Below are 277500 nucleotides of genomic sequence, written 5' to 3'. Positions count from 1 at the left end.
AACTTGAATACACGACTAGACGGTGTTCGTATTCTTGGCGTGACGGCAGCCACGTTGGTTCCTACACCCATCGTCTGGTTGGTGTTCACCTCGTGACATGAAACATTGCGCCATTTATATTCTTTTCTATTGTCTCGATGTGATTTCCGTTCCGTTAGTTCTTACACCCAGCGGCAAAACTTGATGTTCTTAACGTAAATAGCGTCGTTTGCAGTCTTCAATCGTGTGTGATGTGTTTTTTACTGCCCTTTTTATATTCTTTTCTATTGCCCTGATGAGATTTCCGTTCTGTTAGTTCTTACACCCAGCGGCAAAACTTGGTGTTCATAACGTAAATGGCGTCGTTTGTAGTCTTCCATCGTGTGTGATGTGATTTTTACAGCGCCATTTATAATATTTCGTATTGCCCTGATGTGATTTCCGTTCAATCGTGTGTGATGGTTTTTTTTGTTTTTTTTAGCAGACACCACAATGCGTGAATAGAACTGTTAGTGTGAACTGTGTGTGATGAACTCTTAAAAACGTGAGATCGATACATTCATTAATGGTATAAATATCCATTGTGTGGCATATGTGGGCGATGTGATTTCCTAAAGATATCTGACCCTCCACCACGGAATGAGCCGCATGTCACCTTTGCATGATTTTCATTTTTTTTTTACATTTTCCTAACGAGTTTTGTATGCTCTATCCAGTGGTGAAACCCGTTTTAGAAAAGAGCGAAAACTGTTTGAGTTATAAGCCTGTGACTAAGGTGACCCTCACACTGTTACCAGACACTCCCCGGACTTACATTAATCCTAGCGCAGAACCGCGATAGGTGACATGCGACTCATTTCGTTGTGGAGGGTCACATATATGGGAGACAGACAGACAAACAAAAAGACAAACAGACAGACATACAGACAGACCGAGCGTAACCTATATATACACCCCGTATAAATACGATAATGCGGGGTATAACAACAACAAAGGTGTTATGAGAGCTTAGCGTGTTGTACGTATTTCACAATGTATTTGCCGTTCGTACATAACATTAGCTGTTTCTTTGTCTCTGTTGTTGCAATGTGCAAATATCTGTCGAAAGCCTTCATGAACCTGAAGAGTGCAGTAAGTAGATGTTACACTAGGAGCCCGAGTGGGTATTTACATGACTGATTTAAGTTTGCGGATTATGAAAAATGCCAGCTTCAGCGATTGATTTATTCCACACTTTGTCCGATTTTTTTTCAACACAATAATGCAGGTCCCTATACGGCCGAGGCTGTATCTTCCGCAAATACTACCTTTATACCTGTTGAGGTCGTCTCACGATCACCTAGTTCTTTCTAACAAATTAACTTTAATAAATAACTTTATTGCAGTTTCCTACGGCCGAGGCTACATCTTCAGCAAGCGCTACGTTTATCACTGTCGAATTAATCGTCTCGCGGTCACATAGTTCTTTCTACCACTATGTTGCAGGTCCCTACGGACGAGGCTACATCACATACGTATTTCCACCACTATATTGCAGGTCCCTATACAACAGAGGCTACATCACATAGTTCTTCCCACCACTATATTGCAGGTCCCTATACAACAGAGGCTACATCTTCAGCAAACACTACGTTTATCACTCTTGAGATCGTCTCACGATCACATACAGTTCTTTCCACCACTATGTTGCAGGTCCCTACTGCCGAGGTTATATCTTCAGCAAACAACTGCCTACATGTATCACTGTCAAATAAATCGTCTCGCGATCACAAGGTTCTTTCCACCACTATATTGCAGGTCCCTACTGCCGAGGCTATATCTTCAGCAAACGATACGCTTATCACCGTTAAATTGATTGTCTCGCAATTACATACATGTACTTCTTTCCACCACTATATTGCAGGTTCCTACTGCCGAGGCTATATCTTCAGCAAACACTACGTTTATCACTCTTGAGATCGTCTCGCGATCACATAGTTCTTTCCACCACTATATGTGCAGGTCCCTACGGCCGAGGCTTCATCTTCATGAAACACTACGTTTATCACTGTCGAATTAATCGTCTCGCGGTCACATAGTTCTTTCTACCACTATGTTGCAGGTCCCTACGGACGAGGCTACATCACATACGTATTTCCACCACTATATTGCAGGTCCCTATACAACAGAGGCTACATCTTCAGCAAACACTACGTTTATCACTCTTGAGATCGTCTCACGATCACATACAGTTCTTTCCACCACTATGTTGCAGGTCCCTACTGCCGAGGCTATATCTTCAGCAAACACTAGCCTACATGTATCACTGTCGAATGAATCGTCTCGCGATCACAAGGTTCTTTCCACCACTATATGTGCAGGTCCCTACGGCCGAGGCTTCATCTTCATGAAACACTACGTTTATCACTGTCGAATGAATCGTCTCGCGATCACATAGTTCTTTCCACCACTATATTGCAGGTCCCTGTGCGGCCGAGGCTACATCACATAGTTCTTTCCACCACTATGTTGCAGGTCCTTACGGACGAGGCTACATCACATAGTTCTTTCCACCATTATATTGCAGGTCCCTATACGACAGAGGCTACATCACATAGTTCTTTCCACCACTATATTGCAGGTCTCTATACGGCCGAGGCTACATCTTCATGAAACACTACGTTTATCACTGTCGAATTAATCGTCTCGCGATCACATAGTTCTTTCCACCACTATGTTGCAGGTCCCTACTGCCGAGGTTATATCTTCAGCAAACACTAGCCTACATGTATCACTGTCGAATGAATCGTCTCGCGATGACATAGTTCTTTCCACCACTGCATTGCAGGTCCATACGGTATCTTCGGGAACAATACGCTTATCACTGTCGAATTAATCGTCTCGCGATCACCACTATATTGCAGGTCCCTACGGCCGAGGCTACATCTTCAGTAAGCGCTACGTGTACCGGTTCAGCACAAAAGGGGTGGATGACGGGTACCCGGTCCACGTCAGACAGGAGTTCCCGGGTGCGCCGGTCAACCCACTGGCGGTTGTGCACGTGCGCGAGGGGACCAAGACCTACTTTTTCAAAGGTTTGGATTGATGCGTGGGTCACCTTTATTTACACCGCAGTCATCGTTGTCCTGGAATTTTGGCGAAACTCGATTCTTGGCGATTCTGATGTCTGTGTGCTTTATCAATCAATCAATATGAGGCTTATATCGCATTCACATCGGCCAGCAGATCGCAGCCATTTCGGCGCATATCCTACTTTTCACGGCCTATTATTCCAAGTCACACGGGTATTTTTGGTGGACATTTTTATCTATGCCTATACAATTTTGCCAGGAAAGACCTTTTTGTCAATCGTGGGATCTTTAACGTGCACACCCCAATGTAGTGTACACTTTAGACTAGGGCCTATATGTAAATTATTCTTAATGAGAAACATTCTCTATCATACAACGGATAATACATAATTTAACATTTTTTAATTTTTCTATTCATACCAGGTACAAAATAATATAAATACTATGTCATAATAAAAAATAATCAGTTTTGGCCTTCTGCTGAAAAGCTGTCTAAAATAAGTTACGCCAAATTTCCAGGACGACTACGAAATGTATTCCTTAAAAGACACATTCGTTTTCTGTGTTGGCGATTCGGCTTAACATCTTATAGATCTGACCTGGCTTTTACATTGGAAAAGGCCATCCCTCTACTTGCTCACATACCAACATTCAGACGCCTCGCAGGCGAATTTTATTCAATCAAATAAATTCCAAGAACAGAACACTAAAACACTGCTGTATTTCGTGCAATTAGGTTAAGGCTACACTAATATGTGTGTATTTGGGGAGGCGGTGTGTGTGTGTGTGTGTGTGTGTGTGTGTGTGTGTGTGTGTGTGTGTGTGTGTATCTGTCTGTCTGTCTGTCTGTCTGTGTGTGTCTGTATGTCTGTGTGAGTGTATGTGCGCGCGCGCGTGTGTGTGTGGGTATGTGTGTGTGTCTGTGTATATATATATATGTGTGTGTGTGTGTGTGTCTGCCTGTCTGTCTGTTTGTGGCTGTGTGTGTTTGTGTGTGTGTGTGTGTGTGTGTGTGTGTGTGTGTGTGTGTGTGTGTGTGTGTGTGTGTGTGTGTGTGTTGCACGTCTAGAATATAAAAGCCGTAAAGAGCATTGGGGATGTTTTATATGACTCAATATTTCTTTGTTAAAACTACGCTAGCAACAGTGTCAAAATGACGATTATTATAGAAGGCGCAACAAACAAATTAACACTTTTATGCTTAGCTCCTAGCAAAAATGTAGATTTCATGAAAATTCCATCTTTTAGTGCATATATTTAGAAAAGGTAATGCACACATACGTACTTACCTTTAAGCATTTTATACACATAAGAATGCAAACAAATCAAAATAAATTGCCAAAGGCGTCAATACTCTAAAATAAGACAAAGACAAAACCTATGTCAGAATCGGGTTCCCCATTTATCTATTTGTGGTTTAAACGATGTTGTAGTTTTTGACCGGATCGTTTCGTTTTTCTTTTTTAAAAGTCCTTTAAAAGATCACGAATTTCTGCATTCTAAACTTGGATTTAATCGGGGTGTCTACAATTACGAGAACGCCACGTGATGCCCAACGTGATATATTATGACTTACAAGTAAAGCAAATGCTCAGCTGCAGACGGCTCAGCTTCACCACGAGTAATATGACTCAGAAACAAATTATATGCTGCTTTAGCTCCATTGACAGTGACAAAAATGACAATTTTTATTAAACGTTATTTGTATTTTTGACCAAAATAGGACATTTTACTTAGATCGAGACAGTCAATGTTCCTCGTTCGAGGTGAACAATGACTGTCGAGATCTGTGTTAAATGACATATTTTGGTCAAAAATACAAATAACATTCATGTATCGACCGATTTTTAGTTAGAATTTCCTTTATTTTTTTCGATTGGATGCACACAAACATGCACTGTTTTGTAGTCTCGGCTATGATATAAGGCATAGACAAACGGGAAACCAAAGTCTAGACCTAGTTGTGATAATGCGTTTTTGATATCTGACAGTGCTTGCACTCATTGCAGATATAACGGTTAATTTGTGGGGATGGGGATTCAACTGAATTCAAGCTGAATTTTAAACTGAAAAAGGAAGCAAAATCAGAATGATCAAGGTCAAAGGATTAACCAAATTCCTAAACTAGACTTCAGTTTTGCTACTGTTTTTACTGACTGCGCTGATATTTTTTACAGGTGACAGTTTCTGGCGTTTTACCAACTATACTCTGGACACCGGATACCCTAAACCTCTCTATCAATCATTTCCTGAGAAACCACGAGCAGCCATCAATCTTCTGGACAGAAAGGGTCACAGCAACGTGTACATTTTTGGGGTCAGAACAGATATATGTTTGTAGTGAAACATCATGGTTTAAGCCTGTAGATGATCATCTCGAGACACCACTTGGGCAAGTGTGGAAAACGGTTGTGAGGGATCATTGGAGTCTTTGATAAGACCTTAAAGCCCGAACAATACAATTGTTGTCATCTTTGCATCCTTTTGTATCCAATCTAGTTGTTGACGACTTTTGCACCATGTTTGTAACCTATCTAGCTGTTGACGACTTTTGCACCATGTTTGTAACCTATCTAGCTGTTGACGACTTTTGCACCATGTTTGTAACCTATCTAGCTGTTGACGACTTTTGCACCATGTTTGTAACCTATCTAGCTGTTGACGACTTTTGCACCATGTTTGTAACCTATCTAGCTGTTGACGACTTTTGCACCATGTTTGTAACCTATCTAGCTGTTGACGACTTTTGCACCATGTTTTTATCCAGTCTAGCTGTTGACGACTTTTGCACCATGTTTGTAACCTATCTAGCTGTTGACGACTTTTGCACCATGTTTTTATCCAGTCTAGCTGTTGACGACCTTTGCACCATTTTTGTATCCAATCTAGCCATTGTCGACCGTCTTTTGGGAAAGGTTATTGAACCTAAATTTCGGAACAATCACTGTACATTATACAGCAACACAAATTGTTCTTCTAGCGTGAAAGTCAGCCTCTGCCCTCTTCTTATGGAAACGTAAAATGTCCGGATAAAATACAGGGAATTTGAATAAGGGGGTTGTAGATAGAAGAATGGTGAAAGAACCTTTTTCAATGTCTACATATTTGAGTAAGTCTACATACCTGTTGTGAGAGTGGTTCTCAATGGACGATTTTCAGAAATATCTCCGTCGGGTTTGTTTGGTTTGTGGAAGAGTGACCTTTCTTGCCAAACGGCAGACAAACAATGAAGGGACCAATCACTATCAAATATTATTTTGTTTTTTAAGAGCACACGTATAAGCTTTGCTTGTTGTGCTTCATTTATTAATTTGTTTGTATGCGTCATTGTTATCAGTAATTTTCTTAATAAAATTGTTTAAACCAAGGGTGTGCAGGAAAAACGTGGAGTCACGCACGTGTTTCCGGCACGCCCTTCGCTAGTGATTGGTCCCTTCATTGTTTATCTGCCGTTTTGCAAGGACACGTCACTCTCCCACAACCCATATAAACCCGAAGGAATTATTTTCGGAATTCGTCTATTCTGACACTCTATATTATACAAGAGGAGAATTTTGTTCATCTTGGCAAAAAAAAGTGTCAGGAACGTATAAGGTATGGTCAGTTTCAAAAACATGATCCCGTTTATGGATGCTCCTGGGAGTGGTGGGGAAAAATGAAATAAAATGAATGTGCTTGACGTAAAGATTTCAAACGACGTTTCTGTAGTTCATTGTGCAGCGCGCGTCTTTCACTATATTGTTTTCGATGTTACATCTCTTTTTCCTGTACATTGATACAACCATTATTCTCTTTTCTTTTCCTTCGCTAATCCTTGTTTTTCGTTCTGTGTTTTGCTTTGTGTGCTTGGTTTTCCTTTTCTGATGATTTTTGTTGTTTTTAGTTTGTGTTGAAAGTGAAAGGCGAGAACCAATCAGATTTCTTTTTTGCCCATTTTATTGATCGTTTTTGTTTTCAAAAGCATCCATAGTTAGCTCCGTGAAAAGTATGGTCACAAACCAAAGAAAATAAACATTTTAAGATCTATCAGGTGCGACAACAAAAATGTTATCTGTTCAGTTTACAGTATTCCCATTTGATTCCTTGAATGTCTTTTTCACGTGGTTTATTTGCTTCCGTGCAGACCAAGTTCTTTTGGCAATGGAGCCACGTGAGTGAGGAGGTCTCCAGCACTTTCCTCTACATCAAGGATTTCTGGGGAGGACTGCCTTCAAAAGTGGACGCAGTTGTCCAGTGGTCAGACAACTACATCTACTTTTTCAGGCATAAAAAGTCAGTTTTCTTGTATTTGCCATCTATAGGTCAGTGACACTGCGTGGGTGGGGGGGATTGAAGGCGAAGAAAGGAGGAAACAGAGGCACACAAATAAAGATGCTAAGAGGCTAAGGGGGTAGATATTTTGTTTCACCATTCGAACTTTTCGGGATGCACATGCAGAGGGATGGGGTGTATTTTCTCTTGCGCTGAATCAGCCAGTTTGTTATCGTTTATATAAGGTATACGAATAAAGGATTTCTAAGAGACCTCATTTCGTGTCCTTTTCAGTTCTTAAACGCTCATAAAGCATGTCTCAGCTGAGTGAAGGGGGCAGAGGCAAAGTCAGCATGTTGGTTCAACTATCATAAGTCCTCTCTCGTCTACCATTTGTATTTGGTACGGTCTAACATTCGCGTGATCGATCAGGCTGAACTTAACGTCACGAATTATAAGGATGTGAAACAAACATGGGGCCACCAGTGTCGTGTATCAGGCTATTGGACGTGCACAGGGGGCTGACTTCCCACACGAACATGCACACAACTGGGTAGCGCAATTTGTGTTGTTGCTAGACTTCTGGAGGGAGGGTGTGAGCCTAATTTCCCAACAATGAGATAATGAAGTAATTAACATAAAATTGGGGGGGGGGGGGGGGAAACTCTCCGAAAATGCACGTATTCCTTTCTCTGTTTCAGGTATTACAAGATTTCCAGGGACAACAAAGACCTTCTTCTGGGCTATCCTAAGATCAAGGGTCCTGCCTGGCTTCGGGGTGACTGTGGCTACGAACCGAAATAAACAGCACAGAAGATGTCTGTGGGAATGTCACATGACAATTAAACCTGACGTTGTCAAAGATTCTATATAGATCCACGACAGAGACTTCCTCAATCACATCGAGCCCAAAACTGCTCTTTTTTTCTAGAATGCTGGTGATGTGAAGTAAAATTGTAAATAACAATGAAAATGTACGCACCAACAAAAGGTATAAAAAACAAGAAGAGCAAACGCTCGATCGAGTCACTTTCGCAGTTCTGAATATTATATGAGGCATCAGATGGACAGGAAGAAATTGCTATTCACAACACAATGAGTCACGTTCACATAAAATTTGAGCCCGGTCACTTTTATAGTTTCCGAGAAAAGCCCAACGTTAAGTTGTGTGTTGCCGAACAGAAAAGGCTAGTTATCTCCCTTGTTTTTCTGATAACGTTCGTAAAAGGCTACAGATGTAAATACTTTGATGTAAAGAATAATCCTACAAAGTTTCAATCACATCCGATGAACTTTGTCAAAGATATAAAATGTCTAATTTTTCCTTTGACGCTGACCTGTGACCTTGAAAAAGGTCAAAGGTCAACGAAACCATCGTTAAAGTGTAGAGGTCATTGGAGGTCACGACTAAACAAAATATGAGCCCGATCGCTTTGATAGTTTCCGAGAAAAGTCCAACGTTAAGGTGGTGTCTACGGACGGCCGGCCGGACGGCCGGCCGGACGGCCGGCCGGACAGACTAACACTGACCGATTACATAGAGTCACTTTTTCTCAAGTGACTCAAAAAAGCACACACAATAACACGGACCAGTTTTGACCTTTGTGCTCTTCATCAGCAACAAAAAAGAACGCAGCACAAACCACAGAATAAGAAAGCACAATAAGAAGAAGTGGTGTTTACTTCAGCACACGCTTGAACAAGCACTGAATGTGAGTCTGATTGCCTGTGACCCGCACAATGCAAAGGTCATTCAGAACTACATGTAGTATGCGAGATTAAAAGATGTTGGAATCTTTTACATTTAATGGTGAATTAAGCGTAATACTTGAGCTTGACACAGTGGTGCCGTAAAAATGGCCGTTTGTACGACGTGATCAGGCAGACGGAAGAGAGCAAATTCCATTCCGCACTTCAGTGATAAGTTCGTGTACCTAGAAACCTAACTGATCGCAATAATGAATAATTGATCACAGATGCCGTAAGTTGCCTGCTTCACGTCGTATAAACGGACATGCAAAAAATGACAACAAAAGGTGTGAAGAGTTTACGGGAGCTGCCTGCCCAATGAACGATGGCGACTTCCGGTTGTGAACAACAGAAAACAATAAATGCTGCGTTATTACGACCAGCTCGGTCTTAGTTTGGGTCTAAACTTTTTCTTTCGCATTTTATTCAAGCCTCACCGTCTATATAAAGGGGACTTGTTTCTCAAGATTAAAGATATATCACATCGACTGTAGCTTTTTTGCATTTACTAGTATTTGTTCTATGAACAAGAGGCGAAGCCTTCAAGGCTCCCGTAAGAAATCAACAAACAGTAACACAAACTCATCCGTCACACACACACACACACACACACACACACACACACACACACACACACACACACACACACACACTCACAGTTAAAACTAACGCATCATATCAACTCCATGTATAATTTTCAAAAGAAGGCAAACAGATAAAATGACTGTGTATTTGTTGTTGGTGCAGTTGTCCTTGAATGAGATCTTGTGCAATCCTCACACACACACACAGGCACTGTGTTCATTTGCAAATCTACCATCAGCTTATCTGTCTTTTGCACTGCAGACACTAAGCAATAGGTGCCTGCCATGTGGCCACTTTTTCCACTGCTGTCCTCAGTCCCATACTTTTCATCAAGACGTGTCACCATGCCGAGTGGATCTAAATTCGGAAGTCTTCATGTGGCTGAGGCATATCTGACATAGCGTCGACCTTGTAGGTTAACCTCCTTTCTGAAACAAATGGCAAAATGCGATTAGTTATGATGACTACAACCTGCACAAATATAAACAGTGTTTTGAAACAGAATAGTCAGGTTATACAAGCCACTTTACCTATGCAGCATGGTAACCCTACAATATGCGAAACATGTCAACTGACTGCAGCAGCCTGGTTCTTAAAATAATTCTGACGGTCAACACAACCAACACACTATTCACATTCCATTTTAAGGAGCAACGGAGGTACTCTCTGAGGGTCTTGTTTAAATGATAACGATCAACTTAGGAGGGAAAAAACAAGAGAGGAAAAAAGAAACCACATCAACCGCAGAAAAATACAGAATCACTGAGACACATGTACCATTATTTACAAACAAATGCCACAGCAAGCTTTCTTTGGACGACTGTCGTTGTCTCAAAACTTACATTCTACCTTCTGTCCGAAAGAATGTAATCTTACGTTGTACTGCCTTGAAAGAAAATGCCAACAAAGACAAGAAAGCTGTTGCAAGGTAAGCTTACCAAACGTTACATAGCGAATCATGATAGTGCGTAAACAGCCAACAGTACAATCAAAGAGAGAATCGAGTCTGGAATGAAACGCGATACAGATCCAGCATTCAAAAATTGTCTTTCAAGTTCAAGGACGTTGTTGCAAGGTAAGACTTACTAAATTGTACAGACAAAACCATGACAGTGCATGTTTTGAATCTGAGGAAAAAATCGTGATCATTTTGACTTTGAGAACAGATTCATTCCGTTTCCTTATATCTGCATGTTCAAGTAAATGATGGACAGTTTTTTTCGGGCAGAGTAAACTTAACTTGAGACTCTACTGCAAGTCTTGAAATTCACATAAATCGAACCACGAACAATTAAAGACATCAAAACATTACAGGCACTTTAGATCAACTCATTTCACTAGAGGTGACTGCCTAGCACTGTGTTTGACCACAGGCGGAAGGTATCGTCCACTGGACTACTACTATCACAGAAAGACTACAAGGTACGTCACTCACCTTCGAGTCTTCTGTGTGCTTGGTGTCGCTTCCTGGGGAAAATATTGTTCAAGACGGTTTGCTTCTTCCTACAGTCTGTGTAAGGTCAAATAGATACAGTTGAATCATTGTTTGAACTGTATGTACCTTTAATTTTCAGCTTCCGTCCGCTGCAGGTTGTTTTTAACCATCATTTGGACGAGGGGGGGGGGGGGGTAGGTGGGGACGGTGGTCACACTTTAGCCTCCAAGTATACATGGGGTTTAATTATCGGCATAAAAGTACGGTATAACATGTTGTGAAGAAATGGGTCAGGGGGTATCACATTCAAAAATGTTCATACGAAATCAATCAATACAATTATCCTTTGGCATCAATGAAAAAAGTGTCTATATAAACACCAATCCTTTGCAAATTTACCATAATAATTATTTACACTAGCATTATACTTTTGGATCAAAAACCTTTGTTTAACAATTTTCACAAAAACATATATAGTGTTGGGACTGTATTATTTAATTTGGCTCCAAATATACTTTGTTTGGCAAGGAGAATAAACAAATCAAAAACAGCATCCGTATGAAAGTTGTCTAAATACCCTAAAATGACAAGCTCTTTTGACAAATTCAAATTACTGCAATGTGTGAAATTTAGGCATAACCATTCTGTGAAATCAGACCAAAAAAGCTTAACTCTTGTGCACTCCCAAAACAAATGTTCTAAGGTTTCCTCTTCCTGTGTACAAAAGCTACATAGTGATGTGTCAGAAATGTTCATCAAAAATAACAGGCGTTGAGTGGGAAAAATTCTATGTAGTATTCTATAATATTTATTGGAACCACCTCAGGTATGTGTCTTGTGTAGTTCGCCTTATTGTCAAAAACACCTTTCTAACATTTAAATCAAAATTCAATAAATTAGACCATTTTTCCATGCACTGTAGATTGCCATCATTTTTCACAAGATGGGTATATATATATGTTTTACTCCACCTTTAGCTATTTGTTTCCATACAACATCATCACCAATATGAAAAACATTGTTTAAAACTGCATCCAACTTTAATCTTTTATGAAAATTCTTAACTGAGCGCATAACGCCCTCAAAAAAAACAAAATTCAGTTGTAAATTTGGATGTTTCAATCCATCGGCTCTCATCAAGTGACCGACTGTAATAATGCCGTTTTCCATCCAATTCCTGTTAGAAATAATAACCTTTTTATCTATGCAAATATGTACATTATAATACAGACGCTCTGAAGCAAAATCACTCAAGGAGATGGGGACACATTTGCATGCAAAATGCTTATAATGTTTGAAAACATCTCTCCAAAAAGGATTCTGAACTCTTTGCATCAATATGTTTCCAAACTCACCTCCTCTCTTGTGAATGTTATGTACAAGTGGACACAGAACTATGCATTAGATTATAAAATTGTATTCTGTGTAGACCCTTCCACCAGCATCTTAGACCACTCTTTGTACATTTTCTTTTAATAGATGATTGTCATTTGTTTTACCTCATGTCTGCCCTGCGTGTGATGGTGTGATCGTGACTGCTGTAGTGTGGGCGCGTGTGTGTTGGTGTGTATGTCAGTGTATGTGTGGGCGTGTGTGTGTGTGTGTGTCAGTGTGTGTGTGGATGTGTGTGTGTGCGTGATTTTACCAACACTACGCGAAATTCCTTGTGCTTTAAATGTTTTTTTAATGTCACTTGGCTCAATAAATACTGTATTCTGTATTCTGAAGTTTAGTTACTTTTCCTTCACTACAAAGGACTCGCTGTAACCATGATATCTTCAGAGCTGACAAAAAGCATTTCAAATCCACCATTTTAAGCCCCCCCCCCCCCCCTCTTCAAACGACTGATATGCTGTTGTTCTCTTTGTTGTATCTTTCTTACCATCCCATAGAAATGAAAAAAATAACCTTTTCAAATCAAACAAAAATTTATCATCAGGGTCTGGTAAACTCATAAACAGATGAGTTAACTTAGACAGCACCAAACTCTTAATAACTGGTTTTTTTCCAAAGGGGGTTAAATTTCTTCTGGACCAGGACCTGAACAAATCCTCAATTTCTACCAATTTATGTTCATAATTATTAAGGGGTATAATGTCATCTAAGTTGACTGAAAAAACAATGCCAAGAACTTTAAATATTACAGGGTTCCAACTGAGCATAAGTTCCGGCATAAATTTAATATTACAATTTTTATGTGAGCCTATCCAGACTGCCGTGGTTTTCTCATAATTCATTTTCAGACCGGATATAGAGGCAAATTGCTTCAAAACGTTCATACATGCACAAAAAGATTGTTTTGAACCATCCAGAAACAGGGCGGTATCATCTGCAAACTGGGATATTAATATTTCATCATCTGCCACCTTTATACCTTTTATCTCTGTACTCTGGCGGATCATAATGGACAGAAATTCGGCACATATTAGATATAAATAAGGTGACAATGGGTCTACTTGTCTGGTACCTCTTTGTACATCAAACCAATTGGAATATTTACCATTCACAGAAACACATGATCTAATATTATTATAAAAAGTGAAAATCCATCTTTTAATGTCATCACCGAAGTTGAATTTGCACAAACATTTATTATTGAAGGACCAAGAAACGCTGTCGAAAGCTTTTTCAAAGTCAATGCACATTAAGAGGCCACGTATGTTATGCTTATTCACATAAAATAAAGTATCATATAATAACCTTATGTTTTGGCCAATGTACCTTCCTTTAAGAAAGCCTGTCTGATCTTCATGGATCAAGTTTGGTAACACAGACTTTAACCGTTCAGCAATACAAGATGAAGTAATCTTATAAACTACATTCAACTATGTAATGGGTCGCCAGTTATTAAAGAAACGTGTATCGTTTTCATCCTTTGGTATACAGGTAATAACTCCCTGTCTCTGGGTGATAGACATCTCTCCCTTTTCAAAGCTACAATTTAGGGATCTCAAAAGAAAAGAACAGAGATCTTTAAAAAAGAACTTAAAAAACTCAGCTGTATACCCATCTGAACCAGGGCTTTTGTCGTTATTTAACCGTTTAATAACTGCCATCATTTCTTGCATGGTAATTTTCCCTTCCAAACAATCTCTTTCTTCATTGTGTGTGTGATTGATTGTGTGTGTGATTGTGTGTGTGTGTGATTGATTGTGTGTGTGTGTGTGTGATTGTGTGTGTGTGTGATTGATTGTGTGTGTGTGATTGATTGTGTGTGTGATTGTGTGTGTGTGTGTGTGTGATTGATTGTGTGTGTGAGTGTGTGTGATTGATTGTGTGTGTGATTGATTGTGTGAGTGTGTGTGTGATTGATTGTGTGAGTGATTGATTGTGTGTGTGATTGATTGATTGTGTGTGTGATTGATTGTGTGTGTGTGTGATTGATTGTTTGTGTGATTGATTGTGTGTGTGTGTGTGATTGATTGTGTGTGTGTGTGTGTGTGAATATTGTGTGTGTGTATGTGTGATTAATTGTCTGTGTGTGTGATTGATTGTGTGTGTGTGTGATTAATTGTGTGTGATTGATTGTGTGTGTGATTAATTGTGTGTGATTGATTGTGTGTGTGATTGATTGTGTGTGTATGTGTGATTAATTGTGTGTGTGTGATTGATTGTGTGTGTGATTGATTGTGTGTGTGATTGATTGTGTGTGTATGTGTGATTAATTGTGTGTGTGATTGATTGTGTGTGTGTGTGATTGTGTGTGTATGTGTGTGATTGATTGTGTGTGTGTGTGATTGATTGTGTGTGTATGTGTGTGATTGATTGTGTGTGTGTTTGTGTGATTGATTGTGTGTGTGTGATTGATTGTGTGTGTATGTGTGATTAATTGTGTGTGTGATTGATTGTGTGTGTGTGTGATTGATTGTTTGTGTGATTGATTGTGTGTGTGATTGATTGTGTGTGTGTGATTGATTGTGTGTGTGTGATTGATTGTGTGTGTGTGATTGATTGTGTGTGTGTGTGATTGATTGAGTGCGTGTATGAGTGTGTGTGTGAGTGTCCGTGTGCGTGTATGAGTGAGTGTCTGTGTGCGTGTATGAGTGTGTGTGTGAGTGTCTGTGTGCGTATATGAGTGTGTGTGTGTGTGATTGTGTGTGTGTGTGTGTGTGTGTGTGTGTGTGTGTGTGTGTGTGTGTGTGTGTAACGATTCCATGATAACTACTGGACAGATAATCATGAAATATAACATGTAAATTCTTCCAGGTTATATTCTTACCTGTTTATTTTTGTGAATTTTTACGGCTAAAATTCCCTTCCGTTTATTTATTTTTTAATTTTTTTAATTTTTATAAATGCCTTTGATGAAGTCATATCCGGCTATTTAAAGAACATAAGGCACTGCCTTGACACCCTCATTTTTCAATCACATTGCATTTCAGGTGGAAAGCTTAATATGAAAGAATACTACCGTTTATTAAAAGTTTAAAATTGTAATTACAGTTGAAATTATAATTGGCCGTAAAAAGTAACGTTTGGGTAATGATGCAGATACATATTTTGGCGCTATGTCTGAGGATGAGGAACAACACACACACAGACACACACACACATAGACACACACACACACACACACACACACACACACACACACACACATACACACATACATACACCACCACCCTCGTTTCGAGTCCTGGTCTATGTTAAAACATTTAGTCAAAACTTGACTAAATGTAAAAAGCACATTCTCCTTTCCTTACCTGTGTTGCATTTTTACTTGGGTTGAGGTGGCTGGTACGAAAGGCTAAACTGAGGTTGACAATAAATCATTCAATTAAAAAGAATGTCTGAAAGTAAAACCTAATAACGGCCCATAAAAGTGGCAATCCACCCAAAGTAATATACTTTAAGGTAAACGAGAACGTGACTATACCCAATAAGAAATGTATCACAAATTGACAAATGATCTACTGTAGATTGCAAGTGTCAATTGAGGTTGTTGGGTTTTTTAAATCGATTTTAAGGACAACCATAATGAGCTAACTAATTAACTAGTTTTTCAGTTTCCGAGCTAAAGTGCAATCTCATAGTCCAGACTTCACCAAAGACTGTTTGACCAAAATGTCAATCAACTTGCTTGAAAAATGAAAGCGTGACAGTGCCCCCTCAACTTTCACTAAAAGCCGGATATGACATCATCAAAGACGTTTATAAAAAAAAAACATTAAAAAAACCGTCTGGGGGTATCACTTTGTAGAATATTTATTTGCTGGGGATATGATTCTCTGGAACTATCACACGTAAAGTTTCATGAAGATCGGTCCAGTAGTTTACCGGAATCGTTCTTCAGACACACACACACACACACACACACACACACACACACACACACACACACCACCACCACCACCACCCCCACCACCACCACCACCACCACCACCACCACCATCATCACCACCACCCTCGTCTCGATGCCCCGTAAATTAAAAAGCATTTAGTCAAAACAAAGTTACAATATACAAATACAAATTTAAATCAATTCAAAGTACAAACAACAATATTTTTTCAGCACCCCCCCCCCCCCCCCCAAACAAACCACCAACAAAACACCACCAACACAAAAACACACCATTGATTCACAACTGTTTTCTCACCTCACTGGCAACCTGAGAGTAACCCGATGCCTCCAAAAATACATGCATCACGTCTTTTGGAAACCCAAAACGCACACACAAACGTTCAAATCCAGATAAAATAACTGCCGCAGACACGTACCCAGACAATCCTAAATAGCAAAAACCCCAATCTCAGGCATCGAGCGATACAAACTGCGTCAAGTCATGAAGACGACCACCAATCTTGAGTAGACTCAACACCTGAGGCCCGCAATGTGAGCAATTGAAGAGAACCGGAGACTCTGTTGACCACGGTTGCGCAACCCCCATACCCCCCCCCCCCCCCCCCCCCCGGTAGTCCGGCCCTGGATATAAATGAGTTGACAGGACGATGTGAGTTGTTGCTGTAACACCTTACTCGCACTGCTTGTGGCTCTGCACCAGATAGAGGGACTGGATCTCTGCCTTAGAATCCAGATATTATCCTCTTTGATTTATCAACTTTGCAAAATAATAAACTGTTACTTTCTGGGCTCTGAGTGCGGTTACTTCTGGCTGGTGCTGCCTTTATGATTGTGGTGCAAGTCTGGGCTAACTTGAGATCGTCAGGAGAATGAAGACCTCATGTTATCTTTCACATCTTTACTGGGTAAGTGTCTGCTTTTCTGGTTTGGAAAACAATAGGAACAAGTCGACGTCGTCATGGAATTTTGGCGTACCTCGTTTTAAACAGCCTTTCAGAAGAAGGACGAAACTGATTATTTTTATTATCAAATAGTGTTTATATTCGTTCGTTCCTGGTATGAATAGAAAGAGAAAAGAATGTTGAATCATGTATTGTCCATCGTATTTAATGGAATATTTCTCATGAAGAACGATTTACTTAGTCCAAAGCACAAAAACATCAAAATCGCCAAGAATCGAGTTACGCCAAAATTTCACAACTACATCGAAACGAGAAAGGATGAAATGTAACAAGCTTTGTTTTGAATATTTCTGGATGTTTCTCTTTATCCTTCTTTGTTTGTTGTTTTGTTATTTCTTTGTTTCTTTTTGTGTGTGAATATTCTGGTAACAATGAGAGTTTTTGACATTACGAGTTATTGTTCAAATACTGTGGAAACTGTATTACTTTAAAAAGAGGTTAAGAATAAGATAGGATTATTTCATAAATGATAATTGCGCTGTGCTTCATTCGTGAATTAGAAGTATTGTTTGATGTGAAATCGATAAAAGAACAGTCTTTACGAAACCGTTGAAGTAAACTCAGAGGCAAAAGAAACGCAAATGCTGCAGTGAAGATGAGTTACACATGAATTTTAATGTCGAATTAATTATGTCGGGTTAACAATAACAAGGAAACGAATTGACCGATACAAAAACCATACGGAAAAGTGTATTGGGATGAGAGCATGACGTGCCATGTTCCACTGAACACTGTTTGAAGACTGTTGAAAGTCAATAGCATGTTGCTCCTCCCTGGACGTTGATGACTGTGGCGCACCTCCGGTACATGGAGAGGACGAGGTGATTAATTTGCTGCTGAGGGACCTGAGCCCACAACTGGGTCACGGCAGCACGCAGTTCTGCTGCTGTGCGGGGTCTTCGGGCAAGGGCATTAATCCTTCTTTGCATGATGTCCCAAAAGTGTTCGATTGGGTTGAGATCCGGAGATCGAGCAGGATGAGGCAGAAGGTTCACGCTGTTGTGACGCAGGAAGTCCTGGGTAGCACGTGCAGTATGGGGACGGGCATTGTCTTGCTGGAACAGGCAGTTCCGGTGCCTCAGGACAAATGGAACCACATAGGGACGCAGGACTTGATTGATGTAGCGGTCTGCATTGACACCATTCCTACGACATTGGCCGACGTTCTGAAAGACGACAGGTCCCACTCGCTGGTTGACACCAATGGCGCCCCATTTCATGACGCTGGCACCTCCCCATCGATCATGCTGCAGGATGTTATTGTTAGCAAACCGCTGTCCAGTTCTTCGCCAGATCCGGACACTCCCATCGCCAGGTTCCAGGCAAAAGCGCTTCTCGTTCGAAAAAAGAACCCTCCGCCAGTCCCGATGGTGTCAGTGGGCATGCTGCTGGGTCCAGGCCAGACGATCCTGGCGATGCTGAGCTGTGTCAAGACAGGACGCCGAGGAGGACGCCGATTTACCAGGTTCTGCCCACCAAGGCGTCGGCGTACAGTTTTGGTAAATCGGCTATACACCCCGAATGTGTTACGGGCTGTGTTGGCGGCAGTTTCGAATGCATCTCGCTGGTGTTGATGGACAAGATGGCGATCTTGTCGGGCTGTTGTTACCCGGGGTCTGCCACGTCCTGGTAAGTCGCAGGTACTGTTAGTGACATGAATACGTTGCTGCAGGTGATAAACCGTGGTGACATTTACTCCAAATTTCCTAGCAACTTGCTGAACTGATTGTCCGGCATCAAGTCTCCCGATCGCCTGTTGGCGCTGATCTGGTGATAGTCTCGGCATCGCGCCTGTGTCGCAGAAATGAATGTTGTAACAGTTTTGTGAGTTCGGTACAGCTTGCCTGAACACTCTGAACACGAAAAGCTGCTTTTCCGCATTTTGCATGTGCTGAAAGTTGTCCCCATGATGGTTTGGGATCCCCGTGAACAAGACCTCGCGTGTGACCCAGATAACGGCAAACACGGTTCTGACTAGATGAGACCGCTAAAACAACACTTGCAGAACATGCTAGTATCATGATTTTCTTTTTATGTCAAGTCTATAAAGGTTTAATTAACGCATCCTTTATTTGCGTTTCTTTTGCCTCCGAGTTTATTACAAATGTGCAACCAGTTGTTGGAATATGTTCCCTTCAAGACGCTTGTCAGAACTTCCTAGGTTCTCATTGTTAAGTTTGCGATACAATCAATGACGTCTGTACCAGGAATGACTCAATGGCGGCATAGACAGCTGATACAATCAATGACGTCTGTACCAGGAATGACTCAATGGCGGCATAGAGAGCTGATACAATCAATGACGTCTGGGTTGTTTTTTTGCTTTTTTTTTTCTTTTTCTTTTTTTTTTCTTTTATTGTTACATGTTTGTCTAGCTACCATAATTTACCATTATTATTTTGACATTATTTCAAATTTGTTATATTAAAATCGTCCGCCAAATTTCATTTGCTTTTAAGAGTACGCTCATAAGCCTAGCTTGTTGTGCTCCATGTTCCTTATTTCATGTATGCGGTAATAGTACCAATGGAATTTATTGAATAAACTTGTTTAAACCAATGACGTCTGTACCAGGAATGACTCAATGGCGGCATAGAGAGCTGATACAATCAATGACGTCTGTACCAGGAATGACTCAATGGCGGCATAGAGAGCTGATACAATCAATGACGAAACTTCTTCTTCTGCGTTCGTGGGCTCAAACTCCCACGTACACTCGCGCTTTTTGTACGAGTGGATTTGTACGTGTATGACCGTTTTTACCCCGCCATTTAGGCAGCCATACGCCGCTTTCGGAGGAAGCATGCTGGGTGTGTTCGTGTTTCTATAACCCACCGAACTCTGACATGGATTACAGGATCTTTTCTGTGCGCACTTGGTCTTGTGCTTACGTGTACACACGAAGGGGGATAAGGCACTAACAGGTCTGCACATAAGTTGACATGGGAGATTGAAAAAATCTCCACCTTAACCCACCAGGCGCGGTTGGGATTCGAACCCACGACCTTCCGCTTTGGAGGTCGGCGTCTTACCACCAAGCCTTTGCGCCCGTCTCAGTGACGAAACAGAAAAATTCTCTGTTAAGACACAACTTTAGTTCTTTGACGTTTTCACAAAAAGCGCAGTAAAAAAAAAAAGGTACAATCGTAAGGCGAATAAGATTTCAAACCGGGTACAGGAAAAAAACATGTTTGTTTTGAATTTGTATTAATAAGAAATGAATAAAGACGTATCGCGCAGAACCAGACACCAGGGCGCAGGTGCGCGAAGCAAAAGTGGGTGGAACACAAACAGATGAGAACAAACCGCGGGATTTGATTCCTTAAAATCACAACTAATCTCAATTTCAACCAATCCGAAACCGCGACTGACTCTCACCCAGTCGGTAACTTCTTCGGCCCAGATGGAGAAAACAATACAAGATAGTACCAATCCTTTCATTCTTAACATAGTGATCGATTATAAACTCTGTCTGTAATTTGTTGCAGACACTCATCTACCTGATCCTCACGTTTCTGTCGACCACATCCGGTAGTCAGGTGGTCCATCATCGACCACTGTCCACCGAGTGTCCAGGCTCGTCTCGCCCTTCAACTGTCCTGCATCACAATGACCGCTTCTTCTTCGGAGACGACAGGGCCGGGCACTTTCCAGACATCAAACGAGGCGTTCCACTTCATTCTGATAGTGCCAAGCTGTTGAAGTCTTGGGGTGAGCTTTCAGACGAGAAAAGACATGGTGACATAGACAATGCCAAGCCTGCAAGGCGTAATAACGTAAACTATGCCCGTTCGGTCAGGCTGGGCGATTCTGATGAGGCTGAAAGCACAGGGATGGGTGTACAAATTGAACACCCTGATTCTGTATCGTTTGGAGACTCGGAGAAGGTTCTAGAATCTGTAGGTAGCCACCATCATCTTGGAAGCAGTGGACTTGGTCGGTTCGAAAACCCAGACGATCTCTCGGATGTGGGCACCCCGTACTCTGTTCTGAAACGCTATAGGAGAAGTCCTAGATTTTCTCTACTGAAACAGATCCGAAATAACATTGGAGGAAACAATGCTCGGAGTGGGAAGCTATCCCCATATGATAAGACAGCGCATCACTACAGTACTCGCCAAAAGAACTGGACTTCGGGGTTCTGGACAGGAAATTTGGCTTCAGCTGCCCATTATTTGACAAAACGCCAAGAAGGCACTGAACACCACCTGACACCTTCAAAACCCCAGCCTACAGGAAGGCATCATCTCCAGAAAATTGTAGAGCTTCTGAAAGAATTCCACGGAAAAGATGACATGTTTGCTGGGCACATCCTTGGCATGGTACCACTCAAGAATAACACAAACAGCAGCGCAGAGCTTTACAACGACCGGGCACTGAGACTCTTCTTGCATTGTCTCGGAAACACCCCAGCTGACCTGAGTCAACCACGTTCCACGAAAGCCTCTGGTCAAGTCGAGGCACATGACTTTCCAGAACACCAGCAAAAGCGAAATCTCGTGTCCCACTCTGCCACCCACATTTTTGACTTGGTACACAAAAGCGAGGAGCTACTTGACGAACTCAGCAAAGAATTCTCCTCTCTCGAGCAAGACGTTTTGAAGTCGTTGTTGTTCCTTGCCGACCTGGGCGATGAAGAGCAAGAGACAGCTCTGAAAGACGTGCTAAAACTAAACCGGGAGGTCTCTAAACGCTTGTCTTTCGTGCACCCAAACTGCTTGAACAGGAATCTGGAATTTCTTAAAAGCGCGAGCAACATCGACGCCGATCTCCTTCAGTCGATCAAGGAACTGACTGAAAGTGTCGTGGCTCCGCCAGAAGTTGGGGTACCTGGAATTGGACGACCAAAAGAAAAAGCTTCCAGTCCTGTAGAAGAAGAGGAGGTTTCCGGGAGATGGGCTGAGAAAAGGTCTGGTGTTAAGCTTGCAGATAAGGCTTCTGATAAGATGAAAGACACACCCCCGAGTCTCGCTCGTCAGTTTGGGACCACAAAAGAAAACAATCTTCAGACTCAGATCTCTCAGTCCTTCGCCGAACTTGATCAGTTCCTCAGCGAGAAATTTGGAACTCCTTCTCAGGCCGACGCCGTTATAGCATCACAATCTAAACCCTCATCAAAGGTTGCAGGTGCTGAGAACGCAGGCAATGCACGTCAGTCTTCCGAGTTGCCCTCTGTTGAAATGAACCCCGCGAAGCACGAGACGAGTACCCAAGTCTCCAGCACGCAGGTTATGCGCAAGAAGACTCACCCGCCTCGCTCTTTCTCCAGCCACGCTCCTTTGCCATGGACCTGTCCTAGCAACACTCGATGGCGCGATCTCGGACATCACGTGTTTCCCCGCTACGTGCAAGAAACCTTTTGCGCAGAAAACAACAATAGTTCACCCTCCGATAACAGCGACACAAACATGACCTGCTGGTACGGTTACTATCACTGCCGGCCGACCACCTCCGCTGTGCAAGTCCTCGTCCGCCATTCCGGAAGTTGTAACGACAGTCGAGTCCCGCAGAACATCCGCAGACACTACTTCCTGTCGATAATCAGCATTGATACAGGATGCGTGTGCCAGTGAAGTGAAACACGAAGAAAACCTAAATACAAAACTGTCGGGGTTATGCTTAAAAACAAACTTGGATTAACTGCACAGCGTTCACCCTTTATTTGCTTTGTGACATATTGCTGTTCTTCATTTTCGGTAAATAGTCTCGCTAGTGTTGCAATTGCTATGCGTATACGCCTATTCTTCCTGCCCTTTTAAATTGACATTCAAGAGCAAAGCCTCATGTGGTATACATCATAACAGACACCTGTGGCTGGTACCGACAAAGTAGTTGCGAGTTTTGTAGTTAGCACACACACACACACACACACACACACACACACGCACGCACGCACGTACGCACACACACACACACATACTCACTCACTCACACACACACACACTGGCACACACACACATATACACACATACACACATACACATACACATACACACACACACACACACACACACACACACACACACACATACACACACACACACACACACACACACACACTCTCTCTCTGGGAGAAAGAAACACTTGCTCCTCATTTTACTGAACCGTTACAGTGGTCACCCGCTATTTTATTTGTTACTTCCCTGATATATATTATTTCGCGCGCACACACACACACACACACACACACACACACACGCACGCACACAAGCACGCACGAAATCACGCACGCACGCACACACACACACTCACACACACTCACACACAAACACACTCACACACACACACACACACACACACACACACACGCACGCACGCACGCACAAAAGCACGCACGCACACAAATACACACACACACACGCACGCACACACGAAAGCACGCACGCACATGCATACACACACACACAAACACGAACGCACGCACGCACGCACATACATACACACAAACACGCACGCACGCACGAAAGCACGCACATACACACACGCACGCACGAAAGCACGCACGAAAGCACGCACGCACGCACGCACGCACGCACACACACACACACACACACACACACACACACACAAACGTAAGTGTTAATTCAGGTCTCACGAGTGGTACTTAAGGCTGGAGTATACACCCGAGGCCATATTTCAAAGTGGTTAGGCAGTTTTAAAGGTTTGTTTTTATGTTAGTTCAGTGTTTTGTTTATCAGGAAAAAACAAAATGAATAGAGCTTGTCGCGCAAAATTTTGAGATAACGACTGAAGTTTGAGCATAGGTCTTTGGTTTTTTCACGCAAACCCTACTGAAGAATTTGTGATATTGTATTGTGAACATGTTAACAAAAAACAATCGGATGATCACAAATTGAAGAAGAGAAATAGGGAAGCAAAATAGAACATCAAACATAGTGATTTTACTGGTGAATTTGGAAAAAAAACCCTTATGTATCCATTTTTGAAGCCCAATTTGAAGCATGGAACACAGTCAAACATAAATTAAAAGTGTTAAAGTGGTTACAGTGTTCAGAAATAGTGTTAAATAACAAGTTGAATTATCCCTCTTCACAAATTTTGAAAGAAATACACCTCTTGTCGCGCAAAATTTTGAACTGTGATGCTTTTACTACCCCCACCCCCAACTCATTTTTCAGAAAAGAGTGCATATTATCTTCTAAATAGACAAGCAAGGTAGTCAGATGATCAAAACTTAAGAACAGAAATAGGGAAACAAAATAGAACATGCAACATAGTGATTTAACTGGTGAATTCAGAAGAAAAAAAACTTTTTTACTCGTTTTATTAGCTGAATTCAAAGCTTGGAAGACAGAAATAAATAAATTAAAAGTGCAAAACTGGTTACAGTGTTCAGAAATAGTGTTAAATACCAAGTTGAGTTATCCCTCTTCATCACAGTTAAAAGAAACGCACCTCTTGTCGCGCAAAATCTTGAACTGTGATGCTTTTACTACCCCTACCCCCTACCCATTCTTCAGAAAAGAGTGCATATTATCTTCCAAATAGAAAGGCAAGGTAATCAGATGATCAAAAACTTCAGAACAGAAATAGGGAAGCAAAAAAGAACACCCAACAGAGTGATTTAACTGGTGAATTCAGAAAAAAAACCTTTTTTACTCATTTTATAAGCTGAATTTAAAGCTTGGAAGACAGAAAAAAAAAGGGGGGTTACAGTGTTTAGAAATAGTGTTAGATACCAAGTTGAGTTATCCCTCTTCATCACAGTTAAAAGAAACACACCTCTTGTCGCGCAAAATCTTGAACTGTGATGCTTTTACTTCCCCCACCCCCTACCCATTTTTCAGAAAAGAGTGCATATTATCTTCCAAATAGAAAAGCAAGGTAGTCAGATGATCAAAAATTTCAGAACAGAAATAGGGAAGCAAAATAGAACATCCAACATAGCAATTTAACTGTTAAATTCAGGAAAAACCCACTTTTTTACTCATTTTATTAGCTGAAATTAAAGCTTGGAAGACAGAAAAAATAAATTAAAAGTGCTAAAGTGGTTACAGTGGTTACAGTGTTCAGAAATAGTGTTAGATACCAAGTTGAGTTATCCCTCTTCATCACAGTTAAAAGAAACACACCTCTTGTCGCGCAAAATCTTGAACTTTGATGCTTTTACTACCCCCACCCGGGTACCCCCTACCCATTTTTCAGAAAAGAGTGCATATTATCTTCCAAATAGGAAAGCAAGGTAATCAGATGATCAAAAACTTAAGAAGATAAATAGGGAAGCAAAATAGAATATCCAACATAGTGATTTAACTGTTGAATTCAGAAAAAAAAACACTTTTTTTCTCATTATTTTTTGAAGCTGAATTAGAAGTTTGGAAGACAGAAAAAATAAATTAAAAGTGCTAAAGAGGTTACAGTGGTTACAGTGTTCAGAAATAGTGTTAGATACCAAGTTGAGTTTTCGCTCTTTATCACAGTTAAAAGAAACACATCTCTTGTCGCGCACAATCTTGAACTGTGATCCTTTACTACCCCCGCCTCCTACCAATTTGAACACAAAAGAGTGCATATTCTCTTCCAATTAGAAAAATAAGTAATTTTAAGCAACTGGACATTTTTAAAATACATCTTTTCTGTCAGTCCAAGGATTGCTTAGTCCATTAAAAAACAAGTCGCGTAAGGCGAAAATACAATATTTAGTCAAGTAGCTGTCGAACTCACAGAATGAAACTGAACGCAATGCCATTTTTCAGCAAGACCGTATACTCGTAGCATCGTCAGTCCACCGCTCATGGTAAAGGCAGTGAAAGTGACAAGAAGAGCGGGGTAGTAGTTGCGCTAAGAAGGATAGCACGCTTTTCTGTACCTCTCTTTGTTTTAACTTTCTGAGTGTGTTTTTAATCCAAACATATCATATCTATATGTTTTTGGAATCAGGAACCGACAAGGAATAAGATGAAAGTGTTTTTAAATTGATTTCGAAAAAATAATTTTGATAATAATTTTTATATATTTAATTTTCAGAGCTTGTTTTTAATCCGAATATAACATATTTATATGTTTTTGGAATCAGCAAATGATGGAGAATAAGATAAACGTAAATTTGGATCGTTTTATAAATTTTTATTTTTTTTTACAATTTTCAGATTTTTAATGACCAAAGTCATTAATTAATTTTTAACCCACCAAGCTGAAATGCAATACCGAAGTCCGGGCTTCGTCGAAGATTACTTGACCAAAATTTCAACCAATTTGGTTGAAAAATGAGGGCGTGACAGTGCCGCCTCAACTTTCACGAAAAGCCGGATATGACGTTATCAAAGACATTTATCAAAAAAATGAAAAAAACGTTCGGGGATTTCATACCCAGGAACTCTCATGTCAAATTTCATAAAGATCGGTCCAGTAGTTTAGTCTGAATCGCTCTACACACACACACACACACACACACACACACACACAGACACACAGACACACACACACACGCACATACACCACGACCCTCGTTTCGATTCCCCCTCGATGTTAAAATATTTAGTCAAAACTTGACTAAATATAAAAAACAGACTAGGATTTAGCGCACCCATTTTAAGAAAAAGTTAACATGATAATTGATATATATCAGACTTTTTTATGCAATTACTACTGAAGATTCCAGACCAGGTAAAACAATCCTTTTATATCCTTTGTCACATTTTTTTATTTTTTTTTATTTTTTATAAATCAGGTAAAACAATAGTGAACGACGAAGAAGAAGAAGAAGAAGAAGAAGGTAAAACAATCATTTTATATCCTTTGTCACATTTTTTTTTTTTTTATATATATAAATCTATCTATAGCGAGTCTTGTCTCTTTGTGTCCTTTAGTTATTTTCAAGAATTCTATCCTGGCAAAAAAAATTAAAAATCCCTACCTACCCACCCTATTTTGTTTACCCATGTTATTAGAAACAGACAATTTATTTTTATAGGCCTAAAGATCTTGAAACATTTGTTTTAATAGAGAAATAACAAGTACAGCCCTTAGCTGTGTCACTCGAATTTCTTTGTCAGGCTGAAACTTAGCTGTTGCGTTGAAGTCTGCTGTGTGTGTCTGGGTCCAAAACAACTTTCACATTCTCATCTACACACTCACGTTACTCACACAAGTATACAATTCTACCCACACAGGCGTTCGGGGATGGGGGTCTCGCACTCGGGCGAATCACACCACAAAATACAAAGTATAACGTACACAGATTTTTCTATTGAACCAAAAAGCAAATTAAATCATGAATAAATCAATCAAGCAAAACTTCCACACAATGACACCGTCACTCTCGGTTCACACTGCGCTCTGGGCGTGCACACTTGGCAGTACGTATACCGTTCCGACGCCGTTTGTCTTCCTGCAAGTCCAGCACAGGCACACGATTGTCCAAGAATCACAATAATCCTCGTGAATGTCACAGCAGGCATAGTAAGGTTACGTAGAAAAGTCCAAAAGGGTGCGTTAATGGTGGTAATCCGGCACACACCCGGCACATACACACACACACTGACACACACACACACACACGCACTGACACACGCACTGACAGACACACACACACACGGCACACACACACACACACACACCGGTTTGGTAAGTTACCTGATAAATAATGTAGCCTGTAGATTTAACGGGGAGACTGATCAGACAGGAAGAGCAATACTTTAACATTTCCGATGTTCAGCGATAAACTTGTTTTCTTCGAGAGTTCGATCTTCGTGCGATTCTGGCGCGTTGTCACCAAGAACGTTAAAAAAAACAGGATATCATCATGATGCCTCTCTACAAAAACCAGGTCTAGGAACTCTTCATCTAAAGTCAGTCAGTATTAACCTCCTCAACACAATCATCATCTTGTCCCATAGTGATTTCTGCCGCCAAAGAACATGTGGTTCTCAACTCAAAAGACCGATTTGTCGTCTTTCGGCATTGCGAAATTCAGATACGTGGATTGATCTGAGCAATAAAATGTAGATGCGATAATCTGCAAACATCTCTTCAACACAATCTGCATCTTGTCCCATCGTGATTTCTGTCGGCAAAGAACATGTGGTTCTCAATTCGTGAAATTCAGATCTGCCCCAAGTGCGTGCAATAAAATGTAGAAGCGATAATCTGAAAAAAAATCTTTTCGCGTGAACGCTGCCACGTTGTCATCAGTCCGATGTCTTTTATCCAGAGCAGGGATGAACACACTTTTTCATCAGCAGTTTGTTATGTTTATCCGCAGACTGCTTTCCATTACTTGTCGTCTGTTCAGTTTAGATTTTCTCGTAGGGTTCTTCAGCCAGGCAAGAGTGCTTGTTTACTGACACGTTCTCACGCACGACATGTCGTAAATTCAAGTTCTAACGATTGTTTTTTATTGCACTGATAGAGAATGTCGATAGTTGTAAACTTCTGCCATTTCCTAATGTTTATTTCATTATTTTGCATACGGATATGGCTAATAAGTGGATAATCTGTTACGACACGAAACGCGTTCTAAATCCGCGAAGGGAGGCTACTCCAGCGTACTTTCAGGTGTATCCTACAGCCTTAAGAGAAGGACCTGGACAATTACGACCGAGTGTACCATTCATTTTATATTCATCATGCTATGTATGCATCTGTTCATGTTGTATGACTGATCAATTTGTGAAACATCACCAAAAACTGGAGAGTGAGGTTTGTTGTAGACAAGAATTAACAAGTCGCGTAAGGCGAAATTACTACATTTAGTCAAGCTGTGGAACTCACAGAATGAAACTGAACGCACTGCATTTTTTCACAATGACCGTAGTCCGCCGCTAGTGCAAAAGGCAGTGAAAGTCACGAGCCTGTTCAGCGCGGTAGCGGTTGCGCTGTGCTGCATAGCACGCTTTACTGTACCTCTCTTCGTTTTAACTTTCTGAGCGTGTTTTTAATCCAAACATATCATATCTATATGTTTTTGGCATCAGGAACCGACAAGGAATAAGATGAAATTATTTTTAAAACGATTTCAGAAATTTATTTTTAATCATAAATATTATATTTTTAATTTTCAGAGCTTGTTTCTAATCCAAATATAACATATTTATATGTTTTTGGAATCAGAACATGATGGAGAATAAAATAAAAGTAATTTTTGATCGTTTTTTAAAAAAATAGTTTTAATTACAATTTTCAGATTTTTAATGACCAAAGACATTAATTAATTTTTAAGCCTCCATGCTGAAATGCAATACCGAAGTCCGGCCTTTGTCGAAGATTGCTTGGCCAAAATGTCAATCAATTTGATTGAAAAATGAAGGTGTGACAGTGCCGCCTCAACTTTTACAAAAAGCCGGATATGACGTCATCAAAGACATTTATCGAAAAAATGAAAACAATATCTGGGGATTTCATACCCAGGAACTCTCATGTAACATTTCAAAAAGATCGGTCAAAAAATAAAGTCAAAACTTGACTAAATATAAAAACAAATTGTTTTGTGAATAAATTTGCATCTTCTGCCATCTTATGCATCTTTGTGTGTCATTTTATGTTCTGGAACACGTCCGGCTCTTGAAAAAATGAAAAAAACGTCTGGGGATTTCATACCCAGGAACTCTCATGTCAAATTTCATAAAGATCGGTCCAGTAGTTTAGTCTGAATCGCTCTACACACACACACGCACAGACACACACACACACACACACACACACACACACACACACACACACACACACACACACACACACACACACACACACACACACACACATACACCACGACCCTCGTCTCGATTCCCCCTCTATGTTAAAACATTTAGTCAAAACTTGACTAAATGTAAAAACAAATTGTTTTGTGAATAAATTTGCATCTTCTGCCATCTTATGCATTTTTGTGTGTCATTTTATGTTCTGGAACACGTCCGGCTCTTGTTGAGAGCATTCACGGGGTAGGCTGCAAAGGTTTTCGGATTTAACACTTTCTACCCCACCAATGTTGACCAAGGTTTTTTTTAGCCGAGACCAGCTATGCTCCAGCAGGTCACTCAGAATTGTAGTAACTGTGTAGCATCTGTGTATCAACACGCTGGAATGCAAGCGTTAGATCGACGTTACAAGAAGCGACTGAAGTGACTGTGTGTACGGATATATCCGTACAAGGTCAGATAGAGCCATATGAGCCGTACCTGGGAGACAATTAAAATTGCCTTTAGTTTTTATTTTCTTCGATTTGTTGAAGGTGGTCCATATTATGGGACTCACACATACTTTGAGGTTTTGCTATTATTTTTTGTTTGCAGTAGAAACTCGGGGTATACACTGTTAAAATGTAACAAATACTGTCTTAGCTGTCATATATAGCCATTTTTGTGTTATGAAAGCTTTGGCTGTGAACAGAAACGAGTCCGTTTTAGGCGGCAAATTTAGAGTGAACGCTACCAAAAGTGAAAACAAGTCGCATAAGGCGAAATTACTACATTTAGTCAAGCTGTCGAACTCACGGAATGAAACTGAACGCACTGTATTTTTTCACCAAGACAGTACAGCTTCGTCAATCCCCACGTGAAAGAAATCGCTCACCTTCCACGTGCAAAACGTAGTGATATTGACACGCCAGATTAGCGCGGTAGCGTATTATGCTAAGCAAGAAAGCGCGCTTTTCTGTATTCTTGTTAACTTTCTGAGCTTGATTTGAATACAACCTATCATATCTATGTTTTTGGAATCAGGAAATGATAAAGAATAAGATGAAATCATTTTTGGATCGATTTCTTACATTTTAATTGTAAGACTAACAAATCTATTTTCGTTAATTGTGATCACATTTTAAGAGTAAACATGACATATATATATATTTTTAGATTTAGAATGTGATGAAGAATACGATGCAATCAATTTTAAATCTGTTTGCGAAAAATCGATTTTAATGACAACTTTAATGAGCAAACTCATTAATCAAATGCAATACCAAAGTCCGGGCTTTGTCGAAGATTACTTGACCAAAATTTCAACCAATTTGGTTGAAAAATGAGAGCGTGACAGTGCCGCCTCAATTTTCACGAAAAGCCGGATATGACGTCATCAAAGACATTTATCAAAAAAAATGAAAAAAACGTCTGGAGATACCATACTCAGGATCTCTCATGTCAAGTTTCATGAAGATCGGTCCAGTAGTTTTCTCTGAATCGCTCTACACACACACACAGACACACACACATACACCATGACCCTCGTCTCGATTCCCCCCTCTACGTTAAAACATTTAGTCAAAACTTGACTAAATGTAAAAAGCAAAAAAGCCTAACGGTTTTGAGGTTTGTGTTTCTGCAACTGTTTTGACATGTGCAACTTATCCAGAGAGGGTGAATAAAGCGAATGAAATTGTTTTGAGCGCTCTAGCGCCGTAAGTTTGTCAGAACAGGAGGTGGTCCATATTAGGAGCCGGTCCATATTAGGAGCCTTTCCCCTATATGTATGTCTGTGTATGTGTGTGCGTGTGTGTGTCTGTTTCAGTGTGTGTGTGTGTGTGTGTGTGTGTGTGTGTGTGTGTGTGTGTGTGTGTGTGTGTGTGTGCGTGTGAGTGCGTGCGTGTGTTGTCTGTGCGTGCAAACGGGCGTGTCTGTCGGTCTGTCTGTTTATCTGTCTGTCTGTCTGTCTGTCTGTCTTTTTATTTGTATGTCTGTCGGTTACTGTGTCTGTCTGATTGTTTGTGAGCGTATGCAGAAAGACGTGGAAACAGCACAACGTAAGAACACTTTCCGAGACTTTTCAGGCCTCATTATCAGCGAAGCGACACTGACGGTTACACAACTTAATCAAAACTGATCAGCATGAATGTTCAAAGTCCGACGTTATACTTAACCTATAAATTACGTAGCGCTTACTTTAAAAAAATGTTGTTTGTTTTTAAATGTCCAAACAATACACAAGTTAAAAGTCCCATACATTTAAAGTTTTGTTTAGACTGAAACGATTAAATTAAACAAACTTTTTTAATCCCTGTATCCAAAATATAGAATGCGTTGGCCTTTTTTCATTTCTGTCTGCAAACTGACCAACTTTAATGTTTACAAGATCAATCAAGACAGACCCCACATGCATGTTTAGAGGAAAGTTCATCTGATTGAATTATCACAAAGCACCATTAATTATCACACGATAGCCTCAGATCTGTCAACTAATCCGTTCCCCGTCTCCCAAGACCGGTGGCTTAGCTCTCTACGCTTGTAAGAAGTTTATCTACACCTTTTCACGAACATCGTTCGCTTTCAACAAAGTGCAAAGTAAGTGACTGAAAAATCACTGGAAGTGGATAAGAAATTAGCTGGGGGTCCGGGGCGTCTGTCAGATAAATTGCGTTGCGAATTTTGTTTTGGCAGCGAGGCGTGATGACAGACAAGTCTATCTGGACTATGTGACCGTACACGGGGTCAGCTTGCAGCAGGAATTTAAAGGTATAATTATTCCCTCTCGTGTAAAAGAACATGTTAATCAATACAGCTGTGAAGATCTGTGTGTCGACGGGCGCTGTGGCGGGGTGATAAGACGTCGGCCTCTTAATCGGAAGGTCGAGGGTTCGAATCCCGTCCGCGGCCGCCTGGTGGGTTAAGTGTGGAGTTTTTTCTGATCTCCCAGGTCAACTTATGTGCAGACCTGCTTTAGGCTTATCCCCCTTCGTGTGTACACGCAGGCACAAGACCAAGTACGCACGGAAAAGATCCTGTAATCCATGTCAGAGTTTGGTGGGTTATAGAAACACAAAAATACCCAGCATGCTTCCCCCGAAAGCGGTGTATTGCTGCCTAAAAGGCGGGGTAAAAACGGTCATACACGTAAACCCCCACTCGTGCAAAAAACACGAGTGTACGTGGGAGTTTCAGCCCATGAACGCAGAAGAAGAGGAAGAAGATCATTGTGTAAGTCACCATTGATGTAATATGGGGTAAAAGCATCCATACTTTTACGTTCTTCTCTTCGTACACAATTCTTTCTTTATTTGGTGTTTAACGTCGTTTTCAACCACGAAGGTTATATCGCGACGGGGAAAGGAGGGGAGATGGGATAGAGCCACTTGTTAATTGTTTCTTGTTCACAAAAGCACCAATAAAAAAATTGCTCCAGGGGCTTGCAACGTAGTACAATATATTCAATCAATCAATCAATCAATTGTACTTACAATATATTTATTACCTTACTGGGAGAATGCAAGTTTCCAGTACAAAGGACTTAACATTTCTTACATGCTGCTTGACTAAAATCTTTACAAACATTGACTATATTCTATACAAGAAACACTTAACAAGTCGCGTAAGGCGAAAATACAATATTTAGTCAAGTAGCTGTCGAACTCACAGAATGAAACTGAACGCAATGCCATTTTTCAGCAAGACCGTATACTCGTAGCATCGTCAGTCCACCGCTCATGGCAAAGGCAGTGAAATTGACAAGAAGAGCGGGGTAGTAGTTGCGCTAAGAAGGATAGCACGCTTTTCTGTACCTCTCTTTGTTTTAACTTTCTGAGCGTGTTTTTAATCCAAACATATCATATCTATATGTTTTTGGAATGAGGAACCGACAAGGAATAAGATGAAAGTGTTTTTAAATTGATTTGGACAATTTAATTTTGATAATAATTTTTATATATTTAATTTTCAGAGCTTGTTTTTAATCCAAATATAACATATTTATATGTTTTTGGAATCAGCAAATGATGGAGAATAAGATAAACGTAAATTTGGATCGTTTTATAATTTTTTATTTTTTTTTACAATTTTCAGATTTTTAATGACCAAAGTCATTAATTAATTTTTAAGCCACCAAGCTGAAATGCAATACCGAAGTCCGGGCTTCGTCGAAGATTACTTGACCAAAATTTCAACCAATTTGGTTGAAAAATGAGGGCGTGACAGTGCCGCCTCAACTTTCACGAAAAGCCGGATATGACGTCATCAAAGACATTTATCAAAAAAATGAAAAAAACGTTCGGGGATTTCATACCCAGGAACTCTCTTGTCAAATTTCATAAAGATCGGTCCAGTAGTTTAGTCTGAATCGCTCTACACACACACACACAGACACACACACAGACACACACACAGACACACGCACATACACCACGACCCTCGTTTCGATTCCCCCTCGATGTTAAAATATTTAGTCAAAACTTGACTAAATATAACAAGGGAAAAAGGAGAAACAGAATCCGTTAGTCGCCTCTTACGACATGCTGGGGAGTATCGGGTAAATTCTTCCCCCTAACCCGCGGGGGAAGTCAGACACAATTATTTAAATCTAAAAACAAAACCAGAGATATAAGTTACAATGAAAGCGTGCAGTTTACGAACAATAGGAACGAGCTTGTTTAACCAAAAACAACAACAGCAAACAAAACAAAAACCAATAAACCCTAAAAGAGACCAAATCATTGGCATTCCCCTAACAAACGAAAAATTCTTCTGTGAAGATTTTTTTTTTTAAATGTTAAGACCAAAGACACAACCTGCTTATGTGTGTTTCCATTTTGTTTTGCTTGGCTGAGCGGGTGTATCTTTATATTTCCTCTCTGTCACTTTCTTTCTCGCTTGCTTGCTTGCTTGCTTGCTTGCTTGCTTGCTTGCTTGCTTGCCTTGTTTGATTGGTGTTTTAGTTGTTGCTGACATATGCTTTCTTGCTTCATTGCTTGCTTTTTGCGTCTTCTTGTTTGTTAGTTAGTTAGGTAGTTAGTTAGGTAGGTAGGTAAGTAGGTAGTTAGGTAGTTAGGTAGGTAGGTAGGTAGGTAGGTAGTTAGTTGGTTAGTTAGTTAGTTAGTTAGTTAGTTAGTTAGTTAGTTAGTTAGTTAGTTAGTTAGTTAGTTAGTTAGTTAGTTAGTTAGTTAGTTTGTTTGTTTGTTTGTTGTCGGGGTTTGCTTGTTGTAGTTGTAGGAGAGATTTACATTACAATCAGCAAGTGTCGATTTCGGATTATAGGAGGCACATTTAAATGACATAGAATGAGACTAAGGTTGCCATCATATTGTTTCATCGGCGTCTTCTGCTGTATGTGAAAACGCAACTGTCATTTTATTTCTAATCTTACTTCTACATAGATTTGGTTCTGATACTATGAGCAAAGCACCAGAACCGTCTGACAAAAAAAATTCATTCGCACTTTTAATGTGTTGCAGCTTTTGTTACGTCTAGAAGCTCACATCCGCAACGACACAATAAACAAACAATAATTTCGTGATGTTTTACGGGGTTTCAAAGGTTTTTGTTCTGTCTTTCCTTTCTTGCTCTTCGTGTTTCTCCCTCCAGGATGAAATTAAGTAGTTCCTCTCAAATTACAAGGTAAAGTACAATCGGACAAAATAAAAACTGATGAGTACTAACTTTCTTCACACACAAAATGTAAGCAGCAGGTGTAACGAAGACACAAGATTGGAAAAGCAGAAGAGAAAACAACGAGCCGACGAAAGGAAACAGAGGAGAAACAAAAAACAAATTAGGGGTAGCCCAAAACTGGGCAACTATACAAAAAGATTGAAATTGGTGTTTGCGTTTGCAGACGTGGAGAAGACTCGATGTTTGAAACCATAAAAGGCAATCCAAACCTGAAACCATTACACAATAAAAAGAGGAACGGGCGTTGGTGTTTGAATGTAAACATGTCAGACAGATAGGAGACTCGATTTTTAAACCCGTACCATTTTTAAAACGCAAAAACTGTATCCCCACAGCTCGGATATCTCCACAAAATCAGCGCCCCCCATATAACGTGTTTTCATCACTGCATATCAAAAAGGCGGATGGCTCATGCCAAAGCATGTCTTAATCCTAAGGTATCAAAGGTTAGTCACGACGTTAACACATTTTCAAAATCACACTGCGATTTTGTTTTTACTCTCAATGAGTCACCTTTGAATTACTGAAGCCATGGATTTATATACTGCTGACTTTAAAAGATGCCTGAATAAAGTAAGGCTTTTTACTCAATCTACAAAGCTCTTGTTTTCTTTGCAATTTGAGATCAGTATATTTGCAAAGTTCCTGGCCCTTCAAATCAGGAAATTTACACATTTCCTGGAATGAGTGAAACAGTGATTTTACAAAAATGAACTGGCATATTCCGGAAATTTGTAAATTTCCTGGTTTTGCAAATTTACTGTAACATAGCCAACGAACATAGCGGATCCCTGTTGATAAAAAAAGGAATGCTTAAGCACTACACTGAATCTTCAAGAGGAGAATGGTGGGCTCGTTTTTTTGTGATAAGCTCAAATGCTCAGCTTTCAAATCATTCCTTGCCTGACTGTTTCATGATACATAGTTCACCATGTTACGGGTCAGAGTGGTGTAATGATCACCAAGTCATGTTTATCACTTATCATCTTCAACCATTGTGCTGCATTCCCCCATCGTATTAAACATGAATTCAATAAGACACAAACCAGAGTTTTGTGAGTGTGCAAAAACCAAGAACCTTTCAATCTCACTCTCCCAAACAAAATCACCTCACAAAATATTTTGACTGGCTCAAACCAGCTTATTTCCTAAGATCACAATTTCATGCGGCGAAATCCCTTAACCCACTAAGGATTTGGATCTGTCAGGCGAACACCCTTACCCCGCCCGGGTGATAAATGTTGATATACACACCCGTGTGATAAATGTTGATATAAGCCTACCCTCACCTGCTACCCCCACGCGTTGTTCTATCGGCTGTTGATGCGATCAAAATTCAGTTTGCCAACACAACGTTGTTCCGTCACGAGACATTAAGTCAACCTACTTTTGCGGTCAAACCTTTATCGTGGGGGGGGGGGGGGGGGGTCCTTTAAAGGGATATCTATTTCACAAGTCGTTTTTGTTGCCGCTTTTTTTATGTGAAGTATTAATAATACTTTTCTTAAGAAAAAATCTCGGTGGAAGTGTTTCGGCCAGCCCAAGACTTACTGGTCTCGCTTACATATACTTAACGGCACAAGATAGTACACAGGGCCGGACCCAGGGGGGGGGGGGGGGGGGGGTTCCAGGGGTTCCGGAACCCCACCCCTGGAAAAAGCATGTACCTTGCTTTGACTTTTACTAGTTTTAGCACCAAAACAATGCTGCTCTTAACCCTCAAAACAAGGCCCAGAATGCACCAGATTGCACAGATTTTAACCGTTTTTCAAACATTTTCCGGGGGAGCATGCCCCCGGACCCCCCTAGTTCGCGCGCCTGCTTTGCAGGCGCGCGCTTGTGGCTTCGTCACTTCGCTGATTTGCCCCCCCAAAAAAGGAGGAACCCCCCCCCCCCCTCCTTACAACTCATTTGGTCCGGCCCTGAGTACACACTGTTTAAATTTGTGTCACAGACGAAATATCAAACCCAATGAATGGTTTGCTTTGAATACAATTTACGGAAAACATTTCACTGCGTATTACACTTGAATTTTAGTAATTTGCGCACTTGAGCTGCGTAAAGGTTTGCACGTGCATTTTTGCGATTTTTGGGCACATCAAATTTCAAATTTACTTGTGAGAATGTACAACGATGAGAAAACAGAAAAATGGAGAGAAAACAATCCAATAAGACTGATATGGGTGACGTCACACAAGGTTGAATTAAGCAGTACACACATGTTGTTGAAGTTATTGTGATCATTCTTTCTTGAGCAACAAGTATAGAGGTAGCTCTATAAATCCATTTGATTTAATGATAATGTTTGGGGTTGCAAAAGAGTGCAAAATAATTGAAGCTGTTATTAGCAGATAAATAGTCAGACACAAGTCAAAACACCGTGCAATGTGGTATGGAATTTGGCTTGTTGGCTCACGAAGTGTAGCCTATGCGATCGTAACTTTGTCTGTCTGTGCGTTTGTGCGTGTGCGTGCGTGTGTGTGTGTGTGTGTGTGTTTGTGCGTGTGTATGTCTGTGGTAGAAACTTTAACATTTCCGAGTCTATGTGTGAGTGGTTATCCAAGACTATGGATAAAGCTCGCATAAGATTACGTCACGGTCAAAAGTGTTTGACGTCAATTAATGCATCATGACGGCATGCCTCCCTGTAGTCTTTCTCTCTCGCGTGGTGTGTGTGGTCTCGGTCATTGTTATTTTGAGCGGGCCGAGACTATTTGGCAGTCGTGTCCCTGTAAGTAGGCTACATGCAGACAGACAGATCTAGATCTAGTGTCTCTCTTTCTTGCACAGTGTCACCTAAGCTTACTGTGTGTGTGGGTGTGTATGTGTGACGGAGTGATTGAGTTTGTGTTACTGTTTGTCTATTTCTTACGTGAGCCTTGAAGGCTTCGCCTCTTGTTTTCTGTTGTATAAGTACTCGTAATCTAACCCACAATCCATACTATGAAACAGGAGTTTCCAGTGACCTTGGACTTGTCTATTGACTGGGCAACTTACCGACTCAGTGCTTCTTACTCTCCCCGTTCCTTCTTTTCAGTTTGCCAGACAGCAGTTGAAAGGTACAAGGTTAGGTCTTTGATAGGCTGAGCAAGAGTGAAAGGAAATTACCTCCACCACCACCCCCCAACCCCCTCTTCCACCCTCGGTCCACTCCTTTCTTAACAGCTTGGGTGTAACTGATAACAAGTTTCAGGACATATAAAAGCCACTGCAACCCTGTGTGGATTGGATGTATACATATTTCCACTTCAACAAACACTCAATTCAAACAAGATTTCTTCAGGTTTCTTCAAGTTTCCGCAGTCATCTCGTCAGACAGATTACTTTAAGAGACAGCAATTGTGATCATCAAGTGTGCTACATTTCACTTCGGCAGACTTTTGAATTTTAATTTCAAACTTTCGACGGCGACGACAATAACAAATTGCATGTTTGGACCCTTGCCTGATATTTCTTCGGTTCTTTGCAACGAGTGAAGACATTTCGCGTCCAGCCTTCAAACCGACGTCGTTTACAGCCTGCTGAAGTGACAATACAAATCTCTTTCTTCTTCAGGACAGATCGTCAGTACCTTGAACAACAACAACAACAACAACAACAAAAACAACAACAACAACATCAACGACAATGCTTGCGGCAGTTTTCTGTGTGCTTTCCCTGTTTTCCTGCGTTTCAGCTGCAGGTATGTATGTTCCGATTCTCTGCAACTTTCATCACATTCTCCTTCTCTTCCCTTTTTCCTTGCTTTCAGGGAAATTAACTTTGTCAGGTTTTGCGGCGATTGTCTACTTCTTGCTTTGATTTGGAAATGAAACACTTTTTGTTTATACCTACAATGATTTGTCACTACCTTTGTCATTATGCAGCCATTCCGCTGTGAATTTTTCATCAGTTGAAATGATGTTAATCTTTAGTTTTCTTAGAAGTGTGAATGCCCCTCTCGCGTAGTGTAAGTTAACGCTGGTGTGTGTGTGTGTTTTTTATCACTGGTTAGTAAAACTTGTTTCTAAATTATTCTAGTAGTTAAAAAGGAAGAAAGGGACGTCAGAATGGACGGAAGGAAGTTGCGTATGCTTTTCCAGAACGTTCTTTCTATAGGAATGACTTCTTTCTTTCTTTCAATCTTTTCTGTCTTTCTTTGGAAGGTGTGTGGAATTATCCGGAGGGACAAGGAGCGGCGTATGATGTTAGAACGCATTACATTGCCACATGTTGATAACTCATTGTTTTTTCTCTCTCTCTCTCTCTCTCTCTCTCTCTCTCTCTCTCTCTCTCTCTCTCTCTCTCTCTCTCTCTCTCACACACACACACACACACACACACACACACACACACAACCTTCTGTTTTTCATTAAATTATAAGAATCATATTTAATGTTATTTCTCTTTCTGCCTTTTTAGCTCTCCGTCCACTGAGAGACGGCTTCAGTCTTGAGAACATTGATGGCGAACGTCACTTTGGTTACGGTACCGTTCCTGGAAGTGTGGGAGGGGTGAGTATTACACACTGATTGTAAAGCAGTAGTGATCTTAAGTCGCGCGATGCTGTTTTCCTCCGTGGCTCTCCCTCTGACTATGTCTGTGAATGCGTGTGTGTGTGTGTGTGTGAATGCGTGTGTGTGTGTGTGTGTGTGTGTGTGTGTGTGTGAATGCGTGTGTGTGTGGGTGTGTGTGTGGTGTGTGTGTGTGTGAATGCGTGTGTGTGTGTGTGTGTGTTCGTGTGTGTGGGTGTTGTGTGTGTACGTGTGTGTGTGTGGTTATGTGTGTACGTGTGTGTGTAATTATGTGTATGTGTGTGTGTGTGTGTGTGTGTGTGTGTGTGTGTGTGTGTGTGTGTGTGTGTGTATGGTGTGTGTGTGTACGAGTGTGTGTGTGAATGTGCGTGCATGTGTGTGTGTGTGTACGAGTATGTGTGGCTGGGGTACGCGCGATTGTGTGCGTGTGCAGGGGGAGAGGGGAGATGCTTGATACGGGCGAGACCTTCAGTGTCTAACATTTTCGTTTGTTATTTTATGTTAAGTTCTTAATAAGGTGTTGTATTTTTGCGGGAAATGAGGATGCTAGTGGGGAGGAGGACGTGCGAAGTTTGACTCCCAAAAAAAAGGCTTGCGTGTGTTCCGACATAAAACACTAGGTACGTTCTCATGGATACTTGAACTAAACCTTCTTTTTCACACAGATGATCAGAGTCGAATTCTACGACGTGGACTTCGCATCCAATAACTGCTCGGACCTTCGGGTGGATATTTACAATAACGGGTACCTGAAGACTGACCAGGATCTTGTGGAGACCATCTGTGACCCTTTGGCACTGGCAGACTTCACGCGAGCAAGTTCCAGAGGTTTCTTCATCGCTATGCAGAGCTCCATAAACACGCAACGAGGACAGATCAAGGCCCGGTTTCTTTCAAACGGTCGTAAGTAGAGTTTGAGATTTTGTCTAAAGGTTGATGAAGCGATAATTATAAGGCAACAAAAAAAAATAGTCTGTTTACGGTAACCCGACCGACCCTATTTTTTTCGCGCAACCCTAGACTTTTTTTTTTGGCATTTGGGGAAAAAAAACATTTTTTTTTTTGGCAAAATAACGTACAAATATGATTTTGGGGGGAAAAAAAAAAATATCCCGACCTACCGACCCTATTTTTTTGGTCTATGTTACCGTAAACAAACTTTTTTTGTTGTTGGCCTAAGTGGTTTTTTTTAAAGGTGTAATCCTTCCCATGTTCGACTCAACATCTCAGGTCTGTCCAGGTGGGTTTATCATGGGATAGGACCATCGCTTCTCTTGGACACATATCAAAAATCAACATCTCAGGTCTGTCCAGGTGGGTTTTTCATGGGATAGGACCATCGCTTCTCTTGGACACATATCAAAAATGAACATCTCAGATCTGCCCAGGTGGGTTTTTAATGGGATAGGACCATCGCTTCTCTTGGACACATATCAAAAATCAACATCTCAGGTCTGTCCAGGTGGGTTTATCATGGGATAGGACCATCGCTTCTCTTAGACACATATCAATAATCAACATCTCAGATCTGCCCAGGTGGGTTTTTAATGGGATAGGACCATCGCTTCTCTTGGACACATATCAATAATCAACATCTCAGGTCTGTCCAGGTGGGTTTTTCATGGAATATGACCATCGCTTCTCTTGGACACATATCAATAATCAACATCTCAGGTCTGTCCAGGTGGGTTTTTAATGGGATAGAACCATCGCTTCTCTTGGACACATATCAATAATCAACATCTCAGGTCTGTCCAGGTGGGTTTTTCATGGGATAGGACCATCGCTTCTCTTAGACACATATCAAAAATCAACATCTCAGGTCTGTCCAGGTGGGTTTTTCATGGGATAGGACCATCGCTTCTCTTGGACACATATCAATAATCAACATCTCAGGTCTGTCAGGTGGGTTTTTCATGGGATAGGACCATCGCTTCTCTTGGACACATATCAAAAATCAACATCTCAGGTCTGTCCAGGTGGGTTTTTCATGGGATAGGACCATCGCTTCTCTTAGACACATATCAAAAATCAACATCTCAGGTCTGTCCAGGTGGGTTTTTCATGGAATATGACCATCGCTTCTCTTGGACACATATCAATAATCAACATCTCAGGTCTGTCCAGGTGGGTTTTTCATGGAATATGACCATCGCTTCTCTTGGACACATATCAATAATCAACATCTCAGGTCGGTCCAGGTGGGTTTTTCATGGGATAGGACCATCGCTTCTCTTAGACACATATCAAAAATCAACATCTCAGGTCTGTCCAGGTGGGTTTTTCATGGGATAGGACCATCGCTTCTCTTGGACACATATCAAAAATCAACATCTTAGGTCTGTCCAGGTGGGTTTTTCATGGGATAGGACCATCGCTTCTCTTGGACACATATCAAAAATCAACATCTTAGGTCGGTCCAGGTGAGTTTTTCATGGGATAGGACCATCGCTTCTCTTGGACACATACCAAAAATCAACATCTCAGGTCTGTCCAGGTGGGTTTTTCATGGGATAGGACCATCGCTTCTCTTGGACACATATCAAAAATCAACATCTCAGGTCTGTCCAGGTGGGTTTTTCATGGGATAGGACCATCGCTTCTCTTAGACACATATCAAAAATCAACATCTCAGATCTGCCCAGGTGGGTTTTTCATGGGATAGGACCATCGCTTCTCTTAGACACATATCAAAAATCAACATCTCAGATCTGCCCAGGTGGGTTTTTCATGGGATAGGACCATCGCTTCTCTTAGACACATATCAAAAATCAACATCTCAGGTCTGTCCAGGTGGGTTTTTCATGGGATAGGACCATCGCTTCTCTTGGACACATATCAAAAATCAACATCTCAGGTCTGTCCAGGTGGGTTTTTCATGGGATAGGACCATCGCTTCTCTTGGACACATATCAAAAATCAACATCTCAGGTCTGTCCAGGTGGGTTTTTAATGGGATAGGACTATCGCTTCTCTTGGACACATATCAAAAATCAACATCTCAGATCTGCCCAGGTGGGTTTTTCATGGGATAGGACCATCGCTTCTCTTGGACACATATCAAAAATCAACATCTCAGGTCTGTCCAGGTGGGTTTTTCATGGGATAGGACCATCGCTTCTCTTGGACACATATCAAAAATGAACATCTCAGGTCTGTCCAGGTGGGTTTTTAATGGGATAGGACCATCGCTTCTCTTGGACACATCAAAAATCAACATCTCAGGTCTGTCCAGGTGGGTTTTTAATGGGATAGGACCATCGCTTCTCTTGGACACATCAAAAATCAACATCTCAGGTCTGTCCATGTGGGTTTATCATGGGATAGGACCATCGTTTCTCTTGGACACATATCAAAAATCAACATCTCAGGTCTCTCCAGGTGGGTTTTTAATCGGATAGGACCATCGCTTCTCTTGGACACATATCAAAAATCAACATCTTAGGTCTGTCCAGGTGGGTTTTTCATGGGATAGGACCATCGCTTCTCTTGGACACATCAAAAATCAACATCTCAGGTCTGTCCAGGTGGGTTTTTCATGGAATATGACCATCGCTTCTCTTGGACACATATCAATAATCAACATCTCAGGTCTGTCCAGGTGGGTTTTTCATGGGATAGGACCATCGCTTCTCTTGGACACATATCAAAAATCAACATCTCAGGTCTGTCCAGGTGGGTTTTTCATGGGATAGGACCATCGCTTCTCTTGGACACATATCAAAAATCAACATCTCAGGTCTGTCCAGGTGGGTTTATCATGGGATAGGACCATCGCTTCTCTTGGACACATATCAAAAATGAACATCTCAGATCTGCCCAGGTGGGTTTTTAATGGGATAGGACCATCGCTTCTCTTGGACACATATCAAAAATCAACATCTCAGGTCTGTCCAGGTGGGTTTTTCATGGGATAGGACCATCGCTTCTCTTGGACACATATCAAAAATCAACATCTTAGGTCTGTCCAGGTGGGTTTTTCATGGAATAGGACCATCGCTTCTCTTGGACACATCAAAAATCAACATCTCAGATCTGCCCAGGTGGGTTTTTCATGGGATAGGACCATCGCTTCTCTTGGACACATCAAAAATCAACATCTCAGATCTGTCCAGGTGGGTTTTTCATGGGATAGGACCATCGCTTCTCTTGGACACATATCAAAAATCAACATCTCAGGTCTGTCCAGGTGGGTTTTTCATGGGATAGGACCATCGCTTCTCTTGGACACATATCACAAATCAACATCTCAGATCTGCCCAGGTGGGTTTTTCATGGGATAGGACCATCGCTTCTCTTGGACACATACCAAAAATCAACAGCCTAAGTGCCCTATGTGCACCGCAGTGGGCATTCTTTTTCATTAATTACGGGCGAAGTGGCGCATTGGTAAGACGTCGGCCTCCTAATCGGGATGTCGTGAGTTTGAATCCCGGTCGCTGCCGCCTGGTGGGTTAAGAGTGGAGATTTGTCCGATCTCGCAGGTCAACTTATGTGCAGACCTGCTAGTGACTTAACCCCCTTCGTGTGTACACGCAAAAACAAGACCAAGTGCGCACGGAAAAGATCCTGTAATCCATGTCGGAGTTCGGTGGGTTATGGAAACACGAAAATACCCAGCATGCCTACCCAACGAAAGCGGCGTGAAGCTGACTATGCTCTCACGTCACCAGAATTTCTGGAACGCTGAAGAAGAAGAATTAATTACTTGGTATAAGTCACTGGTGGCTTTTGCCGGAGAAATTAATTCATTAAAACATTGAAACCCGGTCAAAAGAAGCAGTCAGCGTGTTGATTTTTGGTTATGGTCTAAGTGAAGGGATGGTCTTAGCCCATGTAAAAGCCAGAACAGGTTTAAGATGGTGTTCATCACAGTTTAGTTACGATGGGAGCAATATTTCTGCTCGTGTGCGGTTGTTGTTGTTTTTTCTCCGAGAGAGTGTCGAGGAGAATAAAAGAAGGAAGAAAGATATAGTGTTGCATTCACAGCGATTAACACCAAGACCTCACCAATAGAAAAGAAATAGAAAAAAAAGACAAGCAAGAAAACACCGAGAATTAAGAAAACAAAAGCAAAAGAAAATAAGAGAACAACAAAATAACACGGCTGTTAAACTGTCTGTTTAGTTTTTCTTTAAACACAAAAAATGTGCCTTGTTTACTGAATTTACAAAGAGGACATTGATGAAAATAAATAAATTCGTACGCGACAGATTAGGTAACGATTTGGAATTGTCTCAAACATTTTTTTACAAGCAAAGTACAAGCAAAATATATACCTGTAAAGACGCTTTGAGCCAGTTTTGGGTTCTTTCTGTTTTGTTTGCTAATTTGAAGAAATCCATCCTTTTTACACCATTTTTTTCCCAAATGTAAATTAAAACCAGAAAGTATCTCCTACGTATGTTGCTAAGGACATTTGTTCATACAAGCGGGGGTGGGGGGGGGGGGGGAAGATATCACAAAACAGATTACAAATAGCCTTCTGTTGGATTCACTAATTCGGCGACCTACGAATTAAGTCAAAATCTAATAGGTCATGTACATTGAAACGTTTTCCTTGTTAGTCATTTTAAAACGCATACGCATTAGCGTTAGTTTCGAATTTCTTTTTATTCTCTTTTTACATTTGTTTTTGTTCGATTTTTGAAATAAGAGACAGCGATTCTTTCTATGTAAATAAAATAAAAAATAAAAAGTTCTTCTGACTGATTGATATCCAAGAACAAATACAAAACCCCTTTTTCATAAACAGGCAGACATCGTAATGTTGAAATTGCGTTAAACGTCAAAATATTTCTTTCACCTTATCATGCCTGTTTATTTAAATATTTCATAAACAGATTAATTCGTCTTTCTTTCTTTATTTGGTGTTTAACGTCGTTTTCAACCGTTCAAGGTTATATCGCGACGGAGGGAAGGGGGGAGATGGGATAGAGCCACTTGTCAATTGTTTCTTGTTCACAAAAGTTCACTAATCAAACATTTGCTCCAGGGGCTTGCAACGTAGTACAGTATATTACCTTACTGGGAGAATGCAAGTTTCCAGTACAAAGGACTTAACATTTCTTACATACTGCTTGACTAAAATCTTTACAAACATTGACTATATTCTATACAAGAAACACTTGACAAGGGTAAAAGGAGAAACAGAATCCGTTAGTCACCTCTTACGACATGCTGGGGAGCATCGGGTAAATTCTTTCTCGTCCCAACCAATATGGGACTCCCCCTAACCCGCGGGGGGTATTAATTCGTCTGTGGCGGCGCTCATGGTTGTATGTAGTGGTGAGGATCGAGGCTGTTGAGACTTTTCATGCATTTATACATTATATTTTGTCTGTTTTCTTTGCAGCTTTGAAGGTGACGCACGAGATTTTGCACAGATAAACAGAAGGGGGCAAAAGGTCAACGCTGTCCTCCATGTTTCTCGCACACTATTTTCAACTCTCGTCCACGCGCGACTTTGGGACGGGACTTGAGCAACGTGATCATTCGACTGAGATTCAATTTTAGAATCTGACAATAGTTACTTGTTGGGGAAAAGCTGTAGACAACTGACAACATGATTTCAAGAAGAAGAGTTGTTGTCATGAACTCGGCTAGAGAAGTAGGTGGGAGAAATTAATAATAAATATAATGTCTTTAATAATATATTTTGCCCGTTGGCAAATTAAATTTTGGACACTGAAGTGGATAACATTTTCATTTTTCTTTACGTTTGATTTCGGAGAATAATTACTGTGTGATTACTTCTTTCCTGCACAAAACAAGGTTATACCACTGCATTCAATTTCAATTGATTTGTAATCAGGGTTTTAAAATAATAGCCATTAAACGAAGGAAAAACGAAACCTGTTTGAGTTTGCCTTCTACGACTAGCCTACGCGTGTTGCATTGCTTGCTTACAAGATACAAAAATCAGAACTTGATAATCTGTGCCAAGAAAGCAAACATTTGTGCCAACACCGATTATGTGCTTACAGCACCGTTAAACTTGAAGAAACATCTTTGAAGCTTTTTTTATATACTTTTTTAATGTCTTGGTCTTTGCAATATGCATGTCAAAGTGTGAATTACTTGCGAGTTTGTTTTTTTTACCTGTACGTTTTATTGTTGCCAACAAAACAAATTGAAATCCTCGCTGGTTGTCATTGTACGCATCGTATGCTCAGTTCCTCCCTATTTGCCATTTCTTGTTCCTCTTTTTCTCACATACATTCTTTCTCTTCCCAATCCCCACACGCCTGTCTGTATTTATGACATTTCTATCTCCCTCTCTTCAACTTCTCTCGCTCTTTTCCTCTCGATTTCTCAGCGGGCGCGCGCAGGCATGTGTGTGTGTGTGTGTGTGTGTGTGTGTGTGTGTGTGTGCGTGCGTGCGTGCGTGCGTTTTAAGTCTTGAAGACACTGCTTTCGAGCGCGTGCATACATTCGCGTGTGCGTACACACACACACACACACACACACACACTCACACACACTCACTCACACATACACTCATACACACACACACTCATACACATACACTCATACACACACTCATACACACACACACTCATACACACATACACTCATACACACACACACTCATACACATACACTCATACACACACACACTCATACACACACACACTCATACACACACACTCACTCACTCACTCACACACACACACACACACACACACACACACACACACACACTCACTCACTCACACACACACACACACACACTCACACTCACACACACATACTTGTTTTCCCCTCGTTATTGTGACCATTGGCCGGCCCCATCGTTGTTTTGACAGTGCCTGCTGAAGTGACCGTTTGACCAATAGATAAGAAATTCCACATCAAGCTTATTTAAATTGGCCAAAAGTGAATGTGCATAATTACACTCACATACACTCAATATTTCAATAAACTGAAACACCGCCTGCATTGTGTTGACAAAGATGATACACACGATACACACTCGTGTGTGAACGTTGTTTTGACCGGGGTATACATGTTTTCCCCTCGTTATTGTGACCATTGGCCGGTCCCATCGTTGTTTTGACAGTGCCTGCTGAAGTGACCGTTTGACCAATAGATAAGAAATTCCACATCAAGCTTATTTAAATTGGCCAAAAGTGAATGTGCATAATTACACTCACATACACTCAATATTTCAATAAACTGAAACACCGCCTGCATTGTGTTGACAAAGATGATACACACTCGTGTGTGAACGTTGTTTTGACCGGGGTATACATGTTTTCCCCTCGTTATTGTGACTATTGGCCAGTTCCATCGTTGTTTTGACAGTGCCGGTTGAAATGACCGTTTGACCAATAGATAACAAAATTCCACATCAAGCTCATTTAAATTGGCCAAAAGTGAATGTGCATAATTACACTCACATACACTCAGTATTTCAATAAACTGAAACACCGCCTGCATTGTGTTGACAAAGATGATACACACGATACACACTCGTGTGTGAACGTTGTTTTGACCGGGGTATGCATTGTATTGACTTTCCGTGGTAGTGTGATATTGTATATATATGATATAAGGTAGTGTGCCTTTACATTTTAACTTGCTCCTTTCAAAACCTTCTATTGGCACTTAGACCAAAGAATCACAAAGCCTTTTTTTATGTGTACGAAACAGCTAAACAAAACGTGTAGCTTACTTTGCAGTGCATAATCATGAAGCTTTTTAAAATGAAGTTTAATTATCATATTTGAAGGTGGTGGATACTATAAGTGTTATCAGGGACCTATATTAGAATCAGTCTGTCAGTTACGTTTTTTTTTTCCTTCTTGTAATGAAAGGTATTTTTATGATGGCGCTCAGTTCCCTTGCGTTTGTTCATCGACATTTTAAGATACCTTCACATTTGAAATTGCATTTTATTTTATTTACTTTGACTTCCATTCATTTAATGATGGGCTTGTTTAGCATAATTGCTTTTGTATACACATGCATTTTACAGTCTGTGTGTTCAGTTGTAGAAACAATTTCTCTTCTTGAGACAATAATAGCTTTTTGTTAACTTTCGGAGTAAGGATTTGAATGATTTTCCCTGTGGCGATTTTGTCCATGCAATCTGCAATCCTGTGATCACACATCCACATACAAACACAATCAGTCAAATCATAACAATAAGCATGTTTTGCAAAATAACGTTTGGTAGTTTTTATTCCTTTTCAATGGCATGCAACAAAACGGTGACATTTGCTTTTTGCAGACATTTAAAAAGCAGTGAATTTATACTGTTATAGCTTACAACCAGGCTATAACAGTGATTGAATGTTGCCCCAGTTGACAAAGGAACAGGAAATAGAATGCATGTACAACTTCTCGTCTCAAACTAAAATAAAGAAGAAAAACAAATCTGAATATCTTGTTAAAGAGAACAGAGAAAAAAAGTGTATTTTGTACCTTCAAAACCTCTTAAACAGCGCTTACATTAGATTTAAGAATTCAGTGAACTTAACGTATAACAACGATTGAATAACTCTGCCCAACATGACAAAGAAAAAAAGACAGATTTATTTCTCTCAAACAAAACCTTCAAACCTGTTGAAAAATAGGCTATTGCCTCCACCATCATTGTTCTGACCGCGCATAATAAACTGAACTTTTGACCAATGTCCAACAAAATTCAAATTAAGCTAAATCAAACACACTCTAAATAAATAATTAAATATGAAACTGCTCATGATTAAAAATAATGAAAACACATAATGCACACCCGGTGTATAACATTGTTCTGAAAGGAACAATACACGGCTTTGACTTTCTTTAAACTTATAAGTGGGCCTAATGCGTTCATGATAATAATGCAATATAACACAGTAAGGTAGTCTCGAGTCATATGATTACATATTTGTAACATGGAAAATAAACCAATGTTAAAATACTGTGAGGCATGAGAATTGGCATATAGATATATATATATATATATATATATATATATACAGATTATTTAAAACACTCCACTGAATAGTCCACACAATCAAAACAACTAGCAGCATCTTTAGTAAGGTCTATGCTTTTTCAATTGCAACAAATGAAAAATATACTTTTGTTTCTAACAGAAAGTAAGAAAACTGCCAATTTATCCTTTGTATTATAGCTTCCAACAAACGTATAGCGACGATTGAATAATTTTGCCCCAGGTGACAAAGAAACATACAATAAAACTATTTTCCAACTTCTTGTCTCTCAAACAAAATTGAAAAAGCAAATCTTCAAACATCCTGTTAAAATAGGCCATTTGCCTCCACCATCGTTGTTTTGACAGCACATGCTGAAGTGACCTTTTGACCGATGCCCATGAAATACCAAATTAAGCTGATCTAAAGAGCCAAAAGTAAATGTACCATAAATACGCTTTATATACACTCAAAATCTTTCTTTATTCTTTATTTCTTTATTTGGTGTTTAACGTCGTTTTCAACCACGCAGGTTATATCGCGACGGGGAAAGGGGGGGAGAAGGGATAGAGCACTTAAAATCGAAATCAATCATTACATGTGAAACACCACTATCATTGTGTTGACATTGAAATGTCACACACGATGACCCAGTGTTTATGATACGTTATGATTGTTTTGACTTTCCTACTAGCGGACCGTATGGTAGTTTGTGGTCACGATAATAAATAATAATGATCACACGATGACCCAGTGTTTATGATACGTTATGATTGTTTTGACTTTCCTACTAGCGGACCTTATGGTAGTTTGTGGTCACGATAATAAATAATAATGATAATAAAGTTAAAACGGCTATGCCTACGATGCCTTCGGGCCTTGTTTTTGGCCGATTTGAGCGAAATTGCTGTTATATATTGCTCAGCCAACCTTAATTAGAGCAATCCTTACCCTTGTTATCCCAAAGAAGTACTGTACGCCCCCTGCGGGTTAGGGGGAAGAATTTACCCGATGCTCCCCAGCATGTCGTAAGAGGCGACTAACGGATTCTGTTTCTCTCTCAATAAAATGTCACACACGATGACAAAGTGCATATGACACTTTGATTGTTTTGACTTTCCTAATAGCGGACCTTATCTTTACTTTATTTGGTGTTTAACGTCGTTTTCAACCGTTCAACGTTATATCGCGACGGGGAAAGGGGGGGGGGGGGGGATGATGGGATAGAGCCACTTGTTAATTGTTTCTTGTTCACAAAAGCACTACCAGAGCTGGACTCCAAGTTTAACATTGGCGAACGACAAGAAGAAGAAGACAAAAGCACTAATAAAAAAATTGCTCCAGGGGCTAGCAACGTAGTACAATATATGACCTTACTGGGAGAATGCAAGTTTCTAGTACAAAGGACTTAACATTTCTTACATACTGCTTGACTAAAATCTTTACAAACATTGACTATATTCTATACAAGAAACACTTAACAAGGGTAAAAGGAGAAACAGAATCCGTTAGTTGCCTCTTACGACATGCTGGGGAGCATCGGGTAAATTCTTCCCCCTAACCCGTGGGGGGGGTAGCGGACCTTATGGTAGTCTGTGTTCATGATAATAAATAATGATAATACAGTTAAACAAGGGCAAAGCCACAAAGAATATGACTCACTTGCTTATATTTTGTTTTGTTTTGCTGATGTAATCACATGCATTTTATAAGTGTTCATAGGTTTCATAACCAAGACAAGTTTTTATCATGAAAGCTTCCATTATTTGAAAAGTTTTGAGTGTTCAATAGGTGGTCAGTTGTCAATACATATATAGCCTCGTTTTTGCTATGCAAATGAATTAAAAATAGCCAACTGCCTCCACCATCATTGTTTTGACCGCATATTAAACTGACCTTTGGATCAGTGCTAAGAAAGGTCACATCTAGCTTATTCAAAATGCCAAAAATGATTTGCATAAACACATACTAAATAAATCATTTAACATAAAACACAACCACCAGTGTGCTCATAGTCAAAATTAATAAAAACAAATAAAGATAAATGTGTAAATCATTGTCCAGTACAGCTCAAGACACAAACCTGCACTAGATATATATCCACTTAGTGGTAGTGATCAGCAACAACATTGGAAAGATGATCAGTAGCTGAAAAGCTGAACATTATTTAGTTTCGCTGATTTCTTTGCAAAGCAGTAATCCTGTTTCGTACATGTATAGTTCTTGACGTGTAGCCAGGTACGAATTATCAGAGTCTCTTCAGCCTGAAGGCACTTCTGGATATCCTCTTTTCTTGGCAGCACTTGCGTGGCGATATATTTTAACAAATGAGCCTCCACTGCCTTCACCTCCTCCTCCAACCACAGTCGACATGGCTGGCTTGAACCTTTGTGGACACAGATATCACAAGACCTATTACCGGAGATACAAAGGTTAAATATGTTATCGGATTAAAACTTTATAAGGAACAATCATGCCAACTCAATATGAGCGCCGGGTAGTCTGGTGGTCTAGGCCGACAACTCGTGATCTCAGTGTCTCTATTTCGAATCTTGATTGGGCATGGACATTTATTTTCCCGAGTCAACATTTGTTCTGATTCTTCTTCGTGGCACTAAAGCTAGTACACTAAAACTGTCACATTTTCACTGTCAATCTTAGTGCTGCTTACATTTTGGTTGTTCAATGTAAGTTAGATATAGTACCTCCTCTTTTTTCCAATTCCTGGGACTCCCGTCCCCGCCTCTAATACACGGAAGTGTATGTGGGCGTAATCCATCAATTACAAAAGATTTCAAATCTAAATTAAAACCGGAATTACAGACCCTGTACACATTCATTTTCAAAGCATGGGACAGAAGCCACGAATGGGCATGAGAAGTGGCAGGTCAGTTAGCCATTGCACTTGTTAACTGATCCACTTATTTATTCATTTTTAAATAATTATACAATTTACTGCTTAGTTTTGAATCAAGAAAACTGAGCGACAGCAGAAGGCCATTTTGATATGTTAAAGCACGTACGGATTTGAACTGCTCTTTGACAAAATGCCGCTCCTAGTTAGATTAACAGTTAACTCGTTATGAACACAGACCTGTTTACATCCTGCATTAAAACCAGTCATAAAAACACTCTCCAGAAGCTACCTTTTTTTTTTGTGGACCGGCTCGTTCATTTTATTTAAAGATTTTCTTTAAAGTTTTTCAATTCAAAGAACTGTGATCTTTGCTATATTGGAGAAAGATTAATGGAGATCACTTTTAGACTCAAAAAGACTTTCAAATTCCGGCAACAGCACAAGTCACTGACCGTAGCAAGAGATAATGTCGAAGCACAGACATACTGGTCAAATAAACTCGATGCGAAGCAGGCTCATGTTTTGCCAAACACAATTTGTTTGTTTCCATGTTCATTTGTGTACTGCATTTTGTAAATAAACTAATGCTGCGTCTAACCTCGGGACACGTTCGCTTGGTTCGCGGACGAACGACTGCAGTGACTCATGACTGACTAGCTTTGTTGTTGCACTGATCTCAATTCGATCACCAAAATGCAAGTGATTCGCTCTTCTTAGACTTCGCCAGACACTGCCACTTGACTTGATAGTTTTGCCGATATTCCTGTACAACTTGAGCTTTTTTGGTTGGCATTTTGTCCCCAGAGAGATCGGCCTTACGCTTACGACCCATGTCGATCGGACCGAATGCACAAAAACCACGCGTTGACCGACAAATACCTTGTTTTTGCACATGCGCAGACAAGGCTGTTCCGGTCGGCCTTGAGCTAAAAGGGTTTCCGGGAAATCAAAATCCCGGTGACTACTAGTACTACAATTTCGACTTTAAATTTTCACACACGGAAATGGTTCTCGTGACCGGAATTTCCGGTAGATTTCCGTAATACCGGAATTTAGACCCTAAATCCGTAATAATTCCGGGAGGGTAAACAGGTCTGTGAACATACTCTATGTTTCCTTCCAAGTGCTTTAGAGAAGGGTATTACCGTACTCAAAAACACAATAACTATACGCTCCTAGTTAGATTAACAGTTAACACGTTATGAACAGGCTCTATTTTTCCTTCCAAGTGCTTCAGAGAAGGATATTACCTTACTCAAAAACACAATAACTATCTAGTTTACTGGTTTTGTTCTACTTTAAAGGAATAACTTTTGTGTGGATTGAGTCAGCTCCTTAAAGCTCAGTTCACAAAGAGAAAGAAGAGGTATAAATACAATGATTATGTTTCCACTCACTGTTGCGCGTTGCCTTTGATTTGAGCTTCTTTGGTTTGGAATGGCTCCACTGTTCAGGTAGGTACTCATTGTCAGTTGAACCTTGGGGAAAAAAAAAGATGATAGATTTTCTCAGCTGGCTTATCTTTATTTCAAATCATTTGATAGATTATGCAAAATAGCAAAAAAAGAACAACAGCTAAAAGACATATGCTTTTAAATATCAATTTCGTTGTCAAATAACTAAACACAAGAGTTTCCACTATGGAATGCGGCCATTCAACAACTAGGTAATGGGCGCTTAGTTAATCGTCCGTACATGACGCCAGCATTTCTTTCTTTCTTTATTTGGTGTTTAACGTCGTTTTCAACCACGAAGGTTATATCGCGACGAGGGAAAGGGGGAGATGAGATAGGGGAAAGGGTGGAGATGGGAGGGAGCCACTTGTTAAGTGTTTCTTGTTCACAAAAGCACTAATCAAAAAATTGCTCCAGGGGCTTGCAACGTAGTACAATATATGACCTTACTGGGAGAATGCAAGTTTCCAGTACAAAGGACTAAACATTTCTTACATACTGCTTGACTAAAATCTTTACAAACATTGACTATATTCTATACAAGAACCACTTAACAAGGGTTAAAGGAGAAACAGAATCCGTTAGTCGCCTCATACGACATGCGGGGTGCAGAGAAATAAGGATGTGGAAAAGAAGACTTTTGGTAAGTGAAATAAAGGTGATGGATCCAGTCAGGTAGAAATAAGACAACAAGAAAAGAATTGGAAAACTGCAGGGAATAGTAGGGAGAGTTTTCTTGGAAGGAAATATAGGTGAAAGGACTGGTAAGGCAGAAATAAGACAAAAGAAGAGAAGAAACAGAACCGTTAGTCGCCTCTTACGACATGCTGGGTAGCATCGGGTAAATTCTTTCTAGTCCCAACCAATATGGGACTCCCCCTAACCCGCGGGGGGGTGACGCCAGCATGTTTCTAAATTAATTTATATGCAATAAAGCTTACTTTCGTTAGATGACGCTGAAGGAGAAGTGATCTGTGTGAATACACTGCATCTTGTGTTCATCATTGCCACACCAACAGGAGAGAATGTCCAGGAGGAAGGGGGCTCGCCTGGGGACATAATAAAATTATAATTAATTATTTATTGTATTAATTATGTTATGTTCAAAATAAATAAACGTGTGTTCGGTGTTATGAGTGTACAGGAATGAACTATTCTTCAAAGGTACAAATACATTTCAGATGTAAGACAATCAAAATGCATCAACGAATGCAGTTCTACCCCTCATCCTTAACCCCCACCCACCCCCCAACATTGACGCCGTAAAAAAACACCTCCGACAAGCGTGTTGGACACAAACAACTCTGTGAGTTAAATTCAAGCTGTTCCCACTCGAACACAGGAACCCCCTGACCTTCATCCATCTCCAGTCGCGCCCCCATGGAAAATTGGTTGACTAAGGAGAAAGATATATACTGAACTGTTTGAGCATGCACTGCTGTCAGCAGCACACCGTTGAAACTTCCTTTGGATTTCTGGTGCTTCCTCATCATCAGCAGAATCTGACAAATACAAAAACATGAATAACCCTTGTGATATTACCTCATTTTTTGTTTGTTTGTTTGCTTAACGCCCAGCCGACCATGAAGGGCCATATCAGGGCGGTGCTGCTTTGACATATAACGTGCGCCACACACAAGACAGAAGTCGCAGCACAGGCTTCATGTCTCACCCAGTCACATTATTCTGACACCGGACCAACCAGTCCTAGCACTAACCCCATAATGCCAGACGCCAGGCGGAGCAGCCACTAGATTGCCAATTTTAAAGTCTTAGGTATGACCCGGCCGGGGTTCGAACCCACAACCTCCCGATCAAGGGGCGGACGCCTTACCACTAGGCCAACCGTGCCGGTCATATTACCTCATGCCAGGGTGACAAGTTTACACTAAATAAGTAAATGTATTCACTTTTACATGGAATGGCAGCTACAAATAAGAAATTAAATCTACTATGTTACTTTGTGGGAGTGAGGAGGGGGGGGGGGGGGGGGGAGAGAGAAAGAAAAGTCATGTTTGCAACTACAAACTTAAGAGACTTTCAGACACTGAACAGCGACATCGCCATTCAAATATGTCCTGTCCCCACTCCAACACCATGTAGATGGGATGGATTCAGCCCATATTGTCCCTTACTGTCACCTACTGCAGTGGAGCGCTGCGGACTTAAATTAAGGGCCCCTCCTGTTTTTGAACACCAGGAGCTATCTAGTTTGCTGTTAGGTAGGCACCGGCTCATCTTTCCTGCTTCCTTACTTTCTTTTACTATCAACATTCTGTTCACAGTTGTTATTTCTGCCAAAGTGACCAATCGCATTTGTTTTTATCCGAAACTGGGAGTGCTTGCAGTACTGTAGTTGATAGCATGCGTACACAGAAGAAGAAGACTTACTGTCAGGTGCAGCTGTAGCAGGACAAGGTTGATGCATAGGCGGAGAGGGCTGGTTATGTGGCGGTGCCAAAGAGTCTTTTGTTGCGAACCTTCCTGATGCAGATCGTTCTGGAATAGGGCTGTGACCCTTTTCAACAAATTCTGTAAATAATAGTTACAATATGATAGAATAGATAAAATCCTAGATCGCAAGTACAAAAGTTTATGTAGTAAGTACCGTAGTATTAATGTTTGCTTTATTGTGTAATGCAAATTAATGTTAGCACAATATATCACATTGTAGTGTGCATTGAAGTATGAACGTTCTCAATTTAGATTTAAAACAAATACACTTAGTGTACACTACATTGGGGTGTGCACGTAAAAGATCCCACGATTGACAAAAGGGTCTTTCCTGGCAAAATTGTATAGGCATAGATAAAAATGTCCACCAAAATACCCGTGTGACTTGGAATAATAGGCCGTGAAAAGTAGGATATGCGCCGAAATGGCTGCGATCTGCTGGCCGATGTGAATGCGTGATGTATTGTGTAAAAAAATTCCATCTCACACGGCATAAATAAATCCCTGCGCCTTGAATAAAAATTGAAAAGAAAAAAAATCCCTGCGCTTAGAACTGTACCCACGGAATACGCGCGATATAAGCCTCATATTGATTGATTGAAATAAAATTGTATTGGTGGTTCAATGTCACTAGCCACAACAAAGGCGATACCAGAGAGAGGGAGACCGGGATTCAAACCTGTGACTATGAGAGTCAGAGGAACTATATGTAGTCCACGCTGTGTACCGAATGAGCCATCCCAGCCCCCCAATTTAGAAGAAGAAGAAGAGGCAGAAGAAGCAGAAGGAGAAGAAGATGAATTTAAGAATACAAAAAAAAGGTTATTACAATACTAGATTTAGAGATAGTCTAGCTGTGTTCATTTTGTGCAAAAAGAGCAAAGGAATTCATGTTTGTTTGTTTATTTGTTGCTTAACGTCCAGCCGACTACGCAGAGCCATATCAGGACGAGGAAGGGGGGGATGAAGGGGGCCACTTGTCAAGCGATTCCTGTTTACAAATGCACTAACCCATTACTTGTGTCCCAGCAGGCTTTAGTAAAACTAAATTAATACCTACTGGAAGATTACCAGTTTCCAGTATGTTAAAATAGGCTTAACCTATCTACTGCTGGACTTACATCAGAACACTAACAGATTAAACTATACATGAATCGCGAGACAAGCGGCAAGAGAAGAGATTTTTGGAAAAAATACAGGTGAATGAGCAAGAAGGCAGAAAAAAGAAAAGAATTCATGAAGAAAAAGAGAGCATGACAGGAAAGAGGAACCAAAAATCTACCTAACAGCAAACTAGAAAGCTCCTGCGGTTCCAAAAACAGGAGGGGCCTTTAATTTCATAACCGCAGTGCCCCACTGCGGGAAAAGGAATTCATGTTCAAAATGTCACACATACCTGCCTCCTCATCCGAGGTGATGGCTTCATCTTCAGCCACTTCCATCTCATCCAGGGTGCAGCGCTGGTGGTCTTGCAGCTTCCCCTTTTCAAGGGCAAGGAGTAATTTGCTGACTTTGGCCAACTGCATCATGTCTGATGGGAGGCGGTAGTACTCGCGGTGTCCCATAAACTGAGCAAGGGCATCCAGCTCGTTGTCCTTCAAACTGACTATCTGGGACAGAGTAGCAACCTGCTTTCGAAGTGAAGTAGATGTGATGAACTGTGGCTCTGCCAACTGCGCTGATGTCACAAACTTTCGAAGCGTGTCAGATCCCCGAATATGCCCCTCCGACTGAAAGAATGAGCAAGAAAACACAAATTTGTTGGAGCCGCTGACACCAGCATCATCCCTTTTTTGCACAAGCAGTTCCACAGCTGCTTTCACCTGTGCAGTCATGAGAATTGGGACAATTCGGCCACGTTTTCCGATTATCTCAATCCTGGTCAGCTTGTTACATAGGATTTTTTCAAATGTGCTAAGTGATTTGAAGACATCTTTCACACAGTCACAGCACCGTCGGAGGATGCCATTTTGGATGCGTCGTAAGCGAGACTGAGCTTCGACAACATTATTATGCAGTCCGCCGATACCGACAAATAGCCTACCTGGAAGCTTTCGTGGGCACAGAAAATGAGCCAGAGGACTTCGCTGATACTGCCTGGCGCACTTCAGTTCCTGCCATCATTCAGAATTGCCAAATCGAACAATCAAAAAGAGTACGACTGAGGAAGTAACTGGGACATTCTTCGCTGTTCCTTCCAACTGGCAACTCAACTGAACTTGTTAGCCTTTGTTGGTGATCTGTTTCGACCGTATATTTTTGTTCTTTTTTCATTATAAATGCCTTATTTTGTCTGAGAAAAAGAACCAGTTGCTGAAAAAGAATGCACAACTCTGATGCATGTTTTTCAGAGGCAAAAGAACATAGACTGCAGATAGCAAACATATTTCATTGCCTTGGTCATCACAGGAAACTCACAAGTAATGCAGGTCAAACATTTAACAAATCAAATCGCAAAAACAAAATATCTTCAGACAGGGCAACAAATAATCTACTCTATAAAAACTCACCATTTGGGAGTCAACTGAGTGATGGCTGCTTATAGAGTCCTCTGTCACAAGCGCCTGTGGTTCGAAGCTGCAGTCAACTGTAGGAAAGACAGACAGAAAGCGCCTGTGGTTGCATGATGCTTGGGACTTAACCTGTTTTTGAGCTTCATATTTCCCCTTTACGTTGGTTTACAGTTAGAACAGTCTAGTTAACTGTTTTCATATTTGTGTATAATAAATTTGATATGGGAGATTTTACTTCATTCGTACTGAAGCTTGCGTAGAGTCCAGCTAGATCAGCTGTAAGTCCTATTTCATAGACTGGACTGGAGAAAGGCATTATGGTTTGTCTATACATGCGACTCAGTTGCAGTCGCCCTCTTGTTCCTGAATCAAGCTGAAGCCAAATACTGGTTGAACGTCCGTATATATATGTATCGTCTATCGTCAGACTACATCGTCTGTCTTCCGTCTATCGTCTGTCTTCCATCTACCGTCTGTCTTCCGTCTATTGTATGTCTTCCGTCTGTCTTCCATCTATTGTCTGTCTTCCGTCTATTGTCTGTCTTCCATCTATTGTCTGTCTTCTGTCTATTGTCTGTCTTCCGTCTATCTTCTATCTATCGTCTGTCTTCCATCTATCGTCTGTCTTCCGTCTATTGTCTGTCTTCCGTCTATCTTCCGTCTATTGTCTGTCTTCCATCTATCGTCTGTCTTCCGTCTATCTTCCGTCTATTGTCTGTCTTCGATCTACCATCTGTCTTCCAACTATTGTCTGTCTTCCATCTATCTTCTGTCTATTGTCTGTCTTCCGTCTATTGTCTGTCTTCCGTCTATCATCAGACTACATCCCAAGAATTCAGCATTTTCTCTAGTGGGTCCTCTATTTTCTCTGTTAACTGTGGGTCAGTCCATTCATCAGATTGGGATCTGCATATATATGAGCGTTGCATAGGCAAAGGCAATATTGCCGATTCATTACAAAGCACTGGAAAGACCGTCTGCTAGACTGCAGCTACTAGTTTTGCAAGGTGTGTTGCAGGAATTGAATTTTTACCAGGGATGTATTTCATAGACGGCAAGAATTTAGTTTTTGTACAAACTATATCGTCTGTCGACCAGTAACAGAAGCAAACCTGACCAGGTATGTGCATGCAAGCACTTAATTCATCCACGGTGATGAAACAGGAAGCATGCTTTATTGTTGTAAATATATATATAGGATATTGAGCAGCTTCCGTTGACATATATGGCCTTATGACCGAAATAGGTCCATGTACATGTGAGACTATCAAATCATAACCCTGAATTCTCCAATGTGTATCAGAATAGCAATTTAACTACATATCTTAGTCATAACTAAACTGTGTTAACTGTAGTGTGATCACCCCTCCAGAAGTATTGCATAACAGTTAGTTAGTCAGGGGTTCCACTGGGTTTTTGCTTTTTGCGTTTGCATACACAACATGACTGAAAAAATGCGTATGAGCCGGGGAAAACGCGTACCATTACAAACTTAATTGGGGGAAAAAACGCGAAGGAGAAGTGTGTTTTTCTCACTACGATTGAGAAGACATGCAGTGTTGGCGTTAACCGGTAATTACCGGTATTTTACCGGTTGAAACGAAAAAATCCCGGAACAAAATTGGCTGCCGTTGATTTTTAGAACTACCGGTCTTTTTTCGCTGGCAAAACTATAAAACCAGTACTCTGAGCTGGATTCTAACTGGTTCCAATGACCAGCCTACCGTTTTTTTCTGGACTGTTTGCTTCATAAAAGTTTGCGTACCGGTTTGAAAAAAGTACTAGCGCCATCACTGGACATGATGATGATAGGTAACTAAAAGAAGTCCCTTCATCAGATTCTGTTCTTTCACTTTCCGACGACAGATCGGTCTGTTTGCGTTTTGCAGTGGCTCTGTACAGGTAATAGGCCTCTAAGCGAGGAACTGAACTATTTGCATGGCGCTAAATGGAAGATATTTCAGCCTGAAAAACAATCACTGTGGGTCAGTCCGATGTAATCAGAGTAGACCCGGACACCCCTGGCCTGTAAACTGAATCGGCAGTGCACCAAACTAATGGCATGTGTGATAAGGCAGACCATTGTTTTGCTGAACACAGCAGGATCAATTATTTATTCTGTGACTCATGACCCCCCCCCCCCCCCCCCCCCCCCCCCAAAGAAATGTAATGCAATCTTCCTCTTCGGTAGAGCTGGTCATTCATAAGGCTATCGCCGGTGGCAGTGACCTAAGGAATAAAGATTCAATTCGGTAGAGCACTGGTACTATGGCCTCTGGCGATAAGTACACGAGTGTTAACAGTGATGAACAAGGCGGGTGGGGAGAATCAGAGGTGGGAGTTCAGGTGCTCTCTTCGTGGCTATTTAGTGTTTTGAGTGCAATTGTAATTTTGCGTGACAAAATGCAACATGTCGGTGAAAATGTGTACGGAGGCTGAAAACTGCGTATACTTTTGTGTGTGCAATAAGTGGAACCCCTGAGTTAGTTCCTTACTTTCTGGTTAAATCTTGCCTTTCAACAAAATAAAAATGGGATTACATTGTACCTGGATGATTGCTGGTGTCATCTGGCAATGGTATGGCAGGTAGACTCTTAGCCAGTGCAGCCTGCACCATTCTTTGGCCGTATGAGAAATGTGGGAAGTACTCCCTTGTTTTAAATCTCTGGCCTCGGCCTCCTGGTTCCACTAGTGACATAATAGAACATTTTATTAGTAAATTTTCATTTGATTAATAATATCATCCTACATACGTGAGAGAGACACTCGTGAGATAATAATCGTTCAAATCACACGTGTGTATATCATGTAAATGAGGTCATGTCAAGCAAGTCTGGCAGGGACCTGTTTTTCCACTGCTTATGATGCCAAAGTCACCGAGACAAACGTCATTATAGAAGAAAAAAGATTGCGCTCGCTAATTACCTTCGATGAATTTTTAGAACTAACACGTCAAGCCACACTTTCAGAGTGACGTTTCTTTGCTTTGACGTAATAGATTGCACGAGGCTTTAGAAGAGATCGAGGTTCCAAAACAAGCGTCTTCAATTTAGCTGCCTCGACTGCAGGACATTTTCAGTAAAATACACGTAAGTACAGTATGTAGGATAAACAGAATACTACATGGCTTGCTGTTTTGTACCAGATTTACACTCGTTGCTTTTTAAAATAGTGAATAGCTCGCTTTCGCTCGCAGTTCAATATTTAAAAAAACAACTCATGAAAATCTGGTACGACACAGCAAGCCATACATAGTATTCTCTATTTATACTTCCCTAACTCACATAAAAGCATGTGTACATTTTTAATTGAGAAGCATTGTCATTCAGGTGTGTCTGATCCAAAGGAGTTGGACTTGGAGTATGATGAGAATGCATTATGTCTTACCACTGACGAGTCTCTGTCAGATGATGAATTGTATGATGCCGAAGAAGGCAGTGAGTTTTCTGACACTGTGACAGTGACATTGCGTCAAAGATGGTAGTGGTCGAGGGGGACCATGGGTTGAATGTCGAGGAGAGAAAAGAAAAAGAGAGCCTATACACTGTTCAATTAGCGGCTATGCTAATTATTTTGTCTGTAATGAACTTAAGTTGATGAGTTTGGGGGAGATACAAAGTACCCGAGCTACTGTAACCGGACTGCCTGGTCTCTGGGAAGAGACAGGGATAAACCATGCACGGAAAAAGTACATCATAGGTTTGAGGGGAAGCAGTAATGTCGTGGACAGGAGAAGAAAACAGAACAAAAAGAGGATGAAGAGAAAAAAAGAGGAACAAAAACGTGTGCGTGTGTATGGGTAAAGTAAAACACAAACAGTATAGTTGGTTTTTTTTCAACAGACGGATTTCGTCCCCAGAACGGAAGAATGGCTCCAATACATGATAAGTCCAAAGTCAGTCCAGCTTCGCCCGGTCAAATAACTCTTCACGTCCTGAACACATTTCCCTATTGCTAAGCCTCAGTACCGTAAGGATTTGATGAAAATGACCAGAAAGTGGGTATCTGTGTGTGTCAGACATGACATTTATGGGTTTTATGTTATAAAACATGTATGTAAAGTATACACGTATAATACATGTATGTATTATCATTATGAGTAGTTAATTAATGAAGAAATCATACTGTCATTTTAATTTGTAACTAGTATGCATTAAATTGACAGAAGAAGACTCATCGTGTAAAAAGCAGAATTAATGATTCGCATGCCTGTTGGACCATGATTATGGGGGAGCCGAGTCTCCACTCACTCACGTGCAACAGGTGAAAAGCATGAACATATTTGACGATGCACAGAGCAGAGAGCGACGTGATCGAGTAACCGGACTTTACGGCCACGCCAGGAAGTCGCCGCGTCGGCTGGGTGATGGTGGAACAAAGAGATGAAACTTTCTTTCTTTATTTGGTGTTTAACGTCGTTTTCAACCACGAAGGTTATATCGCGACGGGGGAGATGAAACTAAACTACATTAAGCTTACAATTTCAATGTCAAGCGATTGTCTGCTTCGAGTCCCAGCACTTGTTCTGCCCCTAATTCGTCGATAATATCCCCAAATTTGTCTTTACTGACTGTATCAGCATCACCAGAGATGGTCCCAAAATCTCCGTGAAAAAAAAATCAATACAAATCCATTGCAAACTACCAAAACGTTCACCAAACGAACGAACCGCGGAGCAGCTATGTGCTTGTTTACAAAGGAAGTGACCTAAATGTGGTTTTCAAGCACAGAGAGCGCTTCCGTCCTGTGAGGTCATTCCTAAGTATAGTAACAAAGTCGTGCGGTACAGGACGTGAAGAGTTTTTAATTAAATAAATCGAATTAAAAAAAAAATATAGTCGCACCGTGACTGACTTACTCGGTCTCCCTAATTCAACAGCTACTAGGCCTAAGGCGAGATTGAAATTTGAACATTGGAGCTAGATCTCAACCCGCCTCAGGCTCCTACACATAAATTCAGCAAACAAGCACAGACTGACACAAACAAAACATAGTTATATAAATACTGATAAAATCAGTGCTATTCGATCGCTTGTACGCACAGCTAATCTCAGAATCTTTCGGAAGTTAAAAAACCAACATGCATCGTGCCTTCTCAGTATAAGAGTATTTAGATCTGTGCACCACTCACCATAATTTGTTTTAATGTATAAGACTCTTGCATAGTAACCTGTACCAACAACTTGATAAGCCATTGATAATTAATGACTGATCAAGTTCTTGTTAATGTCACTGTCACTGGATTGTGAGCTCTAAATTCCAAAAAACGAGGTTAGCCATTTTGGAATGTCAGAGCCATGTGGCAACAGACCTGAAAGATAAAGTTGAAGGCGCGTCACTATTTCAAAAACAACTCAGTCAACTGTCTTTTCGTCTAAAATGGACAACAAAGTACTATAAATATAATACACACCTGTGTCTGTGGTAATGTAGCGGCTGCGGCGTTCACCCCGCGTGTCGGCGTCAGCCATCGTGTCAAATCACGGTTTCACGCGGCAATCCGCTCTCTCTCGCTCTCTCTCTCAATGTTGTCGCCAGGGGAACCCAAAAAACTACAGTTCTTGTTTTGACCGCAAAACACTAGCCCAACACACTCGCCACACACTCAACCCTGACAAAATTATCATAGTTTGGACAGAACCAATAAAATCAAATCCTTGTGTCACATGGTATATCTTAGGGCGGGAAGCTCGAAAATCGAGGCATCCGTTGTTGTGACGTCAAAACAACGGGGTGCGTCAAAACAATTCGGCTCCATTTTCGGGCCAAAGTCAAAACGACGCGGTCTTAACAAGAACACACACACACACACACACACACACACACACACGCTCGCGCTGCACATCCATGATACCAAGTTGAAATAAATGTCTGCGTCGAAGTTTCCATGTGTAGTAGTTTTACTTGTAGAGGAGGCAAAATTCATTTTCATGTTTCTGCATTTCCACCTTAAACCGTATAAGACTGATAAACAAATATCAGAAATCACTAAGCACATCATTTGTTGCAAACATTTAGCTCCAGGGAATCAAGCCGAAGATACTTTTCCAAAGCGAGGTTTCAGGCTTATCATCAAGTCATAAACATCAGCCACGTCTATCCTGAGCCGACTAGTGTTAGCTTTTAATCCATCTTGTATACACCTAACAAGCTTGTAATAGTGGTACGGCAATCGGTTCATTCGATATTGAAACTGTCGCTTAATCGTGCCAAACCTCCAAACCGCAAGGCTGATAACAATACTGTCAATACTGAAATCCCACTTTAAACATGCAAAGAAAGGCCAAGATCAAGGCGTCGATCTAAAGTTGAGTTATAGTCTTAACCCCTCGTGGTAACACCACCAAGGGAGAAAACTGGGCGTTTCTGTGTGCGTCAGATAACTAAGTGCGCGCACAACAGCGTGGAATTAGACACTCCCCCCCCCCCTCACCCCATACCGCCCACGCACTTAATCAGGGTGGCAATAAAACGGTGATTTACATGAGAAATAGATATTAAACGGTATCAACTGATTAACAAACCGCATGTCAATTCGAAACCTGCGAGATGAGCTGACGGTTGAACGTTGTGCCTACGTCAATGGCATTCTGGATGAACAGAACTGGACATAAATCAGATAACTTCAAGAGTGAACTAAACATAGTCTTAACTAGTGTTGCACATTGGTTAATTGAGTCGATATTAAGACATCAAGAGGTGCGTCACTTTGAAAGAGAAATGTTCTTACTACAGCAAGCCAGTCAAAATGTGTCTTATGGGCTCACCTGCTAACCTATACGTACTTTAGATTGCAAACAATGGTCTTCCAAGCGGTCATTTGCCGTAAAAAGCTTCGATCAGCTATTGACGGGTTGAGTTAAACTGTTTAACATTCCTCAGTTTTGAAAATAACGGTCTTTTGTGTTTGATTTAGGTGATGTCGTTGTAGACACTAAACGGTATGAGCTTATATGGATATAACTCTTCGAGCATACAATTACAATGCTTTACGTACAACCATGGACATACATTCATACGTTCAGCGTGTTTACGTAGTACTCGGACTGTAAGCTTATTTAGGTAATATGCGCGTAGTTTGGTTTTGAGAAAAATGGTGTTACATCAGCTATTCACTTGGCATTTAACAGTTTTAACCGGTGGTCCGGACAAACTGTATAAAGCAATTGCCCTGTCGAGATAATCTGCTCATAGGTCGAATCTTAGACGGACTAAATATCACAATCCGTATGCATATCAGTTTGAAAAACAAATGGTCACACAAGGGGGAATCTGTTGACGGTTGGACGCTGACTTGAATGGCATCGTCGACATTGCAGCTGCAAAAACTGTTTGTACACAGAGTGTTTCTAATTTTAAATAAAACTGAATAATATCTTAAATATTAATAAAATCTAGACTGTTAAAAGTAAACCCACACTTACTAGACATTTCGAAAATCTATTAAAAAAAAAAAAGGTTAAGTTTATTGAATTTTTCATTTTAGACAACCCGAAACAAGTGGGTAATGTTTCGTTTTGTCTATAATAATGTAACGTTTCATGAACTTGAAGGCCCAATCCTCCTCGTGAAAACAGTTTTCCTCACTGTCTCAGATCTCGTCAGTATCATGGGATAACACCATCCCTCCACTTGGAATCATACCAAAAATCATCACCCTGGATGCTTTCTATAATTGAGTTGGAAATTTGTGAATAATTAATTTTCAGAAAAAAACCCCAGTGCCTTATACGAAAAGAATTGTTCAAATAAGTGCATACCTTTGTGCTAAGAGAGCACCCAGAATGTTCATTGTTGGTATGTGACCAAGTTGCAGGATGGTCGTATCCCCTGCCTAGCCAGATATAATGCGGTGCAACTAACTGTTTTCACGACTTTTTTTATTATTCCTGACCTTGCAACGTTCGCAATCTATCTTTTTTCTGAAAACTAGTTGCGAAGCTAGGACAACAAATGCATAGCTCGTTCCTTTTCACCTTTGAAATAATTAACTGCGGAAAGGGCATTGCCATTATGTGTAAACTAAGGGGAAATGAAACGAGATAAAGTTCCGTGCACAATATTATAGCAAAGGCAAACAAAAAAAATAGGTGTGGTTAAGGTAACATAGCCAAAAAAAATCGGGTAGGAAGGTAGGCAATCACCTTTTTTTTAAACTTTTTTTTCTAATGTGTACAAATTAAACCTACTTGACAGGGAAATAAGTGTGCGACTCGAGCGCTGTCGCTTTCATTGCGTTTACTGCACTCGGGGTCTTTTTTATTTTTTTATTTTTTTTGACAAATGTAATAAAAAGTTATAGGGTCGGCCCCTAAAAATAGGGTAGGTCGGGTTACCGTAACTACACCTATTTTTATTTTTTAGGCCTAAAGCGAATCCACCGCCCTTTGACTTGTTTACGTGTCTACTGGATGTTTCGAGTAAGGGAAGACGACGCTCACGAAAAATAAACCAAAAAGAGGAACCGAAAGCCACGCCTTATACATACTTACATACCATCTCTCTCTCTCTCTCTCTCTCTCTCTCTCTCTCTCTCTCTCTCTCTCTCTCTCTCTCTCTCTCTCTCTCTCTCTCTCTCTCTCTCTCTCTCTCTCTCTCTCTCTCTCTCTCTCTCTCTCTCTCTCTCTCTCTCTAGCAACGAGTATAAAGCAACGCAGTGTCAATTTATTTTACAATTAAAAACATCAAAACCTGATAAATAGAAAGAAAGTTTGAACATGTGCGTTACGTTACTACGAGTATTTATCAATTACACTTTCAGAAGGGTTTGCAATGTTTACGTGTCCTTCAATTCTTAACTCAACTGTCAAACACTTTCCTTGAAGTTGTTTACACTACGATTTAAAACCGAACTAACTGAATACTAAACACAGCAGTTGTTTTCATCTCTTTTCCTGTTCTTGCATCGTGTATTTTAACTTGTTGATGACGGTACAGTCCCTGCCGTCTAAACGTTACGACTCGGAATCTTACATATGGCCAGGCATTTTACATGGGATAAGATCATCCCTCCACTTGGACGCATACCAAAAATCCACAGCCTGATCACAGATTTCACCAACGTTGCGCAGGAGGCATGCAGTAGGGACGGTGATTTTTGGTATGCGTCAAAGTGGGTGGAGAACCTGTCTTATCCAATCAATCTATCAATCAATGAGGCTTATATCGCGCATATTCCGTGGGTACAGTTCTAGGCGCTCTGCAGTGATGCCGTGTGAGATGAAATTTTATACGGCCAGTAGATTGCAGCCATGTCGGCGCATATTTACCTTTCACGGCCTTATTCCAAGTCACACGGGTATGGTAGACAATTATTAACTGTGCCTAAGCAATTTTGCCAGGAAAGACCCTTTTGTCACTCGTGGGATCTTTAACGTGCACACCCAATGTAGTATACACGGGGGGTGGTTCGGACACCGAAGAGAGTCTGCACACAAAGTTGACTCTGTGAAATAAATTTCCGCCGAACCTGGGATCGAACTCGCGCTGACAGCGGCCAACTGAAAACAAATCCAGCGCGCTACCAACTGAGCTATATCCCCGCCCCACGATTTTCTGCCTGTATGTCTGCAAGTCTCTATACTGTAGAACCTGGCCAAATCTAAGCCGGCGAGCAAAACATTTTCACGCGAAGTACTGTGCCGTTACAAAAGGTACAATACGAGAATGTTCTGTTTTTACCCTTCATGAATAAATAAGGCATGAGCAAATTTGAAACAAGCTGAATGAAAGAAAATGAGATTAAAGCAAACACTGAAAATGTTAACATGGACAACATAGTTTTAAGAAGGAAAAAAACAAACTAGCCAGTCAAATAAGAAAGCCAAAGTACATATTCATTTTCAGTTTGTGATTTTGTTTGCTCTTATCGGCAATCTGTAGGTGGGCATGTGCGCATCTGCGTGTAATTAAGGCAACAGTCTACATACATGTCTCTGTCTGTCTGTCTCCCTGTTCGACTGTCTTTCTTTCGATTTTCTGCCTGTGTGTCTGCAAGTCTCTATACTTTTCTGTCCGTGTGTCTGCAAGTCTCTATACTTTTCTGTCCGTGTGTCTGCAAGTCTCTATACTTTTCTGCCTGTGTGTCTGCAAGTCTCTATACTTTTCTGCCTGTGTGTCTGCAAGTCTCTATACTTTTCTGCCTGTGTGTCTGCAAGTCTCTATACTTTTCTGTCCGTGTGTCTGCAAGTCTCTATACTTTTCTGTCCGTGTGTCTGCAAGTCTCTATACTTTTCTGTCCGTCTCAATTTGTCTGTGACATGTGGATATTTGCCTGCGTTGTGCTTGATTTCGAAAAAGGTATGCATTCATTATATCTGAATCCAAAAAAAAATTAAAACTTCACATGAGCAAACAAGGTAATTATAAAACACACAGAAGGCAATTACGTCACAAAAAGTTAAGTGCTTGTAAACGAAATACAATAGCACAACAGAAATAAATATAGAACAAATAGATAACATCAAAAGAAATCCAAGGAGAAACGCTCGAGGAATAAATACCAAAAGGCGAACGATTGATAAAGATAAAACGGTCTACGATTTAAGAGGTAAACGTTTAAAAACAGAACGCCTTGTTGCAAACAAATAAGAAAAAAACAACTAAAAGGCAAGCACTAAACAACTTACGACTGTCAGCTTTCTCAAGAAAGCTAGAAAATAAGGAGCAAACATAAGCAAGTGTAATAAAGAAATAAGCTAATGGTTAGGGAACAATTCTGTAGAAATGCAACACGACGTTTCCATACATCATCATTAATCAATTAAAAGAAAAGAAAAAGAAAACACACCAGTTACCAGGTTAGGTACGTTTATATCTATATCAATATTTCGGCATGTTACTGCCTACTTCGGGATGGTATGAAAAGAAATTTATGTACAGATTTAAAAAAAAGAAGATTTAAATCATCGTCAATCATCTGATTTCAAAGAAGCGCATTACAAAATCCGTGGAAAGTGTATGGTACGTTCGGTGGTGTAAAAATGTCAACCTAAATATCCGTTCCGATAGAGCCATATCTCTTTTCTCTCGAAACTTCTTGCTTACGATCATATTTTGTTGGGGGCGTACACTCCTCAAAAATGGTTGTATGTCGAAGAGGTTAAATCCTCAGACAGTGTCCTATAACCAGACCTGGGAACTCCTGTTTTGCACTTGGGGTATTCTCAAGCAAACTTGGTGTATTTTCAGACAAGTAAGCATACTCCACGCAGCATTTGAATACCCTTGATTCAAACATGTTTCACACGCGTCCGTCGCACCGTTAACTAAGTTTACCAATACAAAAACTGTAATCATGTGTCAAAGTATTGGATCGGCTTCGGGATGCGCTTGTGAAGAAAAGTAGTCTAGGAATTTTTTCCTATTCTTTTCCACTGACCGTACTGCTCGTATTCTAGACAATCATGCGTACAAAATACGGCTAAATCGTATGGGTTCCATGGTCTGTATAACGCTTATTCTAGTGCGTGTTCTTTCTGCAGCACTTAATTTTTGCCTTGCGTGCCTGTTCGGCAGTTCATTGGTTTTTATGCGTGTTGTTCTATTTCGTCACATATATGTATATTATTGTCTTCCAACAAAACTTTCTCACGATCCTCATAAGGGCCTCAAAGTTCCTATAGTAACCAAACAATTCTAAGCTAATATATTCCAGGAGTTCAACTCCGTTTATCTCTCCTAAGCTGAACTCCGTTTATCTCTCCTAAGCTGATATATTTCAGGAGTTCAACTCCGTTTATCTCTCCTAAGCTGACATATTCCAAGAGTTCAACTCCGTTTATCTCTCCTAAGCTGATATATTCCAGGAGTTCAACTCCGTTTATCTCTCCTAAGCTGATATATTCCAGGAGTTCAACTTCGTTTATCTCTCCTATGCTGATATATTCCAGGAGTTCAACTACGTTTATTTCTCCTAAGCTGATACATTCCAGGAGTTCAACTCCGTTTATCTCTCCTAAGCTGATATATTCCAAGAGTTCAACTCCGTTTATCTCTCCTAAGCTGATATATTCCAGGAGTTCAACTCCGTTTATCTCTCCTAAGCTGATATATTCCAGGAGTTCAACTACGTTTATTTCTCCTAAGCTGATACATTCCAGGAGTTCAACTCCGTTTATCTCTCCTAAGCTGATACATTCCAGGAGTTCAACTCCGTTTATCTCTCCTAAGCTGATACATTCCAGGAGTTCAACTCCGTTTATCTCTCCTAAGCTCCTGGCGTGTTGAATTGGTGCAGGGTTACAGTTTGGTGCAAAGCATCGTGCCGTGTTCATCACACCCGGGACATCCTTCTTGCCCGCAGTCGCCACCGGTACACATCCCGCTCTTCTCTGCTCCGTCAAAGTTACGTGCAGCGCCATCCTTCTGCTCCATGTTGAGGTCATCCTCGAGTTTGGAAGACTTGCCATCGGCCAAAAACTCTCGCGGCTCTGTTTGGTTTGGGACGTTTTCTTCGGGTTTGTCAAGTTCTTCGAAGGCCTTGAGAGTCGTGTCCTGGTTAGTGTGAGGAGTGTGCTTGCGGGGGTCTTCAGCGCCTTGTGGACGTGGACGTGGACGTTCTTCCCTTGTGTCAGCGAACTCAGACTTCAGACTGTGGGCGTTATGGGGACCTTGCATGTTTTCAGGTCGCTCGGTTACCTCTAGTCTTTCCACTTCTGATGATTTTGCGACAGAGGTTGTGTCCGGCTTAATGACACTCAGTGATGGCTCTCCGGGTGCTTCGGGTTGGACAGTTGTTACCATGCTGTTCAAGTTCTTGATGATTGTCGAGTAGACATCTGCTGCGAAGTTACCGCTGGTCAAGATTTCTACCTCATTGTCGTGGGCATCATCTGTCAAAATGTCATAATCATGTAGGCCCTGTCTGCTAAGTGTATGGTCGATTTCACAAATCATGAACAAACAAATGAAACATGTGACGTAATGTACTCCGCAAATGTGCATACTATAATGGACTAAGAGCTGGCAAACATTTTCTGTCATACACCACAAGCGTATTCTGTTTCAATCACATGTCACACAACAATATGGGCTTGCACCAGACAAAGGGTTTCGAAGCAAATCTGACAGAAAGTTACAACTGCAAACTGCTACAAACACCAACCTTCACTTGGAGCGTCGTCAACACACAATGCAGTTTCCGTCATCCCGTCCACATGTTCGCTGGAAATGACGTCAGACACCGGGTGGAAGGAGCGGAGAGGGTACGCTGGACGAGTGACGTCATCTGCAAATTCTACGTCACCAATGCCCGACATCCTGTCGTTTGTACCGATGTAGGACAGAGTTCGGAAGGTGTGAAGATCCGGTTCTGCACTACTGTTTTCTCTTCTGTTGGAAGAAAGAGAAACCATGACACACGCTGTTAGATCTTTTCAGCATTTATGATAAAGTAAATTATAATTGCAGACACAGTAATACAAGACAAGTTATGGCACTGCTGCATTTTTTTGCATTTGGTAATCTAAACCGAAAGGACGACGAAATATGTATGATAAAGTGGAAATACATTTCATACACCCAGGTACCATTATCCTCACCTCAGGCTAGATGGCCAGAATTTCAGCGCAGACCCTTTGTTGTCAGAGAAAGAAAGAGCCCTGTAAAGTAAACAGAATGGGAAAAGGCATAAAACATCTAAAATATTGCATTCACAACATACCGCTTCAGGTTAGTTAAAGTAATGTTCCATTGATTCCTCACTTGTCAAGTATGTGAGCAAGATTCTGTGAATTGTATAAAGAAAAATTAACGCTAAAATAGATCAGTTGCTCTTTCTCTGTATTCTTGCATGTTTCCTGTGGACCGGTGCTCTGTTTGTGCGCGTGTTTGTATCGTATGAGTCTTTTCCTGTTATTGTATCGTTCTGCCCGCCTGTTCATTTACAATCGGAGTATCTGTCTACTACTTGCATGTTCGTTAATTACACTGGACCATGCAGATGCCGTGTTTCCGGCTCGTATCGCACATTGATTCGTTGGACGAAACATACACCGTTGATTCTAATCAGGTTGCTTTGTACATCACAATCTTCTCTTTCAGCAAAGGCACGATTTTGTTCAGTATTCTTACCACTTTTTGGTTCCTGACTTCCTCTTCTTTCGCAGAAGCAGTACTAACACCACCAAAGTCACAGCGACCACAAACGAAATAACAATGGCCGCCATCTTTCCTGGGTTGACGTTACAACGATATCCACCGATCAGATCCACGCAATCAGTGATGACACTGCATCTTGCAGTCAAACATTCATTAGTTTCAGTTTGACACCATTCACCTGAAACAATGTACGACAGAAATGCCAGATCGTCAGCCTTTACCTTTGACGGTCTACGAGAGTTGTCAACAGTACTATTGAATAGGGGAATAAGACGACCAAAATGTTTGGTCGTTTCCTAATTGGAGTAGTAGGGAGGGATAGGTGAGGGAGGAGGATGTGGCCCAGACGCATCTGCTTCGTCACTTAAAAGAAAAAGAAAAAATACTTTTGAATTGAATTGTATTTATCGTGGCAGTTTGAATTTTGCTCAAGTTTTGAAAATACATAACAGCCTAATCATACACGGCTAGCCACTACACTCGTGTCGAGTCTGAGATTCCAGCCGCCAAAACATACAAGAGAAGTACAATTATGTCCTAAACTACCGTACAGTTTTAATTTTCAGAGCTACATGTGACCCTGACAGATACCAACAAAAAAAGATTAAAATCTAGAAAGTACAACAAACCACAACCAAAATCCTTCCAAAAAAGCAAAAAATGATTAAGACAAAGTGTCATCTTACAAAAGACTGAACTGATAAACATTCTAATACAAGTCTTTATTGCATTATTTTAATCTAATTTTCTCCTTCAGAAATGATGCATACGTCCCTTGTAAATAACAATCATATCATTAAATGTGATTCATGTACCTAAATATCAATAAATAACTATTACCTTCGTAACCGAGGTGACAGATGCAAACATAAGGATCAAAGGTGTAGGTTCTGCGAGGTTCCAAGCACGTTCCCTGGCAGTCACGTGATTTGCAGTCACCATGGTAACAAGGGTTCAAGAGGACAAAAACGTTCAAGGTCACCCGCTCGCTGAAGGACAGGAGAGTGTCCTTGACCCTAGAGTCATACGTCACATGACCTGAGTAGTTCTGGGAGACGTTCAGACTGATTTGCTTTCCAGCAGCAATGGAGGGGTAGATGTTATTCAGACGAGGATCAAACGTGGTCAGGTCGTTTTCCGTAAATTCTGCGCCTGAAATCCAAAATTAGTTTCTAAAACAGTGAACAGTGTCACACATTCTGAAGGGGTTGCCTTGACCCCCGAAATTTGAAATGTAGGGTGTTTGTGTCGGTACAGGTATGGCAGTTAAACATTTTTTGAAAACTGAATGACATCAATTTGTAGAGTACACGATCAATATATCTACAATCAACATCGGCATAATAGTTTGATGTTGATACTAAATATGTTGATCGTTTACTGTACAAAATAATTATTGAATAGAACACAAACAAACAACTCTCTGCATAATCTTCATGCTGCACGCTTATTACCTGCATTGTCATTAACAAAACTGCTGTAGACAAGGCTGTCATTTAGGTCCACATCTCCATAAAAGACCTGGCCTACATCAACGTATGATGTTGCGTTGCCCTCGATGTACACAGTCATGTTGATACCGTTGCCAGCCGTTGGACCAACTGCCCTCGATTGCTTCACATGGGAATGGCTCTTGTCTGTAAGAAATTCGTCTTGATATCAGTTGAAGTCAACAGCATTGAGGAAGAACATATCGTGGATTAAGAGTTTATGACTTGCTACGGTCGGTTCCCCTCAAGCGTGAAGGCAGTGAGACAGCCAGAGAAAGATAGAACAAGACAAGACCGTATTGGCCATCTCACTTCGTGTGACAGGGTTGAAATGTGTCTGTCAGTATCATGCCGTCTAACAACACAATGATGTAATACATATGGACACATATAGAATGCACAAGCGAACAACAAACAGCAAAACTCATACAGAGACAGAGATTCAAAGAGAGCCTCTGCAAAGACAATGGATGAAAAGGCAATTCAAACACGCTTGCAGAACATAACTATAATGTGCGTGTGAGTGAGGGGGGGGGGGTGGGGGGGGGGGTGGGTAAGAAGACTGTTGAGAAAAGAAGCATCTCCATAAAATACAACCTGTCTTTGTCTTTGTTGCTTTGGTTTTTTTTAGTGGTGGGGTGGGGGGTGGCTTAACTTTTGGGTTTTGTTCGTTTGTTTTTAATTTGTTTGTTTGTCATTTTGTTAGTAGTTGCTTTCTCGTTAATGATTCAGATATAAGCTTCATCTGTCCAACTGTTGCACGGTTGTTGTTGCTTTTTGCTTGTTTCACATTACTACCGCAAACAACTGAGCAATGACTTTAAAACAACGAGTATTAGTGCATGTGAGGGGAATGCATTGGATCCGCAGTAATTCAAGCGACGGGAACTAAATCCTGCTATGTTTTAAAAAGAGTCAAACATGATACTCTCCCTTGCAACCCGACGCCGTTCATAGTGCCAGCTTGAAAAGAGCAGACTTTTTGATGAGGCAAAAAACATAAAAATATGTTTGTTTCCGGTGACAAGGCGTAACAAATTAAGGTCGGTAGGTCGGTTCCTTTCTTAATTCAATTGGGGGTTGTTGTTTTCGGTTTTTTTTACAGGCGTATGTTGCTTTTTAGTGACCAAAAATCGTACAAACTGTGTCCCTTGGATGTCGCAGAAAAGTAACTTTTCTTGCAACGTCGAATTTAACCTTTTAAATAAATAGTTTTTCGAAAGTTTAAAAACAAGTTATAGGGTCGGGAGGAAAAACATCGGAGAGAATGCCTTTTTTGCTATGCCTGACCATTGTTGACACCGAGGGGACCAGAGCGGTGGTTGTGGTAGTAGGGAAGGGTATACTAGAGGAGATCGCGGGGAGGTGGCAATGGTGATGAGTGCAATCGGACGAAAGTAAGAGGGTGGACGATGTCGTGAAGGAGAAAAACATAGTTCCTTGAAGACAAACGAGAAACTAGTACACAAGCAATCTAGAGGGCAGACATGCTTTTCTGGGGCAATATATTATTATCAAAATATCAACAACAACACATCTTTGGCCTGCAGTGATTTTTAAAATCAGGAGTTCTTTCTGAATTCTTAACATTCGTCCATCTTTTCGTTCACCAATCAATCATTCTATCCATAGCCATCCGACAAGCTATCCGCCAATCCATCCGTCCGTCGACCCATCCAAGCAACCAGGCAGCACACCACCCCATCTTCACTCAACATACCACCCTGTTCACACTACAAAATGACAAAATATGAAGCTGTACCTGGTATGTACAGTATGATGGGCGGGTCGTTTAGCTTGGAGACTTGGAAAGTGACGGTGAAGTTAAATGCGTTGGGGACGATGCCAAGCTTCTGTAGGGTTGAATCCAAGACTTCCATTCCTGTTAACATATAAATGATTCGTAAAAAGGCCTCCGTCCAAACTACTGACTTTTTGTCAGAAGAAAAAAAAGTTCATAAGACACACTTACCCCTCCCCCCCCCCCTCCCCAAGAAAACGCTCAAAACCTAACCTCCTGTCCTCTCTCTTTCTCCCCCCCCCCCCTTCCGACACACACGCACAAACCTTGGAGCTCAACGAACAGCCTAAATCAATAACCTACCCTCAACGACTATGTCGTCTTCCCCACTGAAGTCCAACTCCGGTGAGTACGTCACGCGTCCGCCCTCTGTGACGTCAGCCGACCCATGACGCGCTTCCCTGACCACTGAGAATGTCATCTCATCTTCTTCCATGTCGACGTAGGTGATGGTGAATACCGACTCCTTCTCATCTTCTCTCAAGGTGAAAGCAGCATTGGTAATCAGCGGAGGATAGTTCAGGGAGGATGAAGGCGTGTTGACCACAGCAACAGTTACCATTCTTGGCTGTAATTCCCCCACAAGTGTAGAGTTGTCTTCAGTTGAAGGGTCAGAGGACGTTTCGTTGGTCGCGTTGAGTGGATCAGTGGTTGTAACCAAAGCGTTGGTTTCGTTCAGTGTCAGATCGATGGTGTCAATTGTTGCGTTCTCTTGTCCATCAAGGATGTTTTCTGTTTTGAACGTCGAGTTTGACCTGTTGCTTGTCGAGTCCTCTGTTTGGTTCGCTGTTTCATTTGTCACGTTGCTTGAGATCGTGGCTGTTGTCACTGTCACGCTTGTCGTTTGGTTATTCTTGTCCTGCGTTTCGTTGAAGTTTTCTATTTCAGAACTCCGTTTCAAGCGACGAGCAGGACGCGGTGTTGGGTGTGGTGGATGTTTGGAAAATGATTCTTGGCACAGCTGGAAAATGGTTCAAATAATGTCATCATCAAATAAATTAATTATCCTCTGCCTTACGTTTTTGTGTGTGTTTATTTGTTCTTGTTTCTTAGCCCTTTTACTACAGTAAGTAATAAAATGTGATTTGTTTGTTTGTGTATGTGTCTGTTTTGTTGCCGTACTTTATCTCCATTCATTCTTTTACAACTTTAAAAATTCTGAATTAATACCAACAGATTTGCGGGGATCTAACAATTATGTGTGGTAATGCAACATTTTCTTTAACTAGCTTTATTTTGTTACTGTACTGTAGCACCATTCACTACTTTACAAACTTGAACATTCTGAGTTAATACCAACAGATCTACGAGGATATAACAATTATGTGTGGTAATGCTAAAATTAAGAACATTCTTTAACATTTTCTTTCAACTTGCTTTTTTGTTACTGTGCGTACTCAAGATCCATTCACTGCTTCACAAATATGAACATTCTGAATAAATACCAACAGATATACGAGGATCCAACAATTATGTGTGGTATTGCTAAAATAGTTTCTTATTTCTTTCAACTAGCTTTTAACAACTGTTACATAAACATAACAAAATGCACGAACAGATTACTTCATAACAATACAATCCAATCAACAACATTTACACATTAATAACTTAGGTACTTGGGGCCGGGGTGTTATCCCTTCATGATACTAAATGCAAGTACCTTTCCCAGCAGCTCCCCTGCGTGTCTATTGTAGATTTCTGAGTCGCTGACACACAGCTCTCTGGACGATTCCCACTGCTTTGTGTCTGTTGCAGGAATGGGAATTGAAACATCAATTTCTACTGTACTACTAGGCTAATACAATTGACCTCCTGTGTAAAATCATTCCTTTAAAATATACCGTCTCTGTATGTCGATATATCCAAGGCACATTTTTAAAAAGCATACAAATCTCTTAAGGTGAAGGTAAAGTAATATACCTTCCACAAAAACAGCCTCTGCTACGAGTTACACAAACAGCTTGTGTCCAGGAATACTGACCAGTCTGCCATGGAAAACACGTGTTTGATTCAGTTATACACAGTGAGCTTTGTGTCAAAGGAAGTGCAAAGTCTATGGAACACAACGGTACCCGAAAGTCAAGAGTACTGGTCAAGAAACAAAAACGCACGAAGCAATTGAAAACTGTGACTGTCGTACGTAACAATGTAGTTTACCTTCACCTCAACAATGATAAACATGCACACAAAAAAAGATTTTCAAAATGCTTGAGAAAAAACCCATCATGATTTGAGAGATTTTACCTATAAAAAAAATATGAAAGAACTTGCCTGGATTCCACAAGAGCAAATCTAGTTCTAAGTCATCAGGCATGTTTGCAGCACAGTTAGACACCTTGAAGTTAACTGCTATATCTTCCACAAAAGCTGCCTCTGCTACCGGTGACAAAAACAGCTTGGGTCCAGGAAAACTGACCAGTCTGCAATGGAAACATGAGGAAAGAACAAGTCGCGTAAGGCTTAATTACTACATTTAGTCAAGCTGTGGAACTCACAGAATGAAACTGAACGCACTGCATTTTTTCACAATGACCGTAGTCCGCCGATTGTGCATAACGGAGTGAAACTGACGAGCCTGTTCAGCGCGGTAGTGGTTGCGCTGTGCTGCACAGCACGCTTTTCTGTACCTCTCTTTGTTTTAACTTTCTGAGCGTGTTTTTAATCCTATATCATATCTATATGTTTTTGGAATCAGGAACCGACAAGGAATAAGATGAAATTGTTTTTAAATCGATTTCGGAAATTTAATTTTGATCATAATTTTTATATTTTTAATTTTCAGAGCTTGTTTTTAATCCAAATATAACATATCTATATGTTTTTGGAATCAGGAAATGATGTAGAATAAGATGAACGTAAATTTGGATCGTTTTATATAACAAAAATGTATTACAATTTTCAGATTTTTAATGACCAAAGTCATTAATTAATTTTTAAGCCACCAAGCTGAAATGCAATACCGAAGTCCGGCCTTCGTCGAAGATTGCTTTACACAAATTTCAATCCATTTGATTGAAAAATAAGGGTGTGACAGTGCCGCCTCAACTTTTACAAAAAGCCGGATATGACGTCATCAAAAGTATTTATCGAAAAAAAGAAAAAAACGTCCGGGGATATCATTCCCAGGAACTCTCATGTAAAATTTCATAAAGATCGGTCCAGTAGTTTGGTCTGAATCGCTCTACACACACACACGCACAGACACACACAGACACACAGACACACAGACACACAGACACACACACACACACACAGAGACACACACATACACCACGACCCTCGTCTCGATTCCCCCTCTATGTTAAAACATTTAGTCAAAACTTGACTAAATGTAAAAATCAATTATCACCATCTAAACGAACTGTCTTTGCAACTGACGTACACATATATCCCTTAGGCCAAAAAAAGAAATTGTCTGTTTCTGGTCACCCGACCGACCCTAAATTTCGGCGCCGACCCTAAACTTGTTTTTTCCAAACTCAAAAATGTTTGGGTTTTTTTTGGTGGTAAAGGACAGGGTGAGAAAATGAACAACAAAAACGTGTGAAAACGAAAGTCCGCTGACGATTTGTAAATGTGTTGAGTGTCTTGTCTCTATGTATAGTGAATCCAGTCTCTTTGCGCGATTTTTAAAGTTAGTTTTATTGGTCTACATTTGGGGTAAAAAAAAAAAATAAAATAAAAATCCCTACCTACCGACCCTATTTTTTTTAGCCATGTTACCAGAAACAGAAAAAAATAAATTTTTGGCCTTATGTTGCACTCTCAATAACAAACACACATAACGGAGAGATTACGTGAATTATTCAAAGATATAATTCATTCTACTCATGGATCACGAACTAATTTTAAACAGAAAAACTTTTGCACAATATCACACAAATCTGAACACAGGCAAATATTCTCGCATAAAAACATTCTTTTTTGCGAGATGATCATAAAAACAAGACAAAATATTCCATGAAGCCGAGCAAAATCAAACATGCAAATTAGTTCTAGTTACTAGTCCAACAAACAAAAGATTTTATCAATTCATACTCCAGCAAAAACTCCTAATTTATTCCAAAGAGTGAAGAAGGAAAAGCAGCGTATTTAGCTGTTTGTTGCGATTACCTTCTTTTCAGCCACCTTGACGTAGGGTCGGCGACCGCGTCTGGATACACTATGAAGGGAGAGAACTCCGTGGAAGCGGAAGTTCCGTACTGCATCAAAAGGTCTTCCTCGGTCAACACGCCTGCCACAACTGCACCCTTGATCACTGGAAATAGGAACGTTTGAACAATCACAAAACTTTGCGCTATAGAAAAAGTCAAAGTGATCGAAAGACATTTTCTTTAATGCGAAGTATCTGATGCTTCTTCTTCTGCGTTCGTGGGATGAAATTCCCACGTACACTCGTGTTTTTGCGCGAGTGGATTTTTACATGTATGGCCGTTTTTACCCCGCCATGCTTTCGGAGGAAGCATGCTGGGTATTTTCGTGTTTCTATAACCCTAACATGGGTTACAGGATCTTTTCCGTGCGCACTTGGTCTTGTGCTTGCGTGTACACACGAAGGGGGATAAGGCACTAGCAGGTCTGCACATAAGTTGACCTGGGAGATCGGAAAAATCTCCACATTAACCCACCAGGCGCGGCCGGGATTCGAACCCACAATCTTCCGCTTTGGAGGCCGGCGTCTTACCACCAAGCCATTGCGCACGTCCGTATCTGATGCTAAAATTGCAGTTTAATCTAGGTTTTATCAGCCCTTTAGGGCCCAACATCGGCGTGAGCAGATGTAGCTCTACCTTCTCGTGCTCGCACCGCTAAATTTAGCTCTGCTGCCTTCTTCTATAACAAGGCTTGGTCTCTTGGAGACGGATGTGCGGCTTTAATGTATCTTGAACAAGCCACACACAGAAACTTAAAATCATGGCATTTTAAGTTACGTGTTTAGACCATTCCGTAAAACTGAACAATATCATAAACAATTTTTTTTAAAAGGGTTCTGGCAGCTGTGTCTAACGGAAATGAGATGAAAAGCAATGTCTTACGTGTCAGTGTGATATCCAGGTTTTCAACAGCTTTGGCAATGCACTCGCCCAGCCATACATCCACAGATCCTCGGGGAACAGGAGCAGTTGTTACAGTTTCAGCCAAGACTGTTGACTGTTTTTGTGCGTCATTTAAAGAATACCCTGAGATTTGCTCAGTTACAAGAGACGTCGAACGGCTTGTTGACGGGTCAGGAGAAAATTGTTGGTTCCCGTCAAACAAGAGTGTTGGTTGGCCAGTCGGTTTGGGTAAATCTTGATGCACTGTGCCTTCAAGCAACAAAGAACTTGTCGGATAGGGAGACGGTTGTTGTAAAGTACTGATATCAAACGGTGATGGTGACGGCGATGGCCGCCGAGTCTGCCCGCTCAGACCGTCACTCAGACCATCGTCTGTGAGCTTGACTGAACTTGTTGTTGACTTGTAGTCAGTAAAATATAAACTTGTATCTTTTGAGCCTGCCGTTGTTGCTGACTGAGGATGAGTGCTCCGGAAAGATCCATCTTCCATCCCCTCGTCTCCAGCTGGCATTGCTTTGCCTGTCGCGTCGTAAGGCGATGAGTCGTCATCAAAAGACAGCACTGAAAGATTTTCGTTCGACCCGTCACCAGATTCATCGAAAAGGACATCACCGTCAAGGGATACAGATTTCTGGGAAGACTTATTGTGGCGAGTCTCTACGCTGATGTCACCGCCTCCCGGGCTTGAACTTTGATTGTCTAGCGACTCTTCTTCCAACGTGCTGTTGGAAAACCAAGTTGTTTGGTTATCGGATTCATCAGATGAAGTCTCGCTGAACGAAGGAAGAGTACCGATACCGGGCACAAGCACAAATGTCGACCCGTTTAACTGCAGGGTGTGCGCCTTACCATCTGCTTCGATCATGACATCACTTGGTCCTGCAAGAAAATGGCCAACGCGTCAGTCTAGCTTCGAATCATGGTGAAATCCATGTACTTGAGAGAACAATATCACACATAAAGGACAGTTGTTTGAAAAACACATTTACTCGTGAAAACCCTAACGAGAGAGAACAATTATGCTCAAGATCAAAACTTGTGTAGAGTAAGCGCCTGCCCGCACACAAAGATATAATATACGAGAGAGTTTTCAACAATGACGGATAATAAATTGCTACCTCTGAGTCATTTAGACACAAAAGGGTGGTCACCAGATAGAGATATAGAAAGAGATAGACAGACAGACAGACAGACAGACCGACAGACAGACAGACAGACAGACAAACATAAGCATAGCTTAAAGATCTATTTGGATGCACAGTCTAATAAGACAATGCAATGACTAATAATTCTTCGTACTTACTCTTGATACAAATGGGCTTAGGCCTAAAAAAAAAATAGGTGTGGTTACGGTAACCCGACCTACCCTAATTTTAGGGGCCGATCCTATAACTTTTTATTACATTTGTCAAAAAAAAAAAAAAAAAAAAACAACCGAGTGCAAAAAACGCAATGAAAGCGAAAGCGCCCGAGTCGCACACTTATTTCCCTGTCAAGTAGGTTTAATTTATACACATTAGAAAAAAAAGTAAAAAAAAAAAAAAAAGTGATTGCCTACCTACCTACCCTATTTTTTATGGCTATGTTACCGTAACCACACCTATTTTTTTTTTTGGCCTTAGAGACATATATACAGACACAGAAACAGACAGAGACAGACAAAAACATAGCTCAAAGATCTATCTGGATGCACAGTATAACAACAAAAGGCTATGACTAATGTTTGTATACTCACTCTTGATACATATGGGCTTAATGTCTAGCGGGGTGGCAACATGTGATCGGCCAACACCATACAGTTTCGGCCGAAGACATCTTCCAGGTTCCATCCGAAAGGTGTTCGCGTCTGGATTTTTATCACCGCTGACGTTCTTGGAAACGAAATCGCCGAGACTAACTTCTTCGGGCAGACCATCAGTTTGAATGAAACCGTCGACGATGGCCACTCTCTTTGTGTTCTTTGTGCCAACGGTTGTCCTTGGAAACACGTCCTGGGAATCGGTGCCTGTACCTATTGTCAGTTCTGTCAATTGAAGAAAATCAAAACAAATCACGCAAGGATTCCTTGACTTCCTTGACTAGCACGTATCGGTTGTTTCAATGGATTTTTGTGCGTTAGGCAGAAAGCAGATGCATTTCTGTAAAATAACTTTCTACCGAAATTGAAACAATACCTTGATCTTTGAGAGCTGAAACGGTTCTCGGCCCCACATAGCCTAAGGCCAAAAAAAAAATTGTCTGTTTCTGGTCACCCGACCGACCCTAAATTTCGGCGCCGACCCTAAACTTTTTTTTTCCAAACTCAAATTGTTTTTTTTGGTTGTTTTTTTGTGGTAAAGGACAGGGTGAGAAAATGAACAACAAAAACGTGTGAAAACGAAAGTCCGCTGACGATTTGTAAATGTGTTGAGTGTCTTGTCTCTATGTATAGTGAATCCAGTCTCTTTGCGCGATTTTTAAAGTTAGTTTTATTGGTCTACATTTGGGGTAAAAAAAAAAATTAAAAAATTTTTTTTTTAAAAAATCCCGACCTACCGACCCTATTTTTTTTAGCCATGTTACCAGAAACAGACAACTTTTTTTGGCCAAATTAGAAATAGGTTGAAGGGACGTTAAAATCCAACTACCAACTCTACCGTAGCTTCTGATATGCTTGTTGTCATCCTTCTTTTCTTTGTTATTTTTAGGCAAAATCTGTATGTACTCCCAATTCGCAGTACAACCTTCAAGTTGACCTGATTTGATATAGCAAAAAGCTAATTGAAAACACCATGGACTAAGAGAAGAAGATGATTCATGAAAGGGAAAAGTGGTATGCAGAAGAGATACCCACATGAGGGAAAAACAAGAGAAAAACTTCACAATATACCGTAATATTCGACAGCATTCTCCCCTTCCTGGTCAATGTCCAAGTCAAACTCCAGCTTTTCGGTATTCTCCATGACACTAATCTCTACGTCACCAACCGTCACTGACGTCACGTTTGGCAGACTCAGCATCACAGCAGACACGTCAGGAGGGCTGGTCAAGACCGTAAAGTTGACCCATGTTTGCGACAGCAAGTCTGCTTCATTCATTACTTCGACGGTGGCAAAGTACATACTCAGTTCTTGTAAGCAAGGAGCAATGTTGGAAAAGACTAAACTGTGCTGAGTTCTGTTGACAAGAACCTTCTTCGCGATGTCATCAAGGCCAGGCTTGGTACCGAGGCTTATCCAACCTTCCTTAACGTCGGAAATGTCTTCGGTCACCTCCCACGTCACACCCACGGTATGGTTGTTGCCGAGGTACTCTATGACTAGATCCTTGGAAAGCTCTGGATCGAAGCAGCGAATGTTGTCAAATATGGCTGGCGACGAGTCCACGACGAACCCCGAAGATTTCACGTTTGCCTGAAGACCACTATGGTCGACCACGCGTACATCCAGATAGTAGGTCCCCACTTGGAAAGCATCAAGCTCTTCTTCCAAAGTCATGCCAGAATTGTTTCTCATTTGTGAAAAGTTGCGGAAAACTTCATCGCCAGGTAGAAGCTGGAGCTTATCCAAAGTCAGGGGAAGGACTGTGAAGTCTTCGGACAGTGTGTTATCTTGACAGGAGGAGCAAATGTTGCCACAGTCCTGCAAGCATGGGAGGCAGAATGTTTTCAGCAGCCTATGAGGAACAACGTTCGCTGTTTCGTTATAGATGTCTGACACTCCGACCCAGATTTCTTTTATGCCGCTGACAGAGTCATGAAAAGGCGATCCGTAAGAGCAAAAAGGTTTTTCCGATACCGGTATCGACAGAGATTGAATCAGCGTGACTGCTCTAAACGGCGTGAAAGGATCTGAGACAGGAGGAACGTAACCGTCGACATTCCAGGTGTAAGCTCTTAAAGAGAAAGGCCCCGGGAAAGACAGGCCGCTGATCAAAGACTGTACGATTCCGTTGACTGAAACTGCTACCTCCCAAAGTGGGTTTCCAGCTTCTGCTCTCTTCGTCAAACGGAGGCAATAGTCTGCTGGGTTGGTGGTGGGATCGAAATCTAAAGCAATCCATTCTTGTCTCAGCTCAAGAAAGTCCTCTGCCCAGAGCAACAGCTTTAACCTGCCCTCGTTTTCCATGAAAGTCAAACCCACTCCGTAGTCACTCTCTGCATTCAATGGCTTCTCTCCAGAAGTGTGGTTCCTGTCATCAAGGCATAAGTGCAGGGAGGAGTCACATGGCAAGGCGTTGTTTCCAGGCACCATTCCGTTCTGTTTGAGGAAAGGAGGGTGAACAGATGGCGATGCCAAAGCGAGTCCAGTCACAATATGATCTCCAGTAGCGGGTCGCAGTCGAAATTTGTAGTCACCTTCTCTCCACGGTATCGCTGTGAACTGCACGCCTCCTTTTTCTACCGTTGTGAGATGTGAATCGTGCTGTACAATTACGTACAGTCCAGAATCATCGAAACCTATGCACTCCTTTGAGAAATTTCCTTCAAGACTCAGCCAGTTGTGTCTTGGCTCCTCGCTCAAAAGGTCGACCTGAGAAGAGCATTCAGCAAGGGAGTAGACGGATTTCAACGCAATGACACTCTTAATAGTCTCCGTCTGGTTCTGAAACACTCTGTCGGCTTTTCTCCAGTCAGCTCCTAGTTTCACCCTCCCAGGACTCGGAGGAGACATGTCCAGCAACATAGGTTTACTGGTGGCTCTGGTCTTTAATCCTGCACCGTTCGTCACCACAGTGTGGAGAAAGTACACAATCCCTTCCTTCATGTCCAGATTTCTCATCACTATCCGAGTTTCGTTCGTGGCACTTGCTGTTTTCAGTACCTTGCTGTTGGAGTTGCCTTTCAAGACACACTCTTGGCTAGACAGTAGCTGGATGTCAACACTGTACAGTCCGCTTTCTGGGTCTGGGAACTCATCCAGGTCGATGAACACGGTGTGTGTCGAGTGAAGAAAGATTACAGTTTCTCTATTGACACCATCAGCGCTGATGTTACCGTGTTCTGGAGGTGTTGTGTCGACGACGATGGGTTTGCTGACTGCAAAAGCGCAACGTCCCATTTTGTCCACAGCGACAACAGTCACGTAATAGTCTTGCCCGTGCTCTAAGAACACCTGTTCAACCTCCATCATTGACTCTGCCTTCACAACCTTCAAGGGAAATACGTCAAAGAGGATGTCGGCCTGATGAAAAATGTCAAAGCATTCGAGTTTGGAATTTTCCCAAGGAGGACGTTCACAACTGATACCAGCATGGTAGTGTGTGATGATAAAGTCTGAATCAAAGCCTGTCCAGGAGAATCTGATGGCACTTGTACTGCTTTGAAACCCTGAAGCTTCCACAACTCCCGCAAAGATTTCGCCACTGAATCCTACTCCAATGCCATCTGAGGAGCTTTCTGCGTAGCTTCCAGAAGCGCTGTAAGCCCGTACAGTCACGAAATACGTTTGAGTTTTCGCCGTCAAGTTCAGGGCGAAGAAAGTAATACCTGTCGCGAGACCAACATTCTCAAAGGCGTGGACGTCCACTCTGGTTTGTGAGAACCCTCGGTCAGTGCCAACGGCTGCTTCGTATCTGACGATTCGGTCTGACAGCAGGGGAGAAGCCGCATTGCCAAACTCGTCCCAGTTTGCCGAGATCCTGTCCGTGGCTTCCTGGTAGTCCTGGTCGTTGTCAAGCAGCCCGTCCCTCACTGTGGCTGTGTCCGGACGCTGAACAAAGACAGTCACTCCATCAGAAAAAACAGTGACAGTTCTGTTGAGTGCATCTCGAATTCTGATGACGTTCAAATAGGTCCTGAAACCTTCAAGCTTCAGCGAATCATTGTAGAACCTGTTGCCGTTGCCTGGTATGGGTTTGAATGGGGGCAAGGTCTTCGCTCCAAGTTCCTGCACGGACCACTCGGCACTTAGCACCAGACAGGGGTCAGAGTAACGCCAGCTCCCTTGAAGTACGTGAAGGTCAGACTGACCATCCGTGTCCATCTCGCCTGGTCCGTCAATTACCTGAAATATTTGGTCAGATCGCGTTAAGAAGTAATATATTCGACCTGATGCCAGATATGTACATGTCGGTGACATTAGTCAATTCAAACTGAAAGTTGTGTTATTACAGATGACTACAAAAACTATATATATTTACTTTATTGAAGGCACAGTAAGCCTCCCGTAAACCATCACAGAGCTCCCCGAGCGTCTAAATACAGTACAAGCATACTTCCATTTGAACGCTCACCGAACGGGAACATCCTGGCTGCTTTCTGTCGAGCGTGAGACATTTTCAAAGAATTTATTTTCGTAGACTTGTTCGTTAACAACAACGGCGCCTCGTTTTTGCGCTAGACCTAACTTTTAAAATCTAAATAATAAATTGACAGCTTGTTACACAAACATTCTTTAATCATAAAAGAATTCGTTTTTCATCAAGACAAGATCAGAACAATTCAAAGTTGTGAAAGTTTTAAAAAAAAGAAAAGCCCGGAAGCAGGGTCACGCAAGGGTCGTAGCAGACGAAGGTTTATCAGTGCAAATCGCCGTTCCTCTCAACAGTCAAAAGCCATCGCTAGAGTTCTTGTGAACCACAGCCGTTGTTTCGTGCATAAAAAACGTGCTATTGTAGATAAGCTCACATCGAGTCGCATTCATGACTAACTGACGACTGCATTGTGAAAAAGGAAAACTGGATCACACGGGTTCACGATGGCTCAGGGGTAAGATAAACCACGCAAAAATAAATTCTTTGAAAATTGTTCGCTCTTTACGGAGGGCACCTAGGATGTTCTCAATTGGTGAGTGTTTAAATGAAAGGGTGTTTGTACTGTGTGTAAAAGCCTGACCGTATCTGTGATGGTTTACGGGAGGCTTACTCTGCCTTTAACTACAACGCCTTACACATTACAAACATGAAAGATAAGATAAAGTGTATTTACTCGCGATGACATATTGTACGTTTAGCATTTTCAAACATATATGACAAGTGAAATCTGTTTTTTGTGGGTTTTTTCTCACATTTTTGTTTGTTTAGTTGTCTCTCTGTGTATTGCGTACTTGTTTCAACATGTGGTATTTTAAGAATTGAAGCACTGCTCCTCCAAACTCTATATCTTACCTCCAAACGTGGTTCAGGGCTTATGACAACACTCTCTGACGTTGCAGTGACGTAGAGACCTACGTCATTGGTAACCCTGGCCGTGACGTAGACTGTAGAGCCTTCTGTCAAACGAAGTGCCCCCATAGCATAGACACCGTTGAGGATAGCATACTGACGAAATGGCTTCACGTCAGAGCGGCCTTTAGAAGTTCCCAATGCGAGCTCAACTCTGAAAATTAGGTGTGATGGATACAATTAAGAGGTATTTGTGATAGGTGAGCAGCTACAGAGTTGGGACTGCGCCTTCCTCTTTGTAAGATCAAAACAGTCTTACATAGTTTACATGAATCTGGAGAAAAAACCGTGCACAAAACAAGCTGAATCTGATTACCTATCTGAACAATCAGAAAAACAAGATCAACACACAGTGTCTATAATGACCCACTTTCCCCCACCAAAGTGGCAAAGAACAATACCATTAGCGTTAACCTCAAGTACTGTTTACATTTAACTTAAAAATGTTTGGTAAATCAAACTTCACATCTTACCTGGCAATATCAGACTCGTCGTCGATAATTCCTCTGATCAGTACCTCCATATAGTCGACGCTTGTTTGGCACACCTGCTCTATGTCATGGTAGTCCCGTCCTCGTGACGTCACTATCGATACGGATGTCACGGTAGGAGGGGTGACGTCATGCTTAACTGTGACAAACAATTCCGAGGACAGCAAAGCAGCATTGGTGGCTTGGATAATGACGTACAACTCTGTGATGTCAGAGGATCTTAGTACGTCCTCGGTGTCGTAGCTCCACTGTCGACTGTGTACAGGAACTGAGGTTAGGTTGACAAGATCTGGTACTGACGATCCACTGCCGACACCAATGTGTATCGCGGTGAGCGGGCTTTGTGATTCTTCAACGGTATTCCAAGTGCACGAGATCAATGACGTAATGATTGAAATCACGTCAGTGCAGCTGACTTTGACAACTGATGGAGGAGAGATGTCGAGAACGAAAGATGGGAAAGGAAAAGTTACTTCATTGCCGGCGTGGTCTTCCACTGACAGCTCTGGGAAAACAGTGGCACCTTGTTTGTCGATGGAAGGAAGGTTTAAGTTATTAGAAACTGCCGTAACGTTATGGACTTCCAAGGCTGAATCCACACTCTCCATCACAAGCTGAGCATTCTGGACTCCACTCATATCCTCTGCTGCCCACGACACCTTCAGTTTTCCACCTTGGGATTGGTAGACAACGTCGTTTGGAGTCACTTGGTGGATGCCGTCGTAAATGCTGACGCTTGGAGGTGATGTATCAACAACGAATCCGTTTGACGAGGACACGATGTACTCTTCGTGGCACTTGGGACCGGTCTTGGCCCTGACACTGCTGAAGTATTTCTGACCCTCCACCTGCGTAACATGTACCTGAGCAAAGCCTCGGCCTACTTTGTTCACGACAAGACCGGAGGCTGAATAAGGAATGACGTCTGTGGCAAATGGGGATGATCCTACGCCCCACTCGTAGCCAACAATGCCGCATGCTTCGCTGCTAAAGCCAGAGAAAGTCATGGCCACTGAAGCTGTGTCGTAGGAAAAATCTGCATCTTCTTTCCGCCTTCCGTCCAAAACAACACCAGCGATGTTTCCTTTCACAACGAAGAAAGGTTTGGACGTTGCTATCTTTGATTCCATGCCGGCTCCGTTCACGACCACAAGGTAAACCTGGTATCGAGATTGTTCTCCTTCGGAGCTTACGTTCAGACCCTTGTCGGTGAAGAAAGTTGTGAAGGGCAATGATCCATCGACAGTTTGAACATCGCCTGAAGATAAGCAGTCAGACTCTCCCAAAACCCCAATACAGAGAAGGGATGATTTAATGCCACTTTGCGCGTCGTGGGGAGACCAAGTGACCCACAGTTGCTCTCCCAGCACGTGTTCCACCTCCATATCTGGGCTGACGAACTCTTCTTCTTCCAATGGAGCCAGTTTAATCTGTTGAAAAATTAAAACCCATTGCTAACAGTTTTTGTTTCTTTCTTTTCAGATGAACAGCTGAAACAAACAACAAAACAAATAAACTGTAGATGAGCTCCTTACAATGATGAGAAGTCTCTTGCATCCGGGTACCCACTAGATGAACACAGCGCATACATTCCAGAGTTTGGTAGGCTCACAATTGAATAACCAAAAAATGATTGAATCAATTTAGCATATCATTACAACGACCACTTGATTGCAAACTAGTTTCGACATGCATTTATTGCTGAGCTCACGTGTGTTTAAAAAAAATGAGGGAACCAAAGTCATTGGACAACAAAGTTGTTTGCTTTTGGTGTGGTTTCTCTAAAAAATAGTCTTACTTATCTTGACTGACCTTCAAAATCGCGGGTGGCGTCGTATCTACGATGACAGGGAAAGACACTTCAGAAGCGGAAAGCTTTGCTCTATTTATAGCCGTGACTTTGACATGGTATGCAGCTCCATTCAGCAGCCGCATATTTTGCAGGTGCAGATCTTGTGGCGGTGATGGTATTGTGTCTGGATAGGTGACGTGGTACGCTGTCAACTCTGGCCACATTCTTGATTTTACGCCCTAGAGCAAACATTAATAAGATGGTGAAAACGAAAAAAAAATTCAAACTTTCGACTCATGTCATGCCTTCATTACAGATACCAGTGCGAGACTCTTAATTGCTCTTACTTGCAGAACTCACAGACCATGGCATAAAGTTAGACTATTTTGTTCCCGTTCTATCCTTTGCTCTTTTTGCGGAGTACAATTACAGGTCTGATTCAAACGATGCATCCACCTCATTTTCATATCTTATCAATCAGTGAAAACTTTCTAAGTCTTTGGTGAATTTATAATTTACTGAGATCTTTCAAATGTTTGTTTTTTTAATGACTGGAAGTTATTTTTCATGGACGATCTACTCACGCCTACGTAAGCCAAAAAAAGGTGTCCTGTCATTCTGAAATGGCCAGCAAACTAACTTTCAAATAAATGGGATATAAGTTGATATTGTTCAAAATTAAGAAAATCTTCCAGGAGACTAGGTATAGCTCTGACTTTTTCAAGTTCTGCTAGATGATTTTCTAACCCTGAATGCTTTAAAAGGAGTAAAACCATCAGGAAATCATTTCTCAAATAAGGAAATTCTGATTTCCCGATGGAAACTTTTATCCCTGCTTACATGGAAAGACTGCCAGATAGCACAGCGGTACAGCTCTACTCCAGATTCTGGGTCGAAGAAGTTCCAGACAAAGTGCAGCTCGTCATCCATCTGCTGAAAACGGGTTCTGTTGGCCGTACCAATGTCCAGTAGCTCTGGGGGCGTGTGGTCCACAAGCATCCCGTCTGTGGACAGTGTCACGCTGCCTTCTGCCCTGCAAGTGCCGCACAATAAAACAAAGTTAAAATTCGAACTGATATTGCAAATATAAGTAGCTATGCGTCAACGAAGAGAAGGGCTGAGCCTGGGTGAGTGAGTTTTAGTAATGCAATAACGGGCCAATCGGTAGACAGTTTTCTTGTGCAAATAGCGTTCAGTGTCTGTTATTTGCGTATAGTCAGATGTTTTTCACCGCGGCACCATACTAACTTGTCAATTATTCATTGGAACAAGATAAAAGTATCAGAAGGAGTTCATTTTTCAGTTCAAACCACGTTTCCCTGATGAAAAATAACAGGGGTGACAAGATATTTTTTTACCTTTGCCACAAACAGTGTTGTTCCCATGTTGCTCTAATTTTGCTACAAACTCTCCTACAAAAGTCGAATTATCATGCAGAATCAAATCCATGAATACCTGTTGTTTGACTGCAAATCCACATACACAATGTCGCCATGCCGAAGTGTAAAGGAATGGTCAGTGAACTGTTCACTTGCAGGTCCTATATCTTCAATTGTCTTTCTCACTTCGTCGTTGACAAATACAGAAATGTTGTAGTCTGCCAGGCCACTCTCCGGATCGTAGAAGTCAGCCCATGATGTTATGATGGTCGCGGTCTCTGACGTAAAGTTGACGTCATTCGAGACGTTGCCGCCGTCAGCCACAATACCAGGAACAGGTGGTGTGATGTCAACGAGAACTGAAAACATTCACAGAATTATGTAAATGCGTCAACGTCTTCTTTTGGAAAGTTATGGGCGGAGAAGTGAAGGATATTACGGAGGTCATAGATCAGTTAACTGCTACTAAGGGTGAAAGTCACTTGTTCATTTCAACGCTTCTTGTTATACCGGGTGCCAGGAGACTAGCTCCGCACTACCCTCACTGAGCGCTATTGTCTTTATATACAACACAGCGCTTACTTTCCTTTCGTATTGGATCTCCTCTTTAGCGAAGCACCAAAGCGAGCAAAACATATCGTACAAAAAAATAATTTAAAAAACAAGAATGGTGGGTAATTGGAACGTGTATTATTGACAAAACAAAACAAAACAAAACAAAACAAAACAAAACGTTTACTGGTACGTCGACCCACAGGACTTTGAAGCAGACAGACAGACAGACACTTATGGAAGAGATAATGAACTTATCTCAAAATCGTGTGGCTACTCGCTTGCAAAATGCGATATCGTAAAAAAGAAAGTCAGTTCAATGACACATCACACATTAAAACTTCAATGACACATAACACATTTTGGGGCGGGGATATAGCTCAGTTGGTAGCGCGCTGGATTTGTATTCAGTTGGCCGCTGTCAGCGTGAGTTCGATCCCAGGTTCGGCGGAAATTTATTTCACAGAGTCAACTTTGTGTGCAGACTCTCTTCGGTGTCCGAACCTCCCCCCGTGTACACTACATTGGGTGTGCACGTTTGAGAAAAGGGTCTTTCCTGGCAAAATTGCTTAGGCACAGTTAATAATTGTCTACCTATACCCGTGTGACTTGGAATAATAGGCCGTGAAAGGTAAATATGCGCCGAAATGGCTGCAATCTACTGGCCGTATAAAATTTCATCTCACACGGCATTACTGCAGAGCGCCTAGAACTGTACCCACGAAATATGCGCGATATAAGACTCATTGATTGATTGATTGATTTAAAGCACGCAGGGTCTTTTCTTCATGAGGACACCCTACGTTCAAGCCTGTATTTTAACCTGCAATGTTATCTTCACTATGCCATGGTGCCTACCTCCATCAGACGAAGTGTTGCAGGATTTCTGGTTGAGCGCCTTGTTGTAGGCCAGCACCGTTGAGAAGTAGGTGACGTTGTGTTCGAGCGGCACGTCAACGCAGGCCATCTTGGTATAACTGCTGAAGTTCTGCCACGCCACCACATCGTCTTTGCCAGCCGTCAGTCCTATTGCCCAGTAGTAGCTGCAAGTAGAATTACAAAACGGCCAGTAAGGTTGTGAGGAAATTAATCCAGTACATCCCTTACATAGTTCATTAAAGGTACAGTTCTTCGATCACTTCCAACCTACCAAGGCTTTTACGTGAAACAGACCATCCTTCAACAAGTGGCTCTTTAAGAAACTAATTCATAAAACATTTATACTCTTTACAAATAACCGTCGATGTTTGAAATAAGTCCAAGGTGGAGGGATGGCCTTTTCCCATGTAAAAGCCTTACCAGACCTGATTCTGATGACCCGAGATAGTGAATTGAAATTTTCCCACAGGAAAGTCTTTGCAATTTTAAAATGGCATAACATTCTGTGATATTCAGTTTGAATGTTCAAACTAAAATGTCAAACTATACATGTTTATGTTGTTGTTTTCTAGTTTATTTAATTGTCCTTCAGTCTGTTATTCGATATTGCTTGTTTTTGTAAAGTGAGCGGATCTTAAAGCTTCATGAAAGGTGTCATGACATTCAAAGTGACCTCTTTTCTTTTCAAGTACAAATACCAATTAATTTTCAGGAAAACAGTGGCCATTATCTCGAAATTGCTCTGATCCAGCTTAATCTTATACTTAACGAAGCATCAAATGTTATGTAAGTTCTGTCTTTCGAAAATGCTAATTGTACTGTGCTTCATTTCACAGTAAAGCAATTTTTCTTTGTTTTAGTCCATAAACGCTCTGAATCATACTTTCCTACACACACCCTCCATTAAAACTTGATCAACTCAGTTTGACGAAACTCAGGGTTGGCTCTCCGTTTGTCTTTTTACGGTTGTTGTTTTATGGTTGTTTCTTTGTGGGTGGGTTTTTGATGTTGTATTCTTTCTTCTTTTTTCGTGTATTTACTGGTGATCAAGAAAAAAGGAAAAATCCCTCTTAACTCGCTTTGCCTACACATGCAGCTGATGTTAGTTATTATAACGAAGACACTACATGGTTCCATCGAAATTAGCTGAGTGTCATTACCATTCTGGATCTGTGGAGTGCAATATCCTACCTTTCGATGTAGGAGTCTGGGTCATGAAAGTCGACCCACTGTGCGCATATCTTTGTGTCATTTTTTTGACAGCAGATATCCTGACCCAATTTTTCTCCGTCTAGCACGTGACCTGCTATAGGGGGCGTGCTGTCCAGTAGAATGGGAGTCTCACCCGCGCCATATGCAAAAAGGTCCACTGCCACAATGAGAATGATTCATTCACAGAGAGACAGAGATAGAGAGAAAGAGAGACAGAGAGAAAGAAAGAGATAGAAAGAGAATGAGAGACAGAGAAATAAAGGAGTGATTGATTTGTAAACGACAGTTTATTACTTTTATACGTAAGGCTTGATTACATGCACGGTAAGAACTTTTAATATGACTTGGTGAGTTATTTCCTCCATTATTAGAGCTACTTTGCTGATGCTGCACAATATGTGTTTTGGGTAATTGATGTGTCATTTTCGTGGAACTTGCTTGTTACTTTTTCGTCATGGTTGTTTCATTTTCTGGTGAGTTCATTACATTTAGTCAAGTTTTGACTAATTTTTTTAACATCGAGGGGGGAATCGAGACGAGGGTCGTGGTGTATGTGTGTGTGTGTGTGTGTGTGTGTGTGTGTGTGTGTGTGCGTGCGTGTAGAGCGATTCAGACCAAACTACTGGACCGATCTTTATGAAATTTGACATGAGAGTTCCTGGGTATGATATCCCCATACTTTTTTTTCATTTTTTTGATAAATGTCTTTGATGACGTCATATCCGGCTTTTCGTGAAAGTTGAGGCGGCACTGTCACGCCCTCATTTTTTAACCAAATTGGTTGAAATTTTGGTCAAGTAATGTTCGACAAAGCCCGGACTTCGGTATTGCATTTCAGCTTGGTGGCTTAAAATTTAATTAATGACTTTGGTCATTAAAAATCTGAAAATTGTAAAAACATTTTTTATAAAACTATCCAAATTTACGTTCATCTTATTCTTCATCATTTGCTGATTCCAAAAACATATACATATGTTATATTTGGATTAAAAACAAGCTCTGAAAATTAAATATATAAAAATTATTATCAAATTTTTTTTCCAAATCAATTTAAAAACACTTTCATCTTATTCCTTGTCGGTTCCTGATTCCAAAAACATATAGATATGATATGTTTGGATTCAAAACACGCTCAGAAAGTTAAAACGAAGAGAGGTACAGAAAAGCGTGCTATCCTTCTCAGCGCAACTACTACCCCGCTCTTCTTGTCAATTTCAAGGCCTTCGCCATGAGCGGTAGACTGACGATGCTACGGTCTTGCTGAAACATTGCGTTGCGTTCAGTTTCATTCTGTGAGTTCGACAGCTACTTGACTAAATGTTGTATTTTCGCCTTACGCGACTTGTTTTTATTGTTATCTTCTTCCTGTGTAAACCATCATAGAAGTCATCACAGAACCGTTCAGGCCTATTAAGTTGGATAAAAGCATCCTTCTACTTACACAGAGACTCTAGGCCTAATTACTTCTTTGTAGAGATGCAATTGTTTGCTGAATGAATATTGCATTTGACACCAATGTGGATCTGTGAAATAACTTCAACAAAACATTCAAGATTGTACGGAAAAGAGCCAGACTGCTGATATAAAATCATTTGTCATTTTAAATGTGTATCCAATTGGATGAATGCTCTTACCCTATAAAAGCCTTAACAGATCTGTCGTTGTTTATATGATGGGTTACACATGAAGGAAGGTAGGTTTAAGTAAATCATAACATAAAAACTACGTGCTTCCTTTTTATTTGTCAATGCAGATTTGCTCTCAATAGTACGCTGCATTTTTACACAACCTTTGAGTTTCATGAAAAATCACCATAAACTCAAATATCAAGTTTTTATTGAGGCAAGTCTTCGATTTTTACTCTAGTTTTAATCAATCTTACCATTGTTCCCAACTTTCAGTCTGATCCAGGCAGGCACACCGTCCTCGGTTTCAAACTCTTCGTTGACAATGTAAGTGTTTCCTTCCACCCCTCGCATCTCAAACTGGATGTACTTTCGTATGAACACATCGTACTTGGTCCTGCCCAAGCCGAACTCTAAGCGACTGATGTTGGACAAATCGTCGGAAACGTTGTAGTAGACGACGAGGAATCTGAAAGTTTCATCAAAGAGGAATTCGTCCACAGAGTGAAAGAAAGGGTCGGTGGTGTCGACAATGAAAGGAACTGCGTGGCATAGTGTCGTCACGAGATCGCCTCCGTGATGGATGTCGCTCACCGCCTGCCAATAATAATTCAATAATTCAATGTTTCTGAAAATTCGATTTTAATTGCAACTTAAATGAGCAAACTTATCAACTAAATTTTAAACTTCCAAGCTGAAATGCAATCCCATATTCCGGACTTTGTCGAAGATTGCTTAACCAAACTGTCAATCAATTTGGTTGAAAAATGAGGTTGTGACAGTGCTGCCTCAACTTTTACAAAAAGCCGGATATGACATCATCAAAGACATCTATCCAAAAATGAAGTCTAGGGATATCATACCCAGGAACTCTGATGTGAAGTTTCATGAAGATCGGTATTGTAGTTTTCTCGGAATGACTTTATACACACACACACACACACATACATACATACATACACATACCACCACCCTCGTCTCGATTCCTCGTCTATGTTAAAACATTTAGTCAAAACTTGACTAAATGTAAAAACGACAACAATTCTTAACAAGCACACCTTGGCAACTTTAACATACGAGGAGAAAGTCCACATACTTATCTACCCACTACAGGTTGTTTTGTTTAGGTGGCTTGCGTGTTATTTTTGTTATGCCATTCCTACTGATGCAGGAAATTGATATATTTGTGGATTGGCTGTCACACATGTAAACCTAAACCAACAGACCTGCATGGTGACAAAGTATTCTCCATCCTGAAGGTGGAGGCCCTTGGACAGTCCAGTGTGTGGCCAGTCATCCTTGTTGTGCAAATTGCGGTGGGGGTCACTGAATCCTGAAATCTCCCTTCCACACACAGTAGTGCCCACTGCCCATGTGTAGCCATGAATACCGCACTCTTCGTCCTTGAACTCGTTCCAGTTTGCTGAAGGAAGAGAGAAATAAAACAATTGTCACTATAAATACTAGTAATACTGATACAAACTATGCCCATACAGTGACCTTTCGATAGACTGGCACTGACTCGTCCGACCCTATTTTTGCCCTCAAATATGCACGTCTGTGCACTCGGTCGAACACTCGGAAGTTGCTCCCTAATATTTAGATTTAAAACTCATGCATTCCTGAAGAAGGAGTACAATCATATGAATCTCTGGGGGCAGGCAACGTCGCTGCAGCGGACCTCGGACTTTGCCATGCAGACCGCAAACAAATATTAGCATGGCTGGAAACGAGGAGAAGAAGAAGAAGAAGAAGATAAGAAAGGCTTACACTAAATAATTACCTGCAGCATGATAGTTCTCAATCGTGTACAGCAGATGCTGTCCCTTTCTGTTGCCGGTAAACAACACCCGGCTGCCCTCGCTCGTGATAATTTTCCTAACGGCAAAAAAGGTAAGAATCTGGGTTTTCATAGGACTCAAAAAGACACAATGCAAAGATATCTATGCAATATGTGAAGTGAATGTGATAAAGAAGCAAAACTGGCTGAATCATTTCACCATACTTCATATAATCTTATTTCACAAAAAGTGTTAAAATGGCATGGTCTGAAGCAAACGTACCCCTCTTGAGGATATCATCATCATCATCATCATCATCATCATCATCATCATCATCATCATCATCATCATCATCATCATCATCATCATCATCATTCTCTCACAATTCATGATAATCAATGCTCATTGTCTAATTCATAGCTATTGTGTAAAAGTAACTTATAATATTTTAAGAGATAAAAAGAAAGAAAAACAAGTCGCGTGAAGGGATATAAAAACATTTAGTCAAGTAACAGATTAACACCAACAAATAGTCATCGCCGAGACTATATTTAAGATAGTCTCGTCTAACCACAGCCAAAGACCGAGACGTGCAAACGCAGTACTTAGGCCTACTTAACCTATTTTCTGTAATTCTGAGCACACTTTTGTTTTAGAGTAAACATGACTTATGTACATATTTTTGAATTCAGGAGAAATTAAGGAATACGATGCAATCATTTTTAAATATGTCAGTGAAAAGTTAATTTTAATAACAACTTTAATTAGGGCAATTCCAAAACAAATGCTCACCTAAGCCTGAAATTCAAAATGGAATTGACGGCTTTTTCACCGTACATATGCCACAAGAGATGTTTATAGTTACTCATACCATTCATCGCTTGCCTCTTATTAACTCCCCTTGCATGCCGCCATTTTGTTTTGATGTCATTTGGGATCGCGTCGCGTGAAGTCATTTTATGACAACTTTTAAGAATGTCATCGCATGTGCTAGTTTTTATAGTTAGTCAAGTTTTGACTAAATATTTTAACATCGAGGGGGAATCGAAACGAGGGTCGTGGTGTATGTGCGTGTGTCTGTCTGTCTGTGTGTGTGTGTAGAGCGATTCAGACTAAACTACTGGACCGATCTTTATGAAATTTGACATGAGAGTTCCTGGGTATGAAATCCCCGAACATTTTTTTTCATTTTTTTGATAAATGTCTTTGATGACGTCATATCCGGCTTTTCGTGAAAGTTGAGGCGGCACTGTCACGCCCTCATTTTTCAACCAAATTGGTTGAAATTTTGGTCAAGTAATCTTCGACGAAGCCCGGACTTCGGTATTGCATTTCAGCTTGGTGGCTTAAAAATTAATTAATGACTTTGGTCATTAAAAATCTGAAAATTGTAAAAAAAATTAAAAATTTATAAAACGATCCAAATTTACGTTCATCTTATTCTCCATCATTTGCTGATTCCAAAAACATATAAATATGTTATATTCGAATTAAAAACAAGCTCTGAAAATTAAATATATAAAAATTATTATCAAAATTAAATTGTCCAAATCAATTTAAAAACACTTTCATCTTATTCCTTGTCGGTTCCTGATTCCAAAAACATATAGATATGATATGTTTGGATTAAAAACACGCTCAGAAAGTTAAAACAAAGAGAGGTACAGAAAAGCGTGCTATCCTTCAAGAAAATGTCATTTACACAAGAAAAAGCTGTTTCAGCACTACTAACTCCATCGTTCGGTTCATCGCAACCTTTGGCTACATAAGCGATGAAGAAAATGAAATAGTCTTTTCCTTTAGGTTCGCGGAGAAAGATGTTAACAATGTTTGAGTTTGGTTATGTACAGATTTAGAATTAACGTGTTATTCCGCCCTGTACTTCTGGACTTACACCAACAAAAATAAAGTGGAATAGTGTGGTTCACATTTTGGATCTTGTCAAATGTACATACTCATTTGCGGTCCGACTAAACTACGCGCCAGCACGCGCTAGCACGCGCTAGCACGCGCCAGCACGCGCCAGCTTGAACCATAGCACTTATATACTTTATTTTTATATTTCTAGTTAGTTCATCGTCCATTCTCACATAATACAAAATTTCAAACTTCAATGATAAAAAATACGGAAGTTATGACGAGTTTAAGGAGAGCTAATGCACTACTCTCAAATCCGACGATTGTCGGACATGGAGCCACGGCCTTAGCTAGGATAGCTCTCCAATAACGCGTCTTAGCTATCGTAAATTTTATCACTGAAGTTTGAAATTTTGTATAATGTAAGAACTGACGATGGAATGACTAGAAACATACAGATAAATTATATAACAGCTATGAATCTCAGTAGCGTCCACTTAAATTTGGTAGCGCGCAGTTTTAGTCCGGATTTTGTCGGATTTGAGAGTAGCGCATTAGCTCGCCTAAAACCCGTCATAACTACTGAAATGTTCAACACTCAAGCTTGAAATTTTGTATTATGTAAGAATGGACAATTAACTATATAGACTATAAAAATAAATTATGTAAGTGTTATGGATCACCGGGTAGCGTCTACTTCAAAGTGGTAGCTTGCAGGCTGTTTAGTCAATGGCGGAAATCGTCGGATTTGAGAGTAGTGCATTAGCTCTCCTTAAACTCGTCATAACTTCCGTATTTTTCATCATTGAAGTTTGAAATTTTGTATTATGTGAGAATGGACGATGAACTAACTAGAAATATAAAAATAAAGTATATAAGTGCTATGGTTCAAGCTGGCGCGTGCTGGCGCCTAGTTTGAAGTAGACCGTCGCTACCCAGTGATCCATAACACTTACATAATTTATTTTTATAGTCTATATAGTTCATTGTCCATGCTTACATAATACAAAATTTCAAGCTTGAGTGTTGAACATTTCAGTAGTTATGACGTGTTTTAGTCGAGCTAATGCGCTACTCTCAAATCCGACAAAATCCGGCAGTGACTAAAACTGCGCACTACCAATTTTAAGTGGACGCTACTGAGATTCATAGCTGTTATATGATTTATCTGTATGTTTCTAGTCATTCCATCGTCAATTCTTACATTATACAAAATTTCACACTTCAGTGATTAAAAACAATGTCGGATACGGAGTCATTCGTTCGAACACAGTCAGTCGGATGCAGAGCCACTCATTCCTCTGTGTGTGTGTGTGATCCATAGCACTTACATACTTTATTTTTTATATTTTTTGTTAGATCATCGTCCATTCTCACATAATACAAAATGTCAATTTTCAATGATGAAAATTACGGAAGTTATGACAAAACTTCGACATTGACTGAATACAGACATTAATGCATACCAACTGCACAACCACTTTGAAGCAGGCACTGCCTTGACCTGTATCATTTATGTTACTTTATTCTTTAATTATACACAATTTCAGCTCCATAAATCAAAATGGTGATGGTTGTGTTGGATGATAGCAGAACTGCTAGGATAGTCTCAACTTCAAAGAACTTAGGACCAGCATTAGTTATACAACACGAAGCCGGTGGCGATCTGTCGGCAACTATTTTCAGTGAAGTATTTGAGCAGCAACAATGGAAAGATACGTCAGTCATGTATTTGCCATTATGTCAAAGAAAGGCGTTGTTGGTGTTTTTTTCGTCGGAAAGGGTTTGAAGTTTTTGAGCATAATTATTATTATTATTTTATTATTATTATTATTATTATTATTATTATTATTATTATTATTATTATTATTATTATTATTATTATTATTATTATTAATATTATTATCATTATCACTATTATTCTCATTACTAATGCACATTAAGTGCGCTCACCCCCCCGCCTCCTCCTCCCCCCCCAAAAAAAAACTTGAAAATCTTTGTTTTCTCCCTCTTGTCTCTGTACCTGTGTCCTTTTTATCTTTCACCATCTCTCACAAATAACACCAACCACACCCCACCCCCACCCCCCCCCCCACCCCCCCCCCACACACACACAAACACACACACATCTCCTCTCTCTCTTCTGGTCTAGTTACTGTGCCGACTGTGTGTATGTCTTCGGTGTTATCTTCGTGGGTTTCTTTGTACGTCTCGTTCTTAACCCTTCATCGAACGATGCACTGTATGTAAGTGCCGTCCTCACAAAGAGGATTTCTAACCTGCAACTCATCGAAATCGTATCCTAGTCACTCTTCTTTACATCTACACCAAGATAAAGGGAGGTAAAGCTAGCTAACAAACAAACAACTGTTCCTGCACTTTTTGATTGTTTTGTCATGCTATACAACTTATTTTAATTTATTAGTTTTAATCATTTTTTTAAATTAATTTTACTAGAACGGTAGCATATCAACAACATTCGGCTTAACTGAAAAGGCTTGTTCATCCTGTGAGGACGCAAGACTTCAAGTTTGTCCAAATAAATACATGCTGAAAAGTATGTTGTTTCTTTGCCCTGTGAAGTAATGAACATGTCCATTGTTCTGTGCTGCAAAGTGCAGAATGTCATTTAATTTTAACTTTGATATGCTTAACTCGGAACATGGCGATATGCTCATTTGCACCTCGTGTCCATGGGTGTATCGTCGGGGCTTCCATCCCCAACGGCGAGCGGGTCCCCAGGTGGTGGATAGGGGAACGGCCCCAGGGGGGTCAGCTGCGAATCAGAATAAGCAGCCAAACGGGTAGCGTTCACACACACACACACACACACACACACCGTGGCACACAGAGGAATGACTGGCTCCGCATCCGACTGACTGTTGGAACGAATGACTCCGTATCCGACATTGTCGGACATGGAGCCACGGCCTTAGGATAGCTCTCCTATAACGCGTCTTAGCACTTATATACTTGATTTTTATATTTCTAGTTAGTTCATCGTCAGTTCTTACATTATACAAAATTTCAAACTTCAGTGATAAAATTTACGATAGCTAAGACGCGTTATAGGAGAGCTATCCAAAGGCCGTGGCTCCATGTCCGACAATCGTCGGATTTGAGAGTAGTGCATTAGCTCTCCTTAAACTCGTCATAACTTCCGTATTTTTTATCATTGAAGTTTGAAATTTTGTATTATGTGAGAATGGACGATGAACTAACTAGAAATATAAAAATAAAGTATATAAGTGCTATGGTTCAAGCTGGCGCGTGCTAGCGCGGGCTAGCGCGTGCTAGCGCGTGCTGGCGCGTAGTTTAGGCGGACCCCTCATTTGTTTGACGTGAGTGTATAACGGTAGTTATATATAAAATTGCCAGGAGGGAAGACAGCGGAGAACGTCAAAATAATGACAGCTCGAAACAAAACCGTGTGAATGACGTTTTCTAGCCAGAATCAGGAGCCATTTATCTTTCTGAGGGTTTGTACTTGATTTCCCACCACGTTTAAATGCAATATTTTTTCGAAAAATCAAGGTCGATGTTTGAATTGTACAAGAAAAAAAGGTGACCTTGACCGGTGATCTTGAGTAGTGACCTTGACCCGGAATGCTTTAAATATGTTTGCCAGAGGTGTATATGTGTATCAATACATGTACAAAGTGTGCAATTGAAATAACTATTTCACAAGTTATTTAGATAGGCAATGGTGTCGGAGGACCAACGGGCGGACCAACGGACAGACGGAGAGAGGGACAAAGAGCCATTTAGTGGTCCTACAATGGCTGAGAAGATCAATAATCAGTTTAAAATTGGCCGAAAAAGTATTACTATTGAACATTGAATTCACACGTGCCAAGTCAGTGACGTCAGTGATGCTACATATCAACCGCTAGTCAGAAGGATACATTTGATATTTGCAATTTCTTTCATATTTCAGAAGGTATGATATGTCTTAACTATGATCTAACAAAATCACATGATTTAGTTGGCTAATCTCATAGAATCTTAGAATTTTGCTTAGTGAGTGAAATGCAGGTGAGCATTTTTGCCACGTCAGTGACATTTTTTCAAACTCAAATTAAATACCCTTAGCTTTTTTTAACCTCAACATTTTTAACCTTGGGTAGGAAGGTTGTCATGTTTGGGGAAATCTCTGCACACATTTGAGTTAATAAAAGCATCATGCTTACTATTTTTATGGCGAATAATGTCTGATTATTTGTGCGAATGCCACGTCAGTGACGCTGGAATTGACCATTAGCAAACTAATTAACTTGTTTTTAAGCATCCAAGCCGAAATACAATACCAAAGTCCGCGCTTCGTTGAAGATTACTTGACAAATTTCAACTAACTTGGTTGAAAAATGAGGGCGTGACAGTGCTGCCTCAACTTTCACAAAAAGCCGGATATGACGTCATCTAAGACATTTATCGAACAAAAGAAAATATATCTGGGGATACCATACCCAGGAACTCTCATTTGAAATTTCATGAAGATCAGTTCAGTAGTTTTCTCTGAATCACTCCTCACACACACACACATACACACACACACACACACACACACACACACACACACACACCACCACCACCACCCTCGTCTCGATTCCCCGTCTATGTTAAAACATCATTTAGTCAAAACTTGACTAAATGTAAAAAGAACAAGAAACAGAATGCAAATGGCGTAACGCTACATATACTGTTTTTGTTTTACCTGTGCTTTAAGCTGGAGTGGGCAACGTTGGTACACCTCTGAATGACAGAGGCACTGCATCCTCCACCAGAGATCTCGTCTGATATCACCTTGCCTGCGTGGCTTGGCTCCGGTGGCGTCATGTCGATCATGGTCCCTTCTGACGTCAGCGTGGCACGATATCCCATCACGTTCTCGACGTCAGCGTTGACGTAATACCTCGTTCCGTGACGTAAAGGTAAATAGTTGTATGACAGGTCTGCTGCCAGGCTCTTTCCGAATCGTTCGTAAGTTTTGAAATGGCCGTCCGGTTTTCTGTCGGCATTGGTTCCTTCCAGAGTTGAGTGCAGTTCGCATTTGCGAATGTATTCGTTGTGGGAAAAAGAGAGGCAACGTCTCGATCCCAAGCATTCTGACGCGCACGATTCGATGTCGTCTGCTTCAGGGTTTTCCAGAGGGATGCTGGTGAGGCGACCTGGTCTTGGTGAACTGAAATACCTGGAAAATAACAAAAGTAAATATAACGAGTACGTTGTTTTCTTTTGATGACATGACGAAGCCGATGTCATACCGTTGTCTTAACTAAAGTAGTCTTTTACTTAGAAAAAACTGTCTTGAAACTTCTTTTAAACAAGACAGTACTAATCTATTTCTTCAAACGTTATCAAAGAAAGATTGGCCAAAAAAAATCCAAAAAAAATGCCATTCTACATTTCTAAATGGGAAAAAATGTACTCTTCCCTTCTTTTTCAACTCGCATCACCATGATTATAGAACCATTACCTCAGACTGCCTCTTGCTTTGAACTGAGGTGAAGTTCTCTGCACAGACAGCGGCCTCCAATCCACCACCTCATGTCCAAAGGAACTGGGGCTGTAGCCAAGGGCGTGGTAAAGTCTCCCTTCCTTAAAGTCAGAATCATCGTGGAGAATCACTCGGGCGCTTAGCTCACTGGGGTGGCTACTGCACCTGATAACGACCAAATACAACACTTGAATTGAGTCTAAAACTCGGTAGTAAAATTAGTTCATAGAATGTTGTTTTATCTGAATAAATATTGTGTATTTTTGCGTTACATAATATTTTCTTCAAATGAGATTTTGTTTCACACAAATAAGTGATTAGTGCATCATTACGCAATTTAGACGTTGTCTTTTTGCTTATAAAAAATGTGCCTACTTTTCGAAGACACATTAACCATTAACAACACACTTGACAAAAATCAGTCAGAAAAAAACACCTGGATTTCTTTACACATGGAATGCTATACACATGTTAATGATTGAACGCGATCGCAAATTTAACAGTTATAGCCACGGATCCATGCGTATTTAGGAGTGGATGACTTTACTAAGGTTACGTTTGAGTACAGAAAGCTAATGCGCCACTTTTTGGATTTTTGCCTGTACAACTGGAAGCACTTCAATGCATTTCTGTCCAGTCTTTGACAGTCCTGTTCCTATTAAAGTTGCCAACCACAATTCATGATGGAGATGTAACAAAAGCAAATGACTCACCTTTCGACAAAATCCAAAAATATATTTGCCCCTCTAGCTCCAAAAACGTATTGTTCCATTAAAGGATGATTTCAAACTTATTGATCCAAACTTGACCCGATTGTGACCTGTATCTATCCATAGTATCTATTGATATAAACTCCAACCTAACACTGCTCATTACTAAGACTCCTCCGATTGCTCAGGTGAGTCAAAAAGCATGCCAATATCGTAATATACTTACTTGTAGGCAGCGTCAACTCTTCCGTCAGGAAAAGTGCAGTCAAGGGCAGAAATGGAACAGGTGGAGGTGACGGTCAAATTCTGGGTGTTTATACCCTTGACCACAAAGTAAAGGGGTACCCCGCAAGGCAGATCTGAGGCAGGTGACAGCAGAGAAGAGCCACGCATTTTTGTCCAGTCCTTGACGTTCGTTCCTCCAGAAAAATCCCCGACCGCATAACTTACTTGCACATCGCTGTCGTCGTCTTCAACAGAGAACTGAAAAACAAAAGGAAAATGGGTCAGCAAAATAATAGATCCAATACTCATAAATGGTTGAAGTCACATGTTTTTGCATTTGCTTTGCAGTTTGCTTTGTAGTTTGCTTCTTCTTCTTCTTCTTCTACTTACTATTATTGTTTATCAATCATTTTATATCTTTAGCGGATAAATTGAAGGCTTCTGTGGCAGAAACATATTCTCCGGATACAGATAACTGTTTTGAAAAATTGGACGAATACTGTCAGCGGAACAGAATAAACAATGAAGCGTTTATCATTCCTCCGATTGCAGTTCATGAGGTCGGAACATTTATTGAAAACCTGGAGAATAAAAAGTCCATGGGTCCTGATAAAATACCCGTGAAGTTATTGAAGCTTTCTCTACCATATATTGTGGATTCGCTCACGTTCGTATATAACCTTATAGAACTTTTTTCCGTCTAAATCGAAAAGCGCCAAAGTCATACCCCTTCCCAAATGTAAAGATCTCTCAGACCCAAGTAATTTTAGACCCATTTCTTTGCTGCCTGTTTTGTCAAAACCATTAGAACGGCATGTGCACAAGCATCTTCTTGCTTACATGGAAGAACAAAATTTGTTCCATCAGTTTCAATCCGGTTTTCGGTCCAAGCATTCTTGCCACACAGCTCTTACGTCTCTCTGTGAAGCTTGGCTGTCAGCAATGAACAAGTCTGAAGTTACAGGAGCATTGTTTTTGGATTTTAAGAAAGCATTTGACTTAGTCGATCATTCCATATTGTTGAAAAAATTACACTATTATTTGAGAAACGATTCGGTCTGTGACTTCTTTAAATCGTATCTTGCTGACCGGACACAATATGTCACTCTACAATGCCAGAATTCGTCTACTGCACTAGTAAAACATGGCGTCCCTCAAGGGTCTGTATTAGGACCTATTCTCTTTTGTATTTACGTTAATGATTTGCCTTTACATGTATCGGATGATAAAGTCAAATGCGAGTTTTTTGCAGACGATTTGTCTATTCATACCAGTAACACCTCGTTGGAATCAGTAAATTCTTCCCTGAAGAACACTTTGGACGAAGTTGCGAAATGGTGCACATCAAATGCCATGATACTGCACCCAGAAAAAACTAAAAGCATTGTTATTACCACAAGACAAAAGCATCAGATAAGTCCTCTTAAATTACAACTGTCCTTAGGTACAACTCAAATACAGCAAGTTAAAGAACATCGCATACTTGGTGTAACTGTCGATGAAGAAATGAAATGGCAAACACACATAAGCAACCTCTGCAAAGTGTTATCAAGGAATTTGTATTTGTTGTCAAAACTCAAACATTATGCCAAATCTGAAACATTAAAAATGTTCGTTCATGCTCATATAATGCCTCATATTAATTTTGCTTCGACATTGTGGGATGGCTGCAGTGATGTTCACTTATTGAAACTCAATTCTTTGTACCGTCGTGCTGCAAACCTTATCCTGCATAAATCGCACATGTCTACAGAAATGAAGTTAAACAGCCTTAATTTCCTTCCCCTAAAAACCCACCTTGCATACAGTAAGGCTGTCTTTATGTATAAATTTTTTCATGGTGATGTGCCCAGTTATGTGCAATCCTATTTTACACATGTTACGAAGAGGTATGGGTCTCAAAATTTACTTCCTCCAATTCCTCGTATAGATCTTTATAAATCCAGCTTAGCTTTTTCAGGATCATCTCTGTGGAATTCTTTGCCAATAGAAATCAAACGATCCGCATCCTTAAAGGCCTTTAAAAGGCAGTTGCACACACATTTGATCACATGTGTACTCGAATAATGTATGCAATGCTCTTAAGTGTTGTTGTTTTTTAAATATTGTATATGTAGTTAATCTGAATGTGTAATCCCTCGTCCCCGTCCCCCTTCTTCTTGACACTTTAGCTGCCTGTTCGGCAATACATTGCTGTACTTTTTTAAGAAATTTTAAAAAACATTTACGTTTGTTTGTGTCTGGTTTTGTTTTAAATATGACTTTGTGAGTCCAATATTTTTTATATTTAGTCAGTTTATACTCGACCATTATTTTAATGTTTTATTAGTTTAATACTTTGATGAGGTATGTGCGCAGTCTTTTCTTTTGTTTAAAATTATTCTCTGTATATGTTCCAAGGACAGGTTGGAAGATTAGGCTAAGCCTAAAACCTTTATCCTTATGTAATAAAGTTCTGAGTTCTGAGTTCTCTCTCTCTCTCTCTCTCTCTCTCTCTCTCTCTCTCTCTCTCTCAAAACCTACCTCCAGCTTAAAGGCAGTGTCTTTTGGATGTCTTCCTTTCACCTGGTGTACAAAACACCCTCCACCTCCTCCACCCCTCAAAGCACGTGTTTGGCGCTTTTCTTTGCTGCCACTATTTGAGAGAAACAGATGCAAACGTTTAGAACAGAACTTTCCTTACAAAATCCAACGGACCTAAATTTTCTTTGGAGTGTATTCAAAGTAAATTCTACATATTGCATGTTCAAAAACACTTAATTACTCTTGCGATGTATGCTCAGTTGCTACTTGCTCACTGTGCGATACTCAACTGAACTCTTGTTTATGTTTGACCTTTTATGACGGTGCCGCATAACCATATCGACTGGAGGGCCGTTAATAAAAAGCATTTACCTTTTATGGCAGAAATACTCCTCTTGAAAGGTTCGACTAATGACCTTTGAATGATGCTAAAATAGCAAACAGTATAGTGGTTAATAAGAAAACATGGACTTCCACCTTCATTTATATTTCATTCTGAACTCTTAAGCAATGCTCTTGCCTCATTACCCAACGTTAAAGCTTTCCAAAAAAAATCTGCATGGAGTAAATATACATCTAAACAAATACTTTGTGCATGGTGCCTGTTTTAATTCCTCTTTAATTCAACATAAAAATGTGTGTTCATTTAAGCAAAACATGCAAATAAGCCCCTATTAATTTCTTCATTTGCTGGTGATTTATAACGTATCGTTATCTAGTGAGTGACAAACAAACCATTGCTCTGCTACTTTGTGGCAGTAAGGAAATCTTGGTGGACCTAGGTCTTCCTTCTTGTTGACTTTTTTCCAGATAGTCTCTGAGATTGTCGGGGCTTGCCATTCCCAAAGAACTTCATCAATCTCCCATTTCGCGATAGACTCTTTCACATGGGCTGACAAAATGACCTTTAGGGGCACAAGTTCAACCTTGAATTCTTTCCTGGAAACCATTAAAAAAAAAAGCATGATCGCGAAATGACGAGGACGCGGGCTTAATGTTAACAGATTAATATTCGTGCAAGAAAATCCATTGCGCAAACATTATGTGTAATTGAGTAATGTCTACATGTCATCAAACCCTTGCAGTATTCAAAGTGTCATAGATCAAGCGTCAAATCATGATTTGTTTTATTTTTGACCCGCACCTGACCCAACTGTGTCTTTGCGATTTAACTAGTGTAAACCTGACTTAGATCATGTCTGAGGTCATCAAACAAAAAGAGTTTGTGTAGCTTCAAAACCCCACATTCGAAAATGTTCTAAAAGTTATAAAACAATTCCATGATATGGCCTGAACTCGGCTTCACCCTTATAAGGGGAGAGCATTGGATAATGTCTGGAAGTCATCGAACCATAACCGTGCGTGGAGTTTCAAAGCTGCAGCTTCAAACATGTTCAAAAAATTGATGATGTTTTATTTTTGATCCAAACTCCTCTCCGCCATGTATGCTTTTACCTAAGAGACCGACTGTATATTGTGCTGTTGTACTTGTCAGACTTGATTGTACCAAGTCCTTCACATGTTGTAATGCGCTTAGAGCCAAATATTTTTGTTTTTTGTAAGGGATAGGCGCAATATAAATACACTTTATTATTATCTTACAATTTGGTGAGAATCAACCAGGCTTGCGTTCTGTTTGGAGGTAATGAAACCCTGGAAGTGTGTATACTCCCACAGCTCTTAGTTCAAAAGCATTGCATAAATTAATAATGTTCCCAATTCCCCAAGAATGAGAAACGTTTACACTAGTTTTCACAGAAACAAACAATGAACATGGAATAACACAGGAAGTATTGAATTCAAAACCCGTAGGTAGTCCCTTGACCATCAAACAAGTGTCTTTAGTGTAGTTACTTTAATAGTATCATATTTACTGCCACAACTCGCCCTGAGGATTCCTGACATTTGCAGAGCGATCCATGGAACATAGACTCTATTTTAAACAAGACAGATTGGCAGTGGGAAGGGCAAAGGAAGTTAGATGTAATACAGGAGGTTCCAGATTCCTTACATTGTAGGAAAGGGTTGTTCAAAAGAAGTTATATGCATTTGTTAAGTCTAATTAAAAAATGTTATCATTGCCTTAAAAGGTGTGCAAGCAAAAATATAATTACGTTGTGACAACTGGCTGCTGTGAGTAGTTCGTCGACAGTAGAAGAGGAAAGCTGGTTTCCATGACATATCCTTTGATTTGAAGCTTGACCGAAAATGTTACTATTTGAAGCTTCAACCAGGCTAAAACCAAACCGGAAACAAATGGTTTCAGCGTTGTCTAAAACAAAAAAGCAACAACAACACAATTATGTTATTTTTAACACTGTATTTTTTTCACAGTAGGGCGTTTACAAATCAAACCGAAAAAAAAGGCTGTGTGACGAAGAACCCATACACCTACAGAGAGAACTACCATTCAAAACAACCATTTTTAGTCATCGTACAACATGAATGAAAAACGTTCATACTATTTAACGCTTTGACGATTGATTAAACTGTAAACTTAGATGAACTCAATGCATTGTCAAAATAAACAGAGATCACCTATTTAGAATACTTTTGGTTCAAGTTCCCCCTCAAATTAAAGTATAACACATTGAACAAAATGAATCTCAATCTCTCTCTCTCTCTCTCTCTCTCTCTCTCTCTCTCTTCTCTCTCTCTCTCTTTCTCTCTCTCTCTCTCTTTCTCTCTCTCTCTCTCTCTCTCTCTCTCTCTCTCTCTCTCTCTCTCTCTCTCTCTCTCTCTCTCTCTCTCTCTCAAACATATTCTATAAACTATTCGACACCCAGATCCAGCCCATGCTCAATTATGCGGCAGAAGTCTGGGGCCTTGATGCAGACCATTCACCTATTGAAAAGGTGCATCTGTTTGCCCTTTAGAGGTTTCTGAACACAAGCATGAAAACACCAAACACACTTGTGTATGGAGAAACTGGCAGACACCCGTTATTTGTCAACACGTTTGTTAAGTCCATACGATTTTGGTTGCGCATCCTGAAAATGCCTAGTCATCGATTGCCACAGAAAGCTTATAAAATGCTGCTTTATTTACACGAACAAAATAAAAGAACATGGGCGTCATCAGTTTGCTATGTGCTATACAAATACGGCTTTGACCAAGTCTGGATTCAACAATTAAGGCGTTGGAAATGAAAATGCGTTCATAACGGAATTCAAGAACAGACTAGTCACATTATACAATGCAAGAGTGGATAGAAACCGTACAAACTTAAGAACGATTCCTTTTCTATAGCACTTTCAAGTCAGCCTTATCTATGTCTTCATACTTAAATGACCTGAAGCATGTCAAAGCAAGAAACTGTCTGATTAGGTTAAGACTTGGTGTCTCGCCACTCAAAGTGCATCGATTACGACACATTCGGTCGCCAACAGCTGTAGATTACTTGTGTCCATTCTGCGCAAATGAGACCGAAGATGAAATTCATTTTGTTTTGAAATGTCCAAAATATGCTGGTATTCGTGAGTACTACATACCTGCAAAATATTACAACCGTCCATCAAGCTTTAAACTGGCGCTACTTCTAGCGACACCAAACAGATCAATATTACTTAGACTTGCAACCTTCATCATGAACGCGTTTAAAATACGCAGTGAGTGGGGACAGTGAATATGAGATATTGCATGATCTTGTTTTATGTGTATGCTATTTTTGTTGTTTTTGTCGATTGCTTAAAAAATAGTAATAATGTTTTGTTTTTTGGAAACGTTAATGTGATGCTATGTATCAGAGATGCAACGATTATGCATATAACTGTTTGCAGATTTGCGTGTGGAAGGGCATGTGAAGGGATAGATGGAGGGATGAATAGATGGATGACGGATGAATGGTTGGACAGACAGACGGATGATTAGATGGATGGATGACAGAGGGACATGAGATGGATGGAAGGATGGATGGATGGATGGTTGGATGGATGGATGGATGGATGGATGGATGGATGGATGGAAGGATGACAGAGAGACATGAGTGAAGTGTGACAGAGACTGGATTTTGTGTTGATGCATTACTGTCCTTTTTCAAACGTTTTGCTGTTGTAAATGCCTGTTTTCACTGTCGTCATGTCGACTGTCATTACGATGATGATGATTATTATTATGATTAATATTATTATGATTATTATTCATGAAGCATGTAATTTTGAAACTTTGTACACCCCGAATTGAAATGGGCCCAAGGCCTAATCAATAAACCATCCAGACTCCAGACTCCAGACTCCAGACTCTCTCTCTCTCTCTCTCTCCCGCTATCTCTCTCTCTCTCTCTCTCTCTCTCTCTCTCTCTCTCTCTCTCTCTCTCTCTCTCTCTCTCTCTCTCTTAAACTTTTGGAAGATGTGATTGGAAGACGTAACTTTCTAAAAAATGTTTGAAAAATAAAAACAAATGGAAAAATCATAGCAAAGGGATTTTACTCTCAAATGCGTATCTACCTGCATGAGTGAGTCAATGGCCTGTACTTTGACGTCAAACTTTATCCCGAATACAGCACTGACGCTGAAGTCTGCAAATGGAACAATAGTGAAAGTGAATTAAAAAGACGTCAGTAACTCTTTTATTATACTGCGCTGGGTGAACGTCGTTTAATAAGAGATCGTGCTATGCAATCTTAGCATTTCAATTTGCATAACTTAATAAATATGCATTTAAACTGCCATTTACAAAATTGATAGGTAAAGCTGATCAAAGATGACGGCTAAAAGCATTTTTCTTCGGCATACAAAATATGTTCACATCATGCACACTTTTGCAGGTTCTTTTGTCAATTAACTTTAATAAAAGGAATTCTTCTCATCCGATAAAAGTGACTTCTGTCAGAACTTTTGACCTTTACGTATAATTTAGGAGATATTTCCCGTTTCTATTTTAATCTCTCTCTCTCTTTTGTGTTGTGTGTCCATGCGTGAATGCTTGTATGTGAAGGAACCGGTTTGCCTTTGAAAGTAAACTGTGAAGGCTTTTACGAGTACCACTATGTAATCTTTGTCCGCCCCCCCCCCCCCCCCCCCGATCAAAATAAAAGCACAACCACAAAAACTAAACGGTATGAGTACAATTTAGAGTGGGCAATGTCCTCTTCATCATTTGTGATTGGTTGATTGGTTTGTAGGTTGTTATGTTGGTTGCTGATTGCAACAATGTCACCTCCACAGAAGACAAAGGCCAATCAAATGTTTACCCAGTGTGAGTATATTAAGGGTTTCCAGCTAGCCAAGTTTCAAAAGCCATAGCTTAAAAAACGTTTGGAAAATGTTCCATATTTTGACCCGAATTCGAACCTGAACTTGATATCTGACAAAGGCCAAGGAGATTTCCGTAAAAAAAATGTGTGACGTTTCGAATTCACAAAAAAACCATAGTTGTTTTGTCTTTTGTGTGTTTTTCTAAGTGTTTGTTTTGCTTATGTGTTTGTTTGTTTGCTTGTTTGTTTGTAACTTGTTGGTCTGTTTGATCTGTTTGTTTGTTTGTCTGTTTGTGTTCTTGCTTTTGTCTAAAGGCGGATGGTCTAACGTTGGATTATAGTTAACAATAACAAAAAAATGAAAGAGATCTTTCGGCGAGAAGTATGTAACTCACGAATGTCCAATTGTATAATGCCGAGTGGAAAAATATATTTAAACTCAAAGATGGGTAAATGAAGCTCTCCTTTCTCCCCGGGTAGAGGGTAATGTCCAGCATCTTTGAAATCTTTGGGAGTCTTCAGTTCTAGCTCCGTTTCTTGACTCGCTTTGTCCTCGTTCGTCTGAAGCTGAACAAAACAAATACAGAACATGGTGTACAGCACACTGCTTTTCGTATGCACACGCCGGCGCTACGCGCTTTGTTCAATCATTACATTTAGCCAAGTTTTGACTAAATGTTTTAACATAGAGGGGGAATCGAGACGAGGGTCGTGGTGTATGTGTGTGTGTGTGTGTGTGTGTGTGTGTGTGTGTGTGTGTGTGTGTGTGTGTGTGTGTGTGTGTGGTGTATGTGTGTGTGTACGTGTGTGTGTCTGTCTGTCTGTCTGTCTGTCTGTGTGCGTGTGTGTGTGTAGAGCGATTCAGACTAAACTACTCGACCGATCTTTATGAAATTTTACATGAGAGTTCCTGGGAATGATATTCCCGGTTTTTTTGTGTTTTTTTTCGATAAATGTCTTTGATGACGTCATATCCGGCTTTTTGTAAAAGTTGAGGCGGCACTGTCACACCCTCATTTTTCAATCTAATTGATTGAAATTTTGGCCAAGCAATCTTCGACGAAGGCCGGACTTCGGTATTGCATTTCAGCTTGGTGGCTTAAAAATCAATTAATGACTTTGGTCATTAAAAATCTGAAAATTGTAAAAAAAAAATGTTTTATAAAACGATCCAAATTTACGTTCATCTTATTCTTCATCATTTCCTGATTCCAAAAACATATAAATATGTTATATTTGGATTAAAAACAAGCTCTGAAAATTAAAAATATAAAAATTATGATCAAAATTAAATTTTCGAAATCAATTTAAAAACACTTTCATCGTATTCCTTGTCGTTTTCTGATTCCAAAAACATATAGATATGATATGTTTGGATTAAAAACACGCTCAGAAAGTTAAAACGAAGAGAGGTACAGAAAAGCGTGCTATCCTTCTCAGCGCAACTACTACCCCGCTCTTCTTGTCAATTTCACTGCCTTTGCCACGAGCGGTGGACTGACGATGCTACGAGTATACGGTCTTGCTGAAAAATTGCAGTGCGTTCAGTTTCATTCTGTGAGTTCGACAGCTTGACTAAATGTTGTATTTTCGCCTTACGCGACTTGTTTTTTTCTTTCTATTTGCTCTATAAATCTCTTAGCGCACTGTGATATTTCAATAACTGAAATTGTCAGTAAGTGCTCTAACAAACTCCATTTTGTATTAATGTGCCTGTGCCCCTTCTTTCGATTTGAAAAAGATTCTTTTCATCCTTTATTATAGTGCAATGTAGCATTTCATCTCCACATTACCAAAAGATGCATGAGCCTAATTATATCGTCGCTTTAATTCAAAAACCTGGTATCTCAATTTTTGAGGTTTTGAAACAATCGTGAGCTCCTTTATTTTTTTGCCCATGTGGTGAGAAATGCTAGTATCTCCTGCTGCTTTTTAAAGTGAGACAAAGTTATAAAGGGGTCATTCCATAAAGCTGTGTACCAAAAGTGTGACATGCATCGTGAAAATTGAAAGTGTCTGAATAGGTTGTTTTTATGGTTTATGTGAAAGATATAGACATATGCCACGTTGCCATGCTAAACAAAAGATAATGTTATGCTTTTTTTTAGGGTACGAGGGGTGGTCGGAAAGTTGTGTAACATCACACATGTTTAACGTAACATAGGATCCAAACACACGAGACAGATAACAAAAAGCCATAGTATATAGTGACAAGCTTTATTTGCTTCACATTTAGAGCTCATTCCAAGGGGGTAGAGGGTGCTATACGCTAGTGAAATGAATTTGATATCTGATGCAACTCGGTTCGCCCAGTCAACGTCTTCCGGACGTAGAAGCTAAATATTACCAGGCAGGGAATGCTTCTTTTATCCCAACTAGCAAACAAATTAGCTTCACAAACTCTATTTGCAACATAATTAGATCTGATGACTTTATTTTTGTCGTTTTGAAAAAGAGAAAAATTAGAACAGTGTGTTCCAATTTTGATGAAAGCTTCAACGGTTTTTATGCTAAACTCTTACAACTGGCAAAAGACTAGACTACAGACAATAGCCTAAGACTTGTCAAAGAGACGTGAAAAATGTTAACTTTAAGTGCGATGAATCGTGAACATGTTTCGACGCTACATTCTTCCCTCGTTGGTAACGACACATTAAACGTTCCACGCCTGCTGCGTTCCAAAACTTAATAACATTGTTTTATGGACATACCTTTCAGCGATGTTGTAGAACGTCGGATGCGAAAGAAACAACAAATCTGATGCGTGCGTAAGTAACACACTTTAATTTGTACAATCCATCGTAACCAGAACAATTGGAAACGAAGCTTGGTGACGTCACGCGAAAGGCAAAATCACAGTCAAATCGTATCGATTACACACGGTGCACATTCTAACACGTTCACATCACATCAGTAATGGCTGATAACAGACACAATCTCATATTCCAGCGTACTGAAGTTATATAGGCATGCTCGCGTAGTTCGCGGTTGGTTTTGGAAATCAATGTTACGTCGGAAAACCGTTATTTTTGACCGATCTAAATGCACACTTCAAATAATTGGTGGGGCACACAGCTAAGTGCATATGTCTGTGGTTTCATGCTCGCATTTCATTGGTTGCCACACGGATTAAACAAAACAACCACTAAGTAAGTCACAATTCTGACGCCATTTTTGACGCCATTTTCTATGGGTTTTTTCATAAAAAACACAAACCAACCAGACGATCTCCTTGCTTTTATTATCGCTATCTCTTTGATCAATTTGCAGTCAGCTGATATACTTGTTATAGTTGAGAAGCAAGGGTAATATTCCGAAATCTATGTCTGAAGTCATGACGCTCTAGTGGTACACAGCTTTGTAGAACGACCCATTGACGAAAACTCGTATCTTTTTTATTTCAAGGGAGCGCCAAAAAAGCCCACTTTAAGTTAACTAATGAGGTTTTCGTGCCACATTTGGACAGAAACTATGTTTTAACATGGAAGATACGATGTTGCTACTGTTGTACACATTATTTAGCTTACACATATTTTTTTCTCAAAAATATTCAATATGGCCACTGAAGGTTAGGTAATAAAGGGGGAAAAAAACTCGGAGATACTAATTCTAGATGGCACCTTTGGATAAAAAGCTCCTATATCTCTATATTTTCTCAGTTGTAAAACTTGTATCGAATATCATTAACAACTGATATTGACTCACATTTAGACTGCTATTGCACTGTTCTTTAGAAAATAGCAACCCATGAATTGAAGTTATATTTTAGGCGGCAAATTTTTCTCAAAACAGCGAAAACTGAGTATGCAATAATAAAAAAAACGGATAGACTGCTAACGTTCCAATATTCATAACAAACAAAAACAAGAATGGTTAGTTATTGAAACGTTTAAATTAACAAAAAGAACATTACAATCACAGGTGAGGGCCCCAAAGGGTTTAAAATCGTGATCGTGATTGGCGTTTTTTGACCTTTCTGTGACCGTGATTGCCGAAATTTCCATTTCTGTGATCGTGATGGGACTTTGCCCGTGATCCGTGATGACAAAAAAATCAAGTCTCGTGATCGTGATCGTCATTTGTTTTCGTGATCGTGATGGGCATTATTGCAAAGCATTTTATTTTCAACGTACATTTTTTCACAGCTGTATCACTCTATGATCCTCTATTCGTCAAGGAGCCAATCCCGATTGAAGGGAAGCAACAACACATTCAGAAATATGATTTTGACAGCGATTGCTTCCCTTTAAGAGAACCAATCACACACAAAAAAAGAGATCCAATCAGAAGGCAAATTGCAAAAATCTGCCAAACTTCATCCAATGGAAGGGCTTCGTGCAAAAGTTTTGAGTGCATTCAGTCAAATTCGAATTCGAAGATCAAAAATGGCGTGCAGCGGTACTGTCATCGAACTTCTGTTATATTGTGTGGATTCAAGCCAAACCAAAGCAGGCGGCGAGAATGTCTTCCTTGGTGGAAAGGTCAGGCTACGGGTCGGTCTTTCCGAAGACGAAATATCAAGGTATGTTGATCTATGTTGCTCTATGACTGTCACGTGAATGTAGGCAAAGATCTTGAAATTTGTTCAAGATCTTTGAGTTTGAGTGAGATCATTGACATTGTCGACATTGCCACGTCCGGCTGTCACTCGCTCAGTGTGACCTCGACTGGCTCGAGATCGAGTCTGCGTGTAGCCAAAACCGAAACTAGAAATGTGTTTTTCATCCCAGCAACATGGACACGCTTGGCATAGATTCTAATTGTCGCTCAGTCTTTGCATTAAGCTTGGATTAATTTTAGCGCCTGTAAACTTTAATATCAACAATGGGTTAAATTCAGAAACAATGGCGGGGAGAGGTGCCAGTTTGGGTAACTTGATCCTCATGTCAAAGACGATCAAAGTCATGTTCGTTGGGGATTCTGTCAGGCATGCTACTTTTCCAGTAATTGCCGGAAATCCGATAAAGCCGTTTTCAAAATCCGGTAAAGTCACATTTATTCCGGTGAAGTTGAAAAATTTCCGCAAAGACGATCCGTGTGAATATCGCGCAACGCGACCGGGCGCCGGTCTCAATGAAGCCAGCGCACAGTAGTGTTGTTTTCACCAGTTTGGAGGTGTGTTGAATGGTGGTGGGGGGAGGCTAAAATGGGATTTTTAACAAGATCACAACACTATTACAGCCCAGAATGCACCAGATTGCACAGATTTTAACTGTTTTTTGAAAACATTTCCGGGGGGGCATGCCCCCGGACCCCCCTAGTTGGCTCGCCTGCTTCGCAGGCTCAGGCTTGTGGCTTCGCCACTGGCACTGCGCGCTTCTTTCAGGTAAAAAACATTTTTGGCCTGTAGCATTCCTGTGTGTTTTTCAAGGCCATGAAAACAGGCGATGGTGTACCTCAAATTGTATGGCAAAGTTGAAAATAAAGAACCCATCACACATACATGTACTTTAATTTCAATCCACCCAATAGTTTTTCAGGAAATGGGTTTACAATATTTAGCTCTGGAAATGTGAAATTGTGCAAGTATATATTCATGTGTGTGAGTGAGGGTTTGGGAGTTGAATGTGTATGAGTGGAGAGAGAGAGAGAGAGAGAGAGAGAGAGAGAGAGAGAGAGAGAGAGAGACAGAGAGAGAGAGAGAGACAGAGACAGAGAGAGAGAGAGACAGAGAAAGAGAGAGAGAGAGAGAGAGAAAAAACAATGAAAACAACATTCTTGTTACTGATTACAAATCATGATATGTATTTCTATGTGTGTATGAAAGAGAATTAAAAAAATAATAATAAAAAAGTGCAACAGTTCTCACTTTGTGTTGAATAAACAATAGATCCAGAGGAGCGAATTACTGTGTGGTTGTGTTTACTTTGACACGTGCTTTCTGTACATGCAACTTTTACCGTGACCGTGATTTGCCACTGGTGTTCGTGATCGTGAAAACAAAAATTAAGGTAACTGTGATCGTGAAAGCTAAAATGTCCCTTCCCGTGATCGTGATGATACCCCCCCCCCCCCCCCCCCCCTTTGGGGCCCTCACAGGTACTTCGACCCGAAGGTCTTGAAAGTGGACTGACAGACAAACATTTTATCTTTCCATGTGCATGCCAGGTGAAACGCTTAATTGGAAGTAGAAAAACTCTAGATATAAACTGTGACAAATGCAAAAGAGAGCAGGGAATCAAAATTCCTGATAACACGACGGTGCACAACCGATGTGCTGTGAAACCCGTTCATATTTGTTTGCAAACTGTCATAAACTTTGGCAATAACATTATTAAACGAATAAAATGAGTGCCGGCTGCCGTACCCAAAACCGTCAGCGGTCGTTGCAGAGAAGCGGGGCGGCCATATCAGTGCACTGCTGGCGGCCGTAACTGCTAGCACAGCGACACGTACCAAAACAATACACATGCTGTTTTCCTCAGCCGATGACACAACACACTTGCATATTGGGACACTGCTATTGATGCATTTCAGTTATGATACATCACATTACCTGACCAAATGACCTATGTAGCTTCAAGCCTCTTGTAATCTCCACCATTTAAAAAAAATCCCCAAATCGAACTATATCAACAGATACGACGCTGTCACAAATCTAAAACATAAGCCTCAAAAATTAAACCGATAACATGTTAATTAATCCTCATGCAATCATGAATCCGCTCCAGAACAAATAAACTTTCAGTGCTGGCTTAAATAATTACGCCACAGTAATTCATGATTAGTTTGGAAGTTACACACTTTTCGCGCTCGTAACCTGGTTGACTTATACCGGACTGCAGAATGCTGCCGTAACACACGGCGATTATTCTGCGGTAACATTTCCCCCCGCGTGAGAAAAGTCTGCCTTGTTAAACGTTTTGTTCTCTTGCGGTTACTGACAATATCGTTATTGAAACAATCACAGAACGCAAAGAGTTCTATAGAGCAAATCTCGCGTTTCGTTTAATAATTCATTTTCTAGATTTGCTCAAAAAGTTCTTAAAACATTTGTTACATTTACGGAATTGTTGCAACTCAATTGTTGAAACCATTTTTTTTGTTTAAACTATGACCAACCCGACTTAATCGTACTTTGATCTATGGCAAAGATCGCGTATTTGGGTTATTCAGGACACAATGGTGGCGGAAACTGGTGCTGACCATAATTGGAGAAAATATGGAACCGCCAGTTCCCCAGCATAAGTAGACATGGCTAATACAAGTAACCGTAGTGGTTCACATTAAGTTTGCCCAAAAAATTCAATGCAGACATCACAATACAAGGTTTAGTTTTTTGTTCAAAGCTAAGCGAATACTCATGATCCTTGATGGCCAAAAGGTATGAACGGATCTGGGTTACCAAGCTTTTGACCTATTTTCCATCTGCGAAACAATCCTAAGGGTATTTTCTTCAGCAGCCATATGCACGCGGGACCTGAGTAACTAAGTCTAGAATGCTCACTGAAACTGAGGTTACATAAGCCTACTGGGGTGATGAGAAAAAGAAAGTTTTTTTTAAAGAAGAGATTAACTGACTTGTATAAACACAGGATATGGCAAACAAACAGACGCGGGCAGACAGACACCAAAAGAAGGAGACAGAGTTAGAAACGGAATCTGAGGGAAAACCACAAATGTAATTTCAGTACACAAACAGGAACAGCTTACATGGGAAGAAATGGTGTCCTGAATTCCAGTTATCTGTCCCACAACTTCGCCAGCATCTATGTTAAAGTCGGAGAGTTCTTTAGACAATGTGTCTAAGGGTATGGTTTTCAAGGCAGCCATGGTTTCGCTCAGGATAGCTGTGGTTCAAACAGAAATACACTTACAAACGGCTTACTATGATAATTACAGATGACTACATATACCACATGGCGAATTAAACTCATCCTGATTATAAACTATTCGTTAGACTGCAAAAGAAGAGTTTGTATTGTTTTTATCTTTTTAAAAAATTGCAAACATGCGAGTTCTAAAAGCAAATTACGCGTCAGTATTGCGCAGTAGGCTACGATGGAGTTATTTGTTTTGCAATATAAAAACGACGCGTCATAAAAAAACACCTAGGCAAATGCGTTTGAGTACAGATCTTTTTGATGAGACCGTTTATTTTAAAACCTGTAATACGAATGGCGATCCATTCCCCTATCATATTCAACAAAACGAATTGAGTTTGCAGAAGGCAGTGTTTGTACAGTGGAACCTACAACACAGACACCCCCCCCCCCCCCCCCCAATTCAAATTCACAAAATCAAGGTTCCTGCGTTAAAATAGACGGAAAATCAGAAAGCAGTACACGTTTTGCATATCATTAGAAAAAACAATCAAAACTGTATCCAAAACATTCAGTTTTGTTCACATATCTTGTCTAATATTGTGCTGTGTGATGCAGTTCACGTCGTACCTTCTCTGGTCACATCAACATTTCAGAGGTGTCAGCTTTTAACATGTCGCACCTTTTTCGACAATAACTTTCTTTTTGACCTTCTTAACGTTTTATCAATCACCAAGTTGCTGTTTATTGTGTATTGTTGTTTCTTGTCTCGAAATCCCACGGGGTACACGAGACATATTCAGCATTGACCTCATTCTCTGTTATCAATAACAGTATAATGTATAATCTGCCTCATTTCGTTTAAGATTTTTTTTAGTTTTTAGTGTGATGGTAAGTTACAGGGCCGGACCCAGGAGGGGGTTCCAGGGGTTCCGGAACCCCACCCCTGGAAAAAGCATGTACCTTGCTTTGAGTGTTTTTTTGTTTGGTTTTTATTTTAATAAATTTTGTGTGTGTCTCTAACAAATTTTATTCAATGTGAAATCCGATGAGAAAAAGGTACCCCCCCCCCCCCCCCCCACCAAAACAATGCTGCTCTTAACCCTCAAAACTAGGCCCAGAATGCACCAGATTGCACAGATTTTAACCGTTTTTCAAAAATTTCGCTGATTTGCCCCCCCAAAAAAGGAGGAACCCCCCCCCCCCCCCTTTACAACTCATTTGGTCCGGCCCTGAGTTATGTTGACGTTTCTCGTAACAAACGTATTGTTACTTTCATTTATTTTTTAGATTTACTCGCAAAACATGCAAAAGACAACATCACCCGTCAAAATAAAAATAAATGAACGCGCCCCAAACTTGACGTCTTTTCCATACATTGAACAGAAAACATGTTTCTTTTACCAATCTGCACTGATTGAATTTATTGATACTCATTCTTCAAGGTAAGACATTTCGAGTGTGATTCGCAATGGCAAATGTAATCATGGAACTACTAGAAATAAGAACAAGAAGAATTTATTTCGCCATATAGCATAAAAGCCATTGATATTTGTCACACACACACACACACACACACACACACACACACACACACACACACACACACACACACACGTACACACATCTTAGTTATTTGAAATATGATTGTTCAGTTTCCGTTCACAATCTACAGACAACAATGGTCATTAACATGCTCTTACCTCCAGCAGAACGTTTCTTTCTTCCAAAGGGGTCAAGCTGGATGAATCTCACTAGCATTTCGTCTTGTAGACACTGATCAACTGAGCAGGCCTGTATACCGAGAGACAGCCAGAGCTTCTTCCCTTGCCAGAGGGTGATGACCTTGAACTTGATTGTGAAACCCATCACCTTGAGACCAGGGGACAGCGTTTTCTTGCCTGTTTTACACATATTCACATATCTTGAGCACAATTACGGTTATTCGATGTAGTGATACACAAGGACCATTCTCCCAGTCTGTTTACCATTGGAAAGCCCGTACCCAGTAAAAAGCTACATTCTATATTGTGCTGTGCCCAACCCCGTGTGTCAAACGCGGTAAATGCATGATGCTTTCATCTTTGTTCAAGTAAAGGAAGCCAAGTCAAAATTGTTGTCCTTTGCAAATAATTATTTGAACTTTCGTTTGTTACTTCTCTTTGCCCATAATAGCAAGACACATTCTCAGCATTTGGCTAAAATCTTTAACAGTCCATTTTAGCTTGTTGAAAATATGGTGGACAGCACATTGGGTGCACTGGGTAGATGTGTTTGTTGGGGGTATACTGTTCTTGAAGTATTGGAAGAGATCAAAATTGACATGTAAAGTGAAAAGGAAGGCTTGTCTGATGGTTAAATTGTTGATTCAGAGTCAAGCAATGACGGTATGCGCCACCACCACATGTCTTGACACTACTGATACACGTAGTTCTGAACATGAATGACACTTTGTAGTAGCAATTTCACAAAATAACTTACAAATAAAATCATTTCATGAAAATGAAACTCAAAAAATGTGTTACAAAATAAACGTAAACTCTATGAGCATTGATTCTGTGAATTGTCAAGTTCGTCATTGAAACAATAACAAAGTGATAAGGATTTGAAAATTAGGCAGGTGTTCACTTACTTTTCTCCTGACCCAATAATAAAATATAGCTACTACTCATTGGGTTAATTTACAGCTGTTATGTACAGAATAGACTTTGCCTTTATGAATACCATTCCAAATCGCTATCCTCGTCAACATGCAGAATTGTTTGACAGTTGTGATTGTGGGGGGGGGGGGGGGGTTCGCGGGCGACGTGTGTGGCTGAAAGTGGGGTTAATAAAAACATTTTAAACAAAAACATAATGTTGGACCTAATCACATTATAATACATACCATCATGAGAGGCATAAACACTCTTGCCACTGCCTGTTATTTTAACTGTTCTCTGATAAGGATAGGCTTCGACCGTGACGTCAAATATTCCCTTGACCACTGCACTGGGTAGGCTGACGTCACATTTGAAGCCGAGGCAGTCCTTGTTGGCAAAGCACGTTGCACTACGGGCTGATGCCAGCGCGTTGCCAAAGGATGGACAGGCTGAAAGTATGCCAATGACTTCGTGAGAAGAATGAAATGGTCTGCAACAAGTTTTCTTCTAAACTCGATTGCTGCAGTCTCATGACAGCTATGCCGTTATGAACACATCTGCAGCAATGTGTGAAAGGAAACTATGTCAAGTGACGAAGTCGGAAGCGCAGGTAGTCTCTCTCTGTCTGTCTCTGTCTGTCTCTGTCTGTCTGTCTGTCTGTCTGTCTGTCTCTCTCTCTTTCTTTCTCTTTCTCTCTTTCTCTCTCTCTCTCTCTCTCTCTCTCTCTGTCTCTCTCTGTCTCTGTCTCTCTCTCTCTCTCTCTTTCTTTCTCTCTCTCTCTCTCTCTCTCTCTCTCTTTCTCTCTCCCCCCAAATCTGTGTCCTGTTTTGGCATGGCTATCCAGAGACTGCAGTGTCAACGATACGGATCTTGTCATGTTTTACTTGAATGATGTCCGTTTTGCGCGCGGAGGTCTAATATCAAATGTTTTACAATTGTTGACATATTTGGATCAAATGTGCGGGGTGGGTGTTTACAAGGTATTATACCCATTACACAGTTTTTTACCCAAAGTGGGGGGTGGGCGTTAGTTCACTACTGGGTACTTTTAAGGTACTTTACCGTAAAATCATATATATACAATAGCATAATGTAATGTGCACGACTACATAATTTAATAACGTAATTACGTAGTTTAATAATCACATAGAATAGCGACTTACAAGCTGTTTCAGCTGAACAGCAATCATTCTCATTGCAAGAACATGTCAGTAAATTCATTTGTTGCAAGTGTGAGCCCCCCAAAAAGTGTTTACTGACGAAAAATGAATTACTTGTTGCTTTTAGTACTAAGCTACTACTGAACAGATAATCTAAAGTTGATTATGGATGGAGAACCATAAAATGTCCAAATATTTCTTCAAAGGCATTACTTCCAAACCGCAAAGAAATTAAGAAGCAGAAACAATAATTCAAATTATGTAATTTAGTTACTGACATTCAAAGTTATTGTAAATCATTTAAGTATTGAACAGGTTCTAGAATATAAAAAGAAAGAGTACAGCCCTCCAAACGTACCTGAACGTGAGCTGGTTTTAAGTGCCATCATCATCCCTGTTCTTCCTCCAACGAGCGCGTTAGACCCAGCCACCGACCCAGGAGCGCGTCTCTTAGATCTGGACCCGAAGATACCATAGTCTGGGCTAGTCAGTTTCCCGAACATGGAACCCACCTGACCAAATGCATTCATAGCTGAGCCAATACCTTGCTGAACCTTTCCTGAGCCAAACTGACCTGCCATCTGACCAAATGCATTCATGGCTGAGCCAATACCTTGCTGAACCTTTCCAGAGCCAAACTGACCTGCCACCTGACCAAATGCATTCATGGCTGAGCCAATACCTTGCTGAACCTTTCCTGAGCCAAACTGACCTGCCACCTGACCAAATGCATTCATAGCTGAGCCAATACCTTGCTGAACCTTTCCAGAGCCAAACTGACCTGCCATCTGACCAAATGCATTCATGGCTGAGCCAATACCTTGCTGAACCTTTCCTGAGCCAAACTGACCTGCCACCTGACCAAATGCATTCATGGCTGAGCCAATACCTTGCTGAACCTTTCCTGAGCCAAACTGACCTGCCACCTGACCAAATGCATTCATGGCTGACCCAATACCTTGCTGAACGTTCCCAGAGCCAAAATGACCCGCCATTTGACCAACAACGGAACCAAGCTGACCTGATGCACCTATTACTGAACCGACAATGGACCCAGCACCTCCCGAAGATATTCCTTGAGATGACAACAGACGACTGATTCCTCCAGTCGCTAGGGAAAGAAGCCCCCCAGGAGACGGGTTCTGGATGAGGTTTTGTGCCTGTCCTACCAGTCCAGTGACCTTGTTGACCGTGTTGAGAAGCTCGCTTCCTCCAAACGATCCTGCAGCTTTTTGGGCCATATCCACAACGCTGTTCAAGCTGAACTTATCCGTGCCGATGTCCCCAAAGAACTGTTTCATGTTGTCTCTGTAAAACAAGGATGTGTTCTTACTGTTTTGCACAGCCCAGTCTATTTAGCAATTGGTCAAATAGTATGTGACATTTTTACGCGAAGGCAAAATATTCTGAATTTTTTAGGCATGCTTCACTACTGTAGTTTAATCAAGTCTGTATCTAGAATGAAACAGATTCTGTGATTGTCAGATTGCCCAAACACATATAAATCACCCGTTATCAATTCTCATTGTATTCACCCACTGTACACGAACTAGAGGATGGTATTGATATACGCTGAATTAATCTCAGCTTGCCCACAACGCGAATTCGGAAAGTCGGAAAAACACAGAGATGATTGTTTTATGCCGAATAGATAACATCGATGAATAATTGTAAGTGATGTATGTTATTCTAAAGATTGCTTCTGGGACAAAAAGAAAGTTATGTGATTTTACTACACATCGTTCTCATCAAAATAAAAAAATATCGGATTAGAACTACTACAGCAAAAGAAAACGGATCGTGAAACCGTAACGACTTGATTCTCGCAAGTTCCGAAAGTGAATCATAATAAGAAATATAACATGTTACCTCGTCGCATTTGTAATCTTGCGCAAAAAAGGTTTTCGTAGACCGACCACATTACTGTAAATTACTTATATACAAAAGCACTGATATGCCAAACAGATTGAATTACAAGAACATTGAGATGGTTCCATCTAAAACTTATCGGTCATGAATTAAGGGGGGTGTGGGTGTGGGTGTGATTAACGCACTTTAAAAGCTTTATTGAAGACCTCTGTCGCTCTGCTCCGTCGAGCTTCGTGTTGGCTTTGGACGGGCTTCAACTCCGAATGATGGCCTTAAAGTTTCAAATGGAAGCATTTCAACTATTTAGTGGCATGGATAAAGAAACACGCATATTTCACGTGTTCAGTGCTTCTTATGGAAACATACTATTTGCACATGGCCCACATGATTTGATCGTGCAGTTCAAAGCATGATCTGTTGGAGATTAAAGAAAAAGAAGAGAAGAAGCCATTTCAGAGAAGGCGTCTTGTTCCCAGGAAGATTCACTGTGCTGTCATTTAGACACATTCTGCAATGATAAACTCAAAAATATTCCGTAACACTGAGTATAGGATAGCGCTTACTTTCGGCAAGCACTTCTACGTTTGACTCCCGATTCTGTACAGTGCTGGCAATCATCCATAACGGCATCAGACGGAACCAGCAGGTAAAAAAATGCAATATTCCCTGTCCTCCGGAGCGAAAAAAAAGGCAAACAAAAACAACGACAATGCATAGACAACTATCAGTCTACCTTTCAACCACAACAGAGTGTGTGTATTGTCACGCTGCAACTATTTGCAAAAACCTGGCAAAACAACTGGACGTTCAAAAACTACTTAAGGTGTGCTTTGTATAAGGTGCCATGAGAACAAACCCCAAACCGAACTGTGTATCTTATTGAGCAGTTTAAGGCCGATTTTTTACTTGTTTTTGGACATGAGTGTCGTTTTAATGACTGAAAGAAAACTGATTGAATGAAACACGCAAAGAAATTAAAAGTTCAACAACATTAACAAAAATAAGGCTGTCCTAGACTTACACTCCATCTTTGAACAAATTCTTCAGGTTTGCTGGATCAGAATCAATGCCTTGAACCACACTTTTGGCGATGCTCTTCAAAGGCCCGAGGTATTCGTCAGGTATAAGGTCTATGGCTTTTACCAAAAGCTTCTTGCCAATGTCCAGGAGCTCTCTGCCGATCTTTTTCAGTACCTCTATAAAACCTTCTGTCAGTTTGTCAAAGTCGATTGTGTCGAAGAGGTGCCTGAAGATGAAGTCTTTACACTCCTGTGTCCACTTGGGGATGGGTTGCAAGCGGTCGAGAAAAGGCGAAGGGTCCACGTAGTAACAGAGGTTGGTGTCCTCCGAGTTCCTCTTCATGGCCAGAGCAATGTGTGACTCGGAGCATTCACCACGACCTGCCACTTTGCCGATGACCTGTAAGAATCGAAACATGCTTACCAAATTGTCTTAAAAGGTAAGTCAGAATGCATGTATATTATCTTAGTGATGAACGCTGAAAGCCCGCGTAGAGATTACAGGTACTGTCAAAGCACAAACTGACATCACAGGGCAACATGAGCTACCAGGAATGCCACTCAACCTTACACCATGAGTTTGCTTTGTCTTGTTTTGTTTGGGTATCCCCTACCTCTGAGGACATGCACTCTAAAATGTTGTCATTCAATAAAATAGTCGAAGATATTCTGAGCTTCGGGTATATCTGTAATGTTCTTTTTCAATTGCACTTTTGTTGTCTTGAATACCTCTTTTCTTTCCCTCTATTTCTGCATAACTGTGTGCTAGAACTGTACGGATGCAGCTTTGGTAGAGTCGATGGTAGAGATTGGAACACACTGGCGATTCCTGTAAATAAACCTCTCACCCTTTCAGCCGTTGTATTCTCAATATTTGTTCCACCAATGAAACTACTAATCGTCAACTTCTATTTAAAGTGTGTAGGCCTTAGAGCATTGATTTTAAGCATGAACATATATTTTCAAACTTTAAGAAAACTCTGGTAATTACCTGTCCTGCATCCACGAATATTCCGGAAGAATTGATGGACTCATTGAAGTTGATGTTGGAGAGAATGATGTCATAATCCGTAAAACCTGAAGTTGCAGGTTTAATTGTTGCAGAATTTTCTTCAGTTTTGGTAAGGAGTCCTGCTACTGGGCTGCGCACCTGAATTGCAATGTTAAATGCTAAATTATTTTATAACAGTAAGGCTAATGCGTCTGTTATCGACAGTTAAAACGATATTGGTGAATGTAGTTCTTTTATACGAGGTTGTCACCAAGCAACAACTAAAGACGAGGCTGACACCTGTATTCTTCAAACTGGCAAAACAACACTGCTAGGCACAACAGCTGAACCAAATAAATGTGTATGAGTAGAACATGAGTTGTTCTTCAATTTGAGATCAAAAACGGGGTCACTTTTACTTATTGTTATTTTTTGTGTATTTTAGTGTCTGAAAATTTGCTTTTGCGAATTTGATTTTGGTGGGTGTCCTAGGTCTCCGGTACACTGCATAAACAGTAATTCATGAAAAATGAAATTCTTTATTTCACACCGTAGGGGAATGAATTACCCTTTTGGCAATATACTTGGTTTTAATATAACTTGCCGCATCACAAAGATCTACAGCTTAATGTATGTGTGTACGTTTTTATGACGAGTAGTGTGGAACAAAAGTGTTCAAAGTATCAGCTGTTAACACAACAGTAAAAATGTGAAAATCAGAATAATAGCAGTAGCAGTTGAAACAGAAGAACGCAGTACACATGCGTAGGATAAGCTTGATCACCAACAACATTAAATTAAAGTTATTGTTGTGTGAAGATCATGAAGAGAAAGACAACAATCGGGTGGAGGCAGCAGAAAAAGAAAACTGGGAAAAGGATTACGAAGAGAAGAGGAAATAGATGGGGAAGACTAATGATAGCATGGACGAAAGCGGGAGGCAAGAACAACGAGTGACGAAAAGGGGTGTGCTCGTTAAAGATCCCACGATTGACGAAAGGGTCTTTCCTGGCAAAATTGTATAGGCATAGATAAAAAAAAAAAGTCCACCAAATACCCATGTGACTTAGAATAATAGGCCGTGAAAAGTAAATATTCGCCATAATGGCTTGAGATTTACTGGCCGATGTGAATGCGTGATATATTGTGTAAAACATTTCATCTCACACGGCAGAAATTAATATGTAAAGCGCTTAGAGAACGTCAAGCGCTATATAAATCTCCCATATAAATAAATAAATAAATAAAATGCGAGAAGCACGGCGCCGTGAAAAGGAGGTAGGGTGGCAACACAGAGATAATGGTGACACGGGTTGAAGAAAAAAAGGTGTGTAAAGACGAGGAGACAGATGAACGAGAAGAAGACAGCAACAACAAAGATGATGATGAAAAAAGGAAGTGAGAGGGAGCTCGGTGAAGAAAGAGAGAATGAGCAGATGAAAGAGTGAGAAGAGGTGGAGGAGGATGAAGAGGAGAACCGCAAAGCAATTGTTATTAATAATAAGAGAAACAAAAACAAGTCGCGTAAGGCGAAATTACTACATTTAGTCAAGCTGTGGAACTCACAGAATGAAATTGAACGTAGTCCGCCGCTAGTGCAAAAGGCAGTGGAAGTGACGAGCCTGTTTGGCGCGGTAGCGGTTGCGCTGTGCTTCATAGCACGCTTTACTGTACCTCTCTTCGTTTTAACTTTCTGAGCGTGTTTTTAATCCAAACATATCATATCTATATGTTTTTGGAATCAGGTACCGACAAGGAATAAGATGAAAGTGTTTTTAAATTGATGTCGAAAATTTAATTTTGATCATAATTTTTAATTTTTTTAATTTTCAGAGCTTGTTTTTAATCCAAATATAACATATTTATATGTTTTTGGAATCAGAAAATGATGAAGAATAAGATGAACGTAAATTTGGATCGTTTTATAAAAAATAAAAAGAAATTACAATTTTTTTATTTTTAATGACCAAACTCATTAATTAATTTTTAAACCGCCAAGCTGAAATGCAATACCAAAGTCCGGCCTTTGTCGAAGATTGCTTGACCAAAATTTCAATTCTTTTGATTGAAAAATGAGGGTGTGACAGTGCGGCCTCAACTTTTACAAAAAGCCGGATATGACGTCATCAAAGACATTTATAAAAAAAAGATAACAACTCGTCCGGGGATATCATACTCAGGAACTCTCATGTAAAGTTTCATGAAGATCGGTCCAGTAGTTTTCTCTGAATCGCTCTACACACACACACACACACACACACACACACACACACACACACACACACACACACACACACACACACAGACACACATACACCACGACCCTCGTCTCGATTCCCCCTCTATGTTAAAACATTTAGTCAAACTTGACTAAATGTAAAAAGGAGAGGGAAGATAATGGCAAGGAGGAAGATAATAACGTGGATATAGAATTATATTATCCACCTTATTATGTGATAAGTTGATTTTAGTTGTGAACTTATGTTCAATTATGCTTTGTGATCGTGTGTTTCTGCTATTAGAAATGCGATGTGGTGCCAAAAATTGAAAAATACAAATTGCCATGTTTATGTAAAATAGAAATGGACATTAAAGTTTTCTTATCTTATCTTATCCTGCTCTTTGTCATTATCTTTTTTCTCCTGTATTTTGTACTAATCAAGAGTACAAAACTCAGGTGGTACCTTCCAGCCGGTCTTCAGACTAAGCTCGACACCAGGGTGGCCGTAACGATAGCAGCTGGTGGGGTATGTGCCGCAGCCACATCTGCCATCACAGTCTCGCCTCTGGTCGGGGAATGCGGGATGAAACTTCTGGCCGAACAGTGCACTGATCCGGGACTTGACCATGTCAATACTAGATCAAATTCAAAACCAAGAAAGGTAAGTTTTTCCCCTGAGCTAGCTTTGATGTGTTCACGTAGGAGTTACTCCCAAAACTACAAGAATCCACATAGATATACAAGACAGCATGGATATACTCTGGCGGGGATTACCTCATGAGGCAAAAAAGTTGTCCCAAAATATAACAATGATCATTTTCCTTCCAAATTTTTCTTTAACCAGATCTTCATTTAACTTTCATGCCGAGTAAAGAGGAGACCGAGCATACTTGGGCTACCAAATTAGATTTCATATCTTTCTTTTACTGTGAGACGGGAATCGAATATGGCGGACATGCAGGACCGGGGGAATTCAGAAAATTGTTGCGTTTAATTTTTCTACAAGACGTCTAATAAACATTTCTGTGTGGCACAAGTCCCTTGTCAATGTACATCTCGTAGTTCACATGAACATTAAAGAAAAAAAAGGTCAAATATCTATGCAGAGGCAAAATAAATAAGTACATGTTTCACCTACTTGGGTAAGAGGGCAGCACAAACTCACACAGGGGTGTACCCTAACATCAAATGACAGTATAAGTTTACTCACGCTTCCTTGAAACCCTCGAAGCTGGATTTGAGAATCTCTGTGTAGAGAGCCTGTTTGTCGAAGCCTTCCTGGATCTCTTTGGAGCTCCCCATGGATTCGCTCAGTTTATCGATCACAGTGTTAGCTTTGTCATCCAGATCTTCGACTGCTTTGTCTATTTTTGAATTCTGAGAAAACAAGAAGAGCAATTGTTCATACAGCTCAACTTTCATCAAACGTAATATAAATCAAAAACATAAATTTGCTTTTCTATAGCTATAAAAAAAAAACATAATGCTCAAGAAAACAATGGTTGCCTACATGTTGACCCAAACGTGACCTTATTGTGACCTGTATCAATCCATTTAGTTATACCATGGATACAAAACTGCCCCCACTTGCTCCACCCCACCAACCAATCGTGAATATGACATCGTGCAGAAGAACCACAGTTAAGCACCACTTACGATCTGTTGGCCCATTTCATCAAAAGGGTCCGCTTCTCTCTTCCTTCTGGTGTGGTCAGCTCTTAGTCTTTGAACAAGCTGCCTGGTTGTCTCTGCTATGTTCTGCAGTTCCTGTCCTGCGTTCATGAAACTGCTTCTGCTTCCTGAAGACAGACGGAACGCGAAGGTAAACTAATGTGTACATGCAAGATGTTCTGTGGCTTTTTATATTTAGTCAAGTTTTGACTAAATATTTTAACATCGAGGGGGAATCGAAACGAGGGTCGTGGTGTATGTGCGTGCGTGTGTGCGTGCGTGTGTGTGTGTGTAGAGCGATTCAGACTAAACTACTGGACCGATCTTTATGAAATTTGACATGAGAGTTCCTGGGTATGAAATGCCCGAACGTTTTTTTCATTTTTTTGATAAATGTCTTTGATGACGTCATATCCGGCTTTTCGTGAAAGTTGAGGCGGCACTGTCACGCCCTCATTTTTCAACCAAATTGGTTGAAATTTTGGTCAAGTAATGTTCGACAAAGCCCGGGGTTCGGTATTGCATTTCAGCTTGGTGGCTTAAAAATTAATTAATGACTTTGGTCATTAAAAATCGGAAAATTGTAAAAAAAAATAAAAATTTCTAAAACGATCCAAATTTACGTTTATCTTATTCTCCATCATTTGCTGATTCCAAAAACATATAAATATGTTATATTCGGATTAAAAACAAGCTCTGAAAATTAAATATATAAAAATTATTATCAAAATTAAATTGTCCAAATCAATTTAAAAACACTTTCATCTTATTCCTTGTCGGTTCCTGATTCCAAAAACATATAGATATGATATGTTTGGATTAAAAACACGCTCAGAAAGTTAAAACAAAGAGAGGTACAGAAAAGCGTGCTAACCTTCTTAGCGCAACTACTACCCCGCTCTTCTTGTCAATTTCACCGCCTTTGCCATGAGCGGTGGACTGACGATGCTACGAGTATACGGTCTTGCTGAAAAATGACAGCTACTTGACTAAATATTGTATTTTCGCCTTACGCGACTTTTTTATATTTAGTTTTGATGATAGATAGTTTCTCCTCAGTCCTGACCTCTAGGTATTGGATTGTCAAATAAAGAAACAACTCTATCGGAAGAGGATCGCTCGTGTAAACAAAATAGCAGTTGTCTCAACCTCGTTCAATTACAGATCCTAACCACACACCCCCCCCCCCCCCCCCCCACATGCATCTGCTGGTTTGGCACGTTAACTTTTGTGGTTTGAGGCTTAACTGTCCACTAGACATTAAATAAAACTATTACAAAACTCACTCGTTGAAAGCTTCTCATCATTCTGTTTTATATATTTTAAGTTTAAGCCCTCCGGTGTTAATCTACCACAAAACAATAAATGAATTGGATGTACCAGACAAGAAGGCAGTGGCCTGTTTGAGGAATGCATTTCCTTGCACAACTCTTCCCATCGCCAGCTGGAATCTAAGACAGAAAACAAATAAAAAGAAAACTGCATTCACACAGGCTTCAGCGTATCTAACCTTTCTTTTCGACATCGGATCTCTCTCTCTCTCTCTCTCTCTCTCTCTCTCTCTCTCTCTCTCTCTCTCTCTCTCTCTCTCTCTCTCTCTCTCTCTCTCTCTCTGTCTCTCTCTCTCTCTCTCTCTCTCTCTCTCTCTCTCTCTCTCTCTCTCTCTCTCTCTCTCTCTCTCTCTCTCTCTCTCTCTCTCTCTCTCTCTCTCTCTCTCTCTCTCTCTCTCTCTTAGAATGCTAAATCATTTATCTTTCAAATGCGTTTTAATTTGTTAGCCTGTGATCAGCCGTTTGCTTGCAATAAGCGAATGAAATTAGGCGGTACGCCAACAATGACGTCTTTTTGAGCCGCTGTTTTGCATGCTTTGATACAATAGATGTTTTGGGTTACCCAATGTGATTGTGGCATTAAGAATGCTGAATGATTTATCTTTGATAGTTAACCTGCTGAAACACACTAATATGGCTTTTGGGGGGGAAAGACAGTGTGAATCGGTCTTTAAACCTCATGAAAGAAAGAATGAGGTTTGGCGAAGTATGTGCCATTAATTTCACTGTTTACATACCTTCAGAAACGTACAAATGAGAGAGGACGAACGAGAAGCAAAATCTTACCCCATTTTCGCTCTTTCTATGAAGGAGAACGCTTGTCTAGGAGCTTCAGACACATCTCCAAGTTTGTCCATGACTGTGTTTATTGACTGTTGGATTTCTTTTTCAGCAAAAGGTAAAGCCACAACTGCTACGTCCTTCACATTCTGCCAAAAATATATCAATATATAGAAAGTGACGGAAATTACTATCGCCAACACTGCATGGCTACACAAGGGTGAATGATGATTTCAAACATGACCGAGAAAAAGACACAGATACTCAGACAGGCAGGCAGACAGAAAAACAGACATATAGACAGGCAGTTCGGCAGACAGGCAAAGATACGCAAACAAATCGTTTAGGAGGGGGGGGGGAGGTGTTAAAGTCAAGAAGTGCAAATCTCCTCACAATAACGATTTTTCTTGATTTTGGTGTTTTGACAATTGTTTAAAGAAGAAAGTTTGCTTTTTCTGTGCATGTTTGTATAATAGTTGTTTTTAAAAGGTATTGTGCTTTTTTTTATAATGAATAACTTTTTTTACTTTTTACGAAAAAAACCGTTAGTATAACAATTAAGTTAAAAAAGTTATAAAATAAAAATTATCAAAAACGCACATATGCTTTTGTAAAGTCGGCAGCGCTCAAACAATTGCAAACGACAAAACTGTAAGATCAAAAATTTGACAGGCGTGGCATTTTTTTTTTTAAACCTGCCTTTTGAAGCCTTTTGATGGCCTTTTTGGCCGTTACAACGAGAACGAATACATAAATCATCTTCTAACGCATCCTGACCTCAGGTCAAAATGAGTTCGGCTCATTCTCTCCCTGACAGGATGCCTTGAGTTTAGAGCTTTTTGTAATGTGTTATGGATGTAAGCAGATTCGCGATCGTCGATAATGATTTTTCATGGTGTTGTGTAATTTTGTAATTACAAAGGAATTTTTTTGTAAGACAGTTTCAAGGGAGCTATTTTTTCGCGGCTGTAGTTACTGTGCAAACAACTCTAAATATGGCAAAAGTGTCACGTGATATTCAACCGTTTGGTTTCGGCGTTCGCTGAAGCAGACGATTTTTTCTGTAGTGATGCAACCATATATTACGGTCTCCTTCCCAAAAGTTCGACTTGTTTTGACCTTAGAACGATGTCTTTATCATAACTCATATGCCGTCGAAGTCGGCCAATCTGCAATTATTTTCGTCTCGCGAACACGGCTCGCAAACAACATAAGGGAGATAACTTGTTTTGATAGATTCGCGTAGGATTTTTGCGTCCGTCCAGAGAGATGACTGGCAAAAGCCGTTGAGCGATGTAATCAGAATGCTTCTTATGTGAGTATTTGCAGTTGCTTCTTTTTTTTACAGAAACAAAACCAGCATTAAGAAACCGTTTACAAATTTCACAACCGTGTCTCCTTTTAACGAATGAAAAAAAGGATATATTATTAGTTTGCAACAGCATTCTTATCCTGCCTTAAGACCATTGCACTTTCAGTTTTAGACACCATTATGTGGGTTTAAAATGTTGTAAAGTGTATATGTATATTTCGATGTTTATTACCATTTTGATTTGGAATTGTGTACAGAATAATTTATTTATGACTGTTTTTGTGAGGCGCTTGGAACTGTTTTAGGATTTGCGCCATATTAGTATCCTCATTAGTATTATTATTTAAGTTATTGAAACATTCCAGTGCACTAAGGGATTTATAGAGCAAATCGAGAAAATTCATTATTGAACGAAGCGCATAGCGCTGAGTTCAATAATTATTTTCGAGATTTGCTCTATAAATCCCTTAGTGCACTGGGATTGTTTCAATAACGATATTGTCAGTACCGCCAGAGAAAAAAGATGATTCAAAACGCACATTTTGCTACGCGCATTTGAATAGGCATAACTGTGTGGTCAGGTCGTGTAAGATCTACTTTTGTGTGAGCTGTCTCAAGTGTGTCGTGCTTTCGTCACACGCAAACTCTTGTTTTAATTTCTGTTGGTAAATTCCAGTGTAGCGTTAAGCTAAAAAGTGATAATCTTTCATAGAGACCTCATTTGAACTCGGAGAAAGGGCTGTGCTCTTTGTCATTTGCGATTCAAAACCTCCAGTCGAGCTTCGACGGATTGACTGTGCAGAGTGGTGCCCCTTGAATTGACTCCAATGACTTGTCGACGGTTAGCACATTTTCAAAATAAATGTGGTATGTTTCTCGTGTTGTATCTTCACTCATCGGGGAGTCTGGTACTAAATATGAACAGTAAGAATGCTCTGAACCCTATACGTATTATATCCCCATCGTTTTTTCGGTCACATTTGCCCAACATGTTAATTTGCTGAGCGGGGTTTATGTCGTCTGCTAGGCTAGGGCAATCGAACCACTGCAGTCTCATTTCAAAAACAAAAATTGCTCGTCACGTTGCACTGAGTCTGCACGCATGAGGCAGGCTGGTAATAAGTCTTATATATGGTAAGAACGTTCTGAACCCTACACGTTTTCGATTCCGATTGTTCTTGCCTTGAAATAATAATTCGGAAACCATTCATTTACTGAACTGATCACTGATGCAGTCGTATTTCAGTGTAGTCTGCTACGTATGACCGAGTCGATCGAGTCAGTCGACTTCCAAATGCTGGTCTAGCTGGTACGTTATCGGAATAACACTTGTGTTTTCTGTTAGCCGCTGGGAATTGTATACTAACTCATCATTTGGTAATGTGGATAATAAGCTACATGTCACTAACACGGCATATGAGAAGAATCTATGCAAGTCGAAAATGAGATGAGACACAGCGGCTTCTATTTTTAGATCAGTGGCACTGTGGCACAGGCACATGCAATCTGTCAGAAAAAATCACTTCTGCTTTAATTGAGAAGCAGGAAATGTATGGTCATTTGGTATTGTGGAGAATATAAGCTACATGTCATTAATTTATTCTGAGGATGAAAGTACAGTCTCGCTTCGGCAAATGGCGGAAGAATACGCTCTGTGGAAAAGTTAGCGCACTCTTGGAGTGCGCTAACAGTTATAGCGCATCGCCATTAGCCAATCAACTGGTTCACATCAGTCATGTGACACCAGTACTTAATGACAATTATTGTTATTATTATTATTATTATTATTATTACTATTATAATCATTATTGCGGTACAGACAATATCGTTATTGAAACAATCCCAGTGCACTAAGGGATTTATAGAGCAAATATCAAAAATAATTATTGAACTCAATAATGAATTTTCTCGATTTGCTCTATAAATCCCTTAGTGCACTAGGATGTCTCAATAACTTAAATTATTTCATAAGAGATTAAAAACTGAAACCATGTTAGCAGTTTTATTCAAGATCACATGCTCACTGGGCAAGTCAACTGCAACCAAAATTGTCTCAAACTATCAAATCTAAGCTTTGCGCAGTGGTTGGACAGAATATCAAATACAGCGAATAATAATAGCGGAGAAGACGATCATAGTCATGAAACATCATCATGATAACTATTATGCTTTTTTGAATAATCTAAAAGTTGACGCTTTCGAAGGAATAGTACAAGTTCAAAGGCACACACTCACGTCAAAGAAATCCACGGCTTCGCTGTTCACGTCCTCCATTAGGGACTGGGCGCGAGCTGCCAACTGCTTGATCTTGCTGACCACTGGAAAACCTGTGATCTTGTCCGCCACCTTGCTGAGATCAACTGTAGCCTGGAGAGCCTTCTGTGTTACCTTCGGCAGCTTTTTCGTTGCCTCCGCCAGAGGGCGAAACCTGGTGAGCAAAATCTTTTACTGAAGATACCCAACCCGACAACAACAACAACAACAACAACAACAACAACAACAACAACAACAACAACAACAAAAAATGTCTGAAACTTTCAAAATTAAGTGGCTTACCTTCGATTACTGCAGTAATTACAGTGTTCAGCTATGATTAGAATGGTAAAATACAAAAAAAAGAATATTGTCAACCGAGATGCCGAAAAGGCAGTATGCCAAAAGAACTTTATGCCAAACTTTATGCCGAAAATAGACTATATACCGAAGGGACTTAATGCCGAAGAGATTAAGCCTATATGCTGAACGCGTATGCTACATTATTAAGGGACATTCTGCCGAAAGTAATTATTGTATGCCGAATGTAATTTATTATTTGGAGATTAATGCATGTTTTTACAATGCTCGCATTTAAGACAATTGTCTCAGTCTTGCAACAGCAAGATTACCCATGATATTATCACCGTTGTTGTTGTTTTATGTGGGGTTTTTTTTTGGTTTTTTTTTGGGGGGTGTTGGGGTTGTTGTTGTCTTCTCAGCGCTTTGCAGCAATGTACCAGCAACGACCTTAGAATTAAGCTCTTCCATAGCAGTTTAGCATCATTTTTCTTTTTAATTTGAAACAGTCGTTTTTCCGCTTTCCTTGTATTGTTTTCGTCAAGCAGTCTGCTGTAAAGCTTCAGGCAAGAGCGGAGTATAGTTCTCATCACTGTCATTGACCGGCACGGTTGGCCTAGTGGTAAGGCGTCCGCCCCGTGATCGGGAGGTCGTGGGTTCGAACCCCGGCCGGGTCATACCTAAGACTTTAAAATTGGCAATCTAGTGGCTGCTCCGCCTGGCGTCTGGCATTATGGGGTTAGTGCTAGGACTGGTTGGTCCGGTGTCAGAATAATGTGACTGGGTGAGACATGAAGCCTGTGCTGCGACTTCTGTCTTGTGTGTGGCGCACGTTAAATGTCAAAGCAGCACCGCCCTCATATGGCCCTTCGTGGTCGGCTGGGCGTTAAGCTAACAAACAAACAAACAAATCGCTGTCATTGATACAATTGACAGTGTCTCCCTAAAAATAGTCGACACTAACAGTTGCGATCCTTACCCGCTTTTGGGCTTCTGGGACGAGACGTCTTGATAGTTCTTGCCCATATTGTTCGCAAAGTTCTCCACGGGCTCCACAATTTTGTTGACAATGTGATCAAAGGCGCTGGTGATGTCCTCGTACATTCCTACGGTAAAATCCTGGATAAAAATAAGAAATCACGAGTTGAGTATGAACAGATAGGGCTTTAACCGGCGAGTCAAAAATGGATAATGAAATTTAGATTAAAAACCTCAGTGGCAGCAATGGTCAATAAGGGACATGTTTAGATAATACGCAAACAAGAACAAAATGTTCCTTTACGATTAGACCGTCTGTGAATGGCACAACTCTCTCCCACTTCGTGATGGCTTAAACAGGGGACATCACCCGTCCCTGGATATGTGTTCCCGGCTGGGTTGTGCCCATGCAATCCTTCTGTTCGGCGGAGACCGAAAAAAAAGATTTCTTTCGGTCAGTATAATATATACATAGATGTCCTTTGTAGTCGGCAGCAGACAAAATGAAACTTGTTTCAAATCGCCAACAACTTCGCCATCATTTTGGCTTTCTTCAAGGTAAGGGAAAGGTGGTGCCAAGAACTACCATAAAACTTCGGCAAATTTACAAAACTGTAATAGTTTTTTCTGCAAATCTACATGAACGCATCCTTGCATCACATACGGGTTTGTCGTGAAACTAAGACATTGATGTATAAAAAAAATTAAAAAATTAAAGTTGCTAGAAGCGATATAAAAACATTGAGTCAGGATCAACACCACAAATCAATCATCACCGAGACTACATTCAGATAGTCTCGGCTAACCATACCGAAGACCGAGACGGGCCATGCTTGCCGCCGCGAAGCACGCGTCCGTAGTACTTACTGAACCTATTTCCTTTCATTCTGAGCACATCTTTTAGAGTAAACATGACATATCAATATATTTGTACTACATTGGGGTGTGCACGTTAAAGATCCCACGATTGACAAAAGAGTCTTTCCTGGCAAAATTGTATAGGCATAGATAAAAAATGTCCACCAAAATACCCGTGTAACTTGGAATAATAGGCCGTGAAAAGTAGGATATGCGCCGAAATGGCTGCGATCTGCTGGCAGATGTCTTCTTCTTCTTCTTCTTCGTTCATGGGCTTAGACTCCCACGTTAACTCATGTTTTTAGCACGAGTGGATTTTTACGTGTATGACCGTTTTTACCCCGCCATTCAGGCAGCATACGCCGATTTCGGGGGAGCTGGCCGATGTGAATGCGTGATGTATTGTGTAAACAATTCCATCTCACACGGCATAAATAAATCCCTGCGCCTTGAATATGTGCACGATATAAATTGCATAAAAATAAAAAATAAAATAAAAAAAATCCCTGCGCTTAGAACTGTACCCACGGAATACGCGCGATATAAGCCTCATATTGATTGATTTGTGAATTCAAGAGAAAACGAGGAATACAACGCAATCAATCTGTTTGCGAAAAATCGATTTTAATTTCAACTTTAATGAGCAAACTTATTAATTAATTTTTAAGCCTCTAAGCTGAAATGCAATACCAAAGTCCGGGCTTTGTCGAAGATTACTTGACCAAAATTTAAACCAATTTGGTTGAAACATGTGAGCGTGACAGTGCCGCCTCAACTTTCACAAAAAGCCGGATAAAACGTCAACAAAGACATTTATAAAAATTTAAAAAACGAAATAAATTGGGTGAGGATATTATACTCTGGAACTCTCATGTAAAGTTTCACGAAAATCGGTCTGGTAGTTTTCTCTGAATCGTTACACACACACACACACACACACACACACACACACACACACACACACACACACACACACACACACACACACACACACACACACACACACACACACACCAAAACTTGACTAAATGTAAACAAGTCGCGTGAAGCGATATAAAGACATTTAGTCAAAATCAACACCACAAGCCAATCATCGCCGAGACTACTTTCAGACAGTCTCGGCTAACCATACTGAAGACCAAATTGGGTCACGCTCGCCTCCGCGAAGCACGCGTCTGTAGTGCTATTTGAACCTATTTCCTTTTATTCAGGGCATATTTTCAGAGTAAACATGACATATCTATATATTTTTGAATTCAGGAGAATTCCTGCGTGTACACCTGCGTGTAACAACAGGTGACCACGTGACCTTGGTAACGCAATCAATTTTACATTTGTTAGCGAAAAATCGATTTTAATGACAACTTTAATGAGCACACTCATTCATTAATGTTTAAGTCTCCAGGCTGAAATGCAATACCAAAGTCCGGGCTTCGTCGAAGATTATTTGACCAAATTTTCAACCAATTTGGTTGAAAAATGAGAGCGTGACGGTGCCGCCTCAACTTTCACAAAAAGCCGGATATGACGTCATCAAAGACATTTATTCAAAAAATGGAAAAAAAGGGTGGGGATATTATACTCAGAAACTCTCATTTAAAGTGTCATGAAAATCTGCCTGGTATATTTCTCTGAATCGTTGTACACACACACACACACACACACACACACACACACACACACACACACACACACACACACACACACACACACACACACACACACACACACATACATACATACACACGTACACCACGACCCTCATCTCGATCCCCCCTCTATGTTAAAACTTGACTAAATGTAAAAAGCGACCACCGTAAGCAGTTGGAAGCTGACTGTTACCTTGACAATATTCATATTGTAAGACAGACGGCCCTTGTAGCAGACCTCAATGTGGAGAATGTCCCACTGCTCCTCGATGAGACCTATGTGAACCTCCGCCCACACCTTGTCGTGGATAGTCACGTCCACGTGACCGCTAAGGACCTCTGAGATGGAACAGTAATACGTAAGGCGTTGTCATACATGGATACTCTGGAAGATCTTAACATTGTTACAATTATTTTTTTCACATACTAATGAGGTACAACTTGTCCAAAATGGATTGCAAATTAGTATTCAGTTTCTGGTATATGAAAAATTAACAGCATAGAGATGTTTCTGGTATGAAATGAAAGAAGAAGAGTTTCTATACTTGCACAATCAAATCATATAACTGATTCTCGTTTTCCCTCTTCTCAGTTTTCCAACATTTTCAGAAGAACACTGTATTTTACTTCATCGTTATGAGCTGTCCTGTAACATTTAAACTCAGTTTAAAGAATACCGTTGTTTTTAAAGGAACGCACCTTTTGCTTTTTTTTATAGCGCTAATGAGACACCATGCACATACCAATCTCCGGAGGCAGTTGTTTTGGTGCGTTAATCAATAATGATGCTACGCCGCAAAACGATAAAAGTACAGATAAATACAATACTTCATGTTTGTTGAATTCCCTTCAAAATCATTTTAAGGGAAATGAAAAGCAAAAATTGTCATTATTAAAGAAACCTTTCATCCCGTTTGAACGATCTGGTAAACAGCACAGTGCCGTTCAAACTTTTACATGGGATCAGGGTATTCTTCGACTTGGACAGATAAGAAACAATTCCTGTCCGAAATATTTTGTTCTTCCAACTGAATATTTCAATTTGACACAAGACTCAGCAACGAACATATTTTTTTTAATACCGATCTGCTAAGAAAGTAACCAAGCTGTTGTGTCCTTGTCTCGACGGATCATTAATTTGCAGGAAGGTATAAACATGAGGCACGTACTGAATACAGCGTCGATTCTGTTCTCAAAGTAGACACCGAAGCTTGCGCCTACATCCTCTGTTCCAAGCTCTTTTATCCAGTCATAGGGGGGTAATTCGATTTTAAACTTGAACAGGGCGCGGTCAAGCATGTCTCTCTTTACCCTTGCAACAGACTGGTAGGCGTAGGATTGGCTGAAGATGAAAAAAGGGGGAAAAGGTAGGTGAAAGTTAAGTTTAAAAGATGATCAATTAATGCCAGGGCGTAATAGGACCTCTCTCTCTCTCTCTCTCTCTCTCTCTCTCTCTCTCTCTCTCTCTCTCTCTCTCTCTCTCTCTCTCTCTCTCTTTCTCTCGCACACACACACACACACACACACACACACACACACACACACAAACACACACACACACACACACACACACACACACACACATACACACACACACAAACACACACACACACAAACACACACACACACACACACACACATACACACACACACACACAACCATAGGGTAATCACGTACGTGCGTGTTTCATCAACACTGATTTTGTCGATACACACATAGCACATTTACAGTGCAGAACAAAGCACCATAGCCTTGTCTTAACAAATACTGACCTGAGCATGTCATTTTCAAACTGCTGCGAGGCGTGACGACGCCGGGGATGTTTGACGTAAGTACTGAGTGCCATCTGACGGACCGTGTGCATGTCGTCGGTCATCAGGGAATTTAATATGGCACGGGCAGTCTGCCAAACATGGCAAATTAAAGGGTTACGATGATGAAAAACTCCAATTCAGAGGTAAATTAGTATTTAACAAAGAGGCATAAGGTAGGGTACGATAAAGGAAGCAGGCATGAAAATTCTCCGTATTTTCCGTATTTTTGAAAAAAATAAACCGTATTTTTTTTTATTTTCCGTATTTTTCCGGTTTTTTTTTCCCCTACTCATAGTTATAGTAAAATAGTTTTGGGGCCATGTTTGAATCCAATTTTAAGGCTCAGATAGCCCCAGATTGCACCAAATTGCACCCTTGAGAAAAAAATTTCCGGGGGGGCATGCCCCCGGACCCCCCTAAAAGTCTTGGCGCTACGCGCCTGCGAAACTTAACGCTACGCGCCTTCGAATTTTGTTTTCAGTATTTTTTTTTCCAGTTTTCATGCCTGGGAAGAGTGACAGTTGAGATCATTTTACTGAAAGGTTAAGCCGGGTTATATCTGGCAACTTTGCTTCCACCGCCGCAGATTCCTAAACTGATATAGCAACGGTCGAACATTGGTCTCAACCCATCTCAAGTGTCTTTGAACAGAAAGACTGATCGTTTCAGGTATCAAGTAGGCAAATGTATTTGACGATTCTCTGCTGTGCAACACCCTTAACGGTTTTCTTAAAGCATCAGGGTAAAGATATATTCAAGTTATGAATAAAAACCATGACTGAGCGCGCGACCCTACGGCTAACAGTCGCTTTCTGAATTTTTAAATCAAAGATACTTTTTGTCGGACATTTTGTATTTTATTTTACATAGAGTTCTTTCGTGTGTAGTACTGTACAACTTTTGTTCTGTCAATGTGTGACACACTCATCTCGGCTCATCCCAAATCACTTACCACTTCAGTTCACTCGCACCCACCTCAGTACAATTGTACCGCCTCATTGCGTCGAGAGCGGCTCGTCTCCACATCTGATGACCTCTGTTAGGTTTGGCGTGTAACAACAGGTGACCACGTGACCTTGGTAATCCCGCGTTACCTAGCGCCTGTAGTAGCACGGCTTTGCTCACGTGATGGTTCTCGTGATCAGTGTCCTCCAACCAGGTGCTTCGCTTGCTCACGTGATGGTCACCTGGTTATGGGAAAAAGGACGCCAGAGAGCTTTTATTTTGAATCACGAGTTTGAGAAAATCAAAGTTCGTATTCATCAATCAAACTCACCATTAGTTAAACCCAGAAAACAGCTTGTTCTAATGCATAAATTGAACTTAAAACACAAACAGTGAAAGGAACCATTTTCAAAATAGACGTCAGCGTTCCACGTGGAAGGTTCGGGGTTCAAATTCCGGTTGCGCCTATGGACTGGGTGGCCGAGTGGTAACGCACTTGCGCTCGGAAACGAGAGGTTGCGAGTTCGACCCTGGGTCAGGGCGTTAGCAATTTTCTCCCTCCTTTCCTAAACTAGATGGTGGGTTCAAGTGCTAGTCTTTCGGATGAGACGAAAAACCGAGGTCCCTTCGTGTACACTACATTGGGGTGTGCACGTTAAAGATCCCACGATTGACAAAAGGGTCTTTCCTGGCAAAATTGTATAGGCATAGATAAAAATGTTCACCAAAATACCCGTGTGACTTGGAATAATAGGCCGTGAAAAGTAGGATATGCGCCGAAATGGCTGCGATCTGCTGTCCGATGTGAATGTGTGATGTATTGTGTTAAAAAAAATTCCATCTCACACAGCATAAATAAATCCCTGCGCCTTGAATATCTGCGCGATATAAATTGCATAAAATAAAAATAAAAAATAAAAAAATAAAATGCATGTAATATAAACTTGGCCAAAAATCTTATTGCAACAAATTTCAAACCCAAATTAAAGCATTAATCCCCGTGTCATTTCATTAAAACTTTATTTGCCAAAGAAGGCCGTTTACTTAACCTTCAGGATCACCTTTTGGATTAAACATTTCTTTTACAGGGATCACGTGACCGCCGCTCAAGTAAAGGTACCCTAAAAATCGACCAGACAAAAACGGAAGAGCCGAATGAAAAATCGACAAAAAATCACAATAGGCAAAACTTTGCAACTTTGACATACGAGAAGAAAGTCAAACCAATTATCTACCCTGAACAGATTGTTTTGTTTTGCTACCTTGCGTAGTTCGCGTGCTATGTTATTCCTTCTGATACAAGTGTCGATCGCAAGAGGGGTCAAAAACGGGACTTTTTGCGGCATGTTTTAGGGTTATCATGACAAAAAAGGCTACCCTTTAGCAATGACTTGGTGGATTGCTTTGAAACTTTCAGAATAGTTTACCAACATACTAGAAATACTTCGAGCGAAACTATGGATTGTTACAGGAGTTTGATAAAATGTTATGCAATTTTTCGAAAGAAGTTTTTAATCTCGTCATAGGATTGTTCACTTTGGTCCACAAAATTAATGATTGTGCAGGTCTTTAGAAAAATGATTGATACACACACTGCTAATGTGCGTGTAAGCACTGACACAAATTTGCTGGGCCTGTAAACACGCTACATATTTAAGCGATGATTCTCGTGCCACAGCGATGCCCAGCCAAGCGTGACCGTAGCATGTTTTGAGAGGCACCCAGCGATAACAGCTGTAAGCGCGAAAAAGCGTGAACGTTACTTTTTTTTCTCATGTGTTTGCATAAATAGCAAATTAACGCCAGCGGCTACACATAAATGAAACTTTTTGGACCCAAGTGAACAATCCTATGACAACATTTTTCGAAACATTGCGTCACATCTGGATAAAAAACCGTAACGATCCACACTTTCGCACGAATTATCTCTGGTATGTTGGTAAACTATTCTGAAAGTTTCAAAGCAATCCACTAAGTCATTGCTAAAATGTAGCGCTTTTTGACATGATATCCATAAAAATTAACGTAAAACGTCCCGTTTTTGACGACCCAAAAACCAACCAACCAACCGCTCTTGCGATCGATACCTGCATCAGTGGGAATAGCATAGCACACGAAATACGCAAGGTAGCAAAACAAAACAATCTGTTCAGGGTAGATAATTGGTTTATATAACGTATTATAAAGTTGCAAAGTTTTGCCTGTTGGGATTTTGTGTCTATTTTTAATTCGGCCCTTCCGTTTTTGTCTGGTAGATTTTGAGGGTACTCTTACTTGAGTGGCGGTCACATGATCCATGTAAAAGAAATATTTAATCCCAAAGGTTAAGTAAACGGCCTTAACTGGCACATACAGTTTTAATAAAATGACACAGGAAATAATGCTTTAATTTGGCCAAGTTTATTTGTGCAATTTTTGCAATGTGACAGTCGGGCGTCATAGAGGAGAAAGTATTGTATTGCACAATCATTATTTCATGGAAGTTTAGGAGGTGTGTGTGAGCGAGAGGGGGGTGGTGGCCCGTTTGGTTGTGCGTCCGTCTACGTAATTTTCTGTCCGTCTGACTGTCTATCTTTTTCATTCCATGTATCCGTCTGTGCCCCCCCCCCCCTCTCTCTTTCTCTCTCTCTCTCTCTCTCTCTCTCTCTCTCTCTCTCTCTCTCTCTCTCTCTCTCTCTCTCTCTCTCTCTCTCTCTCTCTCTCTCTCTCTCTAATCGAAGCGCCATTCCAGATTTAGGAGCAGCCGAAATTTACAAAAATACTATTTGGACGGATCTTTTGGCACCGTTGTTGTCACCCACTAATAACTAATACAGTTTTATAACTCTACTTTTGAATGAGACCAATTGTATAATTGTTTCAGAATAGCAGCTACCCGCAATGTTTGGTAAAAGCATAACCACTAAATATTTCAGTAAACGCTCCATTATAACAGCATTGAAGTCAAAGATTAAATGTAGACATAGAAAAACAAATGTTCTTTAACCAGCAGCACAGCAGATGCTAGCTGTAAAGGAAACACGTACCGTTAGTTCCTATTCAAGGTATGCAGCAGTACCGTCTTTCTGGTGTAAAGTCACATGTAATTTCATGTTTACCCTTTTAGCAATTTTGGAGGTTTCACAATGAGCATTCCCAGCGCTCTGTCCCTTTCGGCCGTGCATGAAACTAGAGGCAGGAATCACGCTACCCCTTCTAACCTTGAGGGTGAGGTCCAACTATCACAATGAGTTTCCTCTTACCTTGTGCATGAAGGTCAAGCCAAGACTCAAGTCTGTCCACGAGTCCATTAGCTCGTTGTTTGCGTCCAGCGCGAGCCGAGTTCCTGGCCAGACTGCCCACTGCAAGACACGCCCTGATCTGAACCCTGCTCTTCATGACTGTTGCTCCGTGGTGCTCTCCTCTCTCCCCAAAACACAGCCTGGCAATGGCTTTCACAAAGCGCTGGAACAGAGTACAAAGTCAGCGGTACAACCCTTCCATAAAAAGGGAAAACAAGAGGCGAAGCCTTCAAGGCTCACGTAAGAAATCGACAAACAGTAACACAAACTCAATCACTCCGTCACACACACACACACACACACACACACACACACACACACACACACACACACACACACACACACACACACACACACACACACACACACACACACACAGAAAGAGCATAGGTGAAACTGTGCAAGAAAGCGAGACACTAGATCTAGATCTGTCTGTCTGCATGTAGCCTACTTACAAGGACACGACTGCCAACTGGTCTCGGCGCGCTCAAAATAATAATGACCGAGACTGTCAGTACTTCCTTCGCGTGACGTCTAACCCTCTTACGTCATAATGTGACGTCAATGTAATGTGACGTCTTCAAATGTTAGAGTTTCTACCACAGACATACACACGCACAGACGCACGCACGCACGCACGCACAGACAGACAAAGTTACGATCGCATAGGCTACACTTACGTGAGCCAAAAACAAACAAGTGAACTTGCAGCACACGAACTTAGAAGACGAAGAAAACAAGCAAGAAGAGTTCAACTGCAGAGCGTCTCCGCAAGCGATGTCCTCGCTTGGTAATTCACTTTAAACATGCGAAGGGTGTGTGTGTGTGTGTGTGTGTGTGTGTGTGTGTGTGTGTGTGTGTTGTGTGTGTGTGTGTGTGTGTGTGCGTGCGTGCGTGCGTGCGTGCGTGTGACGTTGCGTGCCTGCATGTGTGCCAACCTCAGTGCGTGCGTGCATGCATGTGTTTGTGTGCGTGTGTGCTATGCCTGCCTTCGTACATACCTCCGTGGGGTGTTCCAAGCTGACACAGTGGATGAATACTCTCCTCAGTTCTTCGCTCACTGGGTTGACCTTGGACACCACGTGTTTAAGGATCAGATCTTGTGATGTCTCATCCCCGATGCGTGACACGACGTCAATAAAGATGTGACGTCGGTCTTCGCAAGAAGAGTCGTTATCATAGCAACCGTTGCCAAGTATGCCATCCACCAGTTTGACATAGTCGTCCTTGTGAAGAAATTCAAGAATGCGGCGCAGGTTTGCCACGCATATGGTTCTGTTTAAGTCCTCTGAAAGAGATAAGTAACGGCAACATTAGTAACGGATGGAAGTTTTGAGCCAATGTAACTTCATACCCATTTAATCTCAATGATGGATGAACCGCTGAGAATGCACATTCACCATAGATTTGTTTCGCGTACGGGTGAAAAGAGAGTCAGAAGGAATAATTTGTTTTAGGAAGCAACGTACAGACTAAATATAGATGCTCGTTTGTGCATGAACAAAAGCCGCAGGAAAAAAAACCTTGCATGAGAAGGTACATGTACAAGGGATATTTGTGCATACCTAAGATATTGGACAATAGAGGCCAATCTGTTTTCAATCTCCATGGATATATCTTAAATAGCCACTCTCGATTTTAGGCGCAAATCGTCATGTCGTTTCCGTAGAAAAAAGAGGATCACTGTTTTCGGAGGATAAAATACCAATACAAAAAAAATTCGTAGGAGAGGCTGCAACAACCGAATCCAGAGCAAACTGCATCTCCGTCAACAAGTGATGTTGAATATCATATAATTATTGACAATTAATATATCCGGCATTACTACCTCGCAAGTGTGAAGCCATTCATGCTGAAACTTACTTTGTACGGGATATTTCTCGAAACATTGCAGGCATTCAGTTATGTTGTCCCGGACAGTTTCCAACCGAACGAGCTGCTCTGGCTTCTGAAAATGAAAACAAATCAGACAAGTATTTTAATGCTATCGCTGCAAATGTATAGTTTCATTAAAAAAAAAAATTTAAATGAGTGCTCTGAAAAAGACAAATACATTAATGCAATCTGTCGCAGACAGGCTGCTAACGTTCCAAAATCAGGCATGAACAAATCTTTTGTCTCTAACTACACATTCCATAATTTTTTTATTTATTTGTTTTTGGTGGGTGTTGGTGTTTTTGTTTTTAAATCAAAGACACTAATAACATATAACAGCTTGCACAAGGCAAAAATCAGCAAGCTTTGAAAAGGAAGAAAAAACAAGTCGCGTGAAGCGATATAAACACATTTAGTCAAGCTGTCGGCATAAACGGAACAGATTAACACCCCCAGAAAGTCATCGCCGAGACTATATGTCTCGACTAACCACACGGAAAAACTGAGACTAGTCACGCTCGTCTCCGCGTAGAGCGCGAACGCAGTACTTATTTTCTTATTTCCTTTAATTCTGAGCACATTTTTACTGTAAACATGACATATGTATATGTTTTTTAAATCAGGAGAAATTGAGGAATACGATGCAATTTATTTTAAATCTGCTAGTGAAAATTCGATTTTAATGAAAAAGTTTAATGAGCAAACTAATTAACTAATTTTCACGCTGCCGAGCTGAAATTCAATCCCATAGTCCGGACTTCGTCGAAAATTGCTTGACCAAAATTTCAATTAATTTGATTGAAAAATGAGGGCGTGACAGTGCGGCCTCAACTTTCACAAAAAGCCGGATATGACGTCATCAAAGATATTTATCGAAAAAATGAAAAAAACGTCTAGGGATATTATACCCAGGAACTCTCATGAGAAATTTCATGAAGATAATGGTCCAGTAGTTTTCTCTGAATCGATGTATACATACACACACACACACACACACACACACACACACACACACACACACACAAACACACGCAGAGAAACACACACATTCATACATACATACATAGTACATACATTCATACACACACACACACACACACACACACACACACACACACGCACACACACACACACACACACATCACGACCCTCGTCTCGATTCCCCGTCTATGTTAAAACATTTAGTCAAAACTTGACTCAATGTAATGAGGGTGTAAGGCCATCTCTTAAATGTACACAGACAAAGGGTTCGAGACAGGAAGACAAGTTTACTCAAAGAGAAGAAAGCTAGAAAATGATAACAAAACAGAGAGATGCTTTAAAAGAAAAAGATCCTGAGGCAGATTCAGACAAAGAAGGAAAAAGGATAATATGAGGTCAGGGAGCAACATGTCTTCGTGTTTACCTTAGTTGTCTGTAAGCTTTGTGCGGTGAGGTTGTGGTACAAATCACTTCCAGATATTCTTGGGCTAGACATAAATAAGAGTAAAACATCATTATATTGGACACTAAAATGGTGAGCAGTTATTTTTCGGCTAACAAGAACTTTTTTTTTAAAGAGGAAAAAAGGCGAAAGAAACTGGATGTATGAATAAATCGAGTATGAAGCAATTGTTTTAATCAGATGTTATACGAGATTCCATTTCCTTTTCAGGATATTCTGCGAGAATGTGAACATAGGATCTAAATTGTATACACACAACACATTTATGTATTTTTTGATTTAGGAAATTATAAAAAAATTGAATGCAAAAATCTTAATTAACAAACAGATTGATTATTTTGTTACGCTTCAGAGCTGAAAAGCAATCTCTTAGTCCACACTCAATCAAAGATTGTCTGACCAAAATATCAATGAATGTCATTAGAAAAATAAGCATACGAAGAGTGTTGCCTCCGGTGTTTGTTTCGTAAGCCTGACAAAGACATTCAACGAAAATTAAATGTACAAAAAAAACTGTGGGGATATTACCTGGACAAATTACAATGTAACGTTTCATAAACATCTCTGTCTGCTAGTTTTCCTTTCCTGGAATTGCTCAACATATACACGCACTATCACCCACACACACGTTTAGTGGTGTGTTTCTTCTGGGCATCAGCCGTTTGTCGTCCGTCTCCTTCCTGATATCACATAGATTAATCAACGACTCAGGCTCTTTTGTAATTGCCTGCAATTAAAGCAACAAAAGTACCTACCGCTTTCCGTCTAGTAAGACAGCAACATCGATCGTAGCCTGGATTTTAGGAAAATCTACAAACAAACAAGAATATACACAACAATGTCATCAAAAGTGCAATCACCATCTCCACAACCCTTTCGACCCAAAATTGTGTGGTTGAATAAGGAAATACAATTTTTTGTAAATTAAGAAACTTCAAAAACGTCATGTATTTTCGCTATCATCACCATAATGTGTATGGAACAGACACGCTTCAAAAATTCAAATACAAAAAAAACATCATTATAACAAACGCAAATCAGCAAACATTTTGAAAATAGGTTCTGTGATTGTATTTAATAGGACAGACTTCCCATCCAAATACCAAACCCTCGTTTATATGATTCTTGACATGTCATCACATTCAACAGTCTGTATCAAAAAGTCCATCCGGTAGATTTCTTACACTTGTTTCAAAAGGCTCTGAAATTAGCACAGGCAAAATGTCAGCGAATTCGAATACTTTGGTCAATCGATGTCATATGTCAATAAAGTGACTGGTTTTGTGTAAAGCAGCAGTGTGAAGCTCCGAAGTGCAACTTGTAACATGTAAATATCAACCAAATAATTGAAATCAAGACAATGATTAACTCCGTTTGAAAACGCATCCGTTGACAAAGGTAGCAAAAATTGTGTTCAATTACCGCCAGAGCTTGTTGTGTTGATTTCTTTTGCACCTGGTACCGGGTTCGACCTGAAAATAAAACTCATTAACAGACCCCGGAATTAAAAAATTGAATTGAATCGAATAATTGTTCTTTATTAGGTTACAATACAATTTTTCTCGCGCGATGATTTGCAATCGATTTCGTTGTGTTTTTGTAGTGTCACACAAACACATACAACAGACACAATACACACAACCGACACCAAAAAGAAGCAATATTCATACACACATGTTTTCTTGCTTGCTCTCTCTCTCTCTCTCTCTCTCTCTCTCTCTCTCTCTCTCTCTCTCTCTCTCTCTCTCTCTCTCTCTCTCACTCTCGCTCGCTCGCTCCCACTTGCTCGCTCTCTCTCTCTCTCTTATAATTTTTTCCTTTCTTTGTATCTCTGTTTTAATTCTTTCCTTTTTTTCAAACGACCTCGGATCGAAAAAAACAAAAAAAACACGAACAACTTACAGTTTTGTCTCCGATCTCTGATTTTTCAGTAAAATCGTGTCTTTTGCATTTGCCTTTTGCAGCGTGCCACTGTGGTCATAGTGCAGCGTCTTAAAATACAAAAACATGGACACTATAAGTTATAGATTTATAAGCTGATATGCAATAAAAAAAAAAATTAATACAACACCTCTCTCTCTCTCTCTCTCTCTCTCTCTCTCTCTCTCTCTCTCTCTCTCTCTCTCTCTCTCTCTCTCTCTCTCTCTCACACACACACACACACACACTAGCGCACCTTGTTATGGTATCTGAAGACAGGGTCAGAACTGGCGTGTGATCTGTGCAGCTTCAGTCCTTTTGCTGTGCTCTCAGCAGTGTAGTTGTGTAGCAGATCGCCTGCAGCATAAATTATGTCCAAACAAAAACTCAATATGTGGAATGGTCAATAGCTATTCAGACCTGATCACGGAACAAAGAGTTTTCTTTAATCCTCGAGTGTTGAACTTTTAACAAAGTTAAAAGATGGCAGGTTCGAAATTGTGTCTTAACTAATTTATTCTTAGGGTCTTAAATCGCGTTTCACGTCTACTTACAAACAAACATGGCTCAACGTAGGGCATCATTTTTCGTCTCGATGGGGAATGAAAAATGGTAGAGGGGAAAAAGATAAGCGTAACATGCATACGATCCGAGATTTCATGTCCATGTTTGCACATGCGCACTGGTCGAATGAAAAAGTTGGACCCAGAAACTTAAGATCACTTGGTCTTTATAGAAACTGACCTGTGGTCAACGCAGCCAAATGACCAGCAAAGGGACGACTTTAAACTATGGATAAAGAAACGGTTAACAGTTCTGATACCACAGAGATCATGGTATCTGTTGGAGTATGACATTTAACCTTCTCATGGGCATCTAAACCTATCAAGAACATTATCTCATTACATGCTAAAAAATATAAAATCATGAAAAAGAAAGGTTGGAGAGCTTTCAAGAGCCATATTTACAGGATCAACATATTCATGACGTCACAGTGTTGGTTCAGCTGTTGTCCACAGTGAATGAACAGCCCAGAATGACACACACACACACACACACACACACACACACACACACACACACACACACGCACACGCACACAGTGAGAAAGCATAGCTACCGTAGTGATCATTCTCGCTGACGCTGTATGCCCACTGATCTTGTTCTTCCTCAATCTAAAAAAACACATTCACACACAGACTCTGTAAGAAGAACACTGGAGTTTAGCATGACAGATTTCTGCACAGGGTATGAGAGATTTAGTGGCTCAAAAAAAAGTTAGACTAACTAGATCTGTGTGCCTACCAGCCTGTCTGCCTGTCTGCCAGTCTGCCTGTCTGCTTGCCTGCCTGCCTGCCTGCCTGCCTGCCTGCCTGCCTGCCTGTCTGTCTGTTCGTCCGTCCGTCCGTCCGTCCGTCCGTCCGTCCGTCCGTCCGTCCGTCCGTCCGTCTGCTTGCCAATATTTGTCATGGTACGTTATTTCTTTAAAGTTCATGCATACGCGCGAGAGTTAAAAAAAAACGCATACAATTGTCCGCAAATACACTCGTCACTTACTCTAATACAGTAACCATTTTACGGTTGATATCCAAAGACACGAAAAAGGGCATGGGCGGATTTACTACCAGGAAAGAAAAAACTACTGTATAGCTATTCTGATGGACACGTGGGGGAATTCGGGGGCTGTGATTGGATGGTCTCTTCCGATCATCAAAGCATAATGCTACGGAAGTTGGCCATTTTTGCCAATATCCAAAAGCATATTGACAATAAAGACGCATGGTTCCGGTTTAACCATCTGTACCACACGATGTTTCAGCATACACTGACAACTTGAAATTCTTCTCGGGAATGTTTTTCAGCTTTACAAATGTCGATAGCATACCCTTTTCTGCTAACTTCCCGATGAAACAGGACTAAACCAATTATTTTCTGTCCCTAAACACCACAAAATGCCCAAAGTCGAAAGATGTACAAACAGGGGAGTAAAACGGAACAGCCGTTTTTGTGTGTCTGTGTGAGCTCACTGAGTTGCCGACTGACACAAACTTTCGCATTCGGCTTTTCTTATCTCGTAACTCCACACTAAATACCCCACTTCCCCTCTGAAGTATTGATACATTGTACAACCCATGGCACTAACATTCATGTAGTCGTTTATAAATGAGGTTGACAAATTCGCTTCATGACGAGACAAGTATAAATGCCATTCACCCAAAATGAAAACTTCGCTGCCGCATGCTCCCCTTGTTGCATCCTAGTTCTTCAGTTGTTTCTAGTTTTCCGTGGATGTTGTGTTTTGGTCTTCTTCATAAGTAGTCTTGTTCAAAATTAAAAAAACTCAAACTTCTTTTTGTTGTATACGAATGAACTAATAAAACGCTGTTTAACAGCTGTGTTGTCAAATCGAGTTTTTTTCCAAACTCAGTGTGGCGGCTGCGCAAAACTAATGCGCATAAGAAACGGCGTCTGCTATCAAAACCTGAGATCAACGCATCGACGCAAAAACTGTCATTTTGTAAGTTTGGAACAACAAATCAAGGTCAGAACACAGGCGGAAGGTATCGTCCACTGGACTACTACTATCACAGAAAGACTACAAGGTATGTCACTCACCTTCGAGTCTTCTGTGTTCTTGGAGTCGCTTCCTGGGGGAAAATATTGTTCAAGACGGTTTGCCTCTTCCTACAGTCTGTGTAAGGTCAAATAAATACAGTTGAATGATTGTTTGAACTATTATGTGCCTTTAGTTTTCAGCTTTCGTCCGCTGCAGGTTGTTGGCTCACGTAAGTGTAGCCTATGCGATGATAAACTTTGTCTGTCTGTGCGTGCGTGTGTGTGTGATAGAAACTTTAACATTTCCGAGTCTATGGATTACGTCAGTCTCGGTCAAAAGTGTTCGACGTGTGTGATAGAAACTATTTGAAGACGTCACATTATGACGTAAGAGGGTTAGACGTCACGCAAAGGAATTACTGAAAGTCTCGGTCATTGTTATTGTGAGCGGGCCGAGACTACTTGGCAGATCCAGGGTCTCGCTTTCTTGCACAGTTTCACCTATGCTTACTGTGTGTGTGTGTGTGTGTGTGTGTGTGTGTGTGTGTGTGTGTGTGTGTGTGTGTGTGTGTGTGTGTGTATGTGTGACGGAGTGATTGAGTTTGTGTTACTGTTTGTCGATTTCTTACGTGAGCCTTGAAGGCTTCGCCTCTTGTTTTTAACCATCATTTGGACGAATCTTCGTTTGCGAGCCGAGAATCCACTTGGAGACAAATCGTGTATCCGCACCGAATATGCACACCAGCGCTCATTGGTTAATAACAGGATATTCGATGATTATTTTCCCGTGGGTAGCTTCCCTTTGCTGCACAATATTTACATATGTTTTAGACCAATGAGCGCTGGTATGCATATTCGGTGCGGATACATGATTTGTCCCCAAGTGGATTCTCGGCTCGCAAACGAAGATTCGTCCAAATGATGGTTAAAAACAACCTGCAGCGGACGAAAGCTGAAAACTAAAGGCACATAATAGTTCAAACAATCATTCAACTGTATTTATTTGACCTTACACAGACTGTAGGAAGAGGCAAACCGTCTTGAACAATATTTTTCCCCAGGAAGCGACTCCAAGAACACAGAAGACTCGAAGGTGAGTGACGTACCTTGTAGTCTTTCTGTGATAGTAGTAGTCCAGTGGACGATACCTTCCGCCTGTGGTCAGAACAGCTATATAATCGCTATTGTATTTTCAGCGTAGCAATAGGGTCCGATATTAAGACTCGAACAAGTATAATGCGACTCGTCTTCGACTCTTCGGCATTATACTTGTCTCGTCTAAATATCGGACCCTATTGCTACGCTGAAAACACAATAGCTGTTAATATTTTCTCCAGAATGTATAACTGATCACCTGGACATGGACAGAAAAGAGACTGGCCAAGGCTTTCTTGACAGTCAGTAGTTCTTCGTGATCCTCGGGATGGCAATGTACCATGGTGACGCTTCCCTTTGCATCGTTCACGAACAGAAACCTATAAAATCAAACAGTTACATGAGCTCATTGTCATCTTAAATATGTCATTTTATAAAACAGAATACATTTTTTCGGTCGAATGCATTCCCCACGAATTTTACAGGAAGATTCGATGCTGCAAATGGTCAAAAATTTTTGCTTTTTTGCTATCAACAAAAAAGTATGCTTTCTTAACATGTACGCTCGTATAGCATTAGATTCTACATGTATCCACAATAAAATCTGGGAGATGTCCTTTTCTTCTCAATTTTCAACCGCGGAATAACATCCTTGTTATTTTGACAGATGAGGGAAACGAACCAATCTTCTGTCGTGCTTGAGAGTAATCAGATGCTATTAACTAGCAAAGTGTCAAAGCTTTAGCATCTAAAACATTGGAAACAATTACCTTTTTTCGGTTATCTACCCCCGCTATAACTTTTAAAATCTTGAGGCCGTTAAAAAAAAATCACGTCTCTAGTTTTAAGAACGTTTAAGAAAACTACAAATTTCTAATTTTGACCAGACTTTGACCCCTTTGATGCTGATATTTAACAAGATCCATTTCTGACTTTCACCTTTTACAATGTCTAGAGGTCATCGAACTCTGAGGAAGTGTAAAATTGGAAAGCTATCCCTCCAAAATCTGTTTCGAAAATGATAAATTTTCCTTTTTGGCCCGAACTTGACCCTGCTGTGACCTTGCAAAATGAGGGTCAGACTGGACGTTACTGAACCATGCGACCACTAACTGAAAAAAGTCCAAAGTTGCTTTTACGTTTTTGTTTTTGTTTTTTTCGTGTACGCATTGCCTTCATCTAACATTACTAAGTCTTACTGAATCTTATGACCCCTTTTGACTGATCCGGTGAATCGCAAATGGCATTTGAAATGCCTATCTAATGTCTTTTCTTCACCATTCTAATTATTCTACATAATACTTTTTAAATGAACTTACGCTTTTGAAAAGTCCCATCCCATCGGGTTGTTCATTACTGGAGAAAAAAAACCAATTAAATGTCAGCAATTAATGCAATGCCTACCCTTCCTCTCGTGTAAACGATTGAGTAAACCAACACAGATCTGTCCAGGGTTTTACGTGGAATATGAGCATCCTTCCAATTTGGACAAATTCCAAAACATTAGCAGCTTGGCGGCTTCTTGAGTTGAGTAGGGATTTGTTTTCCTGAATTCATCTTGCAAATTGACACAGGAAATAAACAATCACTGCACAAAAAGAAACTAAGTTGCTGACTTCTTCCGCGTGTCCAAGTGAAGGGATCCACTTATCCAATGCAACGGCCCAGACAGTTTGGTGGTGATTCACGTGAAATAAGACAGATCAAGACACAAGACAAAGAATGAGAGAGAAAGAGTGTGTGTGCGTGTGTGTGTGTGTGTGTGTGTGTGTGTGGGTGTGTGTGTGTGTGTGTGTGTGTGCGTGCTTGCGTGCGTGCGTGCATGCATGTGCGTGCGTGCGTGCGTGCGTGCGTGCGTCCGTGCGTCCGTGCGTCCGTGCGTGCGTGCGTGCTAGTGTGCGCGCGTGAGTAAGGCACATGGGTTACAATGCATGTTAAGTTTTTGAAAAGGTAACCATTCACAAAGGTCGTGATAGTTTTCGAAGATCTGCTCTGTTTCACATCAGAAATATATCTATTACTGTGTCTTGTCCCGTTGATATCCCTTTGCTCTTTCGACGCTTAAAGCTGAGCATATACGATATCATTAAATTTCCTCTTGAACTCCCTATCATAATGCTCTTTTCAAACATAGTCTTTTCAATCCTTAAATTTAAAATATGAACAAACACTTGCAGGCGGTATTGCAGCGACACAAATGTCTTTTTTCAAATACATTAGAACTGTTCAAAACTATCAATTTCACAAATGACTTGTATACTATGTAAATTATGACTACGGACTCATATAAAGACATGACAGAATCCAGCAAGATAACATATCAGATGATACCAGATCACACCAGACAAGAGCAATATATATATATTGCCTATACTCATTGATAGTTATATATTCATGGAACATCTGGTAACATCGATGGGACAATAAAGTAATGAAAAAAAAAGAAAATTCACTCCCCTCCAGCAGTATGGACAACACCGACGGTATGAATAAAACTATAGCACTTCATGTATGAATTAAATGTAAAGATGTACAAAAACAACAGTCAGAAATATGTGATGACGACACACACATACTGAAAGGGGATTCATCATCGCAAAAAGGAGTCATGTTTACAAAATGAATTCCTGTCCAAAGTTTGACTCGTTTTGAGTTAATACCTTCAATTGTGTGTAACAAACACTATTGTGTAAATGAATACCATACTCACTCAGCCCACGTTCCGCGTATTGTACAAGGCTGTCTACCGTGAGGGAGTGAAGCTTGAGTCCGTGTTCGGTCTGGTTCACAGCGTTGATCTGAAACTGTCACAAAGATACACGGCTGTAAGTGGACATGTATTGTTTTTCTTAATAAGCTGGTACACAACGAAGCAAGCGGGAATGCGCATGAACTGTTCCCTTAAATGTACAAGCGGAATGTGATTAGTCATGTTCAGTCGTGTACCACAGTTGTCGTTATCGTCAATAGCAATGCTTCGTTGAGTGACTGGTGGGAAGGGGGGAGGCGGGGTGGAAGCAGATGGGAGAGGGAAACAAAACAAAACAACATCTTTTGATTAAACCAATGGGCGAACACACACACACACACACACACACACACACACACACACACACACACACACACTTTGGTGGCCCTCCTCCTTCCAGCTTCCACATTCTTTTTAATCCCCAATCCCTCCCCCCCCTCCTCCCCCAACCCCCCAACCAACCTTACCTTCAACACTATGGTAACATTCTGTACATCAAAGGCGGAGGTCTGTGACCAGTACGTGTAGTGATGGCTGTATCCGGGCTCAAAGAAGTACGCACCAGAGGGCGCCAGCAGGAACGCTGCTAACGCCAGGTGGAGTACCCACATGCTGACTGTGTCTACCGCTCTTCTTAAAAGAATGAAGAAGATAGAATACTACCGTGTTGCAATTATACATATATATTATAGTAGGTATGATAAACGTGGATAGCAGTCTGTCCAAACATTAATGAGATTTTTTCGTCTGACATTTTATCAAACAAAATTGTCAAACATAATACCAAGTAACGTCACAGTAAATCGTATAACCGGTGGGTTATAGAAACACGAAAATACCTAGCATGCTTCCCCCGAAAGTGGCGTATGGCTGCCTGAATTGCAGGGTAAAACGGTCATACACGTAAACATCAACTCGTGAAAAAACCCACGAGTGAACGTGGAAGTGTCAGCCCATGAACGAAAAAGAAGAAGAGAAGTATATCCGATTAAATACTATAAGTAGTCCGACAATATTCAACATCGAACTTTGCCAAGTACAGCATTTAGGGGCATTATTCGTGTATTTCAAAAATCAACCAACGACTATTATTATATTAGGCAAACAATTTGAACGCAAAATGTTCATTTTAAAAGTTTTACGCCGCCTTGACAATACAACAAGCGCACAGTCATAAAAAAAAACTCAAACACCTTTTTGAAATAATTGTTCAACTCTTCATTCACTTTTCATACCTATCATTTTACCATTGGGATTTCTGTGTATGTTTTTACACCCCCGGTATGTGTTTGTTTGTTTGTTTGTGTGTTTGTGTTCGCATATAGATCTCAAGAATGAACGGACCGATCGTCACCAAACTTGGTGAACAGGTTCTATACATTCCTGAGACGGTCCTGACAAAACTTGGGACCAGTCAAACACACGGTTCGGGAGTTATTGGTGGATTAAGATTCTACAAGGACTTATAGAGGGACATATTAATGGTCAAAGGGAAATAACCTTCTCAGTTGGTGGCAGTGAGAATGGTAAGGACGGGGGTGTTTTTCCTACCTCGGGGGAATTTCTTGTTTTTTTATCGGAACCCTGAGCTGCATTTTCTTTTCAAATAAACCAAAAAGAGGTGATGGCGCCTTTGTTTTTTTAAATGCCAACTAGAATGTATTCTCTTTACTTTTTTCAGTAATACTCAAGTTAGATAATGATACAGTCATGCAACAAAAAACATAGTGTATATTTGTATCATCTTTTCTTTTTTAATTGTTAGTATTCAAATCCATAACACAGCCTTATGTGTCCATGTTACGAAGGTAAGGCACTTTGAACCACTTGTAATTTACTGAACGTGGACAAACAAACTGTGCAAGTATTTCTTAGTCTTTCTCTGCAGGCCAAGGATATTATAGATGGAATCAACATATATATCAATGAAACCAATGTGTATGGTTAATATGTCTCAAATAAGTACAGAAATATCACCTTCCTAACATGTTTCCCACTGGTGCAAAGCTCTGGAGAATAACCCTCATTTTACAAATCAAAACAATTCGATACACTTTTTTCAACAACAGAAACAATGGTAGAGGCTTACCTACACCGTAGACGATTGATCAACGCATTCCAACTGCGATTTTAATGACAATTACTCCAGCACAAAAGCACTTGCCACAGAGCCCTTTGTCTGCGTGCGTGTTTCACATCACACTGGGCATGGGCCTCGCGCGGGGAAATATATTTCTTCCTGGTAGAACAGGCATTATACTGTGCTACTCTTTTTCCTGCTTGCTTCTTGCTTTGGGGCGAACCGGCGATGCTACCAAAGTATTTTCGTTATTAGCTGACACGCGGTACAAGTTTAACGTCTACTCTGGTACAATAGTGGTATCCAGAGCTAGGTTTTAATCAGAACGCGAAACAGAACATCGTACCACTCCAATAGTGCGGTTCCGCGGAGCATTCACGTGAGTATAAAAATTTGATCGCTCTGTCCTTTGATCGTTCTTTTTTTAAGAATACATGCAGTATATTCTCTATTTTTACATTTAGTAAAGTTAAGACTAAATTTTTAACATAGACTGGGAATCCAGACGAGGGCGGTGGTGTGTGTGTGTGTGGCCCCATTCTTTTCGTTCTATATGCCTCCCCTGTGTCCGATGTTATCAGTCGCCATGCGTTGTCGCACGAGAGTTTCGCTGATGACACACAGCTTCATCAGTCTGCCCCTCTTGCTGAAGTTGACGTTCTGGTATCTCGGACACAGGATTGCATTGCGGACCTCAGTGATTGGATGTCTTTAAACAAACTCCAGTTAAATAGTGACAAAACCGAAGTTATGCTGGCCTGTCCCAAGAAATTTCTCAATCACCCTTCTCTTCCTGCCTCTCTCACTGTCAACGAACTACCTATCTCTTTCTCTCCGTCTGTCCGCAGCCTTGGCGTCACTCTCGATCCAACTCTCTCTTTCCAAAAACACATCTCTAACATCTGCAAGTCCGCCTATCTAGAGCTGCGCAAGATTAGTTCAGTCCGTCACTACCTCACCACTGATGCAACCAAAACGTTAGTGTGTTCTTTAGTCCTCTCAAAGATAGATTATTGCAATTCTCTTCTGGCCGGTCTCCCTAAGTACCTTTTAGATAGACTTCAAAGGATCCAAAATAACGCTGCCCGCCTGGTCTTCAAATCTTCCAAGTATGAACACGCCACACCCCTTCTTCACTCTCTACACTGGCTGCCTATCACTAAAAGGATCGAATACAAACTCTCCTCTCTTTCTTTTGCCGTCGTTTCTGGTTCTGCCCCAGAATACTTCTCAGAACTCCTCAATCTCTACACCCCCTCTCGTCAGCTTCGCTCCGCCGCCGACACTCGACTCTTCCGACTCCCCACAGTGCAAACAAAGAAATGTGGCGAGAGGTCCTTCGCCTATCAAGCCCCTGTGACCTGGAATAGATTACCTCTGCCTCTCAGACACACAGATTCTCTCACTACATTCAAGACAAATCTCAAAACACACCTCTTTCAGCGCAAGTGATTTTCCCTCCAGCATCTCCCCACCCACCCCATCCCGCCCCACCTCACCCCCTACCTAGTGCCTAAAATAACGTGTATATATATTTTCTGCGCTTTGTGTCAGCACTGTTTGTGTGTGTGTAAATAGTATTGTTGACACGTTTTTATACAGTAGCCTTATGTGGTTCTTGTGCCTAGGCTTTGTATTGGATTGTCATTGTATGCCTGCATCATTAGTTGTCAGTAATTATTACATGTGCTGATTGTTCTCTTTGCCTGCGCGCGTATAGTATGTTGGTTATGATTGGTCATAGTATGTTTGTTTATGTTTGGTCGTTATCTTTGCCTGTGCGTGTATTGTATGTTTGGTCGTTTTCTTTGCCTGTGCATGTATAGTTTGTTGGTTATGTTTGGTCGGTTTCTTTGCCTGTGCGTGTATAGTATGCTTGGTCGATGTATGTATTGTAAAGCGCTAAGAGTAGACATTTTTCTAGAATAGCGCTATAAAAGTTTGCATTATTATTATTATTTATAGGTGACCTGGGTCAAGAACATGTGTGTGTGTGTGTGTGTGTGTGTGTGTGTGTGTGTGTGTGTGTGTGTGTGTGTGTGTGTGTGTGTGTGTGTGTGTGTGTGCGATTTGTCTTTTCCAAGATAGAGCGGCAGACTCAGAATGAACGGGAGACAGTAAGGAAATGACGTAAACTTACATAAATTGTAACATATATTTAGTGACGCAATTTGATTCTTCAGCACTTTGAGTGTGCCCATTTCAAGTGAGCAGGTTTTTCAATAGTTTTAGATAATAAAGTGTTTTCTTTGAAAACATTTAAAGTGTCATTCCTGAGAATAATTCACGCTGATATTATTTATTCAAAATTTCAGTTTGTCTTTTTTATTTTTAGAGGGATAAAAAAAAAAGTTCCCGGACTGACCGCTATAACATTTACCAGGTCACCTACAATCTAATCATCTGGCCATGTGGTGCGCTAAATAGGTAATAATATTCCAAATTTCTACGGAAGTCGTTCCATATCGTTAACATTTGCAACAGCAAACTAACATGCGGTTCCGGTTTCATCGTGGATGAAGTACACGCATACCTGATCAGGTTTGCATCCGTGACTGGTCGACAGACGATATTTTTGTGAAATTTTTTCTTACCGTACATGAAATACATTCCGAGTAAAATCAAATTCTTTGATAGGCAACAAACATTGCAAAACTCCAGTAGCTGCACTCCAGTAAAACTCAAGTCCAGTAGTCCAGTGTTTTGAATAGACTTTTCACAGACAGTCAACAGTGCGTTTCCGGACTCGAACATCGGCAGAAGTATTGTGTTCCCACTATTCAGCTATGATCAAACAGATGTTCAATGACACAAGACGGCAAGTTTACCTCCATAGTTATGATATTTTTGGTATTTTGACAGAAATGGGCAGTTATGAAAATAATACATATTAAATGTATTTAAAATTATTTCTGGCAAGTCCATTTTGTCTGATGTTTTTTCTGAAAGTACCCACTCACACACAACATGCAGTGTTTCACACACCAAAAGTTTCACTTATAGATTGTCATTCCTGTGTATTTATTGTTATTTTAATGATTAAAAATAACTTTATAACTCTGCATTTGATCAGTGATTACATCTTTTGTCGTTTAACATTGATCAATCAATCAATCAATTAATATGAGGCTTATATCGCGCGTATTCCGTGGGTACAGTTCTAAGCGCAGGGATTTTTATTTTTAATTTTTTTTTTATGCAATTTATATCGCGCACATATTCAAGGCGCAGGGATTTATTTATGCCGTGTGAGATGGAATTTTTTTACACAATACATCACGCATTCACATCGGTCAGCAGATCGCAGCCATTTCGGCGCATATCCTACTTTTCACGGCCTATTATTCCAAGTCACACGGGTATTTTGGTGGACATTTTTATCTATGCCTATACAGTTTTGCCAGGAAAGACCCTTTTGTCAATCGTGGGATCTTTAACGTGCACACCCCAATGTAGTGTACACGAAGGGACCTCGGTTTTTCGTCTCATCCGAAAGACTAGCACTTGAACCCACCACCTAGGTTAGGAAAGGGGGGAGAAAATTGCTAACGCCCTGACACAGGGTCGAACTCACAACCTCTCGCTTCCGAGCGCAAATGCGTTACCACTCGGCCACCCAATCCACAAGAATCTTAAAAGAAGTATTTGTTTTAAATGTATTGGTCAACTTAGACGGATGAGACGAAAACCGAGGTCCCTTCGTGTACACTACATTGGGGTGTGCACGTTAAAGATACCACGATTGACAAAAGGGTCTTTCCTGGCAAAATTGTATAGGCATAGATAAAAATGTCCACCAAAATACCCGTGTGACTTGGAATAATAGGCCGTGAAAAGTAGGATATGCGCCGAAATGGCTGCGATCTGCTGGCTGATGTGAATGCGTGATGTATTGTGTAAAAAAAATTCCATCTCACACGGCATAAATAAATCCCTGCGCCTTGAATATGTGCGCGATATAAATTGCATAAAATAAAAATTAAAAAAATAAATAAATCCCTGCGCTTAGAACTGTACCCACGGAATACGCGCGATATAAGCCTCATAATGATTGATTGATTGATTGATTGACTGATTAACGGTGAAACGGACGCGTGTGAAGCATGTTTGAATCATCGACGTTCAAATGTTGTGTGGAGTACACTCATTTTCCAAAAATACGCCAAGTTTGTTTGAGAATACTCCAAGTACAAAACAAGAGTTCCCAGGTCTGAAAGTGATTGTGATTTTCTCGCTTGGGAAGAAAAATCGGAAAGGGTAAACTGTTTCCCACGCAGTTTAGCATGTGATAATTTTGTGTGTGAGAACGTTTCACTGGGGATTTACTTTTCCAAAGTGAGTAGCCGCAGCTGGGTTTCGGCGTACAGGGCTCCTGTGTGCTGATCAGTCTTTGTAGTAAAGTTTCCACGTGTTTTGTCCGTGAGTTTTCTTACCGGAAGTCCATTGTCTCCCAACAAACCTTCATCTTGGGTCTGTTCATTATTCCGCAGGGTGACCCAAAAATAAGGCCACCCACAAAAATGCTAATAACTTCTACATCTGTTGACCGAACAACTTCATATATAGCATACTAGAGGAATACCCGGCTTCGCCGGGGTGAATCGCGAGACAGAGACAGACAGCGTGGCGGTTCATCATAATCACCTCTGCAGGCGAAGTCCTGTCAAACGGGATTGAGAATTTTAGAGCTTATTTCTTAGCCCTATAATTATTATCTGTTGTGGCTTCTCAAATGCCTGAACATACAGACAGACAAAAGCCGCTAGACCCCATCACAAACAGAACTCTACAATCCACAGGTTTTTGCCCACACACACACACACAAACACACACACAGAGAAGCCGTATATATATATATGTATATCTATATCTATAAATATATAGAGATAGGTGAGAGTGTATTTTTCGCGTGGCTATAAATTGATTCGACCTTTTCACTTTGACAGTAAGAACAACTTACGGGTGCAAGGGAAGCGTTCTGGACAGCGCAGTGACATTCTAAAAATAGTTACTCAGAAACGGGAATTTGAGGTGAACGGCGCGAGACAGTGTATTTTTCGCGTGGCTATAAATTGATTCGACCTTTTCACTTTGACAGTAAGAACAACTTACGGGTGCAAGGGAAGCGTTGTGGACAGCGCAGTGGACAGCGCAGTGACATTCTAAAAATAGTAATAGTAAGTTACAAACGGGAAAGCCACACGAAGGAAGGGAGATAAACGCCAAACACTGGAGAAGATAAGGAAGAGTTACTTATAATGGTGAAATGAACACAAAAACCCAAATCAGTTCAGCGCTGCGCGCTGAGAGCACGTGTTGAAATATCTCATCGATGATATTGTGTCCGGGGTGTAGCTGAATACGGTGTCCAAATTTGAAAAAGATCCACCGAGAACTTTGGCGTTGTGATGTGGTGTAGCGGCTATGGTGTGTCGGTATGGGGGCCCGGGTAGCTGAGGTGGAACCAAAATAGCTGAGGTGGAACCAAAATCGGTTCAGCGCTGCGCGCTGAGAGCACGTGTTGAAATATCTCATCGATGAGGTTGTGTCCGGGGTCTCTCTGAATAAGCCCACCAAATTTGAAGCAGATCCATCGAGAACTTTGGCCGTGCATCGCGCACAGACAGACACACAGACACACAGACATATACGACTAGTCTGTGCGCGATGCACGGCCAAAGTTCTCGATGGATCTGCTTCAAATTTGGTGGGCTTATTCAGAGAGACCCCGGACACAACCTCATCGATGAGATATTTCAACACGTGCTCTCAGCGCGCAGCGCTGAACCGATTTTGGTTCCACCTCAGCTATTTTGGTTCCACCTCAGCTACCCGGGCCCGCATACCGACACACCATAGCCGCTACACCACATCACAACGCCAAAGTTCTCGGTGGATCTTTTTCAAATGTAGACACCGTATTCAGCTACACCCCGGACACAATATCATCGATGAGATATTTCAACACGTGCTCTCAGCGCGCAGCGCTGAACTGATTTGGGTTTTTGTGTTCATTTCACCATTATAAGTAACTCTTCCTTATCTTCTCCAGTGTTTGGCGTTTATCTCCCTTCCTTCGTGTGGCTTTCCCGTTTGTAACTTACTATTACTATTTTTAGAATGTCACTGCGCTGTCCACTGCGCTGTCCACAACGCTTCCCTTGCACCCGTAAGTTGTTCTTACTGTCAAAGTGAAAAGGTCGAATCAATTTATAGCCACGCGAAAAATACACTCTCACCTATCTCTATATATTTATAGATACAGATATGCATATATATATACGGCTTCTCTGTGTGTGTGTGTTTGTGTGTGTGTGTGGGCAAAAACCTGTGTATTGTAGAGTTCTGTTTGTGATGTGGTCTAGCGGCTATTGTCTGTCTGTATGTTCTGGCATGTGAGAAGCCACAGCAGATAATATAGGGCTAAGAAATAAGCTCTAAAATTCTCAATCCCGTTTGACAGGACTTTGCCTTCAAAGGTGATTGTGGTGAACCGCCACGCTGTCTGTCTCTGTCTCGCGCCGTTCACCTCGAATTCCCGTTTCTGAGTAACTATTTTTAGAATGTCACTGCGCTGTCCAGAACGCTTCCCTTGCACCCATAAGTTATTCTTACTGTCAAAGTGAAAAGGTCGAATCAATTTATAGCCACGCGAAAAATACACTCTCACCTATCTCTATATATTTATAGATATAGATATACATATATATATATACGGCTTCTCTGTGTGTGTGTTTGTGTGTGTGTGTGTGGGCAAAAACCTGTGGATTGTAGAGTTCTGTTTGTGATGGGGTCTAGCGGCTTTTGTCTGTCTGTATGTTCAGGCATTTGAGAAGCCACAACAGATAATAATTATAGGGCTAAGAAATAAGCTCTAAAATTCTCAATCCCGTTTGACAGGACTTCGCCTGCAGAGGTGATTGTGATGAACCGCCACGCTGTCTGTCTCTGTCTCGCGATTCACCCCGGCGAAGCCGGGTATTCCTCTAGTATATAGATACATGACCAATGCACAAAGTGGCAATTGTGTAGATTACATGGCCTGACTTTTGTGCTATTTCAAACAAAGTTTCCTATTTCGGGGATCGACTCAGCAGTACGAGGTTTGAAATGGAGCGGTGGCCAAACTAACCCAATTTAATCCCTCCAGATTGTTGCCTCCGGGGTAATTGGAATGACCTAGTATACCGTAACCAACATTAGACAGTCAGATCCACTAACTGACAAGATGTAGTCAACTTTGTATTGTGGCTTGTAGCCACCGGCTTCGGTCGGATAGGCGAAGAGGAGGAGGGAAGATCGAGAGAAACAGAAATAAAGATTGCCATGCCAGTATTCTGCTGTTGTCAAAATGTAATCTATTGTGTCCGTGAGTAAAAGTCCAGTGAGTCCGTTACACATCAAGAGAAACAAAAGATCAGAGTTTTCCGAACCCTCCACACGTATATATCCCGTGACCCATCAACGATATTTTTGTTTTGAAATGTCTTCACAGCGTACAGATAATTTATAACGACATATTCGTCATCACAAGACAGGTACTATATACATTGTTTGTCGTCTGCTACGAATCTAGCCTTGGTGGTTGACACCGATTGTAGAAGCTCCAATCGTCCATTCTTGACCGGAATAAATGGCTTTGGAAGAGATCGAGGTTCCAAAAGAAGCGTCTTCAATTTGTACGCCTCGACTGCGGGATGTTTTGAGTAAAATGCACGTAAGTACAGTATGTAGGGTGAACAGAATACTGCATGACTTGCTGTGTTGTACCAGATTTACACTTGTACGTTGCTTTTTCAAATATTGAAAAGTTCGCTTTCGCTCGCAGTTAAATATTTAAAAAAGCAACTCGTGTAAATCTAGTACGACACAGCAAGACATGTAGTGTTCTCTATTTGTGTTTTCATCATTGCAATAAAGCAAGTTTGTGATCCCCCAACACATGCGAAAGCCAAGACTAATAATGGCGGCTACCATGCGAAGTCCCGAACCCTACTGCAAGTCGTGAATTTTGTTTGTTTTAGAAATGCTTTGTGACGAAAACTACTTTTAACTGCAATCCCCGCTTCACTGCAGCCTGACGTGTGCTTCCGGAAATGAAACTTCAACACCTTCTGTGCAGTTGGTGGATAGTGGTCATCTCTCGCGTTCAAGCAAGGTACACATCATTTTCTTGTGTGTTGGTGTTTGTTTGTTTGCTTAACGCCCAGCCGACCACGAAGGGCCATATCAGGGCGGTGCTGCTTTGACATTTAACGTGCGCCACACACAAGACAGAAGTCGCAGCACAGGCTTCATGTCTCACCCAGTCACATTATTCTGACACCGGACCAACCAGTCCTAACCCCACAATGCCAGACGCCAGGCGGAGCAGCCACTAGAAGTCTTAGGTATGACCCGGTGTAACACGAGAAAATTACTCCCACGAGATTTTTACTCCGGAGTAAACATTTCGTACGAAAAAGTTACTCCCTTTACGAAAAAAGCACTCCCCATTGCACGAGAAAATTACTCCCCAAGACACGTGAGTTCCGAGTAAACATTTCGTTCAAAAATGTTACTCCCCTGACGAATAAATAACGAATAAATTACTTCACCCCAACCCGAGCAATTTAACTTCCCATGCCAGGTGTACGAAATTTTTACTCCCTTGTCCCCTGTTAGTCTTGGTGGTGGAAGGAGGGCAGCGCGACATTCGTGTGCGCGATATCACTTATTGGCATTATCCCTTCGCCCGCATCCCATTTTTGCGTACGAGGTTTGTACTGGAAGTAAAAAAAATGTGGAGTAAAAATTTCGTGGAGGGAGTAATTTTGTCGTGCCTTGGGGAGTTCTTTTCTCGTACGAAAAGTGTACTCGGAGTAAGAATTTCGTACGAAATATTTACTCCGGAGTAAATTTTTCGTGGAGTAAAAATTTCATGTTACACCGGCCGGGGTTCGAACCCACGACCTCCCGATCACGGGACGCCTTACCACTAGGCCAACCGTGCCGGTCTATGTGTTGGTGGGAAAGGGAGGTCTTATAAGATGGCGAATATGTGTGCATGCGTGTGCAAGAAAGACCGTCTGTGTGTCTCAAGGCATACGTTCTTGCTACACAGCCAAATGTTTATTAGTTGCCTTGGTGTAAGAACTCATACTGATTCTTTTAGAAAGATCACGAATATAGTGTAAAGCCTTTGATGTGCAACGAAACCCTTTGACTGAAATTTGTTCCTGATCAAAATGTTTTTATGTTTAGATGTGTTGCATATCTTTAAATGTGTACCAATGGAAAATACCGACGGTGTATTCGTGGGACCTCGTAACCGACGGTGTAATCGTGGGACCTCATATTGTCACCAGAGTAGGAGAAAAAAACACTTTCTTCCAAAACAAGAGGCGAAGCCTTCAAGGCTCACGTAAGAAATCGACAAACAGTAACACAAACTCAATCACTCCGTCACACATACACACACACACACACACACACACACACACACACACACACACACACACACACACACACACACACACACACACTACACACACACACACACACACACACACAGTAAGCATAGGTGAAACTGTGCAAGAAAGCGAGACCCTGGATCTGCCAAGTAGTCTCGGCCCGCTCACAATAACAATGACCGAGACTTTCAGTAACTCCTTTGCGTGACGTCTAACCCTCTTACGTCATAATGTGACGTCTTCAAATAGTTTCTATCACACACGTCAAACACTTTTGACCGAGACGTAATCTTTATGCGAGCTTTATCCATAGACTCGGAAATGTTAAAGTTTCTATCACACACACACGCACGCACGCACGCACGCACGCACGCACGCACGCATGCACAGACAGACAAAGTTTATCATCGCATAGGCTACACTTACGTGAGCCAAAAATGAAATCATTCGTCAGTTTACTTATGTCTTTGGCTAAGGTATTCACTGATAACAAACCCAGGCGTCCTATATTCCGGCCCTGCCATTGATACTTATCGGGGATTCTTCTTGTTCGGACCAGTGCCAACAGATCAGGTTCGAACTGCAGCAACTTCCACTGGTATCTGAGTCGGCTGTGTAAGTAGAATCAGCGGTGTCGTGTTGTGTTGGTTTATTGTCACTGCTGTCACTAGGGACTGACCCATCGTCTTTATCATCGATCCCAATTAATCTTGGGTTGCAAAATGTGACAGCTCTCCAGCAACATCAAATATACACCATCGGTACACGCAGGTCCTTTTCACGAGATCCCACAAAAAGCAGGTACATTAGTTGATACAATGTACAAGTATTTCTGTAGAGAATTCAGAAGTCTGAGAAGCTGAGGTGAATGGACAGGGAAAACAATTGTATGGGAGGAGTACGTAAGAAACACGAACAGTTTATCAATAGAGGAACAAAACTCGTAGAAGATATGAGCAATTGACAGAGAGAGGGGGGGGAAGGGAGAGAGAGAAATATATCAATTACATTGAAACTTCACATCTAGCCCCAAATAGTTCATAGTTTCCTTTCTCCAACCCATTTTTAATTTTTACGCCCAACTTATCCTTGTATATTTCGGTATCAGTCCCAAAATGCGCATGGAAATCTGCATGGCTAACCACTGCCAGAAAGAATGAAGTGAGCCCTTCCTACTCAATTCTAAACTGAACTTGTTACTATCTTTTCGCCTTTAGAAAAGATTACTACTTCTCATAAGCGGAATACACGATTGACATGAACAGTATGAGCAATTCACACAATGTGCGCAGAAAGCAGAAAGCACACAACCGGATATTTTGCCAAATCAGTGCTGCCGGAAACTCAGAAGGGCTCATACGTGGACTGTCAAAATCAAAACTTAATGAAGGGAAAACCGTAAAGTGCGGTACCTCACGTGGTTTTACTTATAGATTATTTATTTTTTATTCAGATACGAGTTTCTAACATTTGCAATAAAAGAGCGCTTAAAAGACAGCAAATGTTGCAACTTTTCGTCAGAAAATGTGCAAAAAATCAAGAAACACTATGGCAGTAAGGCACTTACGAGGTCCCATGATTTCACCGTCGATACGCAAGTACCATGTTCATTCTTCCTATACTGATCTATCTGAAAGTAAATCTGTGTACACGAGAAACAATATCTAACTGATATATTTGTTTACAACAGAGGCGAGCCAATTGCCAAATGTCCTCCAGACAAGGAGTACCAAGTTCCATTTGGCCGGGACTGTGTTTACGTTGAACCCTATCGCGTTAATGAGGAACTGTAAGTTGACCTTTACAAGTAAAGCCGCACACTTCAAAATACCAAAGTTGAAGCATTAGATTCCTTCTTCTTCTCTCTCTCTCTCTCTCTCTCTCTCTCTCTCTCTCTCTCTCTCTCTCTCTCTCTCTCTCTCTCTCTCTCTCTCTCTCTCTCTCTCTCTCTCTCTCTCTCTCTCTCTCTCTCTCTCTCTCTCTCTCTCTCTCTCTCTCTCTCTCTCTCTCTCTCTCTCTCTCTCTCTCTCTCTCTCTCTCTCTCTCTCTCTCTCTCTCTCTCTCTCTGACATTCATGATTGATCTGAATGTTAAAAGTTACTTGAAATCATCAGGAACATTTAAGAATCTGTTGATCATTAGAAGAAAACAAATGATGATGTAATGATACTTTACCGAGTAATGTGATCAAATCTTTCAGTTCTGATAAAAACACCACTTGTGAACAATCTTCAATTGTGAACGCAGCCTCTCGGTTGATATCATGCTGGAGATAGGATCACGTATCACGAGGTCAGGCAATTTTGTTACTTTAAACAACTCTATTTCAACGAGGAAGTAATGTTAGCAGTTCAAACAATGAACGCACAGATAATGCCATGTTATCGAGGGTTTTCTTCGCGTCATGGCGGCAACTGATCTCGTGATCTTTTGCCAATACTTGGCAAGTCTTCTTCGTCGTCGTCGTCGACGTTGTTGTTATTGTTGTTGGTGTCGTTGTTGTTGTTGTTGTTGTTGTTGTTGTTGTTGTTGTTGTTGTTGTTGTTGTTGTTGTTGTTGTTGTTGCCAAATTTAGAAGGAAACAAGAGCGTTATAGTTGAAACTTGCAAAACTTTAATTTTGTGTGTATTGGAAAATGAATCGCTTTTTGTAATAAATAAACAATTTCATATTATGTGACTATCAAGTTTAAATGTGTGAGACAAGGAAGGCATTTGATCGGGTTTGTTCCCTAGACAAAAATGAAAATAGATCATTCCATTAGTACGCATACCTAACCGTCACTATAAACCAATCCTTATGTTTGCATTAAATTCAGTTGTAGAACGTACCAACATTTAATCTGGAAACCTACGGAAAGAAATCCTTTAAGAACTGCGCCCCTACCTGTTAGTGTTCAAATCAAAACTTAAAACAGACATTTTCCGCAAATATTTATCTGTTCCTGATGCCATATGTGTACAATATGCATTGTGTGTTTGTGTGTGTGTGTGTGTGTGTGTGTGTGTGTGTGTGTGTGTGTGTGTGTGTGTGTGTGTGTGTGTGTGTGTGTGTGTGTGTGGGTGGGTGGGTGGGTGTGCGTGATACTTTATTATCGTACAATGTATTTTTACATTTAATCAAGTTTTGCTTTATTGATATGTATGAGTTCACTGTAAACAATGTTATGCTATGCTTTTATGAATGTGGTGTTTTTTCCCAAAATGATTGTACAGTGCTATGATATGAGCAGGAATTAACCCTGGATACATTCGCTCCAAAAATATTATGTATTATATTATTAAAGGACGGCTTGCTTCACTGAAATTTTGAAAAAGAATGGATACCTATTCATTAGACATTTCATATTGAACTGGTATGAATACGACGTCACTCGTCTCGCAGACTAACCTGATGGTGTGACGGCGAACGCAAGAAGAAGAAGAAGAACTGGTATGAATAATGGATAACATCATCAAATAATGTAGGGACAGTTTGATTCAAAGAGGAGCAGACATTATTAGGTGTTTTTTGGTGGTTGTTTTTACCTCAGTCGCATGCAGGCTGCTTCAACCCTGAGTTGTTTTGCCTATTTTTCTTTTTTCTTCTTTTTACACCCCCGGTATAGGGGTGTGTATAGGATTCGCTCCATGTGTTTGTTTGTTTGTGTTCGCATATAGATCTCAAGAATGAACGGACCGATCGTCACCAAACTTGGTGAACAGGTTCTATACATTCCTGAGACGGTCCTTACAAAAATTGGGACCAGTCAAACACACGGTTGGGGAGTTATTGGTGGATTAAGATTAAGATTAGGATTCGCTCCATGTGTTTGTTTGTTTGTTTGTGTTCGCATATAGATCTCAAGAATGAACGGACCGATCGTCACCAAACTTGGTGAACAGGTTCTATACATTCCTGAGACGGTCCTTACAAAAATTGGGACCAGTCAAACACACGGTTAGGGAGTTATTGGTGGATTAAAATTATACAAGGACTTATAGAGGGACATCTTCATGGTCAAAGGGAAATAACCATTCTCACTCAGTCACTGCCACCAACTGAGAAGGTTATTTCCCTTTGACGGGGGTGTTTTTCCTACCTCGTAGGAATTTCTTGTTTTGTAAGGGTTCATCTCCCTAGTTGCCTCCGCCTTCCCCGGGACTGAATCGGATGAGGTACCCAAAGTCCAGCTGGGTGGAGTGGAGAGCGTTCGGAAAATTTGGGTATTTGCATTTAGATCTGATGTGAACCAATAAAATCAGCGTCCGGGGTTCAGATGGCTTTTGTTACCAGGAGACTCAGTCGACGCTGTCTCGGCCGAAGGGTTTCGGCCAGCCCAGAACTTGCTAGTTACAGTGAAATAGATGCAGTGTGTTCAGTTTCAATCACATAGATTGTCTAAGTAGTAACTATTGATATATCTCATTAAGTGTACATGACTTGTTTCCGCTGATACTATGCTTACATCTGCATATTTTTCACACAGAGTAACTAAGTGGGACGAAACGTGGTTGGACACTGGTGAAAACTACCTAAAACCAGGAGACTGTTTTCCTGCGGGATCTTATGGCTTCACGCATACCGAATACTTCTGGGGAAAGAAGGAAAATGCACAATGCGTATTCTTGTAAAAGGTATGTCGTGCTCAATTTTACATTATTTGACAAATCAAAATCGTAAACCGATCTACAGGGTGACCCCCCAAAACAAATTCCACCAATAAAAATGCTAATTACCTCCACATTCGTTGAGCGAATTACTGCATATTTGGCGTACATTATCTTGAGCGTATGCTTGATCACATCATAAAGTTACACATTTAAAAATCAAATGGTCTGATATTTGTGCTCTTTTGAAAAGAAATTATCCAAATTCAGGGATCGACTCGTGCGTAAAAGTAAGGTGATGCGTCTAGTGCGTCGGCGTAGTGTCTGAGTGTTTGCAACCTTCACAAAGCTCCAACGGCGGATCAGGCGGATGAGAAAGACAAGTTTCCAACGACTGTAAAGGCGGAAGAGAGCGGACGGACAGGCAGTGTTCGTTAACTTTGCACAGTAAACTGCCTCTGACAGTGTGAGACGGACAACTCTAGAACATCCTGGGTAGGCTGAACTCATCAGCAAGGCCACATCAGTCAGCCTAGAAGAAGACCACTCCGAAATTAAAACGAGGGCAAGGGAGGCTCATCACCCATGGAAGGAAACTCTCCTAGAAGAAGGAAAACGTTGAAGACAAACCTACGTAGTCCCCCGAAGACGGAATACATCAGCCTTTTGGTGGGGAGCAAACGGATGTATACGCAGTTTACGACAATGGTTGTGTCACTACATTAGGGATCGACTCAACAATAGGAGGTTTGACATTGATTGGTAGCCACACTCGCCTCATTTAAACCCTCCAGATAGGCTGAAATAAATGAAACGAGGTCACCAATGATCTTGGATGTTTTTGTACTCTTGTACCTTCAGATATGCCAAAAGGTAACAGTCTGGAAGGATGTAAATCGGGTGAGAGTGCGTACTGCTCAATGTCGAACCTCCTACTGTTGAGTTGATCAGCAAATTTGGATATTATTTTCGAAAAAGCATACAAATCAGACCAACTGACCTACAGATTTTAAGCTTAGTGATATAATTGAGCTTAAGCGCAAGTTATTGTATACCAAATAGGAAGTAGTATGCTCAAAAAATGTAGAAGTTATTAGCAGTTTTATGGGTGGCATTCTTTTGGGTCACCGTGAATCAATTCGGTATGCTAGCATTTCAGTAATTCTTCGCTATTGGTGACATTCGGAAGAGGCTCTCTTTTAAGCTACTTTATACATTGCTCTCGCTACAATCTTTCGTAAACTTTATATGTATAGGCAAACAAAAAGCTAATGACATCAGCAATAAACCAGGGCAATATGATGAGGTGTTTTTGTTGATGTGAGGGAAATGGGGAAACAGATGAGTTTTCACACACACACACACACACACACACACACACACACACACACGCGCACACACACACACACACACACACATACATACACATACACACACACACACACACACACACACACACACACACACACACACACACACACACACGCGCGCGCGCGCTGACATGGGCAAGCAAACAAACACAATTCCGGACTAATTCCGCAGTAAGCCTAAGTCAAGAAATGTGCGAGAAGTGACGTCACCAACCTCGGCCGTAGGGAGTCTGACACTCGCGCGCTGATTAGCCACTTGTGCTGATAGGCTGGCCTCGCATGGCTCAGCTGTGTGCGCAAGTACTTGTGCTGATAGCCAGTGCCTTTTCAGTACACGCAGTTAAAGATGGACTGGAAACAAACAGCTGTGATCGTTTTTGTCAACATAATATTGTGGAAACAAGAAGGATTGAAATTAGATATGTTCAACTACCTTCTTAACTGTATAGGTTGTACTCGTCAATCGAAGTAAAGCCGGCGGCCACAGTAAAAAGTATTCAATAAACAAGTGTTTGAATAGTCAAATTTATAGTAATTTATATTGTCAATAGTCTGGCATCTAACTGGTAAATTTAAATGTTATGTTGCATAAAATGTTTATGGAGCCGATATCAAAACGAACATGTGAATAGATTTGATGTACGTCCCTCTTATAATGAAGTAACCATATGGAGCTGGCCTTTAGTAGTTTTGGGACGTTATATAATGCATTGTGTAAACTAGGACGGTAAATAATGCATTATTAATCGAACAACACTAAATAATTAATTATTTAGATAGAGATTCATTATACTGCTTCTTTTTTTTAAATTCATTGGTTTATGATTAATTAATATTTATTTAGCAATCCGTTTGTAAAGAAATTACGTGGGTTTTTTTTGTGTGTGATATAAATAATGCATTATTTAACTAAACAATGCATTATTTAGCTGAATAATGAATCATTTAGTTCTTCTTTCTTCTTCTTCTTCTGCGTTCGTGGGCTGAAACTCCCACGTACACTCGTGTTTTTTGCACGAGTGGAATTTTACGTGTATGACCGTTTTTTACCCCGCCATTTAGGCAGCCATACGCCGTTTTCGGAGGAAGCATGCTGGGTATTTTCGTGTTTCTATAACCCACCGAACTCTGACATGGATTACAGGATCTTTTTCGTGCGCACTTGGTCTTGTGCTTGCGTGTACACACGGGGGGTGTTCGGACACCGAGGAGAGCCTGCACACAAAGTTGACTCTGAGAAATAAATCTCTCGCCGAACGTGGGGACGAACTCGCGCTGACAGCGGCCAACTGGATACAAATCCAGCGCGCTACCGACTGAGCTACATCCCCGCCCATCATTTAGTTAAATAGTGCATAATACGAGGGCCAACCGACAAGTACCGGGCCCGACAAGGAAGGAATTGACTTAGACATTCAAAACTTAGCATGAATTAAGAGAGGTTCTTTTGAAGACACCATGCAAAATAATACGTATTTTCACCAGTTAGTTTGTGTGCCTTGGTTTCTCAAAGTACCATAACCCACAGTTAACCCCACATTTGAGAAAACTAACAAAACTTAGTGATCTAATATTTGCAAAGAAAATTATTTAGCCACCTGGAAATTCATAATGACCTGACGTAAACGTTTGGCAGGGATCCCCCTTCATAGACCACAGTAATAAGGTGGTCAGCGAAGTTCAGGCTTGAAAGGAAAACCGTTTGAAATGACAAACGGTGTGGAAAACCAACAACGGTCACAACTCAAGAAACCGTTGATGCTGTCTGCGCGCTGGTGATGCAAAATTAACCAATGGGCACCTATTACATTGCTTATACACTTGGCATCTCACATGAAGAGTTTGGAGTATTCTGTGCAGAAAACCTTTCATGAAGAGGTATGTCCTCAAACTTCTACACAAGAGCAGCATTTCAGATTTAACATGTCACATGACTTTTACGCTTTTTTGAGGCGGATCGAGAGGATGTTATGTTCCGATATGTTTATGATGATGAAACTAGGGTACATCACTATGTGTGGAGGTCCGGAGGGACAATGTTGAAATGTAAACTTTTTCTAGACTCGTAAGTCAACTCCTTTCTGGTCGGGCCATGGCGATCTTAGAGAACGCTATGGGTCGGGCCCAATACTTTTCAGTTGAACCTCATATATACTAGGCCAAACAATTATTGCCACACATTTTGCATCCAAATTAAAGCATTAATTCCCGTGTAATTTCATTCAAACTTTCTATGCGAGTTAAGGCCGTTCGCTTGACTTTCTGGATCACGTTTCGGATTAAAAATTTCTATCACAGGGATCACATGACCGACGCTCAAAAAAGGGTACCCTCAAAATCGACCGAACAAAAACGGAAGGGACAAATATAAAATCGACCAAAAAAATCTCAATAGGCAAAACTTTGCAACTTTTACATACGAGATGAACACGTTGTTTTGATTACCTAGCTTGCGTTTGTCGTAGGCTATTTTTGTGTATGTGTACATTCTTTTGCTGAAATTTATAATTATTCTCTGTACATGTTAACAGGACAGGTTGGAAGATTAGGCTAAACCTAAAACCTTTATCCTTTAATAAGAAAGGTCTCTCTCTCTCTCTCTCTCTCTCTCTCTCTCTCTCTCTCTCTCTCTCTCTCTCTCTCTCTCTCTCTCTCTCTCTCTCTCTCTCTCTCTTCCTGTGTATGTTTTTTTCTGTTTAAAGGCTGGTAGGTGTTTTGTATTTTATTTTACTTTTCATTACATTCCATAAATATGTAATGCCTTTCTTCTCAGGATAACAATCATGTACGTCAACAGGCATTTACATAGGATAAAATTAATAGAGAATACTACATGGCTTGCTGTGTTGTACCAGATTTACACGAGTTGTCGGTTTTTTAAAATATTGAACTGCGAGCAAAAGCGAGCTGTTCACTATTTGAAAAAGCAACGAGTGTAAATCTGGTACGACACAGCAAGCCATGTAGTATTCCGTTTATCTTACATACTGTACTGACGTGTATTTTACTGAAAATATCTTGCAGTCGAGGCAGCTAAATTGAAGACGCTTGTTTTGGAACCTCGATCTCTTCTAAAGCCTCGTGCAATCTATTACGTCAAAGCAAAGAAACGTCACTCTGAAAGTGTGGCGTGACGTGTTAGTTCTAAAGATTCATTGAGGGTAATTAGCGAGCGCAATTTTTGTTTCTATAATGACGTTTGTCTCGGTGACTTTGGCATCATAAGCAGTGGAAAAACAGGTCCCTGCCAGACTTGCTTGACATGACCTCATTTACATGATATACACACGTGTGATTTGAACGATTATTATCTCACGGGTGTCTCTCACGTATGTAGGATAAAGAGCATCTTCGTCCTTCCTTTTCGGTTCTTTCTGTCTTTCTTTATCACACTGACTGTATTACTACCTGTATGCGTCTTTCTGTCAGAGGTCGCTTGTGTCAGAAAGGACCCCTGTCAAAACGGTGGCACATGTACGGAGAGAGATACATGTGAATGTCAAAATTTCTACTTGGGCAAAAGATGTGAATTTGGTAAGGAGGATCAGATCACTTTTGTTTATCCGTGTGTATTCTTGGACGATTTTTTTCTTTTAACATTTGATCAATGTTTGACTAAAGGTTTTAACATAGACTGGAAATCGAGACGAGGGTGGTGCTGGTGGGGGTGGGTGGCGTTGGTGTGCGTGTATGTGTGTGTGAGTGTGTGTGTGTGTGTGTGTGTGTGTGTGTGAAATGTGTGTGTGTGTGTGTGTGTGTGTGTGTGTGTGTGTGTGTGTGTGTGTGTGTGTGTGTGTGTGTGTGTGTGTGTGTGTGTGTGTGTGTGTGTGTGTGTGTGTGAAGCGTTTCCGAGAAAACTACTGGACCGATCAACATGAAACTTTAAATATCCTTTTCTCAATACATGTCTTTGATGACGTCATATCCGGTTTTTAGGGGTAGTTGAGGTGGCACTCTCACGCCCTCATTTTTCGATTAAATCGATTGACATTTTTGTCAAGCAATCTGCGACAAAGCCCGGTTAAGGGGCTTGCATTTCAGCTTGGAAGCTGACAAATTATTTAATAAGTTTGGTCATTAAAAATCTCAAAATTCTATTTAAAATTAAAATGTTAGTAATCGATTCAATATGATCCATCTCATTCTTTATCGTTTCCTGAATCCAAAAAAATATAATAATATGCCATGTTTACTCTATAAATGTAATCACAGTTGAAGAACATAGGCTAATTAGGCACTACATTCGCATGCTTCGCGGACACAAGCTGGACCCGTCTCAGTCTTTGGGTTTAGGCTAACGAAGTCTCGGTGTTGGCCGTTCTTTTTTAGTGTTGATCTTTTAGTATCAGGTCGACAGATTGACTAAATGTTTGTATATCACTTCACGCGACTTGTTTGCTTTTGCAATGTTTTATATTTATTCTTCGTTGGTTTTATCACTTTGTGTTGCTTTGTTTGGTAATGGTTTCTGTTTTTGTTGTGCCGGTTATGTGTTGTTTGTTGTTACCGTGTATAAGGAAATTACCCACACTGTGTTGGTTCTGATGAGCCTTGAGCTTTTAAGCATATTTCATGCTCACTGTGATACAAACTACATTTTAGTAGTTTGACACAGTTGGGTAGGTCTGTTCTGAAGAAAATTTCATGTTCAGTTTTTTTTCAAAAATGTCTTTGCATTGGGAAACCTTTTACAATTTGGTATGTCTGAAATGTGTGTACAGAACACTTTTCGAGCAAATCATTGCAGATGTTTCTAAATAACAGAACAGCGAATGTCCCTTGGACTTCTCAAGGCCCAATTCTTTAGAAAACTTTCCAGAAATGGCGCCTTTGGTGTAAAAACTTTGAATATGAATGTCCTCTTTTGAGAGCCATTTCAAAGAAATTACATTTTAGCTGTTTGACACAGTCCTGAAGACGATTTCAGCTTGACTTTCCTTAAAAAGGTAGGTGTGGATGTGTGGATGTGTGTGTTGCACCTCACTTTGAAGTAATCCCACACTTTGAAGTAAATTACTTCAAAGTGTGGGGATGTGCCCCACACTTTGAAGTAAACCCATTTTTTACTTCAAAGTGTGGGGGGATCTTCCCACACTTTGAAGTAAACTCAGTGTTTACTTCAAAGTGTGGGGGGATCTTCCCACACTTTGAAGTAACTTACTTCAAAGCGTGGGACTTTTGCATCGCCTGTTTGAGCCTGATGATTTTGTCCAAAAAAATGGCAAAGTCTTTTGGATGAGTGAACAGAAAAAGTGAGCGAGCCAAGAAACATAGTGATGTTTGTTATCAGGCTTTAAGTGTTGAGTGTGACGAAAACTCGTGGTGACGATTTTAAAACATGTTGGGTCATGCGGAGACTATCTGGGAACAATTGGGCTAATTCGGCACGATTTTACAAGCATGGGCTCACTGTAAAAAGCCCCCCCTACGACATTTCTCCACAAAATGTCCCCACTGTCACAATTTCCCGCCAAATGTCCGCAACTGCGATAATTTCCCGCCAAATATTCCAACTGCGACAACTCCCCGCCAGATGTCCCAGCTACGATAATTCCCACCAAAATGTCCCCACTACGACATTTCCCCGCAAAATGGCCTCCACTGCGACAATTCCCCGCCAAACAGCCCATCTACGACGATTCGTCGCCAAATGTCCCCACTACGACAATTCCCCGCCCAGTGTTCCCCACTGCGACAATTCCCCGCCAAATGTCCCCACTACGACAATTCCCCGCATAGTGTCCCCCACTGCGACAATTCCCCGCCAAATGTCCCCACTACGCCAAACTCCCTGGAAAATGTCCCCATTGCGACAATTTCCCGCCAAACGGCCCCACTACGACAATTCCCCGCCAAATGTCCCCATTACGCCAATTCTCCCTGGAAAATGTCCCTACTATGACAATTCCCCGTCAAACTGACCCACTACGACAATTCCCCGCCTAGTGTCCCCAAATGCGACAATTCCCCGCCAAATGTCCCCACTACGACAATTACCCGCATAGTGTCCCCCACTGCGACAATTCCCCACCAAATGTCCCCACTACGCACATTATTCTCCTTGGAAAATGTCCCCACTGCGACAATTCCCCGCCAAACGGCCCCACTACGACAATTCCCCGCCAAATGTCCCCATTACGCCAATTCTCCCTGGAAAATGTCCCCACTGCGACAATTCCCCGCCAAACTGACCCACTGCGACAATTCCCCGCCTAGTGTCCCCCAATGTGACAATTCCCCGCCAAATGTCCCCACTACGACAATTCCCCGCCTAGTGTCCCCCACTGCGACAATTCCCCGCCAAAGTTCCCCACTACGCCAATTCTCCCTGGAAAATGTCCCCACTGCGACAATTTCCCGCCTAGTGTCCTCCACTGCGACAATTCCTCGCCTAGTGACCCCTACTGCGACAATTCCCCGCCAAATTTCCCCACTACAACAGTTCCCCGCCTAGTGTCCCCCACTGCGGCAATTCCCCGCCAAATTTCCCTACTACGCCAATTCTCACTGGAAAATGTCCCCACTGCGACAATTCCCTGTCAAATGTCCCCACTACAACAGTTCCCCGCCTAGTGTCCCCCACTGCGGCAATTCCCCACAAAATTTCCCCACTACGCCAATTCTCACTGGAAAATGTCCCCACTGCGACAATTCCCCGCCAAACGGCCCCACTACGACAATTCCCCGCCAAATGTCCCCACTACGACAACACCCCACCAAGTGTTCCCCATTGCGACAATTCCCCGCCAAATGTCCACACTACGACAATTCTCCCTGGAGGATTGTCGCAGTTGGGACATTTCCAGGGAGGATTGTCGCAGTGGAGACATTTGGCGGGGAATTGTCGCAGTGGGGGACACTTCGTGGGAAATTGTCGCAGTTGGGATTTTTGGCGAGTAATTGTCGAAGGGGGAGACATTTGGCGGGGAATTGTCGTAGTGGGGCCATTTGGCGACTAATTGTCGTAGTGGGGCCGTTTGGCGACGAACTGTCGTAGTGGGGACATTTGGCGGGTAATTGTCGCAGCGGAGGACACTTGGTGGGGAGTTGTTGCAGTGGGGATATTTTGCGGGGAATTGTCGTAGTGGGGACATTTGGCGGGGAATTGTCGTACTGGGAACATTTGAAGACGAATTGTCGTAGTGGGGACGTTGGGCGGGGAATTGTCGCAGTGGAGGCCATTTGGCGGGGAATTGTCGTAGTGGGAACATTTGGCGGGGAAATGTCGCAGTGGGAGACACTTGGTGTGAAATTGTCGTAGTGGGGACATTTTGGCGGGGAAATGTCGCAGTGGAAGACACTTGGTGGGGAATTGTCGCAGTGGGGTAGTTTGGCGGGGAGTTGTCGTAGTGGGGGCATTTGGCGGGGAACTGTCGTGGTGGGGACATTTTCCAGGGCGAGTGGCAACATTTCGCGGGGAATTGTCGCAGTTGGGATATTCGGCGGGGAATTATCGCAGTTGGTATATTTGGAGAAGAATTATCGCAGATGCAGACATTTGGCGGGAAATTGCGACAGTGGGGACATTTGGTGGGGGAGTTGTCGTAGTGGGGACATGTTCCAGGGAGCCCATGCTTGTAAAATCGTGCCGAATGAGCCCGAGTGTTCTCAGATAGTCTCCGCGTGACCCCACATGTTCTAAAATCGTCACCACGTGTTTTCGTCACACTCAACAATAGGTCATTGCTTTGGGTTGATAATAAACATCACTGTGTTTCTTGGCTCCCTCACTTTTTCTGTTCACTCATCCAAAAGACTTTGCCATTTTTTTTGACAAAAATAGAGAATACTACATGGCTTGCTGTGTCGTACCAGATTTACACGAGTTGTTTTTTTAAATATTGAACTGCGAGCGAAAGCGAGCTGTTCACTATTTGAAAAAGCAACGAGTGTAAATCTGGTACGACACAGCAAGCCATGTAGTAATCTGTTTATCCTACATACTGTAGCTTACTTACGTGTATTTTACTGAGAATGTCCTGCAGTCGAGGCAGCTAACTTGAAGTCGCTTGTTTTGGAACCTCGATCTCTTCTAAAGCCTCGTGCAATCTATTACGTCAAAGTAAAGAAACGTCACTCTGAAAATGTGGCGTGACGTTTTAGTTCTAAAAATTCATCGAAGGTAATTAGCAGCGTTTGTCTCGGTGACTTTGGCATCATAAGCAGTGGAAAAACAGGTCCCTGCCAGACTTGCTTGACATGACCTCATTTACATGATATACACACGTGTGATTTGAACGATTATTATCTCACGAGTGTCTCTTTCACGTATGTAGGATAATCTTCAATCTAAAACAGGCGATGCAAAAGTCCCACGCTTTGAAGTAAGTTACTTCAAAGTGTGGGAAGATCCCCCCACACTTTGAAGCAAAAAATGGGTTTACTTCAAAGTGTGGGGCACATCCCCACACTTTGAAGTAATTTTCTTCAAAGTGTGGGATTACTTCAAAGTGTGGTGCAACATGTGTGTGTGTGTGTGTGTGTGTGTGTCAAGCGATTCCCAGAAAACTACTCGCCAGATATTCATGAAACGTTTTCTTCCACATTAAAATCCCTAGATGTTTTTTTTTCCCTTGGTTGAAATTTGGGTCAAGCAATCTTTGATTCAGTCCGGACAATGGGATTGCATTTCAATAAGAGAGTCAAAAGTGATCCAGTGTATTCTTAATTATTTTCTGAATCAAAAAAATATACAGATATATCATGTTTATTCTAAATAATGTGCGGTTTATGCAAATTAGATCCTATGTTTTAATGTCTCACCGAAACCGGCTCAACCCGTCTCGGTCTTCGGGATTCGTCTGGCCAAGCCTTGCTAGGCTCGATAATGACTAATCCCGAGTCGTTAGTGACATATTTGTCATCCTGCTGCCTGTGATTTTTACTTGTGATTTAAAAATAACAAAAAGAGAATTAAAACCCCTAGCAAAAAAAGAAGCCTCCTAAAGATATTCTGATGCCTTTCAGTTTTATAAGCACAGATAATATATGCAATTGTATCACTGTAAACCTCTTCCTTGCAATACAATTTGCAAGAATAATTTGTTGATCGTCAGTGCCGTCATTGGGATTTATTCATTTTCTAGATTAACTGACCAATCTTCTTGATTTTTTTTGTATTTTCATCAGAAATGGTGTCTTAATGTTGTAAAAGAGAGACTTTTTTGTGAATTACCCGGGAAGTATTTTAGAATTTCTATCAAAGTACAAAAACTGTCCTTGTTGTCGGAAATTTATTTTGTGTCTATGATATCTACCCAGGAAAAACATCTTTTCATAGAAGGAAGAAATTGCTCCGTTGCTGCATCCAGAGTCCTGTTTAGAGCAAAAGAAAACATACTTCAAATTTCAATCTTTATTTTTCTGGGAAATCAGAGTGTCCCAAAAACTACATGTTTTATCCCAAAACGCCGAAAAAATCGTCAATTTTAACCCATAATTCATTCAAATATCACTTTTGATGACAAACTTGAGGAATACTTGCACAGACAAAATTGCCGAATGTTACTGGGGCGCCAAGAGGCTTTCATTTGTTACGACCTGCGTTTAAGAATTAACTCTTCCACTTGCCACCATGGGTTCACATAGATATCAGTTGCAAGAGTGGGTCTGTCTTCTGTGAATCTGGGATGCACTTGAAGCTTTTTTCGTTTTCTTGCAGAAGTTGCGTGCTTTCGGAGGGATCCGTGTCAGAACGGTGGTACCTGCAGACAGGACGATACCTGCCTATGCCCTGTGGATTTCAGTGGCAGACGATGCAAAATCCGTAAGACAAAAAAAATCAGACAGAGAAAAGGCATTGATGAGAAGATCTGCACTCAAATACACCAACGTGCACGCGCGCACACACATAATTTCCTTCTCGCATAAACAGAGCTGCACATGCAGAATTTTAAGATAAATAGAGTATTGAAAATGTGCGCCTTGCGGGTTGTCTTTTTCGTCTTTTTACCTGGGGTGAACAGTTTGAGATATTGCGGTGCATACACTCAGCCAATGTAATGTTAAAAACGGTAGCTGCGGTATTGACTTTTCCATATTATGTATCCCATATGTATGAAGGTATCCCCGACCCTCTAGAATGTTCTGCTGTTCATCAATGTGGAACATTTCCAAAACAACTTTACCTGGGGTTAACAGTTTGAGATATTGCGGTGCACACACTCAGCCAATGTAATGTTAAAAACGGTAGCTGCAGTGTTGACTTTTCCATATGTTTTTTGCAAGGCACAAAGCCAAAGACTGAAGGGCTGCTAAATATTAATTATGATGTACGTTGTGGACATTCTTAATCAAGGTATCCCCGACCCTCTAGAATGTTCTGCTGTTCATCAATATGGAACATTTCCTAAACAATTGTTTGTTGATTACCTACCCCCCCCCCCCCTCCCCCATTCCTATTGTGAATGGCTAGGTGCCGAATACAAATAAACCATCGTAATGTCTGTATGTCTGTCTGTCTATTTCTGTCTCTCTCTGTCTGTCTCTCTGTCTGTCTCTCTCTGTCTGTCTGTCTGTCTCTCTCTCTCTCTCTCTCTCTCTCTCTCTCTCTCTCTCTCTCTCTCTCTCAGATACAACCTATCTAACTTGTTTGTTTGTTTTTTAAATGTATTCTTGCTTGTATAGCACTGTGTTCATGGAGGCAGCACAACTGTTTTCCTGGATCATGCTACAACAAATTAGCCAGCAGATGTAGCTGTCGAAATCATTTCGACAAATATGATCATCGGAGTGGATATCGCTGCAAATGTAAGAAATGGTTTCTTATGAAAATCATCGACGTGTGTGTGTGTGTGTGTGTGTGTGTGTGTGTGTGTGTGTGTGTGTGTGTGTGTGTGTGTTTGTGTGTGTGTGTGTGTGTGTGTGTGTGTGTATATGTATGTGTGTGTGTGAGTGTGTGTGTGTGTGTGTGTGTGCGTGCGCGCTAGTGGGTGTGTGCTAGTTTGTGTGTGTGTGTGTGTGTGTGTGTGAATAAGTGTGTATGCGTATGTATGTGTGTACGCGCGTGCGTGTGTGTGTGTGTGTGTGTGTGTGTGTGTGAAGATGAGATTTTAATGTGTGTGTCCACATTTAGCGCATAATGTTCTCTGACAATTGAGTACAAGGCGCGGACCCAAATACTATACAGTGAGGTGGTATTGCAAGAGATCGCTCGCGGTGGTTAGTCACTAAACGAGTCACACCCCCATATCAAAATTCGGACTCCTTGTATGACTATTTCAGTGTCAGTAACACCAGACCTACACACCTGCCGGGTAAGAGTAGGGGACAAGCACAACACAGGAACGAGATCGCCAGCAGGATCCGGCCGTCAAATCTGCAGCAATCAAAGAGATGTATGGATCAACACGAAGCCAGTGAACGTAACATACGTCGTCAAGGCCGATATGAGTGACGTGTCACTTGGGTCTGAACCTTACTACGTAAACGAGTCCAAAGTGGGCATCGTCGGGGCAGGCATCGAGGTTATAACTGACCCTCTTTCAGGTAAGTCGATGGCACAGCAGGGAAAAGCGCGTTGATATGTTCGAGATAATCTAAGTTACATTGCGATTCAAAAAGGTTTCAGAGGCAAGGTCCAAAAAGAATAAGCATGTGGTTGTTGCCGATGTAACACGAGAAAATTACTCCCACAAGATTTTCACTCCGGAGTAAAATATTTCGTACGAAAATGTTACTCCCTTTACGAAAAAAGTACTCCCCCATAACACGAGAACATTACTCCCCAAGACAGGTGTGTTCCGAGTAAACATTTCGTACGAAAATGTTACTTCCCTGACGAATAAATAACGAATAAATTACTCCACCCTAACAGGGGCAATTTACTGGCCACGCCAGGTGTACGCAATTTTTACTCCCTTGTCCCCTGTAGGTCCAGGTGGTGGAAGGTGTGGAGGGAGGGTAGCGCGACATTCGTGTGTGTGAGATCACATATTGGCATTATCCCTTCGCCCGCATCCCATTTTCGCGTACGAGATTTTTACTGGAAGTAAAAATGTGGGGAGTAAACATTTCGTGGAGGAAGTAATTTGTTCGTTCCTTGAGGAGTTGTTTTCTTGTACGACAGGTGTACTCGGAGTACAAATTTCGTACGACATTATTACTCCGGAGTAAACTTTTCGTGGAGTAAACATTTCGTGTTACGCAGGACACTTTAGAAGTGTTATCCCGCACTAAAAGCTATTCAAAAGTTAAACTTGTGTCCAACGTTGTCTGGTCTTTCAAGTTGTTTTGAATACATCAAAGTGATTGAGTATGTGCAACATAGCAAAATGAGTTTGGTTTTGGCTTTGTCCATTCCTTTCTTTCAGTTGACTTTTAACGGGATTTCACGTGAATAACCAACAACGATTTAATTCGTTTTGCAACTGATACACGTTGTTGCAACAGTTAAAACTCCCACAACGCAACGTCTTCAGATTAGTTTAAATCAGAAGAATTGACCGCGCAAAATCGAGGCTAGTTAGAAACAGTAGTCTTAGGCGGCATATAACACTGGGGAATGCTTGTAAATAATCAGAGACCAAAATCTTACCTCTCAAAAAAAACTAAACAAACAACAACAAACAAACAAACCGCAAAGCGTCAAAGGTTAGCATGAAAAACAAAACTAAAAAGGTACCTCCAAAGAAATGCATAAACAATAGTTCACAAAATAATATAGGTGTTAATTAATTCATTCATTCATTCATTCACCATTTCAACTTGAAGTTCAAGTCATATAAATAGAACAATAGACGAATAAACTGATAATTAAATCTATCAAAAAGACGGAATGAATTTCAATAGTGAATGGACGCAAAGACATATCAAATAAGATCAGATAAGATTTTGTTTAAATATTTCCGAGGGTAATGATACAAGCAATAAATAGCTGCTAGTTTTCAACCATGAGGAGAGAAAAAAAACTGAGTGATGTAAAGCAGTAATACTCCACGCCATCCCTTTCTTAAAACTTTTATGACAATTGCCTAGGGGAATGAGGAAAGCAGGAACAACAAGTAGCGTGAAGCGATATACAAACATTCAGTCAAGCTGTCGGCATCAAAGTAACAGATTAACACACACAAAACAGTCATCGCCGAGACTATATCAAGATAGTCTCGAGTACCGGCCCCCGTAGCGCAGTGGTTAGCGCATCGGACTGTGGGCCGGGAGGTCGTGGGTTCGAATCCCATCAGGGTCATGTGGGTTTTTCGGGCTACGGTCGGCTCCTACCCAGAGTGGAAGTGCTATGGTTCCTATGGGAAGGCTGGAATCACACAGCCGAGTGTCATTCACTTAACGAATGCGAGTTTGAGGGTGCTCAGGTTCTGTTTACCTGACCAACACCGCAGGTGCTGCAGTTCTCGGGCCTGGTTGACACCAGGATATATTATGACAGTAAGCGTAGAGTGCTGCCCTGTCACGTAGTCTCAAACCAAAATTGGAAATCCATAGCATCATTACAATCATCCTCATCTCATTAATCATCCAAAAATTATAAATTGTCCTTGCTCTTGTGGCCCTTCATGCCCGGAGCTCTCATGGTGACCTTGGTCTCAGTGTTCCTGTTCCATCCTTCCCTGAAAAGTACTTCTGCTGTCAGTCTTCAACGTGTGACGTTCTGGGGGGTCGACGGAGGGACGTGGTGGCTGTCTGCTCTCTGGAGGGGACCCTCACTCAGTCTGGCTCCGCGACTTAGCAGTCAATGTCGTTAGTAGGGGGCATAGTAGGTAGTGGGCTGCGTCAGTTAGCTCGGGACAGACCCACTACTGAACACCGTCGAAGTGACTCGGCAGAAGTGCAGTGTCATCTTCCGAGGGTAGCCTACCGCAACGACCCGACATCCCTTCCTGGAGCGTCTGTGAAATCGGCAAGTCTGGCAGAACGAAATTCAGATGTGGATGGAGCAGTGAGTGCAGGGACGGGGCGGCGTGAGAGCACACCGGGACAAGGAACAGGTGTAAGGGGAAAAAAAAGAAGAAAAAAAAAAAAAAAAGATAGTCTCGAGTAACCACATCAAAAGACAGAGACGGGTCACGCTCGTCTCCGCGTAGCGTGCGAACGCAGTACTTACTTAACCTATTTTCTGTAATTCTGAGATGATCTATATTCTGTTAAACATTAGCCTTATCAAACTACCTCTCTTTTAACACTTAAAACTGATGACTCCGTAACATTGAATTCCCGCGTGCCACGTCAGTGACGATCAAGTGCCACATCAGTGACGCTACATGTTAACCGCTTGCCGGAAGGATACATTTGAATTTTGCAATTTCTTTCATAGTTCAAAATATACGATATGTCTTGACTATGTTCTAACAAAATAACATTATTTGGGGGCTTTTAATCATAGAATTTCAGCATCACGCTTGGTGACTGAAAAGCAGGTAAGCATTTTTGCCACGTCAGTAACGTTATACCAAAATAAGTTAACTACCTTTTGGGTTTTTTACTTTTAATGTTTGTTTATCTTGGTAAGGAAAGTTGTCAAATTTGGGGAAATCTCCGCGCAATTTTGAATTATTAAAAGCTTTATATACATTATTTTTATGGCAAATAAGTCAGTGACGCTAAAATTGCCCAATGCCGTATGGTGATTTGTACTACATCTACTTGACGTTGACCAAAAGCCATTGGCTTGTCATAAGAAAAGTCCTTCGTCAGTGGCGGATCTGGGGGAGTGCAATGGGTGCAATTGCACCCCCCCCCCCCCCCAGCGGGACAAAAAAACAAAAACAAAAAAAAAAAGAAGAAAAAAAAAAGAAGAAAAATGTATCACCTGAAAATAGCACTTAACACACTCAGATTGCACCAGATTGCACAATTGTGCTTCCTTTTTAAAAACAAATTCCGGGGGGGCATGCCCCCGGACCCCCTAGCATGCTCGGCGCTTCGCGCCATCGGTTCGGCGCTTCGCGCCTTCGCTGATAAGATACACAACAACAAAAAAAAGAACTTTGCACCCCCCCCTTTCAAAACCCAGATCCGCCCCTGTTCGTGCTACTTATTTTCAAATTTGATACCAGGCAGCGATGGAACTGTGACGAGCAGGAGTCTCAGCAGTATTAATGATACATGTCAGAAATCTGTGGGAACTTTCAACCCAACTGTTGGCCAAGAGATGCATGACTGTGAGGGAATCATCCCCCTTCCTTCCTATACCCTCCGGAATGGCTACAAGTGAGCATATCTTTCATCGTTGTCTGTTTTCATACTTTCTTTTGTTGTCTGGCGATATGGTTTCTTTTTAAATAGCCACGTATTGTTTGTTGCGATGACTAAAATAAAACCTTGCGAAAGAAAACTGCTAATATTCCAAATGAACTCGCAATCCTTGCAAGGGTAATATCGTTGGTGGGTTCTGCAGTTTTCGAAGCTGCGGGGGAAAAATTCTGTGAATTCTCAAAAGAAAAAGTAGTCTAGAAAATGAACAATCTGCCCATGCCTCTAACTGTCTGAACATTAAGTTTGAGGCATTATATATTTGAAAGTGATTTAACAGTTTTTTAATCCGAATATGGACATTTGTAGACAATGACAGGCTTCTCTGTGTAACCAATGATTTTAGACTTTTACACCAAGCAGCGGTAACTGTCACTTGCTTGAGCGCACATCACATTAGACATTAGATAATCCAGCACATTATGTCAGCTTTTAAGCTTGCTCTCATTGACTCCAGATATAAACGAACATGTTTTAAAAACTATAAAAATGAACAATGTGTGTGACGAAGAGAAAGCATGATTAACATTCCTCAAATCGGCTGATATTGTTTCCGTCGATTTCCAATGGTTATGACGAATGATCCAAACCCTGCTTCAGAGAACGTTCCCTACGGCCATATTTTTTACGATGTCCAAGGGCAACTTACTAAACAAGTCGCGTAAGGCGAAATTACTACATTTAGTCAAGCTGTGGAACTCACAGAATGAAACTGAACGTAGTCCGCCGCTAGTGCAAAAGGCAGTGAAAGTGACGAGCCTGTTTGGCGCGGTAGCGGTAATTGCGCTGTGCTTCATAGCACGCTTTACTGCACCTCTCTTCGTTTTAACTTTCTGAGCGTGTTTTTAATCCAAACATATCATATCTATATGTTTTTGGAATCAGGAACCGAAAAGGAATAAGATGAAAGTGTTTTTAAATTGATTTCGAAAATTTAATTTTGATCATAATTTTTATATTTTTAATTTTCAGAGCTTGTTTTTAATCCAAATATAACATATTTATATGTTTTTGGAATCAGAAAATGATGAAGAATAAGATGAACGTAAATTTGGATCGTTTTATAAAAAAACAATTTTTTGTTTCAATTTTCAGATTTTTAATAACCAAAGTCATTAATTAATTTTTAAATCACCAAGCTAAAATGCAATACCGAAGTTTGGCCTTTGTCGAAGATTGCTTGGCCAAAATGTCAATCAATTTGATTGAAAAATGAGGGTGTGACAGTGCCGCCTCAACTTTTACAAAAAGCCGGATATGACGTCATCAAAGACATTTATCGAAAAAATGAAAAAAAACGTCCGGGGATATCATTCCCAGGAACTCTCATGTCAAATTTCATAAAGATCGGTCCAGTAGTTTACTCTGAATCGCTCTACACACACACACGCACACACACACACACATACACACACACATACACCACGACCCTCGTCTCGATTCCCCCTCTATGTTAAAACATTTAGTCATAACTTGACTAAATGTAAAAAGAGTTGCACGGATGTCGACCCAGAAGATTCAAAAGTGTGTGCAAGAAAACACATGAGTTTTAAGGCATTAAGAAAATGTATTGTATTCATGGAAAGTTTGAACGAGTTTTTTTTCTAGAAAACATCATTTTATCTGAAAACACAAATGTGAACTTTTTCAGGCTGTGTGTCGTCATATTCGCCAAGGCGGGAGGTTATTACAAACTGAGAGACGCCGACAACAACTATTATAAAACTGTTGAGTTTGATGAAACAAGGAGCAGCAAGCGAGTGTGCTTTAAGTACGACACGGCCAAGCCCACTAACTCCAGGGTTCCAATGACGTTGTCTAAACGCGTAACGCGTTCACCCGCAGTTGACGTGACTGTCAGCGACTGGAAAGACCCTATTCCTGAAGGACGATACTACTCCAGGGCCTCCGGGATCGAGCAGTACAGGCTTGAGGTTCATAGCGTGGATGTCGGCATATCGGACTTGTCAGTAGACGTAAGTTTCTAGTTCATCAGAGTGGAATGCCTTCCGTTAACATTTCGTTTGATGTTACCCAATTCTCTACTGATAAGTGTCTGCTGAAACAGACTTTAAAGACGCAAGAACTAAGAATTGACCCTTTGAATGCCCAGATGATGAGGATGTTACATTTTTGACATCAAGGGTATTCTCTGAATTACTGTTCGAGTCAGGTCAAGTCTGCCCCGTCTAAACGGACGTACGAGTGTCTGGTAAACGAGATAATAAGAATTCCAGAATATATATCAATATCTTTGTTTTTGTTTGATTTTTATCGTTGGAATATGGAGGCAAGTCTGCCGCATCCGAGGTGCATGTGTACAGAACCCGTTGAAAGATACAAGATTACCTTTTCTACGATACAGTAAACTCCCTCACACCAAAACGCCATCTCTCCTTCCCTGTCTCCCTGCCTGTCTCCCTCCCTGTCTGTCTGTCTGTCTGTCTGTCTGTCTGTCTCTCTCTCTCTCTCTCTCTCTCTCTCTCTCTCTCTCTCTCTCTCTCTCCCCCCCCCCCCCCCCCCCCCCCGAGTTTCAGCGGGGTAACAGATTCCAATCAGAACTGAAAATAAAGACCATAAAAGCACCTGCAAATTATAAAATACAGAAACCTAAATCACACACAGCAAACAGCCATCATAGACCTGACCATAACTTGGCAAGGAACTTCACGAAAAACAGTACGTGTCACCTTGCCCGAGGATGAACCACGCCTCTACGCTCTCATCCTTGAGGTTCACGACCGAGCAGGGAACGTTGCCTATGCTAGACGCCTCATCTTCTTCGATAGTTCTTCCTCTGTTGAGCTCATGGAGTCCAAGAGCCTCTACGTTGTGCACGCAAACCCAAGGCGAGTTAGTAATGAAAGGTTCCGTTTGGAGAAACTATTAATTTGTGTTTTGTTTTTGTTAAGCTATTGTGATCTGTCTACAACCAGGAATCTCTTCCCTCCCTCCCTCCTCCTACCTACGTACATTATCACTCTCTCTGTGTATGTGTCTGTCTGTCTCTCTCTCTCTCTGTCTCTGTCTCTGTCTCTGTCTCTGTCTCTCTCTCTCTCTCTCTCTCTCTCTCTCTCTCTCTCTCTCTCTCTCTCTCTCTCTCTCTGTTCGTATCTGTCCCCGTCTATGCCTGTGTGCTTTGTCCACATCAGAACTTAAAGCAAATTGTAAATGAAGAGCTAAGTTGCATGGAAATGTGTGTGCGTTTCCGTTGAAAGCTTATTATTTGTATTTCTTGATTATTTATTTCTTTATCGTCATTGTCGATTTCGTGCCGGTGAGACATCAGAACAAACAGACTTTTTTGCAAAAGAATAACAGAATGTTGGTAGATCACATGGCCAATAACTATTGTTCAGAATTATTAAGTATGGTTCTTGAACGCTGATTGTACTCCACCCATAAAAAGAGCTACAAATGATAGGCTGTCACATTTGTCAATTACGAGTGCATTGTACTTTTGCGCACAGCTGGAACACGCATGGCTATCTTTCTACGTCTGACAAGGACAACAAGAGAGCAATCTTGGAACATGTTATAAGTCACTAAAAGAGCTTTGTTGGGCTCATGCTCAAAAATTGCGGTTGTATCTACAGTTCAGAATTTATTTTCTACCTTTCACGCATAAATACAACCGCCTAGGATCGTTCTGAAGCCTGTGTAATAAAAGAGAACAGTACCATTTCGTGTAGCAAAACACTCCACAAACTTGACCTCTAACAGTATTATTAAGAGGCCCTCCCTACCACCCTTCAGCTAAACCATTCATTGACCAAATTAACAAGGAAGTAATTTCTAACATTTATCTACGTAATAAATTATATCGTACGTGAAATAAAGGAGATTCTGCGGTTGTTACGCGTGTGCACAAATAACAGTACAGTTCCCTGTAGCGAAACACCCTCCGAGCTAGACCGCAAAGGTCAATTTCAAGAGCAGTCTGCTCAGCTGAAACATGCATTCGTTGCAATATCTGGCCAAAACAACAAGGGCGTGTCGTGTAACTGCTACGTATGCGCAATTGGGTTTGCACTTCAAGTGCTACAATCCCAACATACCATTGCCCGCACCATGTTAAAATAGAGGTACGACCCATCATAGCAAAACACTCCATAAACTTGACCGCGAAGAAAAAAAGTGGGTTTTTTTTCAGAGCAGCTTGTTCACGCCGACTATATCTATGATTTGGTTAGCAAGACAGAAAAGAAAAATACGGGGCTCATAAGCAAATAAAAGATAGCGTGTCCCGGATTATTTTTTTTACCAAATCCAAATATTGCATGTTGTGTGTACACACAAACGCAGAACACACGAAAATTAGAGAGTATGTAACTCATGATAATAAACGATATGCAAACTGCGCACATGGGCTTCATGCGAAGCTCATCAACAAGTAAGACTAAATTGGGGTGAGGCAAGAGTTAGAATGGCCTTCAAGCGCAAACAATATATATATAATTTCTAAATTCTTTCTTAATAAATATCAATTCTACACTTTGGCCTTAAATCAAAGTGTTTCCCTTCACAGATATCCTCTTGGGGTTGTCAGATGAGGGTAGTCTCCCATGCCAACAGAAGCTACCATTCAGAGAATGGTTTGCTTCTTAGTTGGATACCATGGGTTGACAACTCTCGCCATCAGTACCACCTGACCACTGATGAGACACAATAGTGTCGAAACACGTGTCTGGTCTAGGTACAAATACAATGGTCCTCCTCAGGACTAGATTACCTTGCGATACGTCCCCCACAAGGGGACTTTGCTCTGTAAATCTCGGTCCCCCTTGAGGAGGGTCTGATGCTCCCAATAGGCTGTCTGTGAAGGGATACTTATTTCTCTCTCTATCTCTGCTAAGAGATTTTAACAAATCTCGGAAGAAAGTCTCTGCTGACTTTCAATTGTTTCTTTCACAATTTCTGATGTTTTATAATGTGGTCACCGTGAAAGTTGCATCGCCTTTAAAGCGATCCAATTGAATAAAGCAGAAAACTTCTTCTTTACCAAGTCCTGTGTTGAACAGCAGTGAAAAGTTGACCGCTTTTCCTGTTTAACCTTTTCAAAATTAGATCTAACTTGTTCGCGTATCCATTTCTGGATCTGCAGGCTGGTACAGAGTTACCTTCCTTTAGGCTTTTTCAAATTTCCCTTGTTTTAACCTAATTTCTTGGTTAAAACTTGTCTAAATTTCTAAATTCTTTCTTAATAAATATCAATTCTACACTTTGGCCTTAAATCAAAGTGTTTCCCTTCACAGATATCCTCTTGGGGTTGTCAGATGAGGGTAGTCTCCCATGCCAACAGAAGCTACCATTCAGAGAATGGTTTGCTTCTTAGTTGGATACCATGGGTTGACAACTCTCGCCATCAGTACCACCTGACCACTGATGAGACACAATAGTGTCGAAACACGTGTCTGGTCTAGGTACAACTACAATGGTCCTCCTCAGGACTAGATTACCTTGCGATACGTCCAATGGTCCTCCTCAGGACTAGATTACCTTGCGATACGTCCCCCACAAGGGGACTTTGCTCTGTAAATCTCGGTCCCCCTTGAGGAGGGTCTGATGCTCCCAATAGGCTGTCTGTGAAGGGATACTTATTTCTCTCTCTATCTCTGCTAAGAGATTTTAACAAATCTCGGAAGAAAGTCTCTGCTGACTTTCAATTGTTTCTTTCACAATTTCTGATGTTTTATATATATATATATATATATATATATATATATATATGAAAATAAAAATGCACCCTGGACACTCCTTATCTAAATTAAAATAAAAGAAGTTGACAGCAGGATTTTGGGATTAACTCTGAGCAATAGTTATCACCCATTTAAGTTTTCTGCTCCGAAGTTTATTCGCCCCGTATTGTTTATGTTGTGGGATCCAAACACGCTGTATCTATTTAGCCACACAAGCCTTTTATTAACGTGATGTGTGGCAAATACAACAAGTCGCGTAAGGCGAAATTACTACATTTAGTCAAGCTGTCGAACTCACGGAATGAAACTGAACGCACTGTAGTTTTTCACCAAGACAGTACAGCTTCGTCAATCCCCGCGAGAAGGAAATCGCTCACCTTCCACGTGCAAAACGCAGTGAAATTAACACGCCAGAATAGCGCGGTAGTGCATTGTGCTAAGCTTGAAAGCGCGCTTTTCTGTATTCTTGTTAACTTTCGGAGCTTGTTTTGAATACAACCTATCATATCTATATGTTTTTGGAATCAGGAAATGATAAAGAATAAGATGAAATCATTTTTGGATCGATTTCTTAAATTTTTATCGTAAGACTAATTAATCTATTTTCGTTAATTGTGATCACATTTTAAGAGTAAACATGACATATGTATATATTTTTAGATTCAGAATATGATGAGGAATACGATGCAATCAATTTTAAGTCTGTTTGCGAAAATTCGATTTCAATGACAACTTTAATGAGCAAACTCATTATTTAATTTTTAAGCCTCCAAGCTGAAATGCAATACCAAAGTCCGGGCTTCGTCGAAGATTACTTGACCAAAATTTCAACCAATTTGGTTGAAAAATGAGAGCGTGACAGTGCCGCCTCAACTTTCACGAAAAGCCGGATATGACGTCATCAAAGCTATTTATCAACAAAATGAAAAGAAAACAAGTCGCGTAAGGCGAAAATACAACATTTAGTCAAGTAGCTGTCGAACTCACAGAATGAAACTGAACGCAATGCCATTTTTCAGCAAGACCGTATACTCGTAGCATCGTCAGTCCACCGCTCATGGCAAAGGCAGTGAAATTGACAAGAAGAGTGGGGTAGTAGTTGCGCTGAGTAGGATAGCACACTTTTCTGTACCTCTCTTTGTTTTAACTTTCTGAGCGTGTTTTTAATCCAAACATATCATATCTATATGTTTTTGGAATCAGGAACCGACAAGAAATAAGATGAAAGTGTTTTTAAATTGATTTCGACAATTTAATTTTGATAATAATTTTTATATATTTAATTTTCAGAGCTTGTTTTTAATCCAAATATAACATATTTATATGTTTTTGGAATCAGAAAATGATGGAAAATAAGATGAACGTAAATTGGGATCGTTTTATAAATTTTTATTTTTTTTTACAATTTTCAGATTTTTAATGACAAAAGTCATTAATTAATTTTTATGCCACCAAGCTGAAATGCAATACCGAAGTCCAGGCTTTGTCGAAGATTACTTGACCAAAATTTCAACCAATTTGGTTGAAAAATGAGGGCGTAACAGTGCCGCCTCAATGTTCACTAAAATCCGGATATGACGTCATCAAAGACATTTATCAAAAAAATGAAAAAAACGTTCGGGGATTTCATACCCAGGAACTCTCATGTCAAATTTCATAAAGATCGGTCCAGTAGTTTAGTCTGTATCGCTCTACACACACACACACACACACACACACACACACACACACACACACACACACACACACACACACACACACACACACACACACACACACACACACGCACACACACCACGACCCTCGTCTCGATTCCCCCCTCTACGTTAAAACATTTAGTCAAAACTTGACTAAATGTAAAAATGAAAAACACGTCTGGAGATACCGTACTCAGAATCTCTCATGTCAAGTTTCATGAAGATCGGTCCAGTAGTTTTCTCTGAATCGCTCTACACACACACACACACACAGACACACATACACACATACACACATACACCACGACCCTCGTCTCGATTCCCCCTTCTACGTTAAAATATTTAGTCAAATTTGACTAAATGTAACAAGTCGCGTAAGGCGAAAATACAATATTTAGTCAAGTAGCTGTCGAACTCACAGAATGAAACTGAACGCAACGCAACGCAGCAAGACCGTATACTCGTAGCATCGTCACTCCACCGCCCGTGGCAAAGGCAGTGCACGTGGAATTGACAAGAAGAGCGGGGTATTCGTTGCGCTGAGAAGGATAGCACGCTTTTCTGTACCTCTCTTCGTTTTAACTTTCTGAGCGTGTTTTTAATCCAAACATATCTATATATTTTTGGAATCAGGAACCGACAAGGAATAAGATGAAAGTGTTTTTAAATTGATTTCGAAAAAAAATTTTGATAATAATTTTTATATATTTAATTTTCAGAGCTTGTTTTTAATCCGAATATAACATATTTATATGTTTTTGGAATCAGCAAATGATGGAGAATAAGATAAACGTAAATTGGGATCGTTTTATAAATTTTTATTTTTTTTTACAATTTTCAGATTTTTAATGACCAAAGTCATTAATTAATTTTTAAGCCACCAAGCTGAAATGCAATACCGAACCCCGGGCTTCGTCGAAGATTACTTGACCAAAATTTCAACCAATTTGAGGGCGTGACAGTGCCGCCTCAACTTTCACGAAAAGCTGGATATGACGTCATCAAAGACATTTATCAAAAAAATGAAAAAAACCTATGGGGATTTCATACCCAGGAACTCTCATGTCAAATTTCATAAAGATCGGTCCAGTAGTTTAGTCTGAATCGCTCTACACACACACGCACACACGCACACACGCACACACACACGCACATACACCACGACCCTCGTTTCGATTCCCCCTCGATGTTAAAATATTTAGTCAAAACTTGACTAAATATAAAAAGGAAGTTATCGAACTTATTTGCTGACGCACTTCCGGTCCCTCATCACCATTGTTGGGCGTAGACAGAAATAAGAGTACTTTCCCCTGCTGCGAAACACTTCACGAACTTGACTTTGAAGTGAAAACTTCATCTGCAAGAGCAATTTTACACGTGTCGCCATGTGCTACGGAAAATATGTGAACTTGATATGTAACATTTGAAATTGTCCGTTTCTATCATCTCCCAAAAAGGTTCCCGTTTTGGTCCATCAAGCGACTAGGAAGTTCTTTGTGATGCTTTACTTTAGTGGCGCGCTTTGTGGCTTAATTGGGAGGGCGTTACTTGTCTGTAGTTGGCACGCATATGTTTTTGACTTTTGGATTGGGGTCATATATCTGTGAAGGAAGTAATGATGTTGCAGTGCTTTTTCATATGCCATGATCTTTGAGTTATCTTTATTAACCCAGAGTATTCGAGCGTGCGCTAAAGCGTGCTTGTGTCTGTGTGTCTGTGTTTTCACACGAATGCCTCTGAAAGAAAATGCGTGTAAATGCGAGTTTTTGTTTGTTTGTTTGTTTGTGCATAGCAAATGTGATATACTTTGTAGGGAAAATAACCTTCATCAGGAGTAAGAATAGGCGACCTGATAGGGATTTGTGAGAATATAAATGTTGATGGTCTTTATTAATATATTCCGGGTGAGAAGACCGAAATGGCGGATTTTTTTTTCTTTTTTACGAAATTGCCGGTCGTACATAAAGAGCTTTAAAAGGGGACATTAAAAAGACCACTGAACGTATTGCAGACAATTGGCAACAAAACCTGTGACTACCGGATACGTTTTGAAAGTTTTAATGGCCTTCAGTTTTCAGCTCATAACTAACTTGGGTTTTGATTTTTTCTGTGAAATCCAACATGGATTTGTTTTCCTCAATCGCTTGGGTCTGTCTTCATAAAAAAGCAAGCCTAGCTACATTTAGCGGGAAGTGTTTGTGCACATTAAGTGTTGTCTGAAAGGAAGTTGAGTTTTTGTGCAATATCCAAATACCAGAAATTACAGAATCTTGCAACAAGACTCATGAGGGTTCACGTGCGTTCGTTTTAATGTGACTCTTCGAATTGGCAATCCCGTGTTTGGTTTGACATGATATTTTGACAGGCACAATGATGCTAGCTGTTCTTTATAACACCGGCGCCATTTCACAGATTCGCTGCGAGGAACTGAATAGTTTCCAGTACGATGCATGTCACCTGGGAAAGACCTTCCTGTGTGCGTGTTACAAATCTTGGTGCAAAATAGGCTGTAAATTAGGTCTCCATACTCGCAGTATATAAATTAATGTCAACAGAATTGATATTCTTATAAAATAAAATCACCTTACAATCAACACAAGATGCAGCCAAATGAAAAATTGGGAACAAAATGAAAATAGGTACATTTTTCAACCCCTCCATAAATCATACCAGGTACGGTGCGGCGATGCGAATGTGCCTTACGTCTCGCTTGACCCCTACCCTGTATAACACAATTTATGAACAAGTAAAAAATTAAAACGAATAAATACTATGCATTTATCGTAGAGCCAGTAAAGTATCCTCTACGAATCTGTTTTACTTTTTGATTTACCTTATCTGGTTCATATTTTACGACAATTCGAAAATGACGAAAAATCTCTTGCAACAGTGGGCGCGAATGAGTTGCGTTTCTTTCGCCGGGGACTGTACACTGAAACTTGATATGAAACGTAACCAGTAACTAGTAAATTAGAGATACTCCCTTTCATAAAACGTAATCGGTAAGTAGTACATTTGAGATACTCCCTTTCATGAAACGTAATCGTTAAGTAGTAAATTTGAGATACTCCCTTTCATGAAACGTAATCGGTAAGTAGTAAATCTGAGATACTTCCTTTCATGAAACGTAATTTTTAAGTAAATACAATGTTGTTCTTGACGAAGGGCTTCGACGTCAAACAATTTTGGGGCTGATAGCATGAATCTTCGTTGAAACTTAACTCTTTTTAATGTCTGGAAAGTTTAAAACAGCAGAAAGCGAACCCACGGAGATACTCCCTCTCATGAAGATGCTTTTTCACAGTTCGAAAAACAAATGGCAGACTGACGTGTCCAAGGAGGTGTGCGCGAATTGGACAGGGCGTTTCTACAACACGGAGATGTACCACAACAACTTCCTCATGCCGGTAAGAACGGACAACGGTCGTCAGATATACGGCCGTTACGATCAGACTTCTGGTCTGCTTCCCGTGTCAGGAACTCCAAATGTGAAAGGTGTCATCACGTTCGAGGTATGTTGTTTACCTTTCACCATTTGCATCACATACATTTTCTTAGTTCTCCTAACTACTTTTAACGTTTGAATCTTTAAGTCTTTGCCTCAAGAGTAGTCCATTTCCCGTGTAAAGGATAAGGATACAATTCCATAAAGTCCTGTGAGGTTACCCTCCTGGAAATGCGGGCTGCTTTCTCACTGGGGGGAGCGAGCTGACATACAATAGACCATCGTACTGACCACATACTCATCCAGGAATCTCATACGTCCAGCGAATATGTTTCTACTAAAGTTCATAACAAAAGCAATGTTGCATCTTGTAGAGGGTGGGAATGTGTGCGGACTTAATTATGATTATTTTACTCAGGTAGAGGCGATATTTTCTACAGCTGAGGGTACATTGCACAGACTTCTAAAGTCACAAAGCTTTATGCTAAACTCACACTACTGTTCTTGTGGAGACATTCGATTTTGATCGGCCCAAAGCTTTAACGTACATGCCTAAGGCCTTTCCATGTTAACGACTATGCTCACCATCTCAGATCTGTATTATCTTAACCATCTTTCTCCTTGGAAGCATCAAAGGTTAAAGCCATATGTACTCGATGACTATACACGCTAATTGCTTTACCAACAGCTGGAGACAGACTAAATTAAGTTCCCTGCAAAATATTGTGGTCTAGGACCCCTTAAATGTTGAGATATTTGAATTTTCATTTTGATCTGGATCGTCCTATTTACAGATTTGGCAACACATGTAACGTTGATGCAAGGGAGAGAACACCGCGGCTTTGTTGACATCCTCACTTTTTCAGAGGCTAGAACAAGCTGTAATGCATGTATTATGGTCCGCGCATGGTGACGTATCGTCATTATATGGTCTTATGGTGCGTTTGACATCGATTATGGGCAAACTACACTTTGTAAACACGGGAGTGCGTTAGTATGCCTTTAACGTTGTTTAGCATTTTGTATAGCCTGACGCCAGTGCAGCAACCATGATGCTGATTTTTGGTGTATATATATATATGTGTCCCAGGCTGTTCTTATCTCACGTAGAAGCGCTAAAGGATCTGTGATGGTATACGTGGAGATTTTCAAGGGGGAGATGGTATTTTTCAACGAGTAAGCGTATTCGGGGGCAAGAGCTGGCTCCAAAGCCATAGAATGTTTTGATTTTCTTTTCTTCACGTTTGCTTAATTTACCAATTGAATTGATGAGAGAATTTTATATTTCCATACTGATAGATTTTAATGCAATTTCTCATGAAGATATCGTGGAGACGGGACCAGTTGGCGAGGTCACAATATAAAGCGGTGCCCAACTTTCCAGCACAGAGCCTGTGCCTGGATGAACCTCTGAAGGACGGAGAAACCTACGACATCTGGATCAGAGCAACCGACATCATGGGCAACACTAATGTCGGACACCTTGCTTACTTGCATGCCTGCTTTCTTGAGTGTCTTAAAAACAAGAACGTTTTATCGAAATGCAATACATTTACAAGATCGTAGACTCATAAGTCTTTAAAGAGAACTAATAACATATCAAACATAGAATCGTGTTCCTTCTGTCACTTTCCGAGACTGAAGCGATTTGTTTTTTCCATCGTGAGTTCCTCTCATTACCTTTTAACCGTTGTGTATGTGTTTAGTCACTGTAAAGTCCACAATCCAAAGAACGTTTGACAATGGTGTTTCATGTGAAAGTTCAAATTTTAAACATTTGTTTGTTTAGTCACTGTAAAGTCCACAATCCAAAGAACGTTTGACAATGGTGTTTCATGTGAAAGTTCAAATTTTAAACATTTGTTTGTTTAGTCACTGTAAAGTCCACAATCCAAAGAACGTTTGACAATGGTGTTTCATTTGAAAGTTCAAATTTTAAACATTTGTTTGTTTCTTGATTTTGGAACGCGGGCAGTAGATCTTTTTCGGATTTCTTTTTACACGTCTTAGGCCTAAGCACTTGGAGTTTATTACTAGTCTGGTACCAGGTCCACAATGTTTTTCAAACTCATCAACTCATTCCGGGCGGATCCCGGGTGACCTTGTCGCAGTTTTCACTTCAGGCACATAAATGTTTAACCTATCCCCTTAACTGTCTTGTCAAGTTTCACAATTAAATATGTCCAATAAAAGATTAAGCGTCAATGTTTGTGGCAACAAAGTTTGTTTGGATGTGTTTGGCAAGCCTGGGCCAAAGGCGCTACCAGCTGGGTTCAGAATATTCAATGACCACCAAAAGGTACAGCTAGCTCGCTATGTTTTCATGCCGAGTCAAATGGTGATCATTGTAACGTTTAGAAAAGCGTATCTCAGACAAGAACTTTGTTGAGGTTTTATTTACCTAGCTAGCTATGAATTCAATCTCCTCAAAAATAATGGTCGCAGTGTTTAGTATTTGGTTTGCAATTTGAAGTTGTCAAAGGGATACTTTTTTGATAGCGTTTGTCTGAACGTCAGGATTGCTTCTTATTCAAGATCAGAAGCATTGTTTTACATCAATTCGTAAAGTATACGTACTACTTGTACATGTATGCTACAATCGAATTATGTTCCACATACGCAGGAAGACAGTGTCCGTGTCAGCATTGATCACACCGGACCGTACGTGAGCGTGCTGGGGTTGCAAGGTCGCTGGGGACGAAACCAGTTGTACGTGCACAACAACACTGACCTTTCCACCATGACCTTGATGGTTCACGCCCTTGACCCCCACAGTGGTCTACTCACCGTACACTGGAAACTAGGAACCTCCAACTTGGCTGATGACGTGGGAAAAGGGGCCGTGGCTGTCCAGAGGTTGGATAATTCGGTGAGAATTGTCGATTTTCCTCGGCCTTTGAACACCCCCTCTTTCGAATGCTGAAGAAGGAGAAGAAGAAGAAGACCCCCTCCACACACAAACCTCCCACCCCAACCGCACCCCCCTCACCACCTCGTACTTCACTGCGCCTTCAGATGCATTATGTATGCAGCTTTGTTTCACACTCAGTTTAAAGCCATATGTACTCGATGACTATACACGCTAATTGCTTTACCAACAGCTGGAGACAGACTAAATTAAGTTCCCTGCAAAATATTGTGGTCTAGGACCCCTTAAATGTTGAGATATTTGAATTTTCATTTTGATCTGGATCGTCCTATTTATAGATTTGGCAACACATGTAACGTTGATGCAAGGGAGAGAACACCGCGGCTTTGTTGACATCCTCACTTTTTCAGAGGCTAGAACAAGCTGTAATGCATGTATTATGGTCCGCGCATGGTGACGTATCGTCATTATATGGTCTTATGGTGCGTTTGACATCGATTGTGGGCAAACTACACTTTGTAAACACGGGAGTGCGTTAGTATGCCTTTAACTTCATTTCATTCAATGTATGTCTTTTTTGTAGACGGACTGCGACGGAAAAGAGTGGTGCTACTGTCCTTCAGTAGGGGTGTGTGAGATCTACCGTTACCTCATCACCTTCCCCAGCCTGGTGCACGCTGACAACCACGTCGGTGACCACCACCGCGACTACTACGTCACCTTCAGCGTCACCAACGTCGCTAGCCTCCGCACTGACGTTACCGTCGACATTCTCCTCGACGAGTCTCCACCCACCGTGGGCGTGGTGTGGGAGGGGCTCGGCGATGATGGACAGGCGGAAATGGACTTCACCAGCAACGAGGTGGTGCACGTGCGCTGGCACGGCTTCAAGGACCACGAGAGCGGAGTGATGATGTACCGGGTGGTGATGGCGGACCGGTGCAGGACCGCAGCGGAAATGGACGCGGCGACGAACGCCACGGAAGTGGACCGCGGGACCTCTCTCTCTCTCACTTTTCCATCGGAGGGTGAGTGTCTGTCGATTCACAGTTGATAGTGAGCCAGCTGTTCTCATCTTGGTGCTACGCTCGTATTATAATTTATTAGAATCGTATTAGAAGTTAAGTACACAAGTTGTCCACAGCACGTGTTTCTCAATCAAGAATCAGTAGGATAAAACTTTTCAGACGAAAGAATACAACTTTCCAGACTTATTACACGCTCTAAATTCAACCAATGCTTTCCAGCATAACATCTTTTTGTGCTAAAATGTGTAGATATTTGCGTGCTTGAGCAAGAATAAGCCAGTAACTGAGTAAGGGGCTAATTTGGGATTGCGTCTGGGAGGAAGGGGGCGAAGGGGAGGGGGGGGGGATTTGTGAACACTGAACAGAGATATGGAGAATGAACGACATTCTTCTTTATTCCCAGGTCATTTTGTGGTGAGCGTGGTAGCCTACAATGGGGCGATGGAGCCTTCAGAGGTGGCATATTCAGACGGCATAATCTACGACACCAGCCCACCCAAACTTCTTAATGTTTCCATCACACACGCCCGCGTCGGGCTGGCAGTCGGCTGCACACAGCAAAACCAACCCTGGCTGGTCAACCAGAATTTGACGCGAGTTAGATTAAACGAAACGAACAACTGCCTAGAGAAATGCTCCGGTATTGGTTCGGCTGTTGACGTTGAGCACTTTCCGATGTCATCCGATCACGTTTTGGAATCCCATGTTTCTTACGAACATTGCCAAAAACTGCCAAAAATGGCCAAAGATTCACACATCGCGCTTCCCTCGGATAACCTGCAGATCACGTGGGTAGGTTACGACGCCGAGAGCGAAATGGAAGAGTATTACGTCGGTATCGGCTCTGATCTCACGACATCTTCAGCTCCGGATCTTCAAACTTTCACCCCGACCCACGGCCACAACTTTTACCACGCGCGTCATCTTGGACTTGGTCAAGGTGACCTGTTCTACGTCTTTCTGCAGGCTGTCAGCAAAGCGGGACTGCGCGCGCAGCGTGTGCTTGGTCCCATAATCATTGACGTCACTCCGCCTGACGCCACAGAACCTCTGACGACTGCCGTCGAGATGGACGAGGAAGGGGGACGTTTGGTTTTAACATGGGAAAATGACACGTTTGTCGACTTTGAACAGCCTGAGGGTGTTGAGTTGCAGATCACTTTTCGTGTTGGTAGGTATACAAAAACAAAACAAAACCAAAACAAGAGGCGAAGCCTTCAAGGCTCCCGTAAGAAATCAACAAACAGTAACACAAACTCACTCACTCCGTAACACATACACACACACACACACACACACACACACACACACACACACACACACACACACACACACACACACACACACACACACACACGCACACACACACACACAGAGTTAAAACTAACGCATCATATGAACTCCATGTATAATTTTCAAAAGAAGGCAAACATAAAATGACTGTGTATTTGTTATTGATGCAGTTGTCCCTGAAGGAGATATTGTACAATACACACACACACACACACACACACACACACACACACACGCACGCACGCACGCACGCACGCACGCACGCACACACACACACACACACACACACACACACACACACACACACACACAAACATACCGTGACAAAACCGCACAAGCACGCACGTACACACAGACACACAATCATTTAAACTGCATTAGCATAATTGTTGCTTGCCCGTCGTAAATCAGCAGTATAGAGGGCACTGTGTTCATTTGCAAATCTACCATCAGCTTATCTGTCTTTTGCACTGCAGACACTAAGCAATAGGTACCTGCCATGTGGCCACCTTTTCCACTGCTGTCCTCAGTCCTATACTTTTCATCAAGACTTGTCACCATGCCGAGTGGATCTAAATTCGGAAGTCTTCATGTGGCTGAGGCATATCTGACATAGCGTCGATCTTGTTGTAGGTTAACCTCCTTTCTGAAACAAATGGCAAAATGCGATTAGTTATGATGACTACAACCTACACAAATATAAACAGTGTTTTTAAACAGAATAGTCAAGTTATACAAGCCACTTTACCTTTGCAGCATACCTACAATATGCGAAACATGTCAACTGACCGCAGCAGCCTGGTTCTTAAAATAATTCTGACGGTCAACACAGCCAACACACTATTCACAGTCCATTTTAAGGAGCAACGGAGGTACTCTCTGAGGGTCATGTTTAAATGATAACGATCCACTCAGGAGGAAAAAAACAAGAGAGGAAAAAAGAAACCACATCAACCGCAGAAAAATACAGAATCACATGTACCATTATTTACAAACAAATGCCACTGTGCCCACAGCAAGCTTTCTTTGGACGACTGTCGTTGTCTCAAAACTCGCATTCTACCTTCTGTCCGAAAGAATCTAATCTTACGTTGTACTGCCTTGAAAGAAAATGCCAACAAAGACAAGAAAGCTGTTGCAAGGTAAGCTTACCAAACGTTACATAGCGAATCATGATAGTGCGTAAACAGCAAACAGTACAATCAAAGAGAGGATCGAGTCTGGAATGAAACGCGATACAGATCTAGCATTCAAAAACTGTCTTTCAAGTTCAAGGAAGTTGTTGCAAGGTAAGACTTACTAAATTGTACAGACAAAACCATGACAGTGCATGTTTTGAATCTGAGGAAAAAATCGTGATCATTTTGACTTTGAGAACAGATTCATTCTGTTTCCTTATATCTGCATGTTCAAGTAAATGGTGGACAGTTTTTTTCGGGCAGAGTAAACTTAACTTGAGACTCTACTGCAAGTCTTGAAATTCACATAAATCGAACCACGAACAAAGACATCCAAACATTACAGGCACTTTAGATCAACTCATTTCACTAGAGGTGACTGCCTAGCACTGTGTTTGACATCCGTGTCTGCTGAAATAAAAAGAAATTAAAACAAAACGGATTAACAGTAGGTGACACGTTATCAGAGTGGGATACACTAGATCTGTCTCTGTACTTACGGCTGCCAGATCGACACTGCGCTTTCGACAGCTCTTCCTCGCGTGGACATTGGAAAAACGCTGTGCAGATCAAATTGTAGGAAATCTCCCTTTGGTATCTTCTTTATTTACTTTTCTGGAGCTTAGAAACCGAACAACATGAAATCGTCTTCCCCGAATCGGCGAATGCAGAGGTGAGAACTGGAGAAGTGAATCTATGTATACCACAATCCTTCGCGCGACCCCTGACCTGGTCTTGACACCTGACCTGGTCTACATACCACACACGACACAAACCAGTCAACTGCTTGTACCCCTTCAAAACCCCCCACCACCCGTTTTCTTTGGATACACACTTTAACTACACACATGCCGACAAAATGTTGATCATTACTTCAATAGTTTGAAGATGATGCTTGAAAAATAACCAGGTGAAATGAGTATTTCGGTGTTTAGTCAAATGTTAAAGTTTCTACCACATACATACATACATACATACGCACGCACGCACGCACGCACGCACGCACGCACGCACGCACAGATAGACAAAGTTTACCATCGCATGGCTACACTTACGTGAGCCAAATACACTCTATTGTTGCCGTATATTGCAATAAAATCTGCGTTGATGTCATAGAGATAGCACCGTTTTTCTTTAAACAAAAACAAAAAAACAAAAATGCAATTATTCGCATAGCACTCATATGATCCAATTTATCCTTCGGGTCAACTAAGTGACGAGTTGAAAAATTCTACAAAACATTTATCCGTTGAATATTTTATTGTGTAAAATGTAAGTGAACATTTTGTTCTTTTAATGCCCAAACTTCAACAACACCAAAAACAAAACAAAAAAGTATTGACGTGTCATTTTTTTTCCTTTCTTATTATCTTTCTCTTAATACTGTTGGGGAAGTTTGCCTTGTTTTGTTTTTCAAGAAAAGAAAAACAATTTGGGGGGTGTATTTGTATTTTTCGCCTGAGATAAAGCGTTATAATGCTTTAACGAACAGAGAAAATGTATTGTAAACGGAAGCTGTTTTCCCAGGTCACAAGGACGGTTTTGTCACAGCCTTTGCGCCACATTCGGACTCTCTCTCAGAGTGCAAGAACCTGAATGCCAGCGGCTGCATCAGCTACCCGCTCAAAAAGCTTTACGTCCACGACAGATACCCGCCTCGGTCCTTCTTCTTTCAACTACACGTCATTAACGCTGTAGGTCACGTAACTACGGTCAACTCGTCGTTTGTCTGCTTGCCCGCCCATTTGCCTCCAAGTTTAAGTGTGGTAAAAGACGTGATCAGACTAAACGAGAAAGACCCACCACAGTCACCTCTACAGCAATCTTCAGCGACGACAAAGAATGATTCTTCAGCAACTCCTCCTTATGCCGTCACTGCCACTCCGAAATCTCCTTCCGCATCCAATTTTCCAACAGGCTACACCACACTAACCTCTGCAAGATCAATGAGCGAAGATGCAGAAGATCGTACTGACAGCGAGTCAATAAGTGTATCAAAGACCACACCAAATCCGCGCTCATCGTCATCGTTTCGGCGTCTGATACGATCAATCGGCAGAGGAAATGTTTCCACGGTCATCAATGGTTCACTGGCGATGGAAGATGACACAACCTTTAGCTTTCATTCCGGGGACGAATATCTCGAGTCTTCAACGACAGATGAAATCAGAACAGATGCGTTTTCCGGCGATGGAGAATCCTTCTCAGGAGATGCTGACTCATCTGGTGAATTCCCGGCGTTTTCAACTCCAACAAAAGAGTCAACGATTCTTGCACCTACATGCAAGCCTCTCTCAGAGAGCGAAGGAGTCTCTTCTGTCCCAGTCTTCGAAGTATCTGATGACGTTGACGCTATCCTTCAGAGACAAGAGATCTGCGTTCAGTGGAGCGAACAGTACAAAGATCACGTGCGCGTAGAAGTGGGGTTAGGAACAGCCCCTGACGTAGATGACATTGTTCAGTTTACATCCGTCAAGAGCCGCGGACCTCCCTGTCTCAACATTGCGTCTGCACCTCTTTACACCAAGCTTTTCTCGGTTGTCAAGGCAACATCCACAGGGGGCACAGCTGTCTTTTCTTCGGACGGTTTCGTCATCGTCCAGAAGGGCGACTCAAGAAATGAAATCCAAGTTTTTAACGGGAATGGCTGCAAGTCTGGAACTATTGTCGGAGAGTATTCAGTTGATGGTGGTGCTGCTTCAGTCAATCTCACACAGATTACAAGAATACCGATTCATGTTGGTGACGTACTTTTCGTCCACGTGTCGCCTTTTCTTCCGAACATCACATTCTCTGGAGCTGAAGTTGAACAAGAAACGCTGCACGGCTACCAGATAGTGACAGAGATACCAGACACCACGATACTTATACCAGAAATGAAGACACCCAAATCAACGCTGAAAATCCTCGGTTGTCAAAAAGACGCTACCCTTTTGCCATTGCCAGAACTTCCCGTACACCTTACATGGGAAATAGCCGGCAAATTTTCAAATGTTGTGAGGCATTTCAAAGTAGAGTTCATAAACGCAGACTGCACGCAAGACTCTCTGCCCAGCAACGAGTTCTTTCGCCATCAATGTCTGCTGCACGAAGAAAATGTCAACCCCATGAGGGATCATCTTGAAGTAAAGGCAGAAGTCTTCAACGAACGTACGTATGTTTCCTCCGTCTCTGCTTGCTTTGATGACGGCTGCCTCCCTCCTGTGTCCTCAAGGCCAGTACTGTTCAGCAGCTCCAAGAGAGCATTCATATTCCATCAGGCAACGATCCTATCTCATGCAGATGCCCAGTTCGTCGTTCATGCTGTCGCAAGCATTGCCCCTTTGACGAGCGGTCTGAAGGACTCCCTGGCTGACAGGACCTGCGTGGCAAGGTGGAGCGTCTCGAGAGACAAGTATGGATCAACTCCGCTGACAGACTGGCTTCTCCACAGTTCTCCCACGTGCGCTGATGTTGAGGTAAGTTAAAAGCTTGGATAATCCTTGAATGGATTTTTTCACCAAATTAATTAGCAATTTCAGGGTTGTTTTCTTCATACCCAGAACAAAAAATTTACCAAATACATGTGATGTGAATGCGTGATATACTGTGTAAAAAATTCCATCTCACACGGCATTAATAGGTAACATGCGCCTTTAGTCGCCTTGTGTGGTGAGATACGTACGCGATATAAATCCTCGTAAATAAATAAATAAATAAATAAATACAATGTTTTTCGTTGCTCAGTTTTACCTATACTGTGTGACAACCAAAACAAGAAAATCGGCAAAAACTTCTCATGCTCACGATACTGTTTCAGATTAAGCGACGCGTCTCCTACAAAGGTACGGGCAGTGGCGGCTTTTACCTGTGTCTCCAACTCGTGTTTCCATGGAAATCCCAGCATCCCTCTTGCCACAAGCTGCATCGTCCACTGAACACAAGCCTTAGCGAGTCGCTGCACATAATTGAAATGTCGCACATCACCTTCCGTGAAAACCACTTCGATCATATCCTTCACAGCAAACAACTTGGGAGCAAGCTTCACGATCTGTATGATCTTGACATTGACTTTGCAAGAAGCGACGTCCTTTTGGCAGCCATTTTGACAGACAGCGCGGAAAGGAGCATCTCGTGGTTTCTAATGACCAATCAGCACGCTCCTCCAGTCGGAAACTGTGCAGCTGACGTCAGCTGTGTAACATCACAAGAAACAGACACAGGCAGTGTTGTTTTCCCTCGAACACAAGCGAAACTTCGGTCTGGTCGTGTTTACTATGTCTGTGTCCTAACCTCATCTAAGCACGGTGAAAAGCAGTCGACCCACGAACTGTGTGGTGATGGTGTTGCTATTGATGACACATCACCAGAAAGAGGTCTTGTTGTCATTGACAACGCCAACAACGGTTACCTTGGTGATGGGAGTCATCTGCTTGTTACGTGGTCAGGATTCTGGGACATTGAGGTGGATGTGCCGAGTTTACCGGATGACATCACCGTAAATTACTCGGTGGCACTTGGTAAGAGAAAAAAATCAACGATATCTATCTTCTGACTTTGTATACTTTGCTTCACGTACCTACCTCATCAGAAGATGTTGACAAGACATTGAGCTGTTTGTCCTGTATCGGTTAGAACTTTAATACACACAAAACTTAATAGTTTGACTGCTTTTGAACAAAGCGTATGGACGATTTCTCAGCGGTGACATTTCTGATCATGTGGTCCTCGATTCACTATTCCCATTTCCAATAACTGGCAGGTAGGGGATTTCATTGTAATATTGTTTTTAAATTCCGCACCTACCTGAAAAGCCAAAATTTGAGCAAAAACACTCTTCGATGAATTTTTTCTTCAGTGTTTGTTTTTTGGGTTTTTTGTTTTTTGACAGAAGTGACGTAAACTTCAGAGAATCATTGTTTAGAAATCTCAAACTGTTCATATTTGTTTACGATTTTTCTTCTAGTGTTTATGAATTTTATAGCACCATTGTTACAAAAAAAAATAGGCAAGTACAGTATAAAGGTAAACCCGAGACTGTAACTTAACTGTATTTTACAGGAAGCTTACCGGGGTCAGAGGACCACGCCCACTTTGTGGAAGTGGGTCAGCGGACAACGTGGCTGTTTGACCAGTTGGATATTGCATCCGGTGTGAGCTGCGTTGCTACAGTTCGAGGTGAATATCTTGATATGTCTTTCTTTTGCGAGTTTTTAAGTGACTTCCTCCGTCTTTAAGATTACTTACGCCTTTCGGTTTCATTACAAGTGCACGCACCTTTCAACTGTTATGATTCGAATTCTTTTTCACCTTCCTTCTCTCTCTCTCTCACTCCCCCTCTCTCTCACTCTCTCTCTCTCTTTCTCTCTCTCTCTCTCTCTCTCTCTCTCTCTCTCTCTTTCTCTCTCTCTTTCTCTCTCTCTCTCTCTCTCTTTCTCTCTCTCTCTCTCTCTCTCTCTCTCTCTATCTGAGTTAACTTTTTTATGTAATGTATGTTAGTACCATTATCTGGTTATACCTCATTTTTTAGCGCAAGATCGAGTGGGTCACGTGACTGAATCATGGTCGGCGGAAGTAATCGTCGACAACACGCCACCTACTGTCGGTTTGGTGGCAGCAGGAACGATCAGTCCGGAGCGGTTTCTTTCGGGTCATGAGTTGGCGGTCTTCTGGGAAGGTGTTGAGGATAAAGAAAGTAGTATCGAATCCATTGAGGTAATTGAGCCGTTCTAATAGATACGTGCATCCTTTTCTGTGTTCCTCCTTTCTTTTTTTCTTTTTTTTCTTGCCTTCTTTATATACATCGAATTGAACTTAAAGATATGCTCTGTAAAGACGTTTAATTGTCGCTTGCCTCCTATCTGTTTCACATGTGTGCAAGTCCTACTTTCTTAACTTGTTGTTCGATTATTTATATTTGGGGAGGGGGGAGGCAGTTAGGTTTATACTTAAGGAGGGTGGGTTTTTGTTATCTGTGCAGAAGTCTTGTAAGTTGTTATCTTTTGTTTTTATTATAGCATTTGTTACACATCTTTTTCTTGTCAACTGCCTTGTTTTCTTGTCAACCTAGACAGATTCTTTTTTTTCTGCGCAGATTTTGGATTTGTTTCGTTTATATCATATTGTTCATTTTTTCAAGATAAAATAACACTGGCACGCCAGTAAACCTGCCCAGTTGCAGGAATCTTTTGAAATAGGAAATGTTTTGTGGTGTGACTGAGGTATGTTTTCTCCTTTTTAACAGCCTCTCTTTGACCTTTACACGTTTTTTGGTTTTTGTGCAGGTGTCTTTGAGTGACGAAGATGGAGGGGAAAGTGTTGCGCCATTCACACATCAATCTGGTAACTCTGCCAGCTTGTCACACACGGCCAACTCATTTGCTGACGGCCATTCTTATGTTGTGCAACTGAGAGTAAGGAAACTTAACTTATTAACTTCTTCATGTATTGGTTTTTGTAGGTCATGTAGCTAATATATCTGAGTGAGGTTAAAGCTTAGTGTATGTTTTCATAAGATTTGCAAAGAATGGGATTTCTTAATGCCTTGCGAACAAATTTAAGGTGATAAAGAGAAACGTGAAACGTTCAAGCAAAAGGACCACTTTTCCTTGTTTTAAATGAGTTCATTTATCTTTTGATCTGAGATGGTTTGATTTTAGTCTGCATTCAGTCTCACACACCACAAATCATGATTCTCACCCCCATACGTGCCCACAATAAAGAAAATATTATTACCATATCATCCACATATGGCAACAATGTTCCTGCTGTGGTAAACTTAAGCAGAACTAGAATTCAAAATAGGATGATTCCACAAAAGACATACTTATTCATAAGCTATAAGGAACTGAATCACATACTGAAATGTGTATTTTTTAATTTAAAACGTGCGTCCAAAATTTCCTGTCGACATGTCGCCAGAAGATGAATTTGAAATCGGTTTTTATGTTTGATGGTAGGCTAAAGTAGAAAAGAGGCGACACAGAAAGTGTTAACAAAAATTAAAAGTAACATTCTCCACAATTTCCTTCTTGCGTAAATTCATGTTCCAGATAACAAACAGAGCCGGATTAACGACATTGAAGACGTCTGATCCATTTGTCGTGGACAATTCTCCTCCCATAGTTGGTGTGATGTGGAATAGTGGTTATAACACCACTTCTCATGTGAGTACCGTAGTTGTAGAGCTGCGTATGACAAAATTATGTAGGAATCCCAGCCAGATCAGATTGCTCCGTCCAGCGTCAAGATTTAAAGACAAAGACGAAACACAATTCACTTTTTGTCTCACTTGACTCGAGGTGCTCAAATCAATCATAGGCATTCTTGTGAGATGCAAAATGCTCATCCCCTGACGAGTTAATTGTATGATGTTAATAGTTAATCTTAAAGATATGTTTACAATAACATATTTTGCAGAGCTCTTCTTTCAAACAGTCCTTTGACTTTGTGCAGGTTTTGTTTTCTTTCTTTTTTAATTTACTGCATTATATTTTCCTTTCAATCAGGGCGCTTTGCAGAGTAACAGTATACTAATTCTGAATGCTAAAATCGCGTCTTTAGTTGAATGTTTAATCGTTGTTTATAAAGCTGCTTTACACCTGCAAAAATCTGCAAAATAAAGTCAGCAAAAGCATCTTAGTCTACACAAGAAGTCGCCAGGCTAATGAGTTTTGGTATGTGTTCAAGTGGAACAATACTCTGACTAGTGTGTGCAGATCTGAATTGGTGTACTTGAAAAAGGATGGTATCCTCAAGCAAACTGACAGACTCAAAAGAGAAGGAATCAGATATCTAAATGCGGGCAAACAAAGAGACAGACAGACAAACAAACATGTACACTAAATATGGGGGTGTAATAATGTCAATGTATTCTGTTCACAGAAACACAACAGCTACAGTGCTGATGTAGGTGTGTACACACTGCAGTGGACCGGGTTTGTGGACCCCCACTCTGGCGTGGCCTACTTCAGGGTCGGCATGGGGTCAAGGCCACAAGAAGATGACGTCATTCCTTTTGTCTATGTTGGTCTTCAAACGTGTGAGTTAAATCACCATTCAACAATTCTGAGATTTTAAGAAACATCTCGCCCTTCGAGTGGACAATCGTCTTTCTGTCCTGATCTTAAGACAACATTCAAAAAAACTAAAATCGCTAATCAACGAAGCATATGCTTTAGTTTCACTCATTGTCTGCCAGGTAGGCTACGGATATATCCGTACCCACTCATAATTATGGCTCTATCTGACCAGGTACGGATATATCCGCTCAGACTGTTAGCTTCAGTCGCTTCCTGTAACGTCCATCTAACGCCTGCATTCCAGCGTGTTTATACACCGTTACTACACAGTCACTACAATTCTGATTGGCCTACTGCAGCACAGCTGGTCTCGGCTAAAAAAAAAATGTGGTCAACATAGATGGGGTAGAAAGTGTTAAGTCTGCAATATTATAACCAAAATAAAATCTTCGGTGTTTAGACTCCTGGATATAAAGAAGAAACACCGAGTTGTTTCCCTAGTTTCCAGTTTTCTGTTTTAAAGCTTAAATCATCATATGTCAAGGTAGTTTGTTCTTAACTTGACCCGCCCTGATATGGCCCTTCGTGGTCGGCTGGGCGTTAAGCAAAAAAAAAAATTTAGAAAAAAAAAATCTTAACTTGACTGCACCAACATTAACGAAAGATGCTTCCTACCACAGATTACACTTTCAAGTATCCATTTGACCAAGGCCGGAAGTACTATGCGACACTGGAAGTTTGCAATCATGCCAGGCTCTGCAGCGTGACGTCTTCGGAGAGTATGACGTTTGATAACTCACCCCCAACCCCTGGTCACGTGACCGTGGGTTTTGATGGCCGTCATAGCAAATTTCTTGGCCATTCGTGAGTAGAATGCGCCTGGAGACCTTTTTTTCTTTCTCGTGTGTCCAAGGTCTGGCAGTCATTTTCTTCTCTGTTCAGTATTAAAACCATTTCTGTTCATTTTGACATAGTTATGCTCCTTCCCTCGTGTCAATCAATCAATCAATAAGAAGCTTATATAGCGCGTATTCCGTGGGTACAGTTCTAAGCGCTTGTCGATGTCGATAGTTTGATGTGGTTAAGATTGCTCTGTGGTGGTCTGTTTAGTATATCGTTGATTCTGTATAATTTAACCCCTCAGTCACAGTTTTCTTCTTTTGCTCTAAGACGGTATGTAGAAGAAGTAGGGTGCAGAAAGTCTCCAGGAGATCAAATACTTTTCAACATTTCTGTTTTCAGTACATCTGTACCCGCGCAGTGGACAGGGTTTTCAGACCCTCAGACAGGGGTAGCAGAGTTCACGTGGTGTGTCGGGGAGTCTGCAGGCCGCTGTGACGTCACCGCGCCCACCCACGCGCTCCAAAGGCGAAGCGTACACAGTTCCGCCATGAAATTGCCCCTGGATACGCCCCTCTACGTCACCGTGAGAGCACGCAACCCTGGTGGATTGGAGACTGTCAGCGTGTCCGACAGTTTCGTGGGTAAGTGGATAGAAAACCGTTCTGTCGGTGCTAGAACTCCGTCGTGTCTAAAGGCATGCAGGTGATAAAAAACGCCCCGCGAACTTTGTCGGTGGGTCTTGCAATTTATATACGAGGGTTTTCGTTAATTTCACAGAGAAAAGAAGAGACGCTTTCTTTCTGTGAATATAATTATGATGAATTAACTTTACATCTTTTAATGGGCTTGATTAGATGATCTATGTGTAGATACAATCTTCGATGCGATGTTGTAGGGCACGTACAACGTATACTAAGAGTTAACATGTTTTATCTACCTAGTTGACCCAACACCACCGGAAGTTGTCAGCAAACCACACTTTCTGTCACCACGTGACGGGACCGCTTCAACCAGCCAATGGGACCGTTCTGTTCTCTGCCTGGCCTGGCGTTTTTCAGACCCCGAGAGTTCAGTCGTGACTCATACTGTCTACATTCGAAGCAACCTCACTGGTCGTTTCGTCACGGATCCAGTTTACCTCGGACCTGATGAGCAGGTGGGCAATTAATGATATATGTTCTTCAAAAATAATTATTCAATAACAATTTCGATACAAGAACATGTTGTTATTGTTAATTGTTTATGTCGCCGGTTGGCGGATATTTGTTATTGTCGTAAACTGAAAAAGGTTTCAAGCTTTGACTTTTTGCTGGGGTTTCCTTTTCTTCGACGTTCGGTAAAATCTCTCTCTCTCTCTCTCTCTCTCTCTCTCTCTCTCTCTCTCTCTCTCTCTCTCTCTCTCTCTCTCTCTCTCTCTCTCTCTCTCTTTCTCTCTCTTTCTCGCTCTCTCTTTCTCGCTCTCTCTTTCTCTCTCTTTCTCTCTCTCTCTCTCTCTTCTCTCTCTCTCTCTTTCTATTTCAAGAAAATAAATTAAACTTCTCAATGCGTCTTATTTTTCCAGTTGTTGATTTTTTTTCTCCAGTTATCAGTAACTTTCACGAAGAAAATGTTGCTTGCTGATGGTGACAGTCACTGGGCGACAGTCTCCGCTTGTAATTCGGCTTCTCTTTGCGTCACCGCCACCTCTGACGTCATCTTGGTGGACTCATCTCCGCCTTTTTCTGGTACAAATCATTTTCTGTCCTTTTTTCTGTTGATTGGTAGGTTACTTTTGTCTTTTTTATTTCATTTCGTTGCAAGCGTGCAAATATGTTGTTTGTGTTGTTGTTTTAAATTTGCTCAGTTTTCACACCATTCAGGTTAAGGTATACTACAAGAGGCCCGCGATCCGGAGGACGTTCACTGGATGTTCTGAGGCCAAAAATATGACCTGGGGCCTTATCTTGTTGATTCAATTGAAAATAGACATTTAGACCGACACTGTTTTACGAACTCATGTGTACATTTTTACGAAGTGGGCGGGTTTTCCTTCTTTGGATGCTGTTTTAAAGGCACAGTACGCCTCCCGTAAACCATATCACAGATACTGTCAGGCTTTTACACACAGTACACACACCCTTCCATTTGAGTGCTCACCAAACTGGAACATCCTAGGTGCCCTACGTAAAGAGCGAGCAATTTTCAAAGAATTAATTTTGCAGATTGTCTGAAAAAAAATCGGACCATGGTGCGTTTTGGCGCTAGACCTAACTTTTAAAATCTAAATAATAAATTGACAGCTTGTTACACAAACATTCTTAAATCATAAAAGAATTCATTTTTCATCAAGACAAGATCAGTACAATTCGAAGGGTCACGCAAGGTCGTGGTTCTCGTAGCAGACGACGGTTTATGCCTATCGCCAGTTCCTCTGAACAGTCAAAAGCCATCGCGAGAGTTCTTGTGAACCACAGCCGTTTGTTTCGTGCATAGTCAGAGGTACATAATAACGTTCTATTGCAGATAAGCTCACAGCGAGTCGCATTCAAATTACTAACTGACGACTGCATTGTGAAAAAAGGAAACTGGATCACACGGGTTCACGATGGCTCAGGGATAAGATAAACCACGCAAAATTAATTCTTTGAAAATTGCTCGCTCTTTACGGAGGCCACCCAGGATGTTCTCAAGTGGTGAGTGTTTAAATGAAAGGGTGTTTGTACTGTGAGTAAAAGCCTGACAGTATCTGTGATGGTTTACGGGGCACTGTGCCTTTAATACAACCAGGGGAACGCAAAATCGAACGGGTGAATTCGTCAAATCATCGTTTGCATGCAGCTATTGAGACCCTTGTTTTCAGATTCGCATATATTCTTTGGTTTTAACGCATGTGCCTCATTTCGGATCTCGTTCAGAGTTGAAGTTTGTTAGCTTGTCTTTGCGATTTCAACTACCTGTCTGGAAGTTTGAAGGTAATGCGCTGACAAAAGTGTATCCAGATTTGGTGAGTCAAGTCTTGATTGATTTGATTAACGAACAAAGAGAAATTGTACACATAAGAGTTGCAGACTTTGACATTACTCGTACAGACTCTATTTCCTACCCCCTCATTTCTTCAATGAAAAAATGGTAGGTGATGTGCTGGTTTTGAAAGATGTGCTGTCGGGTATTTCCAAATGTGCTAATAACCGGACTTAACCCGTAATATTTTTTTGACAGGTACTTTCGAATCTCCTTTGAGTTGGAGCAGAGAGAACTCTACGGCAGAGGATGTCATCACAAGTGTGAAGGTCTCTTGGCGTGACTTTAAAGATCCTGATTCTGCAGTAAACTCCTATCTGTTTATAGCTGGTAGCAGCTACAATGGAGAAGACATGACAAATGGTGAAGTGACAGTTCCCCATGTGGACACTTCAAAAAGCCAGACACACACGCTCATTCTCAACTCAGAACTGACCTCAGGAGACGTCATTTACTTTTCCTTAGCGGCAGTGAATAAAGTTGGCCTGCTTGGACCCATCGTCCGAATGGCGTTTGAGGTGTTGTTCGAAAACGCCGACGGCACATCCGGTTCGCTGCTGTTGATACGTCATTCTTGTGACGTGGCCTACTGCACAAAGGAGTGCACCTGCTCAGCAGCCGGAAAGCTCTGCGATCACATCACATCGCCTTGCAACGAACTCAACGGCTCCCATTCTGACCTTACTAACGTGCAAGTTGTTCCGTATATAGGCAGCTCGTCCGAACAACACCTGTTCACCACGTCCGCCAAATGCCTGGAAGGTCACTGGAGACCGAACAATTCTGAGATTTTTAGAAACATCTCGCGCTTCGAGTGGAGTTTCAGTCTAGAAGACCTGCCTCCAGGGGAAGGGATTTTCGACCCACTGACTGAATCCGTCTGGCATGATGTAGGGCGTCACGTGACTGCGGTCCACTGCATGCCGGGAAGTCGGATGTTGGAGTCAGGCCTCAATTACATTCTGCACGTGCGGATTTGGATTACTGGCGAGGATCACGTGAGCTTCACGTCACAACCTGTCCGCGTCGATCACAGTCCTCCAATCGTCAGACGCGGTAAAACGGTTCTCGATTCTGACGTCACCTGTAAATTTGATGAGGACTACGTCACGACTGAACCAACCATCACGGCGTGTTGGGGTGACGTTTTCTACGACTTGGAAAGTGCGGTCGTATCCTACGAAGTGTGGCTTGGAACCTCGTCATTCGGTAAGGCAGTTCTTTTCTCTTTTGTTTAATTGGTTTTTTTTTTAAATCTCAGCACATTTTACTCGGCATGACATTTTTGTAAGCCAGGTTGGCCAAGGTTAAATACAGGTACTGTATGTTTCTTTGTTTGTTTGTTTGTTATCTGGTTTGTTCGAACCCATCTATCCTTGAAATTGTGGCTTGTGTTAATCGCACGTCTCTCACGTTCCAGCTTCCAATCACAAGAAGTTGACAGACGTCGGGCTCAACACGACCTGGACATTCACTACCACTTCCCTGGAAACAGGCACGAGCTATTACGTCACGGTGCGTGCTAGGAACGAGGCTGGCTTGCAGACGACAGCTGTGTCAGACGGGTTCCTCATTAATGTCACTCCCCCGGTTCCGGGCGTTGCTTTTCCCGCCGGTCGCTACAGAAACCGACATGCGCAGTCCTCTACTTCCAGTCTTACCGTTTCCTGGTACGGGTTTGAGGACATGGAGTCGGGAGTTGCGTCATACTACGTTGCGTTGCATGATGAGGATGACGTAAAAACACCCATTGTGCCGTTTACTCACGCTGGCATTGACACCGAGTTTACAAAGGCGGGCCTGACACTGGAGCATAACCACAGGTGGAAACTTGATTCTCCCTTGTTCTCATCATTCTCTTTTTCATTTTATATTATTCTCTTTATATTTAGTCAAGTTTTGACTAAATATTTTAACATCGAGGGGGAATCGAAACGAGGGTCGTGGTGTATGTGCGTGTGTCTGTGTGTGTGTGTGTCTGTGTGTGTGTGTGTGTGTAAAGCGATTCAGACTAAACTACTGGACCGATCTTTATGAAATTTGACATGAGAGTTCCTGGGTATGAAATCCCCGAACGTTTTTTTCATTTTTTTTGATAAATGTCTTTGATGACGTCATATCCGGCTTTTCGTGAAAGTTGAGGCGGCACTGTCACGCCCTCATTTTTCAACCAAATTGGTTGAAATTTTGGTCAAGTACTCTTCGACGAAGCCCGGGGTTCGGTATTGCATTTCAGCTTGGTGGCTTAAAAATTAATTAATGACTTTGGTCATTAAAAATCTGAAAATTGTAAAAAAAATAAAAATTTCTAAAACGATCCAAATTTACGTTTATCTTATTCTCCATCATTTGCTGATTCCAAAAACATATAAATATGTTATATTCGGATTAAAAACAAGCTCTGAAAATTAAATATATAACAATTATTATCAAATTTTTTTTTCCAAATCAATTTAAAAACACTTTCATCTTATTCCTTGTCGGTTCCTGATTCCAAAAATATATAGATATGATATGTTTGGATTAAAAACACGCTCAGAAAGTTAAAACGAAGAGAGGTACAGAAAAGCGTGCTATGCAGTATAGCGTAACCACTACCCCGCTCTTCTTGTCAATTTCACTGCCTATGCCGTGAGCGGTGGACCACGAGTATACGGTCTTGCTGCGTTGCATTGCGTTCAGTTTCATTCTGTGAGTTCGACAGCTACTTGACTAAATATTGTATTTTCGCCTTACGCGACTTGTTTATTTTCTTATCTGACCTTCATATCTTCTGTTGCTTGATTTTATTGTTTGTTTCCTTTCTTTGGCCTCAACATTTCTAAAAATAAATGTCGTTTTTTAAATAAGCTTTAGGGTTTCTGACCGTCCTTGTATATGGTATCACGTTGGTCACAGCGTTACTTGCTTATCGCCTCAGTTGCGGTGGTGGTGGTGGTGGTGGTGATGATTGTGGTGTTCTTGTCTATTCAAGTTTATTACGGTTTTCAGTTACGTGGTTTCGGTGAAGGCCAGAGATGCTGCGGGCCTCGAGAGCAAGGCAGTCGTCTCGCCTGCCATCTTGGTCGACGTCACACCACCAGAGGGAGTCACTTGTCTTCTATTCGCGTTGGAAAGGGAATCAAATCTGACCTTCACCTGGACTTCGGCTTTTCTGCACGACATGTACACGGCTGAGCTGTCTCTTCATCTGGCGGACACGAACATAATGCTCAATGTTGAAGTAGGTGCCTCCGGATTAGAGTACGGTGCTAAAGGATACGTTGAGCTCGAAGATCTGAAGATGCCTTTCTTTTTTCGTTACGCCCAGTCCGGAAACGCTACGGCTCAACACAGTTTTCTAGCCGGTGAGCGCCAAGGCAACACGACTCTGAACGTCGTCGTTGAAGCTCCAGCAGGAGCAGAAATCCACGCCTCACTCTACGTCTGTTCCGACATTGGTACTTCCCCGAAAGAGGCAATCATCATTCACCAGCTGTCACAGTATTCCGTTTCTATGTGCGCGCGGATCGTTGACCGTGAATCTGGTATCCAGTCTATAATGATGGGCATAGGAAAAACTGCAGGAGGTCTTCAAATTCAACCTTGGACGCCTGTGGGTCACTCAGGCCACATGCATATGGAAGTACACGTACAGCATGGGACACCACTTTATGCCACAGCGTTGGTCAAGAACCATGCGGGTCAGAGGTCAAGGTTTGTGTCTCAACCAATCAGCTTCGACAGAACTGCGCCAGAAGTAGGGCAAGTGACCGTCAGTGTGTTCTACAGAGATGAAAAGAACACTGACACAGAAGTGGAAGTGGAAGTGGAAGCGCACTGGGCTGCGGTCGACGAGGAGAGCGGTGTGGTTTCTTGCCTGTGCGATCTGGGTACGTTTTCAAGTTATTCTTATTCATTATCCAAGTGGGGTGTCATCTTTCGTGACTGTTCGTTGCACGTGGCAATTTATCACATGCAGCACGTGCTGGAGCATCCCATGTGTAATCAAAAGGCTGTATTTGTTTTGAAGTTGCTGTTGGTGCAGTTTATTGTAGATAAAATACTCTCTCATCACTGCCACCATACTAACGAACAAAAGGAAGAAGAAGACTGCCACCATACAGCATAAAAAGCCATTATCATGCATGCCTATTTGGTACCGATCCATTGATATGACCTGCCGTTGCCGCTGTTAAAAGAGCAAAATCGTCCCCGTATTCGTCATTTCATCCATTGCACATCAGTGTTGTATCGAACATCAACAATACATACATATGTGTCGTCCCGAATTCCCGTACATATATACTCTAAGAGTTAAAAGCAGTAATATGGAATGATTATGGAGAAAACTGTAAAGTTAAAAGTTAGACAAGTGTGGTATAGATATAAACATTGTTTCTATTACTAAGACGAGTTTCAAAGTTGCATTCTTGAATATTTCAGTAACTTTCTTTTACAGATGGTCACTCAACCGTGCACCCTTCCCTTGGAATCGCTACGAAGAAAGCAGTAAACAGCGACTTCACCTGTCTTTGGCAGTTACACAACCCACAGCATGGTTCCAAGGTTCGAGTTTCCGTCACGTGTGTCAACAAGGTTCAAATCCAGACCACGGTCAGATCTCTCGACGTTGAAATAGTCTTGGAACCTCCACAAGTTTCACAGGTTAGGTTTCGTTTATCTTATTATCAAAGCTTATCAGTATTCACCACCGCCTGCAGTGAGACTGCTGCTTATGAAGACTAACTTTTGTCCTTTTTTCTCAATATATAAATTTTCTGGTTTCCACCATTTGAAATGTCATTTCTCCAGCTAGATAAGCACATACGATATTCAGGACTTTTTTTTCACACCGACAAATTGAAGGCGTCTTCGAACTTCACGATAAGCTCGTGCTTGTAGTTTCTAAATCACCATATATAAACATGCTGTGCATCTGAGAGAAGTTTTGTTGTTTTGGGTGAAGACATATCAGTGGGGACCAATTTTAGATGTCACCAGTATTTTTTTTTTAAACCGTGTTATATGGATCAGAGCCAGTGATGCTTGGATCTATAGACAAAACGACTGCGTAAATATGACCTAAAAGTCTTGTATTTGGAGCATTTAATTTCTTCATAGTGATTCTGCTTGAGTGTCTTTGAACAGCGTTTAAACAAGACTGAATTCATACAGGTGGCAATCAAATCACTCTCCAACAACGCTTTGATGTCTCCTTTCGATACTGCCGATCCAGATATTCGATCCAGCAATTCCAGTCTGGAGTTTTGTTGGCAAGGTATGGTACTCCTGCTTGATTTCAACAGTTTATAATTTTGCATGTAATCCTGGACCTGCAGTGCAGACAAACTAATGAAAACATTCTGTGACGTGTTGGAAGCCCTCAGTCAAATCGATATCAAGGATTACGTCTTGAACATAAACTGAGTCCTAATTAACTTTATCCCGTAGTACCCATTGCTTGCCATGTGTCGCAGAATCGTACGGTGATTTCGCTACCTTAAATTAACGGAATAGGATCTCTGTCCTGGTCGTTTTCTTAGTATTATCTATTGTTCTTTCTTCTTGACCGCTTTTTTCTTTTTATATTTAGTCAAGTTTTGACTAAATATTTTAACATCGAGGGGGAATCGAAACGAGGGTCGTGGTGTATGTGCGTGCGTGTGTGCGTGCGTGTGTGTGTGTGTGTGTGTGTGTGTGTGTGTGTAGAGCGATTCAGACTAAACTACTGGACCGATCTTTATGAAATTTGACATGAGAGTTCCTGGGTATGAAATCCCCGAACGTTTTTTTCATTTTTTTGATAAATGTCTTTGATGACGTCATATCCGGCTTTTCGTGAAAGTTGAGGCGGCACTGTCACGCCCTCATTTTTCAACCAAATTGGTTGAAATTTTGGTCAAGTACTCTTCGACGAAGCCCGGGGTTCGGTATTGCATTTCAGCTTGGTGGCTTAAAAATTAATTAATGACTTTGGTCATTAAAAATCTGAAAATTGTAAAAAAAAATAAACATTTATAAAACGATCCAAATTTACGTTTATCTTATTCTCCATCATTTGCTGATTCCAAAAACATATAAATATGTTATATTCGGATTAAAAACAAGCTCTGAAAATTAAATATATAAAAATTATTATCAAAATTAAATTGTCCAAATCAATTTAAAAACACTTTCATCTTATTCCTTGTCGGTTCCTGATTCCAAAAACATATAGATATGATATGTTTGGATTAAAAACACGCTCAGAAAGTTAAAACAAAGAGAGGTACAGAAAAGCGTGCTATCCTTCTTAGCGCAACTACTACCCCGCTCTTCTTGTCAATTTCACTGCCTTTGCCATGAGCGGTGGACTGACGATGCTACGAGTATACCAGTATACGGTCTTGCTGAAAAATGGCAGCTACTTGACTAAATTATGTATTTTCGCCTTACGCGACTTGTTTCTTTTCTTTTCATTTTTACATTTAGTCAAGTTTTGACTAAATGTTTTAACAGAGAGGGGGAATCGAGACGAGGGTCGTGGTGTATGTGTGTGTGTGTGTGTGTGTGTGTGTGTGTGTGTGTGTGTGTGTGTGTGTGTGTGTGTGTGTGTGTGTGTGTGCGTCTGTGTGTCTGTGTGTGTGTGTAGAGCGATTCAGACTAAACTACTGGACCGATCTTTATGAAATTTGACATGAGAGTTCCTGGGAATGATATCCCCGGACGTTTTTTTTCTTTTTTTCGATAAATGTCTTTGATGACGTCATATCCGGCTTTTTGTAAAACTGAGTTGAGGCGGCACTGTCACACCCTCATTTTTTCAATCAAATTGATTGAAATTTTGTCCAAGCAATCTTCGACGAAGGCCGGACTTCGGTATTGCATTTCAGCTTGGTGGCTTAAAAATTAATTAATGACTTTGGTCATTAAAAATCTGAAAATTGTAAAAAAAAAAATTAATAATAAAACGATCCAAATTTACGTTCATCTTATTCTTCATCATTTTCTGATTCCAAAAACATATAAATATGTTATATTCGGATTAAAAACAAGCTCTGAAAATTAAAAATATAAAAATTATGATTAAAATTAAATTTCCGAAATCGTTTCAAAAACTATTTCATCTTATTCCTTGTCGGTTCCTGATTCCAAAAACATATAGATATGATATGTTTGGATTAAAAACACGCTCAGAAAGTTAAAACGAAGAGAGGTACAGTAAAGCGTGCTATGAAGCACAGCGCAACCGCTGCCGCGCCAAACAGGCTCGTCACTTTCACTGCCTTTTGCACTAGCGGCGGACTACGTTCAGTTTCATTCTGTGAGTTCCACAGCTTGACTAAATGTAGTAATTTCGCCTTACGCGACTTGTTCTTTAGTTCTGGTGGTGGTTGTTTCCTAGAGATTTTTTCTCGGTATTTCATCCAGGAATCAACGACCCTTCGGTAACCAACTTCTACGTTCGCTTCCGCCACGGATCGCGTGCCTTGGTGCAATGGTTCCAGTTGGACGCGTACAAGACATCTGCTGTGCTGCACAAGATGGGAGACCTGTTGCCAAAAGGGGAAATAACCGCCGAGTTGCGAGCCGTGAACGTCCGTAACATGACGTCACGCACTGTGTCCAAGTCAGTGCAGTTGGATGACCTTCCACCTCTTCTCACAGGTACGTTCTGCCATTTTCGCGACGGAGTTTTCGTAACAAAAGCGAACCTAAGACACCAACCAGGCAAACTTGCCAAACTGTGGTCTTCTAGATTTTTTCATGACTATCATTCGTCGTGTTTGGCGGTCATCAATCCCTGGAAATGTGTAAAGTTTCAAAGCTTTAGTTTAGCTGCAAAAACATTAGAGTACCCTCAACGTTATCGGTTGCCATTTTTCCACGCCCGGCAGTCGAACCAGACGAACACTGTTGTTGCTTATATGACTCACTGGGAACACTGTTGAGTCCAACAGATTGTGTAGGTTCCTGACAAGTATATATATAGAGCTATTCCTGTCGCCTTAATCTTGGAGATAAGAATCTTACTTTTGTGTAAAAGGTCTTACTCTATCCAGAGGCGTATATAAAAACACACGCAATTAAAGGACAAAGGGCATTTTCCTTCCTCCATTTCCAACATCACCTCCGACAAATTAGGAAAGATAGAAAAACGCTCTCCTTACCTTAGTTCGCTTCTCGTTACATTAAGTGTTTGATGATGTGTCCATTCACTTGCCGACATGGTCTTGAAAGCAATCTATCCGAAGACTGCATGAATGTGACAGAAATGTGTTGCATGCCGGGAGAAGCAAATATGCAGTGCAGATTATGGACTCACCTGTAGCAAATGTTCTTTCACAATGCGCTCTTCAACACATTCTGGATTGTCAATGTCGATTGAGGTTCGAGAGAAAATCTCCTCAGTTCCACCTTCTTTTCATCTTAAGGCTAACAATCTGTGTACTGAACTACAGGGGCGGATCAAATCATTTTTAAGGGGGGGGGGGGGGGGGGTCCAAATTTTTGTAGGGACAATTCGACGAAGCGAAGCGAAGCGGCGTTTAGTTGTGGGCGCGAACCGTTCGAACCTCCTAGTGGGGTCCGGGGGCATGCCCCCCCCCCCCCCCCCCGCCGGAAAATGTTGATAAAAACAAGAAAAATGGAGCAATCTGGTGCAGTCTGAGCCAAGAAACTTCCCCTTATACACCTTCCAAAAAGTACATATTAGAAAACAATTTGGATCAAACAAGGACAATTGACCGATCTGATGTAACCTGAGCCAACAAATTACCCACCTACTTTCTCAAACCATCACTTAGAAGACAAAGGCCGGCCGCTCCTAGGGGGGCCGCTCCTAGGGGGGGGGGGGGGGGGGTCTGGGGGCATGCCCCCCGAAAAAGTTTGATAAAAATCAAGGAAAATGAAGCAATCTGGTGAAATCTGAGCCTTCAGTTTTTTTGGGTTTTTTTAAGTTCATTTATTTCTATTCTATAATGCTACCGCGCAGGAGGACTGCCTTCACTTTGAAAAAGCAAGAAAAGAGCATTCTTTGTAGTGGTTGTTTGTGTACTTCCCCTGTACGTGGTGCGGTTAGTAGGCTGCCGCGTCATTGATGGCGTAGCCGTCTTGCCGCCTGACGGCGACGCTTCTCGACTACTTTTTGTTTGAAGCAGCGCCTTGAAGCGCATTCACTCATTTCGATTTAAATAATTACCATACTTGTGATGTCTTTTCGAGAAAACCATGCCGTGTGCGTCTAGATAATTATGTACAGTGGATTCCCACGATTCGTCAATTTCGCAAGAAATACCCCCCGCCAACCCACCCCCCACCCCCACCCCCAACTGTAAAATCAATAGTATCCCTTTAAAATCACAAACTCCATTCTGGCAAAGGTTGTGCTGTCAGTATACAACATGTCTGTTTGTCTGGTCTGCGTGCTTGTGCTCTTATATTTTTCAGTATCTTTCTGCCTCAGTGTCTGTGTTTGTGATTACGAAATATCAACAACCCAAGAAATATGCTGAAAAGAGGGCGTTTATCTGCCAACAGGGAACTCGGCGGTTGCATTCCACCGCAAGCAGAAAATCCAGGTCCACTGGCGTGACGTCTTCCATACCACGCATGACGTCACGTTCTCCGTCTTCGCCGGAACAGCGGAAGGCTATGGTGACGTCATCAACCACGTGACAACCAAAGCGACGAGCTATGTTCAGCGTTATGCAAAACCTGTTAATTCTCTATTTGTTTGCATCCGGGCTGTGTATACCAATGGTCTGTATGAGATGTATGAGGAGGAGCTGACTCTTAACTGAAGCAACGGACCATTTGGTTCAACGCTGTCATAATTTGCATGCCAAAAATTGCGAGAGACGTTGATTATTGCCTTTCACTTTCTTTGCATTCCGTGTGTGTGCGTTTTTTTTTTTTTTTGCATTACCTTTCTTCTTCATTGTGGTCTTTCTAACTTTCTCCGCATTAATTTTGTGTTTCCATTTTATATTGGTTGCATTTAACATTTTTTATCTATTAATTAGTGGATATTATATGTTAAGTATTTGTTTCAGGACAGGTTGTTAGACAAGGCAATGTGCCTTAAACCTATCCTTGTCAAATAAAGTCCGTTCGTTCGTTCGTCAGTCGTTCGTTCGTTCGTTCGTTCGCTCGCTCTCTCTCTCTCTCTCTCTCTCTCTCTCTCTCTCTCTCTCTCTCTCTCTCTCTCTCTCTCTCTCTCTCAGCTGATCATAGCAATTCCTCCCCACAAAAATATGATTTAAAAAAAATCTAAATAACAAAGTAACTGTGGTGAGATGAACGAAGTTGAAAATCAAAAGAATGCTGTACTCACCGACACCACAATATAACACGAATTTTCGCTTATGAAAGCTTCACCAGGAAACAGACAAAAACAAAGGACAACAAAAAGCGTTGCCCTTTGTTTTTGTCTGTTTCCTGATGAAGCTTTCATAAGCGAAAATTCGTATTGTATTGTGCTGTCCTTGTATAGAATTATTTTGTTTTTCAACTTCATGATTTTTAAAGCAAGTGTATGTCAATTTTTTCTTTCTTTTGTCATAAGATGTTTTGGATTTCCATATGCAGTGCGTATAGTGCAACCGTGTTGCATTTCCGACACTTATATTTGGTATGATTGAACTGTTCTTCCTTTTTTGTAGTCCGTATGTGAGCAAATACGATTGTTTTTCTTATGAATGTAATGTGCAGACGTTTGTATAAGGGACAGGCTGTAAGATTTGGCTTTTGCCTAAAACCTCTAGCTATCCGGCCTTTTCTAACAAGTTCTGTTTCAGTTTCTCTCTCTCAAATTTTAAGCCTTTTATTATGTAAGCGTATGTATGACACTGACTCGATTTTCATCAGACATTTTTATAAGCGGTTATTTTGATCTAAAAATTAATTCATGTTTGCAGAGCTATGCTCAGTTTGTTAAAGAAAGGCCTTCAATCCTCAATATCTTAAATTTCCCATTATTAAAATCAAACTACATTTATCGCCTGGCTTGAATGCCCCATCGTATTCAATTTTCACATGATTAACATACTTGCCTGAATTTGCGGTTTTTCTTAAAAGCCGTTACAGCTGTCGTCTCGGAAATTTTAAGTTTTTCTTCATTACATAAAACAATTGCCAGATAAGATCAGATAAGCTAGTTCATGCACGTAGTGTTTTCTTCTTGTATTTCTTCCCCGTTTTAAACGCTTTGAATGTAGATCGATGTACCAACAAAGGATTTATACGGTGACTACATTTTTTCTGATCACGTTGTGTTTTTTCGTGTGGTTCTTTGTTGTTGTTGTTTTAAATAAGTTTATTTGTTTGTTTGGGGCTTGTGGTGTTTTTGGGTTATCGGTTTTTCATGTTATTACTAGAATATTTACTTTTCTTTTTAGGGGTCACGGTTTTACAGATAGTAATTCCACCAATACTGAATACAGTATCTCTGTGTTGTTTTCAACTGAGGCTTTACAGAGGACCTTTTTTTATATAACCGTATTGCGCAGGTATCCCATGCTTATTTTCAGACTAATGCGCAACTGTTCTTTGCCCTCTTCAATCAGATCCTGTGTTGTTAGAAAGAATCTGCCCCCTTCGCTCTGTGTTCCAGTAGTTTCCCTCTTCATCAGTCGGTGCTGAAGGTGCGCAGCGCATGATTAAGGGGAAGCAATCCAAAAATAAACTTCAGTTCCACTTACTCACCTTCCTGAGAGAAAAAAAAACCACAAAATGTTACCAGAGGTTGCTGGTGTCCAACACAAAAAAATGTAAGCAGTGAGCGTCTCTCTCACTCTGGATCTTGTTGGCTTCATGCAGTGTCTACAAAGTTAAAGGCAGAGTAAGCCTCCCGTAAACCATCACAGATACGGTCAGGCTTTTACACACAGTACAAACACCATTTCATTTAAACACTCACCAATTGAGAACATCCTAGGTGCCCTCCGTAAAGAGCGAACAATTTTCAAAGAATTTATTTTTGCGTGGTTTATCTTACCCCTGAGCCGTCGTGAACCCGTGTGATCCAGTTTTCCCTTTTCACAATGCAGTCGTCATAGTTAGTCATTTGAATGCGACTCGACGTTAGCTTATCTACAATAGCACGTTTTTTTTATGCACGAAACAACGGCTGTGGTTCACAAGAACTCTAGCGATGGCTTTTGACTGTTGAGAGGAACGGCGATTTGCACTGATAAACCGGCCGTCGTCTGCTACGACCCTTGCGTGACCCTGCTTCCGGGCTTTTCTTTTTTTAAACTTTCACAACTTCGAATTGTTCTGATCTTGTCTTGATGAAAAACGAATTCTTTTATGATTAAAGAATGTTTGTGTAACAAGCTGTCAATTTATTATTTAGATTTTAAAAGTTAGGTCTAGCGCAAAAACGAGGCGCCGTTGTTGTTAACGGAACAAGTCTACGAAAATAAATTCTTTGAAAATGTCTCACGCTCGACAGAAAGCAGCCAGGATGTTCCCGTTCGGTGAGCGTTCAAATGGAAGTATGCTTGTACTGTATTTAGACGCTCGGGGAGCTCTGTGATGGTTTACGGGAGGCTTACTGTGCCTTTAAGGGAATTGTTGAAGACATATATAAGTTTCTGCGTTTGTAATGGAGTTTCTTTTAAAGTAGGGCAGTCTCAGGGTGATTTTTTTGGTGTTTGTTATAACAACTTTTTTTTTTTTCTTTAATTTTGTTTTCCTGGTTTTTTTAATTTTTACAACACATTATACATTACATCACAGTTCACATCGCCACATACATACATACAACCTGCATAAAAAAAGAATGATCTAGAAAAGAGAGAGAAGTAAAGAGAGAGAGGGGGAAGTTAAAGAGGCACTGTATAGGACTGTTTGACTACAACAACTACTAGACCCTCAAATAATATTGATTACTACAAGATTCAAGTTTACAACAGAATATATTATATTATATAACAACTTTTTACTCTAACATGCTGTTGAAGACTGGCAAGATTACGCTAATAACGATCGATATCATATGATAAGCAATCTCTCTCCGAAAAACAGATTGTTTCTTTTCAAAAAGGTTGTGTTCGCAGCCAAAAGTATCCGAGCTATGACATCATACTATTAAATAATCAGCATGTTACAACTGACTCATACAATATTTTTTCCTTCAGTTTACAAGTGACCGGGTTTTTTTTCAAATGTCACGTTATTTAATATTACTTTATCTTGTCATCAGTATACCTGTTCCGACTCGCCAGACTTGCTTGGCTTGTTGTTACCGGAGCGGTTATCACATCCGTTACAACCTACCGTTCTGACTGTTATTTACTGAACCATAGTCGACAGAATCATGACGTTTTTTTTATTAGTGTGCATTGTTTTGCTGTACTAATATCGTTGCAAAGAGTTCTTCTGTACTTGTGTTAATTTTGATGTTAATTGGTAAACTGTCTCAGTTAGTTACACTTTTCTCGTTTTAATGTGCTTTGGACAGTCTTGTTCATGCTTATATCCTTGCTATAATCCTTGAATTACGTAAACTGCTCATACGTGTACCCTCGTTAAATAAAGAATTGCCATTGTCAAACTTATCCGTTCAAAAATCCCAGTCTGTATGAACACCTCACCCAGCAATGAAGTCAAAGGAGACATCATTTTGGGAGGCAGGGGTTATTTTCGATGTTGTAGGGTGTGTGTGTGTGTGTGTGTTTTGTGTGTGGTTGTATTTGAGTTGTTTCGGGTCTTTCCTTTTGTTGATTGTTTGCTGCTGTGCGTGCTTGTTTTGGATTTTGTTTGTTTGAGTAGGATCTTGCTTCTTATTGTTGGGTCTTTGTTTGTTGTTCTCTTGTCTGGGGCCAGACTGGTTCGGTTTATTCAGCTGTTGCCATTTATTCATCACAAAGTGTTACTGCACATAATAAAATACATTCTCTTGACAGTGAAAGTTTATCCTGTAGCTCGGCAGCTCGTAGAATAATTTAAGTATTTCAGTAATTATGTCATGTCTAACACGAACACAACACCAAAAGCTCTGCAACAGCTGAAATCAAATGCACAGTTCAGTGTTTCAATCAACTGGACTGAGTTATGTTGTCCATTCAATTTTGCTTGGCTTTTTCCTTACTTTTTTGCTGTATGGTATAAAATGCATGATTCATTAAAACAATGTCTGGTGTTATTAGTCATATTTTGATAAGTTATACATGCCAGTTCTCTGGTTGTATGTTTGAATCTGTGCCTGCATTCAGATATATGCTGTAATGCAGCTTTTGTTGCTATGCTAACTTAATATCTTTGTCCCCAGAACTAGCGTCTATTTGGGACATGACGTGGTAAAATGCTAGGTGTTGTTCACATCAATGTGTGCATGTATCTTCGCATTACAATTTTTCCACAAAAACAAGATGTCCTTATTTTTACATTTATTAAAGGATTTTTAACTTAGACTGGGAATCAGACAAGGATAGTGGTGTGCGTGTGTGTGCGCGCGTGTGTGTACACTAGCAATTCTAGGAAAACTACCTGACCGATCTAAAGTTATGAAACTTTACATCGAAGTTCTCCCAGATGATATCCCGCATGTTTTTGTTTTTTTTAATTTTTTTTATGTCATATACAGCTCTTGCTTCTTCTTGGCGTTCGCAGTACAGCTCTTGCTAAGTTGAGGCCCCACTGTGGCGATGTCATTTTTTTAACTCAAATTTATTGAAATTTTGGTCGTGCAATCTTCACCAAAGCCCGGACTATGGGATTGCTTATCAGATTGGACGCTTACAAATGAACAAGTTTGGTCATTAAAAATGTCAAATATCTCATTAAAACAAGCGACATGAAGCGACATACATTTAGTCAATCCGTCGAACACACCGAATGAAATTTACAGACTACATTTTTATTTTTACTCGCACATAATCAGGGGTGGGACTCCCTTGTGATGAAAAAACTGGAAATCACTTTTTTTTCTAGGGGGTTCATGCTCCCCTGAATTTTTTTTAAATGGTACATTAAAATCTGTACAATCTGGTGCATTCTGAGACTAAAATTCAACTCGTTTGGATTAGGTACAAAAAGACCGTTCAAGGTTATATCGCGACGGGGAAAAGGGGGGAGATGGGATAGAGCCACTTGTTAATTGTTTCTTGTTCACAAAAGCACTAATAAAAAAATTGCTCCAGGGGCTTGCAACGTAGTACAGGGCGGGGATGTAGCTCAGTCGGTAGCACGTTGGATTTGTATTCAGTTGGCCGCTGTCAGCGTGAGTTAGGTCTAGCGCAAAAACGCACCACGGTCCAAACACATTTTGATAATCATCGATTCACGGCTATCGCCAGTTTACATCGATAGAATGAGACCCGAAGGGAAGTAACTCATGTTTGACCTGAATTCAGGATGGGTCCAAATTAAGAGTGTTCGAGACAATCTGCAAAATTAATTCTTTAAAAATTGCTCGCTCTTTACGTAAGGCACCTGGGATGTTCCCGTTTGGTGAGCGTTCAAATGGAAGGGTTTTTGTACTGTGTGTAAAAGCCTGAGAGTATCTATGATGGTTTAAATTACGGGAGGCTTGCTGTCCGGGCGTGATTTCCGGTATCATAACAGCCGTCCAGCACCAAAACGAGGCGCCATTGTTGTAGCAGCCCAAGTCCACGAAAATAAATTCTTTGAAAATTTCTCACGCTCGACAGAAAGCAGCCAGGATGTTCCCGTTCGGTGAGCGTTCAAATGGAAGTATGCTTGTACTGTATTTAGACGCTCGGGGAGCTCTGTGATGGTTTACGGGAGGCTTACTGTGCCTTTAACAAACATATATCTTTAGTCTGTAGAGCAGCTTATTTTGAGCTTCGTAAGATCAGCACCATTCGCCACACACTCTCCTCTCAAACAACTAACACTCTTGTCTGTGCCTTTGTTCTTTCTAAACTTGACTACTGCAACTCTCTTCTCTCTGGCTGTCCTCTGTACCTCCTGCATAAACTACAAAAAGTCAAAAACTCGGCAGCCCGCCTCATTCTCAAAGCACGAAAACGAGATCACGCAACACCACTTCTTCGCACACCGTGCACTGATTACCTAGTCAAGCCCGCATCGACTACAAACTGTCCACCCTCTGCTTTAACTTCTTTTCTGGCTCGTCTCCTGCTTACTGAACTCCTCACCGTCTATTCTCCAGCAAGACAACTCCGTGCCTCTTCTGACTGTCGCATCCTTACCATTCCTCACACCAAAACCAAAACATACAGACAACGCACTTTCACTTTCTGCGCACCAACACAATGGAATTCTCTCCCCTTTCACATCCGCCACTCTGTCACCCTAAGCATTCAAACGAGCACTTAAAACACACCTCTTCAAGAAATACAACCCCTGATTTTGTTTTCTCAGTCCGTCAGTAGGCTACATGTAGTGTATTTGTTGTTTTAGTGATAATGTGATTTTGTATATATAAACATCTAGGGCTGTTTCCAGTATTGTTGATAACATGTTCCGTTTGATTAAGGGTATTCAGCTGGTATGTCCTTGTTTTCACTACCTATTTTATTCATGTTTTTATTACTTAGTTAGTGGAAGAATTTTTTTTAATGTATGTTTGATGGTGTATGTTTTTAATTAAGCGTTGTCGACTATAACTGTAGATGTAAATGCTAGTATAACTGTGTTTTAATTTAAAATGTGTCAAGCGCAAAGAGCATAATTGTAAAGTTATGATGTTGCACTATATAAATGCTCATTTATTATCATTATTATTATTATTATCCCCTCATCCGGGCGGGGATGTAGCTCAGTCGGTAGCGCGCTGGATTTGTATCCAGTTGGCCGCCGTCAGCGTGAGTTCGTCCCCATGTTCGGCGAGAGATTTACTTCTCCGAGTCAACTTTGTGTGCAGACTCTCCTCGGTGTCCGAACACCCCCGTGTGTACACGCAAGCACAAGACCAAGTGCGCACGAAAAAGATCCTGTAATCCATATCAGAGTTCGGTGGGTTATAGAAACACGAAAATACCCAGCATGCTTCCTCCGAAAACGGCGTATGGCTGCCTAAATGGCGGGGTAAAAACGGTCATACACGTAAAAGCCGTGGGAGTTTCAGCCCATGAACGAACAAACAAATCCCCTCATTCCACACACACTTTTTCTCTCCTCTATGTACGAAACAAAGTAAACTGCCAGCGATATTACTCCATCTCGCTGCCAGCGGTATTACTGTCTCACTGCCAGCGATATTACTCTATCTCACTGCCAGCAATATTACCCAATATTGACGGACTGTGTGATGATATCTTCTGCTATGGTCTGTTGAGACAGTGATATCAAAATCGAGACAGGAGGTCGAGATTTTGATATCACTGTCGAAACAGACCAATAGCACACAGTCAGTCAATGTTAGATATATTGCTAATTCTCTGGACATTTTGTATTAACTGTAAAGAAATTACAAAAGTATTTGTCTCAGTTTTGGCTGTTCCATATCCCTCCCTCTGATTATTATTTCTTTTTGTTCACTCTTTTCTTGTACTTTTCAGTATTCAAAAAGTCTTTAGTCACTTGCTCAACTAAATTCTGGGATCATTACATTTTCATATATATTTGTTTGTTTTTAAATTTAGGTGTTTTTGTTTTAAAAGTGGGGGAGCAATAAAGAGGTCGTCGATATCAAAACTGATATCGACGGAAATGTGGATATCACTTTTACAATGAGCTCAGTTTTTCCCAATTGACCAATGGAAATCCACGTAACATATGAAATAGCAATATTACTCTATATAGCTATTCTGATGAACACGTGGGGGAATTCGGGGGCTGTGATTGGATGGTCTCTTTCGATCATCAAAGCATAATGCGGCGGAAGTCGGCCATTTTACTCAATATCCAAAAGCATATTGAGAAAAATGGCCGACGCATGATTCCGCTTTACCCATCTGTACCACGGCGATGTTTCTATCGACAACAGCCTACACTAACTTAAAAAGCTGTTTCAACAACTGTGTTGTGAAGTCGAATGCACTTGGAGTCAGTTTTTCTTCCAAAGTCAGAAAGCGTGTAGCGGTGTGCATGTCTGCGCGAACATGATGCGCATAAGAAGTTTGTCTGCTATCAAAACCTGATGCAAAAACTGTCATTTTGTAAATTTGGAACAACAAATCAAGGTCATAACAGCTATATAATCGCTATTGTGTTTTCAGCGTAGCAATAGGGTCCGATATTTAAGACTCGAACAAGTATAATGCGACTCGTCTTCGACTCGTCGGCATTATACTTGTCTCGTCTAAATATCGGACCCTATTGCTACGCTGAAAACACAATAGTTGTTAATCTCACTGTCTCACTGCCAGCGATATTCTTTCTTTCTTTATTTGGTGTTTAACGTCGTTTTCAACCACGAAGGTTATATCGCGACGGGGAAAGGGGGGAGATGGGATAGAGCCACTTGTTAATTGTTTCTTGTTCACAAAAGCACTAATCAAAAAATTGCTCCAGAGGCTTGCAACGTAGTACAATATATTACCTTACTGGGAGAATGCAAGTTTCCAGTACAAAGGACTTAACATTTCTTACATACTGCTTGACTAAAATCTTTACAACCATTGACTATATTCTATACAAGAAACACTTAACAAGGGTAAAAGGAGAAACAGAATCCGTTAGTCGCCTCTTGCTGGGGAGCATCGGGTAAATTCTTTCCCCTAACCCACCGGGGGCGCCAGCGATATTACACTGCCAGCGATATTACTCCATCTCCTCATGTCACCTCAACCTGAACAACCCGCAATTATTCCAGCCTCAAAAACAAAGCCTACAAAATACCCAAAACCCCTTTTTCTGTTTATTTCATTTACTCTACTATCCCACTGCTGGGAAATTTGGGTCGCTTCCTCTCGGTGGAAAGCTAGCAGCAACAAGATTTGCGCAACCCAGGTGTGTGCGTGTTTTGGTGCAATTGGCCACCTGCATTTATGGCACAATGACCGAGGTATTCTATGTGCCACTGCGGTGACACGGGGGTAGGACATGGATATGTCTCCGAGTCTGCACATAAAGGTGACACGGGGGTGGTACATGGAAACGTCCAAGTCTGCACATAAAGTTGACCCGTGTCCGTCCCTGCTGGGATTTGAACCCGACCTTAGGATCACAAGTCCAGTGCTCTACCAACTGAGCTACCCAGCCCCTAGGCTAAATAAAGGGGAACGTTTTGAGTCATCTCATCCAACCTATTCCTCTGTCAAAGCAGCCTACAAACAATAAAAGACATGCAGAAATGTTAGCTTATGGACAGCAAATAGACAAACCCTGCCTACAGTTATGTTTGAGTACAATTCTCAAACTCCAAAATGATTCCGAAGGACCTACATTTAATAACAGATTTGGTTAGGATTTCCTGCACTTACTTTTACAAACTAAATATGCATCCAGTTTTACTTGCTTACTCCTCAATTCACCCTACAGATAGATTGAAAAATATTTCAACTGCCAACACTCTTCTGAATAGAAGTTATAAAAAAAAAAGAAGCAATGGCAGTATTTTTTTTTATTTTAAGAAAGAATAAATCAAAAATATGCACAAGCGTGAAGTTCAAGTCCATAAGAACTGGTATAGTTGTTGGAACATGATTTTATTACAAGTTGTTGCATGAGATATCAATCACCGAAGCCTGAACGAATCATGTAGAATGTTATCCATATGTAGAGAGAAGCAAAAGGGGGAGGGGGGAGGAACAACTTGCATCCGCCACAACTGCAGAAAACGTTTTTCTTTAACTAGGGTACTTGCGAATGGAAAAAAAATAGGGCAAAAACAGAACAAAATATAAGTAAACATACACTCGATCACACATGCACCAAACAGAAGGGACTATTCACTTGCCCAACCACAGCTTTTCCTCCTCATGAAATCTTGATGACTAAACGACAATGTTTGCTTCTTTGAAAAAAGCACCATGTTCAGATGAAATTCGCACATCTTCCGTTTACCTTTCTGCAACTGTGGGCCACGATGTCATTAACTGGCAAAATTGCAAACTCACCAGAACAATGTGCCAGAGTTTTTAAGGTACGGCACGATTCTCCACGCAGAAACGTTCTTACGGAGGTAAGATTATATAAATCAGCCATCCTCTTTTACTCTCACAAGAATTAACCTTCCCTGTATCCTGAAGAACCAATGTCCTACGTCATAACTACAGCAACAACTATGGAGCAAGTAGCCAGCAAGATGCTTGCTCTTTGCCGTATTTTATCTATTCTTTCTTTATTTGGTGTTTAAGGTCGTTTTCAACCACGAAGGTTATATCGCGACGGGGAAAGGAGGGGAGATGGGATAGAGCCACTTGTTAATTGTTTCTTGTTCACAAAAGCACTAATCAAAAATTGCTCCAGGGCCTTGCAACGTAGTACAATATACTACCTTACTGGGAGAATGCAAGTTTCCAGTACAAAGGACTTACCATTTCTTACATACTGCTTGACTAAAATCTTTACAAACATTGACTATATTCTATACAAGAAACACTTAACAAGGGTACAAAGAGAAACAGAATCCGTTAGTCGCCTCTTACGACATGCTGGGGAGCATCGGGTAATTTCTTCCCCCTAACCCGCGGGGGGTATTTTATCTATTGGCATCATGGCAGAAATGTAATGAGTACTAAATGATGAACACTTTCTCTCCCTCTCCAACAAAACCACCACCTCTGACAAAAGAAAACAGAACCACCACCTCTTACTTCAAACAAAACGCCGAGTGAAGATGCCATGCATCCAGAAAGATTAACATAAGATCCTCGCTTGACAAGTTAAATTTCTGTCTCCTTTAGTTTCCTGCTCTCTAAATCCTCAACTGAAATGATTTGAAAAAGATAAGTTCTAGACAACGCAGTGTTACTCACGTCATCTATCTACAACACTAGAAATGCTCTGTGAATCATCCAAGGAGCTTGTTCTTCTGTAAGAAAATTACTTCACTGAAGATGACATTTGTACTAAGAACAGCATTTTTAAATCAGATTATACATTCACAACCCGGATGTTACACTGAATGCTGTTTTAAATAATGAATAAGCAAGCTGAACACATAATAAATGGAAAACAAGAAAAGTCAAAATCAGAAATGATCACACAAAAAGACAAGACCTCAAAACAAGAGTATTACACTGCTGCAAAGCAAGTTTATTTGAGGCTGGTCAACCAATCATAGTCAGACAAAAATCACTTTCAGTGCAATCAAATCAAGGTGACTTTACAAACCACTCAAATTGAAATCTGTAGAAAAAAAAGGCTTAGAAAAGCTCCAAACACTCCTCTAAGTTCCCAGTGTATAGTCTTGTCCAGTCTCTTTATCCTTTACCATTCTATATCCCCTGCTGACCCCCTGGCCCCACCCTTAACGATTCCACTAGACTCAATTCAACACACACAAAAATACAACAGACTAGAGGTTTGTGAACATCCTCTTCAATGTCTCCATTATACCCTCAAATCGTCAATGAATCTGGAAATAAAATAGATAAGTAAATCAAAGAAGTCCAACTGACACTTGTGTCCAGGTATATGTATGTCTTGAAGAGAGGTGCCTGCAGACCAATAAGTGACTCAATGTTGACTACTTAAGGAAGCAAATGGTGGAAAACAGATGACCAAGTAAAGTTCAGTCTTTCAACAACGGTGATAAAACTTTCCCTGTCAGCGGTGGCCTCCCAAGGACGAGAGCGTCCCATGGTTGGCTGAAAAGATTCCCAGTAAAAATCCACAGGCCGCAGGCAGTGTCGACGTCGCCGCAGGCAGTGGTGGGAGAGGTTGTCCAAGTCATCCCACAGCCGCATGCTGTTGCTTTCGCAAGACAGCAACTGGAGGAAGGATGACTGGCAGCGTTACTTGTCGCCACGATCTTGTTTGGTAGCGATGACGCATTCTTCTCCCATAGCTTTCAGCACGGTCACCTGACAAGAGCAGATGCAGGCAATTACACACAATTCACCATTAATCTCTCCCATAGCTTTCAGCATGGTCACCTCACAGAGCAGACTCGGGCAATCGAGACACAATTCAGCATTAATCTCTCCCAGTATTTAGAGTAGACACAACACAATCATTCTGCTGGACACACTGTCAAATCAACATAGCTTTCAGCATGGTCACCTGACAGAGCAGACCCGGGCAATCAGACACAATTCTTTCTTTCTTTATTTTTTTGGTGTTTAACGTCGTTTTCAACCGTTCAAGGTTATATCGCGACGGGGAAAGCCACAATTCAGCATTCAGTATTTAGAGTAGACACAACACAATCATTCTACTGGACACACTGTCAAATCAACATAGCTTTCAGCACGGTCACCTGACAGAGCAGACGCAGGCAATTAGACACAATTCAGCATTCAGTATTTAGAGTAGACACAAGGTTTTTAGAAACAAAATTCCATGACTTTTCCATGAGCCTCAATAACATTTTCCATGACTAGATCCACAGGTCGCCATTTCCGAACACACAAACTTTTTATGTCTCGTCGGCACACAAACTTTTTATGTCTCGTCACTGCCAGTTTTGACACTGGCTTGCTTTGCACTGAATTTGAGTCAGTTTCTACGCAGTGTCTCTTCGACAAGCAAGTCAAGCATTTGCTACGCAGTCAGATTATCGGTAATGTTTGCTGGTCCTGTCATTTCACTAAACTGGACCAGCCACTGTTTGTATCCATCTGCACTTTCGTAAATTCCGTTTGGTAACCGTCACTGTGACTTGACGAACTGTCATTTTTTTCACCGCGATACACAGTTCATTGCTAAGATCTGCCTCGGTAATTCGTTCCAATTTCGCATACTTTTTGTTATCAAGAAACAACTCGAAAGAAAGTTTTAAACTCATCATCCTCCATCTTGCTTGTCGAAGCGCTATCGATGCAAAAACAAAAGCAGAAAACTTCGACGAAACCAACTCAAATGCAGCGCAGACGACACGAGATAACAGAAGGAAGTGAGCCTCGCTTTGGCTCAAGTGCCGTTAAAAATACCGTTATTCTCGTATGCAAATACGAACGAGAAGTTGGTCAAACGAACAAGCCTTGTGCTGGCGACGCAAATCGCCGCTGGCTGGCAAAGGGGGGAGAGTGGCTGGGCGACGAAAATCGCCGCTGGCGTGCTAAAGGTTAATTTTTTTTTCTTTCTTATTTTTGTTAAATTCCATGACTTTCCATGGCTTGAATTGAAATTCCATGACTTTCCAGGCCTGGAAAATTAAAAATCAAATTCCATGACTTTCCAGGTTTTCCATGACCTGTACGAACCCTGCACAACACAATCATTCCACTGAACACACTGTCAAATCAACATAGCTTTCAGCACGGTCACCTGACAGAGCAGACCCGGGGCAAATCGACAGAATTCAGCATTTAAAGTAGACACAACACAATCATTCTACTGGACTCATTGTCAAATCAACATTACTTTCAACACAAGTTTTGAAGTCACCAAATGAGGTGGGGTCAGACTAGTCTGAATGGGATATAGAGATCTAACAATGTTCTACTTTAACTCACATTGGGAATCCGAATGCTTTCTTCGTTTAGTGGCGTACTTACAGGGGTCGAAGCTGGCCGTAACCCCCTCAGTGCCCCACTAAACAAAGAAAGTCGCGAGGGATTAACAACGCAAGTTACAGACCTAGGAACCCCTGTTTTGCACTTGGAGTACAGTTTAACACCCCCTTACCAACCCCCCTTTTTACGACTACTCCCTTTTACGACTGATTTTGCCACCACAGATGCATTTTACTATATAATGAACCCCCAGTGGACGACTCGCCCTAAAACGTAACTTACGACCAAGCTTTTTGGGATGATTTAGGGGGGAGGGGGGGTGGGACCGAAATCTCGCACGTGAGATCCAAATACATCCGGTTTTCCTCTGTACGATTATCTTGTCAGTTTTCCGATGACTTGTTGACAAACGAAGATTGGCGAAAGAAAGAGAAAAGTGCCGACTCTTGAGTAGAGAGCTAAAGTTATCGAGCGAAATGGCAATCGGGACTTCCTTAGGTGTTGGGAAGACGCAAATCCTTTGTATCGTCAAGGATAAAGGACCCTATGTTATCGGGATGGCAAGAAGGATTGTGAAGCGAATGTTCGCGAAGAGAGGTGCATGTACAGAGACCTTAACGATCGTGTATGGAACTAGTTTAGCGATGCAAGGCGAAAAAACATTCCTGTGAGCGGAAAGATGATTCAGGAGAAAAGTCGTTATGCTTTCCATGGAGTTAGGACATCCGGATTTCACTGGTTGGTCAACACGCCACAATATCAAATGTACTTCACTCAGCCGGGAGCAAGCATTCATTACACCACTAGTAAATTTTCTTTGAAATTTGAGTTTCAAGTTATTCTGTTGTAATGTGTGTGTGTGCGTGTTGATATGACAGTAAACTGCAACAGTGTGAGTATGTTTGTGTCTAGACATGACAGTACACTGCAACCAAGTTCATCCTGCCCCAAAAACTCAAACCCCCATTTTAAGACAGCCCCCTCCTTTTTTATACCTTATTTTCATGATTTTATCTGTCGTAAATGGGGGGTTCCACTGTATTCTCAAACGAACTTGGTGTATTGTCAGAAAAATTAGCGTACTCAGCACAGCTTTTGAACATCGATGATTCCAACATGCTTCACACGCGTCTGTATGTTAATCAAATTTACCAATACATTTAAACAAATGCATCATTCAATTTTTACCGACAAAAAACTGAGCTCATGTGTCAAAATACTGGATCGGTATCCGCATGCACTTGTCAAGAAAATTATTAAAGAAAATTAGTTAAGGAAATTCTCTCGTCATAAATATAAAGTTGAACCTGACGGTACTGACGGTACTCATATTCTAGATTTTGTTTGTTTGTTTATTTGTTGCTTAACGTCCAGCCGACTACGCAGAGCCATATCAGGACGAGGAAGGGGGGGATGAAGGGGGCCACTTGTCAAGCGATTCCTGTTTACAAATGCACTAACCCATTACTTGTGTCCCAGCAGGCTTTAGTAAAACTAAATTAATACCTACTGGAAGATTACCAGTTTCCAGTATGTTAAAATAGGCTTAACCTATCTACTGCTGGACTTACATCAGAACACTAACAGATTAAACTATACATGAATCGCGAGACAAGCGGCAAGAGAAGAGATTTTTGGAAAAAATACAGGTGAATGAGCAAGAAGGCAGAAAAAAGAAAAGAATTCATGAAGAAAAAGAGAGCATGACAGGAAAGAGGAACCAAAAATCTACCTAACAGCAAACTAGAAAGCTCCTGCGGTTCCAAAAACAGGAGGGGCCTTTAATTTCATAACCGCAGTGCCCCACTGCGGGAATATTCTAGATAATCATGCGTACAAAATAGGGCGAAATCATATGGGTTCCCATACAATCCCATGCCTGATATTTGTTCAGATGTTATGTAGTATCCCAGAAAATATTTTAAGGTATTAGAACACACCTGACAGTACGCTGGAGTAGCCTCCCTTCCCGGATTTAGAACGCGTTTCGTGTCGTAACAGATTATCCACTTATTAGCCATATCCGTATGCAAAATAATGAAATAAACATTAGGAAATATCAGAAGTTTACAACTATCGACATTCTCTATCAGTGCAATACAAAACAATCGTTAGAACTTGCATTTACGACATGTCGTGCGTGAGAACGTGTCACTGTAAACAAGCACTTCTTGCCTGGCTGAAGAACCATACGAGTCAATCTAAAACAGACAAGTAATGGAAAGCAGTCTGCGGATAAACATAACAAACTGCTGATGAAAAAGTGTGTTCGTCCCTGCTCAGGATAAAAGACATTGGACTGATGACAATAACGTGGCAGCGTTCACGCGAACAGATTTTTTTCAGATTATCGCTTCTACATTTTATTGCACGTACTTGGGGCAGATCAGAATTTCACACTGGAAGATGACAAATTGGTCTTGTGAGTTGAGAACCACATGTTCTTTGCCGACAGAAATCACGATGGGACAAGATGCAGATTGTGTTGAAGAGATGTTTGCAGATTATCGCATCTACATTTTATTGCTCAGATCAACGCACGAAGTTGGGGTAGATCTGAATTTCGCAATGCCGGAAGACGACAAATCGGTCTTTTGAGTTGAGAACCACATGTTCTTTGGCGGCAGAAATCACTATGGGGCAAGATGAGGATTGTGTTGAGGAGGTTAATACTGACTGACTTTAGATGAAGAGTTCCTAGACCTGGTTTTTGTAGAGAGGCATCATGATGATATCCTGTGTTTTTTTAACGTTCTTGGTGACAACGCGCCAGAATCGCACGAAGATCGAACTCTCGAAGAAAACAAGTTTATCGCTGAACATCGGAAATGTGAAAGTATTACTCTTCCTGTCTGATCAGTCTCCCCGTTAAATCTACAGGCTACATTATTTATCAGGTAACTTACCAAACCGGAGTGTGTGTGTGTGTGTGTGTGTGTCAGTGTCAGTGTGTGTGTGTGTGTGTGTGTGTGTGTGTGTGTGTGCCGGATTACCACCATTAACGCACCCTTTTGGACTTTTCTACGTAACCTTACTATGCCTACTGTGACATTCACGAGGATTATTGTGATTCTTGGACAATCGTGTGCCTGTGCTGGACTTGCAGGAAGACAAACGGCGTCGGAACGTATTATACGTGCTGCCAAGTGTGCATGCCCAGAGCGCAGTGTGAACCGAGAGTGAATGTGTGGAAGTTTTGCTCGATTGATTTATTCATGATTTAATTTGCCTTTTGGTTCAATAGAAAAATCTGTGTACGTTATACTTTGTATTTTGTGGTGTGATTCGCCCGAGTGCGAGACCCCCATCCCCGAACGCCTCTGTGGGTAGAATTGTATAATTGTGTGAGTAACGTGAGTGTGTAGATGAGAATGTGTAGATGATAATGTGAAAGTTGCTTTGGACCCAGACACACACACACAGCAGACTTCAACGCAACAGCTAAGTTTCAGCCTGACAAAGAAATTCGAGTGACACAGCTAAGGGCTGTACTTGTTATTTCTCTATTAAAACAAATGTTTCAAGATCTTTAGGCCAATAAAAAATAAATTGTCTGTTTCTAATAACATGGGTAAACAAAATAGGGTAGGTAGGTAGGGATTTTTAATTTTTTTTGCCAGGATAGAATTCTTCAAAATAACTAAATGACACAACGAGACAAGACTCGCTATAGATAAATTTATAAAAAAAAAAAAGTAAAAAATGTGACAAAGAATATAAAATTATTGTTTTACCTGGTCTGGAATCTTCAGTAGTAATTGCATAAAAAAAAGTCTGATATATATATATATATATATATTTATCAATTATCATGTTAACTTTTTCTTAAAATGGGTGCGCTAAATCCTAGTCTGTTTGTTTTTAATGGACTAAGCAATCCTGGGACTGACAGAAAATATGTATTTAAAAAATGTCCAGTTGCAAATTACTTATTTTTCTAATTGGAAGAGAATATACACTCTTTTGTGTTCAAATGGGTAGGGGGCGGGGGTAGTAAAAGGATCACAGTTCAAGATTGTGCGTGACAAGAGGTGTGTTTCTTTTAACTGTGATGAAGAGGGATAACTGAACTTGGTATCTAACACTATTTCTGAACACTGTAACCACATTAGCACTTTTAATTTTTTTTCTGTCTTCCAAGCTTTAAATTCAGCTAATAAAATGAGTAAAAAAGTGGGTTTTTTCTGAATTCAACAGTTAAATTACTATGTTGGATGTTCTATTTTGCTTCCCTATTTCTGTTCTGAAGTTTTTGATCAACTGACTACCTTGCTTTTCTATTTGGAAGACAATATGCACTCTTTTCTGAAAAATGGGTAGGGGGTGGGGGAAGTAAAAGCATCACAGTTCAAGATTTTGCGCGACAAGAGGTGTGTTTCTTTTAACTGTGATGAAGAGGGATAACTAAACTTGGTATCTAACACTATTTCTGAACACTGTAACCACTTTAGCACTTTTAATTTATTTTTTTCTGTCATTCAAGTTTTGAATTCAGCTTACAAAATGAGTAAACAAGTGTGTTTTTTCTGAATTCAACAGTTAAATAACTCTGTTGGGTGTTCTTTTTTGCTTCCCTATTTCTGTTCTGAAGTTTTTGATCATCTGATTACCTTGCCTTTCTATTTGGAAGATAATATGCACTCTTTTCTGAAAAATGGGTAGGGGGTAGGGTTAGTAAAAGCATCACAGTTCAAGATTTTGCACGACAAGAGGTGCGTTTCTTTTAACTGTGATGAAGAGGGATAACTCAACTTGGTATCTAACACTATTTCTGAACACTGTAACCACTTTAACACTTTTAATTTATTTTTTTCTGTCATCCAAGCTTTAAATTCAGCTTATAAAATGAGTAAACAAGTGGTTTTTTTCTGAATTCAACAGCTAAATCACTCTGTTGGGTGTTCTTTTTTGCTTCCCTATTTCTGTTCTGAAGTTTTTGATCATCTGATTACCTTGCCTTTCTATTTGGAAGATAATATGCACTCTTTTCTGAAGAATGGGTAGGGGGTAGGGGTAGTAAAAGCATCACAGTTCAAGATTTTGCGCGACAAGAGGTGCGTTTCTTTTAACTGTGATGAAGAGGGATAACTCAACTTGGTATCTAACACTATTTCTGAACACTGTAACCAGTTTTGCACTTTTAATTTATTTATTTCTGTCTTCCAAGCTTTAAATTCAGCTAATAAAATGAGTAAAAAAGTGTTTTTTTTTCTGAATTCACCAGTTAAATCACTATGTTGCATGTTCTATTTTGCTTCCCTATTTTTGTTCTGAAGTTTTGATCATCTGACTACCTTGCTTGTCTATTTGGAAGATAATATGCACTCTTTTCTGAAAAATGAGTAGGGGGTGGGGGTAGTAAAAGCATCACAGTTCAAAATTTTGCGCGACAAGAGGTGTATTTCTCTTAAAATTTGTGAAGAGGGATAACTCAACTTGTTATTTAACACTATTTCTGAACACTGTAACCACTTTAACACTTTTAATTTATGTTTGACTGTGTTCCATGCTTCAAATTGGGCTTCAAAAATGGATACATAAGGGTTTTTTTCCAAATTCACCTGTAAAATCACTATGTTTGATGTTCTATTTTGATTTCCTATTTCTCTTCTTCAGTTTCTGATCATCCGATTGTTTTTTTGTTAACATATTCACAATACAATATCACAATTTCTTCAGTAGGGTTTGCGTGAAAAAATCTCATACCTATGCTCAAACTTCAGTCGCTATCTCAAAATTTTGCGCGACAAGCTCTATTCATTTTGTTTTTTTCTGATAAACAAAACACTGAACTAACATAAAAACAAACCTTTAAAACTGCCTAACCACTTTGAAATATGGCCTCAGGTGTGAACTCCAGCCTTAAAACTAATCATAGACTTGTGGACTACATTTTTCTTTTTTAAATCATGACTTCGCATGCATACAGAAAAATAACTGATGTAAAAGAAATCTTTTGATCCAAAAAGTGTGCCATACAGCCAAGTTGAGTGTCTTTAATGGCATAACAAGTTTGAATCAAATGACATGAGAATGAATGTTTTAGTTGGGATACCAAAATTAGTGCGATATTTTTTTCGCAAAGTTCTTCCTAAAAAATATACGCACAAATTCTAAAAATCCTATTTTGCCTTTTACATAGATTTATTAACAATTTAATAGGTCCTTGGCTTATCATAGCCCACAATTTTATTTCAGTAATTGTTTCAGCAGTTGTTCGGTGGGGGTGTCATGACAGAAGATCACATACATGAGAATGCCACCAATCCTTACAAAACTCACCATAAAGGGTTCACCAGCTTCCAGTTTTGTGTCTATTTCCTTGCCTAGATCACTGCCTTTATCTGGAACCTTCAAATCTTCACGGCATGCACCCTGTTCGTCCATTAGACTTAGAAAGCCATCCTCAGCACTTAAAACCTGGATGACAAATCAGAAGAAAAAATTACTGACAAGCCACAAACCATGTGAAAATGCATGCCAACAAAACAGAAGCATTAAATTCCCTTATGAAAATTTGAAGAGTTATGTTCAGATTAGGTTCAATTCTCCTGATGAGTCCATCCTAAAGCCTAACAGAGAGAACCCCTTTCACACAAAAAGTTGGTCATTTGAAAAGATGTCACCTCCTTGTCAACAAAAGAAGAAAGGGTAGTAATCATTTATCAACAGACATGAGATAATTAAACAATCACAATAACGCAGGTACAAACCAACGTCTTTTTTCTCACTTTCAATTCCACTCTTCAGCCTGCGCATACATGTACTGAAGAACGTAAACTCTGAAGTATCCAACTATGAATCTTACCAAATGGAAGAAGTTATTTATTTATTTATTTGGTGTCGTCGTTTTCAACCACGAAGGTTATATCGCGACGGGGAAAGGGGGAAGATGGGATAAAGCCACTTGTCAATTGTTTCTTGTTCACAAAAGCACTAATCAAAAATTTGCTCCAGGGGCTTGCAACGAATGGAAGAAGTACGAAACACTACAGACAACATGGTAGCAGATCTGATCGCGTCATTTGACTACTAACTGGATCCAGCAAAATGAAAAATAGAAAAGAAATTAGAGAAAAAAATAATTAGACATTGTTTTTTTATTGGCCGTGGAAGAGCTATATGTACACCAGTTTTAAACCCTGAGGCAACCATTGCTACGGGTCGGATCACAGACAAACGATCTTGGGATTCACAGTGCTATTAAAACTGATGTACATTCCCTGCACTGCAACCATGATAGTGGTCTCCACACATCAAGAGTTTTCTCTTACCTGGTCTACCAGCATGCCCGAAGCATGTACAATAATTGTGTACATGTAAGGCCAAAAAAAATAGGTGTGGTTAAGGTAACATAGCCCCCCAAAAATAGGGTAGGAAGGTAGGCAATCACTTTTTTTTTAAACTTTTTTTTTTAATGTGTACAAATTAAACCTACTTGACAGGGAAATAAGTGTGCGACTCGAGCGCTTTCACTACGTTTTCTGCACTCGTTTTTTTGTTTTTTTGACAAATGTAATAAAAAGTTATAGGGTCGGCCCCTAAAAATAGGGTAGGTCGGGTTACCGTAACCACACCTATTTTTTTTTTTTAGGCATAACGTCTTGCATGAATGTACTTACTGTGTACTCATTGCGGGTAACGACTGGAACTTCCATGTTGTGTGTGGAGGGGCAAATATCTTCAAACTTCTTTCCACTGAACACATCCAATGCAACAATGTGAACCTGCACGCCAATCAAACAATTGGGAAGCATTTATTTGGCTGGTGAGATGAAAATTCAGCCACATTGATAAACATTTAAAAATATGAAACAGTTTCACATATGAACAACATAGTAGTTCAGCATGTACATTGGGAATAGATAACCATTCTTTGTTTGTTTGCTTAACGCCCAGCCAACCACGAAGGGCCATATCAGGGCGGTGCTGCTTTGACATATAACGTGCGCCACACACAAGACAGAAGTCGCAGCACAGGCTTCATGTCTCACCCAGTCACATTATTCTGACACCGGATCAACCAGTCCTAGCACTAACCCCATAATCCCAGACGCCAGACGGAGCAGCCACTAGATTGCCAATTTTTAAGTCTTTGGTATGACCCGGCCTGGGTTCGAACCCACGACCTCCCGATCACGGGGCGGATGCCTTACCTAGGTATCAAAATCCCTCTTTGCATGACTTAGGCTTGGCCTCACTTCAAACTGTGATTTTGTCTTTTATTTCAGCTTGAAATGTATAAAACATGTTTCAAAACAATGTGTTGTTCTTCTTCTTTACGAATGTGCAAGTTTTATCTTTGTAGCTTTTGTGGTTATTTTGTGACGATTTTGTCAAATGACCTACTATTTACCGATCGGCCACGCGAGCCGAGCATGTTCACACGCAGGGGTCTCGCTTCTCGTGGCGTTTGGCTGCGCGGGTATTCGCTACAGGCGTGCAAATAGTATGCAAATTAGAAGTAGAGTCCTTCCTGTTTAGTTTCGTATACATAATGCCTGTGTAAAAAATATCGGGAACACTTCGAAATTTCAGATGGGAATTTCTCGATTGAAAATTCAACCGGTTACCGATAAATTCAACCCAACAAATTTATACCATCTTTTAGCCCTGACATTACTCTACAAGTGTTTAATGTTTGAAGCTTGCCTGCGGAAAACCCGCTTTGCCAAACGCGGATTTGTGAGGGGGTATAGCTTTGCTTTCAAAGCACGTGTGGTTGAAAATGGCTTCCGAAGTCGCGGGCATGTCGCTCGACTCGCCATCGGACAGAAACGAATAAATGGATGAAATTTCTGAAGATCGGTCGTCAGATGTCTTAAATAGTAAGTTTAAACAGTTGTCTGGATGAAATGAATGTTTTTTGGAAGTTTGAGGAAGTTATAAGCAAGGATTGCCATATTTTCGGAACTAGATCACGATCGATTTCTGAAGCTAAAACAAAAGTTGTGTCACTTGGATATTTTATTGTACTGAATTAAAATTCACTGCACTCCGAAGAAATGTACCTTCTAGATCAACTTCAAATGCATTCTGGCAATGGTTTCTCGACTTTTATTTGTTGGTATGTGGCTATTTTTGCGTAAAATCGTGAAATTGTAAGGTCACGTGACCTGGATGGAAATGGTGTTTTGGTTCGGATTGGGGCAACAACACGGCTGTGGTTGGTCACTTGGTGGCAGGAACAGCTCGGCAACAGTATTAGTGATGAAAGCTACTAACTTTTCATTTTCTTCCAAGTTTAGTTTGATTTTTGTTTCAAAGAAGGGCCAAAGCAGTTCAACAAAAACAAAATAGTCTGTTTACTGTAACATAGACCCATTTTTTTTGTTCTTCAAAGTTCAATGATACCGAAAACGGACCTATTTTTTGAAATAGTGTTATTTCATTCACATTGCAGATTTTATAAGTTTTTAAAAACCCAGCTCATTTTTTTTACAAACTTTTAAAAACATAAAAAGGATGGTTCGCTTTTTTACATGTTTTTAAAGACCGTGGGAACCCTGGGCACAACCAACATTATACATTAAAAAAATAACTATGTTTTACGGTGTAATTTGTTCATGTGAGCTCTTTTTCTTGACCCAATTGAGTCGCCCTATGCAGCGATCAACAAAGGATAAAGGTATGCGATTGCCTAATTGGAAAATTTCCTAAATAAATTATCATTTAATTAATATACTTACCCGAATCACATTAGCATTGAGTCACCTGAGATGCTTATCACTGAAAAACGCTTACCCGGCTAAAGAATTTAAAGGGAAGCAACCCCATCACCAAAACGAAAGTGAAAGTAGCTTTGGTAATGGGCCAGTACACCGGGAGTTACCTCCCATACGGGTGTATGCCACGTCACTTCCTCTAGGAACACGTGCCTATTATCATACGGCTTTAAAAAATCTTAAAACCATAAGCGGGGCAGGTGGGAGGGAATACAGTATGTGATTCGGGTAAGTATATTAATTAAATGATAATTTATTTAGGAAATTTTCCATTTAATATCATATTCTTACTCCGAATCACATTAGCAGATAACATCAACAAGGCGGTGGGCTAGAAATGAATCAAAACTCACCATCAAGTTCTGGACAGGAACTGGCCTGCTGCTATGAGCGCTGGAAGGCCTCTGGAGCCATCCTGTCGAAGAGCTGTGACGTCCCGAAGATAAAAGTTTATGAAAACATCTTCGGAACGCCAATACGCAGTTGTCAGCACCTCCTCTAGACGTCTGGAGCGCAGAACTGCCAGAGAGGATGCCCACGCCCTCGTTTCATGGGCTCGGGCCGAGTCAAGTGGCAAGGAGGGCATAACCCCCCCCCTCTTTGTGCGACTCCACTCATAAGCCTGCTTGATGAGCGAGGACACCCACCGGGCCAACGTTACCTTCGACAAATCTTTCTCGCGCCTAGTAAGGAGAGAGATAAACAACAACTTCTGAGAACTAGACCGAATCGGCTGAGTCCGGGCTAAGTACAGACGAAGTGCCCTCACAGGGCAATTGACCGAATCGGGGTCATCCGGGGCCAACGCGCTGGTCAGAGCCTTAACTCTAACCAGCGGAGAGGCCTGCCCCGGAGACTGATTCTTGGCCAGGAAATCAGGCCGGAAACGCAAAGATGCGGAACCGTCCGGCTCAAAGGAGATATCTCCAGGCTGACCCGACAGGGCGTGGACCTCGCTACCCCGTAGCCAACAAAAGGAGAAACAGCGCTTTGCGAGTGACATTGAACAGACTGGCCTCGCTTAAAGGCTCAAAATCCGCAGAACGAAGGAATTCCAGGATTAAAAACAAGTCCCACTTGGGAGCGGGCAAACGAGCTTTAGCTTCCTTAACCCCTTGACTTCCGGAACTATTTGAGGATATTGGTAAAAAAAGAGTGTTTTGATTTGAGAGTGCATAAAAACTGTTAGGATAACAGTAGGGGAAAGAAACATATATGTATGTGTAGGTATATGATTGGAGATTCCAATAATACCACAAATTACTCAAAAGGGGCAGACAATGTTTTACGCAAGGGGCGGATAATCCAATTTATTCAGTTTATTAGTGAAAATATAGACAAAATGCTATTTTATGCTTGTAAATATTAAAAATATCCAGTCAAAACTAATGTAGACATTTTTATTGGCCTTTTGTCAGCATAGTTGAATGATTTTAGTTTTGAGATATGCCTTATTCATTTTGTTTTGTTTTGCAACAGGTTAGCCATAATATGAGATTTTTGACGATATTTCTAAAAATAGGGTGTGTTGAATTGAGATTGCATAAAAACTGTTAGGACAACAGTAGAGGAAAGAAACATCTATGTATATAGAATACTCACGTGGAAATGTTGGATCTTCCTGACGAGAATTATCAACTGTGTCGGTTCTTTTCCTACCTGTCCCACCCCTCCCACCCCTGCCTTGTCCCCTTCTGCCACGCCCCCTTCCACGCGACGTGGATGGTTGTACAAAATCATCATTATCACTCTCACTTTCGTCACTTTCAATTTCCCTTTCATTTTGAACAATGTCTCCCTCGCCTCCCACCACATTTTCATCTTCACTTTCATCTCCATTGCCGGGAATATCCATCAAAATACGAACAGCTTCCTCAACAGTATAGCGCCGATTCGCCATGTTAGAGAATCGAACCAAAGATGTCCAGAAAAACGCAATAAAATCCGTCAAAATCAATCGAATTCACTCAAAACAGCACCCACATGGAGGCAGACATCTTGGCTATCGAAAACGAGGCAACTGCGGACTCTCGGTTGTTTCCCCTGAGTAACAGGGCGTCCGACTGCTGTGAGGGTCCGACCGCGCTTAAATGCGCGGTCGGAAGCGAAAGGCTTAAGAGCAGCCCCTTTAATGACTGCAGCTATAACGCCCCCGACTCGAACAGAACGACCAATCTGCTTAAGAGTCGCCGAGATAGCGGAGCGCCGGACCCTCAACGAGGAGACTGAGGCGCCCTGCGAAGACATGAAAGAGAGGTGGTTAGCGACCTGAATAGAGCGCGGAGCCACCGAACTCACCCCTCTAGCTGAACACCAGGCAGTCCATGCCTTCCAGTGGGAAGCATAAACTGAAGAGGTGGACGCTCTATGCGAGCGAGCCACCAAGTCCAGAGTCAAAGACGACGCCCCAGAGCGCTTCAGCGAGTCCCGAACAACTTCCACACGTGAAGCTTCAGAAGACTGGGCTCCTCGTGTGGAATGCCTGTTCGGGGCTGCACTAGTTCCCCTCGCACGAGTGCGAGAGGAATGGGGGGCCCTTGGGCGAGCCGAAGAAGATCTGGAAACCAGACCTGCGACGGCCACAGAGGAGCGACCAGAAGAAGAAGGGCCGGCTCCTCCATCTCCGCTTTCCGGATTACTCGGCTGAGTAACGGAAAGGGAGGAAAGGCGTACGCCTCCAGACCCGTCCAGGGAAAGTCCAGAGCGTTCACTCGCCATGCCTGAGGGTCCGGGAATGGCGAGACGAACACCGGAAGCCTCTTTGAGTACCTTGTGGCAAAAAGGTCCACCAGAGGCTTTTGGACCTGGGCCCAAAGGCGAAGCAGTGCCCCGTGAGTGATCGTCCACTCCGACTGAAGCACCGTACCGGAACGACTGAGCGCATCCGCCAAAGTGTTCAGCCTCCCTGGAAGGTACCTGGCCGAGATCGTGATATGATGCTGAAAGCACCACACCAGGATCTCGCAAGCCCTCTCCGAGAGAGACGGGGACCGCGAGCCTCCCTGCTTGTTGATGTACGCCGCCACTGTCATGTTGTCTGTAAACAGACGAACATGTTTGGCGTACAGGGAGGGCAGAAACTTGGCCAGAGCTAGAGCAACTGCCTCTAGCTCCAGCAAGTTGATGTGCCACAAGGACTGCTCCGTCGTCCACAGACCGGAAGTAGTCTGAAGATCTGTATGTGCCCCCCAACCCTCCCTGGACGCATCTGTAAAGAGGTCCAGGTCGGGGAGGGGCACGACGATCGGAACACCTCTGCAGACCCACTCCGTGTCCAACCACGGAAGGGTCGCAGACTGGAACCATCCCTGCAAAGGGATGAGGGCGTCCCAGTCCACCAGAGGAGAGTCCACAAACGGCTTCAGCGCGAACTGAAGCGGACGTTTGTGGACCCGGCCCAGTGAAACCAGAAGAGCCATAAACTCCATCTGCCCCAAGATGGAGGCGAGCGAGCGGATGGAAGCCATCAGGAGAGGTAAAGTGGAGCGAATCTGGGCTTGGAGCTTGTCCACCCTTCTCTGAGAAGGCTGGACAGTCCAAGCGACCGTGTCGAAAGACATCCCCAGATAAGTGAATGTCTGTGACGGGGTCAGCTCCGACTTTACCCGGTTGATCGAGAACCCCAACGAGTTGGATTCTCGAAGAACCGTCAGGGTATCCTGCGAACAGCCGCTCTGGGACTGGTTCATGATGAGCCAGTCGTCCAGATAAGCCCGCAGACGGATACCCTGGGACCTCACCAGTGCACAGACCTGTCTCACCACCATGGTGAAAATCCATGGTGCGAGAGACAGCCCGAAAGGGAGTGCGCGAAACTGGTAGATCTGATCTCCCCACCGGAAACGAAGCCATTTCCGGTCGGCCGGATGCATAAGAATGTGAAAGTATGCGTCCGTGAGATCGATCGAGGTCACCCAGTCTCCTGGGCGGAGAGAGTCTCGGACAGAGGCTGGCGTCTCCATCTTGAATTTTATCTCCCTCAAGAAAGTATTGAGGAGAGATAAATCCAACACGGGACGCCATCCTCCTGATGCTTTGGGAAAGAGACGTATGATAATAGGCACGTGTTCCTAGAGGAAGTGACGTGGCATACACCCGTATGGGAGGTAACTCCCGGTGTACTGGCCCATTACCAAAGCTACTTTCACTTTCGTTTTGGTGATGGGGTTGCTTCCCTTTAAATTCTTTAGCCGGGTAAGCGTTTTTCAGTGATAAGCATCTCAGGTGACTCAATGCTAATGTGATTCGGAGTAAGAATATGATATTAAATTGATTTTTACTGTGAGCTTGGATCATACATATGCCTCTGGACACAACAGTAGAGCTGCGCCGAAGAGAGACCCCTGCGTGTGAACATGCTCGGCTTGCGTGGCCGATCGGTAAATAGTGGGTCATTTGACAAAATCGTCACATAATAACCACAAAAGCTACAAAGATAAAACTGGCACATTCGGTAAAGAAGAACAACACATTTTTTTGAAACATGTTTTATACATTTCAAGCTGAAATAAAAGACAAAATCACAGTTTGAAGTGAGGCCAACTGGCGCCAAGCCTAAGTCATGCAAAGAGGGATTTTGATGTTGTGAGCACACAAAAATGACTTTTTTCCATTTGTTTTTATTGAAGTAGCACTTTGTTTAGAATTAGAGATCTTGAAGTCCTGATCATTTCCATATAAAAATTATTGCTGTAGTTTAATTAGAAAGGAAGTTATGAATTTTTAAAGAATTATTGATGTCCGCTGGCTAAAATTGGTGTCAAATTAGTGATTATGGCTATTTGAATGACCTGGTATGAGGTCATTTCTCAAAAATAACCACTCAAAAATTTCTATGCCAACCTATATCATACCAGATCCAGGAAAATAACTGTTTCATACACCTCTCTTAATATATGTGTCATTTATGAACAGCCAAACTTCCAATATTATGCAACCGTGCAACCGGGATGCAAACGACGTTAAATTAATTATTTTAAAAATTCGTAACTTGAGCTCTACTCGACCGATTTTGATCATGTTTGCACCATTGAATTCAAAATGATGAGAGCTATGCACACAAGTGAAGATAACGGTTACATCTCAAGCAGTTAAAATCACTTTTTTTTAATTACCTTACCACTAGGCCAACCGTGCCGGTCAATAGATAACCATAATGAGGCCTCTCCTACAAGCTCATCATTGAAAACAGCATCAATATTAGCATTCAACTGAGAGAAACGAACCCAGCTGTTTTTGTCTCAATTTGGGGGGCGCAACCGATTTCAAAAACTGAAATTTTGGCCGAGGACATACTCAAAGACGAGATTTCCAGATCCTAGTTGGAAGAATGGCAACTGTGGCATTATGTACATGCACCATCTGAACTTTTTAATCACTAAACAGTAATTATAAACTAATCCGAACCAACAACTGAAAACAAACACTAAGTAAATCGGCCACATGTAAGACGTGAGGTTGATCCGTTCTTTCTTTCTTTGGTGTTTAACGTGGTTTTCAACCACAAAGGTTATATCGCGACGAGGGAAAGGGGGGAGATGGGATAGAGCCACCTGTTAAGTGTTTCTTGTTCACAAAAGCACCAATCAAAAAATCGCTCCAGGGGCCTGCAACGTAGTACAATACATGACCCCACCAGGAGAATGCAAGCTTCCAGCACAAAGGACCAAACATCTCCTACACACTGCTTGACCAAAATCCCTACAAACATTGACCACATTCTACACAAGAACCACTTAACAAGGGTAAAAGGAGAAACAGAATCCGCTAGTCGCCTCCTACGACATGCGGGGTGCAGAGAAATAAGGATGTGGAAAAGAAGACTTTTGGTAAGTGAAATAAAGGTGATGGATCCAGTCAGGTAGAAATAAGACAAGAAAAGAATTGGAAAACTGCAGGGAATAGTAGGGAGAGTTTTCTTGGAAGGAAATATAGGTGAAAGGACTGGTAAGGCAGAAGACAAAAGAAGAGAAGTGAAGGGGTGGGGTAGCTCTGTTTTAACGCTCCCGCCGCGTGAAGGCGACCCCATGGGAGCAGGTTGATCCGTTAATATGATACGTGCATGCATGTGTGGGAAACATGTGAAAGACTGTTTCAATGCAGGGGTAGGTTTACGTTATTATGTGTGTCCAGAGACATGAACCCTCTCACTCCCCACCACCCAATTCTGTCCACACAAGCTAAATGGTGCATTCTGATACTAAATGATCATAGGATTTTACACTTTTGTGTAACCAAATTTTTCATGTGTGTGATCGAGTGTTCAGTTTGGTGCGCGCTTTTCTCAGTCCAATGCCAAACTCTGTAATTTGAAACTGTGCATAGGGTCACTTAGGGTGTCACAGTGGTAAGTAATCTCAATGCACCCTTGACCTGATTAATGAAATTTATATTGGTTAATCTTTCTTTATTTGGTGTTTAACGTCGTTTTCAACCACGAAGGTTATATCGCGACGGGGAAAGGGGGGAGATGGGATAGAGCCACTTGTCAATTGTTTCTTGTTCACAAAAGCACTAATCAAATATGGTTAATGGCAGATTTTACGTTTCAATGGTGCACTCAGGGATGGCCAAATCTCGCAAATGTAACTCACCAGCAGCGCAAGTAACTGCAAGAAAGCCACTAGCCCGCCAGAAATTTCGCGAGCTGCCAGACGGTTTCTACTTATTCGCCGCTGTCGACCAGGCGGACGACATGGCCATCCCCGTGCACTGGTAAACCAATTTTACAGCATTGTAAGACTTCTAGGTGTTAGGCTAACTCTGACCCATTCCAAACAAAATCCTTACACACAAATTTAACTCTGACCCATTCCAAACAAAATCCTTACACACAAATTTTACCTTAGCATGCCCGTGTTTGCCAGTTTTGGAGGTAGACATTTCCACGATTTTGGTGGGGCGTCCCTTGATGACAACAAACTCGTTCTTCCTCAGAGCGGAGCACTGCTTGGGGTAGGTGGCTGAAGCCCCAGAGGAGGTAGACTCAAACTGCTCTTCATCTGCCATGGTTGTTTGTTGTCTGCACACAGTGTAATTATAAGGCATGCTAAAAATTGCTATATATTGGCTATGTACTCACACTCCAACACACCAGTGTGAATGTACATTAATGTTAAACACTTATGCTAAAACAGCAGTAACAAGCTACTTATTCATTCCCACTGCACTCGTGTGGCTCGTTAATATTACAACCAAGCAGACCTGATGCCACACCTTACCTACGAGTATGACGATCCACCTTTTAACACATTGTAAGAGACTAGGAACAAGATGAACACATGACAAATACTTAAGGTGACTCCAACCACAGGCGGAAGGTATCGTCCACTGGACTACTACTATCACAGAAAGACTACAAGGTACGTCACTCACCTTCGAGTCTTCTGTGTTCTTGAAGTCGCTTCCTGGGGAAAAATATTGTTCAAGACGGTTTGCCTCTTCCTACAGTCTGTGTAAGGTCAAATAAATACAGTTGAATGATTGTTTGAACTGTATGTACCTTTAATTTTCATCTTCCGTCCCTTGCAGGTTGTTTTTAACCATCATTTGGACGAATCTTCGTTTGCGAGCCGCCAACTTACACCGGACGTCAAACTCATGCATCCGCACCGAATTTGCATACCAGCGCTCATTGGTCTAAAACATATGTAAATATTGTGCAGCAAAGGGAAGCGTTTTAGACCAATGAGCGCTGGTATGCATATTCGGTGCGGATGCATGAGTTTGACGTCCGGTGTAAGTTGGCGGCTCGCAAACGAAGATTCGTCCAAATGATGGTTAAAAACAACCTGCAAGGGACGGAAGCTGAAAATTAAAGGTACATACAGTTCAAACAATCATTCAACTGTATTTATTTGACCTTACACAGACTGTAGGAAGAGGCAAACCGTCTTGAACAATATTTTCCCCCAGGAAGCGACTCCAAGAACACAGAAGAGTCGAAGGTGAGTGACGTACCTTGTAGTCTTTCTGTGATAGTAGTAGTCCAGTGGACGATACCTTCTGCCTGTGCTCCAACACCCCAAAAACACAACACCACGTGTCTACAAACTCAAGTTTGAACGTACCAATGGCAATGTCCTAAACTAAACGTATGGCAGGTGGAGCGCCTTTCCGACCACGGGAACTGGTAACACACTGTCTAATTTACATGTTCTCAGTAGCGGTTCAGAATGTTTGCGACATTAAACCAAAACTACAGGGTTAGAATTTTCTTTCCAAGATCAAACTAATCACTTGACAACACACTAACAAGTTCTTTTTCCGTGAGCTATGTGTTCTAAAAACTCGCAAAGGGATGGGACACTTTCGATTGCTACAGTACAGATATCAACAGAACGGCCAACACGTGCTGAACACGACAGAAACTTATCACACCATCAGTTCGCCTGCAGCACATTCAACAATTGAACATACAGACATAAAATAGATTTTTGTTTTTCAACTAATTCCCAAAGCGACAAAAAGGCCTCCAAATTCTAAGATACTTTGGAACTGATATCATTTCCAAGATGGCGATCAAACCTACTCGCCAAAGCGCTTTCGTCACTATGCAGTGAAGGCTTCAAAAGGTGCCTCGAAAATACACTTGTTTTACTAAACACCAATTCGTACACAATTAATAGATTTGGGAATAGATGAATAGATGTCTCAAGGCTTACAATTTTAGGTTTACAAGTCTTTTCGCGCAAAGAATTTAGCCGTCTGTACTCACGTGTTCAGCACTATTCACAGTAAGGTGAATGCGCATGCGTCCCACGTTCTATAACTAGCGCCACCAAATCCAAGAAAGATAAATCAGTAAAAGTTTCCCTTGTTGCTACGATGCAATGAACTCTTGCAGTTCAGCCTTCCTTACCTTCCTTTTAATGAGTGCCAATAGATTTGAAATAAAATGAGAAGAACAAAACCTGATCAGGTCAATAGGTGCTTTATTTTTTTACTTTTTTGATTTGGTAATGTTGAACTAGGTCCCTGATGACACTATTCATTTTGCGAAAGTTTGTGATTCTTGTTCAGACACTTGCGCTGTAATGAAAGGTCTTCATTTAGAGTCTTGAGTCAATATCATTCGGTCAGTCAGTTAACATCCAAGATATGAGAATAATTATGTTCTTAAACCATCCCGGCCACAAAGGGATTTTTGTGTGTGGTTAGCCTGTTTCCAGTTTCCATTCGAGTCGCTGTGTGTCACACACGGAAAGATCCGTATAGGGTAGAAACGTTCAGTGAACAGAAACACATTCCACACGATGTATTTCAGTGTAGAACGGGACTGAGGGACGTGTGTTGTACATAAAAGTTACTGGATATCTTCAAGTGCAGCCAACTTTAAACTAACGGGGAGTGTTCAAAGCGACTCTATTAGCCATTATAGCCATCAACACCGAACTTTATTATGGGGGCGAGGACGCCCCCATTCTATACGGATAGTTTCGAGGTTGACCATGGGCAGCGCCATTTTGTTGTGAAATACGTCATCAGTTTGTGTACACAGGAAGTTGTGACATCCGTCACCCTATGGGAGGGGTGACGTCAAAATTGTTCATCTGTAGAAAGTTGTGAAATCCGTCACCCTATGGGAGGGGTGACGTCAAAATTGGTCATCACAGAGTTTGTGTAACACAGGAAGTTGTGAAATACGTCACCCTATGGGAGGGGTGACGTCAAAATTGTTCAACAAAAACATGATATGTCGCATTGTGCAGGGTCAACTGCAACAAACTCAAACCGAGCCATTCATACCTAGCTGTATTTGAGTGACTTATATACCCGACATTTTTATTTCTTATTTTTAGCACAGGTGTAGGAAAAATCATGAACCAAAATGTTATTTATTTTCTAATTTAACATTTTTTTTACAAATATGACCATGGTCTTTTAAACATACAGTGACATTAAACATTGTTATGTTAAAAAAAAGAAAAAAGAAAAAAAGCTTTTGTGCACAAATCAGAAAATACATTGTACATTTTACCTACAGGCCAAACCGTGAGTGTCTGTGGCAAAGCCCGACCCAGGAAATTGCACTGATTTTATATTTAGATCCGAGGGAAATTGTCAAGAACAGGCGCTTGCATTTGGATGTGTCCAATGATAGTAGGTTTGGTTGTGATCAATCAGAATAATGTAGGAATAAAAATGTATGACAGTTTAGTATGATGACATGTAATTCACATATGCTGAAAATATGATATTATACATCATGTAATATTATTATGGCTGTTGCCATGACCATGAAACCCAACAAAGGTTTAATGTAATGTAATTCAAAATACCAAAACCGAGCACCTATTAATCTCGTCTTTGCGCGTGAAGATTGAGGCCGTCTGCCAGTAGCGGTTAGGTCATACAGTGGAACCCCTCTCTAGCGACCTTTAAAATGTTGACAAAAATCGGTCCTTGTGGAGGGGGGTCCTTACAGAGGGAGGGGGGCGGAGTCAGGGGGCCACAAAGAAAGTCAGATTTAAAAAAAAAAAAGAAAACAGAGAAGTTTGAGTTGCTGACGACCGTTCCCTCTGAAAGCAAACTGCTTCGATTTCATGTTTGTCCTTGGTGTCCACCAGTTCTGGTGCATGTACTACCCTGGCCAAGTTTCCTCTCAAGACATCAAAGAGACCGCCCCAGTATACTCTACAGCCTCTGGGCGAACCACCTCTCATAGCTAAAACTGGGTCAATGACCCCTGGGAAGAAGGTCAGTGTCTATAAAATTTTACTCCTAGGCCTGCGGCCAGGGGGGGGGGGGGGGAGTATACCGGTACCATTTGAGAATCAGACCAAATGAGAATTGAACCATTTGAGAACATCCTTTTTTTTCAATCACTACATCGAAGGCCTGCGGCCCGGGGTTCACATGGGTTTGTTTGTTTGTTTGTTTCAAACCCACACCCATATACACACATTTCCCATTTAAACCATTTGTCGGCCCCCTGTCGATATTTATCGACTAAGTTCCTTGATTGTACTGTTATGAATAAGTTTTCATTCCTGCAATGAAGTCCAACCTGCCTCGGTTATATTCAATCTGATGAATGCTGTTTCATGAGAAGAAGAAGCACTCCCGAACCTAGCTTACTGGCTTGTAAAAATCAGTTGTATCAAATTAACATGTTGGCCCGGAAAATTGGTTTAGTTTTTGTGTAATAGTAGCCTCAATATGGACATTTTAGGAATTAAAACCCTTTGTAAAACGAGCCAGAACAGTTCGCATGAAAATCTTCATGATAGTTGTTGTCAGTCATGTGTTTTTTGATCAAAAGTTGGCAGTTAAAATGGCATCGTCTCTGTTTACACATTTAGAAAAACCAACAAAACAACAACAAATGAATATTCATTCAATATCTGATGTCAGTCTTCATAATTCCAAGATCGTATCTATCTATATATGTATATTTCAAGTGAAAATAGAATGGAAATCATTTCAAACACAAACTTGGAGCAAACTTAAAACTGAGTTTGCATATTTTGGACCACCCTATCAGTCTCACTCTGTCAGATCAGAAAGATCAGAAAGAAGTTAGATTGTTCTTGTCCTCATGCTCAGCCTTCTCTGAGAAAAGTAATAATCAACTCATCTCCCCCCCCCCCCCCTCTCTCTCTCTCTCTCTCTCTCTCTCTCTCTCTCTCTCTCTCTCTCTCTCTCTCTCTAACAGACACCTTGACATACATTTACAACTTATGCATTACCACTTCTTATTTTCCAACAGCATTTAAGCAAGCTAAGGTAATCCCTCTGTTTAAATCAGGTGATCCTTCTGATCCTTCTAATTACAGGCCTATTTCAATCCTGTCACCACTTTCAAAACCCTTGGAAAAACATATATATAAACATGCCTTAGCACATTTTGATAAAAACAATTTATTCCATCCAAAACAATCTGGTTTTCGCAAAAAGCACTCATGTCATACAGCTCTTATAAATCTAATTGATCAATGGCTAACCAACATAAATTCCAACAAATTTTCTGCAGCACTGTTTGTTGATTTTGCAAAGGCGTTCGATGTTATTGATCATTCTCTTCTCATTAGGAAATTGTCAATATATGGCATGCAATGCACCACCATTAATATTCTTAAATCTTTTCTTTTAAATAGAAAACAAATTACATTTACTAATGCATCATATTCAAATGAAAGTACTTTGAAATATGGGGTCCCACAGGGATCTGTTTTAGGCCCATTATTGTTCTCCATTTATGTCAATGATTTACCACTGTACATACATAATAACTGTGAGTTGTTTGCAGATGACACTACTATTCATTCTAGTCACCATTCCATAAATTATTTATCAAAAACTCTACAAGAAAGCATTGATGCACTCCTGAATTGGTCAGAGTTAAACCATATGTCTCTTAACCATACTAAAACAAAATTTATGCTAATAACCACAAGACAGAAACGACAAAATCTATTATCGAGCATTCCACCTCTTTATATTAAAAATCAAGTATTGGAAGAAGTGTCTCACCACAAAGTCCTTGGTGTAAAGATTGATAATAATTTATCATGGCATGATCACATTGATTACATCTGTAAGATTGCTTCCCAAAAAATATATCAGTTATCAAAAATAAAACATTTCTTGAATCTCCACTCGCGAAAGATTTTTTTTTACAATCACATCTTGTCAAATATTGATTATGCATCCACTGTGTGGGATTGTGCAAGTGCTAATGTTTTGAAACCTTTAGCCAGTCTTCACAGAAGAGCAGTTAAGCTTATTATGCTAAAAAATCACACTCCTTCAGAATCTGATTATACAAATTTGCAAGTATTACCATTTCAAAAAAGGTTAATGTATAATAAAGGTGTTATAATGCATAAAGTGATGTCAGGATATGCACCGGAGACATTACGTGATAATTTTATTTTGAACTATAACAGACTAAAAATCATCACACCGACTCCACGTATTGACCTTTTCAAATCAAGCCTTCTATATTCAGGTGCGGTCCTATGGAACTCACTTCCTATTTTTCTTAAGCATAAAACAAACACAGACAGCTTCAAAAAAAATTATATGTCGCACATAATGCAACTAAACATGTGCTGAATGGTTCAACAATTCATTTAAAATGTATGTGCATGTTAAACTAAATTATAATAATATGCAGATCTAAATTAAGATATGTTAAAAATTGACATATTTATTATTGGAAATTGTACTTAAAATGCAGCATGACAATTTTGTTTTTTAAATTTATATCTGTATATATATAATGTATTATAAGTTTGATGTGATAGTTATTTGATTATATTGTTTTCTGTTCTTGTTGACCCTATATTAGGGCGAGGGCTGGATGTAAAAAAGCAATATTCTTGCTTATCTATTACCCTCGATAATAAAGATTTTGTCTTGTCTTGTCTTGTCTTGTCTCTCTCTCTCTCTCACGTAGTTTGGCTCTTCTTGAGAAAAAAGTAAATCTGTTTAGAAATAACTTTTTTTCTAAAAACTGTTTGTTTTCTCACTTTTTCCTTTTCCTTCTTTTTTTTACGAGAAGGGGATCTTTCACAGATCGGCCGCTACGAGGGACTTGAAACGTAGCAAACAATAGTAATTTAAGTAGGCGTGAAAAATAAAATTAATACAAAAACGAAGAATAAGACAAGACATTTTTTCACGTATTACTTGCAATTTTCGTGATCTTTCCCCCGATTTTCTTACCTTTCAAGTTTTAGTTCACGTGCTGTTCTTTGTGCTGGCTTCTTCATCGTTCACTTCCACGTCAACTTGACAGTCAAGAAAGACAACCTGCAAATGGAGTTTGGTCAAAACTTTCGTTACCTCCCTTTTATATCCATCTAGATATTGCACCATATTGTGGCAATGGCAAAACAGTAGATGTCTCTGAACTTGAGCGGTGCTGGGTCTGTTTCCTACCAATGCAAATTATATCAGAATGAACAAAGAAATAAAAAGTGCAGACAGAAAGAATAAAACAAAACAAAACGAATGCACAACCTGTGTAACGCACGTCAGTAAGCCTAATACATGGAATAAATGAATAACAAACACCCACAAATAAAATTAGAAAAATGAGTCAGCCAGTATAGAAGAACTGAAAAACTAGCGTAATTACGGAGGAGTGAAGCTGTGAGTTACAAAAAAGGAGGAGGACCAAACGGATTGAAAAAAAATAGAACTGCAACTGACTGACTCTGACTGACTGACAACTGACTGTTTTGTAATACAAACTTTAGAATTGAAAAGTTCAGTGCAATAACGGGTGCAATTTCAGGGGGTTTAGCTGTCTAGTAGAACACCGCTTTTTCGTCCTTGAGCTACCAGCACACATTACTCACGAGTATTTATAGAATACGTATATCACGTAAGACCTCAAAAATAAGTTTGATTAAAATTGTATCTGTAACGTTCTTTTTGTTGTCGCTTTCTTTACCCAAGTCCCTTCTTTCTTTATTTTTTTCTTTCTCTCTTCTCTCTTTCTGTTTTTCTTTCTTTCTCTCTTTCCTTCTTTCTTTTTCGGCGTACTTTATTTCTCGGCGTCTTTCTACTGCGCTCTTACTATTTGTTGTTTGGTAGTTTTTTCTCCATATCAAACCGAGCATTAACTGGAGAGGAAAGTTCATAATTAGGTGTTAGGTACCCACGCCGACGTAATTATGACTTAGGTCCAGTGGCCTCGATCGCCCCACATGTGTGGTCCAGCTGGATGAGCCAGCCTAAGTCGTATGACGTCGCCACCCCCGGCGTGGGTTCCTAACACCTAAGTATGAACTTTCCTCGCCAGTTAACGCTCGGTTTTTGATATATATATATATGATAAGTTGCAATTAAATAATTGTGCAATTGTTTATCTTAAGCAATTTTGTTTGTTTGTTTGCTTAACGCCCAGCCGACCACGAAGGGCCATATCAGGGCGGTGCTGCTTTGACACAGGGGCGGACGAGGGGGGGGGGGGGTTCTGGGGTTTCCGGACCCCCCCAGCCAAAAAAAAAAAAAAAAAAAGTGTTTTTTGGGGGTATTAATCAGTGACAAAATCTGCTGCCTAAAACTGGTAATGATCATCCTCAGAATGCACCAGATTGCACCATTTTACATCCTTTTTTTCAACATTTTCCGGGGGGGGCATGCCCCCGGACCCCCCTAGCAAGCTAGGCGGCGCTTTGCGCCGTCGGCTCGGAACTTCGCGCCTTCACACCCATATCTTCACAATATACTTTATTCATTTATTTGAAGATGCGATTTCAAAGTGTTGTTGTTTTTGTTGCCGGATAAGTTGGTTGCATTCTCAGTATATGATAACAAACGTACAGCAGCTTTATACTTATTCCCATTGAGGCTTTTCCAATAAATGTTGAACCACGAATTAAAGACAGCCACACACAAAAACAGAAACAAAAACAAACAAACAAATCAACCACACACAAAAAAGTATAGCCGAAGGCAGAAGGCATGATTTGTTTTAATACAACTAATACCAAGACTCTTCTGGAATCTCCACTCTTCTTACTCAAACACGCTCACTCCGGCACCGGTCCGGCATCACCAGAGTTTCAACTGAGCAAAGAATAAACAAACATATGGATAAAAAAATGGACCGCAGAGCGATTATAACATTTACTAGATTTCACTGCCCAGCTGCCTGTGTTCGTGGTTGCGAAAGATGGAAAGATGACTGGTTGATGATTTTTCATTTCCCTTTTTGGCTATTCAGGGCCGATTAAATTGTGTGTTCTTTTTACATTTAGTCAAGTTTTGACTAAATGTTTTAACATAGAGGGGCAGGGGCGGACCTAGGGGGGGGTTCCTGAGTGCCCGGAACCCCCCCCCCCCCCCATCCGTTTTTTTTTACCTTGTTATCTTCCACGAGAGGCCTCCGATTGACCTAAAAAAATAAAATTCCTTCACCACAAAGGACCCATGGACCCCACCGGCGCCTGAGCGGCCCCTGGACCCCTGCTCCAATTTGGAACCCCCCCTTATCCACAACTAGGTCCGCCCCTGAGGGGGAATCGAGACGAGGGTCGTGGTGTATGTGTGTCTGTATGTGCGTGTGTGTACGTGTGTAGAGCGATTCAGAGTAAACTACTGGACCGATCTTTATGAAATTTGACATGAGAGTTCCTGGGTATGGTATCCCCGGATTTTTTTTTTTCGATAAATGTCTTTGATGACGTCATATCCGGATTTTTTTAAAACTTGACTAAATGTAAAAAGAACTCAACTTTAAAAAAAGTTTTGACAAATTTTTTAACATAGAGGGGGAATCGAGACGAGGGTCGTGGTGTATGTGTGTCTGTGTGCGTGTGTGTACGTGTGTAGAGCGATTCAGAGTAAACTACTGGACCGATCTTTATGAAATTTGACATGAGAGTTCCTGGGTATGATATCCCCGGATTTGATTTCTTTTTTTCAATAAATGTCTTTGATGACGTCATATCCGGCTTTTTTTTTTAAGTGAGGCGGCACTGTCACCCCCTCATTTTTCAATCAAATTGATCGACATTTTGGTCAAGCAATCTTCGACGAAGGCCGGACTTCAGTATTGCATTTCAGCTAGGTGGCTTAAAAATTAATTAATGACTTTGGTCATTAAAAATCTGAAAATTGTAATTAAACAATTTTGTTTATAAAACGATCCAAATTTACATTTATCTTATTCTTCATCATTTTCTGATTCCAAAAACATATAAATATGTTATATTTGGATTAGAAACAAGCTCTGAAAATTAAAAGTATAAAAATTATTATCAAAATCAACTTTCCGAAATCGATTTAAAAACACTTTCATCTTATTCCTTGTCGGTTCCTGATTCCAAAAACATATAGATATGATATGTTTGGATTAAAAACACGCTCAGAAAGTTAAAACGAAGAGAGGTACAGAAAAGCGAGCTATGCAGCACAGCGAAACCACTACCGCGCTAAACAGTCTCGTCAGTTTTACTGCGTTTTGCACGAGCGGCGGACTACGGTCATTGTGAAAAAATGCAGTGCGTTCACTTTCATTCTGTGAGTTCCACAGCTTGACTAAATGTAGTAACAGGGGCGGATCTGGGGGGGGGGGGTGCAATGGGTGCAATTGCACCCCCCCAGCGGGACAAAAAAAAAAAAAAAAAAAAAAAGAAGAAAAATGTATCACCTGAAAATAGCACTTTACACGCTCAGATTGCACCAGATTGCACAATTTTGCTTCCCTTTTAAAAAAAAATTCCGGGGGGGGGGGCATGCCCCCGGACCCCCCTAGAATGCTCGGCGCTTCGCGCCATCGGTTCGGCGCTTCGCGCCTTCGCTGATAAGATACCAAAAAAAAAAAAAAAAAACTTTGCACCCCCCCCCCCCTTTCAAAACCCAGATCCGCCCCTGAGTAATTTCGCCTTACGCGACTTGTTCGGTTTTCATGGCGGTCTCCGTGTTTGAAACTATTTACACTGTTATGGTTTGTCACGGTAAATAATAGTTGGTTCTGAAAACGCAGGGACAAGAAACACACACACACACACACACTGACACACACACACACACACTGACACATACACATCTACACGCACACACACACACACACACACACACACACACACACACACACACACATACACACACACACACACTGTTTTTATAAACAGAATCGCACTCCTCAGTTTGGAATGCATTCAGTTGCACATCCGTTAAAAAAAGCACAAAGCGGCGTTAACTCCTTTAAGAATCGGTCGGATGATGATATCAACATTTTGAAAATGAAATTCGACTTTGATGAATGAATTAAACATAAATCATATATACTGAGTAAGTTATGCAAACAAAATGTTGAACAAATTAATATTGATGGGACGATGTATTGGCTTTTCGGCCTACTCCATTTGTCCCCACAAACTAAACTAAACTGAACATTTTACTGATTCAGTCACAGTGAGGTCAAACATTTTGCGGTTTCATAGTCTGGCCGCGGATCGATGGTTGAGTCAGAGGGGTGTCCCTTTCGCTAAGACCAGTGTTGTCAGTCTTTGTTTGATTGTTTGTTTCAGTGTTTTTCAGTAATTGTGTGTTTTTTCGTTAGTTTGTGCATGTTTGTTTTTTGTTTGTTTGTCACAGGCACAGCCTGTTCAGTGGCTGCCTTCAAGTTCTTTGTCGCAAAAACACATATTTCCTCTGTGAACTGATTTTGGTCACACACACACACACACACACACACACTCTCTCACATACACACACGGCACGCGGGTTAACATCCTTAACCATAGTGACTCACTGACACAATCATGTATTTCTTTATTAACCATTGCTTTATTGAATAAAGACGAGACAATGGACGTGTTGTCGAATGCAAACTAATATCAAATCTGAGTATGAAGGCTTAAAACCGTATCAGTCGTAGTAATGAAAGAAATAAAGGGTGGTTTTTTTTAAATAATGCGAAAAATAATGTGATAACTGACATTTCCATACAGCGAGTCGACAATTTATCTTCTGTAATTTTAACACACGGCTTTTTTCAACCGCACGCAAAACCAGCCGCAATCCACAACCGGATGGCCAGGCATGTCAAATTCAACAGAAAAACAAGTCGCGTAAGGCGAAATTACTACATTTAGTCAAGCTGTGGAACTCACAGAATGAAACTGAACGCACTGCATTTTTTCACAATCATGACCGTAGTCCGCCGCTTGTGCAAAACGGAGTCAGTGAAACTGTGACTGACGAGCCTGTCAAATTTCATAAAGATCGGTCCAGTAGTTTGGTCTGAATCGCTCTACACACACACGCTCCCATGGGGTCGCCTTCACGCGGCGGGAGTGTTTCCACAGAGCTACCCCACCCCTTTACTTCTCTTCTTTTGTCTTATTTCTGCCTTACCAGTCCTTTCACCTATATTTCCTTCCAAGAAAACTCTCCCTACTATTCCCTGCAGATTTCCAATTCTTTTCTTGTTGTCTTATTTCTATCTGACTGGATCCATCACCTTTATTTCACTTACCAAAAGTCTTCTTTTCCACATCCTTATTTCTCTGCACCCCGCATGTCGTAAGAGGCGACTCAGTAACGGATTATGTTTCTCCTTTTACCCTTGTTTAGAGGTTCTTGTATAGAGTGTGGTCAACGTTGGTGGGGATTTTGGTCAGGCAGTATGTGGGAAATGTTTGGTCCTTTGTGCTGGAAGCTTGCATTCTCGTAGTAGGGTCATGTATTGTACTACGTTGCAGGCCCCTGGAGCAATTTTTTGATTGGTGCTTTTGTGAACAAGAAACACTTGACAAGTGGCTCTATCCGGCCCATCTCCCCCCTTTCCCCTATCCCATCTCCCCCCTTTCCCTCGTCGCGATATAACCTTCGTGGTTGAAAACGACGTTAAACACCAAACTGATAAAGAAAGAAAGTACACACACACACACACTCACAGACAGACACACACACACACACACATACACCACGACCCTCGTCTCGATTCCCCCTCTATGTTCAAACATTTAGTCAAAACTTGACTAAATGTAACTACAAAAGGCACGGGTAACCCAAGGTGGGAGGGGGATCGGCGGGGGGTCACGGTGGGGGTGGGGGGGTGGTGGGGAGGGGTGGGAGGGAAGTGACAGATTTGGGGATGAGGGGGGGGGGGGGGAGTGGCGGATTTGGGGGGAGGGAGGCAGATATCGGCTACACAATAAACCAGACTGGTGCAGCGCTCTTTACGACAACTGCCGTCCCATGTTGGAATAGACGATTTTGGAAAATAACTCTTTCAGGATTAACAGCGGCCGTCTGTAAGAGTAACAGCCCCTTCACCTCAGACAAGGTTTTCACAACATCCGGAGCACGTTCCACGCTTCCGATGGGCTGTGTCCTGTGTCTGTGATCGAGACGATTAAATAGCTCTGGTGTATTTGTTGTGCAGAACCCACAATACTATGATGATACCCTTTTCTTTCGAAAATCAGCTTAACGAGTTTTTCGGAGTTCAGAATGTGTTGCGGAAATATTGAATCGCTGGCAACTGACGTATCACCATACAACGTGTTTTGATCCAGGTCACGTGGGTGTGGCTTCAGCCGGTCACGTGAGTTTAGGAAAACACACGTGCTTAGCGGCGAACGGCACTTCCAGTGATCACTGCAAGCCATCATGGCGATTCGTAGCTCCAATAATTATATTTTCAAAAGAAAATGGTATCATATTATCGCACGCTGCATAGGCCTAGCATACATACATCAAATTTAGCTGTTCGTCCCGATCGCACGATAGAGCCCATCCGCGGCAAGCGTGGAACATACTCCCGGTGTAACACGAGAAAATTACTCCCACGAGATATTTACTCCGGAGTAAACATTTCGTACGAAAAAGTTACTCCCTTTACGAAAAAAAGCACTCCCCCATTGCACGAGAAAATTACTCCCCAAGACAGGTGAGTTCCGAGTAAACATTTCGTTCAAAAATGTTACTCCCCTGACGAATAAATAACGAATAAATTAAGTTCACCCCAACACGAGCAATTTAACTTCCCATGCCAGGTGTACGAAATTTTTACTCCTTTGTCCCCTGTTAGTCTTGGTGGTGGAAGGGGTGGAAGGAGGGTAGCGCGACATTCGTGTGCGCGAGATCACTTACTGGCATTATCCCGCCTTCGCCCGCATCCCATTTTTGCGTACGATATTTTTACTGGAAGTAAAAAAAATGGGGAGTAAATATTTCGTGGAGGGAGTAATTTTTTCGTGCCTTGGGGAGTTCTTTTCTCGTACGAAAAGTGTACTCGGAGTAAGAATTTCGTACGAAATATTTACTCTGGAGTAAATTTTTCGTGGAGTACAAATTTCGTGTTACACCGGGATGTTGGGAAAAACTTGTCCGAGGTACAGGGGCTCTTACCGTCTTCCAGACCGCTGAAAATCCTGACGGAGTTATTTCCAGAATACGTCAATTCACTATATAACTTGATTAGCCTCCAGACTGACATGGAATCAGCTCAGTAGAGTATCCTTCAACATGATGGACACGTGTGCACGGGTTGTGAGACTGAGGATGTTTCAAGCCATGACTGAGACAACACTTAAACCACTGGCAGACTGATAACATGGTAGATTTGTTCTTCTGGTTTATTGTTGTTATGTCCACCATTACGAAAATGTGTGTAATTAATTTTAGTATTGTTCTGGTCACGTGATATAAGCATTTGCTTGCGTGCGTGTCCTAGCTGTGTGTTTTGAACTGTTCATGCGAAGAAATTCTGCATAACATTTTGTTTAAACCGACATCAGTGGTAGAGGGAAAAGGCCGGTAATAATGTGGAGCGCAGTTTGTGGTTTACGACATATCGTAGGAAGTATTCGGGTATTTAGTCGCCGTTTCGCAGACTGATTGTGATTTTTTATATCGTTGAGAAGCAAGCCCGGGATCATTATATAAATTCAGTCTTTACAAACGCATACAAAATCCTTAGAA

At 41.1% G+C, this 277500-nt stretch overlaps 5 protein-coding genes across 11 annotated transcripts; 2 read left to right on the top strand and 3 right to left on the bottom strand.

The window, feature by feature from the left end:
• The first annotated feature begins 38878 nt into the window (after window positions 1-38878).
• On the top strand, window positions 38879-47319 carry LOC138978359 (uncharacterized). The gene is made up of 4 exons (XM_070351085.1): window positions 38879-39345; window positions 40065-40156; window positions 40843-41080; window positions 46533-47319. Exons 1-4 carry the CDS (start codon window positions 39291-39293, stop codon window positions 46565-46567), a joined length of 420 nt encoding a protein of 139 aa, XP_070207186.1. The 5' UTR covers window positions 38879-39290; the 3' UTR covers window positions 46568-47319.
• Window positions 47320-49345: 2026 nt separating this feature from the next.
• LOC138978349 (uncharacterized) lies at window positions 49346-65200 on the bottom strand. Of its 4 annotated transcripts, none has more exons than XM_070351067.1 (9): window positions 64795-65196; window positions 61929-62069; window positions 59379-59455; window positions 58265-58598; window positions 56806-56946; window positions 55836-55916; window positions 55356-55463; window positions 54358-54438; window positions 49346-52489 (listed from the first exon to the last, which is right to left on the bottom strand). In XM_070351067.1, exons 1-9 carry the CDS (start codon window positions 64850-64852, stop codon window positions 52245-52247), a joined length of 1266 nt encoding a protein of 421 aa, XP_070207168.1. In that variant the 5' UTR covers window positions 64853-65196; the 3' UTR covers window positions 49346-52244. The 4 variants fall into 4 exon arrangements, with proteins under 4 accessions (XP_070207168.1, XP_070207170.1, XP_070207171.1 ...); XM_070351069.1 differs by lacking the exon at window positions 64795-65196 and adding an exon at window positions 63861-64175; XM_070351070.1 differs by lacking the exon at window positions 64795-65196 and adding an exon at window positions 63636-63850.
• Window positions 65201-68025: 2825 nt separating this feature from the next.
• On the bottom strand, window positions 68026-161778 carry LOC138979052 (uncharacterized). Its single transcript, XM_070351862.1, has 55 exons — window positions 161635-161778; window positions 161129-161222; window positions 155024-155124; window positions 151392-151476; window positions 150530-150816; window positions 149490-149691; window positions 146278-146489; window positions 145261-145391; window positions 144657-144829; window positions 143681-143826; window positions 140982-141121; window positions 139685-139877; window positions 136144-136286; window positions 135407-135477; window positions 134012-134154; window positions 133566-133732; window positions 132819-132990; window positions 130135-130293; window positions 129146-129543; window positions 126614-127563; window positions 125341-125544; window positions 124157-124354; window positions 122344-122480; window positions 115086-115257; window positions 113942-114012; window positions 112340-112377; window positions 110231-110434; window positions 109496-109607; window positions 106974-107230; window positions 106017-106202; window positions 105255-105731; window positions 98686-98780; window positions 98129-98325; window positions 97160-97499; window positions 95257-95434; window positions 94045-94229; window positions 92711-92993; window positions 92096-92288; window positions 91276-91494; window positions 89446-90893; window positions 88916-89135; window positions 84699-87813; window positions 83565-83852; window positions 81809-82708; window positions 80886-81030; window positions 79044-79192; window positions 78433-78518; window positions 77076-77733; window positions 76734-76853; window positions 74936-75118; window positions 74322-74633; window positions 73455-73659; window positions 72923-72982; window positions 72487-72713; window positions 68026-72214 (listed from the first exon to the last, which is right to left on the bottom strand). The coding sequence occupies exons 1-55, from the start codon at window positions 161776-161778 to the stop codon at window positions 71622-71624; spliced, it is 16566 nt and encodes a 5521-aa protein (XP_070207963.1). The 3' UTR covers window positions 68026-71621.
• Window positions 161779-182091: 20313 nt separating this feature from the next.
• On the top strand, window positions 182092-232846 carry LOC138979051 (uncharacterized). The gene is made up of 31 exons (XM_070351861.1): window positions 182092-182192; window positions 188320-188424; window positions 189285-189407; window positions 189882-190145; window positions 193670-193823; window positions 195517-195852; window positions 196035-196077; window positions 196491-196714; window positions 204566-204773; window positions 206030-206217; window positions 207275-207575; window positions 208159-208603; window positions 209007-209849; window positions 212602-214532; window positions 214874-215573; window positions 216115-216231; window positions 216584-216768; window positions 217338-217466; window positions 218106-218219; window positions 218938-219094; window positions 219755-219938; window positions 220317-220558; window positions 220859-221073; window positions 221500-221641; window positions 223116-224126; window positions 224338-224740; window positions 225909-226789; window positions 227359-227564; window positions 228075-228177; window positions 230310-230546; window positions 232419-232846. Exons 4-31 carry the CDS (start codon window positions 190046-190048, stop codon window positions 232679-232681), a joined length of 10062 nt encoding a protein of 3353 aa, XP_070207962.1. The 5' UTR covers window positions 182092-182192; window positions 188320-188424; window positions 189285-189407; window positions 189882-190045; the 3' UTR covers window positions 232682-232846.
• An 11149-nt stretch (window positions 232847-243995) lies between these two features.
• On the bottom strand, window positions 243996-269912 carry LOC138978355 (eukaryotic translation initiation factor 5A-1-like). 4 transcript variants are annotated; one of them, XM_070351077.1, is made up of 5 exons: window positions 269776-269905; window positions 262948-263125; window positions 254002-254106; window positions 252662-252799; window positions 243996-244786 (listed from the first exon to the last, which is right to left on the bottom strand). In XM_070351077.1, the coding sequence occupies exons 1-5, from the start codon at window positions 269820-269822 to the stop codon at window positions 244718-244720; spliced, it is 537 nt and encodes a 178-aa protein (XP_070207178.1). In that variant the 5' UTR covers window positions 269823-269905; the 3' UTR covers window positions 243996-244717. The 4 variants fall into 4 exon arrangements, with proteins under 4 accessions (XP_070207178.1, XP_070207180.1, XP_070207181.1 ...); XM_070351079.1 differs by lacking the exon at window positions 269776-269905 and adding an exon at window positions 264821-264889; XM_070351080.1 differs by lacking the exon at window positions 269776-269905 and adding an exon at window positions 264768-264868.
• Window positions 269913-277500: the final 7588 nt, after the last annotated feature.

The sequence above is a fragment of the Littorina saxatilis genome, linkage group LG10 (genome assembly GCF_037325665.1).
Source record: "Littorina saxatilis isolate snail1 linkage group LG10, US_GU_Lsax_2.0, whole genome shotgun sequence".
Lineage (NCBI taxonomy): Eukaryota > Metazoa > Mollusca > Gastropoda > Littorinimorpha > Littorinidae > Littorina > Littorina saxatilis.
The sequence above is the reverse complement of the archived record's forward strand: the minus strand, read 5'-3'. Positions and strand labels throughout refer to the sequence as shown.

Bases quoted from the DNA above. Each gene is read 5' to 3' on its own strand.
- LOC138978359 (XM_070351085.1), top strand. From the start codon at position 39,291: ATGCTTGCGGCAGTTTTCTGTGTGCTTTCCCTGTTTTCCTGCGTTTCA. The intron at 39,346-40,064 runs GTATGTATGTTC...CTGCCTTTTTAG, and splicing joins TTCCTGCGTTTCAGCTGCAG to CTCTCCGTCCACTGAGAGAC. The intron at 40,157-40,842 runs GTGAGTATTACA...TTTTTCACACAG, and splicing joins TTCCTGGAAGTGTGGGAGGG to ATGATCAGAGTCGAATTCTA.
- LOC138978349 (XM_070351067.1), bottom strand. From the start codon at position 64,852: ATGGCTGACGCCGACACGCGGGGTGAACGCCGCAGCCGCTACATTACC. The intron at 55,917-56,805 runs GTAAGTCTTCTT...TGTATTTGTCAG, and splicing joins TGCTACAGCTGCACCTGACA to ATTCTGCTGATGATGAGGAA. The intron at 55,464-55,835 runs GTTCAGTATATA...TTATGTCCCCAG, and splicing joins CAGCAGTGCATGCTCAAACA to GCGAGCCCCCTTCCTCCTGG.
- LOC138979052 (XM_070351862.1), bottom strand. From the start codon at position 161,778: ATGTGGGTACTCCACCTGGCGTTAGCAGCGTTCCTGCTGGCGCCCTCT. The intron at 107,231-109,495 runs GTAGGTTTTGAG...TTTGTTTTTCAG, and splicing joins ACACTGCCTTTAAGCTGGAG to TTCTCTGTTGAAGACGACGA. The intron at 83,853-84,698 runs GTATATTGTGAA...TTCAATTGACAG, and splicing joins GAATGCTGTCGAATATTACG to AACTGACAATAGGTACAGGC.
- LOC138979051 (XM_070351861.1), top strand. From the start codon at position 190,046: ATGAGTGACGTGTCACTTGGGTCTGAACCTTACTACGTAAACGAGTCC. The intron at 193,824-195,516 runs GTGAGCATATCT...GAACTTTTTCAG, and splicing joins ACCCTCCGGAATGGCTACAA to GCTGTGTGTCGTCATATTCG. The intron at 221,642-223,115 runs GTACAAATCATT...TTTTTTTGACAG, and splicing joins CTCATCTCCGCCTTTTTCTG to GTACTTTCGAATCTCCTTTG.
- LOC138978355 (XM_070351077.1), bottom strand. From the start codon at position 269,822: ATGAAGAAGCCAGCACAAAGAACAGCACGTGAACTAAAACTTGAAAG. The intron at 263,126-269,775 runs GTAAGAAAATCG...CACTGTGTGCAG, and splicing joins CGTGAACTAAAACTTGAAAG to ACAACAAACAACCATGGCAG. The intron at 252,800-254,001 runs GTAAGTACATTC...TTTGTCATCCAG, and splicing joins TTACCCGCAATGAGTACACA to GTTTTAAGTGCTGAGGATGG.